This window comes from Prunus dulcis, chromosome 2 (assembly GCF_902201215.1).
Source record: "Prunus dulcis chromosome 2, ALMONDv2, whole genome shotgun sequence".
Taxonomy (NCBI): Eukaryota; Viridiplantae; Streptophyta; class Magnoliopsida; order Rosales; family Rosaceae; genus Prunus; species Prunus dulcis.
This window is the reverse complement of record NC_047651.1, coordinates 22,508,116-22,757,232: the sequence shown is the minus strand read 5'-3', so window position 1 is coordinate 22,757,232 and position 249,117 is coordinate 22,508,116. Positions and strand designations below refer to the sequence as shown.

General features: G+C 38.0%; 50 protein-coding genes, 2 non-coding genes and 1 pseudogene across 67 annotated transcripts; 27 read left to right on the top strand and 26 right to left on the bottom strand.

Moving 5' to 3' along the window:
- Nucleotides 1–6,277: 6,277 nt before the first annotated feature.
- Nucleotides 6,278–7,887, top strand: LOC117618895 (BTB/POZ domain-containing protein At3g56230). Its single transcript, XM_034348657.1, has 3 exons — nt 6,278–6,436; nt 7,045–7,221; nt 7,360–7,887. Exons 1-3 carry the CDS (start codon nt 6,278–6,280, stop codon nt 7,813–7,815), a joined length of 792 nt encoding a protein of 263 aa, XP_034204548.1. The 3' UTR covers nt 7,816–7,887.
- A 773-nt stretch (nt 7,888–8,660) lies between these two features.
- On the bottom strand, nt 8,661–10,473 carry LOC117618896 (transcription factor ICE1-like). Of its 2 annotated transcripts, none has more exons than XM_034348658.1 (4): nt 10,195–10,473; nt 9,444–9,578; nt 9,139–9,312; nt 8,661–9,016 (listed from the first exon to the last, which is right to left on the bottom strand). In XM_034348658.1, exons 1-4 carry the CDS (start codon nt 10,270–10,272, stop codon nt 8,921–8,923), a joined length of 483 nt encoding a protein of 160 aa, XP_034204549.1. In that variant the 5' UTR covers nt 10,273–10,473; the 3' UTR covers nt 8,661–8,920. The 2 variants fall into 2 exon arrangements, with proteins under 2 accessions (XP_034204549.1, XP_034204550.1); XM_034348659.1 differs by having other exon boundaries at nt 9,139–9,309; nt 10,195–10,450.
- Nucleotides 10,474–16,235: 5,762 nt separating this feature from the next.
- LOC117617144 (putative pentatricopeptide repeat-containing protein At1g56570) lies at nt 16,236–19,177 on the bottom strand. The gene is made up of 2 exons (XM_034346414.1): nt 19,062–19,177; nt 16,236–18,903 (listed from the first exon to the last, which is right to left on the bottom strand). Exons 1-2 carry the CDS (start codon nt 19,137–19,139, stop codon nt 16,651–16,653), a joined length of 2,331 nt encoding a protein of 776 aa, XP_034202305.1. The 5' UTR covers nt 19,140–19,177; the 3' UTR covers nt 16,236–16,650.
- Nucleotides 19,178–26,926: 7,749 nt separating this feature from the next.
- On the top strand, nt 26,927–30,658 carry LOC117618645 (ribosome biogenesis protein NOP53). 2 transcript variants are annotated; one of them, XM_034348315.1, is made up of 12 exons: nt 26,927–27,219; nt 27,888–28,060; nt 28,162–28,207; nt 28,315–28,340; nt 28,643–28,723; nt 28,823–28,933; nt 29,278–29,366; nt 29,650–29,769; nt 29,856–29,978; nt 30,062–30,128; nt 30,240–30,316; nt 30,417–30,658. In XM_034348315.1, the coding sequence occupies exons 1-12, from the start codon at nt 27,051–27,053 to the stop codon at nt 30,421–30,423; spliced, it is 1,089 nt and encodes a 362-aa protein (XP_034204206.1). In that variant the 5' UTR covers nt 26,927–27,050; the 3' UTR covers nt 30,424–30,658. The 2 variants fall into 2 exon arrangements, with proteins under 2 accessions (XP_034204206.1, XP_034204207.1); XM_034348316.1 differs by lacking the exons at nt 28,162–28,207; nt 28,315–28,340 and having other exon boundaries at nt 26,994–27,219.
- A 324-nt stretch (nt 30,659–30,982) lies between these two features.
- Nucleotides 30,983–33,195, top strand: LOC117618633. Of its 2 annotated transcripts, XM_034348293.1 has the most exons (6): nt 30,983–31,202; nt 31,351–31,417; nt 31,505–31,612; nt 31,765–31,863; nt 32,170–32,295; nt 32,852–33,195. In XM_034348293.1, exons 1-6 carry the CDS (start codon nt 31,173–31,175, stop codon nt 33,022–33,024), a joined length of 603 nt encoding a protein of 200 aa, XP_034204184.1. In that variant the 5' UTR covers nt 30,983–31,172; the 3' UTR covers nt 33,025–33,195. The 2 variants fall into 2 exon arrangements, with proteins under 2 accessions (XP_034204184.1, XP_034204185.1); XM_034348294.1 differs by lacking the exon at nt 31,765–31,863 and having other exon boundaries at nt 31,025–31,202.
- Nucleotides 33,196–33,297: 102 nt separating this feature from the next.
- On the bottom strand, nt 33,298–35,545 carry LOC117618632 (amino acid transporter AVT6C-like). The gene is made up of 5 exons (XM_034348292.1): nt 34,886–35,545; nt 34,627–34,779; nt 34,279–34,482; nt 33,730–34,195; nt 33,298–33,637 (listed from the first exon to the last, which is right to left on the bottom strand). Exons 1-5 carry the CDS (start codon nt 35,241–35,243, stop codon nt 33,511–33,513), a joined length of 1,308 nt encoding a protein of 435 aa, XP_034204183.1. The 5' UTR covers nt 35,244–35,545; the 3' UTR covers nt 33,298–33,510.
- A 1,475-nt stretch (nt 35,546–37,020) lies between these two features.
- On the bottom strand, nt 37,021–39,496 carry LOC117620028 (amino acid transporter AVT6C-like). Its single transcript, XM_034350117.1, has 5 exons — nt 38,860–39,496; nt 38,327–38,479; nt 38,029–38,232; nt 37,466–37,931; nt 37,021–37,356 (listed from the first exon to the last, which is right to left on the bottom strand). The coding sequence occupies exons 1-5, from the start codon at nt 39,260–39,262 to the stop codon at nt 37,236–37,238; spliced, it is 1,347 nt and encodes a 448-aa protein (XP_034206008.1). The 5' UTR covers nt 39,263–39,496; the 3' UTR covers nt 37,021–37,235.
- A 1,570-nt stretch (nt 39,497–41,066) lies between these two features.
- On the top strand, nt 41,067–44,901 carry LOC117618575 (alpha-soluble NSF attachment protein 2). Its single transcript, XM_034348212.1, has 9 exons — nt 41,067–41,469; nt 42,199–42,248; nt 42,337–42,409; nt 42,967–43,046; nt 43,455–43,606; nt 43,923–44,082; nt 44,164–44,211; nt 44,341–44,421; nt 44,563–44,901. Exons 1-9 carry the CDS (start codon nt 41,325–41,327, stop codon nt 44,641–44,643), a joined length of 870 nt encoding a protein of 289 aa, XP_034204103.1. The 5' UTR covers nt 41,067–41,324; the 3' UTR covers nt 44,644–44,901.
- Nucleotides 44,902–45,345: 444 nt separating this feature from the next.
- On the top strand, nt 45,346–48,364 carry LOC117619972. The gene is made up of 2 exons (XM_034350049.1): nt 45,346–45,816; nt 46,295–48,364. The coding sequence occupies exon 2, from the start codon at nt 46,466–46,468 to the stop codon at nt 48,152–48,154; it is 1,689 nt and encodes a 562-aa protein (XP_034205940.1). The 5' UTR covers nt 45,346–45,816; nt 46,295–46,465; the 3' UTR covers nt 48,155–48,364.
- Nucleotides 48,365–53,071: 4,707 nt separating this feature from the next.
- Nucleotides 53,072–54,063, top strand: LOC117618058 (wound-induced protein 1). The gene has a single exon (XM_034347686.1). It carries the CDS (start codon nt 53,359–53,361, stop codon nt 53,725–53,727), a length of 369 nt encoding a protein of 122 aa, XP_034203577.1. The 5' UTR covers nt 53,072–53,358; the 3' UTR covers nt 53,728–54,063.
- Nucleotides 54,064–58,114: 4,051 nt separating this feature from the next.
- Nucleotides 58,115–59,782, top strand: LOC117618055. Its single transcript, XM_034347684.1, has 3 exons — nt 58,115–58,864; nt 59,390–59,459; nt 59,583–59,782. The coding sequence occupies exons 1-3, from the start codon at nt 58,514–58,516 to the stop codon at nt 59,633–59,635; spliced, it is 474 nt and encodes a 157-aa protein (XP_034203575.1). The 5' UTR covers nt 58,115–58,513; the 3' UTR covers nt 59,636–59,782.
- Nucleotides 59,783–59,956: 174 nt separating this feature from the next.
- Nucleotides 59,957–62,531, bottom strand: LOC117618053 (staphylococcal-like nuclease CAN2). The gene is made up of 9 exons (XM_034347682.1): nt 62,198–62,531; nt 61,877–61,932; nt 61,616–61,727; nt 61,398–61,508; nt 61,093–61,280; nt 60,930–60,986; nt 60,683–60,842; nt 60,496–60,564; nt 59,957–60,240 (listed from the first exon to the last, which is right to left on the bottom strand). The coding sequence occupies exons 1-9, from the start codon at nt 62,360–62,362 to the stop codon at nt 60,139–60,141; spliced, it is 1,020 nt and encodes a 339-aa protein (XP_034203573.1). The 5' UTR covers nt 62,363–62,531; the 3' UTR covers nt 59,957–60,138.
- A 2,052-nt stretch (nt 62,532–64,583) lies between these two features.
- Nucleotides 64,584–67,178, bottom strand: LOC117618054 (staphylococcal-like nuclease CAN2). Its single transcript, XM_034347683.1, has 9 exons — nt 66,700–67,178; nt 66,389–66,444; nt 66,151–66,265; nt 65,939–66,049; nt 65,654–65,841; nt 65,516–65,572; nt 65,263–65,422; nt 65,111–65,179; nt 64,584–64,939 (listed from the first exon to the last, which is right to left on the bottom strand). Exons 1-9 carry the CDS (start codon nt 66,862–66,864, stop codon nt 64,841–64,843), a joined length of 1,020 nt encoding a protein of 339 aa, XP_034203574.1. The 5' UTR covers nt 66,865–67,178; the 3' UTR covers nt 64,584–64,840.
- A 117-nt stretch (nt 67,179–67,295) lies between these two features.
- LOC117618401 (staphylococcal-like nuclease CAN2) lies at nt 67,296–70,192 on the bottom strand. Its single transcript, XM_034347976.1, has 9 exons — nt 70,152–70,192; nt 69,682–69,877; nt 69,492–69,547; nt 69,292–69,406; nt 69,078–69,188; nt 68,783–68,970; nt 68,637–68,693; nt 68,307–68,535; nt 67,296–68,179 (listed from the first exon to the last, which is right to left on the bottom strand). The coding sequence occupies exons 1-7, from the start codon at nt 70,190–70,192 to the stop codon at nt 68,657–68,659; spliced, it is 744 nt and encodes a 247-aa protein (XP_034203867.1). The 3' UTR covers nt 67,296–68,179; nt 68,307–68,535; nt 68,637–68,656.
- A 365-nt stretch (nt 70,193–70,557) lies between these two features.
- On the top strand, nt 70,558–71,442 carry LOC117618060 (copper transport protein ATX1). Of its 2 annotated transcripts, none has more exons than XM_034347688.1 (3): nt 70,558–70,871; nt 70,968–71,043; nt 71,130–71,442. In XM_034347688.1, the coding sequence occupies exons 1-3, from the start codon at nt 70,863–70,865 to the stop codon at nt 71,288–71,290; spliced, it is 246 nt and encodes an 81-aa protein (XP_034203579.1). In that variant the 5' UTR covers nt 70,558–70,862; the 3' UTR covers nt 71,291–71,442. The 2 variants fall into 2 exon arrangements, with proteins under 2 accessions (XP_034203579.1, XP_034203581.1); XM_034347690.1 differs by having other exon boundaries at nt 70,636–70,871; nt 71,133–71,442.
- LOC117618056 (protein EARLY RESPONSIVE TO DEHYDRATION 15-like) lies at nt 71,441–72,440 on the bottom strand. Its single transcript, XM_034347685.1, has 3 exons — nt 72,306–72,440; nt 71,886–72,197; nt 71,441–71,794 (listed from the first exon to the last, which is right to left on the bottom strand). Exons 2-3 carry the CDS (start codon nt 72,160–72,162, stop codon nt 71,625–71,627), a joined length of 447 nt encoding a protein of 148 aa, XP_034203576.1. The 5' UTR covers nt 72,163–72,197; nt 72,306–72,440; the 3' UTR covers nt 71,441–71,624.
- A 1,218-nt stretch (nt 72,441–73,658) lies between these two features.
- TRNAR-ACG lies at nt 73,659–73,731 on the bottom strand. Its single transcript has one exon. It is a non-coding gene; the product is annotated as a tRNA-Arg (tRNA).
- A 444-nt stretch (nt 73,732–74,175) lies between these two features.
- Nucleotides 74,176–77,457, top strand: LOC117619248 (cation/H(+) antiporter 15-like). Its single transcript, XM_034349160.1, has 3 exons — nt 74,176–74,510; nt 74,831–75,832; nt 75,995–77,457. The coding sequence occupies exons 1-3, from the start codon at nt 74,271–74,273 to the stop codon at nt 77,201–77,203; spliced, it is 2,451 nt and encodes an 816-aa protein (XP_034205051.1). The 5' UTR covers nt 74,176–74,270; the 3' UTR covers nt 77,204–77,457.
- Nucleotides 77,458–77,724: 267 nt separating this feature from the next.
- LOC117617766 (protein RETICULATA-RELATED 5, chloroplastic) lies at nt 77,725–82,701 on the bottom strand. Its single transcript, XM_034347294.1, has 7 exons — nt 81,773–82,701; nt 81,528–81,657; nt 80,826–81,356; nt 80,340–80,447; nt 79,628–80,176; nt 79,052–79,165; nt 77,725–78,101 (listed from the first exon to the last, which is right to left on the bottom strand). Exons 1-7 carry the CDS (start codon nt 82,465–82,467, stop codon nt 77,937–77,939), a joined length of 2,292 nt encoding a protein of 763 aa, XP_034203185.1. The 5' UTR covers nt 82,468–82,701; the 3' UTR covers nt 77,725–77,936.
- Nucleotides 82,702–83,041: 340 nt separating this feature from the next.
- Nucleotides 83,042–87,195, bottom strand: LOC117617768 (biotin carboxyl carrier protein of acetyl-CoA carboxylase, chloroplastic). Its single transcript, XM_034347295.1, has 9 exons — nt 86,909–87,195; nt 86,165–86,374; nt 85,590–85,654; nt 85,438–85,491; nt 84,624–84,896; nt 84,449–84,511; nt 83,845–83,913; nt 83,716–83,761; nt 83,042–83,454 (listed from the first exon to the last, which is right to left on the bottom strand). The coding sequence occupies exons 1-9, from the start codon at nt 86,940–86,942 to the stop codon at nt 83,387–83,389; spliced, it is 882 nt and encodes a 293-aa protein (XP_034203186.1). The 5' UTR covers nt 86,943–87,195; the 3' UTR covers nt 83,042–83,386.
- A 289-nt stretch (nt 87,196–87,484) lies between these two features.
- On the bottom strand, nt 87,485–89,360 carry LOC117617084. Its single transcript, XM_034346333.1, has 2 exons — nt 88,430–89,360; nt 87,485–88,325 (listed from the first exon to the last, which is right to left on the bottom strand). Exons 1-2 carry the CDS (start codon nt 89,278–89,280, stop codon nt 87,686–87,688), a joined length of 1,491 nt encoding a protein of 496 aa, XP_034202224.1. The 5' UTR covers nt 89,281–89,360; the 3' UTR covers nt 87,485–87,685.
- A 1,435-nt stretch (nt 89,361–90,795) lies between these two features.
- LOC117620093 (PRA1 family protein B1) lies at nt 90,796–91,854 on the top strand. The gene has a single exon (XM_034350197.1). It carries the CDS (start codon nt 90,954–90,956, stop codon nt 91,590–91,592), a length of 639 nt encoding a protein of 212 aa, XP_034206088.1. The 5' UTR covers nt 90,796–90,953; the 3' UTR covers nt 91,593–91,854.
- A 3,451-nt stretch (nt 91,855–95,305) lies between these two features.
- On the top strand, nt 95,306–98,252 carry LOC117620161 (probably inactive leucine-rich repeat receptor-like protein kinase IMK2). Its single transcript, XM_034350292.1, has 2 exons — nt 95,306–97,373; nt 97,469–98,252. The coding sequence occupies exons 1-2, from the start codon at nt 95,441–95,443 to the stop codon at nt 98,080–98,082; spliced, it is 2,547 nt and encodes an 848-aa protein (XP_034206183.1). The 5' UTR covers nt 95,306–95,440; the 3' UTR covers nt 98,083–98,252.
- Nucleotides 98,253–98,696: 444 nt separating this feature from the next.
- LOC117619735 (sorting nexin 2A-like) lies at nt 98,697–102,813 on the bottom strand. Its single transcript, XM_034349750.1, has 5 exons — nt 101,635–102,813; nt 101,051–101,260; nt 100,621–100,881; nt 99,232–99,318; nt 98,697–99,113 (listed from the first exon to the last, which is right to left on the bottom strand). Exons 1-5 carry the CDS (start codon nt 102,610–102,612, stop codon nt 99,033–99,035), a joined length of 1,617 nt encoding a protein of 538 aa, XP_034205641.1. The 5' UTR covers nt 102,613–102,813; the 3' UTR covers nt 98,697–99,032.
- Nucleotides 102,814–106,041: 3,228 nt separating this feature from the next.
- On the top strand, nt 106,042–108,670 carry LOC117620046 (laccase-12). Its single transcript, XM_034350136.1, has 5 exons — nt 106,042–106,248; nt 106,363–106,514; nt 106,615–106,988; nt 107,139–108,107; nt 108,201–108,670. The coding sequence occupies exons 1-5, from the start codon at nt 106,123–106,125 to the stop codon at nt 108,329–108,331; spliced, it is 1,752 nt and encodes a 583-aa protein (XP_034206027.1). The 5' UTR covers nt 106,042–106,122; the 3' UTR covers nt 108,332–108,670.
- Nucleotides 108,671–110,442: 1,772 nt separating this feature from the next.
- LOC117618400 (cation/H(+) antiporter 15-like) lies at nt 110,443–113,068 on the bottom strand. Its single transcript, XM_034347975.1, has 3 exons — nt 112,847–113,068; nt 111,757–112,764; nt 110,443–111,639 (listed from the first exon to the last, which is right to left on the bottom strand). Exons 1-3 carry the CDS (start codon nt 113,066–113,068, stop codon nt 110,443–110,445), a joined length of 2,427 nt encoding a protein of 808 aa, XP_034203866.1.
- A 1,153-nt stretch (nt 113,069–114,221) lies between these two features.
- Nucleotides 114,222–116,370, bottom strand: LOC117618399 (cation/H(+) antiporter 15-like). Its single transcript, XM_034347974.1, has 3 exons — nt 115,681–116,370; nt 115,462–115,620; nt 114,222–115,364 (listed from the first exon to the last, which is right to left on the bottom strand). The coding sequence occupies exons 1-3, from the start codon at nt 116,368–116,370 to the stop codon at nt 114,222–114,224; spliced, it is 1,992 nt and encodes a 663-aa protein (XP_034203865.1).
- An 11,064-nt stretch (nt 116,371–127,434) lies between these two features.
- On the bottom strand, nt 127,435–130,051 carry LOC117618398 (cation/H(+) antiporter 15-like). Its single transcript, XM_034347973.1, has 3 exons — nt 129,806–130,051; nt 128,704–129,702; nt 127,435–128,592 (listed from the first exon to the last, which is right to left on the bottom strand). Exons 1-3 carry the CDS (start codon nt 130,049–130,051, stop codon nt 127,435–127,437), a joined length of 2,403 nt encoding a protein of 800 aa, XP_034203864.1.
- Nucleotides 130,052–130,552: 501 nt separating this feature from the next.
- Nucleotides 130,553–133,872, bottom strand: LOC117620249 (cation/H(+) antiporter 15-like). The gene is made up of 3 exons (XM_034350395.1): nt 133,364–133,872; nt 132,115–133,110; nt 130,553–131,976 (listed from the first exon to the last, which is right to left on the bottom strand). Exons 1-3 carry the CDS (start codon nt 133,595–133,597, stop codon nt 130,765–130,767), a joined length of 2,442 nt encoding a protein of 813 aa, XP_034206286.1. The 5' UTR covers nt 133,598–133,872; the 3' UTR covers nt 130,553–130,764.
- Nucleotides 133,873–137,122: 3,250 nt separating this feature from the next.
- LOC117619482 (dehydration-responsive element-binding protein 2C) lies at nt 137,123–139,522 on the top strand. The gene is made up of 2 exons (XM_034349453.1): nt 137,123–137,349; nt 137,945–139,522. Exon 2 carries the CDS (start codon nt 137,990–137,992, stop codon nt 139,154–139,156), a length of 1,167 nt encoding a protein of 388 aa, XP_034205344.1. The 5' UTR covers nt 137,123–137,349; nt 137,945–137,989; the 3' UTR covers nt 139,157–139,522.
- Nucleotides 139,523–140,974: 1,452 nt separating this feature from the next.
- Nucleotides 140,975–148,635, top strand: LOC117617559 (SNF2 domain-containing protein CLASSY 1-like). 4 transcript variants are annotated; one of them, XM_034346984.1, is made up of 6 exons: nt 140,975–141,597; nt 142,717–142,830; nt 143,317–143,570; nt 144,394–145,833; nt 146,117–146,263; nt 146,521–148,635. In XM_034346984.1, exons 2-6 carry the CDS (start codon nt 142,779–142,781, stop codon nt 148,459–148,461), a joined length of 3,834 nt encoding a protein of 1,277 aa, XP_034202875.1. In that variant the 5' UTR covers nt 140,975–141,597; nt 142,717–142,778; the 3' UTR covers nt 148,462–148,635. The 4 variants fall into 4 exon arrangements, with proteins under 4 accessions (XP_034202875.1, XP_034202873.1, XP_034202876.1 ...); XM_034346982.1 differs by having other exon boundaries at nt 140,975–141,614; XM_034346985.1 differs by lacking the exon at nt 140,975–141,597 and adding an exon at nt 141,948–142,147.
- A 2,202-nt stretch (nt 148,636–150,837) lies between these two features.
- Nucleotides 150,838–152,109, top strand: LOC117617560 (abscisic acid receptor PYL4-like). Its single transcript, XM_034346986.1, has one exon. It carries the CDS (start codon nt 151,124–151,126, stop codon nt 151,835–151,837), a length of 714 nt encoding a protein of 237 aa, XP_034202877.1. The 5' UTR covers nt 150,838–151,123; the 3' UTR covers nt 151,838–152,109.
- Nucleotides 152,110–155,393: 3,284 nt separating this feature from the next.
- LOC117617439 (protein trichome birefringence-like 33) lies at nt 155,394–160,917 on the bottom strand. Of its 3 annotated transcripts, XM_034346814.1 has the most exons (7): nt 160,533–160,917; nt 158,102–158,314; nt 157,782–157,998; nt 156,793–156,970; nt 156,484–156,683; nt 156,237–156,395; nt 155,394–156,059 (listed from the first exon to the last, which is right to left on the bottom strand). In XM_034346814.1, the coding sequence occupies exons 2-7, from the start codon at nt 158,295–158,297 to the stop codon at nt 155,720–155,722; spliced, it is 1,290 nt and encodes a 429-aa protein (XP_034202705.1). In that variant the 5' UTR covers nt 158,298–158,314; nt 160,533–160,917; the 3' UTR covers nt 155,394–155,719. The 3 variants fall into 3 exon arrangements, with proteins under 3 accessions (XP_034202705.1, XP_034202706.1, XP_034202704.1); XM_034346815.1 differs by lacking the exon at nt 160,533–160,917 and having other exon boundaries at nt 157,782–157,988; nt 158,077–158,812; XM_034346813.1 differs by lacking the exon at nt 160,533–160,917 and having other exon boundaries at nt 158,102–158,809.
- A 408-nt stretch (nt 160,918–161,325) lies between these two features.
- LOC117617440 lies at nt 161,326–166,097 on the bottom strand. Its single transcript, XM_034346816.1, has 11 exons — nt 165,866–166,097; nt 165,215–165,257; nt 164,807–164,860; nt 164,275–164,338; nt 163,896–163,952; nt 163,595–163,701; nt 163,458–163,496; nt 162,736–162,824; nt 162,542–162,620; nt 161,954–162,001; nt 161,326–161,802 (listed from the first exon to the last, which is right to left on the bottom strand). Exons 1-11 carry the CDS (start codon nt 166,039–166,041, stop codon nt 161,719–161,721), a joined length of 840 nt encoding a protein of 279 aa, XP_034202707.1. The 5' UTR covers nt 166,042–166,097; the 3' UTR covers nt 161,326–161,718.
- Nucleotides 166,098–166,263: 166 nt separating this feature from the next.
- On the top strand, nt 166,264–169,967 carry LOC117619712 (DEAD-box ATP-dependent RNA helicase 18). 2 transcript variants are annotated; one of them, XM_034349719.1, is made up of 11 exons: nt 166,264–166,564; nt 166,640–166,876; nt 166,989–167,246; nt 167,343–167,422; nt 167,527–167,632; nt 167,728–167,841; nt 167,924–168,022; nt 168,165–168,254; nt 168,656–168,762; nt 168,864–169,007; nt 169,241–169,967. In XM_034349719.1, exons 1-11 carry the CDS (start codon nt 166,295–166,297, stop codon nt 169,509–169,511), a joined length of 1,776 nt encoding a protein of 591 aa, XP_034205610.1. In that variant the 5' UTR covers nt 166,264–166,294; the 3' UTR covers nt 169,512–169,967. The 2 variants fall into 2 exon arrangements, with proteins under 2 accessions (XP_034205610.1, XP_034205611.1); XM_034349720.1 differs by having other exon boundaries at nt 169,188–169,278.
- Nucleotides 169,968–170,062: 95 nt separating this feature from the next.
- LOC117619711 (cytosolic endo-beta-N-acetylglucosaminidase 1) lies at nt 170,063–175,065 on the top strand. The gene is made up of 11 exons (XM_034349718.1): nt 170,063–171,062; nt 171,414–171,551; nt 171,713–171,822; nt 171,929–172,040; nt 172,123–172,230; nt 172,344–172,456; nt 172,985–173,066; nt 173,197–173,277; nt 173,448–173,503; nt 173,810–173,945; nt 174,143–175,065. The coding sequence occupies exons 1-11, from the start codon at nt 170,547–170,549 to the stop codon at nt 174,881–174,883; spliced, it is 2,193 nt and encodes a 730-aa protein (XP_034205609.1). The 5' UTR covers nt 170,063–170,546; the 3' UTR covers nt 174,884–175,065.
- Nucleotides 175,066–181,812: 6,747 nt separating this feature from the next.
- On the bottom strand, nt 181,813–182,536 carry LOC117619719 (LOB domain-containing protein 12-like). The gene is made up of 2 exons (XM_034349728.1): nt 182,353–182,536; nt 181,813–182,160 (listed from the first exon to the last, which is right to left on the bottom strand). Exons 1-2 carry the CDS (start codon nt 182,506–182,508, stop codon nt 181,813–181,815), a joined length of 504 nt encoding a protein of 167 aa, XP_034205619.1. The 5' UTR covers nt 182,509–182,536.
- A 4,458-nt stretch (nt 182,537–186,994) lies between these two features.
- Nucleotides 186,995–189,671, top strand: LOC117619717 (ferritin-3, chloroplastic-like). The gene is made up of 8 exons (XM_034349726.1): nt 186,995–187,500; nt 187,883–187,966; nt 188,043–188,103; nt 188,232–188,319; nt 188,741–188,802; nt 189,018–189,083; nt 189,171–189,234; nt 189,373–189,671. The coding sequence occupies exons 1-8, from the start codon at nt 187,145–187,147 to the stop codon at nt 189,435–189,437; spliced, it is 846 nt and encodes a 281-aa protein (XP_034205617.1). The 5' UTR covers nt 186,995–187,144; the 3' UTR covers nt 189,438–189,671.
- Nucleotides 189,672–190,432: 761 nt separating this feature from the next.
- LOC117618397 lies at nt 190,433–193,208 on the bottom strand (annotated as a pseudogene). The gene is made up of 4 exons (XR_004584467.1): nt 192,928–193,208; nt 192,021–192,567; nt 191,139–191,695; nt 190,433–190,698 (listed from the first exon to the last, which is right to left on the bottom strand). The product of XR_004584467.1 is annotated as a putative F-box protein At1g12855 (transcript).
- Nucleotides 193,209–194,572: 1,364 nt separating this feature from the next.
- LOC117619718 (40S ribosomal protein S4-1) lies at nt 194,573–196,818 on the bottom strand. The gene is made up of 5 exons (XM_034349727.1): nt 196,683–196,818; nt 196,197–196,274; nt 195,906–196,086; nt 195,425–195,522; nt 194,573–195,228 (listed from the first exon to the last, which is right to left on the bottom strand). The coding sequence occupies exons 1-5, from the start codon at nt 196,683–196,685 to the stop codon at nt 194,794–194,796; spliced, it is 795 nt and encodes a 264-aa protein (XP_034205618.1). The 5' UTR covers nt 196,686–196,818; the 3' UTR covers nt 194,573–194,793.
- Nucleotides 196,819–196,904: 86 nt separating this feature from the next.
- LOC117619714 (multiple inositol polyphosphate phosphatase 1) lies at nt 196,905–201,433 on the top strand. The gene is made up of 11 exons (XM_034349721.1): nt 196,905–197,270; nt 197,543–197,630; nt 197,977–198,270; nt 198,587–198,745; nt 198,930–199,070; nt 199,198–199,254; nt 199,663–199,801; nt 199,996–200,100; nt 200,238–200,428; nt 200,666–200,707; nt 200,792–201,433. Exons 1-11 carry the CDS (start codon nt 197,161–197,163, stop codon nt 200,951–200,953), a joined length of 1,488 nt encoding a protein of 495 aa, XP_034205612.1. The 5' UTR covers nt 196,905–197,160; the 3' UTR covers nt 200,954–201,433.
- Nucleotides 201,434–201,519: 86 nt separating this feature from the next.
- LOC117619715 (protein MID1-COMPLEMENTING ACTIVITY 2-like) lies at nt 201,520–203,509 on the bottom strand. Of its 2 annotated transcripts, XM_034349723.1 has the most exons (7): nt 203,030–203,509; nt 202,498–202,856; nt 202,314–202,426; nt 202,172–202,238; nt 201,975–202,081; nt 201,789–201,882; nt 201,520–201,702 (listed from the first exon to the last, which is right to left on the bottom strand). In XM_034349723.1, the coding sequence occupies exons 1-5, from the start codon at nt 203,495–203,497 to the stop codon at nt 202,075–202,077; spliced, it is 1,014 nt and encodes a 337-aa protein (XP_034205614.1). In that variant the 5' UTR covers nt 203,498–203,509; the 3' UTR covers nt 201,520–201,702; nt 201,789–201,882; nt 201,975–202,074. The 2 variants fall into 2 exon arrangements, with proteins under 2 accessions (XP_034205614.1, XP_034205613.1); XM_034349722.1 differs by having other exon boundaries at nt 202,172–202,426.
- Nucleotides 203,510–203,971: 462 nt separating this feature from the next.
- Nucleotides 203,972–204,053, top strand: TRNAS-CGA. Its single transcript has one exon. It is a non-coding gene; the product is annotated as a tRNA-Ser (tRNA).
- A 92-nt stretch (nt 204,054–204,145) lies between these two features.
- LOC117619716 (eukaryotic translation initiation factor 2 subunit alpha homolog) lies at nt 204,146–207,176 on the top strand. Its single transcript, XM_034349725.1, has 7 exons — nt 204,146–204,711; nt 205,101–205,157; nt 205,237–205,323; nt 205,417–205,563; nt 205,665–205,769; nt 206,487–206,585; nt 206,808–207,176. The coding sequence occupies exons 1-7, from the start codon at nt 204,328–204,330 to the stop codon at nt 206,961–206,963; spliced, it is 1,035 nt and encodes a 344-aa protein (XP_034205616.1). The 5' UTR covers nt 204,146–204,327; the 3' UTR covers nt 206,964–207,176.
- Nucleotides 207,177–208,350: 1,174 nt separating this feature from the next.
- Nucleotides 208,351–211,752, top strand: LOC117617599 (probable methyltransferase PMT23). The gene is made up of 8 exons (XM_034347043.1): nt 208,351–209,079; nt 209,348–209,497; nt 209,584–209,854; nt 209,963–210,073; nt 210,262–210,433; nt 210,529–210,765; nt 210,931–211,125; nt 211,299–211,752. Exons 1-8 carry the CDS (start codon nt 208,606–208,608, stop codon nt 211,501–211,503), a joined length of 1,815 nt encoding a protein of 604 aa, XP_034202934.1. The 5' UTR covers nt 208,351–208,605; the 3' UTR covers nt 211,504–211,752.
- A 53-nt stretch (nt 211,753–211,805) lies between these two features.
- On the bottom strand, nt 211,806–213,879 carry LOC117617600 (peptide-N4-(N-acetyl-beta-glucosaminyl)asparagine amidase A). Its single transcript, XM_034347044.1, has one exon. The coding sequence runs from the start codon at nt 213,664–213,666 to the stop codon at nt 211,921–211,923; it is 1,746 nt and encodes a 581-aa protein (XP_034202935.1). The 5' UTR covers nt 213,667–213,879; the 3' UTR covers nt 211,806–211,920.
- A 41-nt stretch (nt 213,880–213,920) lies between these two features.
- LOC117617601 (ankyrin-3-like) lies at nt 213,921–215,562 on the bottom strand. The gene is made up of 2 exons (XM_034347045.1): nt 214,789–215,562; nt 213,921–214,523 (listed from the first exon to the last, which is right to left on the bottom strand). Exons 1-2 carry the CDS (start codon nt 215,533–215,535, stop codon nt 214,140–214,142), a joined length of 1,131 nt encoding a protein of 376 aa, XP_034202936.1. The 5' UTR covers nt 215,536–215,562; the 3' UTR covers nt 213,921–214,139.
- Nucleotides 215,563–217,081: 1,519 nt separating this feature from the next.
- Nucleotides 217,082–222,329, top strand: LOC117618396 (sister chromatid cohesion 1 protein 1). The gene is made up of 20 exons (XM_034347971.1): nt 217,082–217,134; nt 217,378–217,446; nt 217,547–217,605; nt 217,733–217,777; nt 217,889–217,908; nt 218,010–218,086; nt 218,325–218,433; nt 219,024–219,099; nt 219,212–219,290; nt 219,404–219,507; nt 219,968–220,041; nt 220,118–220,288; nt 220,577–220,742; nt 220,832–220,914; nt 221,006–221,201; nt 221,310–221,376; nt 221,501–221,634; nt 221,736–221,820; nt 221,921–222,033; nt 222,165–222,329. The coding sequence occupies exons 1-20, from the start codon at nt 217,082–217,084 to the stop codon at nt 222,248–222,250; spliced, it is 1,866 nt and encodes a 621-aa protein (XP_034203862.1). The 3' UTR covers nt 222,251–222,329.
- Nucleotides 222,330–233,528: 11,199 nt separating this feature from the next.
- LOC117618395 (uncharacterized protein At5g39865-like) lies at nt 233,529–235,120 on the top strand. The gene is made up of 2 exons (XM_034347970.1): nt 233,529–234,255; nt 235,007–235,120. Exons 1-2 carry the CDS (start codon nt 233,551–233,553, stop codon nt 235,118–235,120), a joined length of 819 nt encoding a protein of 272 aa, XP_034203861.1. The 5' UTR covers nt 233,529–233,550.
- Nucleotides 235,121–236,155: 1,035 nt separating this feature from the next.
- On the top strand, nt 236,156–240,442 carry LOC117618784 (inactive receptor-like serine/threonine-protein kinase At2g40270). 2 transcript variants are annotated; one of them, XM_034348512.1, is made up of 9 exons: nt 236,156–236,689; nt 236,799–236,937; nt 237,304–237,375; nt 237,479–237,622; nt 237,713–237,853; nt 238,037–238,491; nt 238,893–239,083; nt 239,176–239,308; nt 239,484–240,442. In XM_034348512.1, the coding sequence occupies exons 1-9, from the start codon at nt 236,575–236,577 to the stop codon at nt 240,080–240,082; spliced, it is 1,989 nt and encodes a 662-aa protein (XP_034204403.1). In that variant the 5' UTR covers nt 236,156–236,574; the 3' UTR covers nt 240,083–240,442. The 2 variants fall into 2 exon arrangements, with proteins under 2 accessions (XP_034204403.1, XP_034204404.1); XM_034348513.1 differs by having other exon boundaries at nt 236,577–236,689; nt 236,799–236,941; nt 239,484–240,259.
- Nucleotides 240,443–240,810: 368 nt separating this feature from the next.
- Nucleotides 240,811–241,388, top strand: LOC117618392 (non-classical arabinogalactan protein 30). Its single transcript, XM_034347969.1, has one exon. The coding sequence runs from the start codon at nt 240,811–240,813 to the stop codon at nt 241,345–241,347; it is 537 nt and encodes a 178-aa protein (XP_034203860.1). The 3' UTR covers nt 241,348–241,388.
- Nucleotides 241,389–241,649: 261 nt separating this feature from the next.
- LOC117619031 (probable inactive serine/threonine-protein kinase bub1) lies at nt 241,650–244,322 on the bottom strand. Of its 2 annotated transcripts, XM_034348850.1 has the most exons (5): nt 244,104–244,322; nt 243,877–244,021; nt 243,509–243,666; nt 242,962–243,046; nt 241,650–242,877 (listed from the first exon to the last, which is right to left on the bottom strand). In XM_034348850.1, exons 1-5 carry the CDS (start codon nt 244,184–244,186, stop codon nt 241,795–241,797), a joined length of 1,554 nt encoding a protein of 517 aa, XP_034204741.1. In that variant the 5' UTR covers nt 244,187–244,322; the 3' UTR covers nt 241,650–241,794. The 2 variants fall into 2 exon arrangements, with proteins under 2 accessions (XP_034204741.1, XP_034204742.1); XM_034348851.1 differs by lacking the exon at nt 244,104–244,322 and having other exon boundaries at nt 243,509–243,791; nt 243,877–243,892.
- A 237-nt stretch (nt 244,323–244,559) lies between these two features.
- LOC117619508 (sorting and assembly machinery component 50 homolog B) lies at nt 244,560–248,486 on the top strand. 2 transcript variants are annotated; one of them, XR_004584575.1, is made up of 5 exons: nt 244,574–245,276; nt 245,833–246,318; nt 247,002–247,514; nt 247,927–248,085; nt 248,201–248,486. XR_004584575.1 is itself a non-coding variant. In XM_034349483.1 (4 exons), exons 1-4 carry the CDS (start codon nt 244,746–244,748, stop codon nt 248,008–248,010), a joined length of 1,614 nt encoding a protein of 537 aa, XP_034205374.1. In that variant the 5' UTR covers nt 244,560–244,745; the 3' UTR covers nt 248,011–248,486. The 2 variants fall into 2 exon arrangements, 1 of the variants encoding a protein (XP_034205374.1); XM_034349483.1 differs by having other exon boundaries at nt 244,560–245,276; nt 247,927–248,486.
- The last annotated feature ends 631 nt before the right edge of the window (nt 248,487–249,117 follow it).

Sequence of the window (249,117 nt, the reverse complement as noted above, 5' to 3'; positions counted from 1 at the left end):
GGATCCTGATTTTTGAGAAAGTTCATGAATCGTCTTGTGAGAATCGTTAATTCCTCATCACTGCAATCTTCATTTGAATGCCCATCATCTTCTTCATTCACAACCTTGAAAGCAACATTTTTGCTCTTTTTAGGGGCTAGATGTTTCATCTCATAGGTTTGTATGGACCCTATGAGTTCTTGAACTTTCAAGGTGTTCAAGTCACGGATCTCTTCAATAGCCGTGATCTTTGGTTGAAATCGTTGAGGCAAGGATCTCAAAATCTTTTTTACAACCCTGTCTTCTGGAATTTTTTCACCTAAACTTGAACAAGCATTCACAATTACACACAGTTTAGCATAAAATTCAGAAAAAGTTTCATTCTCATCCATCATGAGTGTCTCAAACTGTAAAGTATGCATTTGAAGCTTGGCTCCCTTGACAGTATCTGTTCCTTCATGGGTAACCTGCAAAATATCCCAAGCTTCCTTAGAAGTATCACAACCAGATATATATTCAAATTGATCTGAAGAGACAGCAGTAAATAAAGCATTTAACCCCTTTTGATTATTAGTGCTGTGTGTGACTTCTGCAGTGGTCCACTCCTCTCTAGCTTTGAGGATTGTGGTTTCTTCATCTTCTTTTCCGATCTTCTTTGTGGGTTTAGGAAATCCATGAACCATTGTACTCCATACACGTTCATCTAAGGACCAAAGAAACGACTTCATTTTGGCCTTCCAAGCGCCATAGTTGTTGCCATCAAAATATGGTGGATGTGCAATTGAGCCCGAGACATGATCCATCCTAAGGTATGTTAGATCTTGCTGAGTATGTCTAGCAACCTGCTCTGATACCAATTGAAAATACCTGTAGGATATCTATATATATATGCCTGGAGAATGTTAAACAAGCTAATTCGAATTTTTTTGCAATAAATAATGATCAACCTTTGAAGCAGGATTGATATGAGTTATCAATCCTGAGATGTGAAAAGCTTAAAATAAACGAACACGCAGAGAATTATTTTACGTGGTAAAACCCCACCTCTGGGGAAAATCCACGGGACTCCTCAGTCCAACTCAAATCCACTATAGAACGATGATTACAAGAAGTACTCACACACTTATCCTAGACTCATTCTAGATAATGTTTACCGACTTCTTCGTAACTCAACTTCTGTCACGGGATGATCTTCGACACTCCTTATGTTGAACGCAATACTGGTCACGATTGCTTCAAGCTCGCCGGAGGAAAACTGCCACCACAGTCTTTGTGCCCTCAATCGTATGAGTCACCGATATGCATATGAATGCAATATGAAGGAAGAGAGGATTTGATAAATCACCAAGTAAACAAGGAACACTTGATGACTTATCTAAGAAAATCAGCACAGCAAGCTTTCTCAAAACTAACTCAATATTTTCAGAGAAAAACCAATACGTTGAAAAGCCACTGATCAAAAGAAAACAACAATGGTTTTATCCCATGCAGGTTTCTCTCAATTGAGAGAAGCCCACGCGAGTACACTTCCTATGCAACAAGGATTCACAAAACCAATTCAACTAAGACTTCTAAACATCATGCAAAAAGGTCTCTTCATTGAGACGCCAACACATCAGCCAAACATTTATCCAATTATCAATATAATATTTTAACTTAAATCAAAATAGAGTTTAACTATGGAAAGTAATCTCAAGATAAAAAATCTAATCCTAATAAAAATAGGATTAACATGAAAATACTTGATTGAAAATAGCTCCAACTAGGAATCCTATAATGAATGCATGATTATGTCATGATTTACCTGAACTCAGTTTCTCATATCGATCACGTCATACTTCAAAGATCCAGAATGAATGTGTTGCGCCAAAGCTTCCAATAAAACAAGTTCACACACTAATTCCCTTCAATACTAATTATTCACTAAAGAAATAATAACTAAAACATAATTATTCACAAAAGAAATAATAACTAAAACATATTTGGGTAAAGGGTATTTAAGTTTTTAGGGATGTGAAATTGTTGGATGCCTTTGTGATTTCTGGTATGTTCTGCGTATTTGGTGGCCTTGATCTTCTATGTTTTGTGGATTTATGTGGACAAGTGGGTCACTTAAAATCTTGGAATTCTAGAATTAGGTGTTCTAGTTATTCTAAGAAACATGCACAATTAACAACCCAGGGGCAAAGAGAAGCTAAAACACCTGTTGACCACACAAAGAAAAATGAAAACAATACAATAACACCCAATGACCACCACCCGCAATCTCCATCCCGCACGAACCCAGAACCCCATCCCCAATTTCTTCCCTCCTCCCCCCAAACCCCCCAAATTTCTTCTTCCCCCTAACCCATGGATTTCTTCTCCTCCCTCCTCCCAGATGTTAATATGAATAAAATATTAAAAATAAAACTCTCTCTCTTTCTCTCTCTTCACCCAGACCTGAAGACGGTGAATTTGTGGGAGGAAGGAGGGGGGAAAGAAATCGGGAGGAAGAAGAGGGATGGGGTCTAGATGGGACCTATAGTGCTATGTAGGCAACTAACGAAAAAATCTGATGAAAACTTAACGGTGGAGACACATTGTAACAAATTTAAAAAACCAGGGTACGTTATTGTAAAAATTGAAAATGTAGAGACTAACATATCATGGTCATGCATTACCAAGTGACCATGTGGAGATAATAATACAAGTAGATGAAGAAAGTAGAGAGACTGCTCTTCTTTTTTAAGAGTGTTTCTACTTTTGTTTTTTGTTTTTGTTTTTTAATCTGACTCCCTTTTTCTACTATGATTATCAGTATTTTACCTCTCCCTCATGGACTTTATTGCAATGGGAGCGTTGTTCTTCTTGACAATAATATAGAAGCATTGTAATTTCGTTATGTGTAGGGTAACTCATTGGGTTAAAAATAGAGTAACTCATTGGGTTAGCCTTTTTCTTGCAAACGATTTTCAAATTCAATCCCAATATATCAGAAAAGGAAAATATGAAAGTTTTAAATCTCTCTATCTCTCCCCCTAAATACATACAGCTCGTTTGAAGAAATATGACTATAATGAGCACCCAATACCAAATATCAAATACTCTTGTTTGTTTATGTTGCTGACCCCATCATCAAGATGCTGTTTCAAACTACAACAAAGAAAAAAAAAATGATGGATCAGAATTACAAAGGAAAAATTAGAGAGAGAACTACATAAATAATTTTAATATAAAAAAAAATGAAGTGGGATACCTCACCTCTGCTACTATGTAAGAAGGACATGCTAATCTTTTTCTTAACAACAAAAAAATGATATAACTCTGTAAGTCGCTCCGGAAACAATGAAGTAAGCTCTTGTTCCACTTCATGCATTGTCTATAAAAAGAAAAAAAATGTTAAGATACTTTCTATCTAAGATATTTGTATTAAAAAGAATTTAAAATAAAGTAATTAGTGTGATGTGTGCGTACCAAATATTTTTGATTGGTCTTGGCCAAATTTGTATCGATACGATTCACTATGTTTTTTGAATAAGTAAGCTCTACCACAGCGTTATTTTGATAATCATCTTCCCACCGATATGTTTCGTGATAAACGGACTCAAAAGCTATGGCATATTTGGAGTTTTGAATGGTTGTTTTGATGTTCCTTTTCCCGTAAGATGGGATGTGATTCTCCGTGTAATTTGCATAGTCAGTCTCCCAATTCTCCACACACATAAGTTTGATTAAGGCTTCATGCGGAAAATAATATCTCTAATCACATGTCATGAGTAGGGGATGATGCCACAAATCCGCCAAAGTCACACTAGAAACAAAAATATATAATTAATCCATTAAAAATACAGCAATAAAAGGAAAAACAAGCCAACAACAACAAAAAAAAGTTAAATTGTTTCCTTACCCTTGGATTTGAGCCATCTCATAAAAGTGTTTCAACTCCTTTTTTCTATCATATTTACCAAGGATTCTTTCAATTACAAATTTGCATTGGAGCTTACACAATCTTCCCCTGGTTCTTCTTGGAACATAATTTCGAAAACTACGCTGCACTTTATTATCAACGATAGTTAAGTGCTCAAGATCCAAATTGCACCGTCCAAAGTACCTCTCCAATTCAGCAAATATGTGAATAATATTCCTATAAAATGGGTACATGTTAACAATGTTAGAAATATATGTAAGAAAAAAAAGAAGGTAAAATTGTATCTAAGAGGGAAAGAAAAAAAAATTACAATAAAGCACCCTACGCCAACCACTCAGACTAGAAAAACTAAATCTAATTACAAAAAGGTATTGATGTGTTTAGGAGAAGATCACAGCTGCAGTAGATTTGAATTTTAAACTTCCCTTATATTAACTCGAATAAGAGTTTTGGCGGGAATTCGATCCTAATGGGTCAGGTATGAAGGATAGGAAATGGGTATGGAGACGAGTACATGGAATTTTTCAAGTATGGTCTATAAGAAGGGGCGGGGATGATATTCTAATCCCCAACTTGAACCCTATATATATATATATATATAATTTATTTTTCATATAAATATATCATTAAGATGTGTGATGGTGGTGCTACCTCTATAATGATGATTATGTATTGAACATGTATTTATTTATTTTTAAATAGCCTAGATTATTAGTTAATAAAAATTGAATTGGTACATATTTTGTGCTCATAGTGCTTTTTTCTCATTCAACAAAATAGCTTTTTATTTTATTTTATTTTCGTAATGAGGCGAGTGATGAAGGTGAGTATGGGGAATCCTCAATTTAAGTCTTAGGGGTATGAAGGCGGGAATGAGGGAAAATACTAAACGGGGATGGGAATTGTATACCCGTCCCCGATTCGATCCATTGCCATAATATATTTAAAGTATAAGCCAAAAAAAAAAGGGTGAGATTTTTAGATATACTTACCGAATAATGCGGCGATAATTATCCACAATAGAATTGTCATTCCACACTTGGCGATGACTCTGTAAATACTCAGATAATGACTGCATATCCCTTCATTCTATATCTGGCTATTACGTATCCCTTCGTTCTTTATTTCTCTCACTGTTAGGGTTTTGAACTCTTAGTGTTAGGGTTTGGAGTGGAGTACTATTTATAATGAGTAAACTATTGGCGAGTCTTTGTTTAGTTTGGTTTTTGGTTCCTTACTAAGTTAGATTTTGGTTCCTTACTATGTTAGGATTTTGGTTGCTTACTATATTAGAATTTTAGTTACTTACCTATTAACTTAGTCCTATTGTAATTGAGATTTATTTTCTATAGTAGTTTGGATTTATTTCCTATTATATTTAAGGTTAACACATCTTTGTATTTAGGGTTAACATATCTTTGGATTTATTTCTTATTATATTTAGGGTTAACACATTATATTTGGAGTTTTCGCTTTTTTCGTAAGTGAAATTTTTTTTATAGCTAAAACCTAAATTTACTTTATATTTATATATAAGAAGAAGACCAATATTGGTTTATCCCATTGCATATAATGAATTGGATTCACCTCTTTCGTAACACTACATTAGTTAGCTCACAAATTTGTATGTAAAACACAAAAATACAATTGTAATTACATCAAGCCGAGATGCTGTATTCGAATTTCCCTTCCTCAATGCATCCAAGCCGAAGTCCTTTATCAATTGTGCTAGAGACTAGATACATACAACACCAGTGAGCATCATGAACCATAAATGGGCCAATCATATTGGGAGGTGGTATAGAAAGCAGCCAGGCTGGCTTATTTTTGGGTCAACGAAATGAAGACTAATTGAGGAAGCTTTAGAGTTGTAGTTTCTGGGACGTGATTGCCTTGCACATATTTGCTGTACTTGTAACGTTGGAAAGTCCTTTTCTTCTTCCTAACATTCCGATTCCTTCACTTGCCAATTCCCATGGTATTATTGTTTAAGCACTTAAATTAAAATGCACTCAAAAGGACTGGCCTACCAAAACCTCCCAATATTCCCCAACTGACAATTCTACCATCCAACCAAAACACCTACATCATGGTCATGCATTATCCTTTCAAGGTTGGTTTGGTCAATTCACTCGAAGACAAAAAAATAGTGCAATATTCTACTTTAGGCAATCATGGTTGCTGTTGAAATTAATTAACTAGGGATATGGTGAGGTCCAACAAACTCTGGCTAGCATAAACAGGGGAACTTGGAAAAAGCCTTGGATTGAAATTGAGTACGTTCAAAAGAAGAAACATTCAGCTTCTCCTCCTTCCTTTGCTTTTGCTTTTGCTGTAGGTTTCTGATACATAAAGATATCAGGCTTAAGGAGACTAAGGCAGGCAGATATGGACTGTTCTATTTGTACTTCAATGCCGGCTATATTGAGGCCTCCAAGGAATACGATATGCTTGACATGCTACGAGGGAGCCCGTAGCGTTATCTCCTTCATAAACAAGCTTGAAAGTGCTCAAGGATCAGCTGAGAAGAAAGCAAATTTGTGCAAGGCAAGCTCTGGTTTCAACTTTCGTCATCTTTCTTCCTTTTAATTGCTTGGGTTTTGCATACTTTGAATTTCAGTGTTTCATCATTCTCTTAATTTCATAATTACTAGGAAGCACTTTTACATTAAGCCATCATACAAAACTTAACACATCACATTCTTTGTTGGAAGAGTCCTTCGCTTCAACAACACTCATTTCATCGTTGAAGAGTATTTTATTTTTGAATGGGCAAATTTTTCTGGTGCAGAATAATTTCACTTTGGGTCTCTAATGGGCACCTATATATCTGGACCCAGTAAATTGCTTTCTGGGCCTCATTGATCCACATCTCTATGGGCCTTTTTTCTCAAATTGTTTCTGGGCCTTCTTGTTTTGGTCACATCTCCGAAGACCTAGAATGATGAGTTATAATGAGGAGGTCCTTAATAACCATCCGTCCAATCCAGTGCATAGTTATAATTAGAATTTTGGATTGAACCCTCTCATTGTAACCCCTCAACATAATCCTATCTTAGTTTTTCCAAAGCTTATAGACAAAAAGAAAAATGTTGCTACAAAATTCTATATAGTATCGTTTTGTGATGTGTTGCTAATTTCTTTTTCTGCTGCAGACTCTGGAGAATGTGTCAAAATGGGTGCATGATAGGAAGGATGCATCAGAGGAACTCAATGAGAAGATTAAATTCCTAAGTGGATTTGTTGTTGCATTTAGAGATCAAATTCACACAGACATTCAACTCCACCCTGGTGATAATGGGCCTCCAATACCTGCACATAGAGCCTTATTGGTGACTCTCTCTCTCTCTCTCTCTCTCTCTCTCTCTCTCTCTCTAGTAATGTTGTCTTAACTTAATTATTTGATGAATTAGTTAATTATATATGTATGAGGAACCATTAATTATTTACATTGTTGTAATTTACTGTAGGCAATACGATCGGAAATCTTCAACAACATGCTAGACTCAGACGGGTGCAAAGCTCCACCAAACGACGCCGTAACATTGCCAGAGTTGAACCATGAAGAGCTTGAATCTCTCTTGGAGTTCCTGTACAATGGGGACCTGCATGAAGAAAAGATGAACAAGCATGTCTACTCCTTGTTCCTTGCAGCAGATAAATACGGAATCTCGTACCTACAGAAGCTTTGTGAGCGCCATATGCTCGAGTCTCTGAGCACAGCCAATGCTCTTGATGTTTTAGAGGTTGCAGATGTTTGTTCGTGCCTGACTTTGAAGGAGAATGCCTTGGACTTCATTGTCAAAAACATGCACGACATAGTTTTCTCAGCTAAGTATGATGCATTTGCACTTAAGAATCCTCATCTTTGTGTACAGATTTCAAGGGCATCATTGATGGATGCCAAAAGAAATTCAGTTTCCTAGCTAGTAAGGGAATTATTTATGATGTTGTAATTAGACAAAATTTGCAAAACTACCGTACAATCAATTGTTAAAAGTGCTTATGGGTTATAAAAGTACTTGGAATCACTTAGATTTCTTATAAAAAATTCAACATTCTTCTAATATAAAATGTTTATGAACCGACGAATTTTTACAAAATCACTCTCATACAAACCCTAAATAACTACCGATTAAGCAGAGCCCATGTATAAGACAACCCAAAGCATACATCAACCTATATATATATATATATAACACTAACAAGCTCCAGTAACAGAAAACAGAAGCCCACACAGAAACCCCCACCAAATCAACCTAATCCAAAATACAACCCTCACCCTTCTACCCAAAACCGCAAGGAGCCAGGCAGAGGAGCCAAAATCTTCTATATCGATTTTATTATTGTTATAGCTTTATGCATGCAGGTTTTAAGGACGACACAAAAAAATCAGCACCAACACAATTCACTTATCGGCATGGTTTATAGAGTAGTTTCTTTCACATCCAAATTAATTACTGACATACATTAAGAACATCCAAATTAATTATAATATCTCCGAAATGATTGATCTAGTTAATTATTACTAGGATTATTTACATATTTTTATTTTGGGAGCAGGGTAGTGGTGGGGTTGACATAAAACCAACAGCAGCACACAACCCCACCCTATGCAGCGAAATGTCCTTGATCGCCATCATTCCATCAAAGGCATGATTGAAATTCTAATTCTTTGACCACCCTTAAATGTCTAGTCTTTTCATGTCTTAAGAACTACTAGTGTAATTAAGATGAGCAAACTAGCTATATATGATTGATCAAGTACTCGTAACTAAGTTGTTTAAAGCTTGATTAATTCCTTGATGATCAACATTAATTCATTTCATGCCAACCTAGCTAGCTATATAGCAGAGCCACATCAAGAAAAAGGAAAGGAGAGGATGCCAACCTAGCTAGCTATATAGCAGAGCCACATCAAGAAAGGAAAGGAGAGGATTTTTTTTAATCCAAGAGGAAGTGGAAAATGATCTTCATCATCACAAAGATATATAAATTGCTAGCTCTAGCTATATAGCAACCGAATCTTGATTACTCGTGTTCGTTGTTTTCACTCCAGTTTTTAATAGCCACTGCCACTGCTTGCTTCACTGCATGAGCATCAATGCTTTCGCCTTCTTCCTCATTCTACGTTAATCCAAAAATTATCTCATTATTAGCTGCTGTCTAATGCACTAATCAATTATATATATATATATATATATATATAGAGAGAGAGAGAGAGAGAGAGAGGAATTGAAATGCCTTACTTCTCCTCCAACTGCCTGCAACCGGAAACTGTCTGCACAGGAAACCCTAGCTTCAAGCACATTAAGACCCAAGTCTTCGAAAGCTTCCAGTACAGAGACAAGCAAACCTGGGCAGCTCTTTTCAGAAAACACATTTATCAGAAACCCCTTTTCTAGGGTTTCCACTGTAACCTGCTGAAAATTTAAGGACATACAAATTGTGACAAATTAGGCAATTAATTCATATATGCATCTAAATGGAAATTAATTAAATATTCACACATCAAGTTTTAGATATGATATGAAGAAGGTGGAATTTGTAGTACCACAGGCAATGGAGTTTGGTCACTTGATGATGAACTAGTTTGCGCATTTGCAGTATCTTTATTCAGTCTTTCCACCTTTTGTTTTAGCTCTTCAATGTACTTTGATGCGTCTACTATGATTGAGGTTTTGTTTAGCTGTCACACATGCACAAACCAAAAATTGTGACAAACGGGAAGTTGTATATATATAATATATACATAAATTCTCCTATGTGGACGATATATATATATATATATATATATATATACACGCTCTCATAAATTTAGATAATTAAAGAAATACTGCCATGTAAGAACTTTTATGGTCAATACATATAGATTCCAAATAGTCTCTCTCTTGTGAGATATATAAATTTAGGAAATTACACAAACATATATAGATTAATTTCCTCATCAGTTTGAAAATCAAATAATGAGATAAGTCATAAATTACGGATTAAATTAACAAATTACAGAAATAAGTTGGTTTCATATTATAAATACTAAAAAAATTCATCATCTGTATTTGAAATCAAGAGTGCAGAAAATGAGATATTTTGAGGAGGTAAGGTCACACACACAAAAAAAAAAGAAAAAAGGAAACCAATTGCACGTATTTTGTGTTATAAGGAAAAGAAACAATAAATTATACAAAAGAACAAAATACTAGGAAACAATTTTGGGTTGGTATATAAAGCATATATACAGAAAGCAACTTTAAGCCAATGGAATAAAGGAAAGGCCTGAGAAATGAATGCAGCAGGGGAATTACAGCATGAGAATTAGTAATAGAACGAAGAAGCTGCAGCTTCTCATAAAGTGCTGCCCTCTTGTGCTCCCTAGAAACCATGGAAACGGATATCGGATTCGATCTTCTCAACCTCTCTCCCTCCCTTATCTCATAAATTTCTGATTTCTCAGCTTTCTCTTCTTGGCCTCTCTCTTTCTCTTCCTTACAAACTCTCTGAAAAGCTCTGATGAAAGCCTTTTATAAGAGGGCGAGGAGCTCTCAAATCTATATGATCACCTGTTTGCTTCCCAGCACATGACTGCCTCAGTTTTTTCACTAAATAATATTGTATAACAGATAATAGATTCTGCCTGTAATTACTGACATGCCCTTCGCACGGTTCAATATTGTTTGGTTTTTGGCAATATTATGATGTAGCAGCAAGGGTTAAACATTCCTCGTAATCCTTGGGATTATTGCACATAATTAATCATTTTGTATCATTCATAATCAGCTTCTAAACAAGTTTGCTTAATTTGTTGGATATATCATTTATGTGGAGACCATACAAATTCCCAATCAATCAAATGATTCCAAAAAATGTGGATTTAGCATAAACCTATAATATTAGATTACATATACAGTACGAGATGCCATATTTTTTTTACTACTCCCATGTTTTCTTTTCTGTTTACAATGACGTCCACATGGTAATAACGTATGGACATCCGCCTAGGAGAAGAATTAAATACATCATATTATATTACAATATCGTTATCATTTTCAAAAAGTTTCCTTAGAATTTAAGCTGATAAGATCACATAGTCAATTAAATACATTGCCAGCCACTGTCTTGAAGAAATTATTTAACTTAAAGCCCTTGAGTCAAATATCGTTGATGATCATATCTAATTAATGATGATTAAGGATCATATTCCTCAAGTTTACTAAATCAAAACTAGCTATATATATACTTATTATTGATGTGTATATATAATTTATCCTTGTGATTAAAAAAAAAAAAAAAGAAACAGGGATATTAAGAGTCAGTTTCACATGCATGTTTTTGGCTTTCTGCGCAAGTTGATATGCAGAATTAAGGCCACTCGATATTAAGCTAGAAAACATATTATAAGTATCGAACATATATATATATATATATAGAGAGAGAGAGAGAGAGAGAGCTTGAAAACAAAAAAAGAGAGTTTGTGTGTGTTTCATTCTGAATATTCATTCATTATTATTTCATATATTTGATTATGAAGGGGGTAGAATGGGAAAAAAAGAATTGAATGGGCGGGAGGGAATTGGAAATGGAATCATAAGGTAGCAGAGAGAGCAGCTCGTGATGGAGATAGAGGGATCGAGGTGGGAGTGGCAGCTGTGGATTTGTGGAAGAAGCCAACCATGGAGCCATCGAAACAAGTGAAAGAGAGAAGAAGGAAGCAACAAATTACTTTAGCTATTAGGATGGATGGATCATGGATGGACTGGAGAGAATGCCTCCAAACACTCCTCACGGGGGCTTTTTTCCTTCTCCCTCTCTCCCCCCTCTCCTCCAGCCGTTGCCCTTTTTGTCCTCTTTCTCTCTCTCTTCCTCTCTCTCTCTCTACACGTGCCATTTCAACCTTCTTCATCTCTAAACTCCATCTCCATAATATATTTAATTTCTTGGAAACTCAAATTAATAATATCTATCATGCATGCAACAATAATTTAAAGTAAATTATTCCTGTGCATGAGGACAGTAGCTTTCCATCCTTTTCTAACTTCTAACTAGCTATATATATATATATGTGTCTGTGTGTATTGAACTTATTTACTTGATTGTAAGACTATACATGTATATGTGTATATGCAGTGCAGGAAGGCTTGCAGGAGCTAGTCCTTGTTGATTCCAGCATTGTCTCCATTGGACACAGACAAATCACGTACCAACTCTATTCACATGTGTGCCCATTAATCATTACAACCAAACAATACTCTCCATACACATACCCTGCTCCAAACTTGTCTCTTGCCCTCCATAAAAATAAATAAAGTAATATTTCTTGCACTTCCTAGCCATATATACAGTTTCAATTTCTAGAGTGTACGTTTTAAATTATTAGCTTGCTAGCCTAGCCTCACCCCAACTTAATTATTATTTTTATTAATCATGTGTGTTTTGCTTTTGTATTAAACAGAAACTACTACAATTTAGTTAAATCACGACTCAAAATAAACAATGGTGCACTTTAAAACCGTCATTGTTTTTTAAAAGACGACGATTTTGCAAAACCGTCGTGGTATATCATCTTATACACTACTAAAATGGAGTTGCGTTAGGTTAATTTTTAAAACACGGTGCTTGTCAATTAACAAGCGTCGTCTTTTAAAACACGCTAAACAAAAGGGGCTGAGGTGACTACATAAATTGTTGTGACTGAGGTTAATAATTTGTTTTGTCTCCATGAAATTAAATCGACAACTTGTAATATATATGCTGGAAGGCATATATATAAGTGAATCAAAAATACTGATCACTTGAATAGTTTGTCCAATGAGCGTGACCCGATGCTTATCGATATGATAATACTCAGGAAAAGTAGGAAAAAACAAATTAACAGATAAGCAGTTTGTCTTGATCATACCTTTGAAACCTATTAGCTATAGCATTTCTTCATCAAATTGAAGTGACTGCTTTCATTTTATTTCTTCAGTGCTGTCCATTCTTCCTCACCAGGTTTGCTAAACCTCTTTTGCTTTCACCAACCATTACTATTTTTTTAATAACCATCTTCTAAATGAAGTTGATTTTTTAAAAAGCACTTTGAAAATAGATGCAAGATATCGTGAGGTGCATGGAACTCCATATGATATCATTGACAATAGATTAATTCATAATTAATTTTAATTTTACATATAAAGAAAGGGCTTGTTAGTTGCCAAAAAGTTGGAGGTTGATGGAGAGAAGATTCTTCTAGGATTTGATTGTTCTCATTCACATGTTTCATCATGGTGAAGGGAATGCGCATGCTTTTGGTTTATAAACCCGACTAAGACTTAGACAAAAACGCTTCTATTTTATTTCTTAATTAATTAACATTGGACATATGTACATGCTAAACTCTGTTGTAATTGTGAAATCATAGCTATGGACTTCTTAATATGAGTGCTTCTATATGTTCACCCCCCTTCCGTTCTATTTTCCTACCTACCATGTAAATTTGAAAAACACAATCCTAAAGTTCTCTCCGACCCAAAAAGAAGGCATTTGATAGAACAATCACATAACTTGACCACAAAGTTGTAGTTGAAGCAATGGCCAATGAAGAGGTGCTTGACAAATTGGGCAATCTGCTACAAAAAAGGAAGGCATAGAGAGAAATTAGTCAATAATAGGTGGAAAAATAGGATAGGGATGAAAATAACAGCACTCCTTAATATTTATAATTCAGAATCTCATTAAAAGTTGATGTGAGTTAATTATGGCACATTACTGACCTGTACGCGTTTTGGTGTCCATATTGTATGTATCCAAATCATCATGTGATGAAACAATTCAAAATGAAAAAAACAAAATTAACAACAAAAGAATTGGAACCCATTAAATTAGGGTACAATCATGCAGTAAAAGTATTACTTTATTCAGAAATGTTTCTCGTGACATTCCATATTATTAAAAATTAAAAAACAGAATAAAAATTTCATATAATGACAAGCCATACCTCAATCACCACATAGAGCCATCGTTTTACAATGCTTGACACCAATCTGTGCTCCTTCATAAGGCTCCAAAATTTCGTAATTCATTTGAAATAAATAAAAAAACCCAATAAATATTTACTATCATCTATACATTTACTTTTTTTTTTCTTTGTATAAACAAATTATCCTTAGTATAGTAGTATATAGGATTCTTGTGACTTGCTAGCAAAACTCACGTGAGTTGCACTTTGGGAAAGTACATTCACATGCAAATGTGACAATGGAAACAAAATTCAATCGAAGTATAAAGTTGAGTGATAAGTGCCTCTGTTGTTCATGGAGAGAGAAAGAGAGAGAGAGAGAGTTCTTGTTGGCAATTGAAGAATCTACATGCAAAGGATAATATATACAAAAAGTTTGGTTGGATATATATCATATATAAATACATCAATATAACACGAGATTTGTAGCTTAAGTTGTTAAGAGTAGTTATCTTTATAAAGTCTGAGTCCGTGTATTCGAATTAAGGTTTTCATTGTGCATATGCATCCCCCACACTGAAGAATAAATGGTCACTGTCCAAACGTCGTCATTCTAGAATTCTAGCTTACATCTAATGCCTACAAATATTGCTTTGCTGTAAATAAGCTTGTTGTGTGCAGAGAGAGCACCCATGCAAACAAACCAAGCCTTAGACCTCATACAGCTATATTGCCTTGTCCTCTTTCATCCCAAAACAAATTCTCTTCTGCCAAATATATTGAAAATGATATCACCATGTATTGTTTTCTTCTCTAACACCCACGTTCTTAGAAATTAAAATTCAAAACATTATCACCTGATTAATTAGCTTCAATAATATGAAATTAATTTCATATAAACAAAAGGGCTTGTTGGTCGGTCACTGGTCAATCGGTCTATTGACTCCATTCTCTGGTAGGCCACAGAACAAAAATTGTACGACAGTCCAAGATGTGAATCGGGTGTAAATATATTCACAATTAGCTGAAGCATTTGGCTATCTACACTTTGAAAATTAAAAATTAAAAAATTACTGTAATTAATTTTGGAGGTGACGCGAAATCTGTACCCATCATCTTGGAGGTGACCTAAGTAGAAGACAAACAATCGCCTATATATAGCACATCATTGTTGTGCATGGCATTCAATCACAGAGGTACTACTTCGAGTTGAGCAATTCTACCCCACTGATCTTGACAATAAATAAATAAAATAAAGAATTTTTTAAAAATATATATATATAATATGCAAAAACTTGAGGTCACGGGGTTGGTTGTAGGTATCGAACATGACATAATTGTGATTACAATGATGAGAAAAGAAAATAATTTTGTGAAAGTTGTATAATGTGTGTCTTGTTCATCACATGTAACGAAACCAGCAAAGATCCTCCCAGCGATGGCAGGAAATATATATCTTAAGAGCTGTTAAGCCCACCATGTATGATGTATATGTGACTATGTACAATACAAGCAATAGACATCTCAGAAGGGTGTTTTCAACTGTTGCTGTCTTTTTGTGTTGGCGTTGCAACTTTTATTAAGCAAGCCCCACAAGATAGGAGAAACTTTTGAGATTTTGCAATAATGGAAATTGGATTGGAGGAGAAGCAAGCAAGAGTAAAACGCTTCTGCCAAGTAACTTTCCTCCAACGAGCACTTTAAGTTCCCGGATTCATGACTTTCCCCATTCATTGTAAGTAAACATGCTATAACGCAAACTAAAACCCTTTTAGCCAACTTCTAGATGGGTATGCCAGCAGACTCCAAAGAAGATTTATTGAGAAAAGACTGGTGTTTTCTTTCCTGCTTTCATTCTAGTGTTAAGAACATAAAGATAAAAGTTTTGCTGTTGCTTTAACACATGTAATACAAGGCACATAATCTTCAAACATGCGCATATGAATGATTGAACACTCGATGATTTGTAACGAGTTCCTTCAGTGAATGTACAGTTTGGAAAAAATGAGTCCCACCGCATATAAAACTTGGGAAAAAAGTGAGTAGGGATAGCGGGAAAGATGACTTAACCAAGATCACTTTTTTGGGAATCAATAACAGAAACCAAGTTTATTTCACCGGCTCAGGAGGTAAAGCAAAGCTCATCTCACCATATCAATCATGCCTGACTTCAGAACAGGATTTTCACCCCTTTTTTTTTCGCAAAGGTTGGGTGCTTCCACCTGAATCCTTCTGCACATCATTGAGATTTTGCATTTTGTATCAAATGATTTGTATTGGTGGATGGTGTTCAATGGTTGAGCAGTCCCAGGGTCATTAACATGAACTCAATTCTGCTGCTCGACCCTGTACAGAGCACCTTGAGTACATCTGCCTGTGCCCAATAAACTCTTTGTGGTCAAGAAGCCTATATCCACCATAATCACTTGCACAATGATATCAACATTCTATTATACATCAGCATGGATTATTTTGGAATATGTTCAGGAGCCCACAACTCCAAAAATGCCCAAGCTGTACAGCCCTCATGGTCAGTTGTTAACCCCAACACCATATCATTGGATCATTCAACAGAAATTTTATGGGTTTTACATCTGTAGCCTGTATGCACCCTGGACGCTCTTCTCCCAAGCCTGAAAGAGGAGCTGAGCAGGTGGAAAAAAATCATTAAATGTACATGGCACCTCAATTTCATCATCCAAAGATTCATTTGCTCTTTTTTGCTGCAGCTTTTATCTATCTTGATCACAAAAATTTTGTTCCACTACTTGAACAGATATACCAGAAATATTGGATATATTTATAAAATTAATGTTTTCATGTGAGCTTATCCAGGAATCCCCATATTTTCAACCAAATTCACATCTTGCAATACATAACTCAAGTCTGGAACGTAACCCATGGACTTAAGCTTCACTCTCAGTTCTTCTAACTTCGCATATATCTCATGCTTTTCTGGATGTTGTCGATCCCCTGCATAAAATTTGTGGATTCTACCTTTCACAGAAATCCAACTACAACCTGGCTCCTTTTTCACACCTCGGTCTTTCATCACATCTCTCAAACTAATTCCATCTTTATAACTCCCTGTCCCGATATAAGTGTTGGATAGAAGAACATAGGTAGCTGAGTATTCTGGCCTAACTGAAAGGATCTTCTCAGCTACAATCTCCCCCAACTCAACATTTTCATGTACTCTACATGCTCCCAACAAAGTCTGCCAGACCATTTCATTGGGCTCAATTGGCATCCTTTTTATGAACTCCACTGCATCATTAAGACGGCCCACACGACCTAAGAGATCAACAATACAAGCATAATGTTCCATCTTTGGCACCACACCGTACAATTTTTCCATTACATAAAAATGATAGAGACCTTCTTCTACCATACCACGGTGGCTGCATGCAAACAGAACACACAATAAGGTAACATCATTGGCCTTCGCACCTATCTGCTCCATTCTCTTAAAGAGTTCAAGGGCATCCTCCACAAGCCCATGTTGAGCATATCCTGATATAATAGCAGTCCACGAAATTGTATCTGGCTCAGAAATCCTCTCAAAGACCTCTTGTGCCTCAGCTATATTACCACATTTGGCATACATATCGATTAGGGCACTTTCTATACACTTTTCAGTGTCCAAGCCAGCCTTGCAAAGGAGGCCATGGACTTGTTGACCATACTCAAGTAAACAAAGGCTGGCACATGCAACAAGCACACTAGAAAAGGTAAACTGATTCGGCATAAAGCCTTCTTCCCTCAATTTTGAGAAGATTGTCAGTGCATCCTCCCATTCAGAACCTTGAGAGTAAGCAGTCACCAGTGTTGTCCAAGACACTAAATCTCTCTCTTCTATCCTGTCAAAGACCTTCTGTACGTCTTCCAGCAACCCACATTTGGCATATGCATCAGCAATTGCATTGGAGACACTTGTAACCTTCATTTCTATCCCCGACTTTAAAACCATCCCATGAATTTGCTTTCCAAATTGCAAACATTTTAACTCTGCTATTGCATTGAACACACTGCAGTAAGTGTAAATGTCTGGTTGTATATTTTTCAGGCACATTTTCACAAAGAGCTCCATCGCTTTTTGGCTGTGACCACATTGTGAATAGCCAGAAATCATTGCATTCCATGGTGGATTGACTCCACAGCTGGTGAAATTCAAGTCAAAAACAGATCTTGCATCAGACAAAGACTTGCATTTGGAGTACATACCAATGAGAGCGGTTCCCACTTGAACACTAGACTCCATTCCCAATTCAGAAGCATAACTGTGAACCACTTTGCTCTTGTTAACATCACCTAACTTCCCGACTGCTTTTGAGACACTGATGAGTGTATACATATTTGGTGTAATTCCTTCTTTCTTCATTCTTAGAAAATGATCAAATGCTTCAAAATGAAGACCATTTGATGTCAACCCTGAAATCATTGCATTCCAGGAGACTTTATTATGTTCTGTCATAGTATTAAACATCTTACATGAATCCTCAATCTTTCCGAACTTTGCATACATGTTAAGGAGAGATGTACTTACAAAAGTATCAGATGCAAAGCCTCTTACAAAAACCTGGGCATGCACCATTTTGCCCAATACAATACAATCTAAACCAATGCATGTCTGGACAATTGCGGAATAGGCGAACTTGTCTGGTAAAATTCCACTGTTCACCATCTCGGAAAAGAACTTAAATCCATCGAGAAAGAAGCCGCTTTCAGTCGACCCAACAATCATGACTGTCCAAGAGAATATGTTCCTACATGACATTTCATCAAACACTCGACGAGCTGTGCCAAAATCCGAGCATTTCGAATAGGCATGAGCTAGATGATTTAACACTACCAGCAAGTTTCGGTCCGAAAGCTCAGATTTTAACACAAACCCATGAACAGCCTTTGCTTGTTTTACAGACCCCATGTCCTCACAACCATGTAGGATATCAATTAAGGGTTGAATTTGAGACTTTGGCTGAGTTTCATTAATACCAATTGAACTGGGAAATTTGCTTCCATATGTTCCATTTGGTTTCTGGGTTGTTGGAGATGATAGAGTTAAAGTTGAATTTTGAGTCTGCGATAGATAAATTTGATAACTTTTATTACTATATGATTAACGAACATGAAGTTGACAAAGACAAAAGAGACCAAAAAAAGCACAGAAGAGAAACAACACAAACGGAGAGAGAGAGAGAGAGAGAGAGAGAGAGAGAGAGAGATGGTGTTGCTTACTTTGTTTTTGGAAGTTAATGTGGGCAGAACCAGAGAATGAGCAGGTTGAGGAAAGCCCAGTTTGACGGTGGGACTCATAGCCCAGTGAGAGTAGCGCAGTTGATGAGGTTTTTTGGTTTTTTTTTTTTTTTGGTCGAAAACGCAGTTTATGAGGTTTATATGCAGTAGATAAATAGTCGCCAAGCGAAAAGGCGACTATTTTGGTAAATAGATTAAAAAATAATAATAATAATAAATTGTAAAAAAAAATATTATATATATATATTTGATAATTAAAAAGATACAATAATCTATATATATAAAGGTGAAACATTCAAAATAATGCAAATATTAAAAAATTGAAATTATTATATATTTAAAACGTATAGCCGCGAGGCTGTATTATTAAAATATTTAAATATATTTAAAGGATATAGTCGCGTTGCTATACTTTTAAAATATTCGAATATATTTAAAGCGGATACCCGCACGGCTATACTTTTAAAATATTCTAATGTATTTAAAGAGTATAGCCGTGCGGCTATATGATTAAAATATTGGACTATATTCAAAGAGTATAGTCGCGCGGCTATACTCTTTAAATATTCAAATATATTTAAAGAGTATAGCTATATGAATCTAAAAGTATCTGGTCCTTTGGAGTCAATGGGATCAATGAAAGTACAAGATTCCTCCATTGTTCGCAACCATGCCATTACTACTCTTAGCCAAGATGATGAGTTTTCGTTTAGGAAGAGCTTCCCAAAGCTAATATTATGGTCTTTGATTCTACTTTTCGTGATGGGGTTCATAGCTGGTGGTTTTGTTCTAGGTGCAGTCCACAATGCATATCTCCTCATTGTGGTTGTGATCCTTTTTGGTGCTGTTAAATTGATGATAAACTTGATATCATCACCCAACGACAAGCTCCATTTTTCTTTCAATTCCCTTTTGCTGCAGGTTTAAGCGCCTTAGTTACATCTCTGCTTAGGCTAATGCAGTCAACAACAATGGAATGTTCTCTCTCTAAGGTCTAAAGCTGGAGCGAACACAAAGAGGCATGGGGCTCATTTAGTAATCGTCACTGATGACTGCTGAGTGTTAAACTTGAATAGTAGGGCCTGTGTAATTTCCCGGGCGCATATAGAGATTATCTGGTTCTGTCTCAGAAAGCCATGCATACTCCTTTTCTTTACCATCATCTATCTTAATTCCGTTCAATGTAGCTACAGTGTTTAGCAGACAACTATAATTATCAGTTTTCAATTTTTTTTTTTCTCTTTTCTTTTCTTTTCATGCGAATAAGTTCACTAAGGAAAGAAAACTCTAACTAGAAACCAAAGCTACTTACCAAAGGCAGTATACTGGTAATAGTAGGCACATTTTCTGCCTCCATCTTCTCTGTAGTAAAATAATGCAAATTTAATAAATAGAAATTAATTATTTTATGGATTTTTTCTTTAATTTTTTATATTAAATAATAATTAATATATAATTATTAATTAAAGTAATTCAAAAAGGCTACGATATTACTTAATTACATATATTAAATTAAAGAAGTAGGCCAAAAAAAAGAGTAAAGAAACTAATTTTATATTTTAAAATTTAAAAAAAAAAAAAAACCTCCAAAGAAAGTTCGTCGACACAAGTCTATGCCGACGAAATTTTCTGAATTAAATATTCTTTTTAAAAAGTATAGCCACTCGGCTATACTATATATATATATATTAAAAAAAGATAAGCCCAGCTCCTAGGGGCCATATGTTAAAAAAGTAACGCCGGTCGGTTATACTATTTATATATATATATAGCCCATTGTCTATGCACCACGTGTCAACACGTAAAGCCGTGCGGCTATACTATTTTTTAAAAAATAATTAGGGAAAAACTGAGTATACCCATTATGGATAAGGAAATAAATGGAGTAAAGCTTTAAGTTCCAGATAGAAAAAATGAAGAGAATATTGAAGCTTTAATAAATGGATCATCACCTCAGTCCAATTTCCCATTGCAGAGGGAATGTGTAAACAGACATGGAGATTACCTCTGATTCTTCTGTGTCTAGTTTATGAGATGTGGTATCTGCAAGCACATGCTTCTCAAGTGCTGTTGTACACTCCTTCAAATAGATGACAGATAAACAAAAATCAGAGGGGGGAAAAAAAGCGAGGTGCCAGTATAGCCGGGCGGCTATACTTTTTAAATATATTATATTTAAAAAGTCCAGCCGCCCGGCTATACTATTTTTATTTTATTTTACTGAACATTTCAATGATACATCCACAGGTCAATCAAAAAGGTTTATGTATCGGCCTAGACCAGGATATATCATTCTATGTTGTAGAGTAGAGAAGCCGACTTCAGGATCTTGGTCTGAGATTCCACCCTCAACTTTTAAATCCCGTGGCGAGAACTATTGCAACTAATTACTCTGTTCTGCCTTGCTAAAGTCAACTGCTCCGAACTACAGTCCATATACTCCAATAGGTGTTGATGTGTTTGTATGCCCCAAAAAGATAAATCACATTGCCCAGCATCCTGAGCTTCCCAAAGTGAAAGCAAATGGGAAAGTGTTCATTGTAAACATACAGGTATTTTTTCAGAATTGATTTATCTTGTTATGTTTTGTTTGTTATATTTTGGCAATATCTAATGACATTGCTCTGCGTCTTGTTGCAGTTGCCGACTTATCCTGCTGCAATGTTTTGGTGATACTGATGGAGAGGGGATGAGTCTTTTAATGTATTTCAAAGTTTCTGAGAATTTTGATAAAGACATCTCTCCTCAATTCCAGGACAGCGTCAAGGTAACTTCATTTTGTATGCAACTTCATCAATTTGGATAGGCATGTACTTTATTCTGATGTACTGTCCCTGATGGAAATGTGATCTTATGTTCTATTGGAACACTCAGTCTGTTGATATATTTGAATGATGCTTTTAGAAAATGGTTGACGATGAGACAGAAAAAGTTAAAGGATTGGCAAAGGACTCCACTGTACCTTTTAGAGAAAGACTAAAGATCTTGGCTGGGGTGGTAAATCCTGAGGATCTCGGTCGGAGTTCTGCTGAGAAGAAGCTTGTACATGCATATAATGACAAACCAGTTCTTTCACGCCCCCAGCACAATTTTTACAAGGTAAACATTGAACATTTATGTTGCTGAGTGTTAAGATGATGAAACATAAAAACCATGTTGTTTGCCTTTATCAAGTTCTCTAACATGCACGGTCCTAACTACTTTGAGATTTATATGAAAATTCATCGCTTCAGCTACATATCAAGGAAGGGTCTCGAATTGTCACTTGAAGAACGGAATAGCCGCGCGGCTATACTTTTAAAAAATCTCTTTTAAAATATTCTGTTAATGGAGTATAGACACGAGGCGATACTAGCTCTTAAAATATTCTACTTATGGAGTATAGCCGGGCGGCAATAAGTTAAAATATTCTATTTATAGAGTATAGCCGCGCGGCTATACGGTTAAAATATTCTTTTTATGGAGTATAGCCGGGCGGCTATACTCTTTTTGTGGAGTATAGCCGGTTGGCTATCCTCTTTTACTACACTCTTTTTGTGGAGTATAGCCGCGCGGCTATACCCTCTTTTAAAATATTCTGTTCATATAGTATAGCCGAGCAGCTAGACACTTAAAATATTCTATTTTACGAATATAGCCACTTGGTTATACGATTTAAAAATAAAATAATAATAATTAATAGTATAGCCGTGTGGCTAAACTATATTTTTAAAACGAACACGAAGCTTGCACTCGCAGTCATGGCCATTTCGCTGGGACGAGCATGGGCTATACTCGTCACTCGTCTCGTTCCAAGCAGTGTTCAAGCCGAGGCGCTAGGCCGGAGGACCCCGACGCTAGAGAGTTAAGCGGCGCCTAGGGGGCCTGATCTAGGCGGCCTCGGTGGGTCGTGTACTTTTTTTTCCAAATGAAGACAGACGAAGCTTGCACTCGCAGAGGAATGTGGTGCACGAGTGATATGAAGAGACAGAGAAACGAACACGAAGCTTGCACTCGCAGTCTAATCTTCAAAATTCAAATACTCGGTCTTGAGCCTCTCTCTCAACTCAAGCTTCGATATTTTTTTTTCTTCTTTTCAGCTGCTGCGTTGATTCGATTTTTTTGGTGCTTTTCTGTTATTGAAGTTCGCAACGTCAGATGAACATCCAAGGCAGTTTCTTGGTATTTCTGTTTTGCCTCAGTAAGCATGAGTTTTTCCTGAAAACACACATTAGGAAAAGAGAATATAAAAAAGATCATTTTACTCTATATACTGATTAGGCATATGTATTAAATTATAGGTATTGGTTTGTACCAGCACATTGGCAAGGGGTGTAAACCTTCCAGGTCATCATCTGGTCATTATTAAGGTAAGGCAAAATTTGTGCGGTATCTTTTTCATTTGGTTCCTATATATACAAAGGTTTCTAGCAGGAGTATATTGCAGCAGCTGTTCTTCAGGGAACAGAATATTATGATGGGAAAACAAAGAGATATGTTGATTTTCCAATATCAATCACAGATATATTGCAAATGATGGTTTTGGTCACACATGACTATATAGAATAAAAAATGGAAAGAAAGAAATATGTGAATCAGATTACATGGTTTTCTCCCTTTATAATCAACAGTTGCTCAGATTCTACAAGAAAGATGGGAGTAGATGTCCATCACAATCCGCCCGCCTAACAATCAATAAACACAAATCATATTACTTTCTGAATATTTGCCTCAAATATTAATACTAGGAATCAGGTTGTTTGGGGTTTTGAATATCAGAAAATCTAATAAAGTCAATGGATGTAGTCTTGCAGTCCTATATCTAATCAATAAAGCAGTTTCCTTTTTATTTTTTCAATACTCTACACCTATCTTTTGTTTGCTGTTAAAGTTCAGAACGCCTATCATTTGCATTGCTGCTGTGACAGGGGCAGCACAATGATCCTCTTGTACTTAAATATGGTGAAGACACAAGTTAAAAGCCTTTGGTTTTGATTAGTGTCCTTAGTATTTGATTTATTGAGCCTGTACAAGATCTTGCATGAGCATAGTTTTCTACAGATGTTTAATCCAGCTTACTGTGGCTTGGACAATACTGAACCTGAAGTTCTCAGCTCTTACTTGTCTAGGTAATACCATGCTCAATTCTCATGGATTTTTTTTTTCTTTTCTTTTATCAGTGATTACGTCACAGGCTTGAAGTCAGTATTGGATCAAAGTATACGAATCATGTAGGCCATGATAGATATATGTGCTAACAGTGGGTGGATTTCAAGCTCAATTACTTGATTGCATCTTCTGCAAATGGTCATGCAGGTATTCTTCTTAGTAGTAGTACTTGCCTAGAATAAAAGACGAGTGCAAATTGGGCATTCTGCCGTGTTTATATTATTACATTCTACATCCAGCATATGAGTTGATTAGTTAGAGATGTTAATCGGGGATGCTGAGCACCCTTGAATGTTGTTAGTACATGCCTCTTTCCTGTATTGTTTATCTTGTTTTGTTTTTTTCCTTTGTCCTCCAAGAGAAGCTCTTCTTTTGTCTTATTTATGTAGATTTATCTGCCCTGAGAAACGGTTGGATGTGAGTTAACCAGACCTTCAGAGACCCCTACAGCATGAGAAATTATGACTTACTCATTAAAGTGTTGTTAGAAGGGCCACTTTGGAATTTAGCCATATATATTTTTGTCTGTGAGGACAGTGTGCAGCACTTGCACTTAAATGGTACACTAATTGTTTCTGAAAAAGGTGAAGCTTTGATTTATCTAATTATTTATTTTTAACAATTACTCTTTGACTCAGATGATTTGTTCCTTAAGAAAGTAGAGTTTTCACCTCCTAGCTTCTTCTTGTATCTTTTGGGTTCTTTTCAGAGTTTTCACCTCCTAGCCTCTTCTCACTAAGCTCAGTCTCCTAGGGGCCACATGTCAAAAAGTAAAGCCGGGCGGCTATACTATTTTTTTAAAAATAGGCAAGACGAGTATAGCCGCAGGGCATACTATTTCTTTACATGCGACACGTGTTAAACAAGTAAAGCCGCACGGCTATACTATTCCTAAAACAAAATTAGACAAAAAGCATATAGCCGCACGGCTATACTATTCTTTAAAAAAAAAATAAGGGAAAAACTAAGTATGGCCGTTCGGCTATACCCTTTTTAAAAATATATATTATTTTTATTCAATAATATGTGAGAATTATGTGTATAATATATGAATTTTGTGTGTCTTATTGAAATTTTTGTAAAACATATGTGTATTAAATATGATAAATACGTACGTACGTGTATGATATATTATTAAACGCGAAAGTGCTAAATCTTTATAAGGGTAATAACTCTTGAAAAGTAAAAAATCAAAAGGGGGAAATAGAGACTCGAGTAATGGCCTAATAGAAATGGATAGGGCTCTTGTACTATGGAGAAATTTAATTAAGACACCCAAACAATTTCACAAAAGACTTAATAAATATAAATTAATTATTTTGTGGACTTTTTCTTTAATTGTTTTGTATTGAATAATAATTACTAATTAAAGTAATTTAAAGACTCGTTAAAATTCTAATTTTTAAAAAAGCAAACATACAATACTCGTATTGAACATGTACGTACGTATTTTTCATATTTAATACATGTATTTTTTACAAAATTTTCAATAACACATACAAAATTCACGTATTATACACATAATATACACACAAATAATAGATATTTAAAAAAATATTAAATATTATACAGTGGCCGAACTTTTAAGTTGTAATTTACCAAAATTTTGCCAAATAAAACTCGTAGATATTTTATTTGGGTAGCCGTGCAGTTATACTAAATAAATATCTATAAACTAAAAACTAATGCAACTAGGAGGGTCCTTTTTCCTTTTATTTTTTTGTTAAATAGTATAGGCGCGCAACTATACTCTTTTTTTTTTCCTAACTTGTTTTAAAAAGAAATAGTATAGGCGTGCGGCTATATTCGGTTTTTAAATTTTTTAAAACAAATAGTATAGCCGCTTGGCGATACTCATTTTTTTCATTTTTTTTAAGGAAATAGTATAGACGGTCGGCTATACGTGGTTTTTTAAATTTTTCTCAGGAAATAGTATAGCAGGTAGGCCATACGCTTTTTTAAAAATTAAATAGTATAGCCGATCGGCTATACTTGTTTTTAATTTTTTAAAAGAAATAGTATAGCCGGGAGGCTATACTAGGTTTTTTTTGTTTTTAAAGAAATAGTATAGCCGCCCGGCTAGACTATGTTTTTCCTAATTTTTAAAACGAATTACTATAGCCGGGCGGTTTTTTAATTTTTTTTAAAGAAATAGTATAGCCGGTCGGCGATACTATCCTAATTTCTAAGAAGAAATAGTACGGCCGCTCGGCTATACGGGGTTTTTAATTTTTTTAAAGAGATATTTAGTGATATACCCATTTCTAGCACTAATATTATAAATAAACTCTACACAATTGAATTCCTATAAACAAACCCAAAAAAAACCCAAAAAATGATAGCTAGCCTTATTGAATTTAATATTGATTATTAAATTACTTTGATGCCCTATTGAGTGCTTTGGGTATTTTTATGAGATTTTGGGGTTGGGCTTGTTTTAAGAAATTGATGGCAGTTTTGTAATTTATAAGAAGTTAAAAGCTTTTTTGTTATGTTGTAAATGGGCTTTGGGTGTGTTTCTAAAGTCCATTTTATATAGGGTATTTTTATAATTTGGGCCCCCATATTGGGTATAATAGTGAATCTCCCTTTTTTAAAAGTATAACATGTAAATTAAAACTTTACCTAATTAAAATTATTTAAAAATAATAATCTCAAGAAAAATACCTGTAAAATATTTAAAAAGTTTATTGTTTTTGGCCGCATAACGGCGTCGTGTTACCCGCCACTGAGAATTAGGGTTTATAGACGAAGTACCTACCGAGTCATTCTTCAACCCACAAAGAAAGCAACGCAGTAGAGACTCAGAACAGAGAAAAAGGGATGGGGAAGAAAGCGAAGACATCTAGAAAGGGAAAGAAGGCATGGAGAGCCAACATAAGCACAGAAGACATTCATGACTTCTTCGAGCAGTCAACCAAAGATGCTCTCTCCGGTGGTTCTCTTTCCTCTGCTCCCGCCGAGTCGCTCTTCTTCGTCGACAAGTCCAAAGGTACCTCCTTTCTCCACGATGCGTTTGCCTTCATACCCTTTTACATCATTGGAAAATTGGTTAAGATTGAATTATTTAGTTTTCTGAGGACTTGTAAGGTGTATTGCAGACAGTTAAAATTTGCTATGAGTTGGGTTTTTGTTGGTGAACTTATCATTTTCTTTCATGTAGTCGTCAATGCAATTATAACCATTGATACAGATATGTTTCCAACACTTCAAATGCGACTCAGATGTAAAAGACTTATAATGGTGGAATTTCATAATTTTGTATTAAGAGTGCAATGTCGTAAGTTTAACTGGTTGTTGCATTTTATGCTGAAGGAGCTTCTTTTAACTTCATGGGATGCTGAAATTAGCTCTGATCATTTACTAAGAAATACTTTTTCGGAAGAAAATAAAGCCCCTTTTGTGATGAGACTCCATTGTAACGGGGATAGATAATTTAGAGGTTGTTTGATTTGGATAGAGTTCAGCTTGACTTTAAATACTCAATCTGATGGAATCTCATGGTAGTCTATTGGGTTTTTAGTCTCTCGAGAAATCCGGTGCGACTCAAAAGTGTAGAGTTTTGTACAATCCAGTTCCTTTCTTATGTTTTATTCTCTCTTTTTTCTTGATTATTTTCTTTGGTACGTGGAAAGAACTTATATGCTTTGGTCTGACCAGATCTTTCGGTGAAGAGGAAGATTGAAAAACATAGACAGAAAGTACTCCATGTTGAGAGCATGCTACAGAAAAACCCATTTGTACAAGCGGTGCCTTCTTCGACACTGAAGAAATCGAAGAAAACACTTAAAGAGGTTCCAAAGCCAAAAGATGCGACTGAATGCAGTCCTCAGGTCGAATGATGGATAGTTATAATATTAAATTGTAAAATGCACATATTATCTATTTCTACCTTTTTTTAAAAATTTATTAATGTTAGTTTGACATCTCTCAGGGTTCTGTCTCAACTTCGGGCATGGTTGACTTATGGGGTGATAAAGGTTTCTTCGACCTTAATAACCAAATCTTTGTTTCTTCTATATTATTATTATTCTTATTTTGTTATAGGGTGCCTTGCCTTACATTACTGTTTTTGAATCTATTGCAGGTGGTGAGAACAGCAAGACCAAGAAGGTAAGGCTCGTCATTTAAGTTCAAGTATATGATCATATTCTTGTTCATATCAGTTTTTGTCTGTTTCTGTTACTCTTTTTGCAATACTGATATTGCCGTGAAGAGGCATGCTAATATGCCACTTTGACCACCAAGTCATAATTCATGAATAGTAAGATGCATAATGGATCACGTGTTATCTTGGAGTCATATAAGCCTCAAAGCAGAACTCTGTTTGATGTGTTATTGCTTGAATGCATTCCACAGTTGTAGCTGATATTCCATAGCTCTTAGTTGATATATGTCTATTGAATTTTTTGAAGACGGCGAAGCCATCACTTATTCCTGCCGTAGAAGTTGAGCCTCCAGGATCCTCATTCAATCCCACATTTGAAAGTCACCAGGTAATTTCCTGATAACAGTCTTGATACCTTTGTTTTTGTGGAACCTTTTGGCTTAAATGGCATAAAGTTTTTCCATCTTTGCCTGTTTTTCCAATTCAGGAAACATTGGCTCATGCTGTTGCACAAGAAATGCACAAAGTCTATAAAAAAGAGTTAGGACCTCAACCAGTTCCTCTAACTGTTCCTGGGGAGGCTGTTGATGAAGAAGAAGTGAGTGTCTTTTGTTCCTTTCATGTATTAATCATCATGGATCTTAATTTGCCTCAAGTGTGGAGCTTTATGTACATGTCATAGTAAAGTTGCACCTTTATACTTAAGAGTATTTCTAATGTTGTCTTAAATAATAAAATTTATTTAGTTATAAAGATTATAACTAGGGATCATGATCTCTTTAATGATAAAAAACAAGAACTTTATTGAAGAGAGACTAGAGAACTACAGAACAAGATGGATGAGGAGGGTCATTACAATTAATAAATTCTCTGACCAAAAAAAATGTTATAATTTACATGTTACTTTAATTGAGAAGCTGACATACCAATCTACTTTATTAGATGTATTTTCTCGATGCTGATGAAGGCACTGATGATGATATGAATCCAGAAAATTTGGATGAGAATGAGGATGCTGCATCTGAGAAAAGGTTATCCCAATTTAGATAATTTCATGCCTTATTTATTTATTTTGGTAAATTAGACAAAACTTTCTTTAATAGCATTGATATAATTGTCTTTCTTTGTATGCCAATATGACAATGCTTTATTCGAAGATGTGTGCTTGTTGCAGTACATTTTCCTGTGCTTCCTGTCACACTATACTTATGAGATTAAACTTCTCAAAATTCTCCTCCTGTCATCTGGCGTATATGATAATGTCATGAAACCTAAATGCCATGAGCTCATATTGTTTGAATAAAAATGGTGCAGGCCTCTTAAAACAAAGAGGGTGACAACAGTCATGTTAAATAAGAGAGCTAGGCGTAAAGAACAGCTTAAAAAGGAAGCAGAAGCGAAAAAGGCACAGAAGCTTTCCAAAGAAATTGATGGGTAATATATTCATATGACCTTTTTGCCTCTAGATATACTCTGGTGAAGATTGCACCCTTATAATTTCCGGTCATATTTGGTCACAGCTTACCAGATATTCTTCAGGAAATAGCTAAAGAGGATGATGAGAAGCATAAAAGACACATTCGACGAGTTGTAGCCAAAAAAGAGAAACTAAAGTCATGCCCCCCACGCTTGGGGAAGCACAAGTATGTGCTAAGAAAATGCTACTCTCTCTCTCTATGTATATATTATATGCATTTGATATAACATGTTAATTCTTCTATTACAGGTTCGAGCCTGCCCCAGTTCAAGTCCTCTTGACTGAAGAAATAACTGGATCCCTTCGGAAGCTGAAGGTATATATGAATCTTTTTTCCTTACCAAAACTTTCGTCAGTTTCCGATTCTTTGTGTATGATTCAGACAAGACTAGAGGAAAGTCTAATTGTTTTCTTCTTTTCCATGAAGGGTTGTTGTACCCTTGTCAAGGATCGGTTCAAGAGCCTAGAAAAAAGAGGATTAATCCCGCCAAAATTAAACAAAAGGTTAGTGTTTTTTGAAGGTTCAGTGGTTTTTATTGAAAGTTCAATCAAATTTTTTTTTTCTTCACAAACTCTTCTCATGATTTGTCTACTTTTTGGACAGGAAATAGAGCTTTTTCTTGATTTGGTTTAACGAGATGGTAACGAGGTGTGTGGAACCATAGTCATTAGCTGGGGTTCAACGAAGATCAGCTACTGATGCAGCATCAGATTTTGTCAATGTCAAGTTCAATAGTTTTGTAGTTATCTTTATTCACTTTGTTTTGTTCATTTTCCTCTTTGGTTGGAAATTATCAGTTCAAAATTCACTCCTGTTCCTGTTGAAATCAACTTTTGATTTACACACCGATCATCCTTATAAAAATTTGCCAGAAAAAAAAAAAAAAAAAAAAAAAAAAAAAAACAGTTTCTTATATATTAATGTTCATGCCTTTGGTAGAATTATGAATTTGAGCACCTTCCTTTTTCCCGTAAAGAAGGAAATACTTTTATTTTATTTTTTTAAAAGAGGGATCTTATCCACGTGAAAGAAAATTGTCAATCTACCTTTAGATCAAATAAATAAATAAATAAATAAATTTACCAAAAATAATTTTTTTATTTATTTACCAAAAAAATAATAAATAAAATTTCCTAGAAAAAAAGAGGTTTGGAAAAGAAATTAATTATCTCTGGGCTGTAAATAAAGGCCCATTGGATTCAGTCCCAGAAAACAACATTAACGGCACTTAAGTGAAGCACCTGACCCAGCGGCTTTAGGCCTTTTCTCTCCCCGCCGAGTCCAAGACCTGCTCTGCTCTGCTCTTCAATTTCGCCGCAGCGAGCATCGACGGAAAAATCTCGGTCATCTCTTTGCACTATGCGTACGTTAGCAGCCAGGCTCACCACTGTAAGCTGCTTCGAATTGAGAATTTTCATACCTAACAACGAAAGCACATTTCGAGTTTCATTTTTTGTTTAATTTTTATTCAACTTTCTCTGATTTTGATGTGATGTGAAATTTTTTATTTATTTTATTTTTTTATCGGTGTTCAAAGTATTACTGTAGAAGAAACCCAGTACGGAATGCGCAGCCTCGCAATTTCTCCACTTACAACGGAAGAGGTCACTCACTCTTATCCCTATCAATATTTTATTTGTTTGGTTGCTGAGAAAATGAAGGAAAATGAAAACTCTGATATTGAATTGCAGATGAGCTCTCCCTTGAACAGGACGCTGAAAGAAAAATCGGATGGCTGTTGAAGCTGATATTTGCTGGGACTGCAACTTGCATAGCTTACAACATCATGCCGTATATGGGTATGTCACTCTGCGTATTGGTTCGTTGCAATCTTGAACTAGTTTTATATTCTTCTTTTCTTTTTTTCTTTTTTTCTTTTTTTAACTTGAAGGAAAAATAATAAATTACTATTTTTGCCTGATATTGCTCTTGTAATTTACTACGTTTCCAGGAGATAATTTGTTGCAACAGTCCGTGTCACTTTTAACAGTCAAGGATCCTTTGTTCAAGAGAATGGGGGCTTCTCGATTAGCTCAGTTTGCGATTGATGGTGACTTCAAAGTAGCTCTATTTTCTGTTCTGTCAGTATTTTATTTTGAGAAAATTCACTCATTAGATATACCTGGTTGACTGGTAATGAGTTACCAGTTATGTAATCGTTTTCAGAAACTGCCTTGCGTTTGAGCTGCATAACATAAGAAGTGATTATTTCTCTCAGACATCCAACTGTCTCGAATCGGGTTGTAAATTATTGTGTTAAATGGTTTCCCATTGGGCATCTATTTTGAGCTTTTTGAATATGTAGCACATGAAAATCAGGGGTCAGATGGTGAAGTTTGTTTCTCTTGATTTATAGATGAAAGGAGGATGAAAATAGTGGAGATGGGTGGTGCTCAAGAGCTCGTAAACATGTTGGTGGATGCTAAAGATGACCGCACAAGGAAGGAGGCTTTGAAAGCTCTTTCTGCTCTGTCACCCTCAGGTCAGGCTTTTCCATTTGCAGTCAGTACTAGATGTGCCTATGTCTATCCCTTCAAACTTTCTTTCATTCCTTAGAATAGGTGCACATCAACTGGAAGTCGGGGAATGCTAAAGATGACCGCCACCATACATTGCTGGTGGAATGAATTTCACTCCTGTTTATTACTGAATGGAAGAATGTAATTCCAGCAAAGTGTAGCCTTAAAATCTTTAGATGCATGAAGCATGTATTATATGCCCGCTACGTTCAGATTTTGAATTTATATAGCAGTTTCTGGGAGTAATTCTCCAGTTAGTGTAATGCACATTTAATAATTGTGGTAATAATATTTGGCAGTTTTGTGTAGGCAGTTGTTAAAAGAACATGTAATATTAGTGCTTAGAAAACAAAAAGGCTAAACATGTATTCTAGATGTCGAGAAAACTGAAAAACATGTCGTTTACAAAATTAACTTGGTGATTCTGCAGAAGTTTAATTTCTGAAAGCTCCTTTAGTGTTTTGTAGTGGGTACAACTAGAGTTGTTCTGTGTTAATCAGTCCTTTCTTATTACTGCAGATCAAGCTATTGGAGCTTTACACCAAGCTGGGGCAATCTCAGTTATCAGATCAACCCCTGATTCCTTGGAGAGTGCTGAAATTGAGAAATACAAGTCAGGCTTGCTCAAGAGATTTCAAGATCTTAGATACGATTTTCCGTCTGCAAATGTGTCAAGGTCTTCAGACTCTTAGCCTCCTATTACAGGATGCAACACAATCTCAAAAAGGCCATGCCTGCATTGTAAGGATAGATGGATATGTCCTATATCTTTTCTTTCTTCTTAAATGTAATAAACAAAGTTTGAATTCAGTAAATTGGCTTGAATTTTCATATCAATGATCACAGATGCTGTTTCAAAATTAGAGAACCATCACAATTTCAAACAATCGTAGATACAATCTGTAAAATGCCTGAATTTAGTGCATATCTCATAAGGTGGTGAATAATTCTACCAAGATTGTATCTGTAAAGGGCTTGTAATTGGTCATTATGCTGTTTCATTTATGTCTGTAATGCACCAAATCATGCAATATCATTTCTTTTGGTACAAACATCATGTAATATCATATTGATAGAGAATGTTTGTGAACTCTATAGAAGCCATGCTATGAATAATACAATAGAATACAAGCACCTCAGCTACAACAAAAATGAGGAAAAGGAAAAAGTAAAATCAATCATGACTTGTTCCGGAAAAAATTGTATATGTTGGTGGAAATGGCAATTGCGCTTGTAACTACTGCCAAGAACACCATTATAGTCGCCATGATCTTATCCCTTCTTGTAGATATGCCATGTACATCCCTGTAATTTGCATAGAATAAAGAGATTTTCAAATTTAGCATTTTTTTTAACACAGAGAGAGAGAGAGAGAGAGAGAGAGAGAGAGAGAGTACCTTAGAACAATAGCACCAGGGAAAATGAAGGCAAGGCAGACTGCAGAGGTTGATCCTAGAAACTGAAAGATATACCAAATGTTTGGGAAGGCAATTGCTGCGAGGTAAGAGAAGACTAGCAGACCAAGAGTGAGGATCACAAATCTTCTAGTATCTGTGGCCAGAAGTGGCTTTTTAGGGAAGAGAAGTTCATCTAAGTTGACCCTTAAAGAGAAGTTCAACAGTGGGAAAACCAACATCAGATGAAGTGCATAGCTTAATCTGACCACATCATTAAGCAGAGCACCCATTGCTGAATCTGAACTTTTGTCAAAATTGACAAGTATGTCACTCATGATTGCATCTCCAAACAAAAGATACCCAAAAAGACCAATGGAGAAATAGATTGCTGCACAAAGCACCAGTGAAATTCTGACCGCTGATATCATATCAGAGGGCTTGCCAAGCTCAAAACCAATTGGATGAACTGTACGCCATCAATCAGAGAGAAACCAATGAACCACTGATCAGAAAATTCAAGATGTAAATAATAAATTGTTCATTTCTTACCATTGAAATGAAAAGTGAAGGCTGTGACAATGACCGGAACAGCAGTGAAAAGGTCAAAGAAGGAGGTTTGTTTGTCCAAGCTTGGTATCAACTCTGGGTTGCTGGTTTTTCCCTCAAAGATGGCATAGATTGCCATGGCAGAACTTATGCCAACAAAAACTACAGCAAGAAGAACCGCTACGGCAGAACTGTACTTGAGAGATTCTGAAAACTCCAGCCAGTTCGTAATTAGATGTTATCACAGACAGAGTTTACGTTTAAACACTCAGATAGGCATACTTAATAAGCACAGAGTTCAACAACATATAGACAAAAAAAGCGGCTGTTTCCTTCTGCAAAATTACTTACCAACACGCCTTAACAAGACCAGTGGCAGAAAAATGAACACGAGAGTGAACAAGATAGCAATATCACGTGAGTTCCACCACTGGATTCCAAACCACTCTTGCAGAACCCCTGAATGCCCTGTTCCTGAAGACCCGTTTCCAGATAGAACATCCCCTGAAAATAATAATAATAATAATAAAATAATAAAGTACCCTTTAATTCTTATTAAGCTCTAGTTAGAAACAACAGAAGAAAAAAAACTAAAAAAAATTAAGCTTACCAATTATAATCTGGTACATGATTAAGCACCCAAGATTAGTGATCATAACACATATTTGTGTGGCCACAGATCCCACCTGCCCAAAAGACTCTCTCATGACACCAGCATACGTGATGGACTCGCCGGAATGCGTAAACCTCATCAAGAACTCAACCGAGACATCAGCCAAGAAAGCAATGATCACAATAAGCAGAAAAGCTGGTATGACACCAAGCACTTTGAGAGTGGCCGGTATTGACATAATTCCGGCACCAATTATGCTCGTCGACACGTTGAACACTGCCCCCGACACCGTTGCCCGCCTCACAGGCTTGTTCCCCGGCAGCAGTGGCACGCGAGCTCCGGCGGCCGGCGACATTCCGATTACTTCTCTGCTTTTTTTTTGCTAGAGAGTCTTTTCGGGATGTTGTCTTTTTGTAAATGAAAGCTTTTAAAGTCCTGTGCATATAAATACAAGATAGGTGCATGTTGGTAAAGGTAGTTTAATTTACCAAAATGTTTTTAATGTGCAGGGGGTTAGACGAAGGGTAGGATTGGAATTTTGGGTGGGGTTCTTATTAAGAAAGGACAGCTTGGAGTGGGTATGTATTATTGTGTAACATGATAGAGCCTGAAAGAAAACGAAATTGTATTTGGATGGAAAAGTGGGTTGTGTGCTTTGGTCATTGGGGATTTTAAAATCAATGGTTTAGAGATGGAGACGTATCTGGCATTCTTTTTAAACCAATGAGTTTAGCTTTTTTTATCGTCGTTTTTTATTAGCCAAAATAGAAATCCAAGGACCCTTTTGCTTGCTCATGTTTTTGGGGTCACAACTAGGGAGTAAAATTAATTTAAAACTCAACAAGTGTGAAGCTTAAATCATTTTATAATTTGGACGTTAATCATGCCAAAATTAAGATGTGATGTGAGGACAGTGAATTCGCCCTTTGAACTTAAGTTCGAGTCCTTCTCTGTGTATTTAATTAAGAATAGTTTGAATCATAGTCTAAAACATCAATAATATTGACGAAATATCGAGGATATTATTGTTTTTTCAAAGTTTCGAGAAAAATTTCCCTAAACCCTTGAATAAACATCCTCCATTCAAGAAAAATTTTCAAGTTTTTCTTACAATTTCCATGGTCTTTTCTCAATTTTTATCGATATCGATAATATCTCAATATTTCCATAAAAATTTCCGTGTTTTTGGACTACCGAAATTTTTGAAACCATCGATATTTTATACCTTGGTTCGAACGATCACTTATATTGGAGTAAAAAAAAAAAAAAAAATCTATGACCTTGGCTGATGAGAAATTTGTGGCACTTGCATGTAAAGCAATTACCCGCTTAACTAGATTGAGAACAAAAACCTCTTCTAAATTCCCATATAGAAAAGAACGCACATAAAAAAATGGTGTGGACAGGTTTTGTCAATAGACCAAAATACGTAGACGAGATGCCACAAACAAAAGGAGAGTGGGGTTGGAGAGTTCGGTGGAAGTGGGACTGGCTGCTGAAAAATGGGGACACTTCATTTTCAGTATAATTCTATGAGGCTAGCACTCAACATGTTGATGGCATATGAGCATTGCGATGCTCATGATTTTGCATCATCATTCACATCATTGAAGAAAGTCTACCCTTTACGGGACATCTAAGACCTAAAGCTATCTCAAAAGAAGGAACTTGTAATATCTCTATGCATAAACATGTAGGAAAGTTTTGGGGTACGTGTGTGGATTTTTCTATAGCATGTTTTTAATGAGGTATTTGCTTTTCTATCTATTTTGCTTTGGAGATTTGTATAGGTGGTTGAGAGGTCGTATTCAAGAGGAAGATATAGATAATGGATGGCTAGCTAACGTGGAAAAGCCAAAGATAAGACTTAATAAATGATGCCGTGGAAACCCATGTAAGATAATATACAAAAATGCACGCACAGGGTCGTCGTCAACATCACAGCAGAAGAGACCAAGGATTTTGGTGATGTTCTTGTTTATAATAGTTGTTCTACAAATCTTGAAGGGATATCATGATCTGATTCTGAGTTGGCCAAATATGATATTCTTACGGATCGCGATCGTGATTCGAGCTTTTTAGCTCTTGCTATATTGGCAAGAACAAGTGTATGTATGAACATTGTTTGCAGATTGATGTCTCAAAGTTACTGCAGATTTATTGCCGAAGATAATTACAGCGAAGACAAATTTGATGAATTCCATAGTCTGTAACAGTAGAACAAATACGTGTACAATGTATTATACTCTGAAGCAGATTGTGTGGCTTTCAAAAACCCATGCCTAATCTGCCAAGTTCAGCCTCTTTGACTTCAAGTGTAGCAAAGCAGTTTATGATAATAAGATGGCTAGCTTTGAGCTGAATTGTACAGAGTGGTAGACATTGCAATTGAGCTTGTCACCACAGCCAAAATAATCACCAATATTGCAATTATCTTGTCCCTTCTTGTTGATATACCATGCCCATCCCTGTCAAGAAGTTTGAAACAAAAACCAGGTTTGATTAGTAAAACCGTAATTACCAGACCTGCTCGCTACTAGCTACACTAGAAAAGTAGAAAGGATTAGAACTTGGTACCTAAGAATGAGAGCAGCTGGGAATATAAATGAGAGGCAAACTATGGTAGTGGATCCCATGAACTGAAAGAAGTACCATATGCTTGGGATAGCTATTGCCACAATGTATGTAAAGGAGAGCAGCACAAAAGTGAGGGACAGAAATCTTGAGGTGCTTTGGGCCAAAATAGGCTTATTTGGGAAAAGCAGTTCATCTATGTTGGCCCTTAAGGAAAAGTTCATAATAGGAAACACAAACAAGAGGTGAACTGCATAGCTCAGTCGAACAATGTCATTGATTATCTGCCCAATTGTGGAATCGGAACTTTGATCAAAGTTTACTAGTATGTCATCCATTACCGAATCGCCAAACAATAGGTAGCCAAAGAAACCAATAGAAAAGTAAATGATGATGCTGATCACAAGAGAAATCCGAGCAGCTGATCTCATATCAGAAGGTTTACCAAGCTCTGCTCGAATTGGATGAACTGCATTCATTCACACAGATGCCATATATCAGCTATCAGAAATTTAGTTGTGTAACATAATCCAGATACCACAAGACCAAAAATGATGTGCCCTCACCATTGACATGGAATCCAAAACCTGTCACAAGAATTGGGATCGTGGTGAAAAGATCAAATACTGAGACTTGATGTGCAAAATCCGGAAATAGTCTCGGTTTCTGAGTCTTCCCTTTGCACAATGCGTAAATTGCCATTGCAGAACATATGACAACAAAAACCACTGCTAGCAGAATGGACACTGCTGAAGTGTGCCTTAGTGAATCTGTAATTAAGCAACAAGCACTCTGTTGGTAAATCCCAGTATATACTTAACAATTTAACATGTTCTTTTGGTTGTTTGATATTTACATACTGACCTACTCGGCGTGACAAGACTAATGGAAGCATCACAAAGAGTGCAATGAAGAGAAGCGCATAAGCACGAGAATTCCACCAGTGGATGCCAAACCATTCTTGTAAAATACCAAAGTGCAAGGTTCCTCCAGACTGACTTCCACATAGAACATCCCCTAAACCAAAGTAAGAAAACTTCTTTCACTAGTGTAACACATTATCACATAGATTAAGTGTAATAAACAGAATAACAAAATGGTTATCTTTAAAGTAGCTTCTACACAAAAATAATCCATCATTGATTCTTTGCTTTTACTTTGTGACTTTGTCGTAAACATGTCCCTATCAGGCACACCAAGCATCCATTATAAGACACAATGGCCCGGTGGGTCTTTTCTTGTTTTATATGACACGTGCTATGTTGATGGATAACATAACAATCCATCATCAAACCAAGGTTTTTTCCCCAAAAAAGAAATGGGATTTTTATCTTATCAACAAATATGAATCACAGCAAATTTAGAAATCTAACACAAGATGATCCAATTAAGCTTACCAATGATAATGAAATAAATGATGAGGCAGCCAAGGTTGGTGATGATGACACAAATTTGCACAGCAATGGAACCCCAGGGTCCAAAAGACTCACCCACCATGCCAGCATAGGTAGAAGACTCGCCTGAGTTTGTGTACCTGAGCAAGAACTCCACTGTGACCTCCACAACCAAGGCCACCAACAATATGAGAATGAACCCAGGAACTATGCCTAGGACCTTGATGGTTGCTGGAATTGACATGATCCCAGCTCCAATCATTGTGGTTGAGATGTTGAAGACAGCCCCAGAAAATGAAGCGCCTTTTTCTGATGATGATGAATTTTGACCTTCCAAGGACTTCAGGTCCTGCAAGAGTGGATGAGCAACTGCTTCAGCCTCATCACTGTTTTCCTGCTTCACCATCTCCTTTGATTTTTTTTGGGAGCTATAGCTGATAGCAACTACATGATTCTGGGGATGCTTGGAGGCTACAATAAATAGTTGGTGTGCTTGTTATTGGTTATTTTAATCCTGGCATTAATGTGAACTAATAGCAGAATTATCATTCTTGCGTAAAGAAGAGAGTTTTTCTATTTAAATCCCCCATTTCTCTTCGTTTACACCATGTTTTAAGTTCATTCAAACTTCTAATTAAAATTTTCACAATTTTTATGGAAACCCTATCTTCCCAAACTACTACCTCTAAATACACACCTAACATTAAAATAAATAAATAAATAATTTTTAAAACTCATCAACTCACACCCCGCTATCTTGCCCCTCACCACTCTAAGTTCACCTCAATTTCACATTATTTAAAGAGATAAAAACACTATTGTCAAACTCAATTGACGACTACAAGCCACTATTTGCATACCATATTTAAGGTTTGTGAAGAAAAGATGAGAGTGTAGTCGGTTTCTAATATTTTTAAAATAATAATAATAATTTGACAATAAGGTGTGGTGGAGTTTATGTTTTTATGTTTTTCTAAAACTTAATATGAAGAGTGGTGAGGTGTGTGTATAAATGTATTAGGATTAAGTATCAAGTTAGAAGACTTTTTTGTCTTTTTACATAAAAATAAAATTTAAAAGCTTAATGTGAATAAAGAAAAATGTAGGTTTGAATAGAAAAACTCAAAGAAGATGAGCATATATCCAGAAGCTTTGGTTTGGTTTAACCCACTATGGACCTTCAAGTTGTTGGAGAGCCAATATCTTCTCAAAAAGTTAATTATTTGAGTTGGGCCTTCATTCTCTAGTCAAATTTGGGTTTGATTGCTAAACCCAAATATGTCACAAATAAAAGGGATAACACACAATAATTTTGATTACTTCAGGAATGTTCTAAGAATATGCTAAAGTAATTCGAGTTTTCATTTTTTACAATGCTAAAGGAAAGATATGCTAGACAATTCTCCAATGATGGTGTTTGTTACAATGATAAATGAGTAGCTAGGTGTGAAATTAAATTTAAAGGTGTACCAAGCCAAGTGACCCATTCAACAATGTTACACAACTCAAGTTTTTCCTCATTAATTTTTTTTTTCTTTAATTTAGTTGGTATTTTTATCCAAGATTTTGAGACTATCTCAATTTTTCCAAGTGACTTATATATATGGAAATCTAAGAGATAGAGCTACATTTCCCATATTTTTCTTCTTTTTTTCAGAAGGTAAAACGACCCAAAAACTTGCGTGCAAGTTAACTGTTTTGTTTTCTTAATTATAGATGAATTGCTTTCCTAGTTAGTTCTCTTAGTTGTTTAGTTTTGAGAGAGTTTTTCATTTTTTTTTAGAGTGGGTTTTAGTTATTTTACACTATTATAAGGCCAGCCTAAGTTCTCTCTACCAAATATTTTTACACAATTTACATTTAAGAGATGACGGATAACATGGCGTGTGCATATCATTGTTTTTCATGTTCTATCTTTTGTCATAACTTCTCTTATAATGGTTTTGTTACATTGGAAAATAATGAAAACTTGAAAACTTGAATTGTCTAGCATATCTCCTTTGGCTTGGAGAATAATGAAAAATTGAATTCTCAATGATGGTGTTTGTTACAATGACAAATGAGTAGCTAGGTGTGAAATTAAATTTCAAGGCGTACCTAGTCAAGTGACCCATTCAACAATGTTACATAACTCAAGTTTTTTATTTATTTATTTTTTTTAAGGCTTAAGTTTTTCCATTTAGTTGGTATTTTGAAATAAATCGCTTAAAATACGAGATTGGCGGAAAATAATTAAAGTACAGTCGATAAATTTGAGATTAATCTTAAAGTTAAGATTAATGAGAAAAATCCTTGGCTAACGTGTTATGTGACCAGGCTCGCCTTCCTTGAAATTTCGAGAATTTTGCTTGACAATATTAATTCCCGTCGCGACCTCTGTTTTTTCTTTTCACTTATTAGCCTTCATTTCTGCGGCTCAGAAACTCAGAAATCAAATTTGAAAAAGAAAAAAAGAAAGATTGAAGAGAATGGGTGATCATATTGCTAGGGCGGAGGAATTCGAAAAGAAAGCAGAGAAGAAACTGAGTAGCTGGGGATTTTTCGGTTCCAAACATGAAGACGCCGCAGAACTCTTCGATAAATCTGCCAATTCTTACAAGCTCGGCAAATCCTGTGAGTTTTCCCCTTTCTACTTCCTTGATTTTCTCGCGATCGGCTATTTTCTCTGTCATTTTCCTTATTGGTCTGTTTGCTTGCCGAGAAAATGTAATTGGAATGATAATCACATCTAGATGAATAATTGGGGATCTCCTAGTGGGTGTTATTGATGTCTATAGCCTTGGGGCGATTGCATTTACTCAAGCGTGGGTTTTGATCACAAATGCGTGTCTTGATTTAATGAGAGTGGATTTTCCTGCAATTTTTTTTTTCTCCGTTGGATGATTAGTGTTTCATATTCTAGATCTGATAAACAAATTCTGTTCTTTTTGACCTTTTAGGGTTTGTTTGGATCTCCTTTTTATGGAAAGGCTTGAATTTGGTTTGAATTGGAGTTCTTGAATTGAATAATATGGAAAATGGATAAGTCTTTAATTGAGTGGCTTGGCTCTCTGATGAATTTGCTTATTGGTGTAAAACGTGATGGATTTGATTTTGGAAATGATGCTTGAAAGTTGGATTGGGTTGTTTAAATAGATTGAAGTTTGAAAGCTGCAAACTTTTTTTGTTAATTAGCTTGAATATAAAGCTTTATGTGGTATGTTCCTGCCAGAGAAGAAACCTCATATCATTTTGGTCCTGTGGTGGTTATTTCAATTACAGTATCACTGAGTTGTTTGAAACTGAATTTTTTTTCTCTGGCCACTTTAATTGCTTTTTAATATTTGCAATATGGTATTTCAGGGGACAAAGCTGGAGCAACATATGTCAAGTTGGCAAACTGTCATTTGAAGGTCCCTGATTTTGATGTTTAGGACTAGGCAATTTCTTTTACTTTAATTGTGTTTAACAAAACAAGGTAGTGATGCTTTTCCATTATAGTCTGACAGCAAACATGAAGCAGCCACAGCTTATGTTGATGCTGCACATTGCTACAAGAAATCATCTGTAAATGGTATGTATATGGTTTGTATTATGTTACATCTTACATTTATGATGCTTCCTCACAGCCCACAAAGTCCTGGAAGGGGAAATAATCATCTGGAAAATCAAGAATATGAGCCAACCTGTTTGCTCAGGCTTTCAGTTTTGCAAAAGGAGATGGCTCACATATACAAAGCTTCAGTCCGGAATTAGACATTTTGAAAAAGTCATCTGAAATGAAATTGTTTTTATTAGAAATACAAAATTTGACATAGTTAATTCCATTTGCACCATAAGTCATAGATATTTTGGTTATCCCTTGTTAGGCTAAAAGGAACTTCAGCCATGTTAGCTGGATTATGGCTTTTGAAACAGTTTAAATCAAACTAAGCTACTTGGGTAGAATCGTTGGTTAGTGTAAGTACTTTCCCTTTAGTTCATCTTGTTATTATATGGTACTACTACTACTTTGGTGGGATGGAATTTATATAGTTTGGTCATGCTATAGTTTTAAACCATCGTTGCTTGCATTTCCATTTTTAATTATCTACTTATGAATAGTATAATCTTAATTCTTGTCTTCTGCAGAGGCCATTTCTTGCTTAGAGCAGGCTGTAAATTTACTGTGTGATATTGGAAGGCTTAATATGGCTGCAAGATATTATAAGGTATTGTTTTCACAGCTTTATGGAAATCCATCTTTTGTTTTGAGATGGGATTTTAAATTTTTGCTTGCAATGTTGTGCAGTTCCCTTTTCCGTTCTAACTTTGTTTGCTCCAACAATTAGAGAAGCTAGTTCTAGATAGTGTAATACTCTAAATTCACCCAAAACCAAATGAGGCTTAATTATAATAGAAGGTAGAATATCAAGAAGTTGTTAAAGACTAACATGGGATGAATTAATACGAAATGATTGAAATAACTTAATAGGAGATAGAGTATGTAATAGAAAAGGATAGAAGATGGGAACTCGTATGGGCCTTGATGCTTTTCTGCAGAATACGTCTGCAGTTTATGATGTTATGGAAACCATAAATGTCATTCTGTAACATGGGATACATATTTCCCTTTGCAGGAAATTGCCGAACTATATGAATCTGAACAAAACATTGAGAAGGCTATTGAGTTCTTTGAAAGGGCAGCTGATTTCTTCCAAAATGAAGAAGTAACAACTTCGGCCAATCAGTGCAAGCAGAAAGTTGCTCAATTTGCTGCTCAGATTGAACAGTAAGTCTGTCTACCCAGCATTTGATAGCACAAACATTTTGAGTGTATTCTTGCCATTTTCCTGCTTTACTTGGTGATTCTTATTTAATTAGAAACTTGTTCTACTTTAAATGGCATTTTGTGTGTATTCTTACTACTTTTCCAGCATTACTTGTTTTTTTCTAAATAAAAAATTTGATTAGAACCTTGTTCTAGTTTAAAATGAATAATCATACAAAGCTGTAACCTTTTTTCAGTTTATTTAGGAGACATACTTATTGCTTCTCATTGATGCAAATGTGGGAAAATAAGTGAAAAATTGTGTTTTACTTTGCAGGTATCCCAAGTCTATTGAAATCTATGAAGAAATTGCTCGGCACTCACTCAACAATAACTTGCTCAAGTATGGAGTTAAAGGGCATCTTCTCAATGCTGGAATATGCCAACTTTGTAAAGGAGATTCTGTTGCAATCACCAATGCATTAGAGCGATATCAGGTCTAAATTTTGCTCTTGTTTAGGATTTTGATATTGTACCGTATCAGTTGGCATACTTACGTAATGTTTGCACTTATGCAGGAATTAGATCCTACTTTTTCAGGAACAAGGGAATACAGGTTCTTAGCGGTGAGTTACTCTGATATTGGAAGAATTTCAGTTCAGATTATTTTGTTTGAAAGTAGTAATTTGATCGCCAAACAAGATAGCTATTTTGAGGAAGTCATTGTCATGAAGAAATCTTTTGTTTTGTGGCAGGATATTGCAGCATCGGTTGATGAGGAAGACGTTGCCAAGTTCACTGATGTGGTTAAGGAATTTGATAGTATGACCCCACTGGTATGTTTCTTCAAATGTGATACTATGGTTCCATTAGAAACCTATTTTCATTCTTTGCGTTTCCTTCAGCTTATAACATTTTCAACCCAATGTTGAAATGACGCATTCTTATTACGATGTTCTTTGTGAATTTATGTGTAGGATTCATGGAAGACAACCTTACTGCTGAGAGTGAAGGAAAAGCTGAAATCCAAGGAACTGGAGGAGGATGATCTTACCTAAGTTCGGAAGTTATGAAATGTTGTGTGGTTCTCCATTTGTTCTTGAAGATTGAATTTTATGATCATGGGTTTGTAATACCGTTACACTTGATTGGCAATGTACTGGTACTAAATTGTAGTTTTTTTTGGATTTTTTTTTTATAATCAGAGTGTTTTTGACTTTTTATGAGCTTCGATGGGATTTATGTATGTATATTCGACAGCCATGATATGAATTGCCTTTGCTTCTAAAATGTATGGGATTTATGTTAACTTTTGACACTCGCGTCAATTTGTCAAGTAAATGAGCATTGGTTGGTAAGCAAGAAACTTTTCTGTCGCATCACAGCTACATGGTGTCACCAATTCATTAAGATCATGAAACATCAATCATGTTACAATTAGTCATCAGCAAGCAGACATGTAGTTTCTGATTGTTGATAAAAGGCGTTTCTCACAAACAACGGTGATAAGAAATGAACTGAACATGCGCGTAGACAACTGAGTTTAGCGTTGCTCATAGTCTTGTGTGCTCGTGTTTCATTTTCATAGAGAGATTATGCTAAGATCCTGACCTTGACTATGACAATTTCAGCAATGGGTGAATTCCTCCATCCTGTCCAAGTGGTTGGGAAGTGCATGATTGACCAGTTGACCTTCACCAAAAGGTAACGCAAAATACAAAACAACAAGTCCAATGGCTACATTCCACGCGTCTAATGGAATCATTTCACACAAGTTTTTCTGCTCAACCAGGAGAGTTCCAGCGCGAAAAACAGCTAATATTATTCAATATTGATTATGATGCCAACCTTCGAATATTTTTAATACATGACATGACATGGCTCCGTTGAGATGCTTTTCAGCCTTCAGCTTTCACCTCAATCAAAGGGCAGCAATAGCAAGCAAGCCCGAGGAGCAGAAACGACGTAGTTCGTAACAGGCCAAAAAACACACAAAGCGACGCCGTTTGGATGTTTTCTTTTTTCATGGAGTCCGCCCCCGCCACCCACTTTTGCAAGTGCACCATACCTGATCTTATTGTAACTTGCAAAATCTTGAGCAGTTTGTCGTTTTTAGCGACTAGCAACCTCAAATTCAATGGAGGGTATTTGATTACAGAGGTGTTCAATTTATGTTCGGACCCAAATTCAAAGCTTCTTCCACTCTCTTATGTTTCTTCGTCGTTTTTTAGGTATGCCTTAATCTTTGCCTTTTTGTATGTACAGTAGATTTTACATTTCTTCACTGTACTATTAAGGTTGCATTTTTTTATCTGATTAATTCTTCTTGCATATGTTCATCTGGGCATCAATCATCTTCGTTTTTAATATTAAAAAAATGTGTAAATTTTACGTTCTGGGTGCTTTCTCATTGTTTCTGTGACTACTCTGTTGATGAAAGGATGGTTCTTTGAATCAGTTTCTGGATTTTGAAGTGTGATGCTTACCTTTTTCGTTGTAAAATTATGGTTGTTAATTAATAATGATGCTTAGCTTGTAAGGGCTACTGTGGCAGCCTCTTGTTCTTTACATGAGGTTATGCTCATTTTTTATGTTTTATCAACTGGGTCGAATTCTATATATGATATTTTACTCTTGGTTAATGGTTTTGGTTCTTGGGGTTGCTTCCGGGGATTAAAGTCTTTTGTTTCAATGTTTCTTTACTCGTAGATTCCTTGCTTCTCCTCTTTCCGAGAACACTTTTATGCTCAATATTCCATGTGATGTATTACCCGGATTTCAACTTTCAACCTCAGTGGAAATATTGAAGAAAACGTACACGTTGGGACCTTGATGCCACAACTCTGATATTGGTTGGAAAAATTTGTTCTTGATTTGAAAATGGTTTCAACTGAAAATGGAAACCACAAAGAGGAAATTGAAGAATCTAATGGCAGTGAAGTGAAGGCTCAGATCCCCTTTGACGTTTCAATATCTCAGAAGACATTGTTAAGCAATGTAAAGTCTCCAAAAAGGTTCCCTGATGCTGTTCCTAATAGAATAAGGTTCCTCAAATTTGGTTCTGCATCTGCAAGATTCAAGCGCATAGCTGAGGAGAGAGATGAGATCTCAAGATCTGTGGTTTCGATTGGTCATGGTTTTAAAGAACGAATCAACGGGGTTTTTTCCCGGAAAATTGATTGGGTTTCACTCATGAAAATGAGCAAACAATGGATTAGGAACCCAATGAACATGGCTCTTTTTGTGTGGATCACCTGTGTTGCTGTTTCAGGTGCAATTCTGTTTCTTGTCATGACTGGAATGTTGAACAAGGCAATACCAAAGAAGTCCCAAAGAAATGCATGGTTTGAAGTCAATAATCAAATTCTCAATGCACTTTTTACTCTTATGTGTTTGTACCAACATCCAAAGCGGTTCTACCACCTTGTACTTCTGTGTAGATGGAAACCAGAAGACATTTCTAGACTTAGAAAGATTTACTGTAAAAATGGGACTTACAAGCCACATGAATGGGCCCACATGATGGTGGTTGTTGGTCTTCTTCATTTGAATTGCTTTGGTCAATATGCTCTTTGCGGCTTAAACCTGGGTTACAGGAGATCTCAACGACCACCCATAGGAGTTGGAATATGTATAACTTTTGCTATTGGTGCCCCTGCATTTGCTGGTATATACAACATTATCAGTCCCCTTGGGAAGGATTATGATTCAGAGTTGGTGGATGAGGAAGCACAGGTTCGGATTGGCACCGATGAAGGACAAGAAAGGTTAAGGTTAAAATCATTTGAGAGAAAATATTCTTTTGCAGCAAGGAATGAACAGCGTGTCGTTGAGAATAGACCACAATGGAGCGGAGGAGTACTTGATATTTGGGATGATATTTCTCTAGCATATCTTTCACTGTTTTGTGGTTTTTGTGTGTTCGGCTGGAATATGGAGAGGCTTGGATTTGGGAACATGTATGTTCACATTATGACATTTGTTCTGTTTTGCATGGCTCCCTTCTGGATTTTTAATTTGGCTGCTGTTAATATAGACAATGAGACTGTTCGGGAGGCTCTTGGAGTTACTGGACTTGTTCTCTGTGTATTTGGTTTGCTCTATGGTGGCTTTTGGAGGATCCAAATGAGAAAGAGATTCAGTTTGCCTTCTTATAACTTCTGTTTTGGTGAACCAGCACTGGCTGATTGCACGCTGTGGCTTTGCTGTTGTTGGTGCTCTCTTGCTCAGGAAGTGAGGACTGGGAATTCCTATGACATTGTAGAAGAAAAGTTTTATAGAAAACAGACGGATAGCGGCAGCCAGCTACCAATTTCACCTTTGGCTCGTGAGGATGGAGTGGTTGAATTTAGATCTGCTCCAAATTCTCCTCTGGGGAGCTACTCAAGCCCAACTAAGTTTAGCGTTGGTGGTTCTCCAAGTCCTAGCAGACTTTCAAAGGGATTTTATAGTCCAGATAGGCCACTTTCCACAGTGAAAGAAGAGTCTTATGTAAGAGGTAAGGATGAAACTATGACCCCACCTGCACCCTCGCTGATAGAAAGGGAGGGTACAGAGCCCCACAAATGAAGATAGTATTTCTATACCGTTGTGATTTGTATATGAATTTCTGTAGAATTAAATTTTTAAACAAGTTTCTTTTGTGAGTGTTCAAATGCATCAGTGTTTTTTGTTTTGTTTTTTTCACCATTAGTGAACATGTGATAGTTGATAGTTTAATAGTACATTCTGATTCAGTCACAAATAAATGATCTACTCTATTAGTTCCACTGAGCAATATTTCTGTTGGAGTAATATAATTGCGCATTTCTCTCTTTCTATTGCTTTTATCTGACTTAGAACTCTTATGTTTACTGTGTATGACTGAGTAATATATTTGTGGTTTTCTTTCTCTTTCTTTTACTTTTAATCTATTGAGAAAAAAATATTTGATTAAAATTCTTCTTATCTGCGTTTTTGGTTGAGTTTCTGAGAATGGTTTGGCCTGCTTAAAATCTCGTTAACTTTTATATGGTTTTGTAAAAGCGGGAGTCAACTTGGAAGCTCTTCTTTCTTATTCCGAAACCATAACGGATGCTTGGTTTTTAGCTCTAGACTAGTCTTGACTTCAGGCAGTTCCACCCACTAGGGGTTTGGGTTAGCAATGAATTATATGAATGATAACAAAACTACAATAAGTAATCTAGTGGTTAAGACTGGTGACATGCAGATGGTAAAGAGAAATAGCTTCTGTTATTGAGGCACAACGGACTATAAAGAGCAATAAAGTCTATAGTGGATGTTGGTCACACAATTAGAGCAAATTGAATAAAGTTCAGAAATACTTATCATTTTTGCTCAATCATCTACTGATGATATTCAGGATGGATGATAACTGGAAAAGAGAGGACACAGTTTGCAAGACTTTTAAGCAGCAGGGTTTTGACAAGTTTTGGACAATATTAGGCAATGGAAACCAGGAAATGTTTTGTCCAATATTTAGGAGTCTTTTTCTAAGAATCACAATGAATGCAAATGCAAATAGAGGTGGTGAAGGAAGGAAGATGTGTTGATCGATGAGTACATGCTGAGGTCACCACAAACAGGAGTGACTGCGATACTCATGGCTGTTGGGTTTACTGTCTTGTAAGCTTACATGGTGGATATTCATGTTTGCCAGTTTTGTGTTTTTTATTTGTTCCCTATTTTCTAAGAGTATGATGGATATTCATTAGAATTTGGTAACTAAGGTGCTCAAATTACAGACTTCTAGAATGGCATTTACGCCATATATGATCCACTCCTACTAGGATTTCTGGTATTATATGGCAGCAAAGAGGACATGCTTTCATTAAGCAGTGACATGCACGTGGAGTTGGTACCATGGCTGCATGATGACAGGGGTCACCTGGCCCGGTGAAGTATTCTGGTAGGAATTCCTTTGTTTTGTAGTTCATTTGTGGGGCTTGCTTGCTTATGTTAGGTTTAGGGTCTGTTTCTCATCATAATTGACAGCCTGCTGAATATTAGATAGCCTTGGTTTCCTTTGTAGCTTGAGAGTGATCTATGGAACAATTTTACTTTTGTTTTTCTCCACCGTCAATCAGCATAAGCAGAAACCAAGTCATTTGCTCTTGTTTCGAACTCTTCTTACATCCTTCTGCTTTTTTACTTGTCTGGCAAATTGTTCTTTTCACCATTTTTCTTTTTCAATCTTCGACTATTTATTTTCTTATGAATTTTCAGTATAAGCCCTTCCCTAGCTACGCCCATACTCTTGTGCAGGTTCTTTTGCCAATTTTGTATGTTATATGCAGAATTGTAATTTGTTAGATGGGTTGGGTGGTAGTTTGGTTGCTTGGCATGCTTTGAACAAGTTGACAGTTCGTAGTCTATAATTTAATATTTGGTGATGTTAGCTGCCAAAAGCTTCCATGGAAGGCCGGTACCAAAAGACGACTGGGAGATGATGAGGACTCCATGTTTTCCTGAAATGTTTAATATTTTAATCAGGTTAAAATGTGTGCCATATGGAAAAAAGCACATCCACCGTTTTAGCACCTTCATTAACCTAAAGCTGGGTTTAGTTGACTATTTTTGTTTACTTTCCTTTGATTCTGTGTGTTTATAGGCCCATTAGTAGATAATATAGCTTACTGTATGTCTCATGGTTTTGTTAATACTTAATATGCATTTCTTTACGAACACTGCTCGACTCCGTATGGTGTAAGAAGTCATTTCTCCTCACACACAAATTAGAAGACGAAGAAGAAGTCAAGTATTTTTCTTTCTTACTCGATAAAAAAGAAAATTTCATGACAAATGTTTTTGGGGATTAGGTAGTTTCTTACCTGCCCGGGTTTTAAAGAACCCCCAAATTGAAACCTACCAAAACCAAACCTATTTACTAGCTCTCCATGGATGAGTAAGGAGAATCCAAAAGGCATTAAAGTTTTCTCCAAAAAAAAGAAGATGTGATTCCAGGGAAAGTGACGAAAATAATATCGGAACCCGCTTTGGTTGCAATACACAACTAGTGCAAGTCTTTTGTCATTTACCATGCCTTACAAAATACATATTACCTACAGTGGCCAGTGGCCAGTGGCTAGGCATACGTGGCATCCTCTATGACATGAATATGAAATGAATCATGGCGACCTTAATTTACCTTTCAACTTGTTCCTTTTTGACTTTGGTGAATTACTTTCAATTCAACCTATTTAGTATTTACTGTGGGTGAGTGAACCTGTTGTTTTCAAAAAAGTGAATTGAGGAGGGTGTATGGTGGAGAGCCATGTTTGGTAAACTTGGAGCTGTTGTAGCTGTCTGATTTGGATCCCATGTTTTTTCTTCTTCTTTTTTCTCATTTTAATTTTTAATGGTTTGGTTCTAAATGAGTCAACTGACAGAACAATGTGGTCTGGATTCAGTGGCATCCGTTCGACCCAAAAAAAGAAAGAAAGAAAGGATTCAAGTCATCGGTGGCATCCAGTCTAGCATTGTACTAAATGCTAATTCATCATAATGGCTTTTTCTACTGGAGAGTGGACTGGACAATACAAATTCACTACTTGTCTCTGCTGGAAAATCCAAAATCAATTTGTCTCCATTATCATGGATGGGCGACCAAGTCCCAAACTGCTTTGCACTCACAAACATCCCCGATTATAATGGATTGGACTGGACCAATAATCAAAAGCTTAATGGGACGAGTAAAACCTCTTCTAAAGTAACATGTTTCATATACCGTCTTGGACTGGTTTTGAGACATCAATTTCTGAGAAAATTAATGGACAATTAGGTACTTTGAACTTTGAACTTTGAACTTTGAAGAAAAGCAATTTGATCCCATCCCATTCCATGACAGTCTGACCATATGAGCAACTAATAAACGAATAGCTTCCCTCACTCGCATCACACTGATGTCCAATTTGGCTACTATTATAATATGCCATTTTTGTGGACCCTTTTTGGGTCATTCACTTTTTTATTTTTTATGGAAAAGATGCTTTATTATAACACTCAAGAGTATACAGCAGCGACGATGAAAACATCCGAAACCCAACGTGAAAGTGAGGAACAAGGATCCTTCAACTTTACAAAGGCAAACCCCTCGCTTTCAAGTAAACTACGTTATTATTCTTTGCGTCGGTCCAGTTGCCCCCACCCTTTCGCACACTGCTGCTTTACTTTACTGAAAAGTTCGAGATCGATCGGCTTCACTTTTCAACCCCCAACTTTTGTTAACCCAATGCCTAAATTTCAAATTAAACAAAAAGCTACGTAACTGGGAAAAGATTGTCACTGTGGATTGGAGTTGCCAACTAATTTTTACCCACCCTTTTGGTTAAGCCACATTTTCAATAGGAATGGTAATAGGTAAAATTGGGGGTGGATATGCCATTCTCATCTTCATTCCTATTAATATTTTTTCCTTCATTCTCGTCTTCATATCCATAATATTCATATCGGGGATTCTCAATTCCCATCTTCGTTGGGGTATAGGTTCCCTGACCCGCCCCATTATAGAATAAAAAATCAATATAAAACTACTTTGTTGTAAAAAAAAATAAAAAATTTAGGGCAAGATGATGAATATATATAATATTTACGTATAAGAATGTTTACATATTGATTGGAAGTTAACTAAATATATAAGATTTGTATAAATTATATAAATATATTATATAATAATTTAAAATATAAAATTTAATCGGCACAATTACTTTAATATCATATTTATTATAATAGATATATTCTAAAAGAGGAGGGTTCAGGTCGGGGATTAAAATACCATCCTCACCCCTCCCTGAACACCATACTCAAAAAATTCTCTGTACTCGTCCCCATATCCTTTTTTATCCTTCATACCCGACTTATTTGGGTCGAATCCTCACAAAAACCCTTATCCGCAAAAAAAATTGTCATTCCTAATTTTCAACTTCAACTAATTAGTAACTCTTAAATAATTAGAAAAACAAAAAGTTTATCCTAAAAAATAATGCAATAGATTCGTGGTCAATAAAATAAACCCTTTGTGGTTTTGGTCAATGAAAAACTTGAATAAATTCGTAGCTAGTGACGACTCACGAAGCCAATAGCGTAAACAATTAAGATTAACTTCTCAACAACATATAAGATTAACGCATTAACGTAATTACCAATTAGGTTGGGTTTTGAAGCAAAAGAAAACAACTAGGTGGGCCCAATTTGTCAAGAAAAGTTGGCTTGACCGTTTCTCTCTCACGTGTCCCCCTCGCCCTTCACCTTCCTTACTCCTGGCGATACGCGTACCTATAAATAAAGCGCCCACCTATTCTCATGCCACGTAGTCCAGCCCACCAAACCCATCACAACACACCACGTCACCCATCCCGAGGCGCATCGAAATACATAATTGAAAATCAGCACTCTGATTGGCCAGTTCCAATAGCCTAATCGTACAAACGGGTGTAGAGACTAACCCAATCACCACGAATTCTATAAAAAGACCCCCTCATCTTCTCCCAAAAGACCATTTTCATTTCTTCACGACAAAATCTCAATACTTTTTCTCATTTATTTTCCCTTTCTCTCTCTAACTCCCCATTTCTGTGTTGAGAAAAGCTGCCTGGGTGCTTAGGCTAGAACTGGCTAACTCTCAGGAAACTCTGGAAGACAGTGATTCCAGTAATAGAAGGGTGGTGCTCGCCCTCTATGAAGCCCTGAGCTCGCGTGACGTACGCACGGTGCACCAGATTGTAGCTCCGGACATCGAGTGGTGGTTCCATGGTCCGCCGACCCACCAGTTCTTGATGCGCCTCCTCACCGGCGACCAAAACGAATCGTTTCAATTCAGTCCCCAGTCCATCGACTGCTTCGGGCCCACCGTCCTCGTCGAAGGCTGCGACCGAGATTGCTCCATCTCGTGGGTCCACGCTTGGACCGTCACTCATGGGATAGTCACCCAGGTCAGGGAGTACTTCAACACTTCCCTCACCGTAACCCGCCTCGGTAACAACACCTCTCCCTCTTCCTCCGCTCAATCCTCGCCGTCCAGCTTCTCTTCCAAGTCCTCCTCATCGACGGCCGAGATTACATCGTTCCATTGCCCGTCCGTTTGGGAGAGCAGCGTCTCCGATCGGGTCGGGAAGTCCGTGCCGGGTCTGGTCCTCGCAATCTAAAGACCACAATAATCCCCTGCGGGCCCCTGTGCAGCGGGATTCTACTTTAAGTATTTACTAATTACTAAATAAGAGGGTGCTGACGTGTAGGCACCTTATGGGCTGAATCTACTGTGAAATTGCGGTGCCGTAGTAGAAATGTAAGCCCCTTGCTATGTGTTGTTTGGTTTGTTTGTGGTTGTTTTTGCGTTTTAGTTTGTTTTTGGTTGTTTGTGTCTCTGGTTCTGGTGTTGGGTGGAGCCAATGGGGTTGAGGAAACTCTTTTGGTCATATCCTGAAGCGTCTGTAGAATTATGGTACTCTCCTTTTTCAATAAAGACGTGTTTGTTTAATATCCTTTGGTGGTTTTGGATTCTTTACGAATATGCTAAGGTTTTTTATTTTCGTATCCTACAGATATATATTATATAGGCTTAAGCCAAGTATAAACCCATATACAGGAGGTCAAAAAACTAGGTTGAAGAACCAGTTCCGCAGAAGCTGGGTCAGTCTGTCACAGACTCGCAGAGTAAACTGTTTGTATTATTAATGAAGAGTTGCAGATACAGTGCCACCTCTCTCATCTTTTGGTAAATGAACTGCATTGACTTGTCGTTTAGCCAGTGAGGATGGAGGATTTGAAAGTTACATAGTAAATTCGTGAGCGAATTTCATTAATAAATATTAAAAAAATACACCTAATCAGTATTCAGATCCTCTGATCATGTATTGAAAATTGGGCTCACATTCATTTGAATCCAACTTAAAACTCTCTAATGAAACAACTACAACTAGACCGATTGACATTGATGCAAGATTTTGTCGACAATCTCCACCAGTATTATGCGACAATGATGAATAGTCAATATTATCACTAGTTGATTTCAAAGTGGCGAGGTGGTGATTGTTGACTCGTGAGTCCTGGACTCATGAGTGATCATGGTTACTTCTAAAATAATGTGATAAGCTCTCCGGAAATTGTAAAAACTGAGTAAATAGTATCCTCGAATTCGAAGGGAACTTTTCAATTTTTCTTTTGCATTAGAGCATCTTCAATTAATATGTCAAAAGTGTCACATAGATATTTAACGGCTAGAAATAACATCTGACATCACTCCAACCGATGTGTTAAAACTGATGTGGAATGAAGACTGGAGGTTGAAATATTATTTTTGACATTCCAAAAGCAAGATGTCAAAATAAAATGTTATTATTTATTCTTTTATTTTCTTTTTAATTAAAAATAAATCAATACTAAAATATAATAAAATAATAATTTAATTTGACATATCGGATAGAGTGTAAAGCTGTGCAAGATATCAAATTACCACATCAACCATCAAATTTAAATTTGATGTTTGGTATTTGACATCTCCCTTGGAGATGCTCTTATACGAACAAAACTCTAAGCCACGTGTGCGGTGGATATGCTCTTCCAGCTTTATTTCGTCCGATGCATATGTAGGGGCCGGTAATGTCCACGCGGACGTTCATACACAAATCACCGTCCAGCAGAAACGTACATTAAACATATCTTGAGCGTCGATCTCATCTCGTCGGACCCAAACGATTCAACCACTGGAAGAGATTTGGTCACATGTACATCGTGACAATCATGTTCTTTGTTTTGTGGGACCATTTATTGTGCCAGCCATTTGTGTCCATTGATTTTTAGGCCCCAAAACCTAATAATGGTCGTCCATTGTGTCGTTTCAATTATTTGTATGAGTTTTGTGTTTTAAAAAAACAAAGAACATCTTCGAGAGGGTTCTGATGTTCCGTTTTCGTTTATAGATTAAACTCCATAATAATTTATGATTAATTACTGCATTTTTTTATACCGAAGGTGAAAGACCACTACTCTGTGACACACTGTCATCAATCAAAGTTAAATGATTTAGAATATTACAAGAACTATATTATATAATTGATGAGGAGGAGAGGAGGTCTCATGATCACCCAAGCTTTTTGCAACTACTACGAAACTTAACGTTAAAAGGATGACATCAATCAACCCGACAAGATCTCAACTGTTCCTTGATTGGTCTTTTTGATCAACAGCATGCGATAACTTGTTTGTAACATTATTTTTTTTCAATATCGCATAAGCACACAGGTGCGCTAAAAATATAGTCCCACATCCACAACTTTCATTATTTTTTAGTAACAGAAAGTTTATCTTATTTAGATCAAATTTATGGTTTGAGGGAACAAAAATATGCTGAGCAAGAGGTATATTCCCGAACCACCTCTCAATTTGTGTGAGGTGGTGAATTTGGACCTAGTCTGGAACTTGTTAGGTATTCAACATTCGAATGGATCTTATGTGAAATTTATTCATATGTTCTCAAATATTCTATGAATTGTCACTCTCAACCTTTATTCAAAGTCTTATTAATATTAATAATTAAGAGAGGGAAATTAATTAGTTTTATCCGACCCAACAACAGGTATTTGCATATACACGCATTTAAATTGAAATTAACACTCTTAGCAAAACATGTGTGGGAAACCCAAAAAAAAAAAAAAAAAAGACTTTGATTTGAGATTTCCACCTGTAACCCACAAAGTTTTGTTCAAAAGGTGGGAAGTGATGATATCCTGAGAGGGCCATGTTGATAATTTGATGCTCCTATCCTATTAGATATAAAGACTGTTGATTATGGAAATTGATTGATAATTACTTGAAAATAAACCCACATCTAATTCTGATCACTGTTTGTTTTGGTTGAGAAAGGAGCTTATCAAACTGATAATCATTCCCAGGTCATTTTATCATATTCCATCCAAATCGTGCTATAGTGATTAGTATAGTCTAGTCACGTCATGTTTAGTCTAATCTCCACTAATTTTTTTATTGATTTCAGTAATTTCTTTACGCATGTTGTGGGGTAGGTATGAGAAATGGTCAATTTACTCAATTAATTAACAAGTTGTGCTTTCGTGATTCTCTTATGCAGCCAGACATGTCACATAAAGATACTTGTTTACATTCATTTGCACGTAAAACGTAGTTAACATGTGGGGAAGCTTTTTCCTTAACGTATATATGAGAAATTTGTTATTTAGATTTTTTTTTTTTTTGGTGGTCGAAAGATTTGTTATTTAGATTGTGGATTTACATATCATGTAATTATAAATTCCTAAATTTGAGAAGCTAACAAAATTAAAATATAATTATACGTAAGAGATGTGGTGTATATCAGCTGATTAAGATATTATGTTCAGCTCTTTTAAAATAATTTAGAATATCATATTATTAAAATAAATAAATAAAATATGAATCTTAACATAAACACGGTATTTACCAAGTCTTTGAGTAATGTATAATCTGAATCGGATTTGCGCAAGCTAAGGTCCAAATACACTTGAAGATGGCAATTACACAATTGAAATAGATAGCTTTGACTAGTTGCACATATTTTGCCAAAATAAGTAGTTAATTATCCCTTAAGATAAGCACGTTTTATCCTGAATTAATTAAGGGAAGAATCCATGAGATTAAGGAGAAAGATAGAAGCTTACGTATTTTCCAGAAGCATAAAAAACTAAAGCAGTGTCTTGATTCGGACATGGGATGCAGGATAGGATCGAAAACGAAGCTCATAAAATAAACACAAGTTGGGCATATTCAATTGTTTGCATTGCAATTGGAATATAAAGAATTTGTTCTTCGCTGCATTTGTCCAAATTGTCTTTGCAAACGCCAGACTTGTTGAAGCAAACTTGGAGATTCGAGTGCAGTTGTGTTGTGCTTGGTCACATAATTAAAACTAGATTAAGACAAAACCAATTTCCATTCAGATACAGGATTGAAGGAGGAAAACATACATGAAAAGAGCAGCATGCATGCAGACGGAGCATCATCCACACGCAGATGGAGACTGCTATGGCTATGCATATTTAAGAACCCACCATTATAGCAGGTTTGGCCCAGAGTCATTTTTCGTAGATGGATTAGTTTTTTTCTGCATAATACGACACAAAAAATTCTTGTGTTATCATAATACTATCATGTGGTGTTATTAATCTATAAATATTATAATGTATTTTATTTATTAATATTGTATTTTAAAATAAAAAATAATCATTCTTACATATTATAACATATATATTAACAATATTACGTGACAATGTGACAGCAACACTATACAAAAAGGTTAATGTAAATGTCACCTTCTATCCCTCTCAACTTATTGAAAAGGTTGACAAACGCGTTGTCAAAAAGCGAGGCCAAATTCATTTCCTCGGTTAAAAAAGAGAAGAATTTTGAAAGCACTTTCTTCTTGCATTTGTTGTCTGTGCTGGGCTGGGCTATTGTCAGCTTATCTTGTTGACGTCGACAACACCGAGCCTTATCGAACTCGTTTTCTTGTCGTGTTGTCGTCCGCTGTCAAAGAAGAGAGCTAAAGCTTCAAGACCCATGTTTTAGTTGAGCCCAGGTTAGGATCAAAAAGCCCAAATATAAATAAATTGGGTGAAGCTGGAGGCCTGCTGTTCATGAAAAGGCCAGAACAAGAACAACTGTAAGTCCCCAGAGTTTTTGTTTATTGAATTAATTATATAGAAAAGAAGAAAAGGTCTCTCTAATTAGAGAAGCCGCCAATAAAAAAAGACGATGCAAACACCCAACTATCACCCATCTTGCACAAATCTGAAAGTCTGGTGTAGTTTCAGATCCCAGAAACACCCAAAACCCAAACCATGAAAACTCGATAACAAACCAATTGCCTTGCCTCATTTTCCATTTCCAAATCCATTCGATAAAAACCCCCCCCAAAAAGAAATCTGCTTGCTTTTCTCGTTCATGGGAAAGGCACTTCCTTCAGCGACCAGATTCCAAGAGTTCACCAGAGTTGTCTCTGCGGACAAGCTCCCAGGCAGGCCCAGACGCACCAAGCAAGTCTCGCAAGTCCGAATTTCGCCCCCACAAGCACCCAAATCGGAGAGCTTTCGGGTCGACCCGGAGCGAATTAAGCTGAAGATGGAGAGCTCCGAGGGCCAGAGCCGGGTTCCGCTGGCCCGGGTGGTCTCAGACTGCGTGAAACGGTGGTTCCAGGACACGCTCAAGGAGGCCAAGGCGGGTGATAGCTCCATGCAGGTCTTGGTGGGTCAGATGTATTACAGCGGCTATGGCGTTTCTAGAGACGCCAAAAAGGTTTGAATTTTATTTTTGGGTTTCTTTGATTCTGCTTAGTTTTTGCTTTCAAATTGTTATATTTGTTTTGTGTGCATTTTTGGATTGGAGGTTAAGGGCTTTAAGTTTAAGTGCTCTGTTTTCGTTTAGAAAATTGATTGGTTCTTAATGTGGTCACTAGTGAAACAGAGGCAAGGAAGGTTTTTGAGTCTTGTGCTTCATATTGTTTGTTTGGGCTTCTAAGTTTTAGAGGGAAAATTATTATCAGTTAGGCTAAAAGTAGAAAAACTTTTAAATTTCGAATGCATGATTCTGTTTTTGCTGGTCTTGTTAACTTACTATGAAGCATTGACGAATGTGTTCTTGATACCTCATTAGGGCTTGGTTGCTTTGTTGTTCTAGCCCTTCTGTTTTTTTTTTTGGGGCAAACGGGTGTGTGAAGTATGGTTAAATCTCTATGCCATTTATGTTTGTACTCTGTTCTTAACTCATTCTGAACTTGTGAGTTGTGCATTCTGAAGACGGTAGTGATTTGTCTGTACTTAGGGGCAGGCTTGGATGAATAGAGCTTCGAAAAGTCGAACTTCGGTTTGGAAAGTGAGTAATAAACCTCCAGGTACGCATCTCTCTCTCGCTGGTTGGATCAATAGTAGTGTGACCTTAATTGGTCCTATTTGACTTCTTGTTGGTTTTGATCCTTATTACTTGGTCCTAATTGATTTCTGGTTGGTTTGATTAGGTTATAACGCAAGTGATTCAAACTCGGGTGAATTGGAAGAGGATGCAAAATAAGGCCAAATGTAAATTTTTAAGTTTGCTTCTGAGGTTGGGTTTAATTGTGATACTCTGTAATAGAAAGAACTCATATTCAGTGTTATTTTGCATAAGAAAGCTTTGTCCATTATCTACCTCCTTTAAGAAGCTTTGTCTTCAATCCAACTTGCAAATTCTAAAATCTAGCTCAGAGGAATTTGGCAATGTTTTGCAGTAATCAGGCAAAGCATCTGTTAGTTTGTGCTGTCTGGGCTTTTGGCCCCAAATATCTTACCTTCAGCAACAGAGAAAAGCTCCAACGTTGAAAAGAAAAATGAAGCGATCTTCCAACCATTGTGCTACAATTCAAACATAGAAGGAAGTATATTACACAAATAATTACACAATGTTGGGTTTAATGTGCAAGGATAGCTACACAAAACTTCTTATTCACTCCAAAACCTATTGTACTTGCACTAAAGACATAATTTTGTGTCTTACACATAATGTTTCAATCAGAACTTAATTTTGTCATAAATATGTCATGATCTGCCTCCGCGCCTATGCTTTCTCCATTCCCATGGCTTCTCAGGGTTTGATGAAGCCCATAACCCGACTCGCCTCCGTCGAGCCTCTTTTTCCCACTAGTATGATCGATACATGCGTAAAATGTTGAAAAATAAAAATGATTATACTTTAAAAGTTTAAAATTATGTTGTTTTAGTAATATTTTGCTCTCTACATTCTAGCCCAATATCTTTAGTAACATCTTCAAAATAGTGATCAGTTAGAGAAAACATAATCAATCTCTTTACTTAGAGATAAAAAAAACTTTATGAAAATATCAAATAACTCTCCTAAATGGTAATATTTCTCTCTCATAATAGGATACTACTCACTCTGGCAAATTCCGGACGTTGGTCATAGGCTGCGTAATGCCATGCAGCCCCCTTCTTGAGCAGTTCTTCCTGGTTGAGATTGAGAAAGGAGATGAGAATCAGATAGATGACTTGTTGGTATTAATTATGAGCATATGTAGATAGATAGATACTCATGTTAGGTGGCATACATATATATAGTTAGTACCTGTACAAATATGCCATTGCAATGTAAGTCAGCTACAGTGCGCTCAAATTGATCTTCCCCATAGACAAGGACCCTCAAACACTTTCCCTCAAGAAGCCTAACCAGCTCCTGTTTGGCTTCTTGTCCATAGGGCATTTCATTCTCTGGTGCATCTATACCCCTGTTTGTTTTCTCTTACAATTAACTTTCAGCTTCAGCACTAGAATAAGTTGCAGCTAGCTGAAATCTTGTAAGCACATAACTTTACCTCAGTCGAATCCGACACTTTCGGGCAAGGATCTCCTCATTTTGAATATTTAGTACCCTGCATTGCATGGAAGTTGCAAAAGCAATTAGTACCCTGCCTCATTTTAAATATTCAGTATCCTGAATTTAACGGAACTTATGCAAGATGCGTATAAATATCCAACCGATATCCAGCATCAGTGATCTTTTTGTGAAGTTCATCTGCTTTTGTGTAATTTTTCTTGGCGCGTGCTTTTGCTCTTTGGACGGCCGCCATTTGCACTTCATTCGGAACACGGGATGACTCCGTAGGATCTGCTGTGCTGACATAGACTGCCAGTCCATCGCCATCTGCAACTGCTCTTGCATCAACCTGGTTTCATGAAAACAAATAAAATTCACCTATCAGAACTAGTTTCAATTCAAGGCAGGCACTTGGTTTGGTTGTGGTAAAAATTCGTAAATGGAAAGCGATACTAGTTTTTATTACCGGTAGTGTCTGGAACTCAAACTGTACTCCTTGAGGCCATGAAGTTGGGAGTTTAGCAGGGACTTCGACCACAGCATGGGGAAGAGGAAGACCATAGAAAGCCAATAAGCCCTACAAATGAGCAATCACAAAGGAATTTATATGTTACCATATTCCACATTATATTTGTTCCCATCATGTAACAGGTTGAATATTGTGGCAATGCTTCTTAAGTGTACCTCAACTGCCTTTTGCTGTCTGTTCAGGGTTTGTATAACAAGCCTAGCTTCTTCTTCGGCTGTTCTTGGCGGTGGTTGTGCTTCTCTCCATGCCTCAACTAGTTTTCTATACCTTTATATGTTTCGAAATTTAGAGGAATTAAATAATAAGAGACATAAGTTGTAAAAATGGTCTTTCACTCTTAGCCACTTCCTGTATGTTACCCAGAAAATCCAGTAAAATATATGCACAAATGAGATAGATAATTGCTTGCTGATTACCAGTTGGCTTGAGCCTTCTTGGATGAAACAACATGCTGACTGAGTCCTTCTGGGACCTAAGATCATAATCATAAAAATTCGAAAAGGAAAACAGGAAGAAAGAAAAAAAAGTCAACTTTAATAAAATGGGATGAAAATTAACAAAATCCAGAAAGGCTGAAACCCAATATCATTATGCATTAATTTACTCAGATTAACCTTACTTGTTTCTTCTGTTTTACCGAGACATAAAAAAGGAATGAGAACTGATACAATATTTAATTAAACTAGAGTCTACAGACCATAAGAAACAAAAGAATGATTGCAAAGTTGAAGAGGTACCTGAGAGGTGATCTCAAAGTTGAAGAGGTCGAGGGCAAGAGCCGAATCGCCAACTGTGACAGCGGAGACGCCGTAAGGCCCAAGTGATTCAGAGTCGCCGCCTGTGGTTGTGGGCTTTAAGCAAGGTCCCAACAGGAACTTTACCAACTTTCCCAATAATCCCATTTTGCAATGTTCCTTGCTGGTAATCTGAGCCTCAGCAAGCGAAGGCTCAGAGCTACAAGGAAAACAGACACAGAACAGAAGCTGAAGAAAGCAGCAAGAGCGAGAGTTGAAGGAGCTTTTAGATATTATATTCAGTTGGTGAAGTTTGGTAAAGCAAACAGTATGCTTGCATTCTAGGGAATGGAAAAGGAAGTGAGGCAAGTCTTGGTCTTTTGGTCAACCGTTTAAGTCAGTATCCTACGTGTTATAGGCATGCTATTATCAACTACGAATTTGTTCTTGTCTTTTTTGTTTTGGAATTATTCTTAAAAAAGAAAAACATCACCCGCTTTTCATGATTTCATGATTTTATTGTAAGAAAGTCAAAGTATATGAACTGTGCAACATCACACACTTTCGGTGATTTTATTGTAAGGAAACGAAAATATATGAACATAGTTTATATATAACGGGGTAAAGATATATTATGTTATTATGATATGAGAAATTGGAGTGCATTAGATTCAACAATTTAATTGGGAGGTGAGATCTTGGAGTGAATTAAATTGACGACCTGAATTGGGAGGGTGGCCAAGTTTTGTCATCCTCTAATTTGATTTGGTTGGCACTATGAAATTTCCAAATTGACACCAAAGACAACACTTTTTGGATGGTGTACAAAGTATTAATCCAATTTCTCTTCTTTGGGTATGAGTAAGGGGTAAATTGGGGCTGCTATGCCCCATATCTGATAAATGTTTTTTTTTCCCCCAATCCTGCTCATATAATCGCAAAGGTTAAATAAGATACCTTCCATTCCTGCTAGCAAGTATTATTTAATTAATTCTTTGCTTTCACGCGGAGGACCTGAAGCAAGAATGGAAAATACTGCATTCTTTGTGCTCAGACAGTTCTTTTCCGTTCGTAGGGAGGGCTTTAGCGGTGGACTTGCAGCGCCAACGTCGTCGTCGAAATCGTCCTGGTGGAACCAAGGTTAAGTTCTTGTTTGCCTATCAAGAAATTGCGAAAGGTGATTGGTGTATTGTGGCCTCGTGTCTGCACGTCAATGCTCTTTTTAATTAGACTAGATTCCGTTGATAAAAAGGAGAACTTTTTTAAATAACCATTTTTTATGCAGAAAAAAAAATTACAAAACAAAATGTAGAGACCATGAAAGTCCAAAGAAGTCAAAATAGAAAGGAGATACAACTAATAAGGGGAGACCATACTCCCAAATACAAGAGGTCAGACCATAGCCCAACCTAGCTAATGCATATGCAACTCTCCAAGGAGTTGAAACCTTTCTTAGGACACAATCAATTATCAATTTGGAGTCCCCTTCTACAATCAGATTTCGCCAACCATGGTCAAGAGCATGAACTAGGTCATCTTGCAAGGCAATGCCTTCAGCTATCGAGATTGTCGACTCCCCAATCTTCTTAGCACCAGCAAGGAGTACATGGCCCTCACTATCCATAATTACAAATCTAGTTGATCCTTGTAACTCTTGGACTCACCCATCAAAATTAATTTTGACCCCCCCAACAGGAGGAGGATGCCATTTGATGTCCATTTGTCTATTAATAGTGTGATTAGTAGTGTGATTCTGCTTCCTGTAGTCCATACCATGCAAAGTAGCAAGACGAATACACATAGCGTGATGAGGTTAGATGTCTCAAAATAGAAGGTTAATCCTCGCCTTCCTAATTTTCCAGCAGACTACAATTTCTTTAGAAAAAGAAGCCCTTTTAAATAACCTTGTTAATAGGGCATTAGTTCATTGTGAAATGGTAAGTCTCTCTTGCAATTTTGTTGCCTTTTACCATTTTTTGTATAACTTTCATCAACCACTTAAAAATTTCTGGAGGATTTATTATGGCAACCAGGTTAGTGAAAATTTGAAAGTTAAATTTCTCCACTCAGGATATACATGTATTTCCTAAGTATATCTATGAATAGGGGGACTTCCAACTCCTATATGAATGGCATCGATTTTGGTGGTGTGCTGAATTAGTGCATTAGGTGATGTGTGGGTTCGGTTAGGCTTTGGGTATAGAAATGATTTTTTGGAGCTTCTCGTTAACCTAACAGTCCCAGATTTTGGATCCATAAAGTATATATGAACTCTATTTGCAATCAAAGTGTACCTTTGGTCAAGTGGTTAAAAGTATTTGTTTCTACACTCGAGATCTTGTGATCCATATAAATTTATCTTAGATTTGTCTTTGGACTAACTCTGGAGTTGAAGCTAATGTAGGTGCAATTTTTCCCATATGAAACGTTCGAAGGTTTCCAATATGAATCAATTATAAGAATAAAACATGCGAAAAGCACATGTGTTCTTCTCATTTCATCATTGTTTGTGCAATTTCCCAACCTCCTCCACCTGGGGACTTTGTTTAGACGATCACAACTTGGGCTGGAGGCAGGAGCCTACTTGCTGCAGAGATGGCAATTATGAATGTGAATAAACTCATCCTCTGGTCAAGAATATATATGTCATCTGGCTTCGCGTCTATGCTTTCTCCATTCCCACGGCTTCTCAGGATTTGATGAAGCCCATAACCCAACTCGCTTCAATCGAGCCTCTTCTTCCCACTATTATAAATAACCGACATACTATATATTACGAGTGAAGAAGTTGAATCATACTAATTAAAAGTTTTTCTGTTTTAATTCTGTTATATTTCTCAACTCACAATTTTCATCTAGTTATTAGTTTTTGTTTATATTTTATAGATCAGTAATTCATAATATGATTTTACGCACTCTTGCAAGTTCTGAGCGCTGGTCGTAGGCGGTGTAATGCCATGCACATCCCTTCTTGAGCATTACTTCCTGGTTGAGATCGAAAATGGAGATCAGAAGACTTGTCGGTATTTTGTAGCAGACAGATATTAAAGTTATGTGACATATATTACCTGTGCAAATATACCATTGCTATATATGTCACCAACACAACGGCCATAACGGTCTTCTCCATAGACAAGGACCCTCAAGCTCTTGCCCTCAATAAGCTTAACCAACTCCTGTTTGGCTTCTTTTCCATACGGCATTGAACTCTCCGGCGAGTCTATACCCCTGTTTTTTTTACCTCAGAATCAATTAACTTTCACTAGAAGATTAAGTGCAGTGCACCTAATGGAAATCCTGTAATTAAGCAGAAAATTTTACCTCAGTCGAATCCGATACTTTCGGGCAAGGATCTCCTGATTTTGAACGTTCAGTACCCTGAATGGAGTGGTAAAAGCAATTAGAAACTTGTGTTGAAAACGATTAATTAATGCAAGAAGAGGCAGATCAATATCCTACCGATATCCAGCATCAATGATTTTTTTGTGAAGTTCATCGGCCTTCGTATAATTCTTCTTAGCGCGTGCTTTTGATCTTTGGATGGCTGCTGTCTTCACATCGCTCGGAACACAGGAAGATTCTCTCGGATCTTCTGTGCTGACATACACAGTCACTGTATCTCCATCTGGAATTGCTTTTACATCGACCTGGTTTCATCAAAACGATTTTTCCCATCAGAACTAGTTTCAAGGTACCTGGTTGTGGTATAAATGAGTTCTTGGAGGGCATTATTGTTTTTATTACTGGAAGTGTCTGGAACTCAAACTTTACTCCTTGAGGCAATGAAGTTGGGACCCCAGCAGAAACTTGGACCAGAGTATTGGGATGAGGGAGACCATAGAAAGCCAATAAGCCCTGTAGATAAGCAATCACAAAAGAAATTTTATGTTAACACATTCCAAATTATAAGTGTGTTCTGAGCAACATGTAACAGGTTGAATATTGTGGCAATGTACCTGGACATCAGCCTTTTTGTGTCCCTTGAGGGTTTGTATAACAAGCGTAGCCGCCTCTTCGTCTGTTCTTGGTGGTGGCTTTGCTTCTCTCCATGTCTCAACTAGTTTTCTGTACCTTTACATATTTGGAAAGTTGGAGAAGTCAAATTCAGCCAATTATATGGAGATAAATTTATGAAGACCTTTTTTTTTCTTCCCAATTCAAAACTAATGAGATAGATAATTGCTTGCTGATTACCAGTTAGCTTGAGCCTTCTTGGATGAAACAACATGCTGACTGAGTCCTTCTGGGACCTTAAATCATGATCATGGAAGATTGAAGAAGAATTTAAAAAAAGTCAACCTTAATCAAATGGGATGAAAATTAACTAAACCCAGAAAGGCTGAAACCTAATATCATTGTGCATAGATTCAGCTTACCTATCTATTTATATTTATGAATGAGAATTGAGAAATATTGAACATTACGATTCACAAATCTACTAAGCAACAAAAGACTGTTAACAGGGTTCAATTACAGCTGAAATGTATGAAACAAAAAAAAGGTACCTGAGAGGTGGTCTCAAAATTGAAGAGGTCGTGGGCAAGACCCGAAACGCCGACTGTGGCAGCAGAGACGCCGTGAGGCCCAAGCGACTCAGAGTTGCCTCCTGTGGGTTTGCAGCAATCCCCCAGCTCCAACAGGAACCTTAAGAATTTTCCCAACAACCCCATTTTGCAATGAGCCTCAGCAACCAGCAAGGCTCAGAGCTACAAGAGAATTAGACGCGGAAGCTGAAGAAAGAAGCAAAAGAAAAGGTTTTTGAGAACAAGAGAAATGAGAGAACTTTGGGTTGGTGAATCTGGTGCGATTGGAAAGGGGAAGGATCCAATCCAAGCAACGGATCAGAAAACAGATTGACACGTGGCTAGTTGTGTGGTGGCGTGGTCAACGCTGTAACGTAAGAATCAAGTCTAAGTGTGGGATTTTTTCTTTTTGTGTTCATCACGTTAGTTTGTTGCTGAAACTGAAACTGTTTGCAATTGAACAATTGATGATCAATACTCGTGGAGGGCTTATTTGATCTGTGTGTGTGTGTGTGTAAAGATTTTATGGCAGGCCACAAAATAAAACCTGTGGCAGGCAGAGAAATTTGTAAAGAAAGAACAGGGGAGAGAAAAAACAGGGGACCTTGTTACTGTATATTTTAATAAAACAGTAAATTCATTGCATGTAAAGACACTTCCATTTCAAGCTCACATGGCACATCATGGTGTGAACTCTGGTTTGATGCATTTAGAGAAGGGAAACCTCCATTAATGTCCCTTACATTGTTGATTGAGCACAAACCCAACAATCTTCTCCAAATAGGCGGCGCCCAACTTTCAGCAACAGTTGAAAAGAGAAATGAAGAGAGGTGCAAACCACTGTACAATTCAAATATAGACTGTTGATGGGGGATTTTGGATCAACATCATTACAGAGGCAAACCACAATCACACACATAAAACACAGATTTTAGAGTGGTTCACCCATAATCGGGCTACGTCCACTATGTTTGTATTTGCATTTCATATTTGAGATCTATACATAATATACTCTACATTGAGAGAGAGGCTTGAGAGCCTTAGTGAATGAGAGGGAGAAAATGGGAGAGTGGCAGCCGATCCTTCTTGTTCGTGGAGGTGATGAACTTTTTGTTGTAGGCTTCCTTCAAGTAGTGGAGCTTTCTTTTATTTTCAGGCTTGAAGGCATGGCAAGTATGGATTATCCCTTGATTGGTGGGATTTGATTATGAGGGTAGGCGAGGTATTTGGGTTTAGTGCGCAAAAGGAGAGCAACACAAAACCTCATTTTTCACCACAAATAAACCTACTGCCTTGCACTTAAAGGCATAAATAATCTCATAATGAATGTTTCATTCTGAACTTAATTTTGTCACCAATATGTCATCTGCCTTTGACGCCTATCCTTTCTCCAATCCCATGGCTTCTCAGGGTTTGATGAAGCCCATAACCCAATTTGCCTCCGTCGAGCCTCTTCTTCCCACTAGTATGATTGATACATGTATAAAATGTTACAAACTAAAAAATGATTAAACTTTAAAAGTTTAAAATTATGTTAGTTTAAATTACAGTTTATTTAAATACAGAATTAATAATATGATTTTACTCACTCTTGCAAATTCAGAGCGCTGATCGTAGGCTGAGTAATGCCATGCACCACCCTTCTTGAGCATTACTTCCTGTGCAAATATGCCATTGCAGTATACGTCAGCCACACAGCGGCCATAACGTTCTTCCCCATAGACAAGGACCCTCAAGCACTTGCCCTCAAGAAGCTTAACCAGCTCCTCTTTGGCTACTTGTCCATAAGGCATTAAAATCTCCGGTGCGTCTATGCCCCTGTTTTCTCTCAAAATCAATCAACTTTCACTAGTAGAATAAGTGCAGTGCAGTGCAGTTCAGCTAGTTGGAATACATAATTAAGCAGCAGAAAATTTTACCTCAGTCGAATTCGATACTTTCAAGCAAGGATCTCCTCGTTTTGAACATTCCGTACCCTGAATGGAGGGGTAAAAGCAATCAGAAACTTGTCTTGAAAACGACTAATTAATGCAAGAAGAGAAGCATATCAAAATATCCTACGTACCGATATCCAGCATCAATGATTTTTTGGTGAAGTTCGTCTGCCTTAGTATAATTCTTATCAGGGCGTGCTTCTGATCTTTGGATGGCTGCTATCTGCACATCGCTGGGAACACAGGAGGATTCTCTGGGACCTGCTGTGCTGACATAAACTGTCACTCCATCGCCATCTGGAACAGCTTTTGCATCAACCTGGTTTCACCAAAATGATACACCTATCGGAACTAGTCTCTCAGGGCAAGCAATTGGTTTGGTTGTGGTGAAAATGAGTAATTGGAGAGCAAAATTGTTTTCATTACTGGTAGTGTCTGGAACTCAAACTTTACTCCTCGAGGCAATGAAGTTGGGACCCCAGCAGGAACTTTGACAAGAGAATGGGGACGAGGGAGACCATAGAAATCCAATAAGCCCTGTAGATAAGCAATCACAAAGAATTTTTTATGCTACCATATTCCAAATTACAGTTGTGTTCTCTGAGCAACATGTAACAGATTGAATATTGTGGCAATGTACCTGAACATCAGCCTTTTTTTGTCCCTTGAGGGTTTGTATGACAAGCCTAGCTGCCTCTTCCTCTGTTCTTGGTGGTTGTTTTGCTTCTCTCCATGTCTCAACTAGTTTTCTATGCCTTTATATATATGGACATAAATTTCTCAACGTCTGCTTTCTTCCCAATTGTAGAGTAATGAGACAAATAATTGCTTGCTGATTACCAGTTAGCTTGAGCCTTCTTGGATGGGACAACATGTTGACTGAGATCTTCTGGGACCTAATATCATTATGCATATATTTAGCTGACACATACAAATTGAATGAGAAGTGAGAAACATTCAACATTACAATTTACAATCCACTAAGCAACAAAGACTGTCAACAAGGTTCAAAAAGTTGGAAAAAACATACTTGAGAGGTGATCTCGAAATTGAAAAGGTCGTAGGCAAGAGCCCAAACGCCGAGTGTGGCAGCAGAGATGCCGTGAGGGCCAAGCGACTCAGAGTCGCCGCCAGTGGTTGTTGGTTTACAGCAATGCCCCAATAGGAGGAACCTGAAGAACTTTTCCAATAACCCCACTTTGCAAGTGCTCCTCCTGGGCACAGAGCTACAAGAAAATTCGTAAGTTTAGGTTGTTACTGAAACTAAAACTGGTTGCAATTGATCAATATTGTAGAGGTCTTATTCGATCTTTGTGAATATTGCATGGCAGGCCATAAAACATGTCACATGATGAAGTGAAAGAATTCTACAAAGAAATGGAATGAAAAGAAAAAACAGGGGACTCTGTCTATGTTAATAATGTCAGTTCATCATCTTCATTGTCACATGTGTGAGCTCTGGTTTAATGAGTTTAGCTTCATCTTTACACTACCAGATACAATTTAGAGAGCAGGGAAACCTCCATTAATTTCACTTCCATTGTTGATGGTGACAATTTCAGCCCATAAAAAAAGAAATTAGCCCAAACCCAACTTCTGGGGTTGCCCAGATGGGCCCCAATCATCAGTCTTCTGAAAAATTGGTGCAATTTCAATTTCAATCCAAACCCAATTTGAGGTTGTGGGTAGAAACATCACCCAAGAGGTCTATTGACAGACACCCATTAGTCTCCTTTTCTTTGCCACTGTCCACTAAACAATGGATGACAGCAAGGAATTGGAAAGAAAATATATCCTTTTCTTTGTTATTCCTTCACCAAAATTTACGGTTCTTTCTGCATTTCTTTGTGTGAACCGAATATTAACATTCAAAATCTGGGCCCTTCTTTGATGAATAAGCAGATAATAAAACAATATATTCCCAATCTTTGCCCCAACCAAACCCGGCAGCTTCATGATTTTTTTGCCGACCCTAACAAACATATGCAGAGGCTAGTTGCTGTCAGCAATCAAGAACAAAGTAGCTTTACACAAAGTGGAGAAATAAATAAAAAAAGTTCCCGCCAATCACGTAAAGAATCCAATACCTCCAAATTCAACACTGTTTGTTAATGTATGTCTCTCAATTTGGACTCACTATGTAAACAACAAACAACACTCTTTCTTCCCACTTCACAATTCTCACTTCCTTGCTCAGTCTATCAAAGTTGAATGGGAAATGTAAGCTCCATCCCCTTTTGTTGCAAACTTCAAGTTTGATTTTGTTTGTTTGAGCTAATGGATTCGAATTTTCCCATGTTTGGTTGCATGCATCAGGTTGTGGAATTGAAGGTGGGTTTGCATTGCGAAGAATGCATCAAGAAAATCTTGAAGGCCATCAAGAAGATTGAAGGTAATTCTAATTTATACCTCAGAAACCCATTGAATCTATTTTTGTGATTTGCTAAAACAATATTGGTTCGTTTTGATTCCCCCTAGCAGATATTGAAACATATAATGCGGACGCACAACTGAACAAGGTCACAGTGACAGGAAACGTTACAACAGAAGAAGTCGTTAGGGTTCTTCAAAAGATTGGGAAGATGGCAACCACTTGGGAAGGAGAAGGACAAGGAGAAGGAGAGGGAGTAAATTCTTGAACAACAATAATAATCATAAAATATTGCTGTAATTTCTATCTTATTAGGGTTTTGATCTTTTGAGGGGATTCACATCGCCTTCAATTTTGTATTGTAATCTCTGCTACAATAAATAAAATGGTTCCTCCCAAATTGAATTAGATGATGAACAATATCAAATCTCAAATCAGATTCATTAGTTTATTGATCAAAGAACGCAGGTAAAAAAGTTAGCACACACCACCAGAGTACATGAACAGAAAACTGAAAACTTAAAAAACAAACCATGCTTGCTTCTTATGTACAAAGACTACATAATCAATCAAACTCAGTGAGGCTGAGACAGCGACTCGGTCTACCTCGGCTGCTGAATCGCCCGCGGACTCACTTTCATCACGTTCACAATCTTGGGAGCCTTTTCGATGAACCTGGGAGCCTCAGCCAAAGGCCGACCCTTTCGCCATTTCAGCAGTCCCATGGAAACCAGCTCCTTGTGAAAATCCTTCTCCTCTTCCTCCTCCTCCTCTGTTACAAGAAACGAGAGACAGAACAGAGTTAGATCGGAAACTCTGGTGAGTTGACTCAGAGCGGAAGAGTAGATTTTAGAGTTACTTACGCTGTGCCTGTGTGTTGTTGTTGGGGTAAACGTCGTCGAAGAGAGCATCGACGTCATCGGGGAGGGCAGGATCGTTAATATCGGGAGAGAAGGGGTCGTTTTGGGGATCTTGGAAGCGCTCCTGTAGCCAGTAGTCTTGGAACCAAGGTGAGGACTGGACCAGGGACCACCACTCGGTGGAGAAGTCCTCCACCGTCCGATACGCCAACGGCACGAACATCGGAGCGTTCGGATTCAAAGTCGACGATGTCGTCGTCCTCCTGGAAATCACGTCCATCGCCAGTTCGCTGTTTTGCTGCTGCTGTGATGAATCTGAAAACGACGTAGCTCAACAATCAAAATACGAACGAACAAACAAACAAAAACTCGCAACATTATTTAGAAGAGAAAGCGAGGAGAGAGAGAGAGAGAGAGAGAAACCCTAAAGAAACTGGAGCGTCGAAGGTGATGATGATGAATGAGCGGATGAGGATAAGAGTAAAAAATATCCGTAATCTTTATGTTGCGACTCTCAGACTATAAATAGGCAAATTAAGAAGGAAATCAAACAAAATTAATTAATTAAATTATTTATTTATTTAAAGGGGTCAAAAAAGTGTGGTCGGTGGGTCACTCACTGAGTGAGTTGGGGTAAAATGACGACACAAATGAGAGTTGGGCCCACGAGAAATTGTTTCGAGAGTTTTCCAAAGTCCAAAACTGGTAGATTTGCCCACAGGCCCAACGTTTTCTTATTTTTTTAATTTATTTTCGAGGTTCGGGTGCAGTGGATCTGACAGAGGGCCCACCGTATTGGATTGTATTTCTAGGCCACGCCAAAGGGGGACCGGCCAAAAGCCGCTTCAGTCTTATCCACTTATCAACATACACGACACTTTACACGTATACTACCCGACAATACCATTATATCGTCTAAATTATTTTAGATTAATCTAATTTACTATTTCTGACCCAAAAATATAAGGGGACTTGATTAAAAGAGAAGACACACCATCTTAGAGCATTTTTACCTGTTTATAATGACAAAAGATAAGGAGAGACGATGATTCTTACTATTTACATAAATAGTGTCTGTTGGTTTTTCACTCATTGTTATAATAATTTAAGAGTAATTACTATTTACATGATATACGAGAAGAAGAGAATTTGTATATAATTTTAGTGTGGAAAGTAAATAATATGATTAGGTATTTATAATTAAAAAAATTCTGATATTTTTTTTGTTTTTTTTACTTTTTTTTCTTTTCAATTTGTTTGTTATTTAAATTAGTTGCTCTCGTGATAATGACGGCATTAGGCCAACTTGCCTAGGCAGCAACCTAGACAAGTCTTACTTTTGGGCTTGTCTAGATTGGTGGAGCCCAACTCTTGTCCTGACAAGAACTAATTCATAATTGCACCAATACCATGCGAGGGAAAAATTGTGTTAAGGTATGACCTTGATTCAAATCGGGTCATCATAAATAACACATAGCAACACATTTTAATTGAGATGAACCATAACCTTAATTTTGGTTTAAAGTGACACTTTGGAATACTCTCTAATTCGTGTCATTTGTGAAATTTTCTCTTATTACCAAATTTTACAAAAAAAAATCTCAAATTTTGGTTGGTATAAATGATGGGGGGGTGGATATAATTTATAAAAAATAAATGAAGTTATTTTCGAACAAAAAAATAATACATAACCTTACTCATAAATATCTACGGTGGAAAACTAACTAGCTTTGGTTTTATTTGGTTCAGTAGGACAAAAAAATACAAATAAAAGGACGACTCTGCTGGGGATCGAACCCAGAATCTCTGGTTCCGTAGACCAGCGCCTTATCCATTGGGCCACAGAGTCGCTTGTTGATTCTTCTGTTGTCATTAATAAACACATTCGTTACTTGTAATTAACGAGCAAGACACACTAACGTTTGGGCTTTTGGGGAAGACATGGAATGGAAACCGTATAAATTATGGCACAGTTTGATCATGGAGCACCTCGCTAAACAACCTTAAATTCTTCACGAGATTCATTGTCCCAAGCACCTCGCTTTGTCGAAAATTCGCAACATCACACGGTCGATGAATGATGATAGAGCTTAACACATAATATATAAACTCAGGCGTGACAAGGATTGATATGCATGTTTGATGTACAAATATAGCTCAGTTGCCGCAAATTTCTCAAGGCTCGAATTTAGATAATTCTATTTTGCAGGATATGTGAAGTCCATTTGTTGTATGAATGCCCGTCAATAATATAAATTCCAAGATATCAGCTTCGCCTCCCATTTCTCTCTGAGTGTGTGTGCATGTGTATGGTAGCTGTTGCCTTCACTTCTTTCTTCTTTCTTTCTTTCTTGTTCTTGTTCTTCCTGCAAGCAAAGTTCGACCAAGATGAGCATGGAAATAAATCACTTGATTGGAGAAATCCAACAGGCAGTAGATAATGTGACTCTGGTTTGCCAAGATCCCCACAGCAGCATAGCTTCCGGGGGTGTGTGGCGCCACAGAAGCCCTCTGCGTTCCGCTACATCTCTTCTTTTGATGCAGTTGTCTATAATTGGCGTAGTTTCACAGTTGATCAATCTCTGTCTCAAACCTATGGGACAGTCCACTATCGTTTCTCAAATTTTTGTAAGGTTTCAATCGACAAAACTTATACGTAGTTTTTTTTTGCATAATTTCTATATATGTGAGAATTCACCAAGTCGGATTGTTTAGCTTTCTGCATTAAAGGGTATATAAACAAAGTAAATACTCGTTAAAATGAAGAATCAAACAACCTAGTTGAACAAAAAAAGATAAGAAGAAAAGTTTGATATGATTATCCTATACATGTATGAATTTGAAAATCCATGTGTAGCATTTAGTATGGAAAAGGATCATTACCTAGCTAGCTATATCCTTCTCATTGTGCATGTATCTAACAAATGAAAATTATGTGTGGTTGTCAGGGTGGTATAATTTTCGGCCCGTCAGTTCTGGGGCATAAAAAGGAAGTCTCACGCATCCTCTTCCCCGTAAAAGGCGCCAATGTGTTCGAAACTACTGCAACATTCGGCCTCATGTTCTTCCTTTTTTCAATAGGAGTGAAGATGAACACGGGAAGAATGTTAAGGCCAGATAGAAGGGCGGTGACCATTGGAATTTCAGTGTTCTTCTTCACCTTAGCGCTCCCTGAATGCCTAGTCTTCGTTATGATGAAGTATCTCGCCATGGACGAAACCCTTAAGATGGCACTCCCATGTATAGCTGGATCACAGTGTATATCAAGTTCCCTTGTTGTTGCTTGTTTACTAGCTGAGCTCAAACTCATGAACACCGAACTGGGCCGCCTGGCCCTCTCTATAACAATGTTTTGTGATGTTCTCGGCATTGCCCTGGTCGCAATTGGTATGGCAATTTTGGATAATAGGACCAGGAATTTATTAATTCCAACGTTTGAACTACTATCAGCACTAGTATTTGTGCTTGGCGTTGCTTATGTGCTCAGACCAATCATACTATGGATGCTAAACCGTATAGAGGAAGGGAAATCTGTCAAGGAGTCATATATTGTCACCATTTTCCTCTTTGTTCTTTTGTGTGGATTTATCAGTGAGCTTGTAAGCCAGCATTTCTTACTTGGACCCCTAGTGCTTGGCTATGCGGTGCCTGAAGGACCGCCTTTGGGAGCGGCTTTGGTGATGAAGGTGGAAATCATGGCTACAGGAATATTCTATCCAACTTACCTTGCCAATAGTGGGCTGAAAACGAACATCTTCAGGATTCATCCTCGGTCTTTGTGGATTGTGGGGGTGGTGGTTATCTTTTCTAGCCTGGTGAAGATAGGAGCTGTAATGTTGTCAGCCAGCTATTTCGATGTGCCTCTGCGCCAAGCTTTTGTGCTTGGCCTCATCCTCAACTCAAAAGGCATCACAGAGCTTGTCATGTTCAACCTGTTTAAGCAAAGCAAGGTCTGAGTCTCAATCACTTGAAACTCTCTCATTTACTTTTGAAGTTCTCAGCAGCACCTTCTCCATCCATCGGCCCTTATAGATTCTGTTGTGCATTTTTCTCTAACTACTTTGAGTGAGTACCAATGATAATCTTGAATTACATGATGAATTTTTTTACAGGTTCTGACTGATCAAGAATTTGCGCTGGTCGTGATCTCAGTGGTGCTCATAACAGCAGTGGTAACACCCTTGATAAGATATCTTTATGATCCTTCAAAGCAATACGCAGTGACGAGAAGAAGTACAATCCAGCATTTGAAACGTGAGTCAGAGCTCCGAATCCTAGCATGCATCCACAACCAAGAGAACGTTCCCACATTCATAAACGTCCTGGAAGTATCAAATGCTACAGAACAGAACCCTGTTGCAGTCATAGCCCTCGTCCTCACTGAGCTTGTAGGGCGAACCAACCCTGTTCTTGTGTCACACCGTCCCCAAGACACCTTAGACAACAGCTCGTCTGGCCATATTGTCAAAGCCATGAGGCAATACGAGCAATACAATGAAGGGTACGCCACCCTCCAAGCATACACTTCCATCTCGAGTTATGTAACAATGCATGATGATATTTGCCGGTTAGCATTTGAGAAGAGGGTAAACCTTGTGATCATGCCGTTTCACAAGCAATGGGCCATAGATGGCAGCATTGGGTCAGTGAACCGACCCCTCCAGTCCATGAACATCAATGTCCTTGAAAAGGCACCTTGCTCCGTTGGAATTCTCATCGATCGAGGGGTCCTAGGAGGGTCGGTGTCAATGCTAGCCAGCCGGTATATATGCCATGTTGCTGTGATCTTCATTGGTGGTGCAGATGATACAGAGGCACTGGCCTATGGCGCTCGCATGGCAAGGCATCCAAGTGTGGACTTAACAGTTGCACGGTTCCTTCTCTTTGGAGAAGAAAATAGTAAAGACCGGAAGCGGGACTCTGACTTGCTTGAGGAATACCGGGTAGCCAATGGAGACAACGAGCGGTTTGTTGTTGTGGAGGAGGTGGTAAGAGATGGAGCACGGTTGTCTGCTGTTATCAGATCAATGGTGGATTGTTTTGATTTGATGTTGGTAGGGAGGCACCATCAGGACTCTCCACTTCTTTCAGGGCTTGGTGAGTGGAGTGAGTGCCCGGAGCTTGGAATCGTCGGAGACATGCTTGCTTCCCCGGACTTTCATTGTTCAGTTTCTGTATTAGTGTTGCAACAACAGAGAATAGGAGGAAAACCGGTTAGCCGGAATCAACCAATTGACAGAGAACCGCTAATTCATGATGCACCTGAGGAAACAGTAAGAGGATCGTGGACAATTACAGTCAATGAACATGATAGGAAATAGAGCTTAGAGCTTAGAAACTCTTCGTCTTGTCTTGGTCTTCTTTTTGCTTTTCAAACTTAGACCCATTCATTTTTGCCCTTTGATTTTTCCTTTAGATGTTGTCAACGAAATTTTACACGTCTAATCTGCAACCTCATTACATTTTACGACGCCCAATTTGCGAACAAAACATTCTACAACCACTCACGACAAGTGTAGCCGCATCTAGATTAGAGATCCTTTCATGGAAAGACTCTTAATTCCTTTTGAAGCACATGGATCACCTGCAAAGCATCCGGCTTCAAATCCCGCATCTTTGGCACTCTTCATACCCTCCAACCCTTCCATTAGTTCCGTAACAGTAGGGAAGAAAACTCCAATCAATGGTTTGAACTTTGAAGAGAAACATATATCTCTTCATCAAGGTTTCTCCATTCATTTTGCTATGAGATAATTTCAATCTATATTCTTCTACCCAGTACCTACCTACAGATAGATGTGATTTGAAAAGTATGCTCACACACACACACACACACAAAGCATTTAATTATAGAATATTGCCATTATGATCATCAAAATTGAAAGAATTGTATCTTACAAGCGCATTAAGCAATTTACAATCGGGTATGTAATGGAAGTGATACTGTGATACATGTAAAGCTAAGGACCAAAATCCGTTTCTTTGAGATCTCTCCCAGCAGCTTTTAGAGCAAAATCTGCTAATTAGTATGAAGACATAAAGTGGGATATCACCTCATTTGTTCTGGATTTCATCTACATCTGTCTCCTCTGTGTTGTTACATTCCAGTGCTGGCATTTGGTTAGTAGAGTCTGGCGTTTGGGTAGTAGAATCTAGCATTTGGGACGATTCACTCTTCCGCGTTTGCAGACCAGTAAAGCGTGCAAGATCAATCCATTGCTGCAGCAGTCAAGAGGATACATCAGAAACAACATCGGGCAACAAGCTTATCTAATTGCATTTTAGTTATTGTGACCAACAAAGGTTCGCATAGAAGATTAATCAAGATCAAGTGATTCACAAGGATTGCAACAAGGGCTCACATAAACAAAAACCAAATAAAAGCTAGAAAAAGATCCACATAGTTTATGAAGGGGTTATATAAACAACAGTGTACTACTGGTAGAATACATAATAATGAACATAATGACAAATAAATACAATAATGGAATGTGCCAGGTTCTCTAAACACATGGCTTACATATTACAAATTATTCTCTTAAGACATTCTGAAAAAGATTTGACAGGACCCGCCCCGGAATTCCCGAAAACCGGAGCGAATCCAGTCAGTTTGGTATCAGAGCCACTCTGCCGTGGGGTGCGAGTGTGCCGACGAGGACGTCGGATCCCTTAAGGGGGGTGGATTGTGAGATCCCACATCGACCAAACGGAGGGGGGGTGATGTGCCTTATATGGCACACCTCGCATCCTCATAGCACGAGGCCTTTTGGGAGCTCACTGGCTTCGGGTTCGTAGGAACTCCGAAGTTAAGCGAGTTGGAGGCTGGAGCAATCCCGGGATGGGTGACCACCCTGGGAAGTTGCTTCGTGAGCTCCCAGAAACAAAACCGTGCGGGCTGGTGAGAATGTAGCCAGGCCCAAAGCGGACAATATCGTGCTACGGCGGAGCCGGTCCGGGGTGTGACAAGATCCCCGTCTTTCATTCTGTGAAGTATATATTCTCTACACACATAGCGTACATAATTACAACTAACACAATCATGGGATGAGCCAGGTTCCAACACATGGGTTTCAGGAAGAATAATAATATGGTCGCCATGGCTTAGTTAATCTTTGAAAAGTAAAGGAACAAATGAATTTAAACTTGCATAATATCAAGATGATTCTAACCTGAGTTCCCCAATAAGAGTTTATTGTCCGAGAAACAAAAGACAGCATATTTACAAGTAATGTTTGAGAAGAAAATTCGTCAGAAAGTCGATGTTCTATTACTCCAGCAATAATCTGCATTAGAATCAACATTCAAGTTAATGCCAAAGGAAATATAAGACATGATTAAGATATATAAATATGCTTTTATTTAGTTATACTGAAAAGAAAAATTGTCCTATCCTATATAATCTTGGAAAGATTGACTTTATGAGGTTCATTGATATATGAAGCAGAAAAGATGCCAACTTAGCTCCAATTTAACAGGTTGTAACTCAGTTTTCTTTTTTTCTCGCTCTCTTTTCAAAATGGAAGTATCTTTTCTGGCCATCGACTTCAAAATAATTTTGAGATATACCATTTTTCTTTGTTCATTCTCATGGGTTGCTGCTGTTTCATGAGTCACTAGTTGTTCCTTGAGTTAAGTTGCTAGTTTACTTTATTTGGCTGTTCTATTGTTGTTTTTGTGTTCGGTGGACTGTTAACCTTAATTGTAATTTGATTACTGTTACACTAATTAGACAAGTACTTCTCTACCTGATAACGGAGATTTGCCGATGTTCCAAGAAAGCCTCCATAGATTATTGCCGTTTTAAGTATTGGAGTTCTTTTCTTTTGCTGATTAATGGCCAGAGCTGGATTAATGAATCTGCGAACTGCAAACAGACCATTTGAGGCAGCAACGGCCGCAATACTGGAAATAATTCCAACACCAGCTAGTTTTAGACCTCCCAAAAGCACAGATGCAAGTCTATAATTGATACTCCAATCTTTCCCCAAAAGATTCTTTTGAAATGCATTATCAGGGATGGACCCAATGAGACCTTTAATAGCATCCATGCTATCAGGCACATTGATCTCATCGGCATATGAAAGAAACGACAATGTCGGGGCAGGAAGCCACACTGTAAAGAAATCAACAACTGATCCCCTTAGAGTGTCCGTGATAACATAGTCCAGCTCTTCAAAGAAATTTTCTTTGCGCCTCTCATACTGTGCAAAGAGAGTAGTAGTTATTGATATAGCTTCTTCGATGGCTAATCTATGCAAGAACTTAGGATCTGCCAACAATCTTTCCCTGAAACCCTGCATCAAGATGAGCTAAAGTAAACTTATGTGCTCTTCAAAATTAGGTTTTTTGTGTGTCAAACTCTTCAAAATTAGGTTCATTGACATCAATTGGTTTTCACCTTTCCCTCCATTACAAATATGAGATAAGTTAACAGATAAAAATTTCAAATCTGCACACCTGGAAACGTTGAGTGAGTTCTGAAATAAGAGGATACTGCTCCAGATCAAAGAAGTTCTGTAATACCTCTGGAGATACCAAACCAAGATCCAGTCCTTTTTGAAGATCCTGAAAAAAACATCATTAAGGAGAGTTGATATTTGTCTAAAAGCACGTGCGACTTGCAAACCCACTACACAGGACACCTCACCTCGGTTATCCAAATGTCATCTGTTAAATCCAAAATTACACTTTGGAAAAGGTGAAATTTCAGCTAAATAAACAATTCATGTTGTTTAAGATGATCCCTCTAATTTCATCATAGCATAAGACAATCCCTCTTTTTTTCTTGACAACTAAAACCACCATAACAGTCAACTACTAGTTGCATTAAAACTACATACCACCTACAAGTAACCTCCTACTGCATGCATTAAGGGGAGATTGGTAGGAGCTATAATTTCCCAGAAAAACCAAAAGAAAAAAAAACTTAATAAGAATACTAACCTGTGGAAGGGCATCTCGCCTCCTGCCTGCTGCATTCATAACTCGGGAAATTTCAGCACGATCAAAACAATTCCTGTTGCAGGGTCTGGCAGCAGAATACCACAAGAAATCAGCAACAGGAACTTCTCCCTCCTGTCGTATGTGCTGTCTTTCAGGATCAAGTAATATAACTACTTGGTTTTTCTTTTGCAACTTTCTTGAAATTCTAGCTGGCAGTCCTGTCCCTCTAATCCCATATCTAACATGGCTTGCACCTGTCACCACCACTAGCATACCACTTGCTCCTCCATCCACCATGGCCTGTAAGATAATCTGGGACATAGTATAATCCTCAACCACTCTTGCTTGTGCAGAAAGATATGAGCTTGGCCCAAAAGGCACAGATTGATTCGGAGAATTCGAATCAACTGGTGTTCTGCGTGTGCTAGAAGTGAAGCCTGAGATAAAGCCTGAACCTGCTGGAGGAGCATACGCTTTACGATCAGCCTTTGAAAGCCCACTAATTCCCTTCGATTGGACAGTCCGTAAAACCTATGAAAACCAAAGTAATCACTATGCATTCTTTATTCATTAACCTACTATACACACCCTCAAATTAAGAAGTGGCAGAAAATACAATTTTAAGTAATCAACCAGTACCAGATACACCATTATATATTGATGCTAGCTAGTTTGATTTATAGGAAAGCAATGTAAGAATACCTTGAGTGGAGTACCACAAGCCACAAGCCGAACTCCATTGTCGCGACAGTAACTTAGAAGGGGCTCATACTCCTGCCAGCGTTGAGATGGCCAATGTGATGTGTAGGACTTCAAAGCATCTCCATCTATGCTGTGCCATCATATATGCGCAGGCATCAATACAAGCAATACAGAAAATATACAAGTGAGTGTGAAATGTAGATAATACATAAAAAGCTAGATAGATATAATATTTAAGAGAGAACCTTTTCTTCATATACTGATTGAGCTGGTCCTGAAGATCAGAAGGAAATGCTTCAAGAGCCAAAGATAAGGCTCGCTCACTCTCCAAACACCTTTTCCACAAGTTCTTCACAATCTCCAGCTCCAATTCTTTGTCGTCGCGAATCGGAACCTGTTCGGCTTCACCTAAGTACAATATCCGAGCATTCATCACCTTCTCCCACACCTTGCTCTTGTCCTTCCCCACCGCCACGGGCTCTCCAATCGCCGACGCGTCGTATATTCTTGACGTTATCGCATCCTCCTCTTTTTTCTTCTCATCAGCTGTCGGCACTGGTACGGTTTGTGACGGCGACGGCGGTGGCGACGGAGCGTCCTCTGCGCTCGCCACTGTCGATTTTAGAAACCACGCGCCGAGCGCCAGAGAAGGGGCGAGTAGCGCGTGTCGCCTTGTGTGGAGCGGAGTCCGGCGAGCTTCGTTGCAATCATCGGCACTTTCTATCGAATTTGCGATATTCTGCTCGGGAGTTTCGGCCTGATTATGGCGGAGAATGACGGAGACTTTGGTGCGGTGGCGTTTACCATATGAAACTCGCCGAAAAACATGGATTCCGGCTGGAAGTTGGCGGCGAAGGGAAATTTCCGGTGAGGCTCGGGGAAGAGATGTTGCGTGGAGTGGTCCAGTTGTGGCGAAGCCTCTGTTAGTGTGGGTCTTCATTCTTTGTTTTTCCGGAGAAAATGTTTAACAGTCAGTCCCACATGGTCTATCTGAAAGAGAGGAAGGCAGAGAGTCGTTTGATTTTCGGATTTAGAATCATGGCTGTCTGGTTCGTTTTTCGTTAACGTTTAGGCGCCTTCAATAATTCAGTTTTTTTTTTTTCCTTTTTTTTGGGTCGGAAATTGAGGTTTTCTTCGTCACATAAATTTGGAAAATACTTTGAAACTTTTCTGGATGGTGTAAAAACTGGACATTTATCAACTTTATCCAATATTATCTGGCAGGTACAGTAGGTGACGGATCAAATTTTGAGTGGTGCTGCTAATTCAAGGAGGGCGTTTATAAAAAAGAAAAAAAAAAGAGAAAAAGAATTTGTCCTAATTATATTAATAATTTGGTTGCCTTTTGTTTTGTTTTTGTTTTTATCGCAATATTTTGCTAATGAAAAAAGAGGGAAATACTATTTTGCTAATAAAAAGCGAGGGAAAGAGGGATATGAGAGATACGAACGCTTGTTTAGTTTGATGGCTCAGCATGGACCGGACTATTTCAAATAAAACCACCGGAGAGGACATAAAGCCAGGCAAATTAAGATGTTACTACTTCCATGCAATACAACATTTGAGTGAAAAAGAAAAGAAAAAAATGTTTTCCCTTCATACGCACTACATTTATCACGGAATGTAACCACTAACAACAAAGACAATGTCCAACAGAGTAACACAACGATTAAAGAAGCTCAATCAAATTATTCATTGATCTACAGTCAATTTTCCTGTCCAGAAATATTGAAATAAATATTGCGAAATACGCGTGTCCCCTAATGCCACAACGTAAATAGACACTGATGGAAAGAATGACTGTGGAAAACTGCAAGCCTCGTAGCTCTTCAACAAGAATTTACCGGAAGAGAGAAAGCTCACTTGATATTGATACCGTGAAATGATGGCAAGACAGCGATGAGTGGGTCTCCATAACCAACGGCTTCTGTGAATCATTACCAATTCAATTAAAACCATAAGAGGGTATTCGCAGCCATATAAATTTTTAAGTAAAAATATGTAGCTTTAACATTTATAAATGCCGCTTTGCAGACATTCAAGATTTTTTGTATTCTGAATTTCGTTGTGCCCCATATTCCATACTTGTTTGCAGTGCTAATTTAAGTTCTTATTATACACCCTATATATGACACAACTTGATAGCATTTAAATGTCATGCATTATAAAATGATAATAGTCATTATACCTCCGTCATTGAAGAGGAGCTTCAAAACTTCTCCGCCCGCATCTGACTGCTCAACATATCAAGAATCCATCATGAGCGAAGTATGTAGTATAAAACACGCATTAAAGGAACTCAAAAGGGAAAACATACCTTCACAGGAAGTTCAGTGCCAAACTGATCCACATATCCGATTACTTGTCCTCCTTTGATCAGATCACCCTGTACAGTTCGGAATCAAGAGAAGAAAAATTGAGGTTATGTTGCCAAGTTTGTTATACAAAAGGTTTATGGTTTAAGGAATCAAAATGTTGCCAGTATTTGGATAAGGAAATCAAGATGCCGAGACACTGTTAATAGACTTAATTCCTGAATAACAGTTACATAAAGACACCCATAGGATAGGTAGTCTGTAAAATTACCTGTATGCTTATGGATATGGGACTTACTTAGAGATTGATCTTGTTACGGAAAATGCAATCTTCTAGATGGATATTTAATTGCGGATCAGTTTAGTTCTTGATTTACTCAATTAAATCAGGATTTTAGAAGAATCCACTGGGAGTTATTTTGTAGGTAGAAAATACCTATCAAAGGTTAAGGCATAAGGAGAGCTAAATCGGTTTATCATTGAATCAAGCACACGGGAATACGAGGAAATTTGAACACAAGACATAAGAATGACATATTAGGTGAATTTTCTACTAAATCTAAAATATTAAAAATGAAGAACCAAAGAAAGTTATGAAACAGATACCTCTTTACAGATTGGAGGTTGCTTCTTTCCTTTTACTGTTCTACCCCTTCGGAATGAACCAACCTGGAACAGACAAAAAACGAAAGATGAAAGTGAATCCTAGCTATATTGTAGTTATTGTCCTGGACAAAGTAAAAGAATCAAAATGTTCCTCGGACATAAGCACAACATATACCGTAGGAGAAGAAACCAGAACATATCCGTTAGCTCCAGAAGCCTCCAAGGCTGCTAATCTTGATGACTTGTCTACAGAAGTGTTGGTAAATGGAGTGGCTTTTTCAGAAGAAGATTTTGGTGCTGGTGCTGGTGCTGGTGCTGGAGGGGGAGCAGGAGCTGATTCAACCATGGGTTTACTTGGAATAGGTGGTGCTGCTGCTGGCGAGATGCTAGACACAGGAGCACTGGTGGCTCCAATATTACGCTTCAAATGCATTTCAAAGTCTCCAACCTAACACAGATATGCAGGGTCAGTCAAAGAAGAGAACGTAAAATACAGCCAAAAATTTGCAGATTACAATCAACTCTAGACAACCCATACCATAAAACAGTAGAAGCCTTAGAGATTAATGAACTTTAACCAGGTCTTGAAATCCATGATGTATGCTACAATGTTTTATGTTGTCCCTTATGCAAACTGCATGGCTCACTAAACAAGAGACTGATGACAAGGCCAAAGCAATCTAAACAAGCAAGAAAGCCCTATATATTCTATTAGTAAAGCCTAAACGTCCTTACTCAAAACTAAAGCTCTAACAAGCAAGAAAACCCCTTGAATATAGATAGGCTAAGGCCGCTCTAGTAATATTATGATACAAGGTGATCCTTGTATTCATCATCCCCTTAACATATTGAGAACCCAGTGCTTTTCTGGTTCTTAATGAAGTACTGACTTTCTTTCTTTACTATAAAATGCATATCTTATTTAGACATAAGGCAACAACAAGAGATTTGCAAGAGTACCAGGTTGCTTGATGGATGTTGATATTTACCTTAAGTTTCAGTTCAGCAACTTCTGTCTCATCACAGACTTCTAGCATTAGTGCCTGATGATAAAGACAACTATGTGTCAAACCAGAAGGTACAGTTCAAAGACAACTATGTGTCTTATCACAGACTTTTTTCCTTACACAGATATTCTCACCTCAAATCCATTAGGAAAAGTTGCGGGTTGAGTAGTTCTCTCTGATGAGACTTGTGGCTTACTATCTGTTGAAAGTGCCCAATATCAAAACATCTCTAAGATGGAATTCTAATAATTTTACTCAGACTATGATACAGTGACATATTAGCATGTGTAAGCACATTTCTACCATGGGCCAACACAGAGAGAGGCAGTGTCATACCAGAACACAAATGAAATCCCAGAAGTTTATAAAAACTAAAACAAAAAAGAAAGAAAGCAAACCCAGATGTAGACTATATTCTCTCATTGACAAAAATAATCTTCAGATGCACCAGTGTCATGGAAATCAGGCTTTACGAAATATCCAGGCGAGAGTAGAGTGTAGAATGAATGCAGTAGAAAGTGACTTCAGCTGAGTAATCACACTGTGGGTACTTAAGTAATATTCAATTATGGACATGGAAATATACCCTGTTTCGAGTTCTGAATGACATACAAATCTAAAACACTAAATGTGGTTCAAAAACTCATACATCTAAAATTGCATCCTGCCCCACCTCCAAACAAAAATGACATACAAATCTAAAACATACCGCTGGATTTTTCACTCTTGGCAGCTTCAGATGTCTTCACACATGATACTTGCACTCCCCTCCGCTTTTGTGGAGAATAAAGGAACTTCTCACTAAACATCAAGCCTTGGAAGTATGATCTACTCACAGAAGGCCTTGCGGTATTATACGCAGGAAGCATACCAGGCTTGTCAAGCGAGGACCGAACATGAGAAACTGTGCCTACAGAACCTACAATTTGACACTGTCTTATAAGAATCCAAATTTGGATCAAGCTTCAACAATAGTTGAATAGTCTGCACTTCGCAGAGTAAAGTAAAAAGATTATGCAATTTGTCCTCTTAAATTAGATCCACTTAGGAAAGCTTATCAAAGAAATCCGTGACGGTTGAACATAACAAGAAAATGAATATCACATCAGATCTCAAACCGTTGGAGCCTAATTTGTTACCTCCATTTCCATATATCTTTCAATACATTAATCCCTTCACAAACAGCGTGTGCAAGAACCAGCTTAGTTTAGTTAGTTATCCAGAAACAATCAAAATCTTCTATTTCCTTTTTGAAAAATCTACAGCATTTTGATTGATTTTAATTCTATCAGTTCGTCCACGAAATCAAACAACAAAATAAATTCATAGCTCAAATTGTTTAACAACTAATGCAAGCACACTCACTGCTTAAGCTTCAAAATACAAAAATATATTATCTATGCATGTATGTGTAAATATGAAAGCATGAAAACAGAGAGAGCGAGAGAGTTACAGTTAAAGGATCGGAAAACAGCCGAGGAATCCATTGTTGGAGGGAGCTAATCGAGTGGAGCAAAATGCAGACGAGAGATCTCTGGGGATTTTGACGAACCAGAAATGGTGAAAATGGTCTGAGATGGCGATTTATAGAGGAATTTTGGGGGTTAGATCGAGAGCTTGAGGAAGAAGAAGAGTCACTACGTGTGTGTTTGGTTAAGCACAGTTGGGGAGGTTGATCTTCGAAATGTCCGCCTCTCTCATCAGTTTCTCCGTTTGGTTTCCAGCATTTGTCGCTAACTTATTACTGCGCACGGCATGTCGTAGAGTCACACAGGCCCGCATGCCACGTGCACGTCACGTGATCTATGATTTGCAATACTGTCATTGGTATCAAATTCACGTGCAATGGGCTTTTGACACGAAATAGGGCTTTCGTCTAGCTAAAGCCTAATACTTTCTTTTGGGTGCAATTTAATCCCAAAATAACTTTGGTCCATTTACATTTTTTTTTTCTTCTTTTAATACAAATCAAAATTCTGCGAGGAAAAACGAACATAAGACTTCACGCATACATGTGGGTGAGCGTTTCTAAAAAGAGACAATAAGTTAAATTAACTCAAAGTATTTATTTGCGTACAAATACAAATGCACATGCATTGTTTACAACTTTACATTCCGTTTAAAGTTCAAACCATTAATTTAGAATCTTATATTCCAAATGGTTACTCTTGGAGACAAATTGCACTTAGGTTTCCTAGATTAAACAATTGTAACTGTGGCCGTAAAGAAATTAAGCAATTGTGAGGGTGAGGATTTCTCTAAATTCCAGCCTCCTAGTCTCAGTATAAAATGTTTTATGTTTGTTAGGCCAATAAGTCAACCAAATCCACCCTCTAATTTCCCAATCCATTGTCCTTCCCATGGCAGCTTTGTCCACCTTCCACCACACACCCTCTCCATATTCATCACCAGCAAAAATGACCCCTCCTTGCCTTGTGAAGGGCCTATAAGCGCTGGAGTATCTGTCTTTGAACCATGCCTTGGGGTTGATCAATGCAAATTTTGATGGCTTAGAAGAGAAGACCTCTCTTCCATCCACACTATCATGAAGAAACCAGTTCAATTTTGCGCTATAGCCGTACACCGATTCCTCGAATTTCCATGGCTTCAAGCTCATTGTTATGGTCTCTCCTGCTGATACCTTGAGTGCCAAGTAAGGGTTAGGCGGCTCAAATGAGCCTTCTATGCCTTTCTCGTGGCCAATCTCTCTTGCAGGGTTCTCAGAAGACTTGCCCACTGAAACACTTACCACATTGGTTTGAACGGTTGGAGTAATTTGTAATGAAATTCTTGAAGGGAAGTGCTTTTCAGCTACACCGGCTCCTCGTTCGTTCATCAGTCTCTCATTCACAAGACTGATCACATCACACCTTCAGAAAAAATTGATAAAAAAACACGGAGAAGGCAAGTATACATAGAGTTAGTGATCAAAATTTGTGTTACAAGAATTTGGCTATCAAACACTAAAAAGTACCTTATGTTATCAATGTTTAGCATCACATCAATCCACCTCTCTTGAACTCTGACCTTGGAATTGAATTGAAGCACGCCCTCAAGCTGGTGGTAATATAGAGAGAATTGCAGTCTCTCATCAACAGAAGGGCTGCTGGAATTTGCAATGTCCATGGCTATGAGAGGACAATACAATTGGACTTTCCATAACCCAAATGTTGAAAATGCATAAGAGAAAAGTGGAGATGGTGTTTTCACGAGGGTGCGCTGGGTGGCTTGGAGCTCTACAATCCAATTGGTAATTGCAAGATTTATGGACCTCATCCATTCCTCTTCTAAATTGGATCCTAACACTTTCATGAGAGACTTTGATGCTTGTCTTGACCAACAATTTGCCAAGTAATTCTTGAGACTGTTAAGACATCCTGATCGGAGATCGGCAGGTGCTTCATAGATGCAAACAAGGAAGAGGAGAGTGACAAATGAGAGGTTAAAAACATCTCCAAAGTTGGCAATGGAATCTAGTTTGAGAAATTTGATCAAGAAATTGTTATTGTTTGAGCCATAACGAAGCACATCTTCAATGAAATTGATTAAGAGGCTAGAGAAAGTTTCTTGAGATATTAGCTTGATGGATTGGGGGCTGAACTTGAATTGTTTTGAGGTCCAAAGAAAGATGGGGAGGTTGAAATCTGCAGCAATTGCAAAAGAGAGTTTTTGGGTTTGATGGTTTTGAGAAATGGTGAGTTTGAGAGATGGTTGGGATGAACTTGAGGAACATATGGATATGGACATGGAAGTTGTTGGCCATTGAGTGACTGGTGGAAGGCTCTGAATCCAGGAAAATATGTCAGGAAAGCCACAAGAAGCCATTGAATTAAGCAGACTTACTAATCAAAGTTTAACTCTCCTCTAGCCAGCTGCTTTAATTATAAGCACTTCAAGCATCATGTCCATTTTTATAGGCTGTCCAACTTTTTTATATAAAAAAAACTCTTTTTTATTGAGAGAGACAATAATACACGAAACTCACATACACAATACAAATGCTAAAATTCAAACTCAGAATTTTATTTGGAAGAGCAATTACTCTATACCGCTGTGCTAATGGTCTTTGTGATGTCCAGAAGCATAATTGAAAAAGAAAAGATTCTGGAGAGAGGAAAGTCAAGAATAAAAGAATATAATTGGCTGGATGAGAGATTGGAAGAAAACTTGTAGATGGAAAGTTGTGCAAGAAATGCTGTTGACACGTGTCGCCCACCATGGACGTATACAACATAATGTATCCTTTAATCGGTGCATGATAACTTAGAAGAAAAAAAGAGTTATCGGGGTGGATGGAAATCACAGAAAAAAGGCAAAGATGAATCATTCAACGTGTGAAGAAAAAGGAGCTAACTGTTTTACATATCAGTATGACCAACAATTTATGAGCACATTTAGCATATGCGAGTTTGCACATAGCAATAAATGGGTTTGGCTCTTTCTTTCCCCGCTTGCCAGGTTATACATAATTTTTAATATTGGTTTGTAGCATCACGTAGTTAGTATGATTATTTATTATATCACGTTAGTATAATCAGTGGTGAACCTACTAAGGCCTTAATTATTTTAGAAAATATCACCAAATAATGATGACTGTTATTTTTTTTTTTTTTATAGTTTAAATTACATGCTATTTGAACTAATTTACATATTTTTATTTACAAATTTTTATCATAAAAAGCGATGGATAAGATTATCTGCACCTTAATTTGGGCAATAAACTTTGTATCCATTGATAAAAGGATAGCGTGCTGGAATATTGCCAATTGACGTGTGGCCTTCCAAAGTTATGCAGAATAAAAATGCTTTTATTTTTGACCTGATTTGATGTTTTTAGGCCAAACATAACCAATAGCTTAACGTTGTCACTAATCAAAGAAAATGCCTCAAACCTTTTTTAGGCCTAACTTATCGCATCTATTAATCCACTTAATCCAATTATTAAGAAGATGGATATACTATATAGTAAATTTAGGCTCTAGTCTCCCTGGATATATTAGGCTCTAGTCTAAAATTGTCAAGTCATGCCTAACTGGCTTCTTAAAGACTACTCTTACTACATGGGTCGCATGATGAGATAATAACTTTGTCACGTGATATTATTAATTTATTAATCGTAGAATTAGGCTATGTTGCTTTGGATTTTGAATATTAAGATTTTACTCAATCTACTCATCCTATAACACGTGGATAATTTACAAATGCCATATCTTAACACATAAATGACCTGTGTTATGGTCACAAACAAAAATTTATCCAAATGCTGAAGTGGACTAAACCCACAAGAATTATATTGGGCTGTTAAGATTTCGGCCCAGATTTACATTTGGGCTTCTTAAGCTTACACAATCTAAAAACCATACACCTTCCCACACACACGATCAGCCCCGTCGCCATAACTAAATTCGCTCCAATAAAACAGCTTTTCATTGCCTATTATCTCTCGTGTTTAATCGAAGAACATCCCTCCAAGACATCCGCCATCTCACGCGCCAACAATGGCCAGCCCACCGACACTCCCGATCTCCAACAACCAATCGACCGTCGGCGCCCAGTCACAGCCTCCGATCGCCACGCCCGCCTTCCGCGCGTTCCTCTCACGCTTCTCCTCCTCGATCCGCTACGGCTTCTCGCAGCGCCGGCCCTGGTACGAGCTCCTAGACCGGAGCTCCTTGGCCCGACCCGACTCCCTCTCCGACGCCTACTCTCGGATCCGCAAGAATTTCACCTACTTCCGCGTCAACTACGTGTCCCTGCTCGCCCTCGTACTCGCCCTCTCTCTCCTCACCCACCCCTTCTCTCTTCTCGTCCTACTCTCCCTCCTCGGCGCGTGGGCCTTCCTCTACCTATTTAGACCCTCCGATCAGCCCCTGGTCATCGTCGGCCGCACTTTCTCTGACGCCGAAACACTTGTCGGCCTCGTCGTGTTGACTGTGGTCGTGGTCTTCGTCTCCAGCGTCGGCTCGCTCCTCATCTCAGCTTTGTTGATCGGCTTCGCCATTGTTTGTGCGCACGGTGCGTTTAGGGTTCCAGAGGACCTATTCCTTGACGACCAGGAGCCGGCCAACGCTGGCTTCCTCTCATTCCTCGGCGGCGCCACCTCAACCGCTGCCGCCTCCGTCGCAGCACGTGTGTAGTTGGATTTCGGAGTTGATGGCTATAAGGTTGGTGAGGCCAAATCCATTTTGTACTGATCTGTTCAACTGATATTCTTGGTAGGAACAAAAATTAAATTTGTTTGCGAAATTTTGGAGCGGAAATGAAATGATAGGGTTTCGTGTAGATTGAATCTGAAATTGCTCTTCTTTCACTTTTTCTGAAACTTCCAAGATGTAATGTTACATTTTGCTTTAGTACAATTCTGATTCTGATGAATTTAGTTCCTTTTTTATATATTCATTTATATTATCTGGTGCTTGTTAATAATTATATTTGTTAGATTCGCAGTTAAAAATTTGTTCCAAAATGGAAGTGAAAGCATGTATTGAATGTAGGTATGAGCATGGTCTGAGCTTCTTAGTTGCAAGAATTCATAGTATGTTTGATTGGTACGATAGAGAATGGGATAGGATAGGACCAAAATTAAGTTAGATTAGTCTTTATGTTCCTGTTACTCTCTGTTGGTTATATACATTCTTTAGTTTTAGTAAATAGATTTGACTGCTGATGTACTCTAGTTTAGTCGCTTACCGAAGGAAGTTAGGGTGCTCACAGGACGAAGTTTTAGATTTTGGCATGATTTTATAGTGATTGTTGATTGATGATCAAAACGTATAGAACTTGAATGAAGGTTTCTTTGTTGGAGATCCTGGTTTTAAGTGGTAATGTATTTGTTCAAGCAGTTGTTGAAGTGTTCATTGTATGAAATAGTTATTGAAGTTTGGGATGAAAATAATAGTTCATTGTATTTGGATCTCCTCTCCATTCATGTCATGAAAGGAGGGTGAGATTGTTTTTATAGGCATGGTGGTTTCCTAACATCCATGCTTATGCCATTTCGTAATGATTCTCTAAAAGGAAACTCTGTTTAGGTTAGAATGGATGAGACCAAAATGGCGTGCAGACTATTATGTCTTAAGGGGTTTTCTCTGCCCATATCTTGTTCTTGGTAGATAGGTTAGGCCATTTTTATGAGGCTGTTAGTGTTCTCAAAGTACATGGACAATGAATCATGCAGGATTATTATCGGTTAATGCAGTTGGTTTGCATCATTCTTTGTTTGTTGGGGCTTTAAAATATTCTTAGGTGCACTTGGCTTTTCTGAATTTGTTTTTTTTTGTTTTTTTGTTTTTTTGGTGATTTGATTGAAGGTAGTCATAAGGATTAGGGACACTGGTGTTTGTGTTATTCTGTAGAGAACCGTTGTTGTCAGGTAGACTTGGTTTTAGTTAGAACCTTGCAGAAACTGTATGGTGCAACTTTTAAGCTTGTCAAACTTTTAGACGGGCATATTTCAATTTTGGATTTCAAGTTCTTATGAGGCTGGTAATATGATACAATACAACAAAACACTTGTGCTTGAAAAATATGATATATTTCTGTCTCAGTTACAGAAAAACCAGAGATGATATTGCCTGGTTCAAATGGAGCAAATGAGACCAAAGTGGTTATGATTTCAAGTTCAACTTCCTTGCACCCTTTTAATTTCGTGTGAAAATGGTGTTTGCTGCTGCTGATGAATATCTTGCGTCTGATTTTGGCTGACAGCTTGTGGAAACAATGTTCTTTTGTTAGTTTTTTTTCTTGTGATGAGGACAGAGTTTGGGGAGACTGATTTTGCTTCTCATCATTCTTAGCCATGGTTTAACTATGGTTAACTAACTCGTGTAATTGTGTTTCTTTCAAAAGTAAAAAGTGAATCATATTTCATAAATAGCGTTCGTATGATAGGACCTCACCTGAGTCATGTTCTATGATTCATTTCTGAAAAGGGTTTGTGGCCAGGTCATATCATCAACGAAAACCGCAACAAATATCGAGACAGCGTTATTTTGTAAAAGCCCGGTTTTAAAGAGTTGCTGCATCATGGGCCCAAAGGAAGGGCACCCAACCTCATAATGGGCCCACCTTTCCCTGGACCAGGCGCAAAAATGCAAAGGCTGTCTCATGTCATGTGGTGTGGGTGGTCAAAGAAAAAGATTGAACAGAAGTAGGTCAATCTAATCAAACTAATCTATAGAATGATGAGGAAGAGAAATAACTTGTTTTGTTAACTTAATCAACTATTTATTATCATTAGGATCAAATCCTAAAAAAGGTAATTTACATGATGAAATGAAATTGCTTTTGTTTTGACAAAGGAAAAGAAAAAGGATGAATCTAATAAGTCCTAAATGAAGTATACATGTTGATTGATGAATCTTGTTACTTGTTATTGGTCCAGCTCAAGCCAAAGAAAGAAAAAGAAAAGTAAAACTAGAAAATGATGTATCTTTCTTCTTCATCTTTTTCTTTATGTCAAATAATAAATAAATAAAACAATTTTTTTTAAGATACATTAAAAGTTTAGGAGGAGGGGAGGTTAGCTCATTCTAGGGTCAGGTCAGGTCAGGCTCAGGATCAAAGCATACCAATGCTTCTTTGAAGACTTATATTGGGATCTTAGCTCCTTTTCTGGTTTTTACAGATTATCTACCAAAAAAAATTGTCGGCAACGAGACTCAAACGTAAGTGAAGAAAACGCTCTTTACCAACTCAACTAATTCTCGTTGGTAAATAAAACCTTCATAATCTCCCTGCTGGACCAACTCACGTCCCCATCACCTTTACTGGACAGGGCCTACGGTCTTTGGGCCAGAGAGAGCTGACGTTAAGTCCCCCTCCCCCCAAAACCTAACACTTTTGTCCAAGAGAGGGAGAGAGAGAGTTCAGTTCAAGTTCAACATCAATAATGAAAGGTGACCAACCCCTTCCCTTCTTCATCTTCCTCTTTCAAATATAAACTCTCTCTAAACCCAGTGCCCGTGGGAGATCATAAAAATCCAAGTTAACTTAGCAACCGTGCAATGAACTTTCACTGTGTCACATTACGGCTAGTCATACATGAAGAAGCCTTCTTTTTTTTATTATTATTTATTTTATTGATTCATTGTATTTATTTACCACCTTTGCTTTGCATGAATTAATTATTGGGTATAGAAGGTGTTTGTTTTTGTTTTTCATAAAGTGATACTTTAAACTACTCTTAAATTAAAATCAAATTCGGGTGCAAAAAGACAGCGCATTATCTTCTTCAACTACCCTAACCCTAAGGTAGCTCTTATATAAATGCTCTTATTATGTTAGAATTCAGAAGTTCGACCAAACAAAGGTTAGAATTCAGAAGACCACGTCCTGGGTTATGTTAGTCCACACAATCAGGGGTAAAATGGTATTTCACTCGAATAGCATTTAGGAGTTGCCCGGTCTCGCGGTACTATTACCGCAGGTATGCAGCTGATGATGTTCCTGTAGTGCGGGACCCGCCGCATAGAAAGATAGCCGTTGGGAGGAGGAGCCATTTTTTGAAAGGCAGCAATAAAAAGACCCGAACTTCAACCCACGAGATCATCGAGATGGTCAAAGACCCAAAATAATATGCATAAAATGCATGGAGATGGAGAAGATAAAAATAAAACAATCTCTAAACAAAAAAAAACCAAGCCATTATTATTCACTAAAAGAAACTAGCCGTTAGAAAGGCTTTGTAAGCAGATGCAGATGAAGAGCGTCTGTCACCCACATGACATTTTCTCTCTCCCAACACAAGATTCTCTCTCTCTCTCTCTCTCTCTCTCTCAAGTCTGATGATCCTCACGTGCCTTTCTCAGTCACTAAAACACCCACCTCCCAGCTTTCAGTACTTAATCTTCTCCCAACTTATTTTGCTCCTGTTCATTCCTTCCTCTACTCTCCCCCCAACATTTGGAAAAACCACAACCAAACTAGAAGAAGCCAGCGTATTGTTCCATCCATTTCTTCTTTTTCTTTTGGTTTGTTTGTGGTCATGGATTACCCATTTCAGACTTTTCAGTTTCTCAAAAAAGGAGCCTCTGATTGGCGCCGGATTTTACATAAGAAGAAAGAAAAATGGAAGATCCTTCATTCCAAATGCACCCATTTTATCTTCTTTCTTCAGCTCCTGTTCTGTGCCCTCCAACCAGTCAGAAGCGAAATCTGGGATGGTGTCATTGTCACAGCAGCTGATTACCAAGCTCTTCAAGCTATCAAGCACGAGCTAGATGACCCAAAAGGGTTCTTGAGGAGCTGGAATGACAGCGGCTTTGGAGCTTGCTCCGGTGGCTGGGCTGGGATCAAGTGTGCTCAGGGGCAGGTTATTGTGCTCCAGCTTCCATGGAAGGGATTGGGTGGCAGAATCTCAGAGAAAATAGGCCAGTTTCAGGCGCTTCGAAAGCTCAGCCTCCACGACAACCAGATTGAGGGTCCAATTCCTCAGTCGCTGGGCTTCCTTCCAAGCCTCAGAGGAGTTCAACTATTCAACAACAGACTCTCTGGTTCAATTCCTCCTTCATTGGGTTTTAGTCCTCTGCTTCAGACCCTTGATCTTAGCAACAACTCTCTCACTGACAAAATCCCAGATAGTCTTGCAAACTCTACCAAGCTTTACAGGCTCAATCTCAGCTACAATTCATTTTCTGGCTCTGTCCCAGTTAGTTTCACTCACTCACATTCTCTTACCTTCCTTGCTCTGCAACACAACAATCTCTCTGGTCCTGTCCCAGACTCATGGGGCAGCACTGGAACACAAAACAGTCACTTATTTAGACTTCAGTCCTTGACCCTTGACCATAACTTCCTCTCAGGAAGTATCCCTGCTTCTTTAGGCAAGTTAAGTGAGCTTGAAGAGGTTTCTATTAGTGGTAACCACTTCAGTGGAGCCATACCAAATGAAATAGGGAGCCTCTCTAGGCTTAGAACACTAGATTTTTCTAATAATGCCATCAATGGAAGCTTGCCTTCTAGTATCTCTAATCTCTCCTTACTTGTTCATCTAAATCTGGAGGGAAACAAACTTGACAGCAAAATCCCAGAAGGTCTTGGCAGTTTGAAAAACCTTTCTGTTCTCAACTTGAGGAAAAACCAATTGCAGGGTCCAATTCCTGCAGCTCTTGGAAACATTTCCACACTTACCCAACTTGACTTGTCACTAAATAATCTCAGTGATGGAATTCCAGCTTCTCTTGCTGATCTACCACATCTTAGCTTCCTCAATGTTTCTGACAATAACCTCTCTGGTCCTGTCCCAGCTCTTCTCTCCCATAAATTCAATGCAAGCTCTTTTGGGAACACTCAGCTATGTGGGTACAGTGCTTCAACCCCGTGCCCATCTGAAGCACCATCTCAAAGTGTCCAAGCTCCAGCCCCTGAGGTTTCGAAACGCCACCGCAAGCTAAGCACCAAAGACAAAATTCTTATAGCAGCAGGAGCTCTTCTATTAGTATTGTTTGTACTTTGTTGCATACTTCTCTGCTGTTTGATAAGAAGAAGATCTGCATCAAAAGCCAAGGATGGCCAGGGTACAGCCGGAGCCGGAGCTGCAAGGACCGAAAAGGGGGTCCCAGCTGTTGCCGGTGAAGTTGAATCGGGTGGAGAGGCTGGAGGAAAGCTAGTACACTTTGATGGGCCAATGGCTTTCACAGCAGATGATCTTCTGTGTGCAACAGCAGAGATTATGGGGAAGAGCACTTTTGGGACTGTCTACAAGGCCACACTGGAGGATGGGAGTGAAGTTGCAGTGAAGAGATTGAGAGAAAAGATAACCAAAGGTCAGAGGGAGTTTGAGGCAGAAGTGAATATACTTGGGAAAATCAGACATCCAAATCTTCTGGCACTGAGGGCCTATTACTTGGGACCTAAAGGAGAAAAGCTTCTGGTTTTCGATTACATGCCTAAAGGAAGTCTTGCAGCATTTCTCCATGGTAAATATAGTTAATTTAAATTTAAGTTTTAAATGATTTCATGTTCTAGAATTTGTATGAATGATAGATTAATAAGTTGTACAATTTTGTTGCAGCTCGAGGGCCTGATACTCCTATTGATTGGCCAACAAGAATGAACATAGCAAAGGGCATGGCAAGAGGCCTGTCCTACCTCCACACCAATGAGAACATTATACATGGGAACCTCACATCCAGCAATATTCTACTTGATGAGCAGAGCAATGCTAAGATCTCAGATTATGGCCTCTCTCGCCTCATGACCGCAGCTGCCAATTCAAATGTGATTGCAACTGCCGGAGCACTAGGGTACCGAGCACCGGAGCTCTCAAAGCTTAAGAAGGCCAACACAAAAACGGACGTATACAGCCTTGGGGTGATCATATTGGAACTCCTAACAGGGAAGTCTCCTGGTGAGCCAATGAATGGCTTGGATTTGCCTCAATGGGTGGCCTCCATTGTGAAAGAGGAGTGGACTAACGAAGTTTTCGATTTGGAATTGATGAGGGATGCATCAATTATCGGTGACGAGCTGCTAAACACATTGAAACTAGCCTTGCATTGTGTTGATCCTTCACCATCTGCAAGACCAGAAGTTCAACAGGTTCTGCAGCAACTAGAGGAGATTAGACCCGAAACAGCTGCCAGTTCCAGTGACGATGGAGCTGGAGCCCCTTCAGCAAGTGAGTGAAAACTGATTCCAGAAGTATGTGGGGTTTGGTAGACATATTTAGGAAGAGAAGCTAGCTACTAAGTCCAAGATTCTTTCATTCTTCGAAATTAATTTTGCTTTGTTACACTTCATCAGTGCCTGTAAATAGAGTCTTCTCTGGATTAATTTAAATGTGTTTTTGCGATGTATTGAATGTTCTCACTATCTAGTGAACTATTGTTTTGAAATCTCACTATCAATATTTTTGATTTGCGACCGAGGTTGAAATTTCAAGCCTTTTTTTTGGGTCAATAATTTCTAGCCTTTTAGATGTTGCCCAAAGAAAATTGAAGGATGGTCAATGATGGGTCTGCGTTATTAGAAGAAGGGGCAATTCTTGCTTTCATTGTGGTAGATTCTGAGTTGTGATTGTAAATAGGGCCTGGGGATGAGTTGTCAATGGACCACCGACCAGCCAAGTTGCATGGGAAATCTCACCATGAAAAACAACAGAGGAGTCACACAGAACAAAGTTTGAGTTTCCATAGACCTTATCGAAATTAAATCTTTTTTAAATGATTAATGTCTTTTGCATGTTGTGTCTCTATTTGTTCTCATTAATCCGCTAAGATGCCGTGCTCAAAACCTAAAGCAAGAAAACAAGCCCCTCTTTCAAGACATTAATCCATTTTATCAAATGGGTGGAGAGAAATATTTTACATTAACCGCATTGGTACCAAGCTAATCCAAAACTAGCGTCAAGTGAGGACTGCACAAGTTTCGATTTTCAATCAAACCTAAAAAAAAGTTGCATTATAATATTGAAGGTTGGAGAATGGCACAAGAGTCTTCTATAGCCTATTTCAATTGGTTAGGTTGAAAGTTTGTTGGGTATACTCACAAATGGGATGCTAATGTTTACACTACGTGCATGAAATACAGAGAACGCAGAATAAAGAGCTAAACACAAAAAATTTACAGCCAAATTGTCAGTTGCCGTCTCTCTTGTAGGCGCTGGTTTCTTCCGCAAGCTTCTCCCAAGCATTTGCCATCTTTTCAGCATATCCCGCCTGTTAAATGCAGAATACCAGCATAATTATTGTTCAAGGGCCGACAAAATGGAGTTGGAATGCCATGTAAAGCGAAGAAACCTGTTAAGAACAATATGAGTTTCAGAACAGAACAAACCTGATTAAGAACAAATCCTTTCAACATGCCCATAAAGTCCTCGTGCCTCTCTCTGTCAACCCTTTCAAGCTCACTCCTGTTATTTTCCTGCATAGATGTTCACCAACAATTATAATTGGCATTTATAAAAAAACTCATCATGAATCAAATGAGTGCTTCCAAATCAAATTAAATGCAACGTAGTCCTCTCCTCATAGTTTGGCATTGTGTATAATATAATCGAAACAGAGCTAAAATAAATATGCTTTACCAAAGAAGTCCAAGCATTGAAAGAGTAATAATAAAAGTATATAATAAAGAATGTTCAGCAATGCAAGCTGATTGCAATAGATAACACAAAGGGCAAAGAAACACCAGAATCTATTACTAATCCCTATATCTCGGGTGTAAACCTTGGGTTTAATAGTGATTTTCCCCCTTCACTTAATGTCAGGAAAGTGGAATGACAAAGGGAAGAGGAAAGATGCAGTGCACAGGTTTTGTAGTTTGTTTAGAGAATGGCTAGATAATTTTACAAGATGGTCCAGCTGTACAAGCTTAACTTTGACCAAAACTCAGCATGAAGGAATGTTCAACAAAATTGGTTGACAGAAACCAGAAACAAGATACAAGATACAAAATCATCTCAAGTTAATGCATACAAGCTCATTGTGAATGTTGCCACATTTCACCATCTAAAAGTAAATAACCCTCTACTGAAGTAGGGCAGGTCGCACATGCTTAATAGAAGGCAGACAAAAATAAGAAGAAGAGTTCCATCTCATAACTCTCTTATTAGTTTCTTGTTGTTTAAGTCATTAGGTTTGCAACATTACTAATCAAACATTTTAGAATAGTTATTATCTTTGTTGCTTTCTTCTTAATTAGTACTTCTAGCCTGTGCCTATGAAAACTTGTGTAACAATCATTTATTATGTAATCAAGAACATTTCAGAGAGTTTCACTCTATTGTTTCCTTGTGGATTCAAAGGCCTCCTGGTAGATTCCAGCATTTTATCTATTTGGGTGCATGTTTGCTACTAGTACCTAACCTTGCTTTCCTTTGATATCTGTTCTGTGTTGGTATCTACTGTCAAATTTATTCACAAGGCTTGTAAGTTTGAAACGACAATGCAAACATATCCAGGTGGATCTCACGATAACATCAGCAATGGTATAAGAAGAACTATTAACAGCCTCCTATGGTATATTTAGACAGGCATATACAAAAGCCATATACTTAACCACATAAGACTGCTAGATTGATTAATTATCAAATGCATAGGATACATTGTTAAAGAGAAAGAAGAAAGGGAGATCTATAGAGGATGCTATTTATCATCAAAATGTATCTAGAAAATCAAGGATACAGACCGAATGGCCTATGTTTTAAATGGTTTGAGATGTTACCTTGATGCGTTCATATTCTCTGACTGCACAAGATTTAGCATCCTCACTAACTTTTAAAGTTTCTTTTAGCTCTTCTATTTTCCGCATCCTGGACCTGTCTCCACCAAATATTTTGGATGCTGCAGCTTCAAGCTTCTCAATCCTCGACTGCAAGGAAACTAATTCTGATGAAAGAGTCTGAACGGTCAGTAAAGCACTTGATCTGTCTGAAAAAGCACTATTGACTGCTAATATGACCCCGAGATATTCATGGAGTTTGTCCTGCAATAAATATGAAACATCCAGCGAAGGCAAATGAAGATTTAGTTTTATATGCGGATCAAAATTATTATATCAGTTAACTATGACCCCTTTTACACATAAAGTAAGTTCTCATAGTATGAGATATATAGCTAAGCAACCAATATATAGAAAGACTTGTGTACCATACCAAATGCTTGACTGTTTGCGCATTTAACTCCCGGTACAATCGGCTAGCTTTTACAGCAGCAGTAGCCACATTTTTCATGTCAGTGGCCCGTATTGTTTGTGATTCAAACATGGCTCCCTCGGTCTCAAGCTTGGTCAGCTTCACAAAGGCCAACCCCAATTCCCCCATAGTCTCACCCATGTCCTGCTGAGCTTTTACTAGTGATTCAGCCTGCAAAATGTATACATGGAAAATGAAAATCAATCCAACCATCCAGATCACCAAATCCAAATAACCGAAAACCTCGCTCATTCTGCTGTGCCGTATACTCAGTTGCCAAATTTGTAACAGACAATTATCATCAACATAAATGGTAAATCTTTAACTTCTAAAATCCCTCAAGTGATCCTAGTGGCCCCGAAATGTTTCTTTCCTTATAAGATCAACATGATCACACTAATTCAGTTGGCAGTTGGCACTATCCAAATTTTCAAGTCCACCATAACATTTAAATGAACTAACATTTGGATTTGAACATACAAATATGTTGCCATTACCAGAAAGAATACATAAATACAACAGTGCTTTAAAATTAGTATAAATACCTGCTGAGACAAATTGCTAAGCTGTTGCTCAAACTCCGCCACCTTCTCCTTCCTCTCAATAAACTCCTTATCCTCCTCAACCACCACAGGCTTCACCCCGCCCCAATCGTTCACCACCGACTGTCTCAACTCCCTGAAGATCCTCAGCAAGTCCCTGCCGCCCTTGGCCGGCTGCGCCGCCTCATTCACATCCGTCACTGCCGCGGCCTCTCCAGTCAACTGCCTCGGTAGCCTCACGGCGCCGTCGAGCATCCTCGACGCCATGTCAACGCTCTTCGCTAGCGGCAGCTTCCCCCTCACCACCAAAAACAGCCTCAGCTCCTCGCTCTTCTTGAGCGTCGGATGCACCGCGAGCTTGTTCAGGTACTTGGCCAATGCAGCCCTCCGCTGCTCCACGAATTGCTCGATTTGCATCACTTGGCTCTCGACCACGCTTTTATCGGGTCGGATCGGGATGACAAACCCGCGATACGACTCGGACAGCCGGTCCGATAGAGTCACAACGTCCTTGAACCGCCTCCGGACGGTGAATTCGGATCCGGGTCCGCCGTACTCGGGCATATTGGTACGGGTGGTGATCAAGTAGGTATAGTACGAGGTCCCGCCGGGGACGAGCGAATTGGTGAGCTCAAGCTCCTTCTCAGGGTCCGAGACCCATATCTTGAGGAATTCGGAGCGGGTCGGAGGGTCCGATTGATAAGAGGGCTGCTTGGGGTTTTCATGGCCGTTGGATGAGGAGGAATCGAATGAGGTGAAGATGGCGTCCGCGTAGGATGGGGGCTCGAGGATGGAATTGAAGTTCTGGGAGGTGGAGGAGGTGGTGGCGGTGGTGCTGTGGCGTTCGACGGAGGTCGATGCGGAGGGCGAAGATTGGCCGTTGGATGACGGCGGCGGCTCGTCGAGGACCAGAGATTCCATGTCATCTTGGGATGCGTGCAAGTTCGCCCCTTCATCGCCATGGTTTTCTTGCTTCATCATTTTCTGAATTTTGGGGAAATTAATAATTAAATAAATTTAAATAGGTGAAAAAGCAAGGTTGATGAGGTGAAGGAGAAGAAGAGGAAGGTGGTGGTGGTGGAGCTGCATGTGAAATCGGGCATTAGACGTCAAGGCAGTGAGGTAGTAAGTCACTGAGTCGAGTGACTCGGGGCGCGCCAAGTGGGAACCCTCTTTGCATACCTGGTGTGGTGCTGTTGGACTAACTATTTGTTGCCATGCGATGTGATGACGCTGCTGCCGCCACGTCGGCTGCCACGTGTTTTTAAAATTGCTAGCTAAAGTTGGGCTTATTTTGTGCTCTCAGAGTTGGGCCCTTGTTTAGGGACTGGGGCTAAACTAAAATCCAAGATCGGTCCGTTCTTTTTAGATCGACTGGATCACGATATGGTGGTTGGGCTGAATTGTAAGAAACCCGGAACAAAAAAAGAAGTGGGCCGCACTTCATCGTATTGGATGAAAAATACGCATGTCAAATGAAATGGTCGTTACTATTTCAGTAGTGGAGTCATTTTATAGTGAGTGTCTTATTTAAGACTCTTAGATGAGGTCATATCTTTTAACCGTTATATCAAACTAACTAATTTAATCCAACTATTAAGAAATAGGATCTGACCTTAGATAAGTCAAATAGAATAGACTTTATCTTCTCAATTTATATATCTGCTATCATGGTACACATATCAAATTTACTGAGTAATTCTAATTGTTTCGTTTCAAAGTAAAGATGTGCACAATTTAAAATTCGTGGCTAGAAGAATAATTTGACCTAACGAGTGTAGGAAGTTGAGGTTCCACTCTAAAACCAATTGGCAATGGGAGTAGTAGCCCAACTCCTTATAAGCTCTTGCTAGATTTCTCAACTTTCCAATGTGGGACTCTTTATCTTCACATTCCAAACTTATTGTGAAGTGAATGCTCTCTGGGTTAGTAGTCCATTGAATAATTGCTTAGTAATGAAACTTTGAAACTTGGAACTTGTAAGGAAGCACGTAACAAAGTATAGCAGATACTCTTGATGGATTAATTGCTTAGTAATGAAAACTTTGAACTTTGACATTTACATTTTGCACATCCTAAAAAGAAAAAGTTATTAAGCCCCATTTAGCGTGAAAGGGTTATTAAGCCCCAATTTTGGATCAAGCCAAGCACCAATGATGGAAATATAGAATTGCAATTAACTTCACACCCACCTACAACTACCAATGAAAACGATCGAAAACCCAAGAAAAGAAGCAGATGGAAAATTACAATAAACAAAGCAAACAGGAAAAAAAAAGAAAAAAGAGAGAGAGTAAGCCATAGCTGGTAAGGCTTGAGACACAAATACAACACCAGATGCACAATTTTGACAAGGAAGTACTTGTGGTGTGTGTGTGTCTGGTCTTCAATCAATTTTTGAATGACGACTTCTCTTGTACTTATTCTTCTTAATTTAGAATATTTATGTGTTAAAAAGGTCAATAACAAACTCTACCAACTTGGTGTCAATTGCCATCATTGAATCTGGTTCACCTATCCAATCCAATTCCTCCTCCTCCTCTTCTTTCTCCCTTTCACTCTCAGTTGGATCGAATTCTGTTGTATTTTGACATGCTTACATTCAAAGTGATTAACGGTTTTGTCACCTTGTCCCCCTGTAATTTTCTACTTACCAAACCCCCGCCTAGCATTATCAACTCTCATTACTAATAACATACCTAATTAGCCTCCATATAGCCTTAAAGCAAATCAAAATTAAGAAAAATGAAGGGTTCTTAATTTGGACTTGAACCCAATAATTAAATTAGTTTATTTATTTATTTACTAGTAATACAACATGTACTGCATATTTCACAAAGACGAGACGCAGTTCCGTAGGTAAATTTATTTCACTTCCTTCTATAATTTTTTTTTTAAAAAAAAAAAACCAATTTTAATGATATTGGTAGTAAGTATAGTTGGTCAATTTGCATATTCATTTGCCTACAAAAGAAGTAGAGTTGACAAAACCAATCAAAATGTGGTAGCCATTTCTGTTGTTATCTATATCACCAAAACTAAAACACGAGAAAGAAGATCATATAGATGATCCATGTATTCTGCTTTGTGACAGGCTACCTAATTCGTACATATTAAATTGTATGTCAACTGAATTGTGGTTGGACACAATCAAATCTTCTTTGTAATTAAGGCATTCTACACATGCCACCTAATTATAGAGATGACTTAATCTAGTCGTTTTTCCTTCCAAACGGCAGCTTGATTTGATCATCAACGTTGCCCCACATTTAACTATTTAACATAAGATTAAGTTAAAAACCTCAATCCCCCGCACTCGACAGTCTCTACTTGTCTCTAACCAACTAAATATCATCGATTGTGACCTAGTCCGACATCATTGTGGGCCCCTCCCCTTCCTTCTCTTGAAATCCGATAAAAGAAATCTTGTGTTGTTTTTTTTTTTTTAAAATTACAAGTGATAGTCTAAACTATATGGGATAAGGTTTCTCACACACACAACTGATAGCATAAGAGTTCGAACACGAGATATCTGGTCCGTTTGTCTAATCCTAGAGAGTAAATTCTAATTAATTGATGGATTAAGGCCCTTCATTTTGATTGAGTATTATATTACGACATCTCCAAATGAAGCACGGGTAACTTAATTTTGTGGGAATAAAATCTCAAAAGAACACTCAATCCCTCCGATAATTCTAAAGATGATCGATAACTTTTCTACTTTTCCATAAAGCATGAGCTTTTGCTCTAGGCATGTTAATTAATTGATGAATCACTTTTTGGTTTCCACCATTAGGAAAGAAAAAAAGATGGTTTGACAGATTCATGCAAAGATTATAATTTGTATACTCTTTCCCTCTCTGGCACCCTTCCAGAAAAGGTCAACAGAGAAATTGACGAATAATATCGATCTGTTATATATTTGGGGTAGCTTAGCCATTGTTTAGAAATGATTAGCGACTATCTTAATTACGAGTTTAGCATAGGGATGCTAATGATTTTGCAATCAAGAGTTAATTTGGCGTTTGAGGTTGATCTTTGTGGTTCATGGGTTTGATTTGACTATTATAATTACGTGTTTGGCCTTTGTACATAAAAGATGCATGCAAAAAGGTCATATGTCGTAGAAGAAATACAATATAAGAATTGAGCTTTAATTCTTTGCAGATTAATGCTTTATTGAAATTGCACAATCCAGGAAAGAAGACTTGTGAAGCAAGCACATTGAAGAAAATAATTCACTTTGAAAAGGCCAGTGGGTGCAACAACTCCTATAGGGTTGAACTAAGTTTGCTCAGGAATCTGACCATTTTGCTAATCAAAACCTAATCTGCCAACCTCAAACCACAATCTCTCTCCTCAAATCTTCCTATAAAAGAAGCCCACTTTCTATCACTTTGTCATTCAACTCACCACCTTGAGCACTAATATCATTCAAACAAAGGTTAAGGGGTTGATTGGCAGCTAATAGCTAGCTTAGCTAACACAGATATGGACGCACTCAACAGCATTTTCGGCAACAAAATTCGATGCTCGTTACTCATAGGCGTTTGCCTTCTGTTTGCTTCATCAGCAATGTCCTTGGCAGAGCCCAAAACTCACCACCATGACTTTGTTGTAAGTTTAATTTGTATCTCTTAAGTGTTTATATATATTATGTTTTAGCCCCCTTAATTTCATTTTCTCTCTCTAATTAGATACTGACTATTTGGATAAAATTGGGATTAACAGATTCAAGCAACACCAGTGAAGAGGCTGTGCACAACCCAAAACTCCATCACAGTCAATGGGCAATTCCCTGGACCAACCTTGGAAGTTAACAATGGTGACACTCTGGTCGTCAAAGTCACCAACAAAGCTCGTTACAACGTCACCATCCATTGGTAACTAGTTTGCATGCATGCATGCATGATTCATTCTTCTTTCTTGCTTCTTCATTTCCTCAATTAAACATGATCTTATATTCATTAATGTACATTGCAGGCATGGAATTAGGCAAATGAGAACTGGATGGGCAGATGGACCTGAATTTGTGACTCAGTGCCCAATTAGGCCAGGAGGAAGCTACACCTACAGATTTACAATTCAAGGCCAAGAAGGTACTTTGTGGTGGCATGCTCACAGCTCATGGCTTAGAGCCACTGTCTATGGATCACTTATCATTCATCCAAAACAAGGAGACTCCTACCCATTCACTAAGCCAAAACGAGAAACTACCCTTCTTCTTGGTGAATGGTGGAACGCGAACCCCATCAACGTTTTGAGGCAGTCAACCCGGACTGGAGGAGCTCCTAATGTGTCTGATGCATACACCATCAATGGTCAACCTGGTGATCTTTACAATTGCTCAAGCCAAGGTAATTTGCTTCTACCCCTAACCCAATCAATACCCAAAATTTATAAATTTCACATTTATATACTAATTAGAGTCGGCGACAACTGACTATAATAATTGATGTAGACATGATGCGATCAACTAATTATCTTTGTCTCTGATTGCTATGCAGACACAATCATAGTTCCTATAGACTCCGGTGAGACCAACCTTCTTAGAATCATCAACGCTGCCCTCAACCAACCTCTTTTCTTCACTGTGGCAAACCACAAACTGACTGTTGTTAGTGCTGACGCCTCCTACGCCAAACCTTTCACCACCAAAGTCCTCATGCTAGGACCCGGACAGACAACCGATGTTTTGATCACCGGTGACCAGCCACCAGCCCGATACTACTTGGCGGCGCGTGCCTATTTCAGTGCACAAAATGCAGCATTTGACAACACCACCACCACGGCCATTCTTGAATACAAGTCTGCCCCTTGCAGCCCCAACTGCACAAACGGTCCAGCAGTTAAACCAATTATGCCACCACTTCCTGCTTTCAATGACACAGCCACTGCCTCTGCTTTCACCACAAGCTTCAGAAGTCCTAGAAAAGTTGAAGTCCCAACTGAAATCGACGAAAACCTTTTCTTCACAATCGGCCTTGGACTCAACAACTGCCCAAAGCATTTCAACCAAACCAGAAGGTGCCAAGGCCCCAATGGAACACGCTTCACAGCCAGCATGAACAATGTGTCCTTTGTGCTTCCAAACAACATCTCAATCTTGCAGGCCTATCAACAAAACATACCTGGAGTTTTCACTGCTGATTTTCCAGCAAACCCACCGCTGAAATTCGATTACACGGGCAACGTGAGCCGCTCCCTCTGGCAGCCTCTTTCTGGAACCAGGGGATACAAGTTGAAGTATGGATCAAGGGTACAGGTTGTGCTACAAGACACAAGTATCGTCACACCAGAGAACCACCCTATTCATCTCCACGGATACGATTTCTACATCCTTGCAGAAGGTTTTGGAAATTTCAATGCCCAGACTGATACCAAAAAATTCAACCTTGTTGATCCACCTATGAGGAACACAGTGGCAGTGCCTGCGAATGGATGGGCAGTCATCAGATTCGTAGCTGACAATCCAGGTAACATTTACTTAAATCATATAATATTTTATGTCTCATGGTTACAACTTTAAGGATTTAATTAGAGGATACTAATATTTTTTACATATGTAGGGGCCTGGATAATGCATTGTCACTTGGATGTTCATATCAACTGGGGTTTGGCCATGGTCTTCTTAGTTGACAATGGAGTTGGAACACTGCAGTCGATCGAGGCTCCTCCGGCGGATCTGCCTCTGTGTTAAGAATCTAAAGATCACCATAGATATGCTACCAATGCTAGCAAATTAGAAACCCAACTATGGGGTTTTCATTTTTCCCGTCTCAGTTTTTTGATTCCATTGTTGTTTGTATTTCCCCTGCATTTGGGGGTCTAGTTCTCATTGTTCTTTTTTGATACATAAAGTGGGCTTAGAGGAGATGGATGGCACTGCGGTTGCAAAACCGAGTACCATCTGATTTAGTCGCAGGCAGACAGACATGTTTCTTGATTCATAGATGTTTTGTATTTCGTAAGCAAGTGTTACAGAAATGTTTTGAAGTTAATGAAATGTTTTTTCTTATTACTCCTCTGTTTCTTAGAATCCCCTGTTTCTTATACTCCTCTGTTTCTTAGCTTCCCCTGTTCTTGTATTCCTCTGTTTCTTGTATTCCTTTGTTTCATCTATGAAAAAGACATGAGACCATTAAACAATTTGGTACCCAACACCTATTATTGCAAGCAAGGGCAATTTACAGATAATTAAAAAGGCCTTGTTTTATAATATATATAAGTTTATTGCGTAGTTATACTCCAGAAGATAGGTAGGCAAATGTGGTTACAACCAAATAAAGAAAAAAAAAAACAGTAGGGAAGAAGAAAAACAAACAAGAAGTAAAACCCAAGTCATTCTTTACAAGAAAATTGAAACCCTTGATGTGGCAATCAGTTCTAATTTCCATACTTCACATCAATATTCCAACCAAACTAAATCTTCGCTTCTCATGACAAGGCAGCAGCAAAGGTAAAGGAAATTTGTGTCTCAAACACAAAAGATGAGGAAACATTAAAAGTGGGTGACCAGATACGAGGATCCTATATTGATCAATATAAAGGAAACAAGCAACATGGGTTAATCAATTTGACAAAGATTTCATTGGTGCTCATGGTAAAGCTGATCAGAATTTGATTTGACATTCATTGACATCGATGACAATCAATTACATATACCATGTTTGTGATTTTCCTAAGCTATTGTCTAGTCCTAGCTTCCATTGTCTGGTTTGAACATATATAGGGTTCAATGAACATTTCCCAGCTTCAATGCTAAGGAATGGACACCAGAAGTGAGACCTATGTACAGCACAGCGACTAGGATTAACTTCGTTCTGTCAAGTCCTCAAGTCAGTTGTCCAAGAAAAAATTATGATACGAAAAGTGCTGCTCGATTTGTGTATGAAACACATTGGATTATATATTAGAGAATTTATGTGCTTCCTTCTACTAAGGTTCTTCAATTAAGGAAATAAGTCGGGTTCCGAATTTCATTCAAATGTATGTTGGCTGTTAATGCATCTGGGTTTTGATCACAAAATTGACTTCTTTCTAACCAGAACTACTTGTATGCTTCACACTAGGCAGTAAGGAAGAAAAGTAGTTGATATAATGTACTAAACTGACTCCCTCCCTTGTTAGTCCTTCTCTCCGTTTAACCTTTTATACTAGGAATGTCATGTTGTGCGCAAACACTTCAAGACCTTGTCGTTGATGGATTATGCGACCGCACACACACAAACCCCTTGAGAATAAAACACACACACACCGAAGAGAGAAAGCAAACACACATAAGAACACAAAGATTTATAGAGGTTCGGCCTCCTGCCTACGTCCTCTTGGTGATCCACCCGAGAAATTCACTAGTATGTATGAACAACTTTGGTTACAATAAAAAACCCCCTTAACTCTCACAAGAACCCTAGCTCTCTTTTCTCTCACCCTTATTCTCACAATTGTGCCTATTTGGAGAACAAAGTGGAGAATCAACAACAAACGGACTAGTCCCTCTACTTGAATTCCATTCTTGGATTCAAGATTCGCTCCAAGGGTAAGCTCACTCTCTACCTTCTCTCTAATATTTGATAGTGAGTGTCATAGGTGCATATACTTTCATAAACCCATAAAGATGAAGACCTAAGATGAGACATGCATGAACCTTTAGCTATTTCCTTGCTTCCGCTTCATTTGATTTCATATTTCATATGTATATGGTAGATGGTTTATTCTCTCATAGCCTCTTGGGATTTTAGGAATCCCTACACCTAATTTTCACTTCACCTTCTTCCTTCCATGCATCAATGGTGAGTTAACTTCAGCATGTCATTCATATATATTCTCTGAAAACCTTGCAGAGTCACTACGAAAAGCTCCATAGCCTAATCCCCTGCTTTCTTGCATGACCAACACATTCACCATTCCATCCCAGAAATCTGAAGAAGCAAGCATGTCACCAATCACTCCCAGCTCTGGATGCTCCACGAATTCCTCCATTTCTTCATCCCTCAGCGACATCTCCACGTGTCGCCGCCCTACCATGACAAGGTCATAATTGCCTTGCAACTTCTTAATGGCACTCATAGCTTGTGCACTGTCATCCACCTCGATATCATGCCAATTCAGGCACTCATCCCCGGTGTTCGCCAGCTTAAACTCGTCGATCAAAGACTGGTCGAACTTGGCCTCTATTTCCTGCTCTTGGCTACCTCCTTCTAGATTACTCCGCAAGATTATCCGCAAAACTGTCATTCCCACGTCCGGATTGCCAGACATCCGTGCTGCGTAGGCCAACGCCTCACGGTCGTCTGCTCCACCAATGAAAATCACCACTACATTGAAGGAATAGTATGTCGAGCTCAGCTGACAAGCCAAGCCTCGGTCAACAAGTATTCCCACTGTACATGGGGAATTTGTTTGCACATTGATGTTGAATTGGCGTATGGGAGCAATCAAATTGTGGTCAACCGTACCCCGGTGATCATGGAATGGTAAGATAATAAGAGGTACAACCTTGTCATGCGCAAGACGGAGAATAGTGTCATGCATGCTTTTGTAGGAAGCGATCATATTGTAAACATGGATCGTGACCGGTCCTCTGGAGTTTTCTGAGTAATTCTCAAAGGCTCGCATCATTTGATGGATTGATGATGATTCATTTGTGCTTGATGATGCATTTGTGTGCTCTAATCTCTTGTAAGGAATTAGTAGAGGCGCGGCACGCCCCATCAGCTCGACTGTGTGGACCATGTAGGTGATGATGGGGCTTGCTTGCGTCGGGTATGAGGCTTCCAGGAGGTTAATCAGGTTGTGGATGCTTTCTTGGTTATGAAAGCAACAAAGAATGCGAAATGTTTCAGAGTTGGTTGGCATTGACTGGATGCTTTTGAAACCGGGATGTTTGGTTGATGCTGATCGGAGTGGGATTTTAGGGTTGTATGATAACTGTAGCAATGGTGTCGCGACCAGGGTCACCCCCAGCATAGACAACACCATTTGAGTAAAAGCTTGTTCATCTACGAGCTGCAATTGAAGTATTAACATAGAATCAAAATTAATATATATATATATATATATATTGTATGGTGGGATATATTATATGGAAGTGAAAGAAAAAGGGAATTAAAGAGTTCTATTTACCTTTGTGGCCCTCCATCGAGAATAAATAAGAACATCTATTATACCCTTGATGCTCATTGCTATGCTGAGCTTTAGACTATTTTTAAACCCGATTTTGCACCACATTGCGGCCGCCACAACTGTCACAATCTTTGAAACATACGACACGACAATGATTGACTGAAGTGTGGAAAAACTCGTCCAATCGTGAATCGAAAACACATTTAGTCTGTATCCAATGCGGTAAAAGAAGATTGGCATAAGAAGTTGGGAGACCAAATATTCGGTCTTGTGGACTATTGCTGCACCAAGAGGTGGTCCACCTGGTATGGCTGCCCCAAGAAGTATAGGACCTGTGTCCATCGCCAGGCCTATGGCGTCGGAGATAAATGCCATAACTAGAACCCCAAGTTGTATTGCAACTACATGAACTTCCTTGGCTTCTTGTCCTTGGGGGATGTTGTTGATAATCCACATTATAGTTGGGCGTATGACGTAGAAAGTGAATAACATCAACCCAAGCAAGGACATACAACTCTGAATGCCATGGCCTGCGCGTGCTCGCGCGAGTAAGAAATAGAATATAATTTCGATCCAGTAGATCACATCGTTGAGGAGGGCAGAGGACATGGCAAATTGGCCCAACTCAGAGGTCATAAGGTTGAGGTCATCCAAGGCCTGAGCTAACCCGTGAAAAAAAGTTAAAGAAAAGAAACTAGTGATATATATTGCTCCAGCAGCAGCTCCCTTGCCGATTCCAGGAATGGTGCCGGGGCCGCCTAGCAGGAAAAGGAGGGTTGAGGTGACTGCGGAAGGTAAGATGCAGCAGACCAGACCAATTTTCACGGTATCTTTCTTCGACGTTCTTTCGAAGCGGAGTGCGTCGAATTTCAATGTAGCAAGGAACAAGGCGTATATTGCACCAACAGTGGCCATTGAGTCGAACAGTGGGATCACTTTGGCTGCGAATAGTCTGTCCTTGAATCCTTTGGTGCCCCCAAGAGCAGAGGACCCCAAGATAATGCCACTCTGAAAAACATATTATATTTAAGTTTCAACCAAAAAGAAAAGAATAATTAATAATAATGTCACAAACTGAATTAATTAGTACCAGGAGATTGCAGACGAATTTGGTTTGTCCCAATGGCCTCAGCAAAAAATAAAGAAGCTGGTAAGTAACAACGACTAGGATGATTTGGGCCAGCATTAGAGTATGGGTATCGTCCAACGGATTCTCTCCGAACCAAATGCCTCTGCTGGAGGCGGCCGGAAATCGCATGCAATGCTGCTCTTCCACTACATCAACTTGTGTGTTGTTGTTCAAGGACGTCATTGATTTCTTTCGTCCCTCCCCCGTCCCAAATTCCTAATTGATTGCTTGAGATTGCCAGGCTATATATGAATACGAAACCCACATAATCATTCCAAAAACTCTTGGAAAAATTTGAGTGACTTTTGGTGGTTATGGCGCCCTACGTACCCTTTGATCTGTCAGAGTCGTTATAGAGAGCGGTATGGTTGTTGTCAATTTCTTTCGTAGCAAGCAACCAACAAAATACCGGGGTTGGCTAAAGTCAAACACTTCAACATAAAAGTTTTAAACAAATAAATAAATTGGTTATGCTGTTACAACGGATTCCAATTTAAAGTTAGAGATAATACTCAAGAAATTACAAAAGTGCCAAGTATCAAATTTCGTTTACGGAACCAACTTTTCTATATAACTTGTTGTTTCGAAGAGAACGACGTTAACTCATTGCTTTTCCATGTTGTATGGGCTCTTTTGGGTGTTTGACATCTTTAGTAGCCTAAAACATCATTTGATTATTTTAACTAGTTTTTGGAATTTTTATTATTTTCCCTTTTAATTCCTTTTTGGGTCCCTAGGGTTTCTAGGAACTTGAGGAAGTATTTAAACAAACTTTGGGTAGGATTTTAGGGTTGGTATCCCTATTTTCATAATTGAATACATTTGAGGTTTTCTCATTCTTCCTGTTGGATTCAAGTGTTCTTGCTCTTTGGCTGTATTTTAGCATATTGATTATCATTGAATTAAGGGTAACGTGATAAGTACAAGGGGCTATAAAGATCTAATGCTTAATTAGTAAATATTAATGTATGCTACCGGAAAATCTATGTTATTGAACCGGAAACTACATCATTGCTCAAAAATCAGCAAACTTTTGGCTTGGTACAATATTAACCAGGTAAAGGAAAACAACTAAACAAGCTAAGTTACAAGCAAACCCTAGACATTATATTTACCCCAGAAAAAGAGGCCCAAAAGGCAAATATTTCTAACTTCCAATGTTCACAATCTTCTAACTAGGAAATTCTTTTAACAAAATAAGAAACTAGAGGGAAGGAGATATAGTGTTTACTTCTAGCTAACCAAAGCTACTTGTTTTGCTTCTCAGTCTCACTAGGAAGCAAGGAACTCCCTTGTAAGTCATTCTCCGTTTAACATTTTATAGTAGAGAAATATACTATGAAACCCTTGCAGAGTCACTACGAAAAGCTCCACAGCCTAAGCCTCTGCGTTCTTGCATGACCAACACATTCACCATCCCATCACAGATATCTAAAGAAGACAGCATGTCCCAGACAACTCCCAGCTCTGGATGCTCCATGAATACCGCCATTTCTTCATCCCTTAGCGACATCTCCACGTGCCGTCGCTCTACCATGACAAGATCATAATCGCCCTGCAACTTCTTAATGGCACTCATAACTTGTGCACCGTCATCCACCTCGATACCATACCAATTCACACAATCATTCCCGATGTTCCCCAGCTTAAACTCATCGACCAAAGACTGGTCGAGCTTGGCCTCTATTTCCTCCTCTTGGTTACCTCCTCCTAGTTTACCCCGCAAGATTATCCTGAACACCGTCATACCCACGGTGGGATTGCCAGATATTCGTGCTGCGTAGGCCAACGCCTCACGGTCATCTGCTCCACCAATGAAAATCACCGCTACATTGAAGGAAGAGCTTGTCAATCTCAGCCGACTAGACAAGTCTCTGTCAACTGTACATGGGGAATTTGTTTGCACATTGATGTTGAATTGGCGTATGGAGGCAATCAAAGTGAGGTCAACCGTACCCTGGTGATCATGGAATGGTAAGATAATCAGAGGAACGACCTTGTCTTGTGCAAGACGGATTATTGTGTCGTGCATGCTTTTGTAAGGAGCGATCATATCGTAAGCATGGATCGTGACCAGTCCTTCGGAGTTGTCTGAGTAATTCTCAAAGGCTTGAATCATTTGATGGGTCGGTGTATTTGTGTGCTTTAATTTATTGTGACGGACTAGTAGTGGCGCCGCACACCCCATCAGCTCCACTGCATGGACCACGTAGGCGCAGATGGGGCTTGCTAGCGTCGGGTATGAGGCTTCCAGGAGGGTAATAAGGTTGCGGATGCTTTCTTGGTTGTGAAAGCAACAAAGAATGCGAAATGTTTCGAAGTTGCTTGGCATTGATTGGATGCTTCTGAAGCGGGGACGTTTGGTTGATGCTCCGAGTCGGATTTTAGGGTTGTATGAGAATCGTAGCAATGGTGTTGCAATCATGGTCATCCCCAGCATAGACAACACTATTTGAGTAAAAGCTTGTTCATCTATGAGCTGCCATTGAAATATAAACTTGGAATCAAAATTAACATATATTTTATGGGGTGGGATATTATGGAAGTGAAAGAAAAAGGGAAAGAGTTTTATTTACCTTTACGGTCCTCCATCGAGAATAAGAGATAATCTCTATTATACCCTTGACGCTCATGGCCATGCTGAGCCTTAGACCATTTTTAAACCCGATTTTGCACCACATTGCAGCCGCTACAACTGCCACAATCTTTGAAACGTACGACATGATAATGATCGTCTGAAGTATGGAAAATCTCATCCAATCGTGAATCGATTACAAATTTATTCTGCATCCAACGTAGAAAAAGAACATTGGCATAAGAATTTGGGAGACCAAATATTCGGTCTTGTGGACTATTGCTGCACCAAGAGGTGGTCCACCGGGTATGGCTAGCCCCAGAAGTACAACACCCGCGTACGGCGCTGTGCCTAAGGCATCGGAGATAAAAGCCATGACTAGAACCCCAAGTTGTATTGCAACTACATGAACTTCCTTGGCTTCTTGTCCTTGGGGGATGTTCTTGACAATCGACAGCATAATTGGGCGTATGACGTAGACAGTGAATAATATCAACCCAAAGACAGAAATAAAACTCTCAATGCGATAGGTTGCGTCTGGTTTCGTGAATATGAGATGCAATGCAATGAGGAACCAGAAGATCACATCGTTGAGGATGGCAAAGGACATGGCAAATTGGCCCAATTCAGAGGTCATAAGGTTGAGTTCATCCATGGCCTGAGCTACCACAGGAAAAAAAGTTAAAGAAAAGGGAATAGTGAGATAAAATGTTCCTGCAGGAGCTGGCCCGAGTCCATGAATGGCGCCCCCTAGGCCTAGCAGGAGGAGGAGGGTTGAGGTGACTACGGAAGGTAAGATGCAGCCGACCAGACCAATTTTCACGCTATCTTTTGCTGTTCTTTTGAAGCGGGTTGCGTCAAATTTCAATGCATCAAGGAACATGCAGTATATTGCACCAACAGTGGCCATTGTGTCAAACAATGGAATCACTTTAGCTGCAAATAGTCTGTCCTTGAATGCCTTGCTGCCCCCAAGAACAGAGGACCCCAAGATAATGCCACTCTGAAGAACATTTCAACCAACCAGATAATAATGTCATGTCACAAACTTAAATGGTAAACTTGAGGAACATGACCCTAGTTTTTTAAATTCAAATCTCATTGTTGAATTAGGAAATAAAAACTTTCAACAACAAGCATGATGAGCATTTGGGTGAGCATGCCAGGAGATTGCAGACGAATTTGGTTTGTCCCAATAGCCTGAGCCAAAAATAAAGCAGCCGGGAAGTAAAAACAACTAGGATGACTTGGGCTAGCATTAGAGGATAGGGATGGTCGAAAGGATTCTCTCCGAACCAAATGCCTCTGGAGGAGGAGGCATGAACTAGCATGCACTACATCAACTTGTGTGGTGTTGCTTAAGGCAGCCATTTCCCAAATTCCCAAATGATCGCTTGAGATTGAGATTTTGCAAAAACTTTGAAACCTAAGGTTGGTTCTTGGTTGGTTGTAATTTGAAGTAAAACTCAGTGTTAATAACTGAAGCCTAAGTTGAGAAGCATATGAGCTGTTTCAAGTGAAATACATATACCAGGACAGCAGATAATTTTTAGTTTTTTTTATGGCGCCCTCCCTTTTGCTGTAAGAGTCGTTATGTCAGTTGTCAATTTCTTTGGTAGGAACCAACGAAATACGTACAGGAGTTGGCTAAAGTCAAACACTACAGACATAAAATTTGTAAAAATAATAATAAATAAAAAATTGGTTATGCTGTTCCAACGGATTTCAATTTATAGTTAGAAATTAGTCATCCATGTTGGAGTTTGTTAAGGCTCATCATATTATTTGTGAATCACTTTAATTATTATCAATGAAACCAAATTATATTTCTTGTTCAAAGCATTGCCTATCAATGCAGCCTCTAATAAGAGACCTGTTTTCTCACAAGGCTGATGCATAATGACACTATGAATCCTTGGACACCATGGACAATGGATTACACCATTTGCTCTTTCAATATCCACTAAAACGATTTGCTCTATTTATCAATAATTAATATAGTTTTTTGGCCAATGGGTCTAACTCAGTGAAAATGCAAGTCGGACGAGAAGTGGTGCTTCCAGTGGCGAACGAGTGAGTAACGCGTAAGAAGCTGCCCTTGGGAGGGGAACAACAAAAATGGAAAATTCTCCAATCAAAATATCTTCTGTCCGGATTTATCTCCATATCTCTAATATCATCTTCTACTAGATAAGGGATAATAGGAATACCTTCCCGCATATTAAATGATTTGCGAAATGATAAACGGCTCATTTCGCCGTGACCTTCTCTTGAATTCTCAAAACTTATGTCGCTCCACCCCTGTAGGGGCAGAAAACCCATCGTTGTCTTAGCTGTGATACCCGAGGCTCCAGGGAAGTCAGAATAGGAGAGCACTCATCTTGGGGTGGGCAAAAAGGGCCTTGACTAGCAAACCAAAGATCTCTCAGGTTTGAATCCTCACGACGTCATAGTTGTGTGTGTGAGGAATCTCCCTCCCCCATAGTTTAGACTATCCCTTGTACTAAAAAAAAAAATCGTTGTTTTATATTTATAAATAAATAAATAAAAATTTTGCTCTATTCATCAATAATTAATATTTTAATGCTCTATCCGGAAAGGGAAAAAAAACTATTCAAACACGTTCAGCAAGAATTATTTTTTTTAATAAATTTTTTATAAAAAAAAAAGAAAAAAAAAAAAAAGAGCCTCCTGCGCAATATATCCACACAAAAAATCTTATTCGAACGCAAGCAATATGAAATTATAAATAAATATAAGGCTTTTTATCAAATGGTCCATGAGGTTCAGAAAATTATCATCTTTCGTCCTTAAGATTTTTTTTTTTTTTTTGGGTGACATAATTGGTCCTTAAGGTTACTCTTTATATCACAAATGGTTCATGAGTTCGTGAAATTATCATCTATAAATTTTTTAACAAAACTGACTGAAAATTTCAAGTTCAACTTGGGAAAAGGGTCTTATTCATTCAACAAAAGAACTTATCCTCAACACATAAGATGAAGTAGAATATCAGATATTAATATTAAACACATGAAAATTTGGGTAAATTTGAGTGTACTAGGTAAAAAGGAGGAAAACAAGCTACAACTTATAAAAGCCAAAAGTGTCATTGTTTACAAGAAAATTCTGGCCTTCATGGCAACAAAATCTAACTCCTAAAGTTTTCTAACTAAAATGACTAGTCACCACTCCCCTCCTCACATTTTGAATTAGAAAATGTTCAACCAAGTTACTCTGTTATGCTCATCAACAGTTGTTCCTCTGTTTTGGCTTGTATCTTCCGAATCTTTAAACAAATACCAAATTATTGCTCAAAAATCAATCGACGTTTCGTTGTTCGATAGTTGATGAGTCAAACAATATGGGTAGAATAATTTTGAGGTTGTATTTCATTCTCCAAAAGAAGGTATTTACTATACGTTTGTTACACAGGACTGTCTTGGCATAGACTATGCTTAGGAACTGGCTTGACTTGGCTTGGCTTGGTCTAAGTTGGATAACACTTATCTTGCGTTTGGTGTATGCTTGGACTAGGACTAGAATTTTTTTCTTTTTTCAAAAATATCTATATATATGTATATATGTATTTTATAATATATATAATATATATGTATATATACATACCAGTCCCGATCTCTTGGACCACAGGAGTCCAAGAGATTGTGGTCACCTACCGTTGGATATTAATAATATATATATATATATATAACATATATGTGTATATACATGTATATAAGTATATTATAATAATATTAGATATTTTAAATAATATAAAAAGTACATATATATTATAATAATATACATATATACACGTATATACATGTATATATATGTGTATATAGGTATATATATGTATATTCTAATATACATGGGTATAATACATATACATATATTTATATATATGTATGTATATTATAATATATAATATATATGGGTATGTTATAATAATAATAATATACATGTATATACGTGTATATATGTATGTATATATACATATATATTATATATATTATTAAATACATATGTATATATATATATATATATACAGAGAACTTCCATTGAGGGATTCCTCAAATAAGCTTATTTGAGGGATACCCCTTGTAGGCCCTACTCCGGATTGTATTTTACTAATCCAAATCATTTATTTTGTAGATACTCATTCAAAGATTATCTCTACAAAAAATCACTTGAATCAGATATCATTTGACCACTCAATTGAGTTATTGAAATTTTAGTATTTTCTTGAAGCACCGTGTTCATTGATTTTGTAAGACACAATTGGATGTTGAAATGGGTTCCGATTTGTCTAATTTTTTGTAAGGATAATCTATGAATGAAGACCTAAAAAATAGATGGTTTGGATCATTGGGAAAAAAATTGTAGGGTACCCTAAAAGGCGTCCCTCAAATAAAATTATTTGAGGGATCCCTCAATAGAATGAGACTGTATATATATATATATATATATATATATACATATATACATGTATATAATATATATGTATATATAGGTGTATCTATATATTATAATATATACATGGGTATAATACATATACATATATACATATATATATATATATATATATGTATATTATAATAGATAATATATATGGGTATGTTATAATAATAATATACATGTATATACATATATATATATATATATATATGTACATTATAATATATATATATACATATAGTATAAATATATAATGTATATGTGTATATACGTGTGTATATGTATATTATAATACATACATGGGTATAATATATATACACATATATGTATATATACTTACAGTCCCCTTCTATTGAGAGATCTCTCAATAGAAGCTCTCTGTGACAGGACCCGACCCAATTTCCGCTTTGGAATTCAAGCCAAGTCCGGTGCGTGTCCGACACCTGGCGAATGTCAGGCACAAAAGACCTTTTTGCCCTTCTTGCTTCAAATTTTCTTTAAAATTCCATTAGACTTCTGCCGAAATTTCGGCAGAGTCTCCCCTGTATTTTGACCAATCCCAAAATTTTTCACCTGTTAAACAATCAGTACATCTATCCCAACAGCCAGAATATCGCAAGTAACAGATCTCAACTCCATTTTTCCACTAATACTAGATATCATAGCATACTCTAAAGTTTTTAAGGTTTCAAGGATTTTTTACAAAACTATACCTTGGCGCGGAGGCTATGATTGGCCCGGTGGTGGATCCCGCGTACTTCTACGGCCTGGGGGTGAAAACAGTTTTAAGATGTGAGTGGACCAAACATGAGAATTTTTTAAAACAGTTTAACAATCATAATAACCCCCACTATAAAAAAAATTGTTAAATAAGCTGAATACGTACTCTTCATTTAAAGCATACTAAACTCAAGCATTCTATGTAAATCATATTCAAGCTCAATAAATTTTATTCACAAGCACTGAAATCAAAGCTTGTATAAAACACTGAAACCAAACTTGTATAAAAGTACTGTACTCAAACCTTGTATAACTGAACAAAACTATATAAATGTATCAATGCCTGAAAAAATCAGAGAAGCTAGTATAAAATAGCTGAAAGTCATAACTGTATAAAAGAGCTTAAAATTCTTTAAAATTACCACCTAATTGTACCCCTGTCTTATCCGTCAATTCCCTGGCAGGTCCCGGGCGCCACGCAGACCACCCGAGCCGCAAACTGGCGAAATCAGGGGACTATGATCAGCCTGTCCCGCCGGCAGATTTCTCGATGACACCAAGTCAACTCGAGTCGCTCTGGCAGGATGCAGGGGACCGTAGTCAGCCTGATCCGCAATCCTGGCAGGTCTTGGGGACACAGAGTCAGCCGAGCCGCAATCCTGGCAGGTCTAGGGACACCAAGTCTGCCGAGCCGCAAATCCTGGCACTCACGGTCCGAGCGTCCCCGCAACTCGTGAGGCAAAGTCAAGTGCACTGACATAAACTGAAATCGGACTGGATGTCCGTAGACATCGGTCCAACTCTGGGTAATCACCAAAAATAAATGGGTACGAGGTGGTTTTAAAATAAATTCCTTTAGAAAAAAATCTGAATAATAACTGAAATCTCAAGTTGTGCTGCTATTTCTTCTGTCATAAGCCTCAAAATCTGTTTTCTATAACTCTTAAGCATGTAAAAGTAAGCAGCACACAACTTATAGAACTATTTCTGTATTAATCATGCTCGGAAACACAATAAAGCTTACTCAAGATCAAATAAGGAATTTAGTCAAATAAACTCGTTTATAAAAACTCTTTTATATAAAATTAATGTAAAATCACTTATAAAATCTTATTTATGGAAAACCTCTATATAACTCATTTATATAAAATATTTCATGAAAGAAAGTCCACTCACAGATGGTCCGAGCTACTTTGACCCTTCGAAGGTCTCTTTTGCAATCCTGTCGGGCTCCTGGTGCCTTACTCGATCGATTTGGTGGAGAAACGAAGAAGAATTTTGAGCTAGAAGTTCGGGTGGCTTCGGAGGAACCTCCGTCGGAAAACATGATTTTTCGGCCAAATCAGGGCAGCCCCGGGGTGGAGGTCGATCAGGTCTTGACGGCGAGACGGAGGCGGACCCGATGGTACCCACGGCGGAGATCGGCTCGGCCTATGGTGGCCGGGCCGTCGGCTGGAAGTCAAACGGGCGCACGGCTGGGTGCGACGCGAGGGAGAGAGAGAGGGAAGAGAGAGAAAGTGACGGGGGAGAAGAGAGAGAGAGAGAGATAAAAAGTCTGACTTTTTGGCCAAATTACTGTTTTGCCCTTCGCAGTTTTTAGACCATATCTTCTTCGTTATGGCTCCGATTCGGGTCTACTCCGTGTCTACGAACTCGTTTCGCCGAGCTCTACGCAATGGCGCAAGCGGCATTCCCAAATTCTTTCTCGATCAAAAAGTCAATTTTCCCCCTATTAAATAATGCGATGGCAAAATAGTCTTTTCGCTAGAAGATATTTTCCTTACTTTTTAGAAATTTTCTTTCTTTTTAGATATTTTGGTTTGGGTTATTACACTCTGTATATACTTATATATATATATATATTACATATATACATGTATGCTATTATTATAATATTAATATGTATGTGTATATGGGTATATTATAATAATAATATACATGTATATATCTATATGTATTTATATATTATATATGTATATATGTGTTTATATATATACATGTATATACGTGCATATATGTACATTAGTATATAATATAATATATATTACATATATACATGTATACATGTATGCTATTATTATAATATTAATATGTATGTGTACATGAGTATATTATAATAATAATATACGTGTATATATCTATATGTATATATCTGTATATATGTATATATGTTTATATATATATATACATGTATATGTGTATATACATGTATATATGTACATTATAGTATATGTGTATGTAATAATAATAGTAATAATAGTAATATATGTACATTATAATAATATAATATATGCATCTTATACATTGGTGAATATAGGACTAGCTAATCCTCCTTTCTACAAGGGCTTATAGTATATGTGTATGTAATAATAATAGTAATAATAGTAATATATGTACATTATAATAATATAATATATGCATCTTATACATTGGTGAATATAGGACTAGCTAATCCTCCCTTTCTACAAGGGCTTAGTAGTCCCCTCCGAAGGAGGTGTTTTTGGTGGGCTCGGTATGAGCAATCACATCTAATACTAGAATTAAATGAAACAAAAGTGGTACTAAATTTAGTCCATGCCAGTCCAAGCCAAACCTGTGTACCAAACGACCCCTTATAGTACAAGGATGTAACCCTAGTAGGGTCAAACTAGGAAACAAGATAAAAACATAATTACACAATATCTGTACAAAAAGGAAAGAAATATAATCCTAATAAACTAGGAAATAAATATCCTAATTAAACTAGGATCTCGCTAACACTCCCCCTCAAGTTGGAGCAAAGATGTCATGCATGCCCAACTTGTCAAGCGAGTTGAGAAAGACCCTAGTAGACACAGCTTTCGTAAGAATATCTGCCAGATGATACTCGGATGATATAAACGGAAAAGAAATAATTTCAGCATCCAACTTCTCTTTAACAAAATGTCGATCAACCTCCACTTGCTTTGTACGATCATGTTGCATAGGGTTGTGTGCAATTGCAATTGTAGCTTTATTATCACAATACAAATCCATCGGTTTATGGGGTCCAAACCCAAGATCTCTCAACAATCTTTTCAACCATAGTAACTTGCACACACTTTGAGTCATCCCACGGTACTCGGCCTCGGCACTAGACCTAGACACTACTTTTTGCTTTTCACTCCTCCAAGTAACAAGATTACCACTAACAAATGAGAAATACCCAGACGTAGAACGTCTATCAGTGACTGAACCAGCCCAATTAGTATCCGTATAACCTTCCACATCTGTATGACCATACTTACAAAACATTAGCCACTTTCCAGGAGTTACTTTCAGATACCTCAAGATGCGCATCACAACACCCATATGATCTTCACTAGGAGAATACATAAACTGACTCACTACACTCACTGCATATGCAATATCAGGAAGTGTATGAGATAAATAAATCAATTTCCCCACAAGTCGTTGATAACGCTCTTTATCTGTAGGGACTTGATCATGATACAATCCCAACTTATAATTATGTTCACTAGGGGTATCAATTGGTTTACAATCTAACATTCCAGTCTCTGCAAGTAAATCCAAAATATACTTTCTTTGAGACAGAAAGATACCATGTTTAGATCTGGCAACTTCAATCCCAAGAAAGTACTTCAAATCACCCAATGACTTCATCTCAAACTCGGAAGCCAGATACTTCTGAAGATTTTGCATTTCTGCCTGATCATCTCCAGTCACAATCATATCATCAACATAAATAATTAAAGCTGTCAATTTACCTTTATGACGCTTTAGAAACAAAGTATGGTCTGAGTTACTCTGCACATACCCAAATTTCTTCATAGATGCTGCAAATCTCCCAAACCACGCTCTTGGAGACTGCTTCAATCCATATAAAGACTTCCGCAGCTTACACACAACACCCTTCCTTAGAGGTTACAGGAATACCAGGAGGGAGATCCATGTAAATCTCCTCATTGAGGTCACCATGTAGAAACGCATTTTTGACATCGAATTGTAATAAGGGCCAGTCGCGGTTAGCAGCCAGGGACAATAGTACACGCACAGTATTGAGCTTTGCCACTGGAGCAAAGGTCTCAAAATAATCCACTCCATAGGTCTGAGTATAACCTTTGCTACCAATCTAGCCTTGTAACGATCAATGGAACCATCAGCTTTATGCTTCAAAGTAAACACCCATCTGCATCCAACAGCTTTCTTCCCTCGTGGCAAAGGAACTAAATCCCATGTTTTATTCTTGTTCAAGGCATCCATTTCAACATTCATGGCATCCATCCATTTGGGGTTAGATAAAGCATCTGCAGCTTAGTTGGCACACATACACTAGATAATTGACACAAATATGATGCATATGACTTAGACAAACAATGAGTTGACACATAATGGCTAATTGGATATTTAGACTTGACATGTATATCAAGAGAATATTGTACTTTAGGTTTCTCACGAGTGGTTCGTGGGGGTAACTGATAAGTTGACACAGATAGATAATTAGAAATTACCTCACTTGATTCACTATCACGAGTAGATTGGGGCACTGGCAGGGCAGAGAGGGGTATTGCATCGAACTCATCCATACAAGAATCACTGTCATTATTTTCATATACAGGCGACTGGTCACTTGCTTCAGTGTGACCGGTCGTTTCGTCACCAAGAACACCTGCTTCATCTCCAGATATGGGCGACTGATCGAGTTCCAGAAGGCGATCCGTAGTTTCTTCACAGGGACCAGAAGTTTCATCTTCAGATATGGGCGACCGGTTACTTGCTTCAGTGCGACAGGTCGTTTCCTTCCCGAGAGCAGTATCTTCAAACACATCATTCTCTAATCCAAGACTCTCCAATTCACTCCCACTCTCCCCCTGAATTGGAGAGAAGGGAGAGACATAATATGGCACTTCTTCATGGAAAGTCACGTCCAAAGTAACATACACCTTTTGGGTAAGTGGATGATAGCACTTATAACCTTTCTGAGTAGAAGAGTAACCAATAAAGACACATCGCAGAGCACAAGGATCAAGTTTACTCCATTGATGAGAGTAGACATGAACATAAGCAACACACTCAAAAACTTTAGGGGGCAACTTAGAGACTGATACAAGGGAAACATGGTCACCAAACACATCATGTGGAGTCTTGAAATCAAGAACTCAGCTAGGAGTATGATTAATCAAATAGGCAGCAGATAAAACAGCATGCCTCCAAAGATAATGGGGGAACATACATATCCAACATAAGAGAGTGGGCAACTTCAAGTAACTGACGATTCTTGCATTTAGACACATCATTCTGCTGAGGAGTAAATGGGGTTGTCGTTTGGTGAATAATACCTTGAGCACGGAAGAAAGATGCCAAAGTGTTATTCACATATTCGCTTCCGTTATCAGTCCGGAATACTTGGACCCGAGCATGAAATTGAGTAGACACCATAGTACAAAACTCTAGAAGGATGGAAGCAACATTATGTTTATTTTTCAGAAAGAAAACCCAAGTGAGTCAGGTACAATCATCAATAAATGTGACGAACCAACGAAATTCGTTCGAAGTAACGCGAGCTGGACCCCACACATCAGAATGCACTAAATCAAAAGGCTTTGCAGCTTTATTGTCACTCAAAGGAAACATAGTGCGATGACTCTTGGCCAAAATACATGTCTCACACTTAAAACTGGACTCATCACAAGAGCGGAATAAAGATGGAAACAGACGCTTAAGGTAGCCAAATGACTGGTGTCCCAAGCGACGATGTCATAACTAAATTTGTTGTTTGTCTTTGACACTGCAACTTTGAACAGTATTAACGACATGATCACGAACTTGTGCAGAAGGCAATGTCAAATAATATAACCCATCCTGTCCGTTTACCATGCCCAATCGTCTCATTAGTCTTGAGATCTTGAAAAGAGCAATGCGTAGGATAGAAAGTAGCAGAAGCATTAAGTGTATCAAGTAATCGATCAACAGATAACAAGTTACAATGGATATTGGGAACTAATAATGCACGAGACAAGGGCAAAGTAGGAGTGAGAGAGATTGTGCCCTCACTAGTAATTGGAGAGGGCAAGCCATTAACATTAGTTATGTATGAGTCACGGGTGTTACTAGACAATTCATCAAAAAATTTAGCATCATAAGTCATATGATCAGAAGCACCAGTGTCAATTATCCAAGTATTAGAGCAAGTACTTGGAATAGAATAAAAAACACACAAATTTGCAGAGGCAGCAGCAACAGCAGCAACAATGGAGTTATCACCCATAATTGCAGCAGAAACTCAACAGATCACGGCATAGTATACAACGGAACACAGCAAATGCACAAATACGGCAGATGCACAAAGACAGGCACGAAGATAGCGGAACACAACAAAATGCACTAATACGGTAGATGCACGAAAACATGAATGGCACGAACACTACAACACAACACACAAACCTAAGAGGGCACACTCGGTACAGGTAGAGAAAAAATATGGGGATAGAACGCAGGTGGGCACAACACACAAATCACCATAAAACTAGGCTCTGATACCAAGTCAAACAATATGGTATAATAATTTTCAGTTGTATTTCATTCTCCAAAAGAAGGTATTTATAGTACAAGGATGTAATCCTAGTATGGTCAAACTAGGAAACAAGATAAAAACCTAATTACACAATATATGTACAAAAATGAAAGAAATATAATCCTAATAAACTAGGAAATAAATATCCTAATTAAACTAGAATCTCGCTAACATGATGGCCTTCGACCACATTAGGCGAAATTTTGTTAGCCGGCACAGATTTCATCATGTGTTGCCAAAATTTCAAAGTCCACTGCGAAAAGCTCCATATCCTAATTCCCTGCTTTCTTGTATCACCAACACATTCACCTGCCCGCCACAAAAATCCGAGGAAGCAACAATGTCACCAATCACTCCCAGCTCTGCATTCTCCACAAACTCCGTCATTTCCTCATCCCTCAATGTCATATCCGCATGCCGCCGCCCCACCATAACAAGATCATAACTCCCCTGCGAGTTCATAACCGCATCCATAAGCTGCACGTTGTCATCCACCTCGATCTCCCGCCAGTCCAACAGGTCATTCCCAATGTTCCTTAGCCTAAACTCATCCATCAACGACTCGTCCAGCTTTGCATCCACCTGCTCCTCCTCATTCCGTTCTTTCAATTTACTCCTCAAAGCTATCCTGAACACCGTCATGCCGACATTTGGATTGCCAGACATGCGTGCCGTGAAGGCTAACGCCTCGCGGTCGTCTGCTCCCCCAATAAAAAATAGAGCTACATTGCAAGAGAAGTGGATTGAGCTCAGTGGACAAGACATGCCTCTGACGACTAGGATCCCAACCGTACACCGGGAATATAATTGCACATTGGCGTTGAAGTGTCGTATCGCGGCGACCATACTTGGTCCAACAACGCCTGGATGGTTTTCATGAAATGGTATGATGATCAGAGGCACAAACTTGTCATCAGCCAGGCGAAAAAGGCTCTCGTGCATACATTTATACGGCGCGATCATAGTGTATGCTTGGATTATGACCGGCCCACTGGAGATTTTCAAGTAGTTATCGAATGCTCGAACCATTTGACGGGTGGCTAAGTTTTGGCGGGTATATTTTTTATTCTGTTTTTCAGTGTTGAAGGCGACTAGTCGGGGTACAGCGCGGCCAACCAGCTCGACTGCGTGGACAACGTAGGCGTAAATGGGGCTTGATGGTGTCGGGTTTGAGGCTTCGAGGAGGGAGATGATGTTGGGGATACTCTCTTCGTTGTGGAAGCAACATAGAATGCGGAACATGTCTGAGTTGCTTGGCATTGATTGGATGTTTCTGATTCGGGAAAGTATGGTTTCCGATGCTCTGGGAGGGGTGTACATGAATCGTACCAACGGCGATGCGATCATGGTCATCACAAGAGCAGACAACACGATATGAGTGAAAAATTGCTCATCTATGTCCTGCATTTGATTAAAATTTGGACCCCAAATTAATTCATTGTTGGTATATGGAAAACGAAAAACAAAAAAGAACTATAAATTAAAGCGTCTCTGTTTCTCTGTGTTTCTTACCTTAACAGCCTTCCATGCATCGTAAACGATAAGCTCTATTAGGCCCTTCATACTCATCATCATGCTGAGCAAGAAAGCATTTCTTAATCTAATTTTGCAGCACAACGCAATCACCGTAACTGCGATAATCTTCGCAACATACGACATGGTAAGCATAAGCTGAAGTTTTCTAAAACTCGACCAATCGTCCACAGAGTAGACGTTTACGGTCAAGCCAACCCGGAAAAAGAACAAGGGCAGAAAAATTTGGGAGACCACGAATTCAGTTTTTTGTACAAGTGCTGCACCAAGAGGCGGTCCATTTGGAACGACTAACCCCAAAAGGACAGGCCCAGCTTCAGGCCTCATGCCTATGATGTCAGAGAGAAAGGCCATGACAAGAGGCATAAGTTGCATTGCAATCACATAGCCGTCCTTTACTTCTTGTCCTTCTGGTGTTCTCTTGACGATCCATTTTATAACCGGCTGGATGACAAAAACAGTGAATAATATCAATGCTAATAAGCTAACCAAAGTCTTAGCTCCGTAGTTTATACTTCGTTGAATAACTATGAGATGCACCACCGTGAAGATCCATTGGATTATGTCGTTGATGGTGGCAGATGACATGGCAAGTTGGCCCAACTCAGAAGTCATGAGGTTGAGCTCATCCAAGGCCTCAGCTACGACAGGGAAGTATGTGAAAGATAAAGAAAATGTAAGAGCTAAAAGGAAGAATGTTCCTCCACTGAGCCCGGAAATGGTGCTGGCGTTCGTGTAAACCAAGCTTGAGGTGACTGCAGATGGAAAGAGAAATCCCACCAAACTAATCTTCCAACCATTCTTCGCCTTCATTTTGAACGTCGCCATGTCATATTTCACTGAAATTAAGAATACCGAGTATATTACGCCGACACGAGCAAGAGTGTCTGACAATCCAACCTCTTTTCCTCCGAACATCAGTTTGTCCCTTAATGCCTTATTGTGCCCTAACAAGGAAGGCCCCAAGATGATGCCACCCTAAAGAAAAACAAGCAATAAAAAGAAAGGAGGGTTCAAATAACTTATTAAAGTGTACATTTGATACCAAAGAAAAGAAATAGAAAAATTCGAAGAAGCATACCAGGAGATTGCAGACAAATTTGGTTTGTCCCAAAGGTCTTAGCAAACAATAAAGCGCTCGAGAGATGAGAACAAGAAGGATGATTTGGAACAACATTAGAGGATATGGAAAATCTAAAGGATTGTTTTTAAACCAAATGCCCTCGGAATCAATAAGCTGAACTGGAACACAAACCGTTCTTCGAATGGCCAGGATAGTTTGGGTTCTATTTATCATTTCTGTCCCTCCCAACTTGAGCACATCCATGGTTTTGGTCGTCACCTCAACCCCCCCTATGAATTTTTCGAGCAGTAGATTGAAATTAAAAGTTCAAGATTATTGGTAGGATAACCATCCCCGTCACCGACCACTACAGGTTTGAAATCGATTTCAGAAGCTTTTAAGGTACATTATATATGTATGGAACTATGAGCAAAGCATGAGTTGTTATAGTAAAATAAGAAGGCAAGAACAGGTACAAGTTGCGGGAAAGAGGCGTTGTACACTGGTACAAGATGATGAGAAAGCAACTAACTACATGAGGGACAGATAGCTCAAACTCAAAGTCTGATGAGGGGATGAAGCTGGCCAAGTCATATATAGCTTATTTCAATTTCTAGTCATTAGAATTCAGTCATTTATGAGCTGGAGTTTGTTGAAGCTCGATACATACAAGCCAAGCTTTTTTTTTTTTTTTTTTTTTTGGGGTCAAGGCAAACTCCCTTCATTAAATATGCAAAAACATTACTAGAGTTTGAAGGCTGAATGTTGTCATTGAAAATTTGCCATTTAATCACAAAGGGAACACGTATCAAACTAGTAATTCTCGTTGACTTTAAAAAACTAGTAACTCTTCGCATATTTGGTTTTGCACAAAATTTATTAACAGTAAAACTAGGCGAAAGGAGAAACGTAGCTAGCCATGAGTCATTCCTCCTCTGTCTACCTTCTGCCATACACATTGCCAAAAAATTTGGTAATTACCCTGAAACTTTAGTCCACTTTGCCGACCTTTTTGCAGAGTTGGCACGAAACGCTCCATTGCCCAACTCCACGTTTTCTTGCAAAACCAACACATTCACCATTCCACCGCAGAAATCCACAGAGGCGAGCATGTCACCAACCACTCCCAATTCGGCATTCTGCACAAATTCTGCCATTTCCTCATCCCTCAACGATATCTCAGTGTGCCGCCGCCCGACCAACACAAGGTCATAATCCCCTTGCGAGTTCCTAATGGCATCCATGATCTGTACACTGTCATACACCTCAATATCTTTCCAAATCACGCAATCATTCCCCATGTTCCTTATCTTAAACTCGTCCACCAACGACTCGTCCAGCGTCTCCTCCACTTCCTCTTCGTTTGTGTTCCCTTCTTTCAACTCATTCCGCAAGATGATCCTGAACACAGTGATCCCCACGTCAGGGTTGCCAGACATGCGCGAGGCGTAGGCCAATGCCTCTCGATCATCTGGCCCACCAATGAAAAACACACCCACATTGTAAGAGAAGTGGGAAACAGTTAGCCGAGCTGGCAACCCTCTCTCAACTAGTATTCCAACTGTACAAGGGGAATATGTTTGTACATTGACGTTGAACTGGCGGATCCCCGCCATGACATTTGCGCCAACTGTGTACTGGTTGTTTTCATGGAATGGTAAGAGAATCAGAGGAATGTTATTGTCCTCCGCCAGACGACAAACGGTCTCATGCATTGAATTGTAAGGGGCGATCATAGTGAAGGCATGGATGGAAACAGGCCCTTTTGAGTTCTTTGAGTAGTTCCAGAAGGCTCGCATCAATTGATGGGTTGGTGTGTTTGTGCGCTTAAGTTTCTTCGTCCCTCCCTCCTCCTGCTGCTTCTTCTTGCATGGGAGTAGCAGTGGCGCGGCTCGACCAATGAGCTCGACTGCGCGGACAACATAGGCTAAAATAGGGCTCTGGTCGGTTGGGTTCGAGGATTCTAACAGGGAGGTGATGTTGCGAACACTTTCCTCGTTGTGGACACAACACAGAATGCTGAAATCGGAGTCGTATCGAGGAGATTGGATGTTTCTGGTGCGTGAGTGCTTGCTTGATGGCTCGAGTCGTATTTGAGGCTGGTACAAAAATCGAACCACCGGCGTTGCGATCAATGTCACCAGCAGCATAGACAACACGATTTGAGTATAAGATTGTTGGTCTAACATCTGCACATAATGTTTAAGAAGTTAGATTGTCATGTTCAGACAAGATTCTTTTCATTTTTTTCTTTTTCAGTTTTTTTACATAAAACATTAATTCAGAGTTGAATGGAAAGTAAAGAAGAGAAGAGTGTGATTGATTACCCCGGAGGACCTCCATCGACTAAAAACGACAAGGTCTACTATACCCTTGATGTTCATGATCAAGCTGAGCAAAAAACTATTTTTGAACCTAATCTTACAACACACGGCAGCCACTGTAACTGTCACAATCTTTGCTCCATATATGAGCAAAATAACCATCTGAAGCTTGCCAAGACTTCCCCAATCCTGAAACGAGTACACATCGGTCATGAAGCCAACGCGAAAGAATAAGACCGGAAGAAAAAGCTCGGAGACCAGGAACTCGGTCTTCTGCATCAATGTGGCACCAAGAGGCGGTCCATCCGGTATGACCAACCCCAAAAGTATAGGGCCGGCCAAAGGACTTGCGCCCAAGGCGTCAGAAATACCTGCAGAAACTAAAACCCCAAGAAGTATTGCTACCACATAAACCTCCTTCACTTCCTTGCCTTGCGGTGTGTTTTTAATAATTAGTAGAATAAGGGGTCTTACAATAAAGAAAATCAAAACTGTGAGTGCAAATAAGGAGACCAAAGCCAAAATTCCCTGGATTGGACTTTTATGGGCGTAAATGATTTGGACCACCACGGTAAGCCATTGGATGGCTTCAGTGATCAGAGCAGAGGACAATGCAAGACAGCCTAGTTCTGAAGTCATGAGGTTGAGTTCATTCAAGGCCTGAGCTATGACCGGGAAGAAGGTGAAAGACAAAGAAGAGAAAGAAAAGTAGATTAAGAACATTCCTCCTTTGAGACCAGGAAGGGTGGAGCCTATTGGATGAACAAGGCCTAGTGATACTACTAAGGGAACAAGAAACCCAGGGAGACCAATCTTCCAAGCATTCTTTGCTGTCCTTCTCAACATGTTTTTGTCCAATTTAACTGCAATTATGAACATGGAGTATAATACGCCCAGTAGAGAAAGTATCTCAAACAAGTGAGCATCTTTGTCTCTGAATAGCTTCTCCTTGATTACCTTCTTGTGCCCTAGCAGAGAAGGCCCCAAGATAATCCCACCCTGCAAATTAAAGATGGAGGCTTCAAATTAAGACATGATCAACACATACAAACAAAACCAGTAAGCTGCTCCTTAATGTTTTCAATTAACCATCAAAGCTAGAATATTACAGCGTGATAAACATAAATAAATTTCCATAAGTTGCTAGAATATTATGAAATAAACAATAGGGGGACAAACAACCTTAAACACTATGATTAAAACCAGAGGACAATATCTAAAACATGTGAAGCATGGAGAGATGAATATGTACCAGGAGATTGCAGACAAATTTGGTTTGTCCCAAAGGCCTGAGAAGATAATAAAGCGCTCGAGAGGTCAAAAGGACAAGGCTGACTTGGGCCATGATTAATGGAAATGAATAATCTAACGGATTATCTCGAAACCAAATGCCTTTGGAGGAGATGGACTCTCGCGGCCGACAAATGGCTCTAGGGACCAATCCCGCAGCTGCGGACGGGCTGGTAATTCTCAATGTCACCTCCATTCTTGATGTTTGTACACCTCCCAACTTGAGCAAATATTATTAATCTTCAATCTAATCACATTGCCAGAATACCAATTAATATTTAGAGATTCATAGGATTGATTGTAATTCCAACCCTATATTGAAAATGAAATGCAGTAGCAATGTGACAACCACAACCGCCGTGGCTGTGGCCGCCGCCGCTAAACGGTTGAGTAGGGAGGCCTGGGGCGAAAGGTGAATTGGAATTGGAATGGGTTGATCTTTGGCCTTGGGTGGGTTCAGACGCGCGGTAAAAGTCGTTGTAGAAGGTATGGACATCATTTTATGACCAAAGATTGGCAAATTTCATCCGCAAGAAAAGTGGTCAACTCCCGCGAGGGTAAATTTTATTTGCATCAACCTATTATTATTTGACTTTCAACAAATATTAAGGTTCATTTATGCAAGGACTTTCTCCTTTTTTTTTTTAATGAAACGATAGATCAATGTACAAGGTATATAGCTCAAGTAGTTAAGAATAGGTTATTCTTACATTTAAAGTATTGTATCTGAATCCCTTCTTCTCCAATCTAACTTAGATTAAAAAAAAACATATCAACATAATTATATGAAAATTTAATCAATGAGCAAACAAATGAGGTTTTTTCTTTTATGGGTTTTGTTTGTTGGTTGGTTTTGAAATTATCATTCAATAGAAAGCTCAAATAAATTATCTACACAAAATAGAAAGCCCAAATTGACTCAATTCAATTCATTCTAGTTTCTCTCTTTTGTTTTTTTGTTTTTTTAAAGGATTGTGAACAAATTAGAGGCTATAAATTTTTATTTTTTTTTGGTCATTTATTAGGGTAAGGGAGGGGTCTACCTCAAGATTGTTTTTTACGTAAATCAAAACCATGTTCATTTGAAAGAAGGGGAGAGTTTTCCTCACTTTTTTCACTGTGGTGCCAAGCATGTGGAATTAGAGGCTATGATTGACCAGGCAAAAACAAAGTTCAAATTATCCACAATCCATGTGAAGGGATATGAATTATATCTATAAAGTTATCAAGACGAAGGAAGTTGGAAAATTTGTATTTTGATTTTGCAGCCAAGGAAAGCTACTACGTCAGCAAGTACGCCTAGTGGCACTCATCACTGTCATAAAAACAAACTCCAGCTTTCCTCTCTTTCATAATCATCCCCCACCCCAACACTATTCTATGACCCAACCCCAATCGCTTTTATTGCTCTCTCCATTTTGCACCACATAAAACTCAACGCGTCATTCATAACATGACATTTGGCCTCAACAAACTGCCACCGTGTCCTACCCAATCTGCGACACGTGGTGCACATGCAAAGCCTACACCAGGGTGTCGACGAGCAGGACAGGAAAATCTTTCTTGACCGAATAAGGGAGACATTATTGTTATCCTATCTCCCGTTTCGGCTTTTCATTGTTTGGTTGGGCTTTAGATAATCTCTTTCTTGCATATATTATGTTGCGAGGTACAAGTTATAGTTTTTAATTAATTTTTTTTAAATTTACGGAATTACACGATATAGTTAGATATGTAAAATATCTTTTTTGTGATGTTAAATTAAAGATCTACATTAGTATGCCCACAGTTGTAGATATGTTCGTCTATTTGTACTCTAATTCGAATTCTTTTTTATGTGAGTAATTTAAATTATCATTTTTTATATAAAATAAAAATATGTATACGATTGTTATTGTTAAGTAACAGGTAATGACTCCTTAATTATAAAGAACCAAACACTATGTGTAATAATCGCATACAATGTATATTACACAACTTTATAAATTACATTCTTTTTTTATTAATAAATTTTGTTTTGTTATAACAACATAAGAGTACATGCGATGGTTAGGATTAATGCAATTTTATTACATGTAATTGAACTAAAACAGTAAAATTTCACTTGTAATGGTGTAATTTAGTTCATTGCAAATTGCAATAGAGGATGTTATGCGATGAACCCTCTAATAAAAAATATTTTTAAAAAATACAACAATTAATGCATGTGTAGCATGCATACTTGAACCTTTTTTTACCTATATTTTTAAAAATAATTTAAATTAAATTAAATTTTTTCTTCAAATATGTTCAAAATTGGTACCTTTTTTAAGATTTCTTTGAGAATATTTCAATGGTATAATTTTTTAGTGTTATTAAATTTATTCTTTTTATTTTATTTGAGTATGTAAGAAGATATAACAATTGATATGAAGGTATTGAACCGTACCATTGCAAGTAAAACTGAAGTTCAATTGAATAGATGCCAAAATAGTTCAATTTACATGCATTGAACTATTGAACAACTATTACGAATGCTATATGGCAAAATTTCAAATGCAATATAATTTTTTTTAAATTCTAATAAGAGCTTCCTAATAAAATCATATTAATAACTTTTAGTTTTATATCATATTTAAATGTCTAATGTAGATTCATAGCTAATAAGATAAACCATGTCGTTGATTTAGGATGGCTATAATCCAATAAATCTATATTGACGCAATGTTTCTTTATGCATAAATAATTGTAGTGTGGATATTTATGTTGAAATTTTAGAGAGATTGATCGACCATCTATCACTATTAATATCGATATTATCCTTAATTTAACTAGCAACCAATTCTACACCAATAAATTCTTTTATTTATTTATTTATTTATAATTTAGGATTTCAATTTTGAGATTTTTTTGAATTTTCAATTCGGGTTTTGTCTGATTCAAGTTCAATCAGGCCAAGTAAACTAGCATGCTCTAATTATGGCTATAAAAAACAACTAGCATCCTCTGATATCATATTAAGATTTCAGGGTTTGATAATAAACATTTTATTAAAAAAAAAATTAGAAGGACAAACTTACAGCCCACTACTACCAACATGGATATTGTTCTAAATCCTAAGAGGTTTTATACAAAATATCTAAGTATTATTAGTAATGGAACAATTCATTATATGTTGTATTTATTTTATCAAGTTTTCGATGTGAGACGTGATATATTTTAATAATTTATTGATATTCATATACCTATGCAACGTTGATCACATTACACTATATAATAATTTATATTTTTCTAGTGGTTGAAGTTTCTATTATGCCCAAGTCTTTAAGAAGGGAAAGGGGAAGGGGGAAAATTCAATCAAATTAACACCAAAGACTTGAAATTTGAAAGCACACCAAAAACTTAATTTAATCAAAATAACACCCAATTGGAGTTATATATTTGATAAATTCCCAAAAGGATAAGAAGAAGCCCACAGCAAAGACGCATTAGCTGTCCAGTGGTACGATCGCAATTTCTAGATTCATCCAGGATAAAGTGGGAAGAGAAAAGGAGGGACAAAAGGAGAAAGTACTTCGGGAGCAAGAAAGCGACGAGTTACTCGCTTGATTCGCGAAGGTTCGGGTGACACGTGCTGGAAGCCTCATTATCGAAACGCCACGACGCGACTAGAAAATCGCCACGTCATCGCTCAAGTAAATATCGGAAATATCTAGAGAAGGCTATAAATATCTCTCACAGCTTGCTAATCTAAAGATTTCTGGATTCGCTTAGCTTCAAGCTTACAAAGTAAATACTCTCTCTGAAGAACGCTCTGAGCAAAGCAAATCATTCAAATCACACGCAACAACCAGGAGAAAAACGCCAAAACGCGTCTGAAAGTGTCGTTTCGATTGGAAAGGGGCAAGGCTACGATATCAATCTAAGAAGTTTCTCCCAGCCCGACTTATCGAGCCAAACGATTCTGAGGTTGGTTGATTTTTTTTTTTTCTCTTAGCTTTTTGTTTTTGTTTCCTTTTTTTCTTAATTTCATTGTTTATTCCCTTTCTGATATATTTTCTTAGATTTTTTTTTGGGGAAAGAGTCAGAGTGTCTATTTCTTTGTTACCAATTCTTGTTTGTTTGGGGTTCGGTAAACTGAAATCTGGGTCTTTCTGGGTTTTTCAGTATTTGAGTTTTCAGAAACTAGGTTTCCCTTTTTTTGGTTTCTTATTTGAAGGATTTGGGTAATTTATATTCGATAAAAATTGGGTGTTTTCTTGGTGATGGGTATTTTTCTTTGACGCGTACCTTTTTATTCCCTTACTTCTTTCCTGAAATATTGAATTCCGTTTCTTTAGTGGCAAGTAAAACCTTTTACTAGTCTTTTTAGGCTGATTTTTTTAGGGAATACTTGGGCCCGAAGGAAGCTCCGAGTCCTTTTTCAATTTTTTAAGATTTATTTGAGTGTGCCTCCTGCTATATAAAAGCTCCGGGCGGTTTGTCTTTTCTTCTGTATTTTAGAGAATTTTCTCTGTGCTCTATTGCAGTTCCTAATAAGAATTGCTTCTACATTTGAATGCAGATTGTGGAGAAAAATATCAGTCAGTCTCTGAGTGAATTACAAGGAATGGGAGCTTATGATCAAGGTTCTAACGAGGTTGCTCTGACCTTGGATTCTACAAGGAAGAGGAAGACACGGAGTAGGCGGGATGGAACCTCTGTGGCAGAGACACTAGAAAAGTGGAAGGAATATAACAAACAACTCGAATCTGACAATAACGAGGGGAAAACACGCAAAGTCCCCGCCAAGGGATCGAAGAAAGGTTGTATGAAAGGCAAGGGAGGGCCCGATAATTCGCGCTGCAATTACAGAGGTGTGAGGCAGAGGACATGGGGCAAGTGGGTTGCAGAAATTCGGGAGCCCAACAGGGGAAGCAGACTCTGGTTAGGGACTTTTCCAACTGCCCTTGATGCTGCTCTTGCCTACGATGAAGCTGCCAAGGCTATGTATGGTCCGGCTGCTCGCCTCAACCTCCCGAATGTGGCCAATTATTCTTCTTGGAAGGAATCTTCACAGGAGACTTCCTCGGCCACAACTCCATCGGGGTCTTCTGCAGTGGCAACTCCAGGATGCTCTGGATCCACATCATCATCAAATCACTCTGAGGTTTGTGCAGATGAGGATTCCAAGGGTTTCCTTGATGTGAAAACTGAGAATGGTGAAGGCGAATCGGCAATTCATGCTTGGTCCAATGCAGTCAATCAAGCCCTCGTGAAGGAAGAAACAAAGGATGAGTTTACTGAGGGTTACTTTCACAATGATCAACCGGCCGTCAAACCAGAAGCATATGTTGGGGATTTTAATTGGGCTGGTGGACAGTATACTGGGGATTATTTGGAGAACTTTACAGAGGAGGAGGTGTTTGATGTGGATGAGCTATTTAGGCCTTTAGACGATACTCCCGTTCGAAATCCTGAGCCAGAACAAAGTTTAGGATCTGATGTTGGTCAGCCTGGGTGCTCGGGCATGCACCCTTATGAGTGTGATAGGCCATCGAACTTGTCGTACCAGCTGCAGTTTCCAGATGCCAAGCTGCTTGGGAGTCTGAACCACATGGAGCAGGGCCCTTCGGGTGGCGAATACAATTTTGATTTCTTGAAGAGGGATGATGTTACTGGCGAAGATGATCAAGGATACTACAATCTGGGATTGTCTGACCTAGGCTTGGGAGATTTCACTGGAGGAACAATGCAACCGGAAGACGGAAGTTATAACTTTTCGATGGATATGTGAAGGCTAAATTTTGAAAGGGGGTCCAGTGGAGTGTAGTTTGAAGAACATCAATGTGGTTGTTTCCTCTTTGCTTCTTACCTTTTAATTTTGGAGCGGACCCCATGAATGTGCTAGTTCTCTATAGGTTTTAGATTGGAGAATTTGGCAGCGAAGACAATTTTCCCTTGTCATGTCTGGTCATTTTGTGTTCAACAGGGTGGTGGGTTGACAGCCAACTTTTGTGCTTCTTGATAATTCTATATTACTATATTAACAAATTCTTTTATTGTAGATATGAGAAATGAAGTATAATTGAAATATAGTATCTTGAATTTCAGTGTTCGTGTGTAAGGAAATTCAAATACAACAGCTTGTGCTTTTGGGATTCTTCTGTGGTTGCTACTTGTTTTCTGCTTCTTTGTCTTGTTTGCTTTTCTTCTCTAACTTCACGACATCCCTTGATTTGCAAATTATCGTGCCACGGTGAAGTATTCTGTGGTTGGTTTACAATGTACTATATGTCTGTTGGCGGCTGGCATCGACCCCTCCCCCATCTCTCTCGAGCCTCTCTTGATTGCATGTAAAATCTTTGGTCCCATCAGCCCTGGCCCATTCAAAATCCTCTCGGCTCCCCAAGCTCCTCACTAGCAAAGCCCAAGCCCTCCCCAGCCTTCTAGGGTAGGCACAAATCCCTCTGTACTGGAAGTTGAAGCTAATGAAAATATGATAGGAAAATCAAGCATGATTTGTAGAGGTTCATACGGTGGACAAACCTGGAATTGATGAACACTTTTGAATTTGTATTCAAACGTATTGAAGATGATGAAGAAAAGCCTCGAGAAATCTCCAACGATCAAAATCAATAATCTGTAAATAAATATTTTCTTTAGTATAAAAGAGAACGATAAGGAGAACGTTGGAAGAGAAAGCAAATTTACCCTATAAAGATTGTTTAACCACTCAATGAACAAAATTGGTGACAATGAGTATAACAATACTTCATCATCGTGTCATATCCATGTCAATAAGTTATTAATTTGTAATTATCATTATTGTCGTTTTTTTGTTGTTGTCAAAGTAACTCTATTCAAAGAGAATGAAGCAATACTACAGGAAGTGAAAGGCCTAATAGCATAGGCAGCCCAACAGAAACAAGCAAAGTACAGAGGCTCAACATTTTTTAAATAAAATAAAATAAAATAAAATAAAAATGTTAGCATGCTCAAGCCCCAAATACAATGATCTACTTAATCAAAAAAAAAAAAAAATACAATGATCTAGCAAAATAGAAAACCTTAGATATAAAAGAAAAATGGACAGCAAGTCCACAACCACAAAGGAGGGGTGTTTGGTACCAAGATGAACCAAAACCACAATGTGGTCATATATAAGGTTTAGGGATATGCATGATTTATTTAAGTAAATTTAGGTTTTAGTCATAAAAAAACTTTCATTTTTGAAAAAAGTCAAAATTTTTTAAAAAAGACAGAAAAATCTCTCAACTTTCAAATCAAAGACATGCAAATGTAAATGATTCCTTAGAAAATCCAAAAATAAATAAGGGTAATTTTGTTCATTTTAGCTTTTTAAAAAAAATTTCTCTCTTTTTTGGCATTTTTTAGAGTCTCCTGATAATAAAATTAAGTTTATTTATTAATTTTTTATTGCCGTTTATTCTAGAATTGCTGATTTGGTTTGGGCCGGGCTTTATAGGACCTCTTTTAAAAATTTTGTATCTTTTTGGTCAATCAGCTTTTCATAAGCTATAATGCGGAATCCGTGGCTTTCGGCTGAGGGAAGAGCAAGAAAGGGTCAACTACCAGACAAAAGTGTTTGACTAAATGCGCTTCCCTTCCACAATCGAGAACCACTCTGCCTTTTACGTTTTTTTCTGCTGGGCAATGAGCTCATCTCCCAACAAACTCACACGAGCTTATTGCTTGCCATCACTCTACCTCCGAATTCAGATCATCAATTTCATCACCAGTGGTGGTCCCCACCCAACAACCCCTAACCATCAATCACAGCCGTTGATCCACTCCAAGCTTCTCCAATTTCACCCTCCCCATCCCCAACTATTTACACCTACTGCCCCTTTGCCGCGACTGCCTCTCTGTTTTGCGTTTCATGCAAAAAGCGCACAAATTTCAAGGATTTCGTTTCAGAACCTTATAGATTTCTCTGTTCCCTCTGTCACTTTCCACTGACGCACTCTCAGATTCTCTCTCTCTCTCTTTCTCTCTCACTCTCTCTCTCTGTCTTTTCATAACACTCACTTCAATGCCCACTACTACATATTTCAAGCTTCACCATTCATTTAACCTTTGCAGCTATCTTCATCGGCCCAAGAGCAAAAAGCTTAGCCGGAATCTGAGCTTCTCCGATCACCCATCTCTTCAGAAGCTCTACTTTCAGCTCAATTTGCTTTCTTGCTGAAGTTTTGGCTACAAGTTGATCCCACAGTGAGCAGCTAAATTGGGTTTGTTTGGTTTAACCTTAAAAGTTTTGATTATATTATTGTTGTTTCATTTTGGTAATTGTTTCTTTTCTATCTTTCTTACTTTTGCTGTTGTGGTTGCTGTTTGGGCATTTCGGGTGATTTTGGTACGGCATGCACTGATGGGATTGTTTACCATATGAAGGAACGTTTTTATTTTTATTTTTTTAAATCTTCCTTCGCATGTTGAATTGCAGATGTAGGAATAATATTTTCTAAATTCGACCAATAAATAAATAAAATGTTAATGTCTCTTCTTCTGATGTATAACGCATCTCAAGGATAACCATTTCCTTCTCTCTCTCTCTCTCTCTCTCTCTCTCTCTCTCCAATAATATGAATGATGCTTTTGGCTAACAAGGAATTGATGTGTTGCAGATTCCTTTCCCTTTTTCCATCCTCATTTATTTATTTACATTTTCCTAAACGAGGACTTGATTGAGAATTTTTTCCTGAAGGAAAAAAAAGAAAATTGTTGTTTTTGAGTCAATCGCTCAACAGCTTATGGCTTTTGGGTATTACTACAGACTCTCGGTTTTCTAACGTTTGGAAGAAGAAAAAAGGGAAAAGATCATGTTTTTATTTATTTATTTATTGTTTTGATTTGTTTGTGTTATTTCTTGTTTTGATGGTGTAAATGTTGGGTCAATGATGTTACTTTTTTGGTAGTGTATTTACTTTTGTGTTCCTAATATATAATTATTACCATATTATGATTATATAATAATAAGATATGTATATATGGTAGTGTAACTGTGTGAGTTCGATATGTAAGCAGAATAGCGACAGGTGTTAGGCCAACATGAGCTATTAGCTCAAGTGGCACTGGCAAAGCCGCAAATGGCATAGATATATATAATCGATGAAAAGAGGTAGAAAAATCTAAGCTAGGTTTGAGTCTTTGTGGAGTAAAATAAGAAAGAAAACAAGTGACCACAGGTATTTGATCATATTTTACTTTTCGTTTTTCTTGTGTATATGTGATTAGGGTTTGGTGGCAATATTGCATTTAGCTTTCGTGTGTTCCAGTTTGAAATGTGTCTAACGGCAGTGCTTTTTTTTTTTTTTTTGGTTTCTGTTGCAGATATTTGACAGTGATTGTAGGGAGGGCGTAGGAGAAATTCGGGTACCAATTGGCTAATCAAGATGAAGAGGAAGAGACATCTGTACCGATCTACCCATCCATTTGATGCTTATCGTAAGAATTTGCCTCCTCCCTTTTATGTTCTCTTAGTTTTCATTTTCTTTTCAAAATGAACTGTGTAATTTATTTCAAGTAAATGGCTTCTCTGTTCAAAGTCTTGCTTTCTTGTAACACTTGTAAACTTGAATCCACAAGTTGGAGTTAACTTTTTAGTGCGGCGGTAACACCATGTGTCATGTAGACGTGGTAACACCACTTTTTAGTGCGAGCGCGACTGTCTCTAGCATTCGTCTTTCATTAATTGGTAGCAAATATAGGAATTTTTCATTCTTGAACTCCTTATTTATATACATTGTTGAAATGCAGCTGCCACTTTTAGTGCTATTATTTGACCAACGGAGAAAAGGGATTGTTTTAATTCCTGTCTTGCACAGAAGCTCAATAGAATTTTATTTGTTGTTGTTATCAAATGGCCAATATTTTTCGTTTTCACTCATTAAATTCTTGTCAATATCATTCTACTAACTTTTGGCTTGACAGCTTTTGAGGCTCTTTGCTGCGGATCATGGCATCCTGTGGAGCTTCTAGGCATCAGGAGTGGAACCATGACGATAAATTTCGCAGACAATCATTCATGTGTCATTCAAAATAAAGGCCCATTCCCGAACATTCGAGTGAGGTCAAGACAGGCAAATTCATATGACTGCACCTGCTTTTTGCGGCCTGGTGTTGATGTATGCGTGCTTTCAACTCCTGAAAATACAGAAAACTCAGAAGAGAAAATTCGAGCTCCTGTGAGTGGCATTCTATAATTAGGCATTGTCACTTGGTATTTATGACTTTCTATAACTCTTACATGGCATATTTTCAAGTGTTGATGCACATGTTTGATAATTTTAATATTTTTATTGCAGCTCTTTGTGATAATCCATTTCAGAAAGCATGATGCATGTCTCTATAGATAAAGTCACATGTTTTGTAAAACACAATACATTTCTTTTCCTGAGTGAGAGATCTAGAGATACACCAACTGTCTGGTCTTAACAGTCCTCTGTTATCAGTTTGCTTTTGGCAGTCTTGAGACAAATTTTGCATTTCTTGGTTATATTCCAGGTTTCTTGCACTTATAGAACAGATATCAATTTGTCCTTGGTCTGCTAACAGCTTCCAGCACTATATCATTACAAAGTGCTCTTTTATGTATATGTATACTCTCGATCGAGGTTGAGATATGAAGAATTAACCCAATAACTAAAAATAAAAATAAAATTTGAGGCAGCATTCCTCATAAGTCTGTTTACCATCAGAATAATGCAACCACCTAATTCGTCTATGTGAAAACTAGAGATATCTCCTCTGCATTTTATGATTTAAAATCGAGTTTTCTATTCGTTGGCTAATCACTTTAGTTTTCGAAATTTCTCTTTCGATTCACATCTCTTGCGTTAGATAGCTTCACTTTAGTTTTTTTTTTTTTTTTTTCTTTTTTCAAATTTGTTTAGCTTCACATCTTGGGTTGTTTATGTATAAATGCCCGAAACTGAAAACATTAGTTTATGTTGGAAGTTGTGATTGCCTTATTGTTAGTTTGACCAACAGATTCTCTTTCTAATATAGGTGATGGTTGATGCTCGAATCAATTCAATCAAGAGGGTGCCTCATGAGTCCCATTGCTCATGTCGCTTTTACGTTAACTTTTATGTGAACCAAGGCCCTCTTGGTTCAGAAAGAGCAACCCTTAACAAGGACGCTAAACGTGTTGGAATCCATGACATTTTCGTCTTCCAAACACTTGATCGTGATTCTTGTGCAAATGAGCACTACCGATGGGAGTTCTCTGCAGACTGCCCGACGCTGCCCAGAACGAAATTGCTGTTGGGGAAATTTTTATCAGACATTTCATGGTTGCTTGTGACATCAGTGCTGAAGCAGGTTTCATTTGATGTAAGATCAGTACAAAGAAAAGTGGTGTACCAAATTGTGGGAGGTGATGATGACAGCACTCTGTCAAAGTCTGACAATTATTTACATGCTGTCAACTTCAGAGTAGACGACGGGCTCCTGGTACCAATAGTAGTTGAATTTGTACCAGCTGATGCTACCGGGAATGATCCTACTGAAGGTGGACCATCATCATCTTCTGATCTTTTGGGCCTGCGACGTTCCAAGCGTCAGAATGTTCGACCTGAGCGTTTCCTTGGGTGTGATGCTCCAGCAGAGATAGAGATTGGATATATTCGTAGCAGACCATATAAAGTAGATCACTCAGATGATGATGATATGCATATTCCACTTTCACAGTTGTTTGGAAAACATGCTAGACGTTCAGAAGAGCATACTGAGGCAGAACAAAAGGTTCATTATAAGAAATTAAAGTCCAGCGAGGATCTCCATGCATCCAAAAGTGAGGATGATCTTGCAAGCGAAAGTGAGGATTCCCTTGAATGCAAAAGCAAGATTAAGTCGAGGAAGGTGAAATCAGATGTGGCTAAAAGGAAGAAACATCAAGCTCAACTTGCAATTGTTCCTCTGCCTGACAAAAGGGATCCTTTCGCCCTTGGACGCGGTCATCTAAATGCCAATAGTCCTGAAAAGAGTACAAAAGAGGGCGAAGAATTTCCTGCGAAGTATTATTATCATTACAGTTCTAAATCAAAGAGAAAGAAGAATTCTGACTTAGATGATATGGACTTTCAAATGAAATGGGATGGAAAAGTATCCACTAGCAGAGCTAGCAGAGTTTATAACAACAGGCATAACTCCATACGCTCGAAAAGGGAGGGTCTCAGTGGAAGAACTTACCCAAAGAGGAGCTTAAGTGCGGGTGCCTACAAGGAACTGATAAATACGTTTTTGAAAGACATGGATTGCTCAAATAAGCAAGAGCCAAATATTATGGACCAGTGGAAAGAATTTAAGGCTGGAAAGAACCCTGAGCAACAGAACGAAACTGAAATGCCCGAAGATGAGGATGAGGAGGAAATGTCCGAGACTGAAATGCTGTGGAAAGAAATGGAATTAGCATTGGCATCAGCTTACCTTCTTGATGGTGATGAGGTAAAATTTGATATATTCACTGGCATCTAATTTTTTATTTATGACTCAATGGGGGATTCTCTCTCTCTCTCTCTCTCTCTCTCTCTCTCTCTGTGTGACCCTGTGTATGTGGGTTTGTTTGTTTGAAAATCATAGATTAAAACTTCAGAATATAATCTCGAAACTCTGCTAAATAATGCAATAACTCTTTCTAGCAAATAATTAAGTTGATGAGCATTCTGGTTGACCTTCAATTTCTATTTGATATGCCTTGCTTCATCTGATTTGGTAAAATGATTTTCAGGGATCACAAGGGAGCACGTCAGGTGGGACTGCACAAAAGTCTGGTGCAGGTTGCCGGCATGAATTTAGATTGAATGAAGAAATTGGGATGGTGTGCCTCATATGTGGTTTCGTCAGCATCGAAATAGGAGATGTTTCAGCCCCCTTTGTAAGTCAACGTCGAAACTCATTTATGGAAGAACTTTATGTCACATTCCTTGTGCTGCTATGAATTTGCATGGGAGAATGAACTTTCTATTCTGCAATATCATTGTCACTCATTCAATTAGGTTGATCTATTACCATAATCTCCTGTCAAGAATGTAGGCTTCCAATTCCTTTGCGTATATATTTTTTAAAAGATGCTGGTGTAGGATCTGATAGTGTTGCTTCAAAAGATATCTAATTGTTTGTTTGTTTCTCTAGGTGCAAAACACAGGGTGGGCCGCAGATGATAGAAAGATCAATGAAGAACAAACAGACGATAAGCGAGCTGAATATGAGGAATTCAATTTCTTCCACACTCGTACTTCCCCTGATGAGCCTGAGCCTTTATCAGAAGAAAATGACAACGTTTGGGCCTTAATTCCTGAACTTAGAAGGAAATTGTTATTCCACCAGAAGAAGGCTTTTGAGTTTCTGTGGAAAAACGTTGCAGGATCTTTGGAACCAGCACTTATGGAACATAAGGCCAAGAAAATAGGTGGCTGTGTTATATCTCATTCTCCTGGAGCTGGAAAAACTTTTCTGATCATTGCATTTCTTGTTAGCTACCTCAAGTTATTCCCAGGAAAACGGCCTCTGGTCCTTGCTCCGAAGACAACACTCTATACGTGGTACAAAGAATTTATTAAATGGAAAATTCCTATACCAGTGTATCTAATTCACGGCCGTAGAACCTACAGAGTGTTCAAGAAGAAAACAGTGACCTTTACTGGAGGCCCGAAGCCGACGGATGATGTGTTGCATGTTTTGGATTGCCTAGAAAAAATACAGAAGTGGCATGCACAGCCAAGTGTTCTTGTCATGGGTTATACTTCATTCCTAACATTGATGCGTGAAGACTCAAAATTTGTGCACAGAAAATTCATGGCTCAAGTGCTGCGGGAGAGTCCCGGGATCGTAGTACTAGATGAAGGGCACAACCCCAGAAGTACTAAATCAAGGTTGAGGAAGGGATTGATGAAAGTTGAAACGGACTTGAGAATATTGCTATCAGGTACTCTGTTTCAGAACAACTTCTGTGAATACTTCAACACCCTGTGTTTGGCAAGACCAAAGTTTGTGAATGAAGTTTTAAGGCAATTGGACCCAAAATACAGGAGGAAAAAGAAAGGTAAGGAAAAAGCGCGCCATTTGATGGAAGCCAGAGCACGAAAGTTGTTCTTGGACCAGATTGCCAAGAAGATTGATTCGAACGAAGGTGAAGATCAAAGGATCCAAGGTCTAAACATGTTGAGAAATATAACAAATGGATTCATAGATGTGTATGAAGGTGGAAATTCAGACACCCTTCCTGGTCTGCAGATTTACACCTTGTTGATGAACACTACTGACATACAGCAAGAGATTTTGGACAAACTGCAAGACATAATGTCCAAATACCATGGCTACCCTCTGGAGCTAGAACTTTTGATTACCCTTGGATCAATACATCCCTGGCTAATCAAAACTGCAGCTTGTGCTGATAAGTTTTTTACTACTGAGCAACTAGAGGATCTTGAGCAGTACAAGCATGATTTGCACAAAGGGTCCAAGGTCAAGTTTGTTTTGAGCCTTATTTACAGGGTTGTCCGGAAGGAGAAGGTTTTGATTTTCTGTCACAACATTGCACCTGTGAGACTGTTTCTAGAACTGTTTGAAATGGTGTTTGGGTGGCAGAGAGGCAGAGAAGTCTTGGTTCTCACAGGGGATTTGGAGCTGTTTGAGCGCGGAAAGGTGATGGACAAGTTTGAAGAGGCTGGTGGAGCCTCAAGGGTCCTGCTTGCATCAATCACAGCTTGTGCTGAGGGAATTAGTTTGACAGCAGCTTCTCGGGTCATCTTGCTGGACTCCGAATGGAACCCTTCGAAGACGAAGCAGGCCATTGCAAGAGCCTTCCGTCCCGGTCAGCAGAAGGTGGTGTATGTTTACCAGCTCTTGGCAACTGGAACTCTCGAAGAAGACAAGTATGGGAGGACAACTTGGAAGGAGTGGGTGTCAAGCATGATTTTCAGTGAGGCATTCGTGGAGGACCCGTCCCGCTGGCAAGCAGAGAAGATTGAAGATGATATATTGAGGGAGATGGTGGCAGAGGACAAGTCTAAATCATTCCATATGATCATGAAGAATGAAAAGGCTTCAACTGTGGTTAGAGGTAAGGACTAAATTAAGCCTTGTGTGATTTAATCTAGCTTGCAGCAATATTGGGCTTTCTTTCTTCTCTCAAGAATTTTGCCAAGCGAGAAAAGGGAAAATGAGAACCTCCCATTTGAACTTGAATTGTGTAACGGCTAAGTTGTATTTTATTATCATGAATGGCAGTTATACTTTATGATCTCATAGCCAAATCAAATAGTTTGTGTTTAAAAGAGAAAAACAAAAAAAAACAAAAAATGTAAACTTACTAGGGTTACCTCGAGATCATATGTTAGACTAGAATCTCTCCTCCCCAATATCGATTGTATCCAAAAAATAAATTGACAGGTCCGAAAAGGAGAACCAGGCCCAAACCAAACAAGCCGGAGGCCCGAGCCGAAAGCAAACATACAAAGAAAGGCAAAGGCATGTCATAACAAGAGATTAAAAGCCAAAAACTAAGAGTAAAATAGAAGCAGCCAAGTGAAGTCTCATCCTAGTGATTGAATTCTTCAAAGACGAGCTAAAAATCAAAGGCAGGCATTAACAAAGTGAGAGAATAGTACACCATACATACTAGTAACCATGTGGGGGGGAGTGGTTTCAAGTTCAACTTTAAAAAACGATCAAGTTGGGGGAAGTGGGTGGAATTAGAAAAAAAAGAAGAAGAGAAATGACAAAGGAGGAAAGTTCATAGAGATGGAATCACGCCTAAAGTTGTGAAGTAAATTAAACGGTGAAAACCGCAGAAAAAATAAATAAATAAAGTCGATGATGGTAATAAAATAGAACCTAGTTGGTGCATATGCCACGGAATTACTGAACTAGCCTCCAAAATTTAAACCTAAAATAGTTCCTTCGGGCCAGCAGTTTCCAACAAAACCATTTGAGTGATCATATTATTAAGTAATCTAAATTTTGGAGAATAATCTAGAAATTATGAAAAGTTGTTGGTGGATAATGGTGCCGATTTGATTAATTTGATGAACTTTTGTGGCGGTCAATACGGATGTCGACTAGTGGATATATCGAAAGCAAAGAAAACTAATCTGTTTTCTTCTGTGGAGCTCCCAAAAGTTGAAAGTTAGAAATAACTTTGAGGAAGGTGATGAAGTATTGCTTACACAAAGTATGTAGGCAATATGCGCAATGGCGATGATAAGTCAAAAAGCTTGCACAAGTACTTTTATGATAATCCGACAACAAGTTGCTAGATAAGGATCTACTTGCATATAAAATTTAGCTGGAAATTTGTTTGAAATTTAATTAGTTTTCTTCTCTCTCTCTCTATCTCTCTCATAATATGTTAGACTCACTTCACATGAGAGAATTGAAGAAAACGTTTAAAAGCAAAACAACAAAAGAAAAAAAAAGTTGAGTTCTATGACATCTTTCAGTCTCCAAAGTTCGAGTAATTCTTGCATGTTCTAAGTATAGGACAACAACAAAAAAAAGGTTGAGTTATGTGACATCTTTCAGTCTCCAAAACCCTACTCAAAACATGCACATGATTATTTACTAATCCCCAAAAGAATTTGATTTTGAGGTAGGGTACCCAAATTATAAGATATTATTACACTAACGGAGGTAATTTAAAAGAATGGTTTGATAGGATATTGAGAAGGTAATTATCTCCTTACTTTTCTTTATGTAGAGTGGCAGAAAAACTTATCTTTATATAAAGTGGCAGAAAAAATTTATATGAAGCGGGAATAGCACGTTTTTATTATTTACAACCAATCAAGCTATAACAAGTGTTTCTCGTAGAGTGGGTGTAAAAAAGAATCTCTCTTACAACAAAGAGGCCAGGTAAGTCAAGTAAGCATTATGGTGCTGTAAGTTTGCACCAATAAAAGACAATTGCAATGATTGACTTTTGCAGAGGAATATTATCTCTCCTGCCTTTGCCTAGCTATTTCTTGTAAGAAGGTTTCTAAGTTTGACTCCTAATTAAATAAATAGTTGAACTCACAATGCATGACTCAGGAAAATATATAGCTGGGATAAAGGGAAGGATACCTTTGTTTTTTTTCTTCTCACGTTGATGATCAAGTACTTCCATGAATCACGCTTCTCTTAATTTGTATTTTTTTTTTAAATATTAAATTATATGCTTAACATAGGTATTGTTTATCCGAATTTTTTACTCTTGTCCTTGTAATCTTTTTTATTTATGTATAATTTTCACTTTAGTATGCGTAAACAATGGGGACAATTAATTAATTAATTAATTATGAGAAAATAAGGATTAAGAAAAGAAGGCAGTTTATGGGTAATTGGATGACCGGGTAAAGTTAAATCGAAAAGTACCAAGGTTTGAAAACACAGAATCAACACGCGATTAAAAAAAAGGTTTAAAAGAAATATATAAAAACAAGTGGGCGAAGGTGTAGTTGGAAATAAAGAAAGGGATAATTAAAAGGCTTAACTAAGTCCAAAGAAGAGCTGCAAGTTGAGGATCCACTTGCGAGTCCGGCGTAAGCTGTTTGTGTTCAACATCATCACCCCCAACCCCCAATCCCATTCTTCTCTCTCTCTCTCTCTCTCTCTCATCTTTCTCTCTCTGTCCGAGGAAACAGCAAAACTAATACAAGTGGACCTCATCACACCAGCTTAAATATTATAACCCTAATCTCTCTCTCTCTCTCTCTCTCTATGTCCATGGCTATGATATATATGATATCATGATGTTATGAAGGCCAGCCCTAAACCTTGTTGTCTACATTCAGAGATAGAGAAAGAGAGATCACCAAAGCAAATGCCTTCCTCACTGCAATTCCAAAGACCCATCAATAACTCTCCTAATTTTTATCCAACAAACACATTAATCCACCACAAGCAATTCCAATCCCACGCCGCGGCCGCAGCTGTAGCGGAGGACTTCACGCGCCTCAACGCTCACGTGATGTCGCCCAACCCCAACCAGTGCTGCTCCGCTGTCGTGCAGTCCATCGAGGCCCCCGTCCCGACCGTGTGGTCGGTCGTGCGGCGCTTCGACAACCCACAGGCCTACAAGCACTTCCTCAAGAGCTGCCAGGTCATCGACGGGACGGGCGACGTGGGCACGCTCCGGGAGGTCCACGTGGTGTCGGGCCTCCCCGCGGGGTCCAGCACGGAGCGCCTCGAGATCCTCGACGACGAGCGACACGTCCTGAGCTTCAGTGTCGTGGGTGGGGACCACCGGCTCGAGAACTACCGATCCGTCACCACGCTCCACGACTCGCCGAGTGGACTCGGGACCGTCGTGGTGGAGTCGTACGTGGTGGACGTTCCGCCGGGAAACACCAAGGAGGAGACGTGCGTGTTCGTCGACACCATCGTGCGCTGCAACTTGCAGTCGCTGGCTCAGATCGCGGAGAGCATGGCTAAACCATCCACCAAGAGTAACAACAACAAGCCCTCATGAAATATTATTATTTCATAATCAAAATGAGTTCATGATTCTTTCTTTCTTTTTTCGTTTTCTTTCTTTTTGTGGAGACTATTTGTAGATTCGATAGGTTTTCTGAGGCTCTATCTCAGCAGCTGGTTGAAATGGTCAAAGGTTGTCCGTACGTATGATATTGTGTATAATTAAAACCCTATGTTTCCTTTACCATGTATCCCATCCCTTCTGAAGATTATCGCTCTCTCTCTCTCCCTCTCGCGATATATATATACAAATTATGTTTAAGTTCATGATTTGTTTGTTCATCTTATTAATTTCTCTCTTGCTCAATTGTTAATTTCTTCCACTTTAATGCGGAATTTGTGTGCAACCCTAGATTGCATGATCAGGTTCTTTCTTCAGCTTCTCTCAAATTAATGGAAACAACTGGCTAATCACGGATATAATTAAACCCTAATTAAATTAATCAATTAATAATATGCATGGTTTGTGAGTTGCACGATCTTATCTATATGCATGTAACAAATTTCACTTGTGATTCTTTCTTGCCGTACGTTTAGTATACTAATGATATATAGATACTAATTATCAATGTACTTTAATATAATTTAAAGAAAGTTGGCTAAGAAATCGAGTTAATGTATTTTTATTTTTTTTTTCTTCTCATTGTCAATGCCAATGAGATAGATCAAAAACTGCTGTAAAGTGTTAAGATTCGCAACATTGCGCTTACACCGATGTGCTACCACGCGTGAATGAATTAATGTAGCTTCAAATTCATGTATGGGCGGCCATGGCTACATTGGCCCAGTTGATATTGAATATAAAAAACGAAAACAAAAACATTTTTACAGTTTTAATTTATTGATTCAAATTAATTAAATAGACACAGTCTCTTGCTCCGCTTCTGTTTTGCCTTTCATTTCTAATGACACTCTTTTTTCAATACAAGTGATATTGAGGAGGGCAGTCTTCTCACACACACACTGTCAAGATGTCATGGAGATTCGAACTTAAAATCACTTATTTATAAGTTAATGTCATTTTCTACTCGGTTAGATCCTATGAATACTTACCATGAAAGTATGGTTTACTACGAGGGAGCGTTTCTTAAAAAATTGATACTTATAAAAATAAAATAAAAAGATAATTAATTGATAGATATGGCATGCATTGCCGACCTAAACAAATAGACATGCATCAATTATCAAATAAGATGATCAGAGCCACAGATAGGCTATATATATAGTTAGATTACGATAAATATTATTTTGTATCCTTTGTATTTGCTTGAGGTGTCTTGTTATAGGCTGGGGATACAGTTGGCATTTCTTGTCTACTGCAGTTTTCTTCGAAAGTTCAAAAAAGAATTATAAAATAGCAGCCTTGGAATTATTATTATTTTTGCATAGAAGAGAATGCACGGAGGAGGAGGTATTATATTGGTAATTGGCGAGGTTGAAGAATCAATCAACAGCTACGTTTGCAACTTGACTTTAAAACGAGGCAACTTGGTTGGAGAAACCAAATGCAAGTTGCAAATTACCAAACAAAATCAAGGAGAAACTTTAAAAAGTTTAATGCAAGTTGCAAGGTTTTGCCTGCTATTATTATATATATATATATATATATATATATATATATGTTTATGTTGTGTGTTGGAAGGGCCGATAGTCTTTTAGGATTTGCAAGTTGCTTAGGCAAGTGGGCAAGGAAGGCAATTTAATGTTCCCCTCTTGTTTACAAGAGAATGAAATCAAAGCCACCCATTTTGCCTCGCCAGTGTGTGTATGTGACCCTGTGTGTGCCCATGACTGATTTGACTAGACCAACCCAAACCTAATTCTTCGCTGAAATTTTCTTGAAACCACCGTCTGAATTTAAGGTCCAAAGGGCACCATTACTTTATACCAAAGATCCTTTAATTAATTTCCTCTAGATTAATATGGACTGACGATTTCTAGCTAGTGATAGTACTTCCAATTGGCGTACTCATTAGTTCTTAAGAGCATTCGTAATAGTTATTCAGTTTTACTTGCAATTGTATAATTCAATAGCTTCAGTTTATTAGCATGTGAGTCACATAATTAGCTAATTGCAATTCAATTGAAGATTCATCATATAACACCCTCCATTGCAAATGAAATTTTACTGTTTTAATTTAATTTATCATAATCATCGCATATGCTCTAATCAAGGCTACTATTGTAATGCTAGGTTACGGACCATCAAATTATTTGTTCTAGAAGAGCTTATGTGTTGTTTGCTTTTGTTAATTATGATGTATGACTTAGACTTGTTAACAAATGTTTTCAATACAATCATCAATCAAGGTCAAAAATCGAAGGAGCCTCTCACCTTTGTGATTATGACAAATATTCAACTCATATTTGCATTTCGTTCCCTTGAATAAAAAGAAGGAACCTCTCACGTCGTTAGGTTTAGAAAAGTTATCTCGGCAATATAGAATGTTGATGGTTTGAAAATCAATTATGTGTGAACATATAATTGGATTTTTTTTTTAATGTTCCTTAATTTTGGAGTCTTTGCCACTAATTATACAAGACTGTTTCTTAGTGTTTGTAGACTTTGTCACCACGCAAAGCATTTGGGCCCCAAGTCTCTATGTCGATGAGCACTTTAGGACTTCTAATGAAGTATGACCTATAATAATCGAAGCTCATTCCAAGTGTCTTGAAGGCCAGAAAAGGCAAACACCAATACACACGATGTAATGGGATTGAGAATTGGGTGATGTTGAGCAAATGTCTCCTGGTTCACCTTCCCAGTTGAAGTACAATGTCTCATTTTATGTATGTGTGATATAAAAATGGTGGCTACTCACTTTTCCATGAAGACCCTCGTCTTCTCGGGTCCATGTTCTTCTGCACCCATCCGAACAAACTTTTCATCGCCATGCGATAAGCCTCCATGGTGGCCACCTCCATCGCATTTTTCACCTTATCATAACTTGACCCTAGCCTACATATGAAATCTTATGCAATGAAATGTGCCACCTGGCTGTGAAAACAGTTCATTAGAAAACAAACATTTGTTTCTAGTTACCGACCAAAAACAAGAACATTTCTGGGTAGGTTTGGAGGATCTTTGTCACTTAAACTTATTTCAGTTTTAATTTATCACTTTAAAGAAATTTTTAAAGAGAAATGTCAATTAAATATTTCAAAATTCATGATTTCTCATATAACTTTAACACTATCCAATTATTCATCAATTTTAAGGGTATTTTAGTCTTTTCATTTTCAAGGATATTTTAGAAACGGAAAAATTATTATATAAAAAATTTATACATGCTCAGAGAGTGAGAGAGAGAGAGAGAGAATAGGGGGAGGGGGAAGAGGTCCTGCGACGTGTTTTAGGGGCGGATGGGGTTGGGGTGAGGGAGAAAGGGAGAGGTTTTTATTTTTTTATTTTTTAATCCTTGAAAATGGGAAGACTAACCTTTCTACAATTATCCCAAAAAGAAACTTTGTTTTCAGCGATACATGATAATGTGTAGAGGTTAACCAGACGAAAAAAGATTGTCCGAAACATTGCAAATCATTCTGTACCATTGCACATTCAATCACTTCAAGAATTTCCCTTCACAAACCTCAAATTTAATAACAAAATTTTCATTTTGATATTTCAACTTCAAAAAGACCAAATCTATCTTCCTGTATGGGCCCCCCTTCTTTTTCCCCCACGAATCACTTACTTTTACAGTTTTGCATGCATTCACTTCCCTCTTTGTTTAGCCTTCCATGTCACACATTTCATCGTTAATTTACACTATTCAATTGCCAGCGGCTGGAGCTCACCAACAGGACTATCTGAAAGGAGAAGAATTCACCTTCTTTTTTCTTTCAAAAAGAAAAAGAAAAGAAAGAAGCCATATAATCAAGGGTAGAAAAGCTTGGCAAATAGAAGCTCATTCCAAGTATCCTGAAGGCCAGGCAAACACCAATGTACACAATCTGCATAGCTAACAGGGTTTGCTAATTGCTCTGGAGTCAGTGGATTCCACTGCTTCTTGTAGATTGCTGTGTGTGCATCTTTGCGATAGCTCGAGAGTTGGGTGATGTTCAGAAATGTAATGGGCACCCTTGATTTACCGAACACGTCTCCTATCACCTCCATTATATTTTTCCGGGAATCTGAACCCCAATAGTTAGGATCTTCAATCGGAGTAGTTTGATTGTAACAGTTACCTCCTGATTCACCTCCCCAATCTACACTCCTGCCAAATTATAAACATTAGTCCTCAACCTAAATTTTGTAAAAGTTTCAAGCACAAGTTCCCTTCTAAAAAGCTTCAAATTGATCTCAAATTTTCTCACTCTCTGTCTATTTTTGTCCATGGTTTGCTACGCTATATATATGATTTGAAGAAATGGGGTGACATAATTGAACTCACTTTCCATGAGAAGGCGACATGCTAGTGAAAAAGACCCTCGTCTTCTTGGGGTTCATGTTCCTCCGCACCCATCTCAACATAGTCTTCATCGCCATGCGATAAGCCTCTGTTGTTGGTACCTCCACGATATCTTTCACCTCATCATCGAAGGAACCTTGCCTGAAGATTAAACATTTGGTTAAGCGATGTAGGAAGAGATATCTATAAATTTTAAAAAAAGTATAATTTGATTGGGGCAAGAATGTACAAGATCTTAAACTTCAAGCCAGTCATCCACCACAGATAGGTGTTAAACACCAAGACATCCACGCCCTTCCAATGCTTGCCATGCTTAGTGATGGACCCTTTCCTGACAAGCCTGTCAGATATCCTATGGACGACAGCATTATCGGCGTTTGACTCGAGAAGAAATGGCGCCCAGTAGAACTCAATTGTGGCATTGTACTCCTACATTGTGGAAAAAAGAAATTTATCGGATAACAATTCAGTAAAATGTGAATGTACATTTGAGAACCAAGTATGAACCAACATAGAAACCCATAGAAATGTGACCAACCTTTGCAGTGAAAACAGTTCGTGAGTCTGAGTCAAAGGTTTCCATAGATTTGGCATCCTCGGGGATGAGCGAATGGAGAAGACAAATCATGGAAACATACTGACCCCGGTTCAGAGAATCGCCAACAAACATCATCCGTTTCCCGCGTAGTGTCTCGAGCATCAATGTTGCGTTGAAGCTGTATAATTTGTGAGTAGAATCTTTTACACTTTACATTACTGGGAAATTAGAAAATCCAACATCAAGTATATGATTTTGTAATAGTTGATCACCTACTAATTAGTAATTACAGAAATTAAATTAAACAGAAGACCCTAAACAGAAGAAAAAAGGAGAGCAGAAGAAGTATATATTATTAGAGAAATTAAATTACGTATATTAACATGGTTTCGAGTTTTGACAATCTAAGTTAAAATTACGTAGTTTCATACATTAATTACACAGGAAATTATCAGAAAACTGGGCCGTGCCCACGCCCACTATGTTTTGGGCCTTTCTCATTTCGGAGCCTTAGCGGCGGATACATACGAAATTAACGGCGGCCATCACAGCCGTTGAAAACATACACGTGTTCATACACAAATGGGGGCCCCGTTCATAGCTTGTGTCACACGGGGACAGATGGAAGAAAGGTAGAAGCGATTCGATACCCCTTGAATTTAACGCAGCTTATTCTAAAGCTATGCATGACTGGTCCACCCGGCCGGTTCGATTGGAAAAAACAGGTTCGGCAAAACAAAGACAAAGGGACAAACGGTTTTGTTTGTCGGTGATGAGATCGTGAGTAGGGATCGAGAACAGGAGAGTTCCCATCGTACGAGTCTTTGATTATTATTATTTTTTTTTTTTGGGTAAAGCAACGGAAAGCAAACTCGGTTCAACTTTCCCCAAGAAAACCAATTAAACGAGGAAATAAAGCGTTATACAATAAACGAGCAGCTAAAAAACGCGTTTAATGGGTGCGTAGAGCAAGAGACTGAGCCACTGACCTGGGAAGATCACAGCCGTGCGGCTGCCATCGCCATTTCTGATAATCCTTGTCAGGTCGTCCGTGTTCTTGACAAGTCAACTGAGGCTGAATGTACGGACACTCCGATTCCTCGTAAAGCGGCCGATTCGACTCGTCCCAAACCCACCTCCCACTGAATATGTCGCAGCCTTCCTCGCTCTTTCCTATGGCGAACGGCAGCTTCTCCCTCTTCTTCCCTAGCCCCAAAACAAAAAACCCAATTCAGTAAAACCACAGTTTCAATTGCAAATTCCATTTTTTTAAAGGGAAATTACTCGGTGATGGGTTGAGTTGACTCACCGGTTCTGATGACGAGTGGGTCCGAGTTGGGGCTGTGTTGCAGCTGCTGGCCGAAGATGCACATGAGGTCCTCACCGTAGAGGACGGCGACGAAGAGGATGAAAGCGAGCAAGGTGAAGAGGTAGGGGGAGAGGCGGGCCTTGCGAAAAACAGAGGAGGAAGAGGAAGAGAATGGCGGTGGCTTCATTATTCTCATGTAAAATTATAACGTATCTGTGCAAAAATGAATCGAATGCGAATTAATTTGTTTGAGATTTATGAGAGTGAGGAGGAGGAGGAACATAGAGAGAGATTCATCGTCTTTGTGTAGAAGGGAGGGATTATTATTATATGAAATGAAAGCCGGGCAGTCTTAAAAATAAAGTTGAATATTATAATGCACTATCGTTGGTGCCCACTGGCCACAGTAAGTTTCTCTCCAAGGCAAAGACTTCTGCGACAGAGTTGGTCTGTTTAGTTAGAAGAAAATCTGTATGAACAACTAGTTGTTGAGAAAGTAATTGATTATAAATTGGATAGTTCAGCTCTTAATTAACTATCGAGTTTATAATTTTGGGAGTGTGAAATTTACTCTTATATGCACTCACAATTTTGGAGTATATTTGATACTTTCTGTTGATGAGTCCTTATTTAGTTAGGATTTTAGTTCCTTACCATATTACGATTTTGGTTACTTGCCTATTTTTCGTATAGTAGTTTAGATATATTTCCTATGTTATTTAGAATTAATACACCTTTGTACTTTTTTATAAACACCTCCACATTGGAGCAGAATAAAATCAGAGCATATATCTGAAAATTTACCCTTCTTTATTTGACACTTTCAAATTTTTTATATGATTGTTTTCCAATTTGTTGAAATTAATAATGATTCACATTTAATGGATTATATTTGTTAATAGGAACGTAAAAATTCAAACATCACAGACATGAGCTTGGCCAAATTGGCTAGAGCGTATGTACTCACCACTCTGTACCGAATTCGAATACCCCTCCTCGTAATTTAAATTAAATTAAAATAGAACATCACTTGTATTTTTTTAAATAAAAAAAAAATTCAAACATGAGAAACTTCCATTATATCTTATTTAATTCCCTTGTATTTAAAACTAAAAACCAAATCCAAAATTTTGGCAACTGAATCGTAAATTGCATCTCAGGTTTTTATATGTTTGGAAATAATAAAATCCACTACCATGTTTGGTCCAAACAGAAATCAAAATCTAAATTCATAGAACGAGGAAGTGTAGTGGGTTGATACTGATGCATGATGATGTGAACTGGTTGTAATGTGGCTTGGCTTCTAAGGTAAGTGTGTCTGTCTGTCAAACATCACAAATCATTCTCCTGCACTTTCTCGTCGCGATGATAAAAAGAAAGAGAGATTTTTTTAATGAAGGGAGCTTTGGGTTTTTTGGGTAGAGGGTGATTCGAAATTGGGTCACATTTCAGCCTCAAAGTGGTTGGCATTTACCTGCTTTCTTACGCAGCTGTGATTAGCTGACAACCACAACAAATAATGGTGACCCAACAACTAAACTTAATAAACTAATCAATTATTGTCTTCATTAATAACTTGTAATCTTACTATGCCTATGAGTTTTATTTGGTTTCTCTTGGATGTCTCAATCAATTTTTTTTTTTTGGTCGAGGTTTCAATCATATTATATGCACGAAGTTATGTTCTTTCTCATTTTGTGTCTTCCTCCTCCCTTCTCTACACACATATATTGCACTGACTTCTGCTAAAGATCTAGCCTGTTATATTACATAAAGAAATCAGCCTATATTCTGCTAAATATCTAGCATGTTATGTTCCAGAAAGAAATCACCCTATATTTTAGGGACTCGAACGGATTCCAGTACTCGTCCATGAGTTCAAATTCTGTTCTCTACCGAAAAAGAAACATACTATATATATATATATATATATTATTTATATTCATGCAATCCTGTGTAGGTGTTTCATGTGCATCGCAACTTTGCACATGGAACTCAGTAGTTGGGAGGAGAGCGAAAGAAAAATATGAATAGATTTCTTTAAATCTATGGGATTCTATTGCAATGTTCTATAGATCATTTGAGTTTTGTATATAGTAGTGGGCAGTATAAGGCCCGAACCTCAAATTTTAATCCGTAAACTGGTAAATTCAGAGCTAAAAACATTCCTTCTAAAGTTTGGGTCATCACCAATATAATTTCAGCAAACATAATTTCACAATGTAATTGCATGCATTGATGCAAAAGCAGAAAGTTTGATCATCTTTATGCCGCATTATATCATGATGCTCTTCACCATTGACCCCCCAACCCTCCCTCCCTTCCCCACCAAAAGAAGAAAAGAGTTCACAACACACAAGAAAACAAAATGCCATCCTCCCTCAAACAATGCATTGATTTCATTACAAAAGTTGGCAATGTAACTTCTTACCTGAGGCTGAAGAGACAGGGAGCGCATTAAAAAGTGGCAAAAGGATAACGAGGCAGACAACGCGAGGCCACTTGTACTTCATGCTTCTAAGAGTTTGGGAAAAAGAGTCTTCACCTTTGCTCTTATACCTGTCCGGCATCTTCTTGGGCACAACAAGCAGTTGCTGCGTTTGCTGGTGCTTTTCAAAGAGCCTCCACAATGTGGTTAGCCAGCCACATCCAGATCAGTAGAAAATACAAGCACATCAGGTAATCCTTGTGTGGTTTCAATTCAATACTATTTCTGTCGTTGGAAAAGTAAAGGCAAGAAAATTATATGATCTGAAAAATCACACAATACTAACAGGAAGTCTTCCCTGCATGTAGCATATTTGGATAATTTTAATAGGTTAAGTCGGTATCAACCGAACCAGCATCTATTCCACCAAATCCATGAGATATCCCTCAAGCATCTATCTGCACGGCCTTCTCCCACCATATCACTGCCCTAACTGCTCAGCTGTGATGTATATCAAGGTAACTGGATAATACTTCCAGTATACCAGTAAACAATCCAAAAGTTTTGTTTTTTTGTTTTTGTGAAGTAAGCATCAATCTGTAATATAGTTCTACCATAAGAATAGATGTGTCCAGTATCTGCATGTTTTCAAACATCTTCAGACTCTTAAATAGGAAAAATATTAACATTCAACAAATAAGATTTAAAAGGGAAAAAAATAAAACTGCTCACTTCACACAAAAACTTCTAGTTGCGCACTATCATACATTTCAGCAGCCAAGTTAAAGCATGATACTCAAAATCCAATGTTCTCATTTATCAATTTTATCTATAGAAAGATTAAGATCCATATGCAAACAATACATCCAAAATTGCCTGAACAGCAGCTGACACAACGTAAGAGGGGAAATAACAAATAAGTACTTGGTAAGGATGTTTTTAGATTACAAATAAAATATGACTTATGGAGAAAGAACAAAAAGAGAGATGGAAAGCATAGGTGAGATGGAAAAAACACCCTTTCTATTATGGTGTATGGCGCATATTGAGCTTAAGTGCTAGCTTTGACAAGGCTGTTGTCTGCACACTGACCCATTTCTCTTGTTTTCTAAATGTTGATGGCAGAGTAGAGATGATACAAAATGAATTCACCAGCTTAATCTAAAACAAACATCTGTATTCTGTATGCTCAGAAGTTGACAGGAGAATACGAGCTTCGATGACCTTGAGAAGAAGATCCCCTAAATTTGCGGAATAAAGATGCAAACAGACTCTGGAATGAGAAGAGATTGTATGTTATTAACAATATATTGAGCGCTTAAGATAAAGTAAAAGGCACTTTAATTGAAAAGTTGCTAAATATCTATGCCACAGCACTAGAAGTGTTGAAGAAAGAGACAAATCATTACACCTAAACAGAATACCTGTGTTCTCTGAGGTACGCTGGTCCAAAAGTCCAAGTTTGGAATAACCTGAAAAGCGGAGGAGCAACACATCAGAGTTTAATTACTAGGACTTAAATACCAAAGGAATTAGATCCTTGCCCCGATTCCATAATAATGATCATCATTATTTTTCCCTATTGCAATGTGATCTAGTTTTGGTATCAGACTGAATAGATGATATGAGACCATGATTTTTTAAATGGGATGCTGCCACAAAAAGTAAGATGAGACTTTGTTCCCTATTTCATGACTGCTACAAGTTTGAATTCACTTGCCCTAAGGATCATGTGGTTTGGTTCTCTCTCCCCTTCAATTGCCATGGCCCATCCACTGTTTGATACATCACCATGTTTCCTTTGCCTAACTCATGACCACCATTTCACCTGACTCATTGACATATCCTAGCTCTTTCTCCTATGGATAAATTTCTAAGAGAACTTGAATTCCATCTCAAAATAATGCACAGAAAATAAATGCATACAGCAATTTCAGGACATATACATGGACAAAAATCAAGCATAACTAAATAGTTTGCAGGCAAGAAGCTGAACAAATTGAGGAACATACGTGTATTCCACGAACTCCAAGACTGAAATATCGATAAACTGCCCCAGCCAGCAGATATGCTCCAAAAAGGCATAAGACTCTGAAAGTCAGATAAATTATCAATCAATTAAGATGACTCGATAAAACTTCAAAAGTTAGGCATAGACAATGCTATTTGTAAGGTAACCACTTTCAGGCAAAAAATTGACTCTTACATGGTTCCTAAGGTGCCAAACCAGCCCCACCAGTGTCCATGAACATGTACGACCTTGGCACAACCAGAAGGATGCGTTAACACTGTAGCCTGTCAGATAGAGAAGATTATGAACCTCAAACTTTATGAATCCTGCACACTCACTATCAAACCCCTTTTCCATCTTGCTAAATGAACAGTCAAAAGAGAACCAGTTCTACACATTTCAAAATCTTTTTTACCACCATATTTTAAAATCTATGATATAAATATTCACAGCATAAAAGACTAGCTAGTTTATCAGTTTTCCTAATACCGCCACCCTTTCCTCCACCTTGACCATATACACAAAAAGAAAGCCTACAACATAAAGCGCCACCAGCCGGAAAAAATGGGTTGAGCACATTTTCAGTCAACTAAGAAGCACACAAGTGTTAAGCGGGAAAATGAAACAGGTTGAACACATCTTCAGTTCCAACAAAGATTCTACCATTTTAATCAGATTGGTTCAGTTCAATAAATTTGGTTGGCTTGGCAAGCAATGAAGGGAAGCATCCAAGCTAAAGTTACTCATCAAATCAGGTAATAAGCTTAGTGTACAAAAGCTGAAGATGGAGGCTAAAGGTCTGCGATAGAATATCCCAACTCCCATGGAAAACTTTACTAAAGTAAAATACTATCTTATATACCATTAAGAAATAAGCATGGAGGAATAAAAGCTTTTCTGAAACAAAAAGCACTCACGTAGTCACATTTCCCAGTTTTCTCCAGTGAATGTGGCCCCTGTAAAATAGAAAGATGAGAAACTAGGCCATTAACCAGGCATGTCAGAACGCCAGGATCTTTTCAAATTACACAAACTATTCTGTACAAATTCTTGCCTGAACTCTATTTGGATCACAAATTACAGACACAGAGAGCGAACAGTTGAGCTTTAGGCCACTATTTGACATCTTAACAATGACACCACTGTTAGGATTCTTCTTGTCTGCCATATAACAAGGAAGTCATAAGTCTTCCAAAATTTTATTCCCGAACAGAATCAATCATGAAGGACAGAAAGCAAGCATGTCCAGACATATTCGCGTAATTCCATTATCGCCTAAAGTATTGAAAACCTAAAAGTATCATTCATTTTTTAAATCGGGGGGAGACGCGAGAGAAATAAAACAGAAAACTCACCAATTATGTTAATGTCAATGCTCGAGGCACGCCCAATGGTAGTGCACACATCATAACCTGTAGTCACCATGTGGTTAATTTTAGAAGAATAATTAGTCTTTTAAAACACAACAACTTTTTGTCCAAATTAGACAAGCAATGCCCATCACGAGGTCCAGCTTTGTTTGAAATTAAAAAAGAGAGCAGCACAGTTGGATAGATAGTAAGGGTATCATTCCTTCATCAACAGGTTCAAAGATGATTGAGTCACTGACTACCACTCTCGTACCAATGCAATAAAAAATGAACTCCTATTTCTGGCTTTATCAACAAGCAACAGATACAGTAAAGTACATGAAGTGAAACAACATTAATCATATGAAACAGAAAGCATATGTACCTCCTATGTTGTTTGCCACAAGCGCACTACAACCCATGCCACAGCGTGATGGCCCCCCACAATCCTGCAATGCTCAATATGATAATCAAATAAATAAGATATTTCATAGAAACTTGTGTTGGACAGTAAGTTTTACTATCTTTTCCTTTCTATATGTGAAAACTGGACAAAAAGCGTCCCAACCTTTGAATGCTGTAAAAATAATCTTTCCAATCCCGTAGTATTTCTATCCTAGTTTTAGATTTTAAATTTTAGAAATAACTCTTCCTCAAGTTGTTTTAGCTAGCAGTATCTAAGTGCAACCTTAAGTTGTCAAATTCCATATGTCACATCTCTATAATTTTCTCTTTTCTCTTTGAAGGCAGAAAGCGAGAGAGAGCAAACTATCCAGCGGTGCTTCATTACATGTCACAATACAGGGAGGAACATAGTACATCAAGTAAATAAGTGCAAGTCATTTCAGATGGCAACAATATCATTGCCGTCTCTACCAACATAAACCCAAGAACAGCATGGAAGCCAAGAAATTTACCCAGCAATCGACGCATCTAGGTGGGTCGTGATTGAAAATCATTCCATCGCAAAGCTGCTCCAGACAGTCAAAGAAAAGAAACTCAATAATGAATCTAGCTGCAATACTAAGGCCTAGGCTCAAATAAATATAACATAAATTCATAATGGAATCATAAAATATATCTTCAGCTTAAGATCAATGACCTAATCATAGAAGTCAACTTCACACTAAAGAATCTTTCTCATTTTAAATTTGTTATGGAAAAGCAGAATGGTCCATGTGCCAAAAATAGAAAACACACTATCTAATTTACTGCTTGCAATTAAGCAGTAAATGCCCAAACATAAATAACTGCATTGTGGTAACACGATCATAGTCATACAAAAGATCAGTTGAAAAACAAAAGTGTGACCTGATGGAGCCAACCTGAAACCAGAGCACAGTCTCATTTGCTGCCACCTTGTAGAATCTGTAGTAGTGAAATTCAAGAGCAAGGAACAACGATTTTTACTTTGATTAGAAGCTGGCCACATCAATAATTAACAAACATACATCACAAATGTCACCATAAAGCAGAGTGCTTTCAATGTGTATCGAGTCTGACAAATCTTTGCCACCCATTAAAGCATAATGTTCCATACAACTATTGCTCTTTTGAAGATTCTAGAGAAATCAAAATGGCTCAACCGAATTTCTTAAAAAGACATCCGCATTAAGCTGCCTAAAGAAAACACTAATCAACTAAAAAATTTGATAAATGCTTAATAGGATAAAAGCACACTACTATGAAAAATTTGAAGGAAGCCCGTCTCCAACATGGAAACAGCACAGAGAAATCAAACGAATCAAACAGTTGCAGGACACGCAGATGAGGTACATGTTCCACCCATTGCAGCAAAGCTTGTTAAACTCAATGGGCACTGATTACAAGCATGGGGCAAATTTATTGAAGGTGAGAAATAACCCATGTTTAAGTAAGACTGTTGAAATTACAAGGTAACATTCACCATTCATGTAAAATAAGAAATACCCAAATCAAGCAGCAGAGAGATGAAGACTCAGAGAGAGAGAGAGTACCCATCTTCGCTTTGAACGCCATGAGGGAATAAGTGGATGGGAGAGCCCAAGCTGTAGTCGTAGAGCTTGTTATCATCAACGACACTGAAATGACAGTTAGCAGAGACCGAGTTAACTCGGTCCAGAATCGCTAAAATAACTAAAACCCATTTCATAAAACCGCCTCCGACCACCATATTCACCACCAAGCTCACACCAATTCTCTTAAAATCTCATGCTTGGTGAAGGAGAAGAACCAAAGCACGACACTTGATGGCCCAGCACTGTACTCACTTATGCTAACAACCAACATTCGACGACATGGCGTTTTCTTTTTCTAAAACGAACGGCATGTGTCTAATGAACGACAGGCCGTTTAAAAAGGAGAAACCTTTAAGTTGCGAAAGCAGAAAGCTTAACGGTTCGAACCGCGAAGAAAACAGAAAAGCCATGGACGCCGACTCTTTCAACCCCAACAGCGCGCTAAGCGACACGCGCTTCTCTGACCTGAAGCCGCCACTCTCCGAGCCGGTCCTCGAAGCCCTAGCCCAAGGCGGGTTCGAGTTCTGCACGCCGGTTCAAGCCGCCACAATCCCCTTACTATGCAGGTTCAAGGACGTGGCGGTCGACGCCGCTACCGGCTCAGGCAAAACCCTAGCCTTCGTGGTTCCACTGGTGGAGATACTCCGACGAGCTTCAACCGTTCCAAAACCTCAGCAGGTCTGCTCTACACCATTACTTCTTCTTTTGTATTTTGGTAAGTAGAAGGAAAAATCGAATTTTGTTTTTGTGCAGGTGATGGGAATGATTATATCTCCGACTAGGGAGCTGTCTTCGCAAATATACAACGTGGCAAAACCCTTCATTTCGACGCTGCCGAATTTCAAGTGTGTGCTTTTGGTTGGTGGAGGGCAAGTGAAAGCAGACACGAAGCAAATAGAGGAGGAAGGAGCCAATTTGTTGATTGGCACTCCGGGGAGACTATACGACATTATGGAACGCATGGATGGCTTGGATTTGCGAGACCTTGAGGTATGTATTTGTAAATGGAATTATGTTTCATGGGATTTGATTGAAATTATACTTCATGATAGATGAGGCTGGTAAGCTGATAAAGGCTCATGTTATCTGTAATTTGTTGCAGATTTTGATTTTAGATGAGGCTGATAGGCTCTTGGATATGGGTTTCCAGAAGCAGATAAATGATATTATATCTCGCTTGCCAAAGCTTCGTAGAACTGGTCTCTTTTCAGCTACCCAAACTGAAGCAGTTGAAGAGCTGGCCAGAGCAGGACTAAGGAATCCTGTGAGAGTCGAAGTACGAGCGGAAACAAAATCGAATAATTCGGCATTGTCGCAACAGTTAGCCTCTTCAAAAACACCTTCTGGCCTTGCCATTGAGGCATGCTCTATAACATAGCATTGACTATACTAATGTGTTGCTAATGTCTCTTATTGTTTCATTATTTCCTACTCTGACGGTGCACTCTACATACAGTATCTGGAGTGCGAAGCAGACAAGAAACCGTCACAACTTGTGGATCTCCTTGTTAAGAATAAGTCTAACAAGACCATAGTGTAAGTAACATGAGATTAGTATGTTGTAGCGAATGTGATCAAATCAGATTTCCTGGTTAAATGTTGGTTAGCTTTGTATAGTGATTTTCTTTATTCTTTTTTAGATACTTCATGACTTGTGCTTGCGTTGACTACTGGGGACTTGTTCTTCCATTGCTTGGTTCTTTAAAGGGTTTCCCTTTGATTGCTCTACATGGGAAGATGAAGCAGGTAAAACATTACGGACCAGCTTACTTGGTCAGTCTCTGGATTAGTATTTATTTAACTCATCAGTCCTTGTGCTTTCAAATTTTTATGTTTTCTAGGCTGCAAGGGATAAAGCTTTAGCCTCATTTACATCTCTCTCAAGTGGCATCCTTCTATGTACTGATGTTGCAGCTCGTGGACTCGATATTCCAGGTGTTGACTGTATAGTGCAGGTAGCTTATTACAGTAGCACCTAGATGGTCATTTCTGGTTATGAGAGCTAGAAAGTATAATTCACCTTCTTCTTTTTTGCAGTATGATACCCCTCAAGATCCAAATGTTTTCATACATAGAGTTGGCCGAACAGCTCGTATGGGTAGACAAGGAAGTGCAATCGTTTTTCTGTTGCCAAAGGTTTAGTTATAGCACTCATAACTATGTGATAATTGATTCCTTGTTAACAAAACTATTTTACAGCTCTGTTATGACTCTTTTTTTTCTATGTTGATTGTCATTTATGATGTTGAAGGTTCTGATTGTAGTCACACTATTGTAGGAGGAAGCTTATGTAGAATTCCTGCGGATAAGAAGAGTGCCTCTTCAAGAAAGGAAATGTTCTGATGATGTTTCTGATGTTATTCCCCAGGTAAGCATCATTTTATTGTATCCTTTATCTAATTTTACATTGAAAAAACGTATGTGCTCAACTTTTTCCTCGTTAGACCTGTTATAATAATGTGACTAGGCTTCTTTTTACTGAGTGAATATCTGATCGATAACTTGTGCCAAAGATGCCAGCTTTAATATATAAGATCTTATAACACAGATTGATTTCAACACTCGTATTTCGATGCTATTCATTAAATTAGTTTATTCTATCATATATTATCTATCATGTTGTCTTGCAAATAAAGCTTAATTTTATGGTGGTCTCGTCTGTTTTTGAAGTTTTTGGTCAAATATAATGTAGTGATATTTTTACTTTCTAAACATTTTGATAAAAGTTTTTAGTTATTGAATTGACGTTGTGTTGAAACCTTGTTTCAGATACGATCTGCCGCAAAAAAGGACCGTGATGTCATGGAAAAGGGACTCAGGGCATTTGTTTCTTACATCCGTGCATATAAAGAACACCATTGCTCATACATTTTCAGGTGTCTTAACAGTGCCTTGTGTTCAACTTAGCCCGGGGAAAAAAATAAAAGAAGAAAAAAAGGCCCTTTCTTTCTCTAATTTAAGTTTTTAATTAATGCAGGTGGAAAGAACTTGAAATTGGGAAACTGGGCATGGGATTCGGACTACTGCAGCTCCCTGCAATGCCTGAGGTCAAGCACCACTCTCTTTCCACAGAGGGTTTCATCCCTGTTAAAGACATCAACTTGGAGGAGATCAAGTTTAAGTAAGAACTCTTATCAATCTTTTCTGTCACAATCTGAATAGAATTTTCACTCTCACTAACTTTGAGATATTGAAAAGCACAATACTTTGTTCATCTTAGAATCATGAGCGTTAATTTTGGCATGCAGTAGTATAGGCTTAACCTTCATGCTTGCTTTCTTCAATCTGTGATATTGATTAGGTTTTCTCAGCTCTCATGATAAGCCATTGCTAAAGGAAAGAATTTATATGTAGGGATAAATCTCGTGAGAAGCAAAGAAAGAAGAATCTGCAAGCAAAGAAAGAAGCAAAAAAGCAAGAAGTTAAACCTCAAAAACCCAACAAAAGCGCAAATGATACAGCTACTCAGATGAGGAAGAAAACAGCTAAGCAAAGACGTGCTGCCCAGACAGTTGAAGATGAAGATGAGTTGGCAAGAGAATACCGCTTGCTAAAGAAGCTCAAAAGGGGGGATATTGACGAAAGTCAATTTGCGAAGTTAACAGGAACGGAAGACTTACTTTGAAGGAATAAATAGACAGAATGTGATTCTGGAATCCAGACATTATAGAAGTCTATAGCCCTTTACGAATTTCACAGGTCATAGAAAACATTTCAGCTATGGATTGGGACGCCCGTATTTGGACGAAAACAAACTGACCAAGGCATCTTAAAGTTTGTTGAAAGATAAAACCTACAGATGCAACACAAATTGTTGGAAGACAACTTTGCAGGTGAGGGTCGGAAAGAGCTTTTGCTCCTGCTAGTTTTGAATACAGGATCTGTTGATTAGTATAATTTTTTATCACCGGTTTGTGTTTGTTCGCTTTCTTATTTATTAGTTTAACTTGCTCTTCTTGTGAAATCTTCAGTCTTGTTAAGTTGATATCGCCGGAGACTGCAGAAACAGAGAATTGTATCAGAACAGTTCATAATTTTCCATGAATGAAAACAGTAGCATACATTCTTGTGTTGCCTTCAATGTCGAACAAAAAATAACATTGTATGAAAATAATGTACATATTGGTATCGTCTTGTGGGTTTGGATGCTGCCAAACCTTCAGCCGCAAGGAAATTACATCCCAAATTGAGCAACAATTATGATCCACTCAGTCGCAGAACAAGCCTAACATATGTGGTCAATTTCCTCCAGGGGAAAAAGTGTGGAAATTCTTTTTCTTTTGGCCTATTGTGGAGTGTGCATGTGCGAACTATCAAATCTTGCACAAACAAATTGTATGATAAGCTTCCAGAATACCCAATCAAAGCACCCATAAAATTCCAAGCACCTCATCTTCGTGCTATGTTCCAAAGTCACCGACTTTTCTGGCCTGAAACTTATGAATCCGATTCCTATCCAAAAAGAAAAAGAAACAAGAAACGAACTATTAATATGGTAGTAATGTCAATTAAGCGTGACGAGGGAAAAAAAAAAATTTCTTAAATTCCTGACCATACACACAGTCTCGTCTCCTCCCGTTGAAGTCTTTCGTTGTTTTTGAATGTTTCCCACCAATAATACACAACCAGCTCGAGCATCTGAAAGTCTCTCTCTTTGGCGATGCTTCTTCCTCGTCTTCGCTCCTATATCATCCGTAAAACCCTCGTCTCTCTCCTTAACCTCCTCAGACTAGTTCACCGAAAAGCCCAGACTTTCGTACTCTTCTTCAGAATGTCCAAACCAACCTCCGCTCTAGAGAACCAATTCTCTGCTCCGAGCCCTCCACCGTTCGACCTGACCCAGCCCGCCGTGCCAATTTCGTACCCAATCAAGACGCTCGAAGAGCTCGAGTCCGGGTCCTACTTCGAGTCCTTTCACTACCCTTTCAACAAAGCCTCGGTTGCTCTCCAATCTGCGTCGTCTTCTTTGCTGCTGCCCAATAGGCCGAGAGTGATTGTGTGCCATGACATGGATGGTGGTTATGGAGATGACAGGTGGGTCCAAGGAGGGACTAACTCGAATGCGTATGCGATATGGCATTGGTATTTGATGGATGTTTTCATCTACTTTTCGCATAGTCTTGTTACTCTTCCACCTCCATGTTGGACCAATACGGCTCACAGGCACGGTGTAAAGGTACATGAAGTTTTGGGCTATTGGGATTTTCAGTAAATATGTTTTGGCTTTTGGGTTTTCAGTGATGGAGTGAATAATTGTTTGTGCTTGGAATTCTGAAGAGCCTGGTACAAATGGCATGACTTTTTGTTAGTTTAAGACATAGGGGTGAGCCTTTGAGTTGGTATGTACAGAAATTGTCGTCCTTTCTTGTTTCCTGGGAACTCAGAAATGTTGATTACAAGTCATTTCGATTTGTTTGTGTTTTTGCTTGTGGGTTATGGTATGTTTTGCTTTTGAGCCGTGTATAATCCCAAATGGATGGGTTGAAAGGAATTGCTATTTGTAACTTTCTTCATTATGGAATCTAAGGTATTGGGAACTTTCATCACGGAATGGGATGAAGGCACGCTTATTTGCAATAAATTGCTCTCTACAGAAGAGTCTGCTCAAAAGTATGCTAAGTGCTTGACGGAGCTTGCTGTTGCTTTGGGCTTTGATGGATGGCTGGTATGTAGTTTCACCATAACTACATGTTTTGTTAACCAGCCAATTATCATTTGGCTTATAGTGCATTGTTGAATTCCTGGTTTCTTTCATTTTTATGGTTGGTGGCAATCCGGTCTGTTGCACTCTTGTTATTTAGTTGTCACAATAACTGCTACTTGCAGATCAATATGGAGGTTGAGTTGAAGTCGAGCCAAATCCCTAATTTGAAAGTATTTGTCAGCCATTTGACGCAGACAATGCATTCCTCGGTCCCTGGCTCTTTAGTGATATGGCAAGTTTTTGGGGAAACTATATTTCCAGTCACTTCTTATTTGCCCCCTTTTGTTATAGTGTACCATTTTAAGTTTATGTTTGACTGGTTATTGTTAATTATGCAGGTATGATAGTGTTACAACTGATGGTAAACTTAACTGGCAAGATCAACTAAATGAAAAGAATAAACCTTTCTTTGATATATGTGATGGAATCTTTGTGAACTATACATGGAAGGTATGGTTTTCACTTCTCCTTATGGAAGTTGGTTTTTGCTTTTTCATTACTATTTCACATAGTTAAAACCTTTTCTCTGCAGAAAAACTACCCTATGCTTTCAGCCGATGTTGCTGGAGACAGAAAGTATGATGTCTACATGGGAATAGATGTATTTGGAAGGGGCAGTTTCGGTGGTGGACAATGGAATGTATGTGACTTCGTATAACTCTGCATTTCAGAGAAGTGTTTTTGTCTTTCATGTTATCTGGTAGTCTTGTTTTTGTCTTTCACTTATTTTATACTAATAACTCTGCATATCAGACAAGTGTTGCACTTGATGTGCTGAAAAAGGATGGTGTTTCAACTGCCATATTTGCTCCTGGATGGATCTATGAAACTAATCAACCACCAAATTTTCAGATTGCTCAGAATCAGTAATTGACTTGCCCCTTGTTGCAAAGTTTCACAAACTTGTAGTTCCATTGATTCGTATACAAACTATTCCTTAAAAGTTTATTTAATTATTATTTTTGGATCCATTTCTGGTGGCATCGTTAAGCTTCGGAATTTCCAGTACCAGTGAATAGTTTATAGGCATTATTTACGGACAAAGGCTCACATGTTATTTCCACGCCTTTTGACAAAAAGCTGGTATAGTGATGCATTATTTCCTGACAGAAGCGGGCATAATGATGCACTAATATTCCTAACTTAATCAAGTGTCCTTGAAATAATGATTATAGTTTTTTTATATGTGTACTACTAAAACTATTTGATCTTCTTGAATGCCAACATTTAGTAATTGCCAACCCTGGTTAGTTGGAAAAGAATTTTATATAATCAGCCCCAGTTAGTTCCCATTAGGACTGGTTGAACTCTTAACAGTATGAATTTTACATTTACCATAGCTTCTTTAAAGTAATTTCAATTGTTTTATGACATATTGTCATATATTTTTGCAGTTGGTGGGCCCTTGTGGAAAAATCATGGGGAATAGCACAAAATTATCCTAAAGTTCTACCATTCTATTCAAATTTTGATCAGGTTGTGACTATGTTGACAACTTGACACGGTAGTGGGTCATTGGTGGATAATAGACGCATGACCCTTGTTCATAAACTTCATATATCCTATATATGTTATCTGAACGCCATTTTTCTGTATTGTTGTTCAGGGCCATGGATATCATGTTTCTGTTGATGGACAGCAAGTATCAGATGCTCCGTGGTGCAACATTTCTTCCCAAGGTTTTCAGGTATGTACCAAATAGTCTTGTGGATTCTTTATTTTGCCATGGTACATATCAGTATAATCATGTATCATTAGGTTTCTGTTAGATTCCTTTCTCTTTCTTCTATTATTTTCATTAAAATATTATCGAGTATGCTGATTACTGCAATTGACATTGGGTTTTGAATCTCGCAGCCTTTCCTTGAGTATACTGACAATTCAACTCCAGATGGCATTCAGGTCCATATTGAGTAAGTTTTAGTTCTTCTTCTTCCTATCAAAACTGATAATTTAACACCTGGTGCGTGAGCACTCTTCATTTTTATATCGACTCTCAAAGTTTTGGCGCCTAAGCATTGCAAAAACTTGAGAACATTTTTGGATAGATTTGATGGACTTGCCACTGTTACTCTGACAAAAAACAAAAAACAAAAAAACAAAACTATTGTTACTCCTAATTCAGTGTCATCAAACTTCTGTCATGAGTAAATTGTATGTGTATGTAATATAAGACCTGAGTATTCTTCCTCATTCAAGCATATGCTGGCAAAGTATAGTTTCAGGGAAGCATCTTATAGTGGAGGAGGAAACATCACATTTAAAGGAAAACTTGAAGACAATGCTATTTTCACTGCAAGGCTCTTTCAAGGAGATCTTCTTTTGGGGGATTTACCTCTCCACTTTACATATTCTGTAAGTTATCCCTTCTGTGCATTAGAGTTACTAAAGCTGTCCAAATCTTAGTAAGACTCAACTTTTGTATGCTGCCTAGAATCTGATTGTTTTGACATATAGTGCACAAGCAGACAAGTGTATCCAATCTGATAGGAATCCAGTTTGCAGTTTTTCACTTACATTTTGTTAAGCTGTGAATATTCCAATTTATGCAGGTGAAATCAGAGAATATTTCTCAACTAGGCCTGTGTCTTAATTTCTCTTCTGCTCTGAAGGAAATAAAGTCAGTACTTCTTGTTTCCCAGAACCTGAACCAATTCTCAAGCAAATTTAATAAAGTGATTATGACACGTCAACTTGAAAAGCCAGGAACTTCCCGTGGATGGGTCATACAGGAGAGTAACATCAGCATGAGTGGATACAGATTAACAGAAATAAATGCTCTGTGCTATCAGTCAGAGCCTGAATTTGATGAAAGGAGGCAAAATTCCTTATCAGAAGGCCAAGATAATTCTTGTTCTCAGAATCCAACAGACTACTATGCAGTGCTTGGTCATATTTCAATTGAAACTTTTGGACACAATTCTGGTTTTCCACCTTCTGACTTGTGGCTTGTCGAAGGTCAATATATCAAATGGACTACAGGATCTAAGGGTTCCAAGAACCTTAGTCTTAAGATCACGTGGAAATTGAAAGATGGGAATGATTATGCATTCCGAAATTATAATATTTATGTTGAAAAACTAGCAGAAGATGCCCGTGGCCATCCAGGAGCAACACTAGGGGTGCACGAGTATCTTGGAGTGGCTCGAGTGGAAGCTTTTTATGTTTCTGACCTTGAAGTCCCTTCTGGTACTTCTAACATCAAGTTTATTATTCAAGTGAGTGGTGTCGGCGGGAGTAACCAGAAGCTAACCGAATCGCCTGTTTTTCTATTGGATACTGAAGCTTGGTAAACAAGTTGCAAGTGTAGTGACTGTGAGGGTGAATAATGTTGTACTTTGATAATAAGATGATGAAAATGTAAGAATTATTTATTTTCCCATAAAGAAAAGTGGTGTTCCTCAACATTTGATCACCACTGCCGATTTGCTTAAATAAAATATGGTAGTTAATAAAGTGCTTCTATGTTGCATGATTGCATCTAGCAAACAGTTTCCATACTCATACGATATGCTTTACTTTTTCCCTATGTCCCTTGAAACCAGACGGTAAGTTGATGGACCATAATTACGTTTGCACTGATACTCAGTCATTAGATCATTCTGCAAACACAAGTAAACTCATTTTCACATGGACACAGAGGAATTGGCAGTTCAGTTCTGTTGCTGACACGTGAGCCTTAATCACATACTTTGTTTACCCCTGTTAAGCTTCCTAACATCAATCCTAAACCCTAGCTCCACCCACTGACATATCTTACTCAAAACCACCCAGCTAGCTATATGGTTACCTGCTTTGTCAATTTGTCCATGGTGAAGTGTATATCAAGCACTTCTGTCCAAACCTTTTGTCAAAGCAAACTGAGCCAATTTTTGGTCAAACAGTTTATTGTTCTCCACTATGAAAATCTCAGTCTCTATCAATAATATATTAAATTACTGACTGCAATAATATATTAAATTACTGACTGCAATAAAATATATAAGTAGTTGGGGTAGGGTGGTGAGGAACATGTAACAATGGTTGTGCAATATGAAGTCTGAAGTTTGTTTTATATATATACACACACACACATAGGAACTTCATAGCTTCCATAAACAAAGATGCATGACTTTGCACACCCTTTAATAATTAACAGGTGTTTAATAGTTTATGTAAATGAACAGTTGCTGTTCTGCTTCTATGGATAAATTGCCAAAGCAACACCTATATCACACAAAAGAAGAAATGACCAATTAACCAGCCACAGTGATGTGTTTGCAAATGCTATTAGGAGAGAATTATCTATGGTTCCGAATGCAGCTGGTATATAGATTAATATAGAATCCTTTAAATCAACATGTGATTAACACTTAATCATTCAATCACTTTGGCATATTTGGCATCCAAGTAAAGTGTCTTAAAGAGTATCAAATGGAATGACTTAGACAAGAGAGAAAGAAGAAAGAAGAAAGAAGAAAGAAGAAAGAAGAAAGAAGAAGAAAGAAGAAAGAAGAAAGGAGAAAGTTGATATTTTGAAATCCAATCAATAACCTCTGTTTTGGAAGTATTATTAACCTGGAGCCTTCAAAAGAGAAATTATAAAGGCTCCCACTATCTATTATTGTCTCCATGAAGAGACAATAGGAGGGAGACACCTTTGTCCTGTCAAATATATATACAATTTCCTGTTTGGTTATTTGTTTTCAACCTCATTTTGATTCTGCTAAAACTTTTGGCTTTAAAATCCCACTAGATGTTTCAAGTGCTAGAAGACCAAGTTGGCCCCCCAAAGTTCTATTCTTCTTGCGGAAACTTGTATGCAAGTTGTTTGACAAATTATATATAAAGAACATATAGGAACTACTAAATCATGCAAGAACATGTGAACTACTTGCTCCCTCTTGCATTTGATTAATTGGATCCTTAATTCATTTGATTGTCTTTCATGTAAAACTTAACTGATGTGACAGTTATGTCATTAAGGAAAATTAAAATTGCAAGATATATAAATTAGATAATCATGAATGTCCAACATATCATCACTTTCGAATGACATTTGAAACTACTGTCATTAGGTGGCTGATTAAAATAATCTAATTATACTTAGCACCTTTAATTATATGTTGATTTTCTTCGGTTAAATTAATATGTTGTTACATAACAAAAACAAGTAATCTACCACTATTTTTCTTGTTGTGTGTCCATGTTGAAGGGGAAAAACTAATCATTTTTTGTTCATCCTTTAAAAGATCAATTTATTAACAACTAGTAAACTAATCATTTGAGATGCACTATGACAAGTGCCATTTGGTTCTTCAACACATAATTATTGTTGATAGTCGAGTGAAGAAGGACAGTCTTTCAAATTATGTTTTTGGTGGAGTTGACGCGAAAAGAAGCTATAAGAGCTAATTGTGGATTAGATATACGATAATGATACAAGAGGGTAGTTGACACGAAAAGAATGATATTTATAGTTGCAAATATTTCTGATAACGATAATGATACAAGAAGGGATTGACGTGGAAAGATGAAACTCCAGCGAAAGTTGTCAAGGTCGCAGTTATGGGAAGCATGACTACCTTTCACCGATACATGACTATCCGTTACTATTAATGAAGGTAAAGTTTTTTCTAGATTTTACTTCACAACTTAGACAGCCATGCATTGCCAATATGTTTATAATATAGAATTGGTTTAGCCAGCCCAAACATACACTAATAATTTTTAAATTATAGCTTGTGTGCCACTTTACCCGTAACATGACATGACATGCTAACTTAATTCATATAGATTAAAATCCGTATCGAGTATAAAGTTCACCATTTAGAGTTTAGGATTTAGATATAAATAAATATGCTCATGCTATAACATTTTAGTTGGACTTGTAATACCATGTGAGCATATCACGTACAGTACGTAGTCGTATCCTCAATAAGATGCCCATTATTATCTTTTACTATATAGCTCTAAAATTTTATGTATTCTATATCCCTGAACCCTATCACATACACTCCAATCAACAAAACGACATTATGCTGATGTGGTATTTTATATACCCTAAAAGGGCTTTGCATAATGTTTTCAAGTGTGTGATGCAATACTAGTTTTTAATTTGAGATCTAATTCTAAGATTGTATTTGTTGCAGATTGTTGGTTCAGAAGAAAGCGACCTGATTCTTTTTCATGAGAAAATAAGGTGATCTAATAAGTTCCTAAGTTTGTTGCTTACTTTTAATCATTGGAATTTTTCTCAAGAATGAAACTTAATTATTTTCTCTCTTTGGAGACATTTTAGAATCTAGCATGCTAGGTGTTTTATCTACACTGCTTCAAAGGCTGAGTTAGGTTGTTTTCATTGCAGCCCGTATAGTGCAACAATTGCCCTGTCGAATCCCCAACAAGGAAAGCTGACTGTAAAGGCTGATCTTATTTTTGAAGAATACAGTAAAGCCCCTATCATATTAGAATTAAATCAGAAACAATAAAAATCATAGTGGAGATATTTTTTCTGCCTCTGTTTTGACTAAGGTATTAAATATCAGAGGTTTCGGAAATATCGAGAGTCCCAAAACACGGAAATTTTGACAGAAATATCGATATCGATAGAAATTCAATAAAAATAATGAAAATAATTTTAAAATATGAAATAATTGAATAAAACTTCGAGACATGTTTATTTAATCAATTATCTACTAGTTTAACAAAATAAATTTATAAAACCACACGGTGAACTTGTGTGATTGAGAGTACACATAATGTCCAGAATTTGCTAACTAATTGTTAGTTTTTGATACAGACACCCAATTTCATTTATAATTAAGTTTAATTTAGGTTTTTTTTTTTAATGGATGAACAAGAGAAACTTTGAAATTTTTGTGAGAAAATTATAAGACGTTAAGTATTTTAATATAAACAAAACAATAATTTTTAGGACCAATGGTCCCTCAACTTAGATTTTCATTTTCGTTTCTCAATTCACAAAATAATTGTGAAAATTATGAGAAAATATGGAATGAGAAAACAAGTATAAGGGTAAATAAATAAAAGAAAGCAGAAAATTTGACAACACTAGCTATAGCGTGGTGATGAGGTCCGTGTCCACCTTAGTGAAGTGCATGGGTTCGATTGCGGTTGTGCGCAATTTAATTTGTGTTACTGCGTCTTTCTTTTGTTCTCCAAACAGGCTCAAACTACGCAACTTTTTATGTTTCAGACCTTGAAGTCCCTTCTGGCACTTCTAGCATCGAGTTTACTTTTTCCCAATGTCCCTTAAAACCAGACAGTAAGTTGATGGAACATAATTAGGTTTGCACTAATACTCAATCATTAGATCATTCTGCAAACACAAGTAAACTCATTTTCACATGGACACAGAGGAATTAGCAGTTCAGTTCTGTTGCTGACATGCGAGCCCTAATCACATGCTTTGTTAAGCTTCCTTGCATCATTCATAGACCTAGTTTCACCCACTGACAAATCTTACCTAATTAAAAAGTCAACCACCCAGCTAGCTAGCTAGCTATATGGTTACCTGCTTTGTCAATTTGTCAAAGCAAACTCTGCTCATTTTTGGTCAAACAGTTTATTGTTCTCCACCATGAAAATCTCAGTCCATGAATAATATATAAAAATACTGACTGAAATTAAATATATAAACTTTTCAAAGAGAAGTTGGGGTGAGGTGGTCAGGAACATGTAAAAATGGTTGTGCACTCTGAATTCTGAAGTTTTTTTATATATGCATAGTAGCTATAAAGGAACTTCAGAGCATTCATAAACAAAGATGCATGACTTCTTTTTTTGGTCGAAAAAGATGCATGACTTTAAAATGAAGAGTTGCTGTTCTGCTTTTATGGAAAAAATATAATGCCTTTATAATGATTGAGATTTCTTTGATTATGCAGAGGAAAATGACCAATTAACCAGCCACGTTGATGTGTTTGCAAATGCTATTAGGAATATTTGGTTAATACAGAATCATGTAAATCAACAGGTGATTAACATTTAATCATTCAATCACTTTGGCATATTTGGCATCCAAGTAAAGTGTTAAAGAGTATCAAATGGAATGACTTAGACAAGAGAGAAAGAAGAAAGAAGAAAGGAGAAAGATTACATTTTGAAATCCAATCAATTAACCTCGAGCCCTCAAAAGAGAAATTATAAAGGCTCCCACTATCTATTCTTGTCTCCATGAAGAGATATATATATATATATATATATTTATATATATTTATATATTTATATAATTTTAATCAATCTGCTGTTTGGCTATTTGTTTTCAACCTCATTTTGACTCTGCTAAAACTTTTGGCTCTAAAATCCCACCAGATGTTTCATGATCTAGAAGACCCAGTTGGCCCCCCAAAAGTTCTATTCTTCTTGCTGAAACTTGTGTGCAAGTTGTTTGACAAATTATATACAAGCAACATCTAGGAACTACTACATTATGCATGAATATGTGAACAACTTGCGCCCTCTTCTTGCATTTGATTGTGTTTCATGTAAAACTCAACTGATGTGACAGTTATGTTAATAAGGAAGATTAAAACTTGCAAGATGTATAAATTAGATAATCATGAATGTCCAACATATCATCACTTTCTAATGATACATGCATTTGAAACTACTGTCATTAGGTGCATGCAGGCTGATTAAAATAATTTAATTATTCTTAGCACTTTTGGTTTCATGTTGATCTACTTGGGTTAAATTAATATGTTGTTACAGAACAGAAACAACTAATCTACCACTGTTTGTCTTGTTGTGTGTCCATCTTGAAGAGGAAAACTAATCAATTTATTAACAACCAGTAAAAGATTAACCCTTGAATCAACAAAAAGAAAAGGCCAAACACTAAGAATCAGACACCTTCCATCATATCAGAAAAGATATACAGCATAGGCAATTAAATATACAAAAATTAACCATTGGAAAAGCATGGAAATGGCCACTTAACCCACATTCTGAGCAACCAATTAATACCCAAAATTATCCACAAATATTTATATATACCCATAATTAAGTTTCTAGTAGCAGTTAATCTATGGTGGTGCTGGTAGGAACCATTGGACATAAGTATACAAGCAAGAAAGAGCTGCAAAAAAAAGGAGGATTTGATGGGGATAGAAGAAAAGAGAGAAAGAAAAAGCTCTTTCGTTTGACTTGGGGAAATTAATGCTTCCACATCAAACAAAGCTGAGGAGGAATCTTCAGTTGTTGCCTTTTGTTTTTTTCCTTTACCCTTTTGAATTATTTCTTTGATTTGACATATAATGTATCGACAGATGGATTTAGAAAAACATATTATATTGAAGGCATTGATTTCCTACTTCTGCGTACTTCCCATGGACTGACTGACCACTTCCTTGCACCACACCCCACGTGAACAAGCTAGAAGAACAAGTTGTTATCTGCAACAGGTGGCGGCAAGCCAAGTTTTTGGCATTTTTCTAATTTTGAAGATTAGGCTTGAGATTAATAGTTTAATTAGCAGCTAAGTCAGAATTGGAAGCAAAGCAGCTGGAGGTGCAGGCCTAATATAAGACACTCGTGAAAATTTTGAAGGTTAGTAGCAGTTTCTCACTTCTAAAAAGGACTTATCTGAAGTGATGCTATGCCTATGGCTTAGAAAACTTAATGGCATCTTTGGCCATGTGAAAAAACTTGAGACTCAAAGTATGAATTAAATAGTAGAAATTCCTTATATTCTGTGTCTTATATGTAGGAAGAAATAAACTTTTCGAATTGGTGGATTTCGAAAACAAGAGCAGTATGTTGGATTTGTCTTTTCTGCAACAGGATCGAGGTCCATGAAATTCTCAACTTTGGCTTATTATGTAACTCAAAGACCATTACATTAGAGATGGTAATAGGTCGAATTGAAGGTGGGTAGACCATCACGTAATTTCAGCGGCAATGACAGAGTGTGAAAGCTTGTAGATTAGTGTGATTTTAATCCAAGTCGCAAGAATTTATGTCCCGGATTGGTTAAAATGAGCACCGACCCTTTTGCATCTATGTGTTAATATATCCACGGAAGCATATTTGTTTGTTTAATAAGTTACTGATCAGAATTTATCACTTCATCACATGCTAGAGTTGACCCCAACATCTTACCCTTGTTCTTTAAGTCACCCCTCTGACTCTCGTTAACAAACATGATGATCAAAATGAGAAAACAACTAGGCTATGATTAATTAGTTAATTAAAAGTCTAATACATGAGAGAAATTTCATTAAGAAACCATGTCATGTCCAAAAATGCTCTCCCTCTTGAGAGAGTCATGGATTACATTGCTGGAAGAGGAGGGAAAATTTAGATACTGAGGGAAATTGTTGGGGAGAAAATATGATTTCTCATCTGTGTCTAATATCTGCTGTGCGGTAGGAACCGTAGGCTCATGCTGCATCTGAATGCAGAGAATCTCTGCTTGAGCCACAGCAAGTTGCATTTGTAGCTCAGAGACCTGGTTTTGCAAGTAAGATATGGCCCCAACACACCCATAAACTGGGTCTCTCATTCTTGCATTGGCTTCATACACTAAGCTGCTCACTGCATCTGCTCTCTGATGAACTGGAAGCTCCTGCATACATATATACCATTAAAACATCAGACCAAAAAAACCACAAAAATAATTAAAGGGTACACTTAATGATCCCATGGTAAAAGCGGTTTTAAGTTCGAATCTCTCCTCGTTCATCTACAGAGGGAAAAACAAAACAAAAAAACAAAAAAAAAGATAGAAGAGAATTGGAGAATATATAGAAATAAGGACCTGCAACATTTTGCTAACATTGCTAGCACCAAAGACCTTGTGAACAATGGCAAACTTGTGGGGGTCATCAGATGGAAAGTAAGGAGCAAAAATGCAATCCTTGGCGCATCTGCGTCTCAGCAACTTGCAGGAAGCACAGGGTGAAGTTCCAACCATGCTGATTTTGAAAAGCTTAATTTGGAGAAGAAGGACTGTGACTTACTGAAAACTACAACTTGGAGAAAAATGAAAAGGTTGTGTATGTATTTATAATAGAAGAGAACGTGTGGGCCTTTAAGTGTGCACATAGATCAAACAACACTGTCTTGGAAGAAAAATAAAAATTAATTTATATTAAAATAAGTGACTTAATATAAATAGTTAATATCTCAGATGAGAGAGTACGTGGGTATCATTGAGTTCTGGTGTTGGATTGTTTAGTCCTAACCGTGCCACAACGTTATCCCTAGCCAGTATATACTTTTTTGGTTAATTTTCGATGCTTCAACGTTAATATATTCGAGTTTACAATTCGTTTCAAGTTTTTTTGTAAGTGCCTTCGTTCGAAACAATGATAATAAAATAAATAATAAAATATTGAAAAATGAATGAGTTAATTTCTTCATGTATATTTGCAGGGCCCCATCTAAATTTGGGCTTACTGACTCTGGAAAACGAGCGGTTATAGTTAGCAGCCGCCTAATTTTGTAGGTTCGCCATCTCAAATAGTTGTACATGGCTTCCACGTTCTTCTTTGACTCTTTTTTCCGCATTTGTTTTCTTCTGCAGTGGATCTGTTTGCATTGTTTGCTTGTATTTGAACATCTCTTTTTGAGCTTATTAGGAGATTAGGATGGCTAACTACTAGGTTTTGAAGATTAATAATTCTTACCCTTTCTTAATAACTTGCATAAAAATATATATTTTGTTATGAAAATGGTCTTCTTTTTTTTCTTAAGCTAGAAAAGAGGCTAATTGTGAATGTTTGTTACAACTTAGACCCACAAACATTCACGTGAATGCACACAACAAATATTAATTCTCTCTCTCTCTCTCTCTCTCTCTCTCTCACTGAATATATTTTATGACCCAAATCATTGGTTAGATCAACAAACGGTCCAGAAAATGTATATCATATCATAAGTTCACCAATATTAATATTCTATATGACTACAACTTTGTGTTTTTTAAAGTACCTAGAGCTACTGCTATATATACCCTGAAGACGGGGTCTCTCGCTAGTGCATTATGGGGCCTACCCTACCCTAACTCTGTGTTTGTTGTTTTGATTTTTAATCAAGTTGCATATGTGAGTTATTTTATTATTTTCATTTTCATTTTTTGGCCAACTTGTCTCCTTGCAGAAGGATTAAGAAATGATCGTCAAAGCTGCAGAGGACCTACCTTAAGACCCAGAGAGAGAGAGAGAGAGAGTATTTGAGTCTGAGTGTGCTTGTATAGTTGTATGCATGCTTCATCTGAGCACCATAAGCTAAGCAAAGCAGGACAGACTGATCAGGTTGTGATACTTTTCAGCACTTGGAAGGAGACTGATCTCGTGAGCTTTCCATCACAGAGTGCATGTATATACAAATAATAATTTGTGAAAATTAAGCAATGTTGAATAAACCCGTGATTAGTCATCACTATCAGAAATATTATAACTGCTGATTGATATTAGACATGATCTAACAATATCAAGCACAAATTTCAATCACCTAATTTTCTTTTCTTTGTGCTAAAGAAAACCATAGGTTTACTATAATGGTAATGGATGGAAATTTATATAATAAAACCAAGACTTATCAAGAAATTAATGAGGCCCTGACATAAGTTATAACTTGCACAGATTATTTAAATGAAACCCCATTCGAGGGAGATTAGTACTGAAATTAATTAATTTATTATAGGATTTGAAAAACCCCAAAGTCTCTTGCGTTGCATTAATAACCCATCACACAATTCCATGCTTCTTTTCATGTTTCCAAAATAAAACACCCCCTCCCCCCTCCTTGTCCTTCCTTCAGTTGCATATATAATATTTACTTTGAGATTAATTTCATCATTTTCACTGTGCATGTAGAAGGTTCTATTAGGTTATTTTCCATAGTAAATCAATATGATTATTAAATTACCAAAGAAAAATAATTTACCAGTAGAGTGGTACATACATGTACTGCTAATAATTACATTTTAACCTCTAATAGAGCAGGGTTTAAGATACCTAAGCTGCTCTATCTATCTATCTAGTAAAGGGGTAATTAAGAAAGAAAAGCTTGGTTTGTGTGAGAATCTCTAAAAACTAATGCAAATAAATTATAAGGAAGAAACAGACATCTTCACCACCATACAAGGAAAAACATGAGACCTCCAACGCCAGCATTAAATGAGCATCGTGGTCATGCATGGTTTTTCTATCAATTCATGATAGTGTTGCTGCAAATTTGATTCTCATTTCTGCAAACCAGCAAATGGATCGGGGTTTTCTTTTTTCTTTCCAACGTTGGTAATCTCACAATATCATCATAAGGTAATAAGCTCATCTCTTGGCCTCTCATCTCTTGATTCTCATTTTTTTTACGTACTTTGATGGCAGCACCAGCACTCAACATCCATTATTAACGAAATGGATGGGCTTGGTTTGGTTTAGGTCTCATCCCGCACCCCGGATTCAATGTAAAATCACTAGTTGAATTGGTTCGGTTTATATAAGAACATACGTCAAATGAAACTTTATACAGTACATTTATGGTGCTGATTTTCTCACTTCCTTTTTGTTCGCATATACTTCCATTTTGTTTTTTGAGATTGGGCCGTACATAACATCTAAGCTAACAGTCTCAACATCAATTATTAAAGGTCCCATCGCATATAAGCTAACTATCATAACATCCATTATTTAAGTTTCAATATTTTCTGTAACCAACACAAAAAGTTCCAAGATTTTCAAGGGATTAAATTGAACCCTCATTCAACCCCCTCACCCAAATCTCCGTCGTTGTAGGAGCATCTCCGTCAAAGGAGACCCTGGCAATTGGCTACGACTGCAATAACAGGCCATCAGTGCAGGTAAATTGGAATGCTATTCTGGTAGGTCCAAGTTTAAAAATAAAAAACATATTTTAGGCCCCTACAGAACCGCTAGATCAAACAAGCCCAAGTTCTTATGTTATGTTGAAATTGAGATTGATGGCGGCCCATTGATATAAGGGTGTTTTGGGCCCTGAGACAAGGCCCAATTAAAGATTAGCTGTCTTCAACTCAAAACAGTGGGCAGCCTAATGACTTGGACCGAACCCAAAGGTTAAAAGAGTAAATCCAGCCTCATGATATATATATATATATATATATATATATATATTTATTTATTTATTTATTTATTTATTTATCTTTAGTATATTAAAGGATAAAATCATAGGTGCCCTTCGCGGTTAAATGAATCATATGCTTGCATTCCAGTATTCTAATGTATAATTTAACTTAAGAAAAAAAAAAAATTAAAAATAGTACCACTTAACCTCTTGAAAGCTATTGAAGAGAGGGGTGTCGTAATTATATAGTCTATTTAACTTTAGTTTAATAGCCGTTTCACATTGACAAAGACAGCCCAACTTGCTCTAAAGGATATTATATACAAAGAGAGTGTGACACAAAACCTTTCAAAGACAAAACATGCTTTGTCATGAGTCATATCCAAAAGATTGGCATCTAGATCGTATTTCTCCATTTCGTAGCTCGAATAACAAATGGCTCTTTCAATTAAAATGAATTTTAGGGTTCGTTTGGGACTATTTTTATAGGAAGCACTTCTACTTGTAAGCGCTTCTATCAAAAGCGCTTTTATTATAAAGATGTTGAAATTTTCATAAGAAATCGAAGTACTTCTTCGAAAAGCACCCACTTGGGACTGCTTCTTCAGAAAACGCTTTTATGGTCCAAAACGTTTCTAAACTTTTCTGCAAAATGCTGTCAGAAGAGCTTTTGATTATCAGAAATTACTTTTAACTATTCCAGAAGCACTTTCAATCCGGCCCTTAGTGTTGATTGAACATTTGGTGTTCCTAATAAATGGAAGATTTGACTCACTGAATTGAACAGATATCCTACATGTTAGAGAAAACAAATCCCTTTCACCAGTATGAGCCCGGTCTCAATAGCCGTATTGAGCAATCAAGCTAACCCTTTTTGCCAATGAGAGGACAATGTGTCATTGTCCTTCCTATAGTTTTACAAGGAGAACATTCGTAGCACAATAATGTAGAGTTTTACGCATGGCATTGCCAGCTAAATCTACATGCAAAATATGTGATTTCTAACCTTTATGGCTCTACCTGCCTTTGTAGTTATCCCATGCCATAATTGAGAGTCCTATTGAGAATTTTATTCCATTATTTAATGGAAAACCAAAAGGGAAATAACAAGATTCTCTCACTTTCTCTGGCTTTCTCTCACTTTCTTTCTCCTATTGGCCACAAAAAAGCAAACCGAAAAGAAACCCTAAAAAAATTTCCAAGAGAATTCAACGCAACATTCCAGATATTTCCTTTGGATGGCACGAGCCTGCCACGCGCCCATTCCAACAACTCAATCCAAGCCGTCCACGTTTTTCTAATCCAACGGTCCAAACAGCCCTTAGCCACCGATATAGTGACTCATTCTCTCCACTTCTCAATCCCCACCTCCACCCCACACACCCCTCCGTCAAACCCTCATTTTCCTCTGCTTTACGCTGTTCTTCAACCCCCGATTCTCTCTCACCCACACTAATTTCCTATCTCTTTCACACAATCCGTGTGTTTTCGTCTCTGCAACCATGCTTCTCAAAGGTTCTCCAGCCTCCTCTCACTTGATCACTCGCGGGGAGAACTTGGGTCCTCTGTTTTCCTCTGCTCCATCTTTATCTTCGTCCAAGCTTTCGTATTCGTTCTCCCCTCTGAACTCGTTCACATCTCTGAATTCGATTCTTCGGTTCCCTCCGACGAGAAATGAAGGTGGGGTTGTGGTCTGTGCGTCCAAGAATGCGAATAATCGGCCACTTACCGGTGTGGTTTTCGAGCCATTTGAAGAGGTGAAGAAGGAGCTAGAACTCGTACCTACTCTCCCACAAGTCTCTCTTGCTCGCCAGAAGTTTACCGCTGAAAGCGAGGCAGCCATTAACGAACAGATCAAGTGGGTTTTGTCTCTTTTTCCTTCAAATATTATATTTTCACGAAAGAAATGTTTTTTTTAATAGTTCTTTAAGACCATGATTGATTTGAAGTCTTAAAAGTTCAATCTTGAAGCATTATCCGATTGTGTGTGTCAATGCATTTTCATCTTTCATGTGAAAATTGTGCCTTTAATTGTTTAATGTGGATTTTTCTCTCTGAGTGTGTGGATTTGTGTAACGATGTGGTTGCAAATCTTTGCGTTTTGAGTAGTAGTTCGGATTTCAATGTCTCATTGAAAAGTAATGTAATTGACGCTCTTTTTTATTTTCTGATTGAAATCTGGTTATATTTGTTTATGCTCTGTTTTCTAACGATTTATTTGTTCTTTGATGGAATATCAGTGTGGAATACAACGTCTCCTACGTTTACCATGCCATGTATGCCTATTTCGACAGGGACAATGTAGCGCTCAAGGGTCTTGCCAAGTAATTTCTTGGACATCCTACTATTTTGACAAATCTTATACATAAATTTCGTTGTTCATGGTTTTGTTCTGTACAGGTTTTTCAAGGAATCGAGTGAGGAAGAGAGGGACCATGCTGAGAAGTTTATGGAATACCAGGTGTTTGGTTTATTCCTCGCCTAATATATAATCTTCCATGTATTGCTTACTGTAATAGGCTTTAAATTCAGTTTCTCATTTGTCAAAATGAATTGCTTATCTCTTTTTTTCTTTGTGGTGATTCTTAGAATAAACGCGGTGGAAGAGTGAAATTGCAGTCTATTTTGATGCCTGTTTCTGAGTTTGATCATGCAGAGAAAGGAGATGCTTTATATGGTTAGTTTTATTCGCCCTTGTGTATTTGTGATGAAAACTATACCCTTGTAATGAAATTTTGGCCCCCAGACACCATTCTTTTATTTTCTATGCTCAAGGTGTTCCTTTTCCAAATTATCATTGCTCAATTGGGATTTGCATGAATTTTTTTCTCAGTGATGTGCTCGCATCAAATAATGATAGCACAGTATACTTGAGTTTTGAAGACATTGGTTGTCTGCTTAACAATAAAATTGGTTGTCAAGTGTTTCATTAAGTGTGTGCTGGATGATAGTTAAGGCAATAAAAAAAAAGAATGGCATGACCCTAAGACTTGGTTTATGCAGATGTGTTCAGCCATTGGATTATTTGAAGGGATTGTAATATACTGTGTAAACTGTATATTATTGAGCTCTAACTCTGTCCTGTTCTTTTGATTTAGCAATGGAGCTTGCATTGTCTCTGGAGAAACTGACAAATGAAAAGCTGCTCAACTTACACCATGTAAGGCGTTTATTCTTATTTGACACCATCTTCTTAGCTTTATGATGATGTTCTTTACCTGATTATATTTGGTAAATTTGATGTCATTTCAGTAGTAACATCGTTTGCTTTGTGGTATCAATTGACATGTGCCACTATGTTTGAAGATTCAAATGTTTTTATGCTATGCTCCAGCTTCTAACACATGCTTTTATGTTTGACTATGCGACTAACAGGTTGCTGAGAAGAACAAAGATGTGCAGTTAACAGATTTCGTTGAAAGCGAGTTTTTGACTGAGCAGGTGATTCTTGATGTCCTCCTTTGTTTATCCTGAGTTGGAAAGGTTTCTATACGGCATGGTTTTGATGTTCTACTTTTACCTTTCCAGGTGGAAGCCATCAAGAAAATATCTGAATATGTTGCTCAACTAAGGAGAGTCGGCAAAGGACATGGTAGGAACCAATGATCCAATATCATTGTCATCTTTACTTTACCCTGTATTGTTATCTTTGTATATTTTAGTATGGCCTTACTTTATCTGCTCTGATTTTTCTGTTTCTTAAAACTGTCTTGTTTCCTGTCCATTCCAGGGGTTTGGCACTTCGATCAGGCACTGCTTCATGAGGATGGAGCCGTTGATGCAATTGCTGCGTGACGATGAATCTATTGCCTTTCTTTATAGTTACCAGTTTGAAGGTGCTTGCATGGTCTGTTGTGCTGATGGTTCTTGTTTAGAGATTTTTGATTGTGTGGTTAGAACCTTCTGTAGTTTTCTAGACGAGGAAAATACATGGGTTGATTTTAGTCGAGCTAGTTAAAAATGCAGCTATGAACTTTATCCTTCAATTAATGCAAACCTTGGCGAAATATATGAGCCTGTTTGTTTCTACTTTCGAATAGACGTTAGCATATGGTCTCAAACAAAAACAAAAAAAGGTGCACTATAGTCTTTGTGCCCATAATGAACTGGTGCCAGCACTTGCAGTCGAAGTACTCATGGTGGCGCTTCTAGTAATTTTCTGTGGCTTTTAGGACTTGAAAAGGGCAAGACTCTCGTACTCCTTATATGCCCTTCAAAATCATATAAAAAGGATGGGCATCTCACGCCTAGCCTCAAAGCTTTTTACCTTTATCTTAAGTGCATGCAGCCAAACGACGTTTCTCAAATCACCAGCTGCAAGGCCGAAAAGGAGCACCAAATGACCAAAGATTACAACTAAAAAAAAAATCGAGATCCACAATCTGTGAGTACGGTGGTGGTCCAGGGTTACCTATCTCTAGAGAAACGGGAAGCAGAACCCTAGAAAAATCCCCGAGTTAAAAAAGGTAACAAAAGTCTTCCGAGCTAAAAAAAGGAAAGAAAAAGGGCATGCCAGCACCATTTCGGATTACGCCACGCTTTAGCGGACTCTACTAAATTAAGCTTCCGCGTATACTTTTACTTGTTTGTTAATAACTTTTTGTTGAACCGGTTCATCCATTATTGTAAAACGCAATGACATATCATTGTTCACTCGTGCTAAACTTCGCAGTACATTGCTAAAACAGTTAGTTATATGAATTTAGGAAGTTTTCTCTGCAAGGGTTTCATGTTCATCATGCTTGGTTTATTTTTGGCCTCAGTGAATTGAGAATATGGACGCAATGACATATCGAATGTGAAGGGAATCATATCAAATGCAAATACTGTTAATTGTTGAGGGAAAAAATTTGCAAAATCATTCGCTAGTTTAGAACTGCATAACCAATTCAAATATGTAACAAGTGCATACTTCCATAGGTCAAAAACTAAGTTTATAATTGTCCTAAAAACTAGTCGAGAAAATATATCAGCACTTGGGATAAGAAGTTCCATGTCAACAAAATGCACCAGCATTTCAGGCACTTGAGGAAAAGGAAGTTGCAGCCCTACGAGTCTGTCATGAAAGAAAACGAATAAAAACCACTGTTAGTGCAAATATAACTTCCTCTTCATGCTTTACATAAATGAAGACTAATTAGAAAAGTAAGTAACCTGTTCATGAAAAGCATTGGAAAAGAAATTCACTGCACAAACTGTTGAACAATTCCATATATATTACAATTTACAGCAGCAAATAAGACTGTAATATGAATGCATAAAACTCACTTCGTGGCAGCAACAGTTCCACAGTCTAAACATGTTTATCAGTATTGGTTTCAACTTCTTGTTTTCCAAATTCAATTAGACGAAAGATAAGTTAATGAACACAAAAAGAACCCGCATCAATTTAATCATCTATCAGCTCTTAAGTGAATATAAAAATCTGACAAGCTAAGAATTAAAAATTGTTCTTGACAAGAAATGCTCTGCCTCTCAGCATTATAATCACATTACCTGTCTGTTCCTTCTCTTAGTAGGAAACCGCATCTGTCGGGTCGAGTAAGACAAGGACCTCTTTGAAAGAATCAACGGTGCAATATTGATATCCTTCTCCAGGAACACCAAGATTTTCAACGGTTTTGTTCACAAGGTCTAGTGATACTAACTCATGCTTTGATTTTATGTAGTAATTATCAAAGTTATCATCATCATCAGAAAATTCTTCCCTATCTCCACAAAGCATCAATAATACTTTGCCGCTCTTCCTAAAACATAATGCCCCTGGGTAGAAGTCTTTCCGGCCCCTGTGGACCAAGCAATTTGGTCCACGACTCCTTTATGCCATACTCTTTCATCACCCATATATCAAGAAAACGGTCTTCACATCTGTTATCCATTGAGAACAGAGCAATGGATTTTCCATCTCCTGAAACAGATAATTGTAATCCTAGTTTGAAATCACATATTAAACTCTTCGACACTGGCATTTCACAAAATAACTTACTGATCACGTCAAATGTCAATATAAAATATTCATTGCCATAATCTGTCCGGTGGAGTACAGGCTTTTGATATTACATAGACGCGAATCCCAGGCTTTTGTTAATGGGGTTCTTCACTGGCCTGTACTCCACCGGACAGATTATGGCAATGAATATTTTATATTGACATTTGACGTGAGCAGTAAGTTATTTTGTGAGATGTCAGTGCCGAAGAGTTTAATATGTGATTTCAAACTGGGATTACAATTATTTGTTTCAGGAGATGGAAAATCCATTGCTTTGTTCTCAATGGATAACAAATGTGAAGACCGTTTTCTTGATATATGGGTGATGAAAGAGTATGACATAAATAACAAGTCTCACAACCTTATAGTCATTGGTATTAGCATCAAAACCAAACCCAATAGGTAACACCAGGCCAGGGAAGGGTCACTAACTTTCTAATGGCTGGGTTCCATATAAAGATATCGTAACCATAACGGAAGATATCATCCGCAAAGCAGATTAGCCCGTTACAAGTGCCGACCACACGAAGATGTCAATTGTACAGTTCTTGCTTTGGAGCAATTGGAAATTCTATCTTGGAGTACTCGTCAAAAGCCTTGTTATCATAATGCAGAGAATAAACCTCTTCCAGTACATCGTCAACAAGGGCTTTGTGGAACATAGTGACGCTCCTCTTACCAGCAACCCTGTGGATTAGGAATAGGTGACTGGCGTTCAGGTTATTAACATGAACTGTTGGGTTGAGGTGGGTGCGAATAAAGCTTTGGTTATGATCATGGACCTCCATGTCTTGCACACTGAGGTGCATTTGATAACAGATTTGACGGGTAGCCTAAGTAGGATCTCTTGTATGATTTCCTGAGGAAAAGTGCATGAGATCGCTTCAATTTTAAATTCCTGCATCCCTTGTGCGATATCTTGTATGTTATCCATGTCTTGCACATTCAAATAGTTACACTAAATGAGAAAAAACAATTGATACAAAAAAAAGCTATAATTAAGAAAAAGAAATATCAAGAGAGCTGTTTTTTTTTTGGGGTCAAATATCAAGAGAGCTGTTCTTAGGCAGAGTAAAATTCATATACATAAAATTAAAAAGATCCAGTAACAAGGAGCATTAAGAACCCTAAACGTCGTAGTTTTCAGATGAAATGATACCCAGTCTCAACTCTATAAATGAAAAATCAAAATCCATCAACCAAAAATAAAAAATAAAAAATAAAAATCCACCATTCATATCAGGAAAAAAAAAACTCTAAAAAATCCGAGAAAAATAAAAGAAAAACTTGAGGAACCTGATGAGAAAAGCGGAAGAAATGGAGCTGACGAAGCGTCTCGTTCTTGTGCTGTGTTAGAGAAGAAGAGTGAAGGAGAAGAACCCTTTTCTAGCTTCTAGGGCATTTGTTTCCGTACATGATGGCGAGATAAGAAAATCGCGTCGGCTCAAACCTTAATGGATCAAAGGGACCTCTCTATTTATACGCTGAGCCTGATTAAAAGCTTGAGTAAGATTTATCTATGCTTCATCCTGTGTTTACTGAGGATTTATGAATTGGAAAAAGCTTTCCCGGGAACATTTTAAAGCTGAAATTCCATTTTATCGCCATAATTCTGGAAATTTTTTATTTTGACCCCTGCTTTTTGTTGTATCTTTTATATTTTGCCACCTTTGCCTTAGATTGGACCGTTTGGTTTATGTAATGCAACTTTATCTCCAGGCCCATTCGGTTTCTTAGCCTCAAGAATTCTATGGCGAGGACTTATATCTGGTCCTTAAGTGAGATCGTATTTCTTAATTGTTAAATTAAATTGATTAGTTATTAAATAAAATTAGTTAATTTAATCTAATAATTAAAAGATAGAATCTCACACCATATATAAGGCCCTCACTATAGAATGAATCTTCTTAGCCCTCTCTTTTTCTTCTATTTTTCACTCCCTGCAGGCCCATTCGTTAGTTTCAAATCAATTCCTGTAGGTGTAAGGGCATACAATTTTAGGTGATCTCACCAATTATCCCATTTTTGGTCCTCTAGATATAAGAATTTTCTCCATAAGCGACATTTTGTTCGACTTTTAGGGGGGTGTATTCAATTAAGATTTAAAAGAGTTAAATGAAGTTATAAAGTTTATAGAGTTCAATATATTTCAATTGATTTCTATAAACTCCACATAGAGTTTGATTGAATTCCAAGATTGATTTTAATGGTGTTTGTTAGAGTTTTATCATAGATGTTAAAAGAGTTTATTAGAGTTTAATTAGTTCATAAGAAAAAATATATAACGTAGAAAAAGAGAGGAGATTTTTTACCTCCACGTGACAAGCACACACGTTCAAGGACTGGAAAGCGTAGAGTACGTTCAAAGTTTCTAGGGTTAACATAAGATTTGTCAGGGCCTTTTGTATTTATGCTTACCACTTTAATTTCTAACGAAATCAGACAACTCATTAATTCCTTCAAAATAAATTACGTTTTGAATACACCTAATTTTGTTTGACTTTTAAAAAGTCATAATTGAATACACCTAAATTTCGATGTATTTTTTTTAATGTCAGTTGAAATCTGAATTCAATACACCCAAACTTTTACAAACTCTTTTAAAATATGAATTGAATACACCCAAACTTTTAAACTCTTTTAAAATCTCAATTGAATTAGTTCCTATCTTAATTGACAAAAAAAAAAAAGGGGTCATGGAGGAAATTGAAAATTAGGTGATAGTTCAAGGGTAATTTGGCAGTTTACTCTTATGAATTTAGGGCTCAAACAGCTTGTCCTGCCGTATCAAAGAGTTCTTTGATGCACCTCAACGGGTGAGATTTGGTTGCATTTGGACCCTGGATTTAATTTCCAAGTTTAATGCTACCTTGATCATACCCAGCATATAAAGCTCACGCTAGAACGGAATATCTTAGATTTGGCATTAAGAAGTTAGAAATAACACCATGAAGACAAGTATTGAATATGCCCGTCAAGGCCAAAGAGGAGCACCAAATAAGTATCAGATTATAAAAAATTGAAGTCAACAATCTACCAGTACTGAGCAAAACAAGCCGGAAAAAAATTTGAAGCACAAATTCAGAACTAATTGTTCTAAGTCTAACCGCAAAAACAGTGACCACACAAGTACAACAAATTTAAAAAGGGTGTCGTAATTAATTAGGCAGTGGATGCTTGTTGGGCTGCTTGCCTTTTTTTGGCCTCTTCGATGATAGTGAGCTTGATACCTTTTCCCTTAGGAAGACTTACCCATGGCTTCGTCCCCTTGCCAATGGTGAACACATTAGCCAACCGAGTAGCGAATTCATGGCCGGTGGCATCCTGAACGTGGATTGTCTCAAAACTTCCCTTGTGTTTCTCCCTGTTCTTGATTACTCCAACACGCCCCCTGTTCCTTCCACCTGTAACCATGACCACATTCCCAACATCAAACTTAATGAAGTCAGTGATCTTGTTGCTCTCTAGGTCAAGCTTAATGGTGTCGTTGGCCTTGATGAGAGGGTCAGGGTAGCGAATGGTTCGCCCATCGTAGGTGTTGATGTACGGGATACCCTTTTGCCCAAACTGCACTGACCGGACTTTGCAAAGTTTAAACTGCAGAGAAAAACCATCTCAAAATATCAGAAAAAAGCAAAAGTCCATTAATTAACAAGATGAAATGCCGGATAGTTGCCAATATAAAACCACCTTGCATACTAGTACAGCACAGCCAATACTTAAGTTGAATTCAAGTTATCTACTTTGAAAATAAAATAAGGAAAAAGATATCCAGAGAACTCAGAGAAATAACCTTTGCCTCTTCATCCCTTATCGAGTGGAGACGGAACCGACCCTTTGTGTCATAAAGGAGACGGAAATTCTCATTTGTTTTGGGGATTGAAATAACATCTGCAAATCAGGGGGGAATATAAGTTCTTCAAAGTCAAAATTTATTGCCGTGAAATGGAGGGACACAGCTCCCAATACCAATGCGATTTTACGAATAGAACACATCCACAGAACATATGCACTTGAAGCAATTGAATACTGTTACACACAAACCTTTTGCTACTAAACACCCCAAAATCTAATGTTTCTTTCAAAGCACCAAACAACTGGTGAAATATGGGTGCCTTGATAAGAGAACATAAAAAATCATCCCACAGCAATATCTATGGGACAATTGTTCTCATGAAAATACAACTCATATTGACACGAAAACAGAACAAGGCCTAGAAGAAAAAGAAAAAGGAAAAAAAAATTGATTCAGTTAGAAGATAGGATGAGCATACCCATGAAACCCGAAGGATATGTCTTGTCAGTCCTAACCTTCCCATCAACCAGAACATGTCGTTGCATCAAAATGGAAATGACCTCACGGTAAGTGAGAGCATATTTCAATCTGTTTCGTAAGATAATGACCAAGGGAAGGCATTCCCTGGACTTGTGAGGCCCAGATGAAGGCTTGGGCGCCTAAGGAAGAAAAATAAAAGAAGAATGTAAGGAATAAAAATGGGAAATAAGGAGGATGCATGCACAAGCATCAACATAAAAAGGAAGACAAGATAAGATCTTCAACTTACAAAGGCACCGCCAAGTTTGTCAAGCATCCAATGCTTCGGGGCATTGAGCCTCTTTAAATGCTTCTTCAACCCTCTTGCCTGTAAAAGCCACAAGCATAAAGTTCAGCACCCCAAATGACCCCATTTGTATAAGAAAACAAACTCAGCTTGCAAAAAAACTTATTTTCGACTCTCTGGCTCTTAAATCTGTACAGGAAATAACGTTATAACATCCAGAACCAAAACCAAGCAGCACAGCTGAAATTTGAGCTTATTTCACTTTTCAGGCAATGCAGAAAATCATGAAAACGGAATTTACAGTACAAAGCCGAAAGAGGTTAAAGACCCAACATGAAAATCTAGATCTGGGTATTACATATTATGCGGATTTGAAAACGATAATAATAAAAGAAGAAATTCTATGACGATCGGGAAAAAGAGAAATAAAAACGAGGAGATAAAAAAATTGCAAAATGAAGAAAAAACAGGTGAGAGGGATGCAAGTACCATTTTGGGATTGTGAGCTTGACCTCCGGGAGAGTATCTGAGCCTCCGCAGCTATAGAGCTCTGCACACACTGCACAGAGAGAGGGGAAGAGGGGGAGAGAGAGAGAGTAGCGCCTCCAAAACCCTATAGAATTGGATTGCATGGTGTGCTTCAAGGGACCAACGGCTACTTGGGCCTTAACTTACTGCTCCACCTAAGCCCTGATCCGATTTTGAGTTGGCCCATTTTCGGTACTTGGCCCACTTGCAGCTCCTGTAGCAAGGTGGCCCGTTAGACCGCGCCACCGCTCGAACTAAAAGTTTAGCCACGCGGCGTTCAGAGACGGGGTGAGTTGCGCCACTTCCAACTTTCAAGCAGTATGGACCGCCTAAAAAAAAAAGTTCAACACTTTATTTAAATGAGAAATTGATCATTACATTTCCCGATTATTCCTTTCTTCAGATTCTTAACGCAGAGAGACAAACTGAGACGGAGAAGATGAAGCGGGCCATGGCGGCTGTTCTGCTAGTATTATTATCGCCACTCGTTCATTCAAATGCCGAAGAAGAAGCTTTCGATGTTCGCCATCACCTTTCTACTGTTTCCAGGTTTCTCTCTCACAAAATCAAAATTTCCCATTAATTTGATTACGAATTTATTACATTTTTATTTATATTTAAGTGTGTTATACGTGAATCGATATGTCGTTACTAGATTTTTGGTTCTTATTGCTTAGCCGTCTGCTTGGTTAAGAGTAAATTGCAGAAAGTGTTTCAAGTTGCAATTTTTTTCCATATTTAAATTAAAGAAATAATATTTTCAAGCAATAGAGGGTAGAATTATTATGGAAAGAGAAATAACTAATGGGTTTTTGGTGCAGATACGGTGTCGTTAAAGGCATTGCGGAGAGTTCATTTGTTCCATCGAAGATTCCAAATGGATGTACTCCTATCCACTTAAATCTTGTGGTAAATTTATTTTTTGATATTGTCGTTGCCATCCAAATTTCCATTTGTGTTTCAACTGTTTGTGTGTTCAGTGTTTGTGTTTCAAACTTCAATTAGACAAAGAGGCAATAATAAATTTTGCTATCAGGAATTTCTCAGATTTGTATGAACTTTGTGTTCGCGTCTGTAAGTATGTATATATGTCTTCTGGTTGCATATTTAGTTATCAGATGTGATTCTTTTTAAGCATGACTCCTACCCCGTTTGTTAAGATTAGCTTGCTGGCTTTCCACAAGTGACATTTATTTTTAAATGCCTGAACTAGAGAGTTCGCATTTATGGCTCCTGATGCAACTTCTATTATCAGGCAAGGCATGGAACTCGTTCTCCTACCAAAAAGCGGATTAAAGAGTTGGACAACTTGGCAACTCATCTGGAGGTTTTACTGAGAGAAGCTGAAGAACAGAACCTGTCTTTGGAAAAACTTCCTGGTTGGTTAAAGGGTTGGAAATCTCCTTGGAAAGGAAAACTGAAAGGTGGAGAATTAATTATCCAAGGAGAGGATGAACTCTATGATATTGGGATCAGGACTCGAGCAAGATTTCCAAATTTGTTTAATGATGATTACCATCCAGATGTTTATGCAATAAAGGCAACACAGGTAAGATTTGTTTGTTCTAGGGCTTTTTTCTTTTCTTTTTGTTTAGAGCATTCAATTATATTTTTCCTATATGTGATGAATTATGGCCATGATCAGCCTTGTTTTATAGGTTGTTGGTAACTTTGAATATGGCATAATAGTCATCTATTAACTTGGAAATTTTCTATTGCAATGTTTGGAGTAATTCTTATTTTCAAGTTGAGACTTTAAGCTGATCGAAGTTAATTATATCTCTCTGGCTGTGAATATCAGCCTCAGATTTTTGTCAGTTCTGTTTGAACCTTTCATCTTATGCATCTTTTATATAATGTTATAGGTCCCTCGGGCATCAGCCAGTGCTGTGGCATTTGGCTTGGGATTGTTTAGTGGGAAAGGAAGTCTTGGACCAGGGCGTCATCGAGCTTTTGCTGTAATCAGTGAAAGCCGTGCAAGTGATACAAAGCTAAGGTTTCATGATTGTTGCCAAAACTACAAGGTATTCTGCCGTCCTGATCTTTTCCTTGATTTTTGAACACGTGCAACACACACAATCTGATTACACTTTATTAGTTGGTGGAATTGGGTGTAGCTGGGCTGGGTTGCCATAACCCCCATTTTTATTGGTTTATCTGCAATTCTGTGCTGTATATGTTGGTTGACGAAGACTTTTATGCATGTAGGCATTTAAGAAAAGTCAGGAGCCTGCTGTTGATAAGCTTAAGGAACCCGTTTATGATGAAATAACTTCTGCATTAAGAAGGCGCTACAGGTTGAATTTTACAAGGCAGGATACAACTTCTCTGTGGTTTCTGTGCAAACAGGTGATTGCTTTCTTCTGTTTTCATACACAAAACTCATTTTATTGCTCTCGTGGACTGAGCTTGTGAATTAATTATCCCTGAAGTGCAATTGATTTTATGGTCATCTGTGGTTTGTTCTATTTGGCAGGAAGCGTCCTTGTTGAATATAGTTGATCAAGCTTGTGCACTTTTAAGCCCTTCTGAGGTATGCTAATTTTTTATTGTCAAGATTAACCAAATTTCTTATATTATTCCATGATAATCAGGTTATTCTGTATAACATTTTTCGTTTGAACCTGAATATGATATATAAACATATATGATAAGCCATGACTCCGATACTGTGAAGACGACTAAAATGACTGAAACTAGTTACATGATGAATACTAGCCTTTTTGGCTTGTAGTTAATCTATGAATGGAGAGGGCACAGCAAGTGAATTGGTGCTGAAATTGAATTACCAACCAAAAAAAAAAAAAATCTTTGAAGAACGCATTAGAGTAATTTGCCCCTCCCCTTTGATGTGCTTTAGTAATATCAGTAAACACAAATATTCGTGATCTCAATGTTTTTTTGTTAGTTTATTTACATGAAAAAAGTCTCCTATGTTTAGGTTTCTTTGCTGGAATGGACAGATGATTTGGAGGCCTTTATATTAAAGGGATATGGTAAATCAATAAACTATAGAATGGGAGTGCCCTTACTTGAAGATGTTGTGCAGTCCATGGAGCAGGCTATTAAGGCTGAAGAAGGTAACCCAATAGTGCGCAGTTATAACTGGATAATACTGTGTCGCTGAGGACTATTAAACCTCATGGATATGTCAGTGTCTATTTGGATTCCACTTAAATGTGGAATTCTTTGCATTATGTAGTTGTGTGTAAGCTATATGACTCATGGTATTCCAATTCTCACTCACTCTCTCCCCCTCCCCTTTTCTTTGTAGAAAAACATGCTCCTGGTAGTTATGAGAAGGCGAGACTAAGGTTCGCACATGCAGAAACTGTCATTCCATTTTCATGCCTACTTGGACTTTTTCTTGACGGATCTGGTGAGTGATTTCTTCAGTAAATTCTTAATTCAGTTGCATGATCTTGGTTTATGTGCAGGTGGGAATCTAAATGCTCATGTATATGGGTTCTTCTATATTCTGTTCTCATAGTACGGGTTATGTTTTCTATGTTTCAGAATTTGAAAAAATACAGAGGGAACAGGCTTTGCCACACCCTCCAAAGCCTCCCCAGAAGAGAAATTGGAGGGGCCATACTGTGGCACCTTTTGGTGGGAATAACATGCTGGTTCTGTACAGTTGTCCAGCCAACACATCAAACAAGCACTTTGTGCAAGTGCTGCACAATGAACATCCCATTCCAATGCCAGTAAGGCCCCATTCTTTACTTAATTTTAACTTTCTCGAACATTTTCGGATTCCAGACCTTGGTTTCACTTTTGAAATTAGAAGATTTCATGAGGAACACAATTGGTATCGGATTACAAATTTCTTTTCACACATCTTTTTTTAATGGCGCATAATGGCCAGCTGTTTCAGTCGTAATGCGTGGATCTCTGTTTTTTCCTCGTATTGAATTCTCAGATAATAATGTTTTGGTGTTTAGGGTTGTGATGGTACTGATTTCTGTCCACTTGATGTTTTTAAGGTACTATTTCTTTCTACTCTACTCTCACATTTAATAGATATGATCATTCAGCTCATTCTCATTTTACCATTTGTGTTTTTCCAGGAAAGAATTGTTGCTCCTCATTTGAAGCATGACTATAATTCTGTGTGCGATGTAAAACTAGAACAACAGGAGCAGAAGCCAGTTGCTAGTAAGTTATCTCAACTGTTCCGTTGGATGTTCTCACTGGGGAATGGTGATAAAAGTCCCCTCGATGAATTGTAGTTTCTTCTTGTTTTCAAGTGCGGAAGGGATAATTCTTGCACTACCTTGAGTGACTTGGATTCACGGCAGCCCTTTCTTGTAGCAGACCTCTGTTTTGGATTGATACAATTGCTAATACTGAATCCGTTCGTCTTGTTGCAGTTTGAATTATCTGAGGCGGGCGGTAGAGTAGTGAATTTTGTTACATTGTCGTGTTGTAGTTTTGCTCATAACAAAACAGCTTCTCTGCCTTGCTGGGACTGGTGTTCATGGAGAGATGGATGTCATACACGTATTAACTACTTCTGGAGTAGCTTGCACATTTGTCTTTACGCGTTTTTATTCTAATGGAAAGTATTGACTGAGGGATCTATCAATTTGATTGTCTTAAAGCACTTTCGATGCCAACCAAATAGGGAGACTGTAACTTTCTTTTGGGCAAAGATGAAAAAGGAGCTAAGAGTTGGATGATATTTTCTTTATGCGTGAACCATATCTCTACTTTTCTGTGTTCCAGAGCATTCTATGTGGATTTTATGTCGGTAAAACATGATCCAAAGTTCATGAAAATTCTAGAGCATATGGGCTAGTCCAGGAGCTTTATATGTGAATTTAAGCCAAAAAGATGTAACAGGATATTCATGCCAATTTGTTGGATTGGAATCATAAATTGATTTACATGCATCTAAGACGTAGTACAAGGCACCCAAGGATTCATGCATTCATGCATTGTACTGATGGTGGGACGATCATATTTGTTCCTCTGCAACCTGCAACCAGCAATTTGTACAAAGCTCAGCCAGAGCTACAAATGTTGGAAGGAGACTAACAAAGAAAAACTTCTAATGGCACCTACCTTCAAAGTTTCTGAGTTCAAGTTCTCGTCGTTCTTGAACCATGGCACAGCAGCAGCACATGAGGTGAGTGAAGAAGTCATCGCAAGAACTTCCCTGTAATCAAACAGTAAATCTTAGTTAAGATAAATGATAGCAAAACCCTAATCTTATAGTAATGAAATAGAATATGAATTATGAATACCTACTTCTATGTTAAAAAGTTGCCGCAATTTCCTTCTCACAAAACAAGTGTAACAGCAACAGCCACCAAAAAAAGAGCATGCTATTAGGTTATTGGTTGCTAGTTCACGAGCTGTGGTAAAATTGAAATAGTTAAAATCAAATCAATTAGAAGAACCACATGGAAATCACGCTATCAAATGTACAGATGTTGACAGCTCACATATTTTTCCTTTTGACACCACATTGCCATGAAAATGTTCCACAAGGGTAGACGCAGCTCTTCAGGCCTATTGAAACATGGTAACTTACACAGTGAGAAAAGAGAGAGTTTAGAAGGAAGATAATGGCTCTGAGAAACTCACTTAGACAAGGCTCGCTGCAACAACCGAAAAGATCAGCCTGCCACCCGAACCGCCCTTCATTCTCTGGCCGTAAGCCATGGTCTCCATAGATGGATTTGGCATTGGTTATGTACCTGTGCCATAAAATGCTTTAACCCCACCAAATAACAAGCCAGAGAAGCTTCCCAGTTTCTCAAACACTTACCCTGATACCACATAACTTGGTTCATTGACAAGAAGCTTCTCAACTTTCTTCCCAGGCAGCACACCACTGACCACATTTTCTGCTACATCAATAAGATGTTCAATCACTCTGCATTGATCGGGGCCGTCGTTAATCGTTCTTGACCGCTGCAATTCAATGTTCAGCTTCTCCTTCTCCTCCTGAAGTGCCTCACTGAAAGTCAAGTTAGGATATTTTGGAGACAATGACTTCTCTAATATCTCTGCATCTGTCCTTGTTCTATCAGGTTTCAATACCACATTCTGGGCCTCCATGTCCTCTTCCTCAAGTGTATACATTCTTTGATCCTCTTCAATGGCCTGCAGGCCTTCCTTCAAATTCTGGATTCACAGTCACAAAACCAGTTATTAATTATAATTAGTTATCCATTAATCCAGCCTGTTTATTGTGGTCGAAAACGTTATCTTGTCAAATAATCTATATATTGTGATATATGGTAAAATCACATGTCAGATCAGACCGTCTACAAAGAAAGTGCGTTACTAAGATGTACCTGCAGGCGAAACTCATGAAGCAGAGAAATCATGGGGAGGACTAGGAGACTGAGGTGGAGGTCAATCTCAGCTTGGACTTGGCGGAATTGATACACTACACTCCACCCCATGGCAAGCATGTAGAGACAGCTCTTGTCTCTGCAACTCTCCACTAATTGAAGTGCTTTCTCAAGAGCCTCTTCAAGACCAACCAACGGCTCCTTTGTAGCGGGGAGCTTCATCAGGTCCGTTGATTTAATCTTCTCGAGCAAGTTTCCTATCATCCCTACGTGCTCAGCGAGCTGCCCACAGTTGTGGCGGTGTGTCCTGGCGTTTCGAGCCAAGGATACGATCGTGTTTGTGAGACTCATAGCGTCTAGCCTTGATGATGCCTGAGCAGAAGCCAAGCTTGCCATTCTGGAAGCTTTGAAAACTGATATTGATACAAAGGACCAAGGAAGTATTATGTGGACAAATGCAAGTGACATATCTTTTGCTTTTCTTCTTTTTTTTTTTTTCTTTGGTAGCAATGGTGGTGCAACTTTGTTTGCTTTGTGTGTTGTGAATGCTTTTTTATCAATCGGTTCTATCTTTTTCTTTCTTGGTTTTGCTTTGTGAGGAAGGAAATGGACCGATGACTGTTGTCATAAAATAAAAGCGCAATATATATATATATATATATATATCACCAAATACATATTCAAATGCAGACTAATAATATCACCCAAAAAAAAAAATCACCAAATACATATTCAAATGCAGACTAATAATAGGTAAAAAAAACAAACAAATAATTTTGTTTTTGTTTTTAATTAATCATAGTTACTAGCATTGATGCATCTTGTACTAAAGTTCCAGAATGCTTCTAATTGTAATAAGCAAAAGATCCCATGTATCAAATGTCAAGATTCAAAATAAATGATTTATTATATACTTAACTCTAGGGGAACTTAGATCAAGCAGTCGATATGTCCGAGTGGTTAAGGAGACAGACTCGAAATCTGTTGGGCTTTGCCTGCGCAGGTTCGAATCCTGCTGTCGACGCAATTTTTTTTTTCAGGTTACTTTTTAAATTTGGGCCTTGGTCCCTGATGGGCTATACCCGCCGACAAAAAATAAGAAATCAAATGAAAGCTCAAGAAATATCCCTTTCCGGTACTGACTTGAGTTTCTGAACGTCTACGCTATCTCTGCTCAAAACCCTAACCCTCCATTTTCCGGCGCGCCAAGCACACTGATTTCCCAGAAACACACACACACACACACACACACACTCTCTCTCTCTCTCTCTCTCTCTCAAAACCCTGACCCAACAACCATGGCTTCCCACGCACCGAACTTGGAGTGCCGCATGTACGAGGCCAGGTACCCAGAGGTAGACATGGCGGTGATGATCCAGGTCAAGAACATCGCCGACATGGGCGCCTACGTCTCGCTCCTCGAGTACAACAACATCGAGGGCATGATTCTCTTCTCGGAGCTCTCCCGCCGTCGGATTCGAAGTGTCAGCAGCCTCATCAAGGTGGGCCGAATCGAGCCCGTCATGGTCCTCAGGGTCGACAAGGAGAAGGGCTACATTGATTTGAGTAAGAGGAGGGTTTCCGAGGAGGATATCCAGGCCTGTGAGGAGAGGTACAACAAGAGCAAGCTCGTCCACTCCATCATGCGCCATGTGGCCGAGACTTTGGGCATCGATTTGGAGGTATTTTGGTGTAATTTCAGTTGTTTTGGTTTTGTGCTGTTTTGAATTCTCTGAATTTTGTATGAATTCTAACTTTGGAGAAGAACATCAGGCTTTTTATGCCGGTATGATGTGTAGCATTAGCACCACTAGACTTAGAAATTTATGCATACCTTTTTGATACTACCCATATTTGAATGCAACTTTCGATATTATGTTAGTGTTAATTGCGTTTTGTGTAATGGTAGATGCTTCGGTTTGTTTAGATAGTGTTAATTGGGTCTGCATGTTTTCTATTTAGAGGCATGCTCAAACAAATTATTGATTGACTGGTGGTTACCTTGTTTTGTTTGTTATGTATTGTTTTCATAGGATATTACCCTATCACTAATTGACTTTACTTGTTACAGGAGCTGTATGTCCATATTGCCTGGCCGTTATACCGGAAATATGGTCATGCTTTTGAGGTGAGGATGGTCACCATCTTTCAATGTATGTTTGTGGTGTTAATTCTCAGTAGTGAACATGAATTATTACTTTGTGCAGGCTTTCAAAATAATTGTGACCGATCCTGATTCAGTTCTTAGTGCCCTCACACGGGAGGTCAAAGAGACCGGCCCTGATGGACAAGAGGTAATGCCTGTTTGTGTGAGGATTTTGGGTCATATTCTCCTGTTTATGTCGCATATGCATAGGTGTGATACTCCCTTACATCTTAATTTGTAGGTCACTAAGGTGGTTCCTGCTGTGTCAGAGGAAGTGAAAGAGTCTTTGGTGAAGAATATTAGGAGAAGAATGACCCCACAACCATTGAAGATCCGAGCTGATATTGAAATGAAGTGCTTCCAATTTGATGGTGTTCTTCACATTAAGGTTTTGTGTTGTCCTTCGGAATCTGCTTATTTTTCTTTCATGATGCTTTCTCTATGGCTGGATTTTGATTTTGTACATGCATGTTGTTCTTGTTTTTGCAGGATGCCATGCGGAAAGCAGAAGCTGCAGGCAATAATGACTGTCCTGTGAAAATTAAATTGGTTGCTCCTCCACTTTATGTTCTTACCACACAGACTCTTAATAAGGTTTGCTGACGCTGATTTAAATCTTGAGTCGATCAATTATTGTTTCAACTGCATGATTCCTGTGCAGTAAACTTGATCATCCACCAAGCAAGATATTGGCATATTGATAATGTCCCTTATCAACATGACATGTTTTTTTTTGTCAAGAAGCAAATGTTTGATATTCAGGTTATAAATGTTTGTTTACCTGCCTGGCCAAAGAAAAAACATTAGTCCTAAGAATATATCTCCTCCTTGCACTGATTTCCCCTAGTTAAGAGTGTTCAAATTTTGTACCTTGAACCTTTGAATTTGAGTCAGTTAAGATATTACCTGATGGCTGCTCAGAGGAACACAACCTTTTCCCACATTTTTTTCCTGCATTGGTGCTATATTGCATTGTAGGTTTACGGTCTGGCCAATATCCATTTAGTAGTCTGTAGCTTCAATTTCAACTTCGAATGTAGTTATGGGACTAATCAACCTTCCATTCTAGCAATATTTTAATTTCTACATAATGTTATGGTTCTTATTCATTGCTTGATTTGTATCATCCATTTTTCCAATTCCTGCCCACAAAGCATTAGTTATTACTTCTCTGCTAAAGATACTATATTCAGGAAGCTAGTAATGTAGAAGTTTCTGCTGACTTCCCCGAAGGCAGTTGTGAAGCATGATGATGGTTGCCGCTTGCTGCTTTTGCTAATGAATTTTATAATTTCTGTTCTGGCTGGGCAGGAGCAAGGGATAGCAGTTCTAAGCAATGCAATTGAAGCTTGCACGCAAGAGATAGAACATCACAAGGGGAAATTAGCAGTGAAGGAGGCACCCAGAGTGGTGAGTGTCAACCCTCTTCTTTATATTTTGTCTCTTTTATAAGTATTTTGGTTTTCCATATGTTTCTTTATATTCAGCTGACTTTGAATGCTTATCAATCTTTTAGCAGAAGTTTTTATTTTCCATACTTCATAGCATTGAATTTCAAATCTATAGCAATCTTAATTGACTTGGCATATAAATTTTTTTCATTTTTGTGTCTAATATGGTGTACTGATGTAGGTGAGTGAACGGGATGACAAACTTCTTGCTGAACACATGATTAAGCTCCGCCAGGAGAATGAGGAGATCAGTGGTGATGAGGGTAGTGAGGAAGAGGAAGACACAGGAATGGGAGAAGTTAATGTGGAAGGTGCGGGCCCCGGCATTGTAGATTGAAGAAGAATTTTGTGGGATAGATAGTGGCTTACCATTTTCCTCAAGCAAGTTCCTTTTTTAACAGTTGTATAAAACCAATTTCAAAGTATCGTATCATCGAGATGTTTTGGCAATTTATCGAATTGAGCAGAGTTTTTTGGAGGATACTTGACACCTTAATAGTTCAATACTTTAAAACAGTACTGGAGAAACTTTTTGTGGCCCTCCAGTGTATATGTTTTGCTCTCTCTCTCTCTCTCTCTCTCTCTCTCTTCTCTCTCTCTCTCTCTCTCGTGTGTGTAACGCAAATGGGTTCTGCTGGTTCTCATGTTGTATCTATTTATTTATTTATTTTTAATTTTTAAATGATTGATATAATTTTTAGACGAGCTGTTGAAAACAGAAATAAAACAATTGCCCAGTTTTATACTTTGTCTCGACCCTTGTGAGATCCTGATAGAAATACAGCCTTCTCCATTGGATCTCGAATCTTGATAAGCTGCTTGGCCGCTCCATATACGTCCCTTTCTTTCTCTATCTCTTTTTCAACAAAGCTTTAAAACACACTAACACAGAGCTAGCAAAATGGGAATTAGCTCAGTCCCCAGCTTCTCCAAAATGCGGAAGCTGCCATGCATGTTCACACTCACGCTCTTGCTCCTCTGCCTCACAATCCTCCTCTTCACCAAAACCAAAACCTTTTTTCCTCTCTTGTTCTACTCCGATGTTCAGACCTCAAACCCCATCACAGCACCATCCCTCCAGACCTGTGCCGTTTCGGATGGAGCCACTATTGTTTCTGTGACTTTGAATTGGGAACTCTGTACGGGTTGGGGAGCTGTTGATTACATACCATGTTTGGATAACTTCAAGGTAATCAGGGCCTTGAAGACGAGGAGGCATATGGAGCGTCGTGAACGGCATTGCCCGGAGCAGAGTCCAAGGTGTCTGCCGCCACTTCCCAAAGGTTACAAGGTGCCAGTTCCGTGGCCTAAGAGTAAGGACATGGTGAGATTTATGTTTTGGTAAGATTTGTTTCTGTTTTTTTACTGCTTTGAATGGATAAGGTGGGTAGTGGTACTTCATATTTGGTTTGGTATGTGTTAAGCACACTTCATAATTTCTCATTTGGAGAAAGTGATTGCGGAAATGTGGCATGGGCACAATTCTGTACTAGGAGTGGGCATAATTCAGCTTTTCAAACCGAAAACCTATTATGATATTTATAAATTCAAGGAAATTGCGGACTTCACATGCACACTACATTCAGATACTAACATAATTAATAACTAAACTGAAATGGACCAACCGAAATAAATAATTTAATCTAAGTAATCTAGGAATTTAATATAAGAATCTAATTCAGAAACTAATACTCTAATTTACTCTAACCAAAATCGTAATCGTAGATCGTAGTGAGTGCTATTAAATGATTGATTTTAATTTTCAGACGAGCTGTTCAAAATAGAAATAAAATAATTGCAGAGTCGAAAACCTGTGTCTTCTCTTCGTCGGATTTTCGAAATCCTGCTAGAAATACCGCGTACTCTTCTCGATCTTGAATCTTGATCGGCTGGCCTGCACCGTATAAATATACGTCCCTTTCTCTCTCACATTCAACAAAGTAAGCTTTAACGCGCAGAGAGGAACAGAACTCTCAGAGATGGGCATCTCAGTCCCAAGCTTTTTCAAAGAGCGAAAATTCCCTTTCATCTTCACACTCTCACTCTTGCTCGTCTGCGTCTCAGTCCTCCTCTTCACCAACACCAACACCCCTGACCCTCTCTTCTTCTATTCCGATGTTCACACGTCGTCGTCTGCACAACCCATCGTCATCGCTTCTCCTCTACCCGCGCACACCTCAAACCCCATCACAGTGCCGCCCATCCAAAACGGTCCCGTTTGGGATGAGACTAGTATCCCTGTTTCTGTGAATTTCAATTGGAGACTCTGTACGGGATCGGTGGCTGTTGATTACATACCGTGCTTGGACAATTTCCAGGCGATCAAGGCCTTGAAATCGAGAAGGCATATGGAGCATCGCGAGCGGTATTGCCCGCAGCCGAGCCCCAGGTGTCTGGAGCCGCTTCCGAAAGGTTACAAGGTGCCGGTTCCGTGGCCTGAGAGCAGGGACATGGTGAGATTTATACTTTGGTAAGATTTGTTTCTGGTTTTTCTCAAATGGGTTTATTGCTTTCAATGAAGAAGGTGGGTATTTTGGTGTGTTACTATGTTATGTCAAGATTCAAATCCAAAGGGTATAGCTTGTAGATATTTTAAGCAATCGACTTTAACATCTAATTGTTCAAGAAAAACTTTCATGATTTTATGGAAATGTGAAGTTGGTGGCATATCCTGATTACTGCAGCATTCAATAATGTATTGGTGATTTTCTCTGTTTTTAGATATGGTATGACAATGTTCCTCACCCAAAGCTTGTTGAGTACAAGAAGGACCAAAATTGGGTAAAGAAGTCTGATGATTACCTTATTTTTCCTGGCGGTGGGACTCAGTTTAAGGAAGGAGTTAATCACTACACTGACTTCATCGAAAAGGTACAGGGTTACCCGCCTTTGCCACTTCTGATTTTACATTGGTTTTGAAATTTTTTATATGGTTTTTTATTTCTGTTTCACTCCAGACTTTACCAGTTATTGAATGGGGGAGGCATGTAAGGGTTGTTTTAGATGTTGGTTGTGGTGTTGCTAGCTTTGGTGGCTACTTGCTGGACAGAAATGTTATTACCATGTCATTTGCCCCAAAAGATGAACATGAAGCTCAGATACAGTTTGCTCTTGAAAGGGGAATTCCTGCTACTCTCTCGGTTATTGGAACACAAAGGCTGACGTTTCCCGACAATGCATATGATTTGATTCATTGTGCAAGGTGCAGGGTTCACTGGGATGCAGATGGTACTTTGTCTAAATAAATCACTTTCGAGTTTGCAGTTCTTTCTTAATTCATTTCTTCTCTGTCCTATTTATTCTCTCTGTTAATTTTAATGGTTTTGGTTAGTGTAGGTGGGAAACCACTATTGGAGCTCAACAGGATTCTTAGGCCTGGAGGTTTTTTCATATGGTCTGCTACACCGGTTTATCGTGATGATGATAGAGATAAGCGTGTATGGAAGTGTTCGTAATCTGATCCCTCTCTCTCTCACTTATCCCTCTGGTCACCTTCTATTTTCTTTACTGGACTACATTTCATGGAAGCTTCTAAATCCATCATATAATTAGTGTAGAGTTTAGCAGCAATATTTACTATAAAATGTGAAGATATGTTAAGCCGATCTAAGTTGGATGTATATTCATGTTTCCAGCTATGGTGGCTCTGACAAGATCAATGTGCTGGGATGTTGTCGCTAAGACTGTTGATTCAACTGGAATTGGGCTTGTAATATATCGGAAGCCCATCTCATTTGTACGATATTTTAAACGCAAAGAAAATAAACCACCTATTTGTGGTCCTAAAGACAGGAAAAACAGTTCATGGTAAGGATATCTCTTCTCTCGTATTGCTGCTACTGCGTATCTAAGAAGAGTACTCTTTAGACTTGTCCTAAATCTTGTCTAAGTTTGTGTTACAGGTATGTGCCACTCAGTTCTTGTGTTACCCTACCACCTCGATCTAGCTGGCCCTTACCCTGGCCCAACAGGCTTACCAGTAAACCTCCGAGCCTAGCTACTAATCCAGAAGCCGAGGAAATGTTCTACAAGGACACCATACATTGGTCTGCACTTGTGTCAGATGCCTATGCGAACAATGCTGCTATAAACTGGTCAAGTGTGCGGAATGTAATGGATATGAATGCTGGTTATGGAGGGTAAATTTAGCAAATGAGTAGTTGCTACTTCCATATTTTACTTTTGTTGTATCATCATTACTTAGTCATTGGTGTTAGATGATCATTCCAGTGCTTATTATTTTTGGAAGTATGCTTATTGTTGTTGCTCTAATCCAGTCCTCTTTTTCGGGTGGTGCCTTTCAGATTTGCTGCGGCACTTACCGATCAACTTCTCTGGGTAATGAATGTCGTCCCCGTTCATGTACCAGATACTCTGTCCGTCATTTTCGACAGAGGGTTGATTGGAATTTACCATGACTGGTGCGAGTCTTTGAATACCTACCCTCGAACATATGATCTACTGCATTCCAGTTTCCTCTTTGAAAACCTTTCGCAAAGGTATGATACAATTTCACACTACTCTTGTGACCTTTTGATTGCTTGCCAGTACCTACCTGCTATAGAACATCTGATGAACGAAAACACTGAAACATGATTACAGCATGTCAATATTATTTTCATCTACGCCACGGTCAACAATTTTGGCTGTAATTAGTCTTCGCTTTTGTCAGATGCGACATGATAGATGTAGTGGTGGAAATGGATCGCATATTAAGGCCTGGTGGGTATTTAGTGGTTCAGGACACAATGGAAATGATAAACAAGATGAGGCCAATTTTGCATTCGCTTCACTGGTCGACAGCCGTCCACAAAGATCAGTTTCTTTTTGGTAAGAAAGGTTTCTGGCGTCCAGGAAGAGGTTCAAGTAAATCATGAATGAAGGTTCTGATCTTTTTTTCGCCTGTACAATCAATCTTATATCATATATTAATCAATTGTAAGATAGAAGTAGAAAGTTTTGAATATTTAGCTTTTGACTTGCAAAATAAGCATCCGCGGTCATAGATAAGAAATTATTTCCATAGTGGTAATGACACAGCTTTTGGCATTTTTACAATCTATGCCTTGTATTCATTCTCGTTGAGACAAATACAAATGAAAAGGAAGGCATATTACAGACACAGATGACTAAATCTTATACATTATTAAGCATAAACCAAATGCACTTTGTTGTGCAATGCGACTAAGGGGATAAGCGGAAAAGATTAAATAAGAAAAAAACTCATACATGGATTGGAGTTGGAAGCCATGAAAACTTGCAACAGAGAAAGATAACCAATGGAAACAAAATCATCATGAGACAGACAAACAACGGAAGGTGGAGTTATCCCTGATGAGGTTGCCATCGCTTGTACCAACAGTTCTTGAATAACAACCAAACTCACCACTGTAACGAAAACTCTGCTCAGTATTTGCAGTTCCAGAGAGAACAGAGTGATCCTTCACCTCCATCCACCCTCTCGAATCCTGACTGTTATAAACCTGACTCGAATAGTCTCCATGCAAGCTCTTCTCCTTCATCGAATGCGACATGTTTGTGACTAACACATAAGTGTCCTTGTGAGACCCAGGTAAAGTAGCAGTGATGACATTGATAGGGTACCTCCTCCTAACTCTGGTCCTAAGCACCACCGCACCTTTCTCATTCTCAACCTTCACTTCCCTTTTGGCCTTGACTTTCTGCTTCACCAATTTATAAGTCCCGTTCTTTGCGAATCGAATCGAGCTCTTGAAATTGTACCGCTGGGAGAATGTGGTGGTGTAGTTGCCTGAACTGGACTTAACCCATCCCACAAACTCACTGCTTCTCTCTGCTCTGATCTTGAAAACCCCATCAAGCTGTTTAAACTGGGTACCTCGATTCACTTCAATAGCAGGAGGCAGAGGCAAAACGCTTGATTTGGCCTTCACCTTTTTTGATCGATGGTCCAACCAAATGTGCAAATTGGCATCCACAAGCCAATATGAAATCCCATCAGCCACTCCAATTCCAAAGCTATGAGCTTTGCCATCTAGAAGCTTCTCCAGAAATGGCGTCAATTCCAAATCGTACGAAGGAAGGTCGAAGGCTCCGATGGCCACCACCGGTTCCCAAAACAGAGGGTTGATGCCACCGGTGAACACCACCGGAAATGGAACTTCCGAACCCACCATTTCGCCGTCGACTGTCACGAAAACCTCTCTGTAAGCTCCATTGCCGCGCCCGGTCGCTAAGTTGTTCGTTGTAATGTATAAATTTGGCGGGTTCGAGTACCAAAACTCGTCGTTCCCGTGAAACGACACGTACAGCTCCAGTACGAGTCGTCGTGTGTTCCGTGGGATCCGGATTTCCTTGGAGTGGAAATCCGATTCCCTCTCGATTCGGAACCAGCATCCTTTATCTCCGTTATCGGATATCGGTAAGATCAAATCGGCCGGTTCGTAAGCAACAGTTCCCAAATTTTGATATGGGATTATCGAAGCAACCCTCATCACGGGGTTAAGCGCAACGGCGACGTTTTGGTTGTAATAGAGGAAATGGACTTCGACGTGGTAAACGCCGGTGTAGACGTGGTCAACGACGTTCTCGAGCATCATCGTGAGGTTGAGGCGGCAGCGCGCGAGGAGAGAGGAGTATCTGGTGATGTCCTTTCGAACCTTCCAGAAGATTCCCTTTTCTGTCGGCTCGGCCGTGCTGGTGCGGAGGAGCTCCGCACCGCCAAGCCACAAGCCGACTATCCGGTCGTACTGCTCGCCTTTGCATTTGGCGCTAAACTCGAGGCCGATGTGGGACCAGGGAGATGGGCAATCGGACGGCGGGGAGTAGCCGGTGGAGAAGGGAGGGCTATTCATGGTGTTGGCGAAGGAGTGCCTGAGGACTCGGTGGGAGCAGGATGGGGTCAGCTGATCGAACGGTAGGGGATGGCCGAGCTCGAGGTATTCTTGGGACTTGTGTTTCAGAAGATTGGCAGATAGGGATTTGGTAAAACGATCTGGGAAGGAGGAAGGTGAGGCTGGGTTTGTGAAGAACAGGAGAAGCAGAAGGAGTACGCCGTACATTTTTGCGAAGCAGTGCAGTGGAGTGAGAGGTCAACTTCAAAATAACGGTTGCAGGGGAATTCATTTTATTTGGCTTTTATCTATATTTATTTATTTAAATCTGAAATTATGAAATTAGTTGCAACAAATTCACAATAAACAATCAAAAGCCAATTGAAAAAAATACAAAAGAGTGAAGTTTCCTAGTTAATAGCGCCAATACTATGAAATTGGCTCCGTCCATCTTTTTCCTTTTTCTCATCCCTTTCCATTAATCTAATTGAAACACTGGGCAAGATAATGAAATGTTTTATTCATTTATTTATACCAATTATTCTAAATTAATTTAATTTAGAAGATAGGGACTCGAGCTTCAATACAAGTCACTGTATAAACCAACTGTCCTAATTCAAGTATGCATACTAAATAAATGTAAATTGCAAACCATTTGGTAAATAAGATGTTAATTGCAAATCATTTGCTCCATTAACCATTTAACCTCCTCTGCTAATAAGAAACTCGGTGATATCATCATACCCCATTGCCGTAGCCATGTACAGAGGGGTGGCGCCGCTGTTGCTCTTGGCATTCACATTAGCCCCATTCTGAACCAACATCTCAACGGTCTCCAAGCTCCCGCCCACAACAGCCAAATGCAAGGGCGCATGGCCTTCGCTGTCTCGGCATTCCAATTCCAACCCAAATTCGATGAGCATCAGAGCAATATCCTTGTGGCCTTTAATGGCTGAGGCGTGCAGGGATGTCAAGCCATATTGATCACAGCAATTTATATCTGCGCCATTTTGCAACAGCAATTCAACATGCTTCAAATCTCCTCGTCTTGCCGCCATCAATACTAGTTCTCCCATTTCTAGCTTCTGCATGGCCAAAAATGTATCATAATCAAAGATCAAATCATTATTCTTCGTCACATAGTCCCCCTGTTTGCACCTAAATTCGTATCCCTTCACCTTAGTTAATTTAAAATGGTTCGCACTTGTTTCATATCAAAAAGAACAAAATGCATATGAAATTAAATTGGGCCTCATATTAACCAGAGTGACCCTCATGGAAACCCATCAGTCTTTGGGCTCAAATCAAACCCAACAAAATTAAGGTGTTTGTCTTTGTAAAACTACTTACATCCTTATCACCGGCAGCATGTTGGATCGAACGGCGGTTATCACATACCCCATTCCGGCAGCCCATACCAAAATCCAATCGATCGCAGGCCCCTGCCACTTGTGGCTCCTCGTGTCCGTTGGATGCCCATTTGGAATCCACCTCGTAATTTACTTGCTCGGACCTCACACGTGCGTCGATCCTCAATCCAGCTTCAAGCAGCAAGTTAGTCATGTCCTCTGGGTTAACCAACTCGGTCGCAACTTGAAGGAGCGACTCAGCATCCCCGGGTGGAAACTCGGTGAGAATCGTTCTCTGCCGCTTGATTATATTCCGGGCGGCGTTGTAGTCCCCGCAAGTGACAGCGTGGCGCAGAAGAAAGGGGCCCACGAAGGCAACCTTGAGCTTGAGGTCGTGAGACGAGCCGCGGGAACAGGAGGAGAACCACTGGTTGATTGACTCGGACTCGGAGTCGCGGGTGAACTCGGAGGTTCTGATGAGGAATCGGTCGGACGGCGAGCGAGGAAAGGTGGGCGGAAGCTGGGCCTGAGGCTTGAGGATGACCTGGAAGGTAAGGTGGCATAACGGAGGGATTAAACCGGTGGGTGGTTTGACGAGGAACTTGTGAGGCGAAGATGTCTGGACCTTGAAGGCTACAGGGGCGGTGGCGCAGAGGGAGGTCAGGCGCACGTTAGCTCGGCATTTGCAGTTGAGTGCAAAATCTATGAGAACCTCTTGCTCTGAAACTTGTACTAGTTTTTTCTCCATTGGATAACAGGCCTGGAGATTTGTGAATTGTCTGAATGAAGGAGGAGGAGTTTTGTGGGAGGGGGAGAAGGACATTGGCATTTGCGCTGGCACATACGGTTACTCACGTGATTCTGTGGGTCCCACCACTCAACCACGTCCTTGGATTCACGGGCTTTTGTCCTTTGCCTCGCCAACGAAAAATATAAGGTGGGTACTAAAAAGTTAAAAAGAAGACTTAACGACCAATCAACAAATAAAACATCAATCAAATAAAAAATCAACAAATAAAACACATATAGTGACAGCCAAAAGATAATTAAATTATGAGAGTTCACTAATAAGCATCAGTACATATCAAAACAGTTGGTGTCAAATGGGAAAAATAATTGTAAGATAATCTTCAGGAAATTTTTTAGTGTAACTATTACATGTGTACTTATTTATTAATATTATATATTAATTTCATAACATATTAATTTTATTTTTCACTCATATTATAATATATAAATTAATAATATCATATGTCGATATAACAGTGCCCCGGTAATTTCTCCACTTTATGCCTGCGTCCCAAATCAAAAGTTTTAGAAGGCTTTTCACTAATTTGGAGGATGCTCACACAAATTTGGTAACTAGCATGTGGAAAGACTTCACAACTCAATTATATCAAGCCTTACTAATTTGAAGGTTTGTGTATACCAAATTCATCACATCATTAAGAGGGGAAAGACTTTCATGAAACATAGATAATATTATTTTGTTATCTCCAATTAATAACGTTGTGATATGCATAACAACACTTTCATGTAGCATAATATTATTACTCAAAAACAACAAAATAATGTTATTCCGTTGTAACTAAAATTTTCTCCATTAAGGGGCTCTTCGCGATATTGAAAAATTACAATTTAGAATAATCGAGATAGCTCGTGCTCGTCCTAGGTGGGTGTGCCCATGTGTTGGGGCTTGTTTGTCATCTTCATGGATCATGGCCCATATTGGGCTTTTGACATCATTTGTGGTTGCTGATGGCCCAAGCCCAAGCCCAAGCCTAAGCCTAAGGATTTGGCAGATCAGCCACGTGGCAATGAAGGCACATAAATAAGAAACTAGATAGAGTGTAAAAGTTACTAGATGATTCTTTGGGTTCCATATTAACCGACTTGTACAGCAACACTTGGTTACTGACGTTAAGTATCAACATTTACATAACCGAGTTTAAAATCTTAATGTCAATCCGTCCATCTGTCCGTTTTCACTGTTGTAGCACGTAAAATCCCAACACCCATAGGTCATTTCATCAGTTATATAACATCACACGAAATCGGGCTCTCCCTGCAAAAGTTGCCTCCGCGTTCTGGCGCGCATACAATCAGTTAATATTCAGAGAACCAAAAGCCACTCAAACACACACTCACACTCTCACCCATTCTAGCTTAGCTCCTTCTCTCTCATCTCTCTCATCTCTATCTCCATTCATAGCCTTTTTCTCTAACATCTCTTCAGCTTCGTCTTCCTCGTTACCTCTCTCTTTTGCCGTCGTACTTTTCTCACCGACGGCAAAATGTTCTACTCGCACCAGCTGCTAGCTCGTAAAGCTCCTCTGGGCCAAATCTGGTAATGCATTATCTGCTTCATTCATTTTGCACACGAGTTTCGTTGAATCTATTGTTTAAATATATGCGAATTTCTTCATAGCTCTGTTTTTCATGCATTTTGATCGTTCTGTCTGTTTGGGTTCTCCGAGTAAACCTCTTTGTTTCTGCGATTTTTTTTCCATGTCGTTTGTTTTAGAAATTAACTTTTCTTTGGATTTACAATTGCGCTTGCAAATGGAACTCTCTGTGTTTTGTAACGAAGGATGGCGGCGACAATGCACGCCAAAATCAACCGGAGGAAGCTCGATAAGCTCGATATCATCAAGATCTGGTTTAGTTTTTGTTCCTATTAATTTTGACTTTTTCAAATTGTTTTCAGTGTTTTTCATTCAGCTAAATCCATGTAGATTTTCATGATTTTTTGTTTGCAGCGAGGAGATTTTGAATCCTTCAGTTCCCATGGCTCTCAGACTCTCTGGCATTCTCATGGGTAGCCAAACTCTCTCTCTCTCTCTCTCTCTCTCTCTCTCTCTCTCTCTCTCTGTATTCTCATCGTTTTTAGTCTCTGCTTCCATACCCAGTAGCTCACCAATTCATTTCGTCAAATGCGTTTTCAGGTGGAGTCGTCATCGTGTACGAACGAAAAGTTAAACTACTCTACGGTGACCGTCCGATCCTTCTTTCTTTTGGTTTTAGCTCTGAACATATTGATTTGCAGTTTCTGAATATCTATTTCTGACTTGTACTTTTGTATTGCTCTCGTTTCCGTACAGATGACGTGACTCGTCTTCTGGTAAATACTTGAAATATCTTCCTATTTCTGGTTAACCAATGGCATTATATTCTATGTTTGTTTAATTGATTTTTCCTATCGGTGTTGTGCTTGTGTTCCAGGTCGAAATAAACGAAGCATGGAAGGCGAAATCTGTTGCCGACCCCACTGTCCTCCCCAAAGGGAAATCTCAAGCCAGGTCAGTCGACGCTTCGTCGTCTTCTTCTTTTTCAATGGCCAAAAGTTTTAGAAACGGCGCATGTTAGAAATGGCCCATGTTAGAATGGCTTTTGGGTTTTTCTTGATTTCACTACCAACTTGTGATTAATAGTGGCAGTGCAAAGTAGAAAGTACCCACAACCATACTGGAGGGGTAGGATTGTCAATTGACTCGATTAACTGTGGGTTTTGTTTTGGGTGTGTCTCCATGTTTGTAGGAAAGAAGCTGTAACTCTGCCTGAGAATGAAGACATATATATTGAAGGAATGCTTAATCTTTCCAACGGGGCCACCACCATGTTCCAGCAAACCTCCTATTTTGCTATGGTAAGTATCGAAAAAACTCTGCAAGCATCCAAATTATGAAATATTTTCAAGTTCATGGCCTTTGAGCTCTCATTTTTTTCCCTTTCGAGTGGTGCCGCTGCTACTAGAATTCATTCTTTTGCAAGTTCATGTGTCTAATTATTAAACTATTTTCATTCTTTGTCTTTTATGATTTAACTGTGGATCATAACTCATAAGTAATTTGGAGAGTGCAATTGCAATTCTTAAGTGAATAAAAATAAGTTTCATAGAAGCATTTCTCCTTCATAACCAAGGCAGTCAATAATTTGTGCTTCTAGACCTGCTACCTGAGTGATAATTTGACATTCTAAGGAGAAATGTAGTTTCTGTTCGATGGAGGTTATACCACCATTAATGACACCTGGTTGAAGTTTTTCTGATGCGACAAGGCTCACCCTCATGTTGATGTAGTTACATTAGAAAGGAAATGCTGTTTCCACTGTTATGCTTATAGTTATTATATGTGGTAGGAAGATGCCTATGTATGAACTCCATATAGAAATTTCTAAATTGATGGAGTCCTCTAAAGAAACAGTTACTCATTTACTTATTCTGTGCTACCCTTGCAGCGACTTGATAGCGTGGACGAACAGTATGTTAACAATGATGCAGGGGAGGAAGATCCACCTCAGCAGTTCCATCAAGGTTCTGTCATTCTTTTAATCTGCTTTCTTAACAGTGGTCTAAGTTTTGAATCTTTTGACCACTTATTTCCAAATCTTACTTACCTGCTAACCTATGTCATCCTCTTATTCAGCTGAGGCCGAGAATATCACCTTACCTGAACGTTTTGACTCATGTCAGGCTGATGCATATTTGTACAGTCGCTTGGAGAGGTGAGTTGTGTTTCATTCCTCCTACAGCAAAACCCCATGTTTTCCTTTTTGAATCACAAAACCCCATGCTTTCGTAGTCATGGTCTTATATGTCTATTCTATGTAAATGGCAGATTTGACATTGAAGGGGATGAGGAGACACAGTTGAACTTCACGTCAGGAGAGCACACACAGATTCACATTCCTCCTTCCCCTCCTCGAGATGAACATCAAAAGGGTCAGCACATTCCTTTACTCTAAATTTTCTGAATTTAGATGAATTTAGAAATAGGGAACCGACAAGTAAGTCCACCTGAAGCTTTTTCCTTTTCCACATTGTTTTAAATGTCTATATGTTTCACTGTGCAATTAGGTTAATGCAAGTTACATAATTGCGAACATGAAATTCTTGTCCCTCATTTTATAAATTCATCTTGTGAGGAAATTCTGTTCATGAATGCTACACTGCTACCTGCTTATCGTTGTAGTAGTATTTTGTATGGGAATAAGCTTGAATTAGATATTTTTTACATGATTCTGTTTTTCGTCCGCTTAAAATGATTCTTTTAGTGTCTATCAACTAGGTGCATGCATTTGGTTACTTTTTCAGTTTCTTGTACTTGAGAAAGAAATTCCACCATAGAAATTAGGTGAAAGGTTTTGTCATATATGCATGCTAATCTGAAGACCTCCCACAGCTGATACAATCCAAGATGATCAACATCCAGAACGACAGGTCAATCAGCCAGAGGAATGCCAGGAATTTAGACAGGTAGCATAATAAATCTTATGTTTGCCATATAAATCATCTTCTGAAAGTGGATAAAATTACAAACTAATCAATCTAGAAAGTGGGGATGAAGCAGGTTCAAGAGAGACAGGGGCCTATAAGAAGGAAAACAAGAAGAACGCAAGCCTCTGCAATGGATTTTGAACAAACAATCATTCCTGGTCATTTATACCAATCTTGGCTTCAAAATTCTTCAGACATAGTTTCGAGAAGAGGAAGAAAACGAAAGGTTTGTCCCTGCTCTCTAAGGTTGATCTTCAGTCTCCCGTTCTATTTACAGGTGAAGTTTAACCACCAAGCTTAATGTGACAAGTAAGGGAAACTACATACGTGCATACTAACTAAAAGTTGAATGGACTGGGTTAGGTTTAGCTTGTCAGTTGTGATTAATGGAATGAGCATTGATCATAATTTGAAAGATGTATGAAAAAACTTTTAGATAGAATTAGACAAGAAAGTTCATCTACTTCAATATTCATGTAAGAACTTTAATTTGCATATGCTATGTGTGTTGCAGCGGACAGATGTAATGGCAACTATGAAGATAGTTAACCTCATGGAGCTGCCACCCATTGTAATAATTGGTGATTTATTTACAACTGGAAGTAGAGACATATATTATCCACGTCCTCTCCTCGACCTGTGGATGAAAAGTACCCGAACTCCCCGTGCCTCCCCTTCTGGTCAGTTATAGTCATAGTTCGTTTTGCGAAATTCCTCATGAATTATTCAAGTAATAGAAAGAATACCTCAACTATTAATCTGTGTGCAGAACGGAACACCCCACCCCTGCCCCCAGAACCATCGTCATCAACACCGCCTGGAAGACAACAATATGAAGATCCAGTAGGATATGTAAGCCAATCCACCTTCTATTACTTTTCTCGTTTTCTAAGAAATCAATTAAGCTCATGTCTGACAAGTTGCAATGTGTTGAAATGTGAAGCCTTTTGAAGATTTTCATAGTGGAGTTGGCTCCCAGTCCTTAGAGCCTTCCATAGATAAGCAACGACGACATTCTGGTATGACAAGAGGCAACAGTGACCCAGCACAGGTAGTCCTGGAAGGACTGACAGCCAAACTTGAGAACAATGGTTTAGGGGGAACTGATGCTAACCCAATGGCAACCCCTGGAAATTCTGGTACGATTGAATTTATTTAATACGTTGCATACCTTGCTTCTCTTTGAGAAGTATGTCAAAACATATGCACTGATATTTTAACTAGTTTGCTTTTTCTGGAATGCAAAGATGATGTAAGATCCATCCCGAGCTCAGCATCTGGGCAGGCAATTCCTTCAGAAGCCAATTCAGGAAGGTTAGCAAAAAATTTCTATCAACCCTTTGATAAATTCTTTCTTTGGCATGTCTTGATATATCACATGCAATTATAGTCTTTTTGCTTCTCTTAAACCCTGTGATGAAGTACTGACTGTGAACAGATCCAACCGGAAAAGGCCTTATTCTGCATCTGGACATAGCAGTGTTAGACTTGAACCTGTATTTGAGGTGAATCACCCTGATGTAAATTTCGAGTTGTCAAGGTTACATGAACATGGCCCGACATCAGAGCCAGGTATTGGACCTACCAATCATTTACTGTTGCAGCAACTAAACCTAGGGTGGTAAACTTCTTTCCTTTCTTTCAATCACCAGCTATCCTGACTATTTTTGCAGATTTCTTTGTGGAAACTGGACCAACACAAACCCAAAAACCAATCAACGATCAGCCTCTTGACAAAACAACTGATTCTATTAGAAGGTATGTTAGTCCTTGAGATATGTTGCATTGCCTGGTCCATAAGTATCTTTCAGTTTTGGCTACATGATTGCATCTTCTCCTTGTACCTAAATGCTTGCAGGTTATTGAAATCACATTTCGACACAGCGGGAGCCCTTCAAGTAGAATCCCTGGACCACCTAACTGCTGGAAGGACTCGAAAAGAAGCAGCTGTCTTCTTTTATAAGACTTGTGGTACCTATCCATATATATTTGTCTTTTCCTCTCCCTCCGTTGATGTTTTTTGTGCTCCTTTTTACTACTATAATTTATGTTCACCATTTAATCTAATAAGAAACTGAGATGGAAGCATATTATCTATGCAGTTCTTGCTACCCACGATGCCATAAGAGTTGAACAAAAGGTCGCTTATGGAGAAATTCTTATATCTAGAGGACCAAAAATGGGATAATTGGTGAGACCGCCTAAACTTATTCCCTTACCCTACACAGTATCCTGACATGCTTAAGACACTTGGGTGACCTAATGTAGGAAACTTTCGTCTGTTACAGCTTATGTTATTTAACAAAACAGAGATTGAAGACCCGGTGCTTGAATGCGGAGATAGTGATACAAGTAGTTGAATGGAGTGGGATAGGTTTAACTTGTCAGTTGTGATTAATGGACTGACGCATTAATCTTAATTTGAAAGATGTATGAAAAAACTGTTAGATGGAATTAGACAAGAAGGTTCATCTACTTCAATATTCACGTAAGAAGTTTAATTTGCTTATGCTATGTGCGTTGCAGCACAAAGATGTACCGGCAACATTATATTTATCTCATATCATGTTGTTTACCATTTCCAGATCAATGTAGGAGCAGAACCTTGGTCATGAATTGAATATGCTCCTAGTTCCGGCACCACTTGACCAAAGATAGGCATTGATTGCAAATAGAGTTCATAAGAACTTTCTGGTGCTCTTAAAATTTGGGGCCATAATAAATCCTAAGTTTGCCATATAAGTCATTTTCTAAAAGTGGATAAAAGAACTACAAACTAATCAAAGATTAAGTGTTAAGTTTGCCTGTGAGATAACACTTATAAATTGCTAAATACACAATTCAGAGAATCAAATGTAAAGAACCCAAAATATCATCAACTCACTGAGCTGAGGCCGAAAGATAAACAATGCACCTCCGAGTCTATCAAGAAATTATAACAATCCAATTAACATGAAACCCTTGCAGAGAAAACTTTATATAGCATTGTACTGCAGAGTTGAGCAATAATGGATGCACTGGTTCAACAAAAAATTATTTATAAAGAAGTACGTATACATGTCTACTGAGATTAATTAAGATGAACTGGAAGGTAATTCTAGCAGAATCTACTAAAAGGTGGCCTAATCCAAAATGGGGTTGGCATGCCTTTTTCCCAACAACTTGGAGGGCAATGTTGGGCAATGGTTCCATCCTAAATTGGTGGAATCATCTGTATTATGTATAATTGTCCCCGACGAAGAGAACCTCATCCCCAAGGCTTTGCCAATTGGTTTGGGATCATGAGCATGAGGGGTAAGTTTTGGTGAATCATACCAAATAATAAATACATATTCCATTATTAAATAATGATAATATTATTAAAACCATATTTCCTTTCTAAAAGCTGTCGTACTCATCAACTTCCTGGAAATAATTTTATATTGTTCAAAATGACAGGTTATATATGGGATAATGGGATAGCAATTATTTAAACTCAAACAGGCAGCCATTATGTTTAGGTTTTTTGGATCCAATTCATTATGTTTAGGCAGAAATTGAAATAAACAAACATTATTGTATGGGGACTAAAGGGAAGTGAGAAAATCAACACCCTATACATATATAACTATTACATATTCAAATGAAGAAAGTATATCTCACCAAAAAAAAATAAAAACAAAAAAGAAATCTTAGCAAGCTACTACTGAGATACGATCCACACACAATATGTGGTGACTAGTAAAATTCATAGTAATACATGAATCTGGAAAGATCCATATGAAATATGCGGTGACTAGTTAAGTGGCCCGAGCCCGCTTCAAGCACAGCCTAAGCCTGACCAACTTAACTTCTTTTTTTTTGGAACTATTCTACTATGATGTCTATTTGAATAATATTGTAATTCGAATTAATTCATGATAAAATTAGGTGATAAAGTAGACTTTCTCATGTTTCTTTAGGCATTGATTTCATGAAAACATGTTTATAATCGAATTTATGGAAATTTATAAAGTTGAGACAGTTAAAAAGAAATTTTCTTGACAGATTTTGTGTTATGATTCAATATTGATGAACGACTCATCTACAAATCATGAAATGACTTGAATTTTTGGTTGAACATATACGTGTCTTCTTATGTACTGAAATTTTTTGTGATGATTGGATAATAATTTATTTTATTGTCTATTATTAAGTAATTTATGTTCAAGAGAAAGTATGTGCCGGCAGATTTTATGAGTAACTTTGGAGGTCATTTTTTACTATTAATTGGAGATAAAACGACTCCACATTTTTGTTTTATAAAGACAGTCCTGATCCCTTGGACTACAAGGGTCCAAGAGATTTGTGATCACTCACTGTTAGATGTAAATTCAACGGTTCACTCACTCTTGCACTCATTTTAAGAAACCTTTTTAAACCATTGGATTAATATCCAACGGTGGGTGACCACAATCTCTTGGACTCTTGTGGTCCAAGAGATCGGGACTGTTATAAAGATTAGTATCCCTAGTTTGATTCTATGTAAAGTTGTGTTAATCAGACTTATAAATTAATTACGATAGCTTTTCAGTGAAAAAAAATCAAGTGGAAAAAAAAAATCAAATTAAGTGTGTTGGTTCTTGGGCCCGAGCTCGAGTAGGGTCATGGCCAGAGCCCCGCCTGGCCCGTTTCAATATGAATTTGGGCTTTGGGCCAGGCTGGGATCAATGGTTTTACTAAATGGCCCAGTACGACACAACTCGATAAATTAAATAGACCACGCCGACTTGATACAAATACATTAAAGGCACAAATTTAAATGAGTCGGGCCAATCTGGCCTGGCCCATTTGACACATCTAATTATGTGGTAAAAAATATATTTGGGAATCAATGATTTTCATTATTAACTTCTAGTGACGTTGAGTTCCACGTTAGTCAAGTTAGGGCTATTATTATTCATGTCCTTTGATCTTGTTGATTTTTATCGAGTACAAGAAAAAATTGCAACAAGGGCCAATGACAACCCTTGGAAATTCTGGTAGGATTAAATTTATTTAATACATTTGCTTTTTTGGAATGTACAGATGATTTTTGTTTTACCATTTACCATAAATGAACATAATAAGAAACTAAAATGGGAGCATAATAATATCTATGCAGTTCTTGCCACCCATGACACGATGCCATAAAGTTGAACAAAGGGTCGCTTTTGGGGAGATTCTTATATCTAGAGTAACAAAAATGTTTATATCAGCACTTTACCACTCTCTCTTACACTATATTGCAATGGGAGCGTTGTTCTTCTTAACAATAGCTGCATTGGAATTTCGTTACTCTTTTTGCAAACAATTTTCAAATTCAATCCTCATATCTGAAAAGGAAAATAAAAGTTTATTTTCAACAAGATGGTCATGGTATCATATATATGATGACATCATGACAAAAATAGATAAGAATAATGGTTAGCCATGCATGGGATCTCTTAACTGAATATACCCAAGCAAATCGGCAAGAAACACCTAAATTGCGGATTGTTGCTTACTGGTGGAATCTTTTTAATTCATCATTAATTTGTGATGGTGGCATCTTTTTAATTTAGCATCATTATCAGTAAAGCTCACATTTCGAGGGAGGGGCGAGCGAGGCAATCAGACCTGAAGTCAAAAACAACTTGTGTCTTTATTAATCATTGACTTCTCGATTAATGATGATTATTTAAAACGTTTGTTCTTCCATTGTAAAATGATTAATCATAATTATTTAGGTGCCTCATCCTTTGATTAGTTATGTATGTATGTCAAGCTACTATTACATTATCTATTATGTACCCCAATCAATAATAGTTTGACATGTTATGATATCATGTATGCTGTTAATATAGACCTTGATTGTTAACATATTATGTCAAATGAGTCATGAAAAGAACATTTTCTCACTTGAATCTATTTGATGTGATAATGCTCTTGAAACCAATGTATCTTATGTTTTCTTTAAGGTTTTTTTACTGTGATTTATTGGTTTTGGTACTTCTTGGATTGGGTTCCCCTATTTGGATGTTGATGTGGATTATGAAGGGGTTTGTTGGGACTCTCACACGTACTTTTACCTCAGACTATAAACTGCATACAAAGATTGTTTACAGCTTTTAGATTTTTCCACCAAGTCGAGACGTGAAAAAATACGAGTTACAAACCGGTATCTTCCAGGGGTAGGCAACAAGAATGGGTGATGTTTTAGTTGTTCAAATTTGAAACTGCATACAAAGATTGTTTACAGCTGTGACTAGTTGGAGAAAATAATAAAATAATATATACTAGAGAGAGAGAGAGAGAGAGAGAGAGAGAGAGAGAGAGCTTGATTACTCAGGTTTTTTAGCAGCTATGACGAGTTTGAGAAAATGATCTAACTCCAAGTACGAGTCATGTCGATCATAAAGGATCATTCCAACCAATGTCTCAAATTTCTCTCTAAAGGTAGGCTCGTCCGAATGGTTTGTCTCTGGCCTATTTAACAACCAAGCCCTTGTAAATAGATTTCCACCTTTGCTCGCGACCATAATATTTTAGGAGTCTAGATAACCTTTATCGTTGATTATCTTTTTTGACTCAAGGGTAAAAATAGCATCAATTAGAGTTCTGAAGGAAGAAAAAAAATGAAAAAAACACACAGAGTTCAATATATAAAATATATTTATAAAAAATTCATGTCATAACAAATAAAAACAAACGGACCTAAAGATTAATCATGATTATTTAAAACGTTTGTTCCTCTAATGTAAAATGACTAATCATGATTATTTAGGTGCCTCATACTTTGATTAGTTATGTATGTATGTCAAGCCACTATTATTTATCTATTATGTACCCAAATTCATAGTGGTTTGGCATGTTACGATATCATTATGTATGATGTTAATATAGACCTTGAAATTTAACATAACATATCAAATGAGTTATGAAGAGAACATTTTCTCACTTAAATCTATTTGATGTGATAATGGTCTTGAAACCGATGTATCTTATGTTTTCTTTAAGGTTTTTTATTTTTTTTTTATTTTTATTTTTTACTGTGATTTATTGGTTTTGAGACTTCTTGGATTGGGTTCCCCTATTTGGATGTTGATGGGGATTATGAAGGGGTTTGTTGGGACTCTCACACGTACCTTTACCTCCGACTATAAACTACATACAAAGATTGTTTATAGCTTCTAGATTTTTCCATCAAGTCGAGACTTGGAAAAATACGAGTTACAAACCGGTATCTTTCAAGGGTAGGTAACAAGAATGGGTGATGTTTTAGTTGTTCAAATTTGAAACTGCAAACAAAGATTGTTTACAACTGTGACTAGTTGGAGAAAATAATAAAATAATATATACTGTAGAAAGATATAGAAAGAGAGAGAGAGAGAGAGAGAGAGAGAGAGAGAGAGAGAGAGAGAGAGAGCTTGATTACTCAGGTTTTTTAGCAGCTATGACTAGTTTCAGAAAATGATCTAACTCTAAGTACGAGTCATGTCGATCATAAAGGATCATTCCAACCAATGTCTCAAATTGCTCTCTAAAGGTAAGCTCGTTCCAATGGTTTGTCTCTGGCCTATTTAACAGTCAAGCCCTTGTAAATAGATTTCCACCTTTGCTCGCGACCATAATATTTTGGGAGTCTAGATAACGTTTACTGTTGGTTATCTTTTTTGACTCAAGGGTAAAAATAGTATCAATTAGAGTTTTGAAGGAAAAAAAAAAACGAAAACAAACACACAAAGTTCAATATATAAAATATATTTATAAAAAATTCTTATCATAACAAATAAATACAAACTGACCTAAAGATTAATCATTGACTTCTCGATTAATCATTATTATTTAAAACGTTTGTTCCTCTAATGTAAAATGACTAATCATGATTATTTAGGTGCCTCATACTTTGATTTAGTTATATATGTATGTAAAGCCACTATTATTTATCTATTATGCACCCAAATCCATAGTGGTTTGACATGTTACGATATCATTATGTATGATGTTAATATAGACCTTGAATGTTAACATAACATGTCAAATGAGTTATGAAGAGAACATTTTCTCACTTAAATCTATTTGATGTGATAATGCTCTTGAAATCGTTGTATCTTGTGTTTTCTTTAAGGTTTTTTTTACTGTGATTTAATGGTTCTAGTACTTTTGGATTGGATTCCCCTATATGGATGTTGATGTGGATTATGAAGGGGTTTGTTGGGACTCTCACACGTACTTTTACCTTCGACTATAAACTGCATACAAATATTGTTAACAACTCCTAGATTTTTCCATCAAGTCGAGATGTGGAAAAATATAAGTTACAAACCGGTATCTTTCAGGGGTAGGTAACAAGAATGTGTAATGTTTTAGTTGTTCAAATTTGAAACTGCATACAATGATTGTTTACAGCTATGACTAGTTGGAGAAAATAATAAAATAATATATGTTGTAGAGAGAGAGAGAGAGAGAGAGAGAGAGAGAGAGAGAGAGAGAGAGAGAGCGCTTTATTACTCAGGTTTTTTAGTAGCTATGACTAGTTTGAGAAAATGATCTAACTCCAAGTACAAGTCATGTCAATCATAAAGGATCATTCCAACCAATGTCTCAAATTGCTCTATAAAGGTAGGCTCGTCTGAATGGTTTGTCTCTAACCTATTTAACAATCAAGCACTTGTAAATAGATTTCCACCTTTGCTCGCGACCATAATATTTTGGGAGTCTAGATAACCTTTACCGTTGATTATCTTTTTTTACTCATGGGTAAAAATAGTATCAATTATAGTTCTGAAGGGAAAAAAAAAAACGAAAACAAACACACAGAGTTCAATATATAAAATATATTTATAAAAGATTCATATCCTGACAAATAAATACAAACTGACCTAAAGATTAATCATTGACTTCTCGATTAATCATTATTATTTAAAACGTTTGTTCCTCTAATGTAAAATGACTAATCATGATTATTTAGGTGCCTCATACTTTGATTTAGTTATATATGTATGTCAAGCCACTATTATTTATCTATTATGTACCCAAATTCATAGTGGCTTGACATGTTACGATATCATTATGTATGATGTTAATATAGACCTTGAATGTTAACGTAACATGTCAAATGAGTTATGAAGAGAACATTTTCTCACTTAAATCTATTTGATGTGATAATGCTCTTGAAATCGATGTATCTTATGTTTTCTTTAAAGTTTTTTTTTAACTGTGAGTTATTGGTTTTAGTACTTCTTGGATTGGATTCCCCTATATGGATGTTGATGTGGATTATGAAGGGGTTTGTTGGGACTCTCACACGTACTTTTACCTTCGACTATAAACTGCATACAAATATTGTTAACAACTCCTAGATTTTTCCATCAAGTGGAGATGTGGAAAAATATGAGTTACAAACCGGTATCTTTCAGGGGTAGGTAACAAGAATGGGTGATGTTTTAGTTGTTCAAATTTGAAACTGCATACAATGATTGTTTATAGCTATGACTAGTTGGAGAAAATAATAAAATAATAAATGTTGTAGAGAGAGAGAGAGAGAGAGAGAGAGAGAGCGCTTGATTACTCAGGTTTTTTAGTAGCTATGACTAGTTTGAGAAAATGATCTAACTCCAAGTACAAGTCATGTCAATCATAAAGGATCATTCCAACCAATGTCTCAAATTGCTCTATAAAGGTAGGCTCGTCTGAATGGTTTGTCTCCAACCTATTTAACAACCAAGCCCTTGTAAATAGATTTCCACCTTTGCTCGCAACCATAATATTTTGAGAGTCTAGATAACCTTTACCGTTGATTATCTTTTTTTACTCAAGGGTAAAAATAGTATCAATTAGAGTTCTGAAGGGAAAAAAAAAAAAACGAAAACAAACACACAGAGTTCAATATATAAAATATATTTACAAAAGATTCATATCATGACAAATAAATACAAACTGACCTAAAGATTAATCATTGACTTCTCGATTAATCATGATTATTTAAAACGTTTGCTCCTCAAATGTAAAATGACTAATCATGATTATTTAGGTGCCTCATACTTTGATTAGTTATGTATGTAAAAGCCACTATTATTTGTCTACTATGTACCCAAATCTATAGTGGTTTGACATGTTACAATATCATTATGTATGATGTTAATATAGACCTTGAATGTTAACATAACATGTCAAATGAGTTATGAAGAGAACATTTTCACCTAAATCTATTTGATGTGATAATGCTCTTGAAATCGATGTATCTTATGTTTTCTTTAAAGTTTTTTTTTACTGTGATTTATTGGTTTTAGTACTTCTTGGATTGGATTCCCCTATATGGATGTTGATGTGGATTATGAAGGGGTTTGTTGGGACTCTCACACATACTTTTACCTTCGACTATAAACTGCATACAAATATTGTTAACAACTCCTAGATTTTTCCATCAAGTCGAGATGTGGAAAAATATAAGTTACAAACCGGTATCTTTCAGGGGTAGGTAACAAGAATGTGTAATGTTTTAGTTGTTCAAATTTGAAACTGCATACAATGATTGTTTACAGCTATGACTAGTTGGAGAAAATAATAAAATAATATATGTTGTAGAGAGAGAGAGAGAGAGAGAGAGAGAGAGAGAGAGAGAGAGAGAGAGAGCGCTTTATTACTCAGGTTTTTTAGTAGCTATGACTAGTTTGAGAAAATGATCTAACTCCAAGTACAAGTCATGTCAATCATAAAGGATCATTCCAACCAATGTCTCAAATTGCTCTATAAAGGTAGGCTCGTCTGAATGGTTTGTCTCTAACCTATTTAACAATCAAGCACTTGTAAATAGATTTCCACCTTTGCTCGCGACCATAATATTTTGGGAGTCTAGATAACCTTTACCGTTGATTATCTTTTTTTACTCAAGGGTAAAAATAGTATCAATTATAGTTCTGAAGGAAAAAAAAAAAACGAAAACAAACACACAGAGTTCAATATATAAAATATATTTATAAAAGATTCATATCCTGACAAATAAATACAAACTGACCTAAAGATTAATCATTGACTTCTCGATTAATCATGATTATTTAAAACGTTTGTTCCTCAAATTTAAAATGACTAATCATGATTATTTAGGTGCCTCATACTTTGATTAGTTATGTATGTATGTCAAGCCACTATTATTTGTCTACTATGTACCCAAATCTATAGTGGTTTGACATGTTACAATATCATTATGTATGATGTTAATATAGACCTTGAATGTTAACATAACATGTCAAATGAGTTATGAAGAGAACATTTTCTCACTTAAATCTATTTGATGTGATATTGCTCTTGAAACCAATGTATCTTATGTTTTCTTTAAGGTTTTTTTTACTGTGATTTATTGGTTTTGGTACTTCTTGGATTGGATTCCTCTATTTGGATGTCGATGTGGATTATGAAGGGCAACCGCTCTGGAAGGGATGAAGGCTAATCCAGAGAGAAATCATTGTCCTAGAGCCTTCCACAGTGCAAACTGGAGAGAAATCACCACCCAAGAAGAACCGTTCTAAAAGGGATGAAGGCTTGTTCAAGAATCCGGTCCCCTATGGAAAAATTACTCACAATCTCAGGAAACATTCTATACTTATGGTTTGTTTACTAATCCGTAATTGGATTAGGATGAATTGAATTGAGAAAGAGTTGGATTGAGGAGAATTAGATTCCGGATTCCTATTGAAGTTGTTTACTAAATTATATGGAATTGGGGTATAAGTGGTACTAATTACTAAAATGTCATCGTTGTTAGGTTAAAGTAGATGACAAATTTGAAATTTTAAAAATTGTGTAAGGATAGAATGAGTAAAAAAGATTAATTTCTAATGGGTTAGTTCTCCAAGAATTAGCCCAAGAATTGAATTCCTCCAAAATCAGGAATTCAATTCCTAATTTAATGTGAGGCCCACTTATTTTTCAATTCCTTGATATGAAGTAAACGCAAAAATCCTCCATATGTGGAATTCAATTTCTAATGAGAATTCCAATTCATGATTAATAAATATACTATTAATAATAATCTAATTATGAAATTATGATTTATAATATGTATAGATCTCCTAAGCACGGGGCATACACAAGTACAATCAAGAGCATTTAACATGAACATACATATATTTTGTTTTCCTTTTACCTTTATCTTTGAGTTTTGTATGTGATCAGTGCTCTATATGGAGTTGGAGGAGGGGGCTGCCTCTGGGCTGAGGACGTGAGTAATGGAATGAATAGTTAGAAAATAGAAGCGGATCCACAAGTGCGATTTCTTTTTCCTAATGTTTCCCAAATTTTCAGGAACCTAGTCCTGTAAAAGTTGCGCACTCCACACCATCATCTAAGTCTAGACATCATTAGACAGGAGGACCATAACACTTGACCAAAAGAAAAAGAAAAAGAAAACATAAACGACAATTGGGTTGGGCTATGCGAGTCCCATACAATAAGTATTAGGATCTATTTTTGAGCCCAAAGATACTTGATAGGCATTTGGGTTGTAAATGGCAATGAGGCCCAATAAGCATCTACAAAAACAACTTCCGATTTCCAATGGTTAGAGGCATTTGGATTACACCCTGTTACTTTATTTTGGTGTAGATAGGGTTTATAATTAACAACTCAAAATGACACATATATTTAAAGCTAAAAAACAGTTAATTGGGTGCATGCACGCATACCTTTTGGACCACACATTTGTGGCCTGAGCACCCAAAACTGGAAAATACAACTCTATGGTAAATTGAAATTAGCAGATATATAGAATGTCTTATGAGCAACTTAGGTAAGTCAGTCAATCCTTATTTTCATATTTTGCAACCAAGCGCAAATATACCTGGCAATTCTCAGCCCACCACACAGTTACTATTATGAAATTTGTCCTCTCAAACGAATGGAGGGGTTCCCATCCCCTTGTGAATGCCTACTAAATTCACCAAGTTCATGTACACCAATAGACTTTTAAAACTCCTTGCGATATTTCCTCTTTGAATATTGTAAAATGTTTGAAGTTTGAACTTTGTCTTTCCTGTTGGTAAAAAGAAAAAAAAACCTATACAAAGTTTCTTGTTCGATATTATTTCGCATTTCTTGGTAGCACACCAAATTAACTATTTTTAAAGCAAAATTTAATCAATAAATTTGAAAGTGGCAATGTTACCCGTTTTTGACTAACTACTATTATATTGTACGGGTAATTTTTTGATATATTCGATGTACTGTGATGAGTTGTAACATCGTATTTTTGACTGAACCGAGAACTATTTTGAAATTCTTAATTTTTTTATTTTATAAATTCTAAAGATGTCTCGTCTTCTTATATAGAACCACTTAACATCACATACTTTATTAGGGCTTCCTAATTCCTATTGTGCTTTGCTTAAATAGCCCTAAGGAGATGCCCACCAAGACACTATACAGTAAAGCACCCTTCTCTCCCGCTCCTCCCAAAAAAATCCACTCTTTTTCTCTCTCTCTCTCTCTCTCTCTCTCTCTCTCTTGAGTACCATGTGGGCACCATGGCTAAAATCACCAAGCAGGGTGCACACAGCCAGAGCTCCACGATCACAGAGAAGTTTTTCCTGCTCATCCTTCAAAGACATCCAAAACCTTTGCGAACCCCAACCCGAATCCGAAGCCCTCAGCCCGCGGAGCGCCTCCATATTGCACCGGGTCAAGATATCCACGTCAGTCCTTCGCTTGTGGGCCCACCGAAACGCGACCCCACACAGCCCCAAACTACCCGACGGTGACCAGCGCGTCGTAATCTACTACACCAGCCTTCGTGTCGTGCGCAGGACCTTCGAGGACTGCAAGACCGTCCGATCAATCCTCCGCGGGTTCCGCGCCCCGATCGACGAGCGAGATCTGTCGATGGACGTAAAATTTTTAGACGAGCTGCAGGAGATTACGGGGAATAAGACTTTGACTCTGCCAATGGTTTTCATTGGCGGGCTGTTCATTGGTGGGGCCGAAGAAGTGAAGCAGCTCCATGAGAGTGGTGAACTGAAGAGACTGATCCAAGGGCTCCCAGTGGTGGACCCCAGAGCTTGTGATTTTTGTGGAGGGCTCAGATTTGTTCTCTGTCAAAAATGTAATGGAAGCCATAAGGTCTATACTGACAAGGGCGGGTTTAGGCCTTGTACGGTCTGCAACGTCAACGGTTTGATTATGTGCCCTTCATGTTCCCCGCTGCGACGTCGACACAAGGAAGTATAACTCTCAATCCTCCAATAGATTAAACTATAAAACAAAAGAAAAAAGAAAAACACAGTTATTATTTTTCTTATTTTATGTTAATTGCATAGGTTTTTTTTTTTTAAAAAAAATTAATTGCATAGTTTTTTTTTTGCCAAAAGAATGTTAATTGCTTAGTTCAAGGGATATGAATGTGATTGATTAATGAAACAAGAATTTTATTGTATCTTGTTATTAAATAAGCATTTTGTTATTTAAAGAAACTAAATTGTCTTGTTCGATATCTTTGTTTGTTGAATGAAAGTCGGTTGTTATTACAGATATTATTTTTTGTATAAGCGATAAGATTGTTTTGGACTTTATAACTTCATATGTCATTGAAAATATTATAACTATCGGGCATTAGTTGAGTCATAACATTATAATTTGTCAGAAATTTTTTTTCTTTTCTTTTTTCAGATTTTTATTTTCCTTTTTCAGATTTTTATTTTGTCAAAACACATATTACCAGCAACATGTTGTCTTTTTAGCTTTCTAATATTCTTCTATGGGTATATAGGCGTATATTTTGGTTGGTGAGATTCAGATTATGACATTACTAAAATCAATCAAACGAAATTTTTGCTATTATAGAAGGGCTACCTAATATTACATCAAAATTGTCTTTTTTTTAAATACTATCAACTACCATACTGGCCTGCTTGGGCTATAAGTCAAGGCTTTGTTGTGGATTTTGATTAAAGGCTTCGCGGCACATGGATTTCAGTCTGGACTTTTTTCAAACACCTGGGCTGCAAACTGCTTTCATTGCACATTCCGGTTTAGAGTGCACGCAGCTCAAATGGTTCATCTGTCTGGAGCTGGACCTTTTTGCTTTTGAATTGTGAAATACGCAGCGCAGGTGTACACGCAAAGTGGTTTAGAAACCTATCAATTCCAAGAGCTGGAAGTGGGACAATATCAAATACATCATCATGTTCAATCTTTCCAGCTGATGACTATAATTATGTATATTATTCTAAACAAAATAAATTGCGGATGGATCATGGATGGTGATCTCATTAGGACTAACTTGCTAATTCTTCACTTAAAAATTCCAATATAAAAAGTTTGAGCTAGACGGCCTGATTATGTGAACTGTATGACTAATCTTATACTGGAACATAATTCATGTATTAAGGGTTGCATTTGGACCACATGGTACCCAAATGCAAACAATTTAATTCTTTGTTGTACGAATGGTCGGACAATTTACGTGAGACGTTCTACTCATTTAATCATGTATGTGTGTATAGATGAAATATGAATTACATAAATTTTTTAGCCTCCGTATAAATCTAAAATTCAATGATTTGCTCGCTATCAATCAACATAACAAGAGAGAAACTTTATTGCACAAGCACGAACCACATAAATGTACATGATCTTATTTTTAATTTTAAAACCAATCATCTTCATTATTTTCATGATTGGTTTTCTTTCCCTTTCACAACAAACTCTTATCCTACTACATTCTAAGACATAACTGAGAATTTGGGAAAACATTTTCAAGCAAAAAGTAGATGAGAATTCTGCAGATCAAATTGGGGGTCTGGTTAATTTAAAATCTTTATTTGGGCAAATGTGAAGGGCCACAAAAATTATGAAGATCCTTGTTAACCATACAAATACAAAAGAATTGTTTGGTGGAATGCTGTAAATTTCGTGGAAGGTATCATGTCGACTCAAAGACTTATCCAGAAAAGACTGTTTTACTCAGTCAATAAGATGAAGACACAAACACTGTCTCCGTCGTCTATTTATTTCCCTTTAAAAAGAAAAAAAAAAAAAACATCTTTTTTATTTTGAGCTGACGTGCTCGTTGTCTATTTGTCGATGGCGTACGGCAAAAGTCTTTTGCCGGTTCTTGACTAAAATCCAAACGCGCGCGTCTCAAGGCTCAACCTTTCCTCCATTTTCCAAGCACTCGCTTCCAAAACCCGGCGTGAGCTTTAGATCTTGGACCCATTCTCACTTGGGTTCGTTCCCTTTTGGCAATTGCTATAACCTCTGGGTTGGTTTGGTTTAATTCTCACTCCAAAAACAGATAAAAAATTAGGTCTTTTTTATTAATCAAACACTTGTATTGCAGGGTACGCGTTTTCAAACACTTCTGGGGGGTCTAAATTAGTTTGCAAGTACTAGAACACGGTTTTTGAACTTTACTCATTTGCCTTTTCAACTCTGTTTATTAAAGACAAGATCAAAGTTCTGAGCTTGGTTTGCTCTGGCTTGCCTCTGTTTGCTTTCAAGCTCGTGAAAATTTTGATTGGGTTTGCGTCGATCGTGACAAAAATGAACAAGAAGTGGAAGTTCAGTAGGTTGAAGGACCGTTTGGGGATGCTGGGTATGGTGGTGGTCTGCTTGTTGATTCAGAATTTGAGTTTTTGTTGGTCTTTGAATGATGAAGGTATGGGATTAGTTTGAGCTGCTGGGCTTTTGGTGTTGAAGTGTTTACTGTTTGGTCGTCGAGGAAGTGAAGGAAAATGTTTAAAAAGAGTTGGTTGTTTCTTGTGCAGGTTTGGCGCTATTGAGGTTTAGAGATAGAGTAGTCAGTGACCCGTTTGGTGCTTTGTCGAATTGGAACGATGATGATGGAGAGGTTGACCCTTGCTCATGGTTCGGGGTCGAGTGTGCAGATGGAAAAGTTGTGGTGTTGTGAGTAATTTTCTTTCCTTCTTTTTCCATTCATATATTGAATGATAAGTTGAGACTATGAAGATATAATTCTTAAGTTAGGAAGTTTTGAGATAGCTCAAAAACCTTTCGTCTTCTCTTTTGGCCCATGAACTGGCCATGATTACATGGGATTTTCATTGTGTTCTTAATTCAAGGACATAATAGAAGCTCTGAAAGGAAAAAATGGACATCATGAATTCTATCACAAATCAATCAAAAACTTGAACTTGATGACTAATGTCAAGTTGTTTAATATGGTAGTACTGCCATTGTTATGAACTTATCATTCATTGTTTTGCTACTTTAACCGTTTTGATTCTAAAGTTAGATGTATATGATGCACAGGAACTTAAAAGATCTTTGTCTGGGTGGAACGTTAACACCTGAGCTCAGGAACCTTGTCCATATAAAGTCTATGTAAGCATTTTTGTTATCATTGCCTCGATGTGTAATGATTTACAGTATATTTCCTTTGAGATCTTTCTCTGGTGCATCCTGCTAAACTAAAGTTTTCGTACAGTATTTTGCGCAACAATTCCTTTACGGGGATCATTCCTGGAGGGATCGGAGACTTGAAGGAATTGGAGGTGTTAGATTTAGGATACAACAACTTCAGTGGACCACTTCCGGCAGACCTTGGCAGCAATTTTTCGTTGGCAATCCTGTAGGTTCACCTGTCGAACATTCAGTTCTATCTATTCTATATCATTTTGTCCCATACATGTATAATAATCAATTTTTGCTCATGTTGCAGCCTACTGGATAACAACAGGCTTCTTGGTATCTTATCTCCTGAAATTTACAACCTGGAGATTCTTTCCAAATTTCAAGTTGATGAGAATCAGCTTTCTGGTACAGGCAGAGAATCATCTTGCAATGAAAGATCCATTTCATGGTATGTAATTTCAGTCAGGCTTTGCAGGACTAATGATGTAGGAAAAAGGGAGTTCATTACTTTTCGTCATAGAATACTCTAGTCTCAATTATATGCTCTTAGTGACTTCTCTTGAAATATTTATGTATTTAGAAATAGTGCATCTTCTGTTTTATCTGATGCTGCCTTTTATCTTTGCTATAGGAACCTCGCTCATATTGAACACTCTATTCGTGGGAGAGTGCTCCAAGCAGCAACTGTCCCTCCTTCAGAGCCTAAATTTTTTTTCAGCTTTGATTCATTTATTCCCAACAAAGCACCAACGCCAGAAGGGCCAGAACCTTCTGCTTCAGACTCAGGCCCAGATGGTCCGGCATCTTCCCCAAATACTGATGTTGCACCTGCACCATCATCCAACTCGAATCCAATTTCCCCACCTACCGCACCAGCTTCCTCACCTTCACTTTCTGCTCCAGTAGCAAGTTCCAAAAGTTTGGCATCAAAGCTTAAAGTCGCGCTATTGACTGGAGGCACAGGCGTGGCTGTTTTTCTTGCAATTTTAATCATTGTTATGTATCTTTATAAAAGCAACAAGGTAGCTACTGTCAAACCTTGGGCCACAGGATTAAGTGGACAGCTCCAAAAAGCCTTCGTCACTGGTAAGGCTTATTAAGTAACAGAAAATGTTAATTTATGTAAATCTAAATTCTATAATGATAAATAATTGTGTATGCATAATAACATCTCGGCTTCTATATCAAGTTACGTGCATAACGGGAGCGAAAAAGCATTAAGTATGACAACTTTGAGTTGTTTAATATTCTGTGAATACTGGTGATAATGGTAGGTAAATCATCTCTTCATGATGATAGTAGCTCCCGAAGTTTTAAATGGTTTGAACCTAAGGGTTTGGCAATTTGGTGCCAGCAGGTGTGTCGTGTTGCAAAGCAGGCAGATTTGCAAGTCCTTTTCCCAACCCCATCTGTTAGATACATTGTTCATGTTCATGTTGCCAGTTATGTCTCTTTTAATTAAACATGAAATCGAACTTCCATTGCAGGGGTACCAAATCTTAAGAGATCAGAGCTTGAAGCGGCTTGTGAAGATTTCAGTAATGTAATAGGTTCTTCACCAATTGGTACAGTGTACAAAGGGACATTGTCTAGTGGCGTTGAAATTGCGGTGGCTTCTCTTGTAGAGACATCTGCTAAGTGTTGGTGCAGCAATTTAGAGTTGCAGTTCAGGAAGAAGGTATTAAACAAGCGAAAGTTAGAAAATGATATGCCCGTTTCATGTGGTCTAACAGTAACAGGCCCTAATTGTTCTAATGCTTATGTTTTCAGATCAAAACATTATCAAAAGTGAGCCACAAGAATTTTGTCAGCCTTATTGGGTACTGTGAGGAAGAAGAACCTTTCACTAGAATGATGGTTTTTGAATATGCTCCCAATGGGACACTTTTTGAGCATTTACACAGTGAGTACAAAGCTACTTTTTTATTATTTACATGGATAGGCGTATGTTTATGGTAAAAAATTTCTTAGATCTTTCTGAACTTAACAGGAAACTCTTCTTAATGTCCTCCCCTTAAATGTGTGTGTTTGTGCTAATAATGCATGAGATATCTAAACTAATGTTAATGAACTTGCAGTAAAAGAAGCTGAGCACTTGGATTGGATAATGCGAATGAGAATAGCAATGGGAGTGGCCTACTGCCTTGATTATATGCACCAGCTGAACCCGCCTATAGCTCACAACAACTTGAATTCTTCATCTGTCCAGCTAACAGAGGATTATGCGCCAAAGGTCTCAGAATATAGTTTCTGGAACGAGACCGCTGAAGCTGAGAAAGAATCACCTGGCATAAAGCTTTTTAACACACCATCAGCAAACAGAGAAAGTAATGTTTACAGCTTTGGTGTCATACTGTTTGAAATGGTAACAGGCAGACTTCCTTATTCAGTGGACAATGGCTCACTTGAAGACTGGGCTTCTGACTACTTGAGAGGTGAGCAACCCCTCAAAGAAATGGTTGATCCAACTCTAGAATCTTTCCAAGAGGAGCAGCTGGATCGAATCGGAGAAGTAATAAGATCTTGCGTCCACCCTGACCCGAAACAAAGACCGCCAATGAGAGAAGTCAGTGCAAGATTGAGAGAAATAACTGGAATTTCACCTGATGGGGCAACCCCAAAACTCTCCCCTCTTTGGTGGGCAGAGCTTGAACTGTTGTCTCCAGATGGAAGCTAGAAGCTGAAGAGTCCTGATTGTAAGTATGAACACGGGCACGTTTTCATCTTCCATAACTGGCAAGGCACCAACTGTGCAGCTCCCTTAAGTTGATAGAGATTTGTATCTATGGCAGGGTGATAGAATTCTACTTGTATATAATCGAAATAGGCTGGAAAACGTAGTATTTTTGTTTAATAGTAAAATGTAAAAGAGGCATAAAAAATACATGAACCTATCAATTAGTTTCTTTGTTCATTCAACTATGATGAACTTAATGAGAAAGCACCTTTCAGAAGGCCAAACATGAGTTTTGGAAACATGTTGCTGCCTTACAAGTATTCTTGTAAGCTTTGGATATCCATGGGAAAGTTAAATCCAGATTAATTTGCACTTTTTGAAATACATTTATAAGTATTACCAAATACAACCCAAAAATAACAGACCTCGGATCATTGTGATTGCCTACAGCCAACTTACAAATAAATAAAAGACAAATCATATTATAAAGCAGGATTATTTTCATCATAAGAGAGATGGCCCTCACGTATTGGAATATTCCAGATCGTTGACATGCGACTTAGCAGCCCCCACGTCCAATAACAATACATTGTTTCACCAGATATACCAATCATCCAATTTGCTATACATACCACCCAATCCAGTCTCTCTTCATTCAACCCACCCTTGTGCTCTAAAGTCTTAATAATAAAGCTCCTGCTGCAAGTACTTTCCCTAAGTCCTAAGAAATGGCAAGCAGGCAGCTTATAATCCTCATTTCAACCCTCCTCATCCCACTGGCCTTCCCTTCCATAGCAGCCACTGAATATGACCCGAAAAAGCCTGAGGAAGCGCAGAAGAAAATCGACGTGGTGGTGGAAGGCATGATCTATTGCCAGAGCTGTGACCACTATGGAACATGGTCCTTGACTGATGCTGAGCCAATCCCTTCAGCTAAAGTCAGTGTCATCTGCAAAAACCACAAAGACCAAGTCAGCTTCTACAAGGCTTTTGTCACAGACCTTAAAGGCTACTTCTATGCTCAGCTTGAAGGCTTCAAAATGGCACATTCTATATTGGACCATCCCCTCCATGGGTGCCATGTGAAGCTAGTTTCTTCTCCTCTTGCCAATTGCAGTGACCTCAGTAATGTCAATAACGGTCTCTATGGTGCCCCTCTTCGTTCCGAAAACAAGAGATTGTTGGGTAGGAATTATGAGGCAGTTATATATGCTGCAGGGCCTTTGGCTTTCCGTCCTTCTCATTGCTCCAATACTCACTCTTGATTTGGCACACCAGCTATTCCCTGATTAATTGTCCTCCTAAATTTCAACCGAATTTGCTCCTTTCTTTCTTTTTTTCAAAATTTTATTTTCTAAATGTAACTGTATTGACATTGCAGCAGTTGTTTTGTTTCTTGAATAAATTGGTTTGTACTGCAGAGTGATGAAATGACATGTTTCATTTGCCCATTTCTTTTCCATGCTTTGACAGTGAAAGTAAATAGGGGACAAACTTAATGGCACTGTAGGCATAATTCAGCTTCGACTTAAATTGGAAACTAAGATACCAAAAGTACACAGAAACAAAAAGAAATGGCACAAACCTGTTTATGCTGAGATTTCCAAATTTCAAATACAAGGGTTAAATGGGGAACACAACTCAATACATTTTACAACAACAAATCCGAAAATCTGCATTACACACATAGCAGTTGAAAATTGAAATTGTTCCTAAAAGTCCAAGGGCATTCCAAACATCTTATTGATCTCATCCATGGCCTCCTTTGTTGTTACAGTGGCCTCAAACAAATCAGCATCTCTTGATCTTCGTGGTAAATCTGGCATTTTCTTCTCTTGTTTATGGTCCAAGTTATCATCAGGAAGTATAGAAAAGCCACCAAAATCATTTTTTCTATCTATTCCTTTGTCCTGCTTCTTCACTCTCCTCTTCCGTACAAACTCCATTGGCTTCCCAAACATGTTATTGATATCATCCATGGCTTCCTTTAAGTTGATTGTGGGGTCTACTAAACCATGGTGGCAAACATTTTCCACCTGTGGCTCATCCGAAATGGTAGACCCAACAAACCTACAAACCATGGTATCCTCTCTAAACCTTGGTTGAGATGAGCCTCCAACATCCAAATCACCAGAGCTTTCACCTGGAAGATCTTTTGGATTTGGAAACACAAAAACATTTCCATGTGAAGCAGGTGAGGTAGAATCTTCTGTCGAATTTTGGACATCACTCTGATCAGGGCTATCTTTATTATCATCAATGAAAATGTTCAAAGGTTCTTGGAGAGACTGCTGGGTAGCAGTTCTCCTATGCTGCAGCACTGGCAAACTCAACTCTTCGATTTTATCTTCAGATTTGCCTCTATTATCCAAGTTTTCATCAACAAATACCTTGAATCCGTTTCCCAGATTATCGTCCCTCCTTTGACATTGGCGTGATTTTCTACTAACTGGAGCTGTCTCTAAAGGCTCTCGAAACATGTTATTTATGGCGCTCATGGCCTCTTTCATGTTTATTGTAGGATCCACCAATCCATGGTGACATGCATCTTCTGCTTCAGACTTTCCAACAACGGCAGTGTCTACAAACTTCGCCACAACTGTATCATCACTGCCAAACATCCTGGATTCATCTGACCCTATTTTAGCAGTCACTTGATGCTTACTTATATTTGCATCATGCTCAGGTTCTATAGGCCTGGCCCCAGTCCTGCACGCATTTTCTTTGTTCCTTTCTCCACTTGGAGGGATACTCCTATCTGACAAAGGCCTTTTTGTTGTTCTCTTTTCCTGGCACTGTAGAACATTGTTCTAGGGTTATAGTCTGACCAACAGAAACTAAAATTGCTATATGAGTGAAAAAAGAGGGAAGGAAACTACCTGGTTGCGGTGTCTCCTGTGTCTCTCCAGGCGACGAAGGAACTGCTCATACGATTTCTCTAACTCTCCAATGGGCTCTGCAAGCCTGTTCAACAGTTTGTAAGAAGTAAATACAACAGCCTAAATACAACAGCCGTTCAAGTTTCAGAGACATACATACCACTTTAACCTTTGAAGTAGCTATTGCAATGGGAGGAACAAATAGTCCATTTCAAACCATTAGCATCAAAGAAAACAACTCGTTTGATAAAAGCGGCAACTAATACATGTTAAACCGATTGGGAAAATGAAATGTGTTCTATCTCAATTATAAAGCACTTTAGGTCAAGGATCAACTAGACTTCTGAACATTCAAGTTACTGTCATTTATAGGCCAAATGTCTGACGTCTACTATAAATTTGAATTACAAATTGTCATCCAAGCTGCAAATTAGCTAAACAACTTAACCAATGCTACAAAATAGAAGGAAAAGCCAGTATGGCTTTATTTCTTTCAGACACTGAGAGCATCATAATACACTCAATAAACAAAATGCTGAATACTTACTTTTGCACTCCCAAGTGGTACATCTTTTCAGCCTCTTCAAATTTCTTGTTCTTTTCATAGTAGAGAGCATATGCCTGATAGAATAGAGAGTGCTTTGTCCCAATTTGGTTAGCCTCCATTGTTCTCAACAATGCTCTCGGATCATCTACAAAATCCATCTACTCCACAAAATAAAACAAAAAAGAAAAAATGTAAAAACCGAATGTTTACCCAACTCCACTGGACTGATCCTTGTGCAATTATTTGCATAAACTTCCAAAACCATCCTCCCTCAAATTTCTCACTGACCAAACAGTAACAAAGAAATGAAGAAAAATCTACACGTCCCAGAAACCCATCATCACAAAGAAAGGGGACAGATAAGTTACCAACTTTAACCAAACTCGAATGTAGCGTAAGTCATTTCGATATCGCCGATCGGACTCGAAAGTCTGTGCGCATTTCTGCAAGAAGCGAGGCAGCTTCTCCTTTAGAGTGTGAGGTGGGAGTGAGTCGTTCATTCTTCGAATCCCTCTGCAACCACATTATATAAGCAGAAGGTTAAAGAATACAATCTCAAATGATGGGGATGAAGAGATGCGGGTGATAAGGGTACCTTAGCCAAGGGAGAAGAGGGTCTTTGCCGGAATAGGCTTTGATTTCTGCGATTAACGATGTGAAGAGATCGTTGTTGGCCATGGATGCTGGTAATGTTGGTGGTGGTGGTGGTGGAGCCGGAAGAGGAGGAGGAGGGAGGTTTTATTTGAATTTGAATTAAGGAGCCCTTTCACCCAAGGTCCCAGAAAACGACCCGGGAAAGCCCAGCCTAGCCCATAAATCATTCAATGATCTGAGCCCTTTTGGGCTTTAGGCTGAAACTTTTTCTATTTTCTATTCTCTATTTTCTTGTAGTAACTAGAAAATCAAAATTGCTTTACAAATCCTAAACTCTAAATAACAAAATATGAGAAGTATAAATTTAAAACATAATAGTAATTGTAATCTCTACGACAATTTTTAATATGTATTAGATATGCATGAAAAAGAGTATCATCACATTTACAATAAAATTACATTGCTTATTGAAAATAAAAAAAAGGCTTCCAAGGCGCGAAAGAAAAAAGGCTTCGAGGGCCCAAGAGAAACAGAGTAGGCCTCACACAATCACTACACACTGCAGCAGCAACTGTTGAGTGGCCTTCAAAATTCAACAGCACCGCCGCTCGTTTCACCCATTCCCACCCCTATCTCTCCCCCAATGGCAAACTCAGACTCCGAAAACCAAAACCCTAATAACGACCACGACGACCAACGTCCCTCTAATGTCACCGTCGACGACGAACCCGAACCCGACGAAGTCGATGACGACGAAGACGACGAAGGCGAAGACGAAGACGACCAAGAGCCATCTCTGCCACGAAATCCCCTCTCCGAGGAGGCACGGTTGCGTGCGGAGAAGTCCAAACTGGAGAACCTGGTCCACCGGATGTCGACCGAGCGAGTCGATCTGAGGGTCCACGATCTTCTGATCAAGGGCAACACGAAGACTAAGGAGCACTTGATCGAGGCCGAATTGGAGGGGATTAAGAAGGCTACCACCATGCAAGAGCTGCTCGAGGCCGCTGGGATTGCCAATGCGAAGCTTCAGCGGCTGGAGATATTTGATTCGGTTCGGATCACTCTTGATTCAGGCCCGCCGGAGCTTCCTGGAACTGCCAATGTAATTGTGGAGGTCGTTGAGACCAAGAGCCCGATTTCCGGAGAAATCGGTGCTTACACGAAGCCGGCGGTACGCTTTTTATTTGGGTGTATTCGTATATATACGTTTTGTTTTGCTGAATTGGTGACATTAGGGTTTAGTACGTGGAATTGCTATAGGACTGTCTGGTTGCTGAGGAATTGGTCAAAACGAAAATGTGGATGGTATTCTAGATGAACACAAGTATATGCATGTATTTATTATACTTTCATGGACTTCTTAAACGGGCTTAGCTTACTTTAGGACTGTGAATAGCAAACTCTGATTATAGAGTTCAAATGTGAATTCAAATATGCATGGTGTAATTATTTGCACAAATAGGAGTGAACGAGATGGCGTATGTGTAAAATTTATCTCACATATCCACAAATATAGCGGTAAACATGATTGTGTCTATACTCCCAGTTAGTCGGTTTTAAGGCTCATGATATTGTTTTATCAGGAGGTGCATTTTTAGTGATGAATGCACATATGGAAGCTAAGATGCCAAATATGTTCTGTTCTCTTGTTTTTAAATGCGAACATATGTATGTATTAACCATGCTATCCCTCATATGACTTACAGAGTTGTATAATATTTTTGTAGGCTAGGTCTTGGACAGCTGAAGGATCAGTTAAGTTCAAAAATCTGCTTGGATATGGGGATTTGTGGGATGGTTCTTTGGCATATGGTCCCAGCCAAACATCGGAGTTAAGTGCTGGTGTGTTTTTGCCCAGATTCAAAGGTTTTTTAACTCCTGTGACGGCACGCGCGTTCCTGCTTTCCCAAGATTGGCTGGAGTTCTCTTCTTATAAAGAGCGCATGTTGGGGCTCTCTCTTGGCTTATTTTCATCCAAGCACCATGATTTGGTATACAATCTTGGTTGGCGTACTCTGGCAGATCCATCACAAATGGCCTCTAGGTCAATAAGAAGGCAGCTCGGTCATGGCTTACTTTCATCTATCAAGTACACATTTAAGATTGACAGAAGAAATTCCACTTTGAGGCCAACTCAAGGTTATTCATTTGTTTCTTCTAGTCACATTGGTGGCATTTCACCCGATCATCGGAGTATGCGGTTCTTGCGGCAGGTTTAGTACACATTCTCTGCTTTCTTTTGGTTCTCTGTTGACTATCAAGCAACTAGCTGCCTGCATTTGAATTGCAATTGATTTTGTATTTTTGTTCATGGAATTCATGTGGTCAAATTGTTAAAAAAATGTTATAATTTCTTTTATCATGTTGGGATTCTACTGTTGTTTAGTCTCTCATATGACTCTGGCAAGTTTAATTTCTCTTTAAGCCTAAAAGATGAAGGTAAAAGGGAAAGAAAATACATGTATGTTCATGTTAAATGCTCTTGATTGTACTTCATATATCCCCTGTGCTTAGGAGATCTATAAATATTATAAATCATAATTTCATTATTAGATTATCATTAAGTATAAAATGTTTCACGGGATTGTGATTAAGTACTGAGATGTTTCTGATATTTCCTGTCTGGACTGGCTCTTCTATTTCATATTCTTGGGTGATAACCATTACTGCAGTCCTATTTTTCTAGTAGGCCATCTGAGAAGCCCCTGTTGTGGACTTAACACATTATGCTTTGTTGTGCAAATTACCGATAATTTTTAGAAGATTCAAATAAGATGATCTATTGTTATGGCTATATGTGGATTTTGTAAAGAACCAACTTAAGGATTGCCCTATTTCCACTTTTTTTCTTCTCCTATTATGATTATTAACTTTCTTCTCTTATTGTTTGCTACAGGAGTTTGATCTTCGTTTTGCCGTCCCATTTGGATTTTATCATGCTGCACTTAACTTCGGGATCTCCGCAGGAGTAATTTTTCCGTGGGGGACTGGATTCTTGAACAAGCCCTCATCCCTTCCAGAGCGGTTCTTCTTGGGTGGTGATTTCTCTCCAGTTTGCACTGTGGGTGGCCCTACGACAGTGTGGGGATTCAAGACAAGGGGACTAGGACCTACTGAACCAAGAAGGCATGTCACAGATAATTCCACTGATGAGAATTCAGAATCGTCTGGAAGAGATTCTATTGGAGGAGATCTTGCTGTTTCTGTGTTTGCAGACATTTCATTTGATCTTCCACTTCGGTGGTTAAAAGAACATGGGGTCCATGGACATATTTTCGCAGGTGCCGGGAATCTCGCAAAATTGACTGAGAACGAGTTCCGGAACTTTTCTGTCCCGAAGTTCCTTCAGTCATTTCGAAGTTCTGTAGGAGCTGGGGTTGTTATCCCTACAAAATTCTTCCGCCTTGAGGTTAGTTATATAATCTTATTTTTAAATAAAAAAAACAATAAATTTAAGTTCTGGTTTGGGCTGTAAATCTGATTTTTTTTGGGAGAAGAAGGGTTGGGAGGTGTAGCAATCAAATTTTCCATTAACTGATCTTCTATTGTGCTGGGGCAATTACGATAGGGGTGGGTAATTATGAATCAGGAATGCTTTTGAAATATTTGGAAGTGGTTGTGATTAAATGGTCTGTTCTTGCGTGAGCCGCACAAGTTAACTCCATAAAAGTGAGAAATGTGCATGTGCCTGTCTTCATGTGTGTGCTTGCTATTTTGACCCGAGTTCATGTGTATGTGTTTGGTTCTTGTTTTTCATTTGGTTGCCTAGTTAGCAGATCCCTATGGTCTTAGGTTTTAACAAGCTTGATTTTTGTTGTCAGTGCAACTACTACTATATACTGAAGCAATATGAGCATGACCGTGGGAAGACTGGCTTTCGCTTTAGCATCTCAGCTCCATCATAGAATCTGGGATTCTATTTTTCTTATGATATTTAATGTTCGGCTAAACTTGAGGTGACACAAAGCATGTCGTTTCAGGTATCTGAGGTTTTTTTTTCTTCCGGATTGACAGCCCCACTTGTTTGCTTAGAATATGAGTTGAGACAGCTTTACAATATTCCTTTGTACTTCCAACTTAAAACTAAAATTTCAGGAAGCATGGTGCTTTATGCTGCGCATATGGAGGAAATAACATGAGATTTCAGGTGCTGGAATATATATTGGCTGCATTTGATTAAGACAGTTAGAACATCATGGAATCGTCTGATATTCCAACAAATTTTTTTCATACAATTTATTTCTAGCCCTGTACGTTGATCCTTATCTTGCCAAAGTATGTTGAATATATTCCCCGTTGAGATCTTCTATTGCTCGTCACTTGAACTTACGGAAGTAATTTTTGTTTTGGTTTTTCAATTTTGATGCTTTTTGTTGTTTTACTTCTTGAATAATAGGTTACATATTTTAAGTATCTCATATCAATAGTGATTAGAGATCCATTGCTCTGATCACAATGGCAGCACCTTGGGTTACTTCGGCACAGCCCAGCATCCACAAATCCCAAACACAGCACATCTTTGTTCACTTGCACCATTGAATTTGCTACAAACACACTCTCTAGTACACTCTCACTCTGCAACACAAAATCAATGGAAGGCACAGCCGATGTGGATTGAATTGAAGCATACTCTGAAGGTGCTACAGACGCCACCCTAGGAATTTGATAGGAAGAGCAAGGGAGGAGAGGGGTGGCTCAGGTTTGAGATAGAGACAGAGGGTTGGAAAATTCTTTAATTTTCTTTTTGAACTCTTTTTTTGTTTTTTTTCACAATTTTGTTTACTTAAATAATTAATTTGGATAATATTTTTGGATAAGATTTTTGGGTTCCTACGTGTCAATACTATTCATATCGGATAAGATTTTCGGTTTCAAATTTCAGATACATTTCAAAATTCAAGTTTCAGATAAATTCAAAATGTCAAATTTCAGATACATTTCGAAATTCAAATTTCAGATAAATTTGAAATTTGAAATTTCATTTGAATTTCAAATTTCAGATAAGATTTTCA

Excerpts from the sequence above, each read along its gene's own strand:
- LOC117618895 (XM_034348657.1), top strand. The coding sequence starts at position 6,278 with ATGGACTGTTCTATTTGTACTTCAATGCCGGCTATATTGAGGCCTCCA. Across the intron at positions 6,437-7,044 it reads AGAAAGCAAATTTGTGCAAG|ACTCTGGAGAATGTGTCAAA; the intron begins GCAAGCTCTGGT and ends TTTCTGCTGCAG. Across the intron at positions 7,222-7,359 it reads CTGCACATAGAGCCTTATTG|GCAATACGATCGGAAATCTT; the intron begins GTGACTCTCTCT and ends AATTTACTGTAG.
- LOC117618896 (XM_034348658.1), bottom strand. The coding sequence starts at position 10,272 with ATGGTTTCTAGGGAGCACAAGAGGGCAGCACTTTATGAGAAGCTGCAG. Across the intron at positions 9,579-10,194 it reads CTATTACTAATTCTCATGCT|CTAAACAAAACCTCAATCAT; the intron begins GTAATTCCCCTG and ends CATGTGTGACAG. Across the intron at positions 9,017-9,138 it reads TGCAGGCAGTTGGAGGAGAA|AATGAGGAAGAAGGCGAAAG; the intron begins GTAAGGCATTTC and ends GGATTAACGTAG.
- LOC117617144 (XM_034346414.1), bottom strand. The coding sequence starts at position 19,139 with ATGAGTCCCACCGTCAAACTGGGCTTTCCTCAACCTGCTCATTCTCTG. Across the intron at positions 18,904-19,061 it reads CATTAACTTCCAAAAACAAA|ACTCAAAATTCAACTTTAAC; the intron begins GTAAGCAACACC and ends TATCTATCGCAG.
- LOC117618645 (XM_034348315.1), top strand. The coding sequence starts at position 27,051 with ATGGGGAAGAAAGCGAAGACATCTAGAAAGGGAAAGAAGGCATGGAGA. Across the intron at positions 27,220-27,887 it reads CTTCGTCGACAAGTCCAAAG|ATCTTTCGGTGAAGAGGAAG; the intron begins GTACCTCCTTTC and ends TGGTCTGACCAG. Across the intron at positions 28,724-28,822 it reads CCACATTTGAAAGTCACCAG|GAAACATTGGCTCATGCTGT; the intron begins GTAATTTCCTGA and ends TTTCCAATTCAG.
- LOC117618633 (XM_034348293.1), top strand. The coding sequence starts at position 31,173 with ATGCGTACGTTAGCAGCCAGGCTCACCACT. Across the intron at positions 31,418-31,504 it reads CTCCACTTACAACGGAAGAG|ATGAGCTCTCCCTTGAACAG; the intron begins GTCACTCACTCT and ends ATTGAATTGCAG. Across the intron at positions 32,296-32,851 it reads TTCTGCTCTGTCACCCTCAG|ATCAAGCTATTGGAGCTTTA; the intron begins GTCAGGCTTTTC and ends TTATTACTGCAG.
- LOC117618632 (XM_034348292.1), bottom strand. The coding sequence starts at position 35,243 with ATGTCGCCGGCCGCCGGAGCTCGCGTGCCACTGCTGCCGGGGAACAAG. Across the intron at positions 34,780-34,885 it reads CATGTACCAGATTATAATTG|GGGATGTTCTATCTGGAAAC; the intron begins GTAAGCTTAATT and ends TATTATTTTCAG. Across the intron at positions 33,638-33,729 it reads CCTGGTGCTATTGTTCTAAG|GGATGTACATGGCATATCTA; the intron begins GTACTCTCTCTC and ends TGCAAATTACAG.
- LOC117620028 (XM_034350117.1), bottom strand. The coding sequence starts at position 39,262 with ATGGTGAAGCAGGAAAACAGTGATGAGGCTGAAGCAGTTGCTCATCCA. Across the intron at positions 38,233-38,326 it reads AGTCTTGTCACGCCGAGTAG|ATTCACTAAGGCACACTTCA; the intron begins GTCAGTATGTAA and ends GCTTAATTACAG. Across the intron at positions 37,357-37,465 it reads CCAGCTGCTCTCATTCTTAG|GGATGGGCATGGTATATCAA; the intron begins GTACCAAGTTCT and ends ACTTCTTGACAG.
- LOC117618575 (XM_034348212.1), top strand. The coding sequence starts at position 41,325 with ATGGGTGATCATATTGCTAGGGCGGAGGAATTCGAAAAGAAAGCAGAG. Across the intron at positions 43,607-43,922 it reads TTTGCTGCTCAGATTGAACA|GTATCCCAAGTCTATTGAAA; the intron begins GTAAGTCTGTCT and ends TTTACTTTGCAG. Across the intron at positions 44,422-44,562 it reads TTGATAGTATGACCCCACTG|GATTCATGGAAGACAACCTT; the intron begins GTATGTTTCTTC and ends ATTTATGTGTAG.
- LOC117619972 (XM_034350049.1), top strand. The coding sequence starts at position 46,466 with ATGGTTTCAACTGAAAATGGAAACCACAAAGAGGAAATTGAAGAATCT.
- LOC117618058 (XM_034347686.1), top strand. The coding sequence starts at position 53,359 with ATGCGCCTCCTCACCGGCGACCAAAACGAATCGTTTCAATTCAGTCCC.
- LOC117618055 (XM_034347684.1), top strand. The coding sequence starts at position 58,514 with ATGGGAAAGGCACTTCCTTCAGCGACCAGATTCCAAGAGTTCACCAGA. Across the intron at positions 58,865-59,389 it reads TTTCTAGAGACGCCAAAAAG|GGGCAGGCTTGGATGAATAG; the intron begins GTTTGAATTTTA and ends GTCTGTACTTAG. Across the intron at positions 59,460-59,582 it reads AGTGAGTAATAAACCTCCAG|GTTATAACGCAAGTGATTCA; the intron begins GTACGCATCTCT and ends TGGTTTGATTAG.
- LOC117618053 (XM_034347682.1), bottom strand. The coding sequence starts at position 62,362 with ATGGGATTATTGGGAAAGTTGGTAAAGTTCCTGTTGGGACCTTGCTTA. Across the intron at positions 61,933-62,197 it reads ACTTTGAGATCACCTCTCAG|GTCCCAGAAGGACTCAGTCA; the intron begins GTACCTCTTCAA and ends TTATGATCTTAG. Across the intron at positions 60,987-61,092 it reads ATCACTGATGCTGGATATCG|GGTACTAAATATTCAAAATG; the intron begins GTTGGATATTTA and ends CATGCAATGCAG.
- LOC117618054 (XM_034347683.1), bottom strand. The coding sequence starts at position 66,864 with ATGGGGTTGTTGGGAAAATTCTTAAGGTTCCTGTTGGAGCTGGGGGAT. Across the intron at positions 66,266-66,388 it reads AAGAAGGCTCAAGCTAACTG|GTACAGAAAACTAGTTGAGA; the intron begins GTAATCAGCAAG and ends AAATATGTAAAG. Across the intron at positions 66,050-66,150 it reads ACAAAAAGGCTGATGTCCAG|GGCTTATTGGCTTTCTATGG; the intron begins GTACATTGCCAC and ends GCTTATCTACAG.
- LOC117618401 (XM_034347976.1), bottom strand. The coding sequence starts at position 70,192 with ATGGAAGTGAAATTAATGGAGGTTTCCCTGCTCTCTAAATT. Across the intron at positions 69,407-69,491 it reads AAGAAGGCTCAAGCTAACTG|GCATAGAAAACTAGTTGAGA; the intron begins GTAATCAGCAAG and ends ATATATATAAAG. Across the intron at positions 69,189-69,291 it reads AAAAAAAGGCTGATGTTCAG|GGCTTATTGGATTTCTATGG; the intron begins GTACATTGCCAC and ends GCTTATCTACAG.
- LOC117618060 (XM_034347688.1), top strand. Across the intron at positions 71,044-71,129 it reads GGCCATCAAGAAGATTGAAG|CAGATATTGAAACATATAAT; the intron begins GTAATTCTAATT and ends GATTCCCCCTAG.
- LOC117618056 (XM_034347685.1), bottom strand. The coding sequence starts at position 72,162 with ATGGACGTGATTTCCAGGAGGACGACGACATCGTCGACTTTGAATCCG. Across the intron at positions 71,795-71,885 it reads CAACAACACACAGGCACAGC|AGGAGGAGGAGGAAGAGGAG; the intron begins GTAAGTAACTCT and ends TTCTTGTAACAG.
- LOC117619248 (XM_034349160.1), top strand. The coding sequence starts at position 74,271 with ATGAGCATGGAAATAAATCACTTGATTGGAGAAATCCAACAGGCAGTA. Across the intron at positions 74,511-74,830 it reads CTATCGTTTCTCAAATTTTT|GGTGGTATAATTTTCGGCCC; the intron begins GTAAGGTTTCAA and ends TGTGGTTGTCAG. Across the intron at positions 75,833-75,994 it reads ACCTGTTTAAGCAAAGCAAG|GTTCTGACTGATCAAGAATT; the intron begins GTCTGAGTCTCA and ends ATTTTTTTACAG.
- LOC117617766 (XM_034347294.1), bottom strand. The coding sequence starts at position 82,467 with ATGAAGACCCACACTAACAGAGGCTTCGCCACAACTGGACCACTCCAC. Across the intron at positions 81,357-81,527 it reads CTTGTGGTACTCCACTCAAG|GTTTTACGGACTGTCCAATC; the intron begins GTATTCTTACAT and ends TGGTTTTCATAG. Across the intron at positions 80,448-80,825 it reads GGCGAGATGCCCTTCCACAG|GATCTTCAAAAAGGACTGGA; the intron begins GTTAGTATTCTT and ends TGTTTTTTTCAG.
- LOC117617768 (XM_034347295.1), bottom strand. The coding sequence starts at position 86,942 with ATGGATTCCTCGGCTGTTTTCCGATCCTTTAACT. Across the intron at positions 85,655-86,164 it reads CAAGAGTGAAAAATCCAGCG|ATAGTAAGCCACAAGTCTCA; the intron begins GTATGTTTTAGA and ends CACTTTCAACAG. Across the intron at positions 83,914-84,448 it reads AACCTCCAATCTGTAAAGAG|GGTGATCTGATCAAAGGAGG; the intron begins GTATCTGTTTCA and ends CGAACTGTACAG.
- LOC117617084 (XM_034346333.1), bottom strand. The coding sequence starts at position 89,280 with ATGGCTTCTTGTGGCTTTCCTGACATATTTTCCTGGATTCAGAGCCTT. Across the intron at positions 88,326-88,429 it reads CTAAACATTGATAACATAAG|GTGTGATGTGATCAGTCTTG; the intron begins GTACTTTTTAGT and ends TTTTTTCTGAAG.
- LOC117620093 (XM_034350197.1), top strand. The coding sequence starts at position 90,954 with ATGGCCAGCCCACCGACACTCCCGATCTCCAACAACCAATCGACCGTC.
- LOC117620161 (XM_034350292.1), top strand. The coding sequence starts at position 95,441 with ATGGATTACCCATTTCAGACTTTTCAGTTTCTCAAAAAAGGAGCCTCT. Across the intron at positions 97,374-97,468 it reads TCTTGCAGCATTTCTCCATG|CTCGAGGGCCTGATACTCCT; the intron begins GTAAATATAGTT and ends ATTTTGTTGCAG.
- LOC117619735 (XM_034349750.1), bottom strand. The coding sequence starts at position 102,612 with ATGATGAAGCAAGAAAACCATGGCGATGAAGGGGCGAACTTGCACGCA. Across the intron at positions 101,261-101,634 it reads TTAGCAATTTGTCTCAGCAG|GCTGAATCACTAGTAAAAGC; the intron begins GTATTTATACTA and ends TACATTTTGCAG. Across the intron at positions 100,882-101,050 it reads CGCAAACAGTCAAGCATTTG|GACAAACTCCATGAATATCT; the intron begins GTATGGTACACA and ends TATTTATTGCAG.
- LOC117620046 (XM_034350136.1), top strand. The coding sequence starts at position 106,123 with ATGGACGCACTCAACAGCATTTTCGGCAACAAAATTCGATGCTCGTTA. Across the intron at positions 106,249-106,362 it reads CTCACCACCATGACTTTGTT|ATTCAAGCAACACCAGTGAA; the intron begins GTAAGTTTAATT and ends TGGGATTAACAG. Across the intron at positions 106,515-106,614 it reads TACAACGTCACCATCCATTG|GCATGGAATTAGGCAAATGA; the intron begins GTAACTAGTTTG and ends TGTACATTGCAG.
- LOC117618400 (XM_034347975.1), bottom strand. The coding sequence starts at position 113,068 with ATGACGTCCTTGAACAACAACACACAAGTTGATGTAGTGGAAGAGCAG. Across the intron at positions 112,765-112,846 it reads AATTCGTCTGCAATCTCCTG|AGTGGCATTATCTTGGGGTC; the intron begins GTACTAATTAAT and ends TATGTTTTTCAG. Across the intron at positions 111,640-111,756 it reads CTCGATGGAGGGCCACAAAG|CTCGTAGATGAACAAGCTTT; the intron begins GTAAATAGAACT and ends CTTCAATTGCAG.
- LOC117618399 (XM_034347974.1), bottom strand. The coding sequence starts at position 116,370 with ATGGCCACTGTTGGTGCAATATACTGCATGTTCCTTGATGCATTGAAA. Across the intron at positions 115,621-115,680 it reads TGCCAATGTTCTTTTTCTAC|ACGATCATTATCATGTCGTA; the intron begins GTTGGATGCAGA and ends TCCATACTTCAG. Across the intron at positions 115,365-115,461 it reads CTCGATGGAGGACCGTAAAG|CTCATAGATGAACAAGCTTT; the intron begins GTAAATAAAACT and ends TTTCAATGGCAG.
- LOC117618398 (XM_034347973.1), bottom strand. The coding sequence starts at position 130,051 with ATGGATGTGCTCAAGTTGGGAGGGACAGAAATGATAAATAGAACCCAA. Across the intron at positions 129,703-129,805 it reads AATTTGTCTGCAATCTCCTG|GGTGGCATCATCTTGGGGCC; the intron begins GTATGCTTCTTC and ends GTTTTTCTTTAG. Across the intron at positions 128,593-128,703 it reads ATGCATGGAAGGCTGTTAAG|GACATAGATGAGCAATTTTT; the intron begins GTAAGAAACACA and ends AATCAAATGCAG.
- LOC117620249 (XM_034350395.1), bottom strand. The coding sequence starts at position 133,597 with ATGGAGGTGACATTGAGAATTACCAGCCCGTCCGCAGCTGCGGGATTG. Across the intron at positions 133,111-133,363 it reads AATTTGTCTGCAATCTCCTG|GGTGGGATTATCTTGGGGCC; the intron begins GTACATATTCAT and ends TTTAATTTGCAG. Across the intron at positions 131,977-132,114 it reads GTCGATGGAGGTCCTCCGGG|ATGTTAGACCAACAATCTTA; the intron begins GTAATCAATCAC and ends CATTATGTGCAG.
- LOC117619482 (XM_034349453.1), top strand. The coding sequence starts at position 137,990 with ATGGGAGCTTATGATCAAGGTTCTAACGAGGTTGCTCTGACCTTGGAT.
- LOC117617559 (XM_034346984.1), top strand. The coding sequence starts at position 142,779 with ATGAAGAGGAAGAGACATCTGTACCGATCTACCCATCCATTTGATGCT. Across the intron at positions 142,831-143,316 it reads CCATCCATTTGATGCTTATC|CTTTTGAGGCTCTTTGCTGC; the intron begins GTAAGAATTTGC and ends TTGGCTTGACAG. Across the intron at positions 143,571-144,393 it reads AAGAGAAAATTCGAGCTCCT|GTGATGGTTGATGCTCGAAT; the intron begins GTGAGTGGCATT and ends TTTCTAATATAG.
- LOC117617560 (XM_034346986.1), top strand. The coding sequence starts at position 151,124 with ATGAAGGCCAGCCCTAAACCTTGTTGTCTACATTCAGAGATAGAGAAA.
- LOC117617439 (XM_034346815.1), bottom strand. The coding sequence starts at position 158,297 with ATGAGAATAATGAAGCCACCGCCATTCTCTTCCTCTTCCTCCTCTGTT. Across the intron at positions 157,989-158,076 it reads TCAACTCAACCCATCACCGA|GGAGAAGCTGCCGTTCGCCA; the intron begins GTAATTTCCCTT and ends AGGGAAGAAGAG. Across the intron at positions 156,060-156,236 it reads ATGTCGCCTTCTCATGGAAA|GAGTGTAGATTGGGGAGGTG; the intron begins GTGAGTTCAATT and ends ATAATTTGGCAG.
- LOC117617440 (XM_034346816.1), bottom strand. The coding sequence starts at position 166,041 with ATGGTGGTCGGAGGCGGTTTTATGAAATGGGTTTTAGTTATTTTAGCG. Across the intron at positions 165,258-165,865 it reads GGCGTTCAAAGCGAAGATGG|ATTCTACAAGGTGGCAGCAA; the intron begins GTACTCTCTCTC and ends TCACTACTACAG. Across the intron at positions 162,002-162,541 it reads TTGGAGTTCGTGGAATACAC|GTTATTCCAAACTTGGACTT; the intron begins GTATGTTCCTCA and ends TCCGCTTTTCAG.
- LOC117619712 (XM_034349719.1), top strand. The coding sequence starts at position 166,295 with ATGGACGCCGACTCTTTCAACCCCAACAGCGCGCTAAGCGACACGCGC. Across the intron at positions 166,565-166,639 it reads CCGTTCCAAAACCTCAGCAG|GTGATGGGAATGATTATATC; the intron begins GTCTGCTCTACA and ends GTTTTTGTGCAG. Across the intron at positions 166,877-166,988 it reads TGGATTTGCGAGACCTTGAG|ATTTTGATTTTAGATGAGGC; the intron begins GTATGTATTTGT and ends AATTTGTTGCAG.
- LOC117619711 (XM_034349718.1), top strand. The coding sequence starts at position 170,547 with ATGCTTCTTCCTCGTCTTCGCTCCTATATCATCCGTAAAACCCTCGTC. Across the intron at positions 172,457-172,984 it reads TTTCAGATTGCTCAGAATCA|TTGGTGGGCCCTTGTGGAAA; the intron begins GTAATTGACTTG and ends ATATTTTTGCAG. Across the intron at positions 173,946-174,142 it reads CTCTCCACTTTACATATTCT|GTGAAATCAGAGAATATTTC; the intron begins GTAAGTTATCCC and ends CAATTTATGCAG.
- LOC117619719 (XM_034349728.1), bottom strand. The coding sequence starts at position 182,508 with ATGGTTGGAACTTCACCCTGTGCTTCCTGCAAGTTGCTGAGACGCAGA. Across the intron at positions 182,161-182,352 it reads ATGTTAGCAAAATGTTGCAG|GAGCTTCCAGTTCATCAGAG; the intron begins GTCCTTATTTCT and ends ATATGTATGCAG.
- LOC117619717 (XM_034349726.1), top strand. The coding sequence starts at position 187,145 with ATGCTTCTCAAAGGTTCTCCAGCCTCCTCTCACTTGATCACTCGCGGG. Across the intron at positions 187,967-188,042 it reads GCGCTCAAGGGTCTTGCCAA|GTTTTTCAAGGAATCGAGTG; the intron begins GTAATTTCTTGG and ends TGTTCTGTACAG. Across the intron at positions 188,320-188,740 it reads GAAAGGAGATGCTTTATATG|CAATGGAGCTTGCATTGTCT; the intron begins GTTAGTTTTATT and ends CTTTTGATTTAG.
- LOC117619718 (XM_034349727.1), bottom strand. Across the intron at positions 195,523-195,905 it reads ATATCCTTCGGGTTTCATGG|ATGTTATTTCAATCCCCAAA; the intron begins GTATGCTCATCC and ends CCTGATTTGCAG. Across the intron at positions 195,229-195,424 it reads TAAGGGATGAAGAGGCAAAG|TTTAAACTTTGCAAAGTCCG; the intron begins GTTATTTCTCTG and ends TTTTCTCTGCAG.
- LOC117619714 (XM_034349721.1), top strand. The coding sequence starts at position 197,161 with ATGAAGCGGGCCATGGCGGCTGTTCTGCTAGTATTATTATCGCCACTC. Across the intron at positions 198,746-198,929 it reads ATTGTTGCCAAAACTACAAG|GCATTTAAGAAAAGTCAGGA; the intron begins GTATTCTGCCGT and ends TTATGCATGTAG. Across the intron at positions 200,429-200,665 it reads AACATCCCATTCCAATGCCA|GGTTGTGATGGTACTGATTT; the intron begins GTAAGGCCCCAT and ends TTTGGTGTTTAG.
- LOC117619715 (XM_034349722.1), bottom strand. The coding sequence starts at position 203,497 with ATGTCACTTGCATTTGTCCACATAATACTTCCTTGGTCCTTTGTATCA. Across the intron at positions 202,857-203,029 it reads TTCATGAGTTTCGCCTGCAG|AATTTGAAGGAAGGCCTGCA; the intron begins GTACATCTTAGT and ends CTGTGAATCCAG. Across the intron at positions 202,427-202,497 it reads CCAAGTTATGTGGTATCAGG|GTACATAACCAATGCCAAAT; the intron begins GTAAGTGTTTGA and ends TTTATGGCACAG.
- LOC117619716 (XM_034349725.1), top strand. The coding sequence starts at position 204,328 with ATGGCTTCCCACGCACCGAACTTGGAGTGCCGCATGTACGAGGCCAGG. Across the intron at positions 205,158-205,236 it reads AATATGGTCATGCTTTTGAG|GCTTTCAAAATAATTGTGAC; the intron begins GTGAGGATGGTC and ends TACTTTGTGCAG. Across the intron at positions 205,564-205,664 it reads ATGGTGTTCTTCACATTAAG|GATGCCATGCGGAAAGCAGA; the intron begins GTTTTGTGTTGT and ends TTGTTTTTGCAG.
- LOC117617599 (XM_034347043.1), top strand. The coding sequence starts at position 208,606 with ATGGGCATCTCAGTCCCAAGCTTTTTCAAAGAGCGAAAATTCCCTTTC. Across the intron at positions 209,080-209,347 it reads GGCCTGAGAGCAGGGACATG|ATATGGTATGACAATGTTCC; the intron begins GTGAGATTTATA and ends CTCTGTTTTTAG. Across the intron at positions 209,855-209,962 it reads GGTTCACTGGGATGCAGATG|GTGGGAAACCACTATTGGAG; the intron begins GTACTTTGTCTA and ends TGGTTAGTGTAG.
- LOC117617600 (XM_034347044.1), bottom strand. The coding sequence starts at position 213,666 with ATGTACGGCGTACTCCTTCTGCTTCTCCTGTTCTTCACAAACCCAGCC.
- LOC117617601 (XM_034347045.1), bottom strand. The coding sequence starts at position 215,535 with ATGGAGAAAAAACTAGTACAAGTTTCAGAGCAAGAGGTTCTCATAGAT. Across the intron at positions 214,524-214,788 it reads ATGCTGCCGGTGATAAGGAT|AAGCTAGAAATGGGAGAACT; the intron begins GTAAGTAGTTTT and ends TTGGCCATGCAG.
- LOC117618396 (XM_034347971.1), top strand. The coding sequence starts at position 217,082 with ATGTTCTACTCGCACCAGCTGCTAGCTCGTAAAGCTCCTCTGGGCCAA. Across the intron at positions 219,291-219,403 it reads TTGTACAGTCGCTTGGAGAG|ATTTGACATTGAAGGGGATG; the intron begins GTGAGTTGTGTT and ends TGTAAATGGCAG. Across the intron at positions 220,915-221,005 it reads ATGAAGATCCAGTAGGATAT|CCTTTTGAAGATTTTCATAG; the intron begins GTAAGCCAATCC and ends TGAAATGTGAAG.
- LOC117618395 (XM_034347970.1), top strand. The coding sequence starts at position 233,551 with ATGTGGGCACCATGGCTAAAATCACCAAGCAGGGTGCACACAGCCAGA. Across the intron at positions 234,256-235,006 it reads TGCGACGTCGACACAAGGAA|TCTGGACTTTTTTCAAACAC; the intron begins GTATAACTCTCA and ends CATGGATTTCAG.
- LOC117618784 (XM_034348512.1), top strand. The coding sequence starts at position 236,575 with ATGAACAAGAAGTGGAAGTTCAGTAGGTTGAAGGACCGTTTGGGGATG. Across the intron at positions 236,938-237,303 it reads GATGGAAAAGTTGTGGTGTT|GAACTTAAAAGATCTTTGTC; the intron begins GTGAGTAATTTT and ends TATGATGCACAG. Across the intron at positions 237,854-238,036 it reads AATGAAAGATCCATTTCATG|GAACCTCGCTCATATTGAAC; the intron begins GTATGTAATTTC and ends TCTTTGCTATAG.
- LOC117618392 (XM_034347969.1), top strand. The coding sequence starts at position 240,811 with ATGGCAAGCAGGCAGCTTATAATCCTCATTTCAACCCTCCTCATCCCA.
- LOC117619031 (XM_034348850.1), bottom strand. The coding sequence starts at position 244,186 with ATGGCCAACAACGATCTCTTCACATCGTTAATCGCAGAAATCAAAGCC. Across the intron at positions 244,022-244,103 it reads CCTCTTCTCCCTTGGCTAAG|AGGGATTCGAAGAATGAACG; the intron begins GTACCCTTATCA and ends ATGTGGTTGCAG. Across the intron at positions 242,878-242,961 it reads ACAGGAGACACCGCAACCAG|TGCCAGGAAAAGAGAACAAC; the intron begins GTAGTTTCCTTC and ends AATGTTCTACAG.
- LOC117619508 (XM_034349483.1), top strand. The coding sequence starts at position 244,746 with ATGGCAAACTCAGACTCCGAAAACCAAAACCCTAATAACGACCACGAC. Across the intron at positions 245,277-245,832 it reads GTGCTTACACGAAGCCGGCG|GCTAGGTCTTGGACAGCTGA; the intron begins GTACGCTTTTTA and ends ATATTTTTGTAG. Across the intron at positions 246,319-247,001 it reads GTATGCGGTTCTTGCGGCAG|GAGTTTGATCTTCGTTTTGC; the intron begins GTTTAGTACACA and ends TGTTTGCTACAG.